The 281,927-nt window shown below is 37.9% G+C and overlaps 26 protein-coding genes, 5 long non-coding RNA genes and 2 pseudogenes across 52 annotated transcripts in view; 17 read left to right on the forward strand and 16 right to left on the reverse strand.

Moving 5' to 3' along the window:
- LOC149034232 (uncharacterized) overlaps positions 1 to 15,837 on the reverse strand; it is a 52,362-nt gene extending 36,525 nt beyond the window's left edge. For 2 of the 3 annotated variants that reach the window (XR_016183136.1, XR_016183135.1), the window contains exon 1: positions 1 to 36. This exon is cut by the window's left edge and continues 299 nt beyond it. Coding sequence is in view for 1 of the 3 variants with exons in the window: in XM_089194569.1 (XP_089050695.1) it covers positions 6,917 to 6,934; positions 11,054 to 11,104; positions 15,208 to 15,342 (204 nt within the window). In the remaining 2 variants the exon portion in view is untranslated. Of the gene's footprint in view, positions 37 to 6,826; positions 6,935 to 11,053; positions 11,105 to 15,207 lie in introns of those variants that run through there. The other variant, XM_089194569.1, reaches the window with a different exon arrangement.
- Positions 11,392 to 13,274, reverse strand: LOC149034233 (uncharacterized). The gene is made up of 2 exons (XM_089193768.1): positions 12,492 to 13,274; positions 11,392 to 12,447 (listed from the first exon to the last, which is right to left on the reverse strand). The coding sequence occupies exons 1-2, from the start codon at positions 13,272 to 13,274 to the stop codon at positions 11,578 to 11,580; spliced, it is 1,653 nt and encodes a 550-aa protein (XP_089049894.1). The 3' UTR covers positions 11,392 to 11,577.
- On the reverse strand, positions 13,331 to 14,875 carry LOC149034234 (uncharacterized). Its single transcript, XM_089193769.1, has one exon. The coding sequence runs from the start codon at positions 14,873 to 14,875 to the stop codon at positions 13,331 to 13,333; it is 1,545 nt and encodes a 514-aa protein (XP_089049895.1).
- A 4,456-nt stretch (positions 15,838 to 20,293) lies between the features above and the next one.
- LOC149034235 (uncharacterized) lies at positions 20,294 to 27,290 on the forward strand. Its single transcript, XR_016183138.1, has 2 exons — positions 20,294 to 20,743; positions 26,642 to 27,290. It is a non-coding gene; the product is annotated as an uncharacterized LOC149034235 (long non-coding RNA).
- On the reverse strand, positions 21,775 to 28,355 carry LOC149034236 (uncharacterized). The gene is made up of 4 exons (XM_089194567.1): positions 28,243 to 28,355; positions 25,582 to 25,626; positions 22,863 to 22,929; positions 21,775 to 22,383 (listed from the first exon to the last, which is right to left on the reverse strand). Exons 2-4 carry the CDS (start codon positions 25,612 to 25,614, stop codon positions 22,115 to 22,117), a joined length of 369 nt encoding a protein of 122 aa, XP_089050693.1. The 5' UTR covers positions 25,615 to 25,626; positions 28,243 to 28,355; the 3' UTR covers positions 21,775 to 22,114.
- A 727-nt stretch (positions 28,356 to 29,082) lies between these two features.
- On the forward strand, positions 29,083 to 33,322 carry LOC149034237 (uncharacterized). Its single transcript, XM_089193853.1, has 5 exons — positions 29,083 to 29,158; positions 30,026 to 30,451; positions 30,917 to 31,201; positions 31,516 to 31,561; positions 31,851 to 33,322. The coding sequence occupies exons 1-5, from the start codon at positions 29,083 to 29,085 to the stop codon at positions 32,608 to 32,610; spliced, it is 1,593 nt and encodes a 530-aa protein (XP_089049979.1). The 3' UTR covers positions 32,611 to 33,322.
- A 1,851-nt stretch (positions 33,323 to 35,173) lies between these two features.
- LOC149034238 (uncharacterized) lies at positions 35,174 to 37,343 on the forward strand. The gene is made up of 3 exons (XM_089194561.1): positions 35,174 to 35,321; positions 35,701 to 35,939; positions 36,438 to 37,343. Exons 1-3 carry the CDS (start codon positions 35,232 to 35,234, stop codon positions 36,613 to 36,615), a joined length of 507 nt encoding a protein of 168 aa, XP_089050687.1. The 5' UTR covers positions 35,174 to 35,231; the 3' UTR covers positions 36,616 to 37,343.
- A 7,285-nt stretch (positions 37,344 to 44,628) lies between these two features.
- On the reverse strand, positions 44,629 to 98,163 carry LOC113681230 (uncharacterized). 6 transcript variants are annotated; one of them, XM_089194556.1, is made up of 46 exons: positions 97,959 to 98,163; positions 97,102 to 97,178; positions 95,807 to 95,950; positions 95,491 to 95,583; positions 94,561 to 94,653; positions 93,811 to 93,912; positions 93,372 to 93,482; positions 92,384 to 92,587; positions 91,974 to 92,174; positions 91,503 to 91,532; positions 90,195 to 90,502; positions 89,310 to 89,829; positions 88,184 to 88,421; positions 87,270 to 87,316; positions 85,926 to 86,299; positions 85,097 to 85,583; positions 84,453 to 84,570; positions 83,829 to 83,975; positions 83,175 to 83,224; positions 82,547 to 82,772; positions 81,576 to 81,770; positions 80,658 to 80,904; positions 79,736 to 79,985; positions 78,642 to 78,848; positions 77,895 to 78,165; positions 77,174 to 77,353; positions 76,504 to 76,572; positions 74,545 to 74,817; positions 69,657 to 73,988; positions 69,043 to 69,093; positions 68,736 to 68,933; positions 66,759 to 68,330; positions 65,140 to 65,235; positions 64,830 to 65,027; positions 61,168 to 64,365; positions 60,116 to 60,211; positions 58,866 to 58,955; positions 57,628 to 57,825; positions 55,297 to 57,135; positions 53,587 to 53,745; positions 49,069 to 52,731; positions 48,593 to 48,720; positions 47,770 to 47,828; positions 47,300 to 47,428; positions 46,181 to 46,229; positions 44,629 to 45,123 (listed from the first exon to the last, which is right to left on the reverse strand). In XM_089194556.1, exons 1-46 carry the CDS (start codon positions 98,042 to 98,044, stop codon positions 44,735 to 44,737), a joined length of 21,792 nt encoding a protein of 7,263 aa, XP_089050682.1. In that variant the 5' UTR covers positions 98,045 to 98,163; the 3' UTR covers positions 44,629 to 44,734. The 6 variants fall into 6 exon arrangements, with proteins under 6 accessions (XP_089050682.1, XP_089050681.1, XP_089050685.1 ...); XM_089194555.1 differs by having other exon boundaries at positions 49,069 to 52,749; XM_089194559.1 differs by lacking the exon at positions 74,545 to 74,817 and having other exon boundaries at positions 49,069 to 52,749.
- A 3,185-nt stretch (positions 98,164 to 101,348) lies between these two features.
- Positions 101,349 to 104,671, reverse strand: LOC113681229 (citrate synthase-lysine N-methyltransferase CSKMT, mitochondrial). Of its 2 annotated transcripts, none has more exons than XM_089194574.1 (2): positions 104,319 to 104,671; positions 101,349 to 102,705 (listed from the first exon to the last, which is right to left on the reverse strand). In XM_089194574.1, exons 1-2 carry the CDS (start codon positions 104,395 to 104,397, stop codon positions 101,963 to 101,965), a joined length of 822 nt encoding a protein of 273 aa, XP_089050700.1. In that variant the 5' UTR covers positions 104,398 to 104,671; the 3' UTR covers positions 101,349 to 101,962. The 2 variants fall into 2 exon arrangements, with proteins under 2 accessions (XP_089050700.1, XP_027054111.2); XM_027198310.2 differs by having other exon boundaries at positions 101,349 to 102,702; positions 104,319 to 104,656.
- On the forward strand, positions 104,662 to 108,283 carry LOC113681220 (protein-L-isoaspartate(D-aspartate) O-methyltransferase). Of its 5 annotated transcripts, none has more exons than XM_089194573.1 (8): positions 104,664 to 104,808; positions 104,875 to 104,979; positions 105,309 to 105,340; positions 105,990 to 106,094; positions 106,365 to 106,485; positions 106,602 to 106,687; positions 106,955 to 107,126; positions 107,495 to 108,283. In XM_089194573.1, coding segments are annotated over exons 1-8 (717 nt in total). In that variant the 5' UTR covers positions 104,664 to 104,714; the 3' UTR covers positions 107,497 to 108,283. The 5 variants fall into 5 exon arrangements, with proteins under 5 accessions (XP_027054099.2, XP_089050699.1, XP_089050698.1 ...); XM_089194572.1 differs by having other exon boundaries at positions 104,667 to 104,808; positions 106,955 to 107,123; XM_027198298.2 differs by lacking the exon at positions 107,495 to 108,283 and having other exon boundaries at positions 104,662 to 104,808; positions 106,955 to 107,155.
- A 3,224-nt stretch (positions 108,284 to 111,507) lies between these two features.
- On the forward strand, positions 111,508 to 114,987 carry LOC149034239 (uncharacterized). Its single transcript, XM_089194570.1, has one exon. The coding sequence runs from the start codon at positions 113,138 to 113,140 to the stop codon at positions 114,413 to 114,415; it is 1,278 nt and encodes a 425-aa protein (XP_089050696.1). The 5' UTR covers positions 111,508 to 113,137; the 3' UTR covers positions 114,416 to 114,987.
- A 5,948-nt stretch (positions 114,988 to 120,935) lies between these two features.
- On the forward strand, positions 120,936 to 125,072 carry LOC149034240 (uncharacterized). The gene has a single exon (XM_089194575.1). It carries the CDS (start codon positions 123,221 to 123,223, stop codon positions 124,496 to 124,498), a length of 1,278 nt encoding a protein of 425 aa, XP_089050701.1. The 5' UTR covers positions 120,936 to 123,220; the 3' UTR covers positions 124,499 to 125,072.
- Positions 125,073 to 128,912: 3,840 nt separating this feature from the next.
- Positions 128,913 to 130,285, forward strand: LOC113681217 (protein-L-isoaspartate(D-aspartate) O-methyltransferase). The gene is made up of 3 exons (XM_089194580.1): positions 128,913 to 129,139; positions 129,760 to 129,845; positions 130,112 to 130,285. Exons 1-3 carry the CDS (start codon positions 129,023 to 129,025, stop codon positions 130,116 to 130,118), a joined length of 210 nt encoding a protein of 69 aa, XP_089050706.1. The 5' UTR covers positions 128,913 to 129,022; the 3' UTR covers positions 130,119 to 130,285.
- Positions 130,286 to 134,681: 4,396 nt separating this feature from the next.
- On the forward strand, positions 134,682 to 137,298 carry LOC113681218 (uncharacterized). The gene has a single exon (XM_027198293.2). It carries the CDS (start codon positions 135,410 to 135,412, stop codon positions 136,712 to 136,714), a length of 1,305 nt encoding a protein of 434 aa, XP_027054094.2. The 5' UTR covers positions 134,682 to 135,409; the 3' UTR covers positions 136,715 to 137,298.
- A 5,297-nt stretch (positions 137,299 to 142,595) lies between these two features.
- On the forward strand, positions 142,596 to 143,516 carry LOC113681219 (melanocyte-stimulating hormone receptor). Its single transcript, XM_027198294.2, has one exon. The coding sequence runs from the start codon at positions 142,596 to 142,598 to the stop codon at positions 143,514 to 143,516; it is 921 nt and encodes a 306-aa protein (XP_027054095.2).
- Positions 143,517 to 147,833: 4,317 nt separating this feature from the next.
- On the reverse strand, positions 147,834 to 152,956 carry LOC113681233 (uncharacterized). The gene is made up of 3 exons (XR_003447168.2): positions 152,755 to 152,956; positions 152,143 to 152,351; positions 147,834 to 151,553 (listed from the first exon to the last, which is right to left on the reverse strand). It is a non-coding gene; the product is annotated as an uncharacterized LOC113681233 (long non-coding RNA).
- A 3,011-nt stretch (positions 152,957 to 155,967) lies between these two features.
- On the forward strand, positions 155,968 to 159,590 carry LOC113681226 (transcription factor Jun). Its single transcript, XM_027198307.2, has one exon. It carries the CDS (start codon positions 156,148 to 156,150, stop codon positions 157,237 to 157,239), a length of 1,092 nt encoding a protein of 363 aa, XP_027054108.2. The 5' UTR covers positions 155,968 to 156,147; the 3' UTR covers positions 157,240 to 159,590.
- A 316-nt stretch (positions 159,591 to 159,906) lies between these two features.
- On the reverse strand, positions 159,907 to 169,335 carry LOC113681224 (uncharacterized). 2 transcript variants are annotated; one of them, XM_027198305.2, is made up of 8 exons: positions 169,069 to 169,335; positions 168,056 to 168,089; positions 167,182 to 167,614; positions 165,871 to 166,568; positions 165,053 to 165,352; positions 164,003 to 164,212; positions 162,838 to 163,047; positions 159,907 to 161,880 (listed from the first exon to the last, which is right to left on the reverse strand). In XM_027198305.2, exons 1-8 carry the CDS (start codon positions 169,108 to 169,110, stop codon positions 161,663 to 161,665), a joined length of 2,145 nt encoding a protein of 714 aa, XP_027054106.2. In that variant the 5' UTR covers positions 169,111 to 169,335; the 3' UTR covers positions 159,907 to 161,662. The 2 variants fall into 2 exon arrangements, with proteins under 2 accessions (XP_027054106.2, XP_089050702.1); XM_089194576.1 differs by having other exon boundaries at positions 165,871 to 166,565; positions 169,069 to 169,308.
- A 1,042-nt stretch (positions 169,336 to 170,377) lies between these two features.
- On the reverse strand, positions 170,378 to 182,212 carry LOC113681225 (uncharacterized). Of its 3 annotated transcripts, XM_089194577.1 has the most exons (8): positions 181,822 to 182,212; positions 180,073 to 180,227; positions 176,793 to 176,923; positions 175,333 to 175,419; positions 174,126 to 174,253; positions 173,576 to 173,814; positions 173,170 to 173,258; positions 170,378 to 171,616 (listed from the first exon to the last, which is right to left on the reverse strand). In XM_089194577.1, exons 2-8 carry the CDS (start codon positions 180,223 to 180,225, stop codon positions 171,259 to 171,261), a joined length of 1,185 nt encoding a protein of 394 aa, XP_089050703.1. In that variant the 5' UTR covers positions 180,226 to 180,227; positions 181,822 to 182,212; the 3' UTR covers positions 170,378 to 171,258. The 3 variants fall into 3 exon arrangements, with proteins under 3 accessions (XP_089050703.1, XP_089050705.1, XP_089050704.1); XM_089194579.1 differs by lacking the exon at positions 176,793 to 176,923 and having other exon boundaries at positions 181,822 to 181,968; XM_089194578.1 differs by lacking the exons at positions 176,793 to 176,923; positions 181,822 to 182,212 and having other exon boundaries at positions 180,073 to 180,555.
- Positions 182,213 to 185,632: 3,420 nt separating this feature from the next.
- LOC113681235 (importin subunit beta-1) lies at positions 185,633 to 204,687 on the forward strand. The gene is made up of 26 exons (XM_027198312.2): positions 185,633 to 185,791; positions 185,942 to 186,000; positions 186,162 to 186,344; positions 186,453 to 186,503; positions 188,078 to 188,227; positions 188,641 to 188,717; positions 189,602 to 189,677; positions 190,094 to 190,153; positions 190,381 to 190,470; positions 190,885 to 190,995; positions 191,348 to 191,449; positions 192,738 to 192,909; positions 193,286 to 193,338; positions 194,258 to 194,449; positions 195,833 to 195,963; positions 196,594 to 196,669; positions 197,765 to 197,836; positions 198,034 to 198,096; positions 199,271 to 199,424; positions 199,999 to 200,081; positions 200,743 to 200,850; positions 201,240 to 201,383; positions 201,818 to 201,935; positions 202,510 to 202,621; positions 203,442 to 203,598; positions 203,980 to 204,687. The coding sequence occupies exons 1-26, from the start codon at positions 185,752 to 185,754 to the stop codon at positions 203,983 to 203,985; spliced, it is 2,640 nt and encodes an 879-aa protein (XP_027054113.2). The 5' UTR covers positions 185,633 to 185,751; the 3' UTR covers positions 203,986 to 204,687.
- A 440-nt stretch (positions 204,688 to 205,127) lies between these two features.
- LOC149034241 (uncharacterized) lies at positions 205,128 to 206,888 on the reverse strand. The gene is made up of 2 exons (XR_016183139.1): positions 206,779 to 206,888; positions 205,128 to 205,524 (listed from the first exon to the last, which is right to left on the reverse strand). It is a non-coding gene; the product is annotated as an uncharacterized LOC149034241 (long non-coding RNA).
- On the forward strand, positions 205,206 to 205,844 carry LOC149034242 (uncharacterized). The gene is made up of 2 exons (XR_016183140.1): positions 205,206 to 205,345; positions 205,450 to 205,844. It is a non-coding gene; the product is annotated as an uncharacterized LOC149034242 (long non-coding RNA).
- Positions 206,889 to 207,198: 310 nt separating the features above from the next.
- LOC113681236 (Krueppel-like factor 6) lies at positions 207,199 to 211,304 on the forward strand. 3 transcript variants are annotated; one of them, XM_089194585.1, is made up of 3 exons: positions 207,199 to 207,251; positions 209,448 to 209,609; positions 209,849 to 211,304. In XM_089194585.1, the coding sequence occupies exons 2-3, from the start codon at positions 209,499 to 209,501 to the stop codon at positions 210,590 to 210,592; spliced, it is 855 nt and encodes a 284-aa protein (XP_089050711.1). In that variant the 5' UTR covers positions 207,199 to 207,251; positions 209,448 to 209,498; the 3' UTR covers positions 210,593 to 211,304. The 3 variants fall into 3 exon arrangements, with proteins under 3 accessions (XP_089050711.1, XP_027054115.1, XP_089050712.1); XM_027198314.2 differs by lacking the exon at positions 207,199 to 207,251 and adding an exon at positions 208,429 to 208,536; XM_089194586.1 differs by lacking the exon at positions 207,199 to 207,251 and adding an exon at positions 208,891 to 209,081.
- Positions 211,305 to 215,467: 4,163 nt separating this feature from the next.
- Positions 215,468 to 225,065, reverse strand: LOC113681223 (uncharacterized). Of its 4 annotated transcripts, none has more exons than XM_089194584.1 (3): positions 224,722 to 225,065; positions 223,053 to 223,846; positions 215,468 to 215,657 (listed from the first exon to the last, which is right to left on the reverse strand). In XM_089194584.1, the coding sequence occupies exons 1-2, from the start codon at positions 224,975 to 224,977 to the stop codon at positions 223,083 to 223,085; spliced, it is 1,020 nt and encodes a 339-aa protein (XP_089050710.1). In that variant the 5' UTR covers positions 224,978 to 225,065; the 3' UTR covers positions 215,468 to 215,657; positions 223,053 to 223,082. The 4 variants fall into 4 exon arrangements, with proteins under 4 accessions (XP_089050710.1, XP_089050709.1, XP_089050708.1 ...); XM_089194583.1 differs by having other exon boundaries at positions 215,468 to 217,022; XM_089194582.1 differs by lacking the exon at positions 215,468 to 215,657 and adding an exon at positions 220,701 to 220,824.
- A 309-nt stretch (positions 225,066 to 225,374) lies between these two features.
- Positions 225,375 to 232,889, forward strand: LOC113681227 (EF-hand domain-containing family member B). Its single transcript, XM_027198308.2, has 15 exons — positions 225,375 to 225,469; positions 225,570 to 225,649; positions 225,842 to 225,904; positions 226,056 to 226,199; positions 226,599 to 226,698; positions 226,812 to 226,892; positions 227,087 to 227,197; positions 227,431 to 227,560; positions 228,178 to 228,484; positions 229,126 to 229,365; positions 230,049 to 230,175; positions 230,456 to 230,532; positions 230,867 to 230,971; positions 231,839 to 231,934; positions 232,435 to 232,889. The coding sequence occupies exons 2-15, from the start codon at positions 225,599 to 225,601 to the stop codon at positions 232,507 to 232,509; spliced, it is 1,707 nt and encodes a 568-aa protein (XP_027054109.2). The 5' UTR covers positions 225,375 to 225,469; positions 225,570 to 225,598; the 3' UTR covers positions 232,510 to 232,889.
- Positions 232,586 to 240,555, reverse strand: LOC113681228 (gasdermin-E). Its single transcript, XM_027198309.2, has 7 exons — positions 240,334 to 240,555; positions 238,124 to 238,469; positions 236,737 to 236,976; positions 235,558 to 235,676; positions 234,635 to 234,854; positions 234,456 to 234,526; positions 232,586 to 234,217 (listed from the first exon to the last, which is right to left on the reverse strand). Exons 1-7 carry the CDS (start codon positions 240,535 to 240,537, stop codon positions 233,996 to 233,998), a joined length of 1,422 nt encoding a protein of 473 aa, XP_027054110.2. The 5' UTR covers positions 240,538 to 240,555; the 3' UTR covers positions 232,586 to 233,995.
- A 1,055-nt stretch (positions 240,556 to 241,610) lies between these two features.
- Positions 241,611 to 242,832, forward strand: LOC113681212 (melanocyte-stimulating hormone receptor-like). The gene is made up of 2 exons (XM_027198288.2): positions 241,611 to 241,785; positions 241,871 to 242,832. Exons 1-2 carry the CDS (start codon positions 241,758 to 241,760, stop codon positions 242,701 to 242,703), a joined length of 861 nt encoding a protein of 286 aa, XP_027054089.2. The 5' UTR covers positions 241,611 to 241,757; the 3' UTR covers positions 242,704 to 242,832.
- Positions 242,833 to 248,444: 5,612 nt separating this feature from the next.
- Positions 248,445 to 256,248, forward strand: LOC149034243 (uncharacterized). 2 transcript variants are annotated; one of them, XR_016183142.1, is made up of 6 exons: positions 248,445 to 248,742; positions 251,524 to 253,773; positions 254,663 to 254,766; positions 254,890 to 254,983; positions 255,336 to 255,477; positions 255,825 to 256,248. It is a non-coding gene; the product is annotated as an uncharacterized LOC149034243 (long non-coding RNA). The 2 variants fall into 2 exon arrangements; XR_016183141.1 differs by having other exon boundaries at positions 251,524 to 254,766.
- A 1,844-nt stretch (positions 256,249 to 258,092) lies between these two features.
- LOC113681232 (uncharacterized) lies at positions 258,093 to 266,339 on the forward strand. The gene is made up of 5 exons (XM_089193854.1): positions 258,093 to 258,198; positions 258,863 to 259,009; positions 259,192 to 259,212; positions 259,816 to 260,045; positions 266,204 to 266,339. Exons 1-5 carry the CDS (start codon positions 258,093 to 258,095, stop codon positions 266,237 to 266,239), a joined length of 540 nt encoding a protein of 179 aa, XP_089049980.1. The 3' UTR covers positions 266,240 to 266,339.
- Positions 266,340 to 270,188: 3,849 nt separating this feature from the next.
- On the reverse strand, positions 270,189 to 271,310 carry LOC149034244 (52 kDa repressor of the inhibitor of the protein kinase-like; annotated as a pseudogene).
- LOC149034245 (52 kDa repressor of the inhibitor of the protein kinase-like) lies at positions 271,064 to 273,025 on the reverse strand. Its single transcript, XM_089194587.1, has one exon. The coding sequence runs from the start codon at positions 272,162 to 272,164 to the stop codon at positions 271,466 to 271,468; it is 699 nt and encodes a 232-aa protein (XP_089050713.1). The 5' UTR covers positions 272,165 to 273,025; the 3' UTR covers positions 271,064 to 271,465.
- Positions 273,026 to 279,437: 6,412 nt separating this feature from the next.
- Positions 279,438 to 281,432, reverse strand: LOC149034246 (uncharacterized; annotated as a pseudogene).
- A 481-nt stretch (positions 281,433 to 281,913) lies between these two features.
- LOC149034247 (uncharacterized) overlaps positions 281,914 to 281,927 on the reverse strand; it is a 1,416-nt gene continuing 1,402 nt past the window's right edge. The window contains exon 2 of the mRNA XM_089193952.1: positions 281,914 to 281,927. This exon is cut by the window's right edge and continues 507 nt beyond it. The gene's annotated coding sequence lies outside the window, so the exon portion shown is untranslated.

Genomic DNA, 281,927 nt, shown 5'->3' on the forward strand with positions numbered 1-281,927 from the left:
TGAGATCCAGTTCGATGTTATACTGTTCTCACAAGGTCCGCACAAAAGAGAAGACCGCTGATAGCTTGTGCCGTACGTTGTGCCATATGGTTTTGTTTTGTATCCCAAAGTAATATTTGGGCAGAAAAATTTTGGATGAAAAGAATAAATGCTTTTACCTGGAGTTTGATATCATATAATTAATAAATCAATTTCAAATATCCTGAGCTTGCTTCTCTCGGTTCCGCGTCGATTGTGTCCACAGAACAGCAACCTGTCGATAGCCGGAGAAATCGGCTGCCAACGTGTTAAAAACTTGACACATGCTTCGTATGAAGAGATGTTATAAGTGTTGCTTTTGGTAAATTTTCAATCGATTTCATCAAAACATTTCACTGACTACTAGATATTATAATATATTACACTATAACAACGCCGTCAGAACTTGATATCGGAAGTAAAGGTAGTTTGTATCTGTAGAGCATATTCTACACTTTCAGCCACCGTATAAGACATTGTTTACATAAGTCTACTGGGAAACACACTGACAATCACTTATCACGTCCGACAGTTTGTCTATGAGGATCTGTTTTTTGTCTCTCAATTTTACAGGGATCTCAAAATGACTACAGATGGCTCTCAACAAAACCACATTGAATTTCTGAAGTGTGTTATTGTGGTAACGTTCACAGAGGTCCTACGTATCGTAGCAGATTGGATGTGAGACTTTGATTTCTTTGTTAACTTTGTCTACCAGATCTTATCTCTCGGAATTTTCCTGGACGCATTGTATATCTTCCTCCTCATCCAGTGATATCCCGATCACACCCTGATCTTTTTGCTGCATTGCTGCTAGCCGGGAGAAAAAGCTCTGAACTTGGTTCTTTGTCAGCCACTGTTCTCTAGTGAACAAACGTGCATTTGATTAATTTTTCGCATTTCGCATGTCCACTGCAACTTGGGCGGGGTCGGCCTTTCGCTCAGTTCTTTCTCCAAGTTTAAACCGTGCCGTTAGGTATTCTTTTACCTTCTCTGAAAATCTAACGCTGCCCCTTGGTTTGCTTACGGCCCATCCTGTTCGTAAAGACGAGTGGGGCGAAGTATCCACGGGAGAAGTGAGTGGTGTACTAGTATCTAACGAACAGCTCGAACACTCGATACCAGCGGTATCTATCGACGAGAACTTAAGGGCCCAGTCCCTTTTGATTGCATCATATATACTGGCTTTAACCTGCTGACTGTATGCTTTCCAACGTCCAGGTGCAGCTCCAGCTGCGAAAAGGTTTCGAACACTTCAACACATCCAAACACAGAGCATTCAAACAATGGCGTTGTACTCTCTGTTTCCTTGCTGCCCTTTGAACGACGCTTGACCACACGCTTTTCAGGAAGATCATAAAACCCTTGAGATTCTATGGTTTGAAGGGACGTTTGACCTTGGTGCTTGACATAAATTGCGTCATATGGAATGTATTTCCCTTTACCGATGCCATAACATTTCCAAACTCTCAGACCGATATCTCCATATTCGAATCGAAGTTGTGGAAGCTACTAAAATGCTCAATCTTATTTATACAGAGAGTGTTCTTTGATTCGTCTACTATTCTTACTGCAGCTGTTGTTCCCTTCACTGGGTGTTTCGTCAATGCGTATCCTCTGTCCAATGAAAGCTTTAACAACCTCGCTGAAGACTCGCTACAGACTGAAGCCTCTCTGGTTTCGAAAAAGCACTTGCATGCCATACTACACTTGCAGGTCTTCCAAAAAAATAAAGGGTTAGCGGGTTCACCCGCAATGATTAATGCGGACCTCTGTTATGCGCGATAGTGCAATCGTTCAGCTTTAAATTCCAAAACGCCAAACTTCGACACATAGACTTACAAGTGGAGTTCTATGACTGATTCTTGAAGAGAATGCAGCTGCAATCCAAAGTTTCAACGGGACATTAAGCGCGAAACATGGCTTTAGTTTTCGAGTTTAGTTCGCAACAACGAGTCAAAGAAGAGTATCGACAGATGCCGACCGCTGAATTTTGGAGGTATTTGCTGGAGTTATCATTAAGTCCAGTTCACCAGTTTGGGAAGCGAGGAATATCTGAAATTTCACATAAACCCATGATTTCTCCGGCTATTGACAGGTTGCTGTTCTGTGGACACAATCGACGCGGAACCGAGAGAAGCAAGCTCAGGATATTTGAAATTGATTTATTAATTATATGATATCAAACTCCAGGTAAAAGCATATATTCTTTTCATCCAAAATTTTTCTGCCCAAATATTACTTTGGGATACAAAACAAAACCATATGGCACAACGTACGGCACAAGCTATCAGCGGTCTTCTCTTTTGTGCGGACCTTTGTGAGAACAGTATAACATCGAACTGGATCTCAATTTAAGCGATTATTTCTTCACTTCAGAAGCCTAAAACCTTCATTTCTCCCTCAGCTTCCAGACATGGAGAGTTTATATTCTGATTTTGGGAAAAATTCAGCTCTGCAGCGATGTTAAATGGGTGATTCACCGCGAAATGTGGCCAATTCCGGCATTTGTTTTGATACCACGAATCACGATGGATGCCGCCTACTTTTCGAAGGCAATACCTAGCTATTTGTTGAAGTTATCATGGATTTCACCAACTTGGTTATTAGAAAAACTCTGAAGTGAGCCATGAAGCCGGGCTGCAAAGCGGGTAAGCTGTATTTATGACGAAATCTGCTCCAGTGGTTCGATTTTGGTGTAGGCGAAAAAATCGCGAATGCTCGTACATGTGCTGATTCAAACGGTCATAACTTTTGAAAAATCGAAAACGTACAGGGGTTTTTGCATATTTTTGCCTATAAAGGTCTAAACTTAACGGCTGTGTAGGATAGAATCGTCAACCAGGTCCCAAATCCCAAAACTTAGCGTCTAAATCAAGGTTATTTTCGGCCATCGGCCGATGGCGATTTCTAGTGGTCAGAATATGCTAAAATTCGCCTTTTCAAATATGTTGAGAGGGCAAATTCTAACTTTCTTGGCAAACTAGAAAGGTTTTTAAGCAATCTGATATAAATTCTGTGGCTTAACTATGCGAATCAAATATTTTACAACGTTACAAAATATGCCTATTTTTCAATTTTCGAGACGTCGCGACGGTCCCTACGGACTGGGAAATAATTATGGCCCGTAATGCAGTCAGAAAATTATTTCGAATCAAACCAAATCTAATTTAGTTCTTTCCTAGGTAAAGTCTTTCTGTTAACAGAGTTTCAGGCAAAATTATTTTTGACGCAAAATTGACCGGGTGGAAATAAGAGAGACAGCCTCTTAATATTCGAATCAATACCTTGTTACTGCAAAAATAGCTAATTTCATCTTCGACAATATCACAACCAAAAAGGCGTTTGAATCATGTCAATTGTCCCGAAAGCCGCCAAAAGTATTTTTTATCGTAAAATCAATAGTTTTCGCCGCTATATTAATGATTCCCACGAGATCACAGCGTTTTTATACTTGATCTATGCTTCAGATCCTTAAAGTGCAGGAAAGACTAGCATATGATCGAATGAAATGGAATGCAAGAACAGCACGAGATACCAACGTAACGATCGAAGGAAAGAAAATCATAAAGTACCCAAGATATCAAAGCAACAATCGATTACAAGTAAATCCTAAAAGTGCGCCAGAAGCTGACGTAACAATCGAATGTAAGACACTCCTTGCGCGCGCTGAGGTCAGTAATTTCGGTGGCATTTGAAATTAGCCAAAAAAGTTGCCAGTTGAAGATACTGAAGCCTACTAGGAGATGATTAGAAAGAATCAGGAGACATTCTGAGAAATTTTATTTCAGTCAATTTACCATTTCGGTTTGAGCTCGTTTTTTGGCAATGCTGCCGACTGAAAAACCATCATTCGCTATCATTCACTCGTTAAAACTGCAAGAACTATCATGAACTATCCTGTGGAATATGAATATGAACAAACTCCATGATAGTCAATGATAGTCAATAATAGTGCATGATGGTTCCTATGACCGTTTGAACTAGCATGTATTATTTTATTAATCATACAAACACAATAGCCATTTACCGGCGAGAACAGTCGACTTTATTACTTAATGAAAATAAAAGGATCGATAATCCCCGATAAAATCATAAAGTGCGTTGGCGCACTCGAGCTCAAGATGAAAACATGCGTCAAATCATTACAAAAACAAATAATGGGCGCAACTTTTAACGTACAAAATTCAGCCGCAAGAAATGCCATTACCACGGCCATTGAATACGTAACTTTCGGTTTCTCTTTTCGTATTTCGGTTTTCTTCCCCTTCTAGGAAAGTTCGACCGTCACTGTCCGTAAAAGAGACAAATTTTTTGGTGTTTTGGCAACCATAATCGGAAAAAATTCCGACCAACCACCTTGGATTGAGAACGGTGAAGACTATGCCGTTTATTTGTCAACCTGACCGACGCGAGAGGCAAGTGACGTGTAAGCAGCTGATTGACAATATCAAACACACGTAAAAAAAGTATCGTATTTTTTCACGTGCGTTGTTACGGCTTTTCTCAAGGCTGGAGATTCTTGAAAAACACCGTAGTTCACATTATAAACTAAAACACAGCAGTTCATATTATAAACTAATGTAAAACACGAGTGAAAAAGAATCCTAACAGCATGCGAGATTCTAACGTAACAATCGAGAATCTTAAAGGTCTTTAACACTCAACGAATCAATTGATCGGAAGATAGGCCTAAAAGTCTGCCAGGTACTAACGCAACTAACTTATGGAAGAGAATTCTAGAAAAGCGCGAGATACGAACCAAATAACCCTATGAAAGAGAATATTCGAAGAGCACGAGACACCAACGTAACAATTCAATGAAAGAGAGTTCTAAAAGTGCGCGAGATACTAATGTAAAAATCGAATAAAATGGAATCCTTAAAGTGCACGTGGTATTACCATTGATATCAAATAAAAGATAATCTTAAAGTGCGCGAGATAACGACGTAACAATCCAATGAAAGATAATTTTTTAATTGCGCGAGATCCTACCGTAACAAGTGAATGAAGGCAATCCAAAAGAGTGCGCGACATAGAAGGTAACAATCGAAACTAAAACAATCCAAAAAGTGCGCGAGAAACTAACGAAAGGTAAGGTAAGGTAAACTTTATATTACCACGTAATAATACAATGAAAGCAATCCTCAACGTGCGCGAGACACTAAAGGTCTTAAACACTCACTAATTATAAGGTTTTGACATCATGTCAAAACCTTAGTGAATCCTAAGATAACCTTGTACTTCTATTCCCTGTATATTGTAAAATTAGAAAAAAATTAAGAACATAATTAGACTATATGTAATTTATTGATCTTATACTATTTTTACTTCTAACATGTGACCCACCTAGACTAGCCCTAAATCTAGCAGTTGGCGCTTAAAAACCTGTAAATATTGCTCCAAGATATATGTCATTTGTGTTTGTATATGTTGGTCCGTATGGTGAAAAACTGTGACCGAGGTCTTGAAAATACTGCCCGAGGCCGTAGGCCGAGGGCAGCATTTTCAAGACCGAGGTCACAGTTTTTCACCATACGGACCGACCCTTAGCCGGTAAATAACATATTTATTGTTTTTAAACTTGACGAAATTCTTTCCGAAAGAATCCGAATGATTTATGGACGTAAATACGGAAAGATCTTTCATAAACTGAACAATTTTTGAGTGGGTAAATGGTAGTTAAAATAGAGGTGATGCAAATTTAAGAGAGATGCCTCAGCGAAACATTTTCATTTCCGTAACGATAAAGGTGATTTAAAAGGCTTCCAAACATACTTTGAAACATTATTTTTACAAGTATCTGTCACAATCTGACACCTGTCAATTAGAGAGCGCGCAAGAAAAAAAAAGCGTAAGAACATTTGAAAACAAACAGAACTAGTTTGACAAGGACTGTCACGACAATGTTTTCTTCAAAATCAGTTAATGATCTAACGGAAAGTATTATTCACTCTCATCGACCATTCATTCATGTACGAAGATTTACCTCTGTTCATTAAGTAAACGGCGAGGAAAGTAATTATGAGTAAATTCAATTTTTTTATTTTGAAGTTGTGAGAGTTTGCTCGTTTGTTTGCTGTAATGGCGTGTTTAACTCTGATCTTTCCTTCACAAAAACTAAATTCGAACGGCACACTCCAACGAGACAAAAGGGAATGTAATGCGGCCTTTTCTCAAAAAATTCCTTCAATTTCTGTTGTGCAATTTAAGGTACAAATGTCCAAATTGAACGGAATTGGAAAGACTCACCAGGAGCGTATATTTGTTGTAGAACTTAAATTAAAACTTCGCTCGCTCTTTCACTATGAACAAATTGCTCGAGAAAATTCAGATATTAGATGAATGAAAGTTCCATCGTTCAGTTTAACTGTAACCAAATACCTCACGTTTCAACTTTCTGGGTACTTTTTGTGAACGATTAAAATTAATTGCAGACGGTTTTTAGGCCGCTTGTCAACCAACGTAATGACACTATTGTTTATACAAATTCATTCTGAAACCAATATCTTTCTGTCAACCAAAGTGATTTGATAGAGAGAAAAGAGAGGATTCATAAGTTATTTATCGGCTTGAGGTAGTGACCGACGTGTTTGCTTAAAAATACTGCCCAGCCGGAAAACGAGGTATATTTATGAAAAATGACAACGAAAGTTGGGATGTACTCGGCGACTCACGAAAGCGTTACGGTGGCCCGTGGGCAGAGATAGGAAAATACTGACCGGGTAAAGAACCAATCAGATTGCAAGATTCGTTACCGTGCTCTCTAAAAAAACAATAAATAAATGTAATTAGAATACTAACGTACCATCCTCCACAATGCTTGCGTCCAGTGAAACTGTCATCCTTGAAGTGCAACGTCAGGCATTAAATGCTGAAAAACTGACCACAGCCTGCTTTAAAAATCTAACACCACCTTCCAAACCGATGGTGAAGAAGAGAGTAGAGAAGGAAGTGCTCGAAGTTCCTACAAAAAGGATAAAAATTGACCAACTCATATTTAAGGAAAATGAGATTTTCTGTATTTGATGGTCATTCTTACTCAATATAACATCTATAGTTAAATAGCATTCGAAAGATTCTCGGATCTTCTACCACCTCACGGAAATTTCGATATGCTGCTTGGATCTGACCTGGATGTAGCCTGCAGAAAATTTAGAGGTATGTACTCCTGGTCCAGTTCGAAACCAAGGTCTGTGGATCGTCTGACATGCAGAAGTGTCTCACCTGCCTTTAGTAACTTATTAAAGTTAACGAACGCATTTATCGTGAAGTAAAATGCACCAAAAGAAAATCCGAAAATTACAAAAATTACAGAATCCGATGTCCTTTGGATTTGACCCCACTTTCCTTATCATCTATTACCAGCTGATTCCGAGTCGGTTAACTCGAAATCCCCGTCATCTCAAACTAATTTTACTTTCACTTGGCTCAAATTTACCCTTATCCGTCGAAGTTTAGCTGAAAATATCAGTCAGTCGATTAATGTCGATGTTTCAGGAGATGGTGGACTGACACATCATAATCAGTAAAGTGAGGTAACTAAAGCATAACTCCATCAGCCAATTTGAGATTCTTACCTCCATAAGTGAACGTGGATTGTTTCCTTTATGGAGATGGTTGTTAAAAGATGCAATCGATTGTTTGTAAATCGCGTTAATAAAAGTCTTCTCTTTAAATATGCTAACCATTTATTTGACTTTGATTGTCTTCTACGTTAATAAACGTTGTTTGGACGAGATGAGAATAGTTTATCGATAAACAAATTTCTGAAGGAGCTCGTAATTGTGTGATTCTGCTGTTGATAGTTATTTCGCGAAATTGTAGCTTTTTTCATCTTAGTAAAAGTATAGGTAGTATGTCTACTTACAAATTTTTAATTGTAATAAACTTTTCCCATGTAATAACGCATTAAACAAGTTTTCAAGGAATTGTAACCCCAGTTCTCTTAGAATCTTAAAACTTCAGGCAGCATTTATCACCTGCGAAGTTTTTTTTTTTTTTAATTTTAAAACTTGGTATTTCTTCACTCCGCAAAACGACATGTATTTCAACAAGTCTTGACTACTTTCATTTACATCCAATTCCCCTTGATACAAAAAAAATCAGAAAGGGAAATTAAAATTAATGCGAATGAAAGGAAAAGGAGTATTTGTGGTATTTTCATAATTTTTATCGGGCCTTATATCTGACAAATATACTGGTAATTCATCATTCATAATGGCCGATACTTAAATAAAATTTCTGATACGTTCAAAAAAAATTTTTTTTTCCACAAAGGTATGTGCTCGGCAGACCTTCATATCCGCATGACATAATTTTCTATTCAGCGATAGGTGAGACCAGCTCGGATTTTTGTCTGAATAAGATAAAATTTTAGGTCCGTCTAACCTTAATAATAAACAGATCTTCATTTGTGACAGACTTCAGTTTCGGTCTTTTAAATTTGTTTAACTTTGTTTATTATTGTGCTCAGCCTAATACGTTTGTTTAATTTGAATCGACAGGTTTGGTTAGTTACCTCTTCCCGCTTGCTTTTTTTTTCTTTGCCCGGATTTAACAAAGTGGTTTTTTAGTCCAAGTTTATGAATAAAACATTAACTCAGAACATGAACGCGGAACGGGAACTCGGAACGGGAACTCGGAACGGGAACTCGGAACGGGAACTCGGAACGGGAACTCGGAACATGAACTCGGAGCATGAACTCGGAGCATGAACTCGGAGCATGAACTCGGAGCATGAACTCGGAGCATGAACTCGGAGCATGAACTCGGAATATGAACTCGGAACATGAACTCGGAACATGAACTCGGAACATGAACTCGGAACATGAACTCGGAGCATGAACTCGGAGCATGAACTCGTAACATGAACTCGGAACATGAACTCGGAACATGAACTCGGAACATGAACTCGGAACATGAACTCGGAACATGAACTCGGAACATGAACTCGGAACATGAACTCGGAACATGAACTCGGAACATGAACTCGGAACATGAACTCGGAACATGAACTCGGAACATGAACTCGGAACATGAACTCGGAACATGAACTCGGAACATGAACTCGGAACATGAACTCGGAACATGAACTCGGAACATGAACTCAGAGCCTGAACCGAGAACCTGAACCGAGAACCTGAACTGAGAGCCTGAACTGAGAACCTGAACTGAGAACATGAACTGAAAGTATGAGCTGACACAGAATTAATTGACAGCACAAACTGACAGCCTGAAATGAGAGCCTGAGTAGAGAGCCTTAAATGGAGGTTTTTAAAAAATGCCTAGTTTTCGCCTATATAAGCGACTGTTTAAAAATATTATATTCAAATTACTACTGTTTCATTGAAAAATAGTTCACTTTATAAATCACTTGCTTGTGTGCACGCCATTGGGTATCATTCGACATGATCACAACCAAAAACACGTTTGAATCATGTTTATTGTCCTGAAATTCGTTAAAAGCAATTTTTTTTTCGCAAAACTCTTCCTCGGGAGTTTTTGTCTTTGAAAAAGAATCCTAAATGTACGCCTGACACTAAGGGAACAATCGAATGAAAAGAGAATCCTTAATGTTTGCGAGATACTAACGTTCAAATCGAATGAAAGAGGTTCCTAAAAGTCTCCAAAACATCAACTAATCTATGGATCGCAAGAGAAGCCTTGTGTGAAGTGAAGTGTGCGAAATAACAATCGCGTACAATCGGAAGAGAAACTGAAAAATGCCCAAGATACAAATGTAGCAATCGAATGAAAGAGAATCTCAAAAGTCTCCAACGTAACAATCGATTAAAAGGGAAGCCTTAAAGTGCGCAAGATGCTAACGTAGCAATCGAATCTAAAATAATCCTATAAATAAACACTGATAACTTCGAAAGATGAAGCATCCTAAAAGTGCACAAAATACTAATCTACCAATCAATTAAGAGATAATTCTGAAAGTGTGCGAAAAACTGATGTACCAATCAAACAAAAGAAAATGATCTAAAGTGCGCCAGGTACCAACGTGACAAGCCAATGAAAGACAATAGTAAAAGTGGGCGAAAGACTAATGTAGTAGGCCGATGAAAGAATATCTTAAACGTGCGCAAAAGACTAAAATAACAATCAGGTGAAAGAAAATCTAAAGTGCGCAAGATATTAACGTAACAATTCATTGAAAGATAATTTGAAAAGTGCGCGAGATACTAACGTAAACGGCAACCTATCGTAACGGGAAACTATCGTAATAACTTAATGAAGCAAAATCCTCAAAGTGTGCCACGTACTACCGTAACAGACCTATGAAAGAGGATTCTAAAAGTCCGCGCGAAACGGAGCATCAATCCTACCAAAGACAACATTTTAAGTGCGTGATACACTAAAGTAACAATCCAATGATAGAGAGTTTTAAAAGTGCGAGTGATACAAATGAAAAAATAGAAAGAAAGAAAATCCTTAAAGAGCACGTGATACTACCGTAGCAATCCAATAAAAGAGAATCCTAAAAGTATGCCACATACTTACGTCACGATCAAATCATTTTCAATCGAATCTAAAACAATCCCAAAAATGCACGTGAATCTGACGTAACAATCCAAAAGAAGAGAATCTAAAAAGTGCCCGAGATACAAACGTAATAACCGAATGTAAGATAATCCTTAAGGTACGCGAGATACTAACATGTTATAACCTTAGCGAGTCCAAATATAACTATATACTTCTATTCCCTGTGAAATACTGTAAATTTTTTTTTCTGTAAAAGTAAATTTAAAAAAATTACCAATATGATTAGACATTGATTAATTTGTAAACGCTTAGGTAATAGTTTTACTTCTAACTAACATGCCACCCACCTAAACCACCACTAAAGCTAACAGAGGACGCATGAAATCCTGTAAATATTGATCTAAGAAATAAATGGAATCAGAATACAAACGTACCATCTTCCACATTGCTCGCGTCCAGTGAAACTGACAACCTTGAATTGCTTAGTCATGCATTAAAAGCCGGTAAACCGACCACAGGGACTGATGAAAAAGTCCAACACCACCTTCCAAACCGGTGGTGAAGAAGAGAGTAGAGAAGGAACTGCTCGAAGTTCCTACAAAAAGGAGAAAAATTGACAAACTCGCATTTAAGGAAAATGAGATTTTCTGTATTTGATGGTCATTCTTACTTAATATAACATTTATAATTGGAAAATTAAACGAGACTTACCTGTAAGTTGAAGTTTGATTGAAATTCTATCCGTCACCAAGCACTGAGGGATTACGTGAGATAGCATTGCGCCTGCGCGAACTCAGTTTTTAAAGCACTTGCCATGTGTGCAGGGGAAAGAAAATCCTGACCAGCAAAATGGGAGGGCCTTAAAAGGGAGGGCACGTAATCCCTCAGTGCTTGGTGACGGATAGAATTTCAATCAAACTTCAACTTACAGGTAAGTCTCGTTTAATTTTCCAATTCTATTCCGTCACCGCACTGAGGGCTCACGTGAGACTTCAAAGCCCACTGCACACATGAACAGAGTAATGACCAACCAAGCAAGTCATATTGGTCAAAAACAGTTTATTAACTTTACTCTTGTAACAAAACGTTAGAAAAGCTATCTGTGTTGATAACAGGCTTGCTATAAAACTTTGTAAAAGAGTCAGATGAGCTCCATCCTGCAACTGATAAGATGTGCTCTAATGGTACAGATTTCAACAAAGCCTTAGATGTTGCGGCAGCCCTAGTACTGTGGGGCTTGAAAAGGTTTACATCAATTCCTGACTTTTGCATTACAGCTTTGACCCATCTACTGATGGTGTCCCGGGAAACTGGTTTAAATGGCTTGTAATGACTAATAAACAATTGTTGTGCACCTCCATCCCATGTCTCAGTATATCTTGGGTTGGAGGGTCTTGCTTCGTAAACTCCTTTTAAGAACCTCTTAACACTCTCTTGTGCTCCAAAAGCCATCCCGTCCACAGGCTTTAAGACACTGGATAGAGCAGACCTTGCAGTGTTAATACCACTGTAACCGATGCCTGACTCAAATAGCTCCACTAAAAAATCTAGTGCCTGGGGGACAGTGGCAGAAACTGGATCAATCTGTTTTTTATGACAATATGTAGTCCATCTTTTGATGTAAGATGAATACTGCTTTGTAGTTCCTTTCCTCCAGGACTGTAAGATGATGGAGGTTGCCTTTTGAGAAATTCCTTGTGCCTCATAGGACTGCCGGACAATCTGCATGCAATCAGAACCATTTTTCTGAATAGGGGGTGGACTTCTTGTGGCATCCCCGGCATTTGTAAGGCAGTTCGTTGTTGTGGTAACACTCTTGGAGCAGCCACTAACATGCGAAGAAGTTTGGGATACCAACTCTGAGTTGGCCACATTGGAACTATCATCAATCCCTCTGCACAATCGGTTTGTATTTTCTGTTGGCATCTTGCAATTAAACTGAAAGGAGGGAAAGCATAGAACAAGTGTTTATCCCATGTTACAGAAAATGCATCAATAAAGGCTGCCCCTGGGTCAGGTTTCCAGGATACATAGCATGGAACCTGATGATTTAGTCTGGATGCAAAGAGGTCTATGGAGGGCTCCCCCCAGATATCTGTGATCTGTTGGAAAATATCAGATCTTATCATCCATTCCTTGTTGTCTGAGAAAACGCGTGATTCTCGATCTGCCTCAACATTTTTGGTCCCTGGGATATGAGCAGCTGTTAACCATATTTGTTTTTCTATGCACCACTGCCAAATATCTTTAGCAATAGTGTGACATTCCCTAGAATGTACACCTCCCATAGCATTAATATAGTTCACAGTTGTAGAGTTATCAGAGTAAATCTTAACGTGAATGCCTTGCTCATTTTTGCAAAATGCCTTAAGTCCAAAAATTGCAGCTAACAGCTCCAGACAATTAATGTGATATTTTGCTTCTTCCTCTGACCATCTACCCCCTATTTTCTCTGTCTCTTTGACAGCTCCCCATCCTTTAGTTGATGCATCGGTGTAAATTATTACATCAACCTTTGAATTAGGCAATAATATGGGGTAGTTATTTGTCTGTATGTTATCATACCACCACTTTATCTCTGAAAAGCTTTCTTGGGATAATCTCATTTGAGCATTATAATTGCCATAGTTTTGTCTTAAGGCTGTAGTTTTATCCCTCTCAAGTTGTCTATAATACAGTGGTCCATATAAGATTCCAGGAAAACTTGACACTAAAAGTCCTATAAAGCTAGCTAGTTCCTGGATTGGGAGCTCAACAAGCTCCATCATTTTCTTGCATCTTTCCCTTATGCGCTAGATTTTTTCCTGTGTTAAGGAGACAGTCATATTAACTGAATCCAAGACAAATCCCAGAAATGTAAGGACTTGAACTGGCTGTAAGACCGACTTATCAGGATGTAGGATAAAACCCAATGTTGAAAATAAGTCACAGGTATCACGCTCTCCCCTTGTAAATAAGAGTCATCAATATAGCCTACATTTAAGTGACTCTTCTGGCGCAGCGTAGCATACACTGGCTTAAGGATTTTTGTGAAGAGTCGGGGTGCACAAGCCAGACCATTTGGTAGACATGTAAACTGAAACAATCTACCTTTCCAGCAAAACCTCAGATATTTTTGATCATCTTTGTGAATTGGCACTGAGTAGTATGCGTCACGCAGGTCTACTGAGGCCATATAACAGTTTGGAGTCATAAGCCTTATTGCCGATTGTAAGGTATCCATCTTAAAATGTTGATACTCCACATGTTCATTCAAATTCTTCAAATTTAGAATTAATCTAAACCCTCCATCTTTCTTAGGGCGTATGAATATAGTAGAAATATATTCACCAGGGCAATGTGTGGTTTCTGAAATCACACCTTTGGTCAGCAGTTTATCAATTTCATTGTCAATGACCTCTTGCTCTGGTTTTGTAAAATTTATTTCTTTTGGTGGCATAAACTGCATTGGCTCTCCATTTTCAAACTCAATTTTATAATTTTTCACACTATTAAGTATGAAAGGATCTGAGGTTATGCATTGCCACTGAGAGGTAAATTGTGCATTAGCGAACAATGTAAGTGCATCTGTTGACTTTTGAAGAAGGTCGTTTCCCGCTGGGAGTGACGACAAGTGCTCAAGGAGTTTGTCGATCATATTTGTCAACGCGCACATTCCTTTGAAGATGGATGTCTGCACCTTTTGTAGTCTAACATCTTGGGACCGGACTGTTGGAGTAAGGTGGTCCCATACTGGTTGATTGACTCGTACTTTTGTCAAGCATTCACAGTTCTCTGGTCTGTGATACTTGTTCAACTTTTCCTGAAGTTTCTCTTCAGGCAGCCCTTCTTTGAGCATGGCATTCACTACATTCGCCAGCTCTGTGTTTACACTTGGGCCCGTCTCCTCTTTCTTCAGCTCTTGTTTCAAGCTGTTAAGTACCTCAAATTTTCCTTCATTAGAAGGCATATTTTGAGCCCCGGTTGAGTCAGCCAGCTTTGTCACAGCTTCTTCTAAGCTCGTAGTTTTGTCATGTCGCTTCTTCTTCGTGGGGGGCTCTTCGCTGACCTCGTGGTCATTCTCAGCAGATTTTGCCTCCTGTTCTTCCTCCGTGTCAACATATTGTATTTCAAAGTCTGACTGAAACTGTTTGAACGACTCAGCAATAGTCTTGGATAAATCTTGAGACATCTGGGTGAAACCCTGTCTCAGCGTAGCGGCCAGCTCTTGTAAACCATGTGAGTCAGTTTTGGCGCCAGCGGCGCCGTCACCTCTTTCGATGATTCTAACATTTGCTTCAATGTGTTCGCTTCTAGAGCCTCTACTTTTCCTTTTTAAGTTGTCTTTCTCGCCCTTAAGCTCAGATTTATCCGAGGTCTCGGGCATTTTTTGCGAATTATCGCTTAAAACTAAAATTCTCAGCGTGTTGAAAAAACAAACGTCCGTTCGCTCCAAAGGCGGCAACACACTGAGTTCGCGCAGGCGCAATGCTATCTCACGTGAGCCCTCAGTGCGGTGACGGAATAGAATTAAATAGCGTTCTAAAGTTAATTCTCGGATCTCCTTCCACCTCACGGAAATTTCGATATTTCCCTCCAGTCATGAATATGAACAGGAAGTAAACTTGCTTGGCCAGTTCACTTAGTTTAACAAATGCATTTATGAACAAGAGCTGCGTAAATGGAATGCGGCAAAGTTTAAAGGTAACGTCAACGTACCAGGTCGTAGCACGGCAAAGTAGCCCAGAAGCTGAGGTGCTGCTTGGATCTGAAGTGGAAGTCAACCTGCGGAAAATTAAGAGGTATATACTCCTGGTCCAGTTCGAAACCAAGGTCTGTGGATCGTCTGGCCATATTTCGCACCAAATGACATGCAGAAGTGTCTCACCTGCCTTTAGTAACTTATTAAAGTTAATGAGCGCAGCTGTCGTGACGTAACATGCACAAGAAAGTTACTACCTCGCTAATATCTTACACTCGGTTACCCAAACGAAATACGATTTCCCCCAGATTTGTCCCCATTTTCTCCAGCATCTTTTATCAACTGACTCGAAGTTTGTTTACTCGAACTCCCCGTCAACTCAAACCAAATTTGCTTTCATTTGGCTAAAAATTACAAACATAACTTGAACTTTTGGTGAAAACTTCGGTCGATTAATGTCGACGTATCAGAACATAGCGGACTAGCACGTTCCAAACAAGAGAGAGGCAACTGAAGCATAAATACATTAAAGAATTTGACATTCTTACCTCCACATATGAATGTTATCATGGATCTAATGTTTGTCTCATAACAAAAAAGATTGTTACCTTTGTGGAGATGGCTATAAAAAGATGCAATTTTTGTTTTTTTTTAATGCATATCGCGCTGATAAAAATCTTGTCTTTAAATATGCCTGCCATATGGTAAATTTTGATTGTTTTCTGGATTAGTAAATGTTATGTGGGCGAGATGAAAATAATTAATCAGTAAATAATGTCTGAATAATGTCGTATGTGTGTCATTTTGCTGTTTAACATCATTTGAAATGTAAACATCGTTATTGAAAGCTCCTTTCGCGCAAATGTAGCTTTTTGTCATCTAAGTAAAAGTATTGCCGATATGTATACTTACAAATTTATAATTGTAATAAACTTTTTCCCATGCAATAACACATCAAACAAGTTTTCAAGGAATTGTAACCCCAGTCCTCTTAGAATCCTAAATCATCAGACACCATTTATAACCTGCGAAATAAGTTTTTATTTTAATAAAAATATTAAAACATGGTATCTCTTCACTCTGTGCAACGACACGTATTTCAATGAACCTTCACTGCTCTTATTTACATCAAATTCCCCTCGAAAAAAAATCAAAACTTTAAAGAAATGAAGGGAAATGAAATGAAAATGAACAGCAAAGGGAGTATTTGTGACATTTTCATAATTTTTATCTGCTCATAATGAACGATACTGAAATAAAATGTCCGATACATTGAAAGAAAATTATATTTTTTTATTCTCAATAGAGTGTGTCCTGTAGACCTTCATATCTGTAAGACAAAATTTCCTATTCCGCCGTGGAAAGTCTGGGTCAAAGTTAACGTTTGTTTAATTTGAATTCACAAGTTCAGTTGGTAAGCTCTTCGCAATTGCTTTTTATTTTTCTTTTGCCCGGATTTAACAAAGCGGTTTTTAGTTAAAGTCAGAACATGGACGCGGAACGTAAACTCGGAACATAAACTCAGAACCTCAACTCGGAACATGAACTCGGAACATGAACTCGGAACATGAACTCGGAACATGAACTCGGAACATCACATCGGAACATCACATCGGAACATCAACTCGGAACATCAACTCAGAACATCAACTCGGAACATCAACTCGGAACATGAATTCGGAACATGAACTCGGAACATGAATTCGGAACATGAACTCAGAACATGAACTCAGAACATGAACTTAGAACATGAATTCGGACCATGAACAGAGAGCCTGAACAGAGAGCCTGAACAGAGAGCCTGAACAGAGAGCCTGAACAGAGAGCCTGAACAGAGAGCCTGAACAGAGAGCCTGAACAGAGAGCCTGAACAGAGAGCCTGAACTGAGAGCCTGAACTGAGAGCCTGAACTGAGAACCTGAACTGAGAACCTGAACTGAGAACCTGAACTGAGAGCCTGAACTGATAGCTTGAATTGAAACCCTAAATTGAGACCCTGAAATTAGAACATGAACTGAAAGCATGAACTGCGAGCATGAACTGCGAGCATGAACTGAAACAATTAATTTAGAGTACAAACTGAAAGCCTAAAACGAGAGTTTGTATTGCGAGCCTGATTCGAGAGCCTTAAATGTGGTTCTCATTGGAATTTAACCGTCAGCCGTCAAAGGGTCTTAAATTTAACTGTCAGCCGTCAAAATGAGTAGGCCTTTACCGTCACCCGTCACAAATGCAGCTTTGTAATAGTCGTCAAAACATTTGAAGGTCTGTCATATATCTTTATTTTAGCCGCTTTAGATTTTGAAGAATTTTTAAAACTTCGTTGACAATTTGCCATTTGATAAGATCAAAATCAAGTACAAGTTTAAATCATGCCGAGTGTCCTGAAAGCCATTTTATCGCAGAACCCCTCATCTGAAGTTTTTGTCGGTATATTAATGATTCTTGAAAATCCTTAGAGTGCAATTCTTAGAGTTTCAATCCAATGAAATGGAAAAATGGAATGCACGAACAGTACCAGATACTAATGTAACAGTCAAATGACAGAAAATTCTTAAAGCACCCGAGATATCAACATAACAATCGATTGAAAGTGAATCCTAAAAGTGCGCCAGAAACTGACATAACAATCGAGTGTAAGTTAATCCTAAGACTGGGTGCGACACCAATGTAAATTTCGAGCGAAGGCCCTTGGAGTACCCTAAAATGTGCAAGACGATAATGTAACAATCAAATAAAAGATAATTCTAAAAGTGTGCGAAATACTTGCGTAACAATCGATTGAAAGAGAATCTTAAAAGTCTCCTACATATCAACCAATCAATGGATTTGAGGAGAACCCCCAAAATTGAGTGAGATAAAATCGTGAACAATCACAAGTAACAGAAAATTTAAAAAAAAACCTAGCAATCGAATCTAAGACAATCCTTAAAGATGTGCTAGACACTAATGTAACTTCGAAACAGAAGAAGAATCCTAAAAGTGCGCCAAACACAAACCTATCACTCAACTTAAAGGTAATGTTAAAAGTGAGCGAAAAACTGTGCTTATCGACTCAGTAAATTATTTAAAGTGCGCCAGGTACTAACGTAACAAACTAATGAAAGACAATAAAAGTGCGCGAAAGACCAACGAAACAAGAGAACGAGAGAGAATCTTAAACGTGAGCGCAAGACTAACGTAATAATCAAATACAATAACATCTAAAAGTGCGCAAGATACTGACAAATTTAAAAAAAAACTCAGCAATATTATTAGACAATAAGTAATTTGTGAACGCTTTTATTGTAGTTTTACTTCTAACATGCGACCCATCTATACTGGCACTAAAGCTAACAGTGAGCGCATGTAACCATGTAACCAGAATACTAACGTACCATCCTCCACACTGCTTGAGTCCAGTGGAACAGACAACCTTGAAGTGCTTAGTCAGGCATTAAATGCTGCAAAACTGACCGCAGCCTGCTTTAAAATCTAACACCACCATCCCAACTGGTGGTGAAGAAGAGAGTAGATCAAGAACTGCTCGAAGGTCCTACAAAAAGGAGAAAAAAGTGTCAAACTCATATTTAAGGAAAATCAAATTTTCTGCATATGATGGTCATTTTTACTTAATAACATTTATAATTAAATAGCATTCGAAAGTTAATTCTCTGATATTCTACCACCTCACGGAAGTTTCGGTACTTCTTCACGGTCATGAACATGAAGAGGCAGGTAACTTGCTTGGCACAAATGCATTTAGAAAGAAAAGTTGCGTAAATGGAGTGCGGTAAGGTTTGCAGGTAATGTCAACGTACCAGGTCTTCGCTCGGCAATGGTGGCCTAGAAGCTGGGGTGCTGCTTGGATCTGACCTGGTCTGTGGATCGTCTGGCCATAATTATTTTCGCATCAAATGACATGCAGAAGTGTCTCACCTGCCTTTAGTAACTTATTAAAGTTAATGAACGCTTCATCTTGAAGTACAATACACCAAAAACGTAGTAACCCTCTAAAAACTCAAACCTGGTTAAATAAAACAAAATTCGATTTCCTTTGGGGTTGACCCAATTTTCTCTACCATCTATTATCAGTTGACTCCAAATCGATTAACTCGGGCTCCCCGTCAACTCAAACTTATTTTTCCTTCAATTGGCTAAAAATTATCCTTATAACTCGAACTTCAGGTGAAAACGTCAGCTGATTAACGTCAGAGTATCAGAACATAGCGGATTGACACGTCCCAATCAAGATTAAGGTAACTGAAGCATAACTCCATCAGCGAGTTTGAGATTCTCGCCTTCTCGATTGTAATATCCTTTTTTCTAATGATTAACACATGTAAATAAATTTTACCAAAACAATTTTCCAAGGAATCGTAGCCCCTGTCCTTTGAGAATCTTTATGAAAACATATGTTATCCGTGAAACAAGTTTCTTAATTGTAAACAATGCATTATTTTACTCTGTGCATCGACATGTATTTCAATAAACCTTTATTATTATTATTATTATTATTATTATTATTATTATTATTATATTCTCCTTCATTAATTTAACCAATGAGTGATACGACTGAGGGGAGTGAATAGCAAAAGGTGTATTTGAGACATTTTCATAATTTTGATCGGTCTATTTCTGACTAATAAACTGGTGGTGAGTGATACCCTGTAGACCACCATATCTGTATAACACAATTGAATATGCAGCAATAGATGAAGCCAGCTTAGATTTTGGTGTGGACACGACAAAGTTTAAAGTCTGCCTGAACTTAATAAATAACAGATCTACATTTGTGATAGAATTCAGTCTTTGAAATTTGCTTTTTTGCAATAAAAGTCAATAAAAGTGTGGTGAGTCTGCGTCAAAGTTTATTGCGCTCAGCCTGATGCGTTAATTTCATTTGAATTGACAGGTTTAGCTGGAAAGCTCTTCTTATTTGCTTTTTTTCCTTTTTTGAATGAGCAAGCGCTTCTTTTTTTCGAAGTTTATGGATGAAACATGAACGCAAAACACAAATCGGAACGTGAACTCGGAACATGAACGCAGAACATGAACGCAGAACATGAACGCAGAACATGAACGCAGAACATGAACGCAGAACATGAACTCGGAGCATATGGCGTAACATACCGTTCAAAATTCAGTCTGGGTATTTTCCCTATCGAAAAATTAATTTTCGTGTCGGAAATCAATTAACAGGGTCCGTTATTGTTGGCCTCTTTCAGACCTCCTCATTGTCTGCTATTTCCCGTGTCTGATATTATTTTCCGAGCCTGATATTATTTCCCATGTCTGTATTTACTATCTAAATGGATTTCGACTTATCGCCGAGCCTAACAAGACTTATCGAGAATCGAGGCCTATAATGACCTACATCACTAATCGAGTGTTTGATCGAGTTTGATTAATTCCTCAATCACGAGTCGGATTATCCAGGGTTGACTCCGTCCCAGACCTCCCACGGTACACCGTTGGCTAGGGCTAGTTGTTCACTTAGTTTACAAAAACGATAAGCACCACTTCTTCGCAAGTATTGAAGCAAGCACTGATTTGGAGGTTATGACTGTTGAGGTAGGGTTATGAAGTCTCTAATCGTAGTATGCACATAGAATCTAGCCACTAGTTATGTTATACCTTTGTGTAGCAAACTCTTGAACTTTGTGTACCTGGCACACGCGGTTACATAAGCTGATAATTGAAAGCCGAAACACATAAAATGTACGAATATTGTGTGCTTGTACATTAGTTTTAAACAAAAAAAATTGTCGTATTTTTCAAAAATCTAGCCTTGTACGGCTCAATGAACGTCAAACTAAATATTATGCATTTGCTGTTGCTCAGTAAATGCGTAATTTGACAGCACTATCTCAAGCACGGTCTACGAAAATGCTAAATTTCGGTTATCATTCACTGTTTCCATCAGTGAACCCTTAAAACCCCCAAATTGCGACTGGCTTCTCCTTTCTGCTTACAGTATCACCCTTGGATCAAATGTAAAAGTCAAGACAATGGTGGAAATTAACTCCAATTTAAGAGGCTCCTGATTGTCAAACAAATTCTCCTTGTCTGTACTATAAGAAATGGGATCCAAGGGGATGCAAAGAAGACAGGGTACAGAATATGACTGACAATGTAAGAGTGTAAAGGGTTAACCACTTGACCAGCTCAAACTAAGCAAGGGATCTGTAACCACTCAACCGGAATTCAATGTATAAAGCCCATCTTTTATTCTAAAACAGCAAGGTTAATGACATGTTTTGGGCTCTCTTTCTTTTGTATTAATGGTTGTGTATTTAAAGCAAAAAGTTGTCTTGCAAACAGAGTACAATTCAGCGGACATCAGGTAAAAATCTTAAATAAAAAGAACGACATTAAACATCATCATCAGTGAAAAAATCTTAATTTACACCTGTTGCTTTGAAATCAAACTAAACAAATTATACAATGACATTCAGTATTTTAGAGAGGTGATGATAAATTAATTCCCTACGAGTGAGATATAAAAACAATGCATTAACCCTTTAACTCCTGGAAGTGATTAACACAAAACTTCTCCCTACAATATCCATACATTATTCAGCAAACAGATAATGTGAATATTCAATCTTGTCAGGTTGAAGCTGCTATCTTGATCTAGCAGCAAGTTCTCATAACTAATTAGCGAGGAAATAAGTAGTAGCTAGAGGGGAGAATTAACTATCAGATCTTGGGATTTAAAGGGTTAAGACTCTTGATTTCAGTTCATTAAATGTTGTAGCCAAAATGTGAGGGAGCAAGTCGCAGTACGACTCGTTCTCTCACATTTGTGTTGTATAACTAGCTAAGGTCCATAAAAAGTTTCCTTTTTTCAAGTTTACTTTAGAGAAAAATAGCTAAAAAATGTTTTAATGGAAATATATATATATAGATGGTCACTTGCAATAAAACCTAAGATAGATTTTCCTACTTATTAGTTTTACTTTTCTTTTTTTCTTTAGCTCTTAGCCTTCTCATTTGACGTCTACTTATTTTGTTCATTTCAATGTCATCTTCTTTGGCTTTCATTTTTTTTGCATTTAAGTTTGACTTGTTGTTGTCTTCTGGTTTTCTCTTTCTTTTCCTCTTTTTGTCATCTGTGTCTTTTGATTCCCCTTTTGTTGCCTTTTTGTCCAGTTCTTTTATTCTCTTCTTCATCTTCTTCACTTTCTTTCCAATGCTCTTGTTACTATCATCTGCAAAATTGAATTTTTTGAAGTATTGTTAAACTAATATGTAATGTTATTTACTTGTGTTTCTTCAATCAAGTCCTGGCTATTGACCACACTATTTTTGTGGTCACCCTGATTATAGAAGTTTGAAAAACTGATGACCTAAACTTCCAAATGATGAGGACATTCTTTAATGTATACCAAAGTCAAATAACACTCCAATATTGGGAAAAAATCTTAATATTTTCTGTGTACATCTACTTGTAACTATCCAATTATAATGGTGGAGCACATCTATTTTTCACTCTTTTTAAACAAGATGAAAAATGGGTCATTAACACCATTTTAGTGTACAATTTTATTAATTTAATTTAGCATACAAACTTTCCTGGTTACTTTACTTTCAGTAGTAATGGTGTTGTTTGCATTACTCTAAAGCATTCAAGCTAGATAAGAGGTGAAAAGCACTTGCAAGGCTAGAACAAAAACCAATCAAAACATACCTCTGGTCCCAATGGTTGAATTAAGATCTTTGTCAGTTTGTAAAGGGCCAGTTCCTTTGAATGACACCTGGAAGGAAATAGGAGAAGAGTGGAAGCATCCCTGGCTCAAAGAATCATTGATTACAGAAATAGATTATCTTCATTTGTCTTTCTCTAGGAGAATTTAACGTCCAAGTTTTGTCTAACAAATGGGAAGTTAAGACTTCTCAGCATTTCTTTCAGTTCCTTAATTCTATTTTAATATTAAAATAAAATATCTTTGAAATGACACAATACTACAACTGATAAGGATACTTAAGTGAGAAAAACACCCCTTTATTCCTAATTCAATGAAACAAGTGTAAATCTGGACTAACAGTGACAATGGCAGAGCCCCTACCAAGGAAAACACCTTGCAACCCTGAAATAGAAGTTGCAAGCTTCGGAGTACAAATACACCTTTCACTACCAAATCTTGGAACTGCAGGTGAGACCTTGCTCTTGTCACACTACCGCACAGGAACACACCTTCAGCCTCTATAGTAGAAGTTGCAAGTTCCAGAGTACAAAAGCACCTTCTGCTGCCAAATCTAGCAATAGAACTCCAGGTGAGACCTTGCAAAGGAACACACCTTTTGCCTCTATAGTAGAAGTTGCAAGCTCCAGAGTACTTAAGCACCTTCCACCGCCAAATCTGCTAATAGAGCTTGAGGTGAGACCTCTCCCTACTTGTACCAACACAGAGGAATACACCTTCCGTCTCTATAGTAGAAGTTGCAAGCTCCAGAGTACTTGAGCACCTTCCGCCACAAAATCTACCTATAGAACTACAGGTGAGTCCTCGCCCAGAGCTGCGGAGGAACACACCCTTTGCCTCTATAGTAGAAGTTGCAAGCTCCAGAGTACAAAAGCACCTTCTGCCGCCAAATCTAGAAATAGAACTCCAAGTGAGACCTCGCACTAGTTGCGGTGCCACAGAGGAAATACCTTCTGCTTCTATAGTAGAATTTGTAAGCTAATGAGTACTTGAGCACCTTCTGCTGCCAAATCTAGCTATAGAACTCCAGGTGAGACCTTGTAGAGGAACACACCTATTGCCTCTATAGTAGAAGTTGCAAGCTCCAGAGTACAAAAGCACCTTTCGCCACCAAATCTAGTTATTCAACATTAGGTAAAACCTCGCCCTAGTTGTAGCACCACAAAGGAATACACCTTCCGTCTCTATAGTCGAAGTTGCAAGCTCCAGAGTACTTATGCACCTTCCGCCACAAAATATACCTATAGAACTTCAGGTGAGTCCTTGCCCAGGGCTGCAGAGGAACACACCTTTGCCTCTATAGTAGAAGTTGCAAGCTCCAGAGTACAAAAGCACCTTCCGTTGCTAAATCCAGTCATAGAACTCCAGGTGAAACCTCGCAGAGGAACACGCCTTCTGCCTCTATAGTAGAAATAGCAAGCTCCAGAGTACTTGAGCACCTTCCACTGCTAGATCTAGTAATAGAACACCAGGTGAACCCCTGCCCTAGTTGTGCCGTTACAGACAAATACACCTTTGGCCTCTATAGTAGAAGTTGCAAGCTCCAGAGTACAAAAGCACCTTCCGCTGTCAAATCTAGCAATAGAGCTCTAGGTGAGACCTTGCAAAGGAACACACCATCCACCTCTATAGTACAGGTTGCAAGTTCCAGGTACAAAAGCACCTTCCAACACTAAATCTAGCTGTAAGATTTTCTGAAATACATTGAGTTGAGGAATTTCAGGTGTGTTTTTCTCTAGTTGCAAAAGTACGTAAAGGGACAGATGTCAATGCCCTCCCTGTTTCCTTTTCAGTTATCTATAAATGTGTGCATGTGAACCTATAATTGAAGCAATGCTCGCAAAATTGCTCTTGGATTTGGCATTGACAGAAAACACTGTAGATGTTCTCAACAGTAAATTAAATTTTAATCACCAAATGCATTAAAAGACTAACCAGGTAAACTTTGAAAACTGTGTGAAGGGGGAAAAAATGACCAGACGAAAAAAAAAGATGCACTTAAAAAAGTTAAAAACATAGAAAACTGGGGCATTTAAAATAACTAAACATGCTAAATTTCTCCAATCCACTTAATCTTAAATGCAAAATCTTTACGTTCAATCTCATACTTAAACATTTTTATACACTTTCTGAAAACATCCCTTGTGTTTTCTGTCATTTAAGCACAGGTGTTCAGAAAATTCATTACTAACTGTAGATGCTTTAATAACATGAATGTTTACTATAACCTTTCAAAATATCAAGCGATGTACATTATAGGCATTAAAAGGATCTTATAAAGTAAAAGTAATCTATTATAGTATTTTATAACAATGATGTTCAATTATATTATCTTGATGAGAACATATGGAATTAGTGACTAACAATATAACCAAGATAATGGTCATCAAATTAATCAGGCTTGTGTGTGTAAGCATCTGTAGCCAAGCAGCTGCTGGCAAATCTAGCCCTAGCTAAGGTTTCCAATATCACCTAATCCCAACATTTAACCAGACAAAAAAAAAGAACTGGAATAAGTCTGGCTAAAATTACACAGACAGAAAGAATTGCAATCTGCAGGCAACAGATGATACACACATAGAGCGGTGTTCTGGTACATGTTATGATAAATGTGGCCATGTGGATGAAGCAGTATGAAAAGTCAGGAGAGATGAAATAGAGTGTTAAAAAGCCTCAACTTGTAAGTACAACATGTGTACTTACTTTTTCTGGGGACTCTGACATGAGTTTTTCCATTTCCTGTTCAGACTGGAAGTAAAGAAAAAACCTTCAACTCAGTTCTAGTCTGACTGGCAAAGAATGTTCAAACATGTAGTTCATTTTAGAGTGTTGCCCAACATACAGTGATTGATGAAAACTGAATATTGCTCACAAGATAACAAAGTTCTCCGAATGGCATTATCAAATAATCTGCAGTTTTTGATTGCAAAAAAAGAAACATGGGGTTTGAACCTAATTCAAGGGTTAAAAATACCACACACCAATACTTGAATTGGTTAATTGATTCAATACCTTTTCTACTAGCCGCAGCACCTCTCCAGGAGGGAAAATGAAGGGGAAAACACAAATTAATTGAGTATCAAATGAAAGAGAGTAGAAAGAAAATTAAAACATGAGAAAGCAGACCAAGCATTGGCTTAAATTAGCTTTTGTTGATTCGAATTTCAAACAATATACATGAAGTACCTGGATGCTGGTCGCCATGATATTGGGGCCCAAGTTCACCTGACAAGATAATTGTGAGATTCAGTGGTTTAACTAAGGGAGTAATGTTGCTACTGATTGGATGTAAGACTGGTGGTCAGTTTGAGTTCAAATCCAGTATTTGGAAACTAAAGTCATGTACAAATGTTTTTCATGATCTTGCTGATTTTAATTCAATTGTCCCTAAATGGAATATGAAAGCCAGAACCTTACAGTCATATCCAATATCAACATAGAAGGTTATGAGAAGTTACATAATTACGAACTTAATCAAAGGTTAAGAGAATGGTACCTTTCTCCAGCTGACTCTGTGTGGAAGTTGAAGGAGCTTGTACACCTGGACATGAGACAGATTACTAATTAATTCAATTTTAAACTAGGTATGCAGCATTCAGCAATTACTGACTCAGCAGACATGTCTACAAACATCTCATCCAATCAGTGCAAGTGCTTTATTTACCCTACTGAGTACAATTGGATAAATGTGTCTAATCCTTCTACAAACACTGTAATATTGAAGTTTGGTCAATAACTGGCTCTTTGTTATCTTGACTTATAGCTATGGCTGAAATTTTTGCCAGATGTGAATCAGGATTATGGAAATAAGGACATCAAGCATTCAAGGGCCATCAAGAAGATACATTTCTCATTCCTTTTACTATGGCAATCACTTGTGATTCAGTATTTACCTTGATTTGTGGTGGTGATTTCCCTTTGTCCCAATTCAGGTGGAGAGTTAACTGTTTGGCTCCCCCCTGTGACAGTGGCAGACAGGAACACCCTAGTGCTGGCCTGTTTATATTGTTTGCGGATTAAATCTGCAGACAAATTGCTGCCAACTTTATACAGTTGATGATTTCCACTTGGCTTTGCTTTGTAATAATCAAGGTATCTACGGATAAAAAGCACAGGTACCAAGATGACCTATTAACAATATGTAAAAGAAATCAAACCAGGGAACTTACAATCAAACCCTGAAGACCGTAGAGACCCAACTAGTTAAGTTTTTAAATAGTATTTATCACGCACTTTAAACATTAATAGAAGCTATTTGTAGATTTTATTTTATTAATTGTAGTATTTTAAGTTTTCTAAGTAAATGTATTGATGCCTTATCTAGTTAATATTATTAGATTAATAGGGCATTGTTTTTGTAGTTATTGTATTATTGGATTTTCTGATTAAAAATTGTACTATTCTCAAAAAAAGCCTAGTATGCAACGAGAGAGAGTTTGATGCGTAATCATGCATAGAAGGAGGCTGTCTAATTAGTTGGTTGGGGTTGACAATTGGAGCTGGTGTTCTAAGGGATCAAATATCACTTAAACCTCAAGTTTTTGAAAAACTTTTACAAGGGCTTATATTTAGCACTGAATGGAAGATCGAATTAATTAAAAAAAGAAACACAGAAGACGAAATTTTGTATTCCATTGATCATCAAAATCCGCAGTCTAAATTGGACTGCACTTGAATGACCCTTCGGGTCAGCTATTTACACGTTATTTTGCCCGCTTGACACTGCCAGTCACAAAAATTAAGCCTACTTCACATTGATCTCTCGACTTAAGAAATCTCGATTTAATCCTCAACCGTGCGGTTGTGAATAAAAGGGATAGGATTCTAAAGAAATTTTGGTGCTGCGTCGCTAGGAGAGTATAAAAGGGTAATTTAGTATCATCAACTGAGATGCAACTCAGTTGATAATACTGAATTACAATTTTGTGTGGTTATGTTAGGATGATTGTCCGGAAATTGTTGAATTTTTTGCCGGCGTGTTTGATTAGTGACTGTTTTGTTCGTAGTATTTTAAGTTAGCCATCAGGTTATCTTGAAATAGGGGTTTTAAGTCTTGTCAAATGAAGTTATCGTAGAATAAGGGTTTTAAGTTTTGTCAAATGAAATAAATGAGTTTAAAATAGACTTTATCTTACTAGCGCAACCCTCTCATCGATTTGCGGTGGAATCCCTGTGGAATTCACAACATAAAAACGCGCGATTAGCGCTGCTCCAGGAACATTAGTCCAGAACAACCAGCTGATTCAGTGAATAAAAAATATTTTGCGTAGAAAAGTGGCTGAAACTAGAATTCAGTCACCATTTTCATGCTGGTGCGGTGCTGAAAGAATGTAGACCATATTTGTGGAAAACTGTCTTACTCACCTGGTCGCCGTGATTTCGGGAATTTCCCGTTTTAGGTGCGCCACCATAGCGTCTCCGCAAAGCCTCTGGTCGAACTTGACCTTTTTGCCATCTGGGGCAAGAGTTGGGTTTTGAGTTACTTGCGCGATGTCGTCCACCCAAACGAATGTTCGGTAGGGCTTCGCGCCCGGTAGCCCGCCTGCAATTTGTGAGTCCTGTGAACCAACTTGTGCATTGGGGTCAAAAATAGGCCCGATGGCTCCTACGCTGTGATCATCAGACATTTCAAGATTTGTTTGTACAGATGAAACAAGCTGTTGTAGGGAGCGAAAAGAACTTCCCTCGTTCATCTGAAAAGTAGTGCCACTTAGAGAAACACCCCTATGCTGGTATCAAATGTAACGTCAACGTCATATCCGAAATGATGATTACTGGAGGTGTGACATTTCTAATTTTTCTTTTTTCATAATTAAATGAATTTAGGATCCAAGGCTTTGCACGAGCTGGTTAACATTCTTGAGATTTTATAAAATTACACGTCAGTCATTTCCTATTCGATGAATGGATTTTATGAATATAATTTGCTTCCGTACGCCAAGTCAGAGTTACGAGTTTGTAACTCTAGGAAATCGTTGTCACTTGCAGTTAATTTCTAACAAAGAGGTGAGGCACAACAGAGAAAGACCTTTTGTTTTAATTTAATTTCACTGCGGGACGTGTGCTATGAATCTTTCACAAGGTTCCTGTTTGCTGTTAAAATTATAGAAAGCTCGAAGTACAATTGGCGATAAATTGTCGAAAAATTCAAGGGAACTATAACTGCCAGTCTCGTGGAAGGAAAACCTCTCTTTCAACGCTACGATGCGTGTAAACAAGTTTTCCTGGTATAGATTTCTTTCCTGGTGTCTTGTAATTTGCATCCTTCAACCCGCATCAGGTAGGTATCAGGCTTCTTTCCAAGAACACTTACTCAAACGCCATTGTGGTCATTATGTGAAAAGTATTCGTATTCCACTGCTTCTTCTGCGATCTACAGGGGCGCAAATTATTTTGATCGAGAAAACAAAGGAGAAAATGTATTGAGCGGCCCGCCAACTTCATGCAACTCAAGCTTCTTTTTGAAGGGAGAAAAAGAGGCGCAAGGTCATCTTCATTAATCGTAGACGAGCAGATGCGCACAAGCTTAAAACCGGGTTGGCTGCTTATGAATTAGCCGCAGTTGTTAGCTTCGGGCGAATGAAGATGCTAGTGTTAACCTTAAGCCGGAAAATCAGGTTCTTCGTTATCGCTGATGATTTATCAGTGCTTTCTTATTCGCCAGTGCTTTCTTATTCGCAAGTCCTTTCAAAATGAAATTACGAGTCAGTTTTTCCAAAAAAGGCTATCACTGGACTGTAGATGCGATTTAAACTGATAAAGCAGTGTTCCTTATTAAGTACTGCTCTTTCAGCTATGTCAATGATCGTTTGCTGCGCAAATTTCGTGTTTTAGAATAAGAATATATCTCGTTCCCCCTTCTAGGTCCCAGACTACCAAAACGGTCAAGAAGATCTCAAAAGGGTGTTGGATTTTTTGGCTAACGGTTAAAATTTTTTCCCATATACGGCTAATGGTTAATCTCTCTCCATTGCTGTCCCAGGATTTTTTTTGTGTACGGTCAACTTTTTTTTTATACGATTAACGGTTAAAATTCGTCAATTTTTACGCCTAAAGGCAAAATTTTGTGGCCGTTTTACGGCTAACGGTTACCCCATTGAGACCCTCGGTCAATGTTGTCTTATTTAATGACATACTTCTTCTACAGTTGTTAGTCTCAATCCGGACGCGATAGAACACTTTGTGCTGGACGTTCAAGCGCTTTATTTTACAGCCCGATCTGCCATTGAGGACAGTACTTCAACTTCAGAAAGACTAACCGGCCTTTGGACTAAGTTGGAAGCCGCTGTAATGAATTTAAGAAAAATCCAATGGCATCTTATAACCACGAAACCCTGTGCTGAGGACATTTTGGCCCCATTAGTTCAAAGTCTGTCGACCATAGAAATAAGGATTGGTAAAGTTATCGAGCAGTACAGCTGCCTTGTTCCTTTTCTAAGGGAGCAGTTGTGTTACCGGGCACCTGTGACCTCAACGGAATGGGTTGGTAGACCATCCTACGTAATTACGAAGGAGCAGTTGGAAGTGATGCGCTCCTATGGTTTGTCATGGGTAGAAATAGCGAAAGCACTAGGTGAGCCGAAAATAATTTCATAATAAAGAAAATGCTCACGCGGAGTCATTCGTATTTTTCTTTTTTTTTTTTGTCATGCCCCTTTTTTCGAGAATGGATGTGTTCTCTTTTATTTTAATTCATATTTTAAAAAGTTTTTGAACATCGATATGGCTGCTTTATATTGGCCACAGGTTGATCTATGTTTCATATTCGCCGTTATCGTGCTATAAAGGGTGTCTCATACGATTTTACCTGTAATACTTTTCGCAGGGGTCATTCGTACTTTTTCTTTTTTTTTTTTTTGTCATGCCCCTTTTTTCGAGAATGGATGTGTTCTCTTTTATTTTAATTCATATTTTAAAAAGTTTTTGAACATCGATATGGCTGCTTTATATTGGCCACAGGTTGATCTATGTTTCATATTCGCCGTTATCGTGCTATAAAGGGTGTCTCATACGATTTTACCTGTAATACTTTTCGCAGGGGTCTCGATTTCAACAATATGGAGACGTCGCATCTATCATGAAATGGAAAGAAGAAAGCATTATGGAAGAAGGAAGCTAGGTATGCAAGAGCTGATAGATATAGTGGCTGAAATAAAGTCCAGAAGTGTGAATGCGGGCATCATTATGATCGAGGGTGAATTAGCGGCTCGATCCCTCTACGCTAGAAGATCTGCCATCGCAGAGGCATTAGTTCGCCATGATCCTATAGGTGCAGGCCTGCGGTGGAGAAATTTGACCCCAAGAGTTACTTATAGCGTTCCAGGTAATTTTACGTTCTGAGTTATAAAACTTTGAACCGCAAATCATAGATTTGAATAGATGTGATCAAGTGTGTTGCTTATTTCCATATTGCACCGCATAAAGTATGTGTCGCTAAGAGAATTGTGCAGGTTTTGATGTCCATTTTTTACACGTCGACCTTAACAGAAAAGGAGCTCATGTCCGTCCAACATTACCATATCTTGAGTATGACTTTGGATATTCGTTCTCGAATAGAGCCAAGTACTTTCATCATAAAATAACAAATGATCAAACCCAGGATCGTTGACTTATTAGTGTTTGAAATATATATTATAGGCCCAAACAGCCTGTGGCACTTGGATGGCAATCACAAGCTGATACGGTAAGTAACAGACCTAAAACATACCATAAATACATTGTTTTTAGATTGCCTGCACTGTTCTACAATAATGCTTGAGGAAAATTAAAAATGATCAGAGCGGAAGACATTTACGTTCCTCATCAACAGCATTTTTTAACATGCTGTAATTCGTCTGTATTCGGGAATTAATACCTGTTACTTCTTTTAATGTATCTATGGAATTCAGTAGAGGAAAAATGCACCATATTCTACTCTTCCCCACTCATAATGTGAGTACCGTGTGAAAGGTGTTTTAAAACTCTTTTCTCAGATGGAGGTTGGTCGTGCACGGAGGAATAGACGGATATTCGAGGCTTGTTGTATTCCTCCGCTGTTCCAGCAATAATAGGGCAGCAACAGTGGCCAATTTATTCTTAGGCGCCACAACTGAATTCTGTTGGCCATCACGGGTGAGGACAGATAAGGGTGGAGAGAATGCGGAAGTTGCGCGCCTTATGGTTGAAAAACGAGGAGAAGGTCGCGGCAGTATTTTGCAAGGTAGTTCGGTCCATAACCAGAGGATAGAGAGGCTGTGGAGAGACATGCGGAAAATGGTCACGGAGTATTTCCGACTCCTCTTCTATTTCTTAGAGAGGAACAATCTTCTGAATCCGAACGACGAACTGGATCTGGCAGCTCTACATTATGTATTTATTCCACGGATTAATGAAAACCTAGAAAAGTTTAACGTGTCCTGGAACAATCATAAGCTATCTACTGAAAAACAAAAGACTCCAAATCAGTTGTACATTCCAGGAATGCTTAATTTGTTTGGATCAGAATATACAGCGGTAAAGGACTTCTTCGAAAGCAACGTCATAGACTCCAACTATTACGGCGTAGAGGAACCGGATGTCATTGATGCAGCGTCAGAGGTGGAGGAGGCTGTCGTGGTGCCTGAAACAATGCAAAACCTTTCTAACGCGAGCTTGCAGGAGTTGCAGCTACAAGTGAATCCGTTGGAGCGGGACACCAACCACGGCATCTCGCTTTACATTCGAGCAAAAGAATTCCTCTCGCAGCAAAATTAGCAATCGGTGAGCACGAGTTTTTTTCGCTGATGAGGGTGAAGCACGCAAAAAGTCTTCAAACCGGTTGTGCAGACCAAGCAATGTGGTCTACGATGTTGTTTTCGATGATGTCCTTTACCGCAGTTTATTTCGGTATTTCAACACATTAGGGCAGAGTGTGCAATGGTTTTACACGAGAACAAGGCGGAAATACGGACTGAAGGCGGAGCAACCAAACTTTGTTTGTGTGTGCGTTTTATTTATTTATTTTTTATTTTAGGCTCTACTTTTTAAGCAACGAACTTTTAAGCGCATTATTTTTTTCCTTTTCATGATTTGTTTTGTCTTTCGCGTACGCCTTATGCGATCGATTTCATGTTATGATAATGCCGTGCGATATATTTTGAAACCCAGGCGCCAAAATATAAGAAAACGTAATAACACTTGAATAATATATCTTTTATTCGATTTTTGACAGATAGGAAAAGTGCCCCCACGGGACTCGACAGTCTTTCTTTGTAGCAGGCCACAAGAACTGAGTAGTAGCTTCTTAGTGTCCTTGGGGTATTCTACTGACAGAGTGTCGGTTTGAATGAATTGGCCTTTACTGAAGCCGAACTGAAGTTTAACTTAATCTTAAATGGCTTTGTTTCACGTTCATTAAAAAAAAATTATGTCATTGTCTCGTATTGCTCAAACTACTGAACAGTATGCGACAATGCCACCAAAGAAAGCGTTCTTTATGTGCAGTAGTAGCTTTCGGTAGAAAGAGTCCGATTGATTGTGAGTCAAATTGTAACAAATTCAGTAGGTCTCACCGATTTACGCTTATTTCTCTACATGCCGTGTTAACTATTTTTAAGTTCGCTCCATGTTCCACATGCCTAGGATTAGACTTTTACTGGTTTAACTCCATCTTACAACACGCCCGACCTACAACGTCAGTTCATTCAAAAAACGTGAGAGTATTTTCCACTATAGCAGCTTACAGACCACGCTGATTGTTTCGCGTTTACATGCTGGCGTTGGCTAGCGCGAGGCAAGCTTACGGGTGAACTCGTGCATGCATATATCAGGTTTCTCAGAGCGTCATAAAATTATCTTTAGTACAGCAACCAACCAACCGATAGCATAGAAACAGTGAAAAAAAATTTAGTCTTTTGATTGGACTCTTGAGCGCGGGAAAAAAACCATAAAAATTTAAATGTATGGAATTTAGAACGCCATCAGTTCAAGCCACTCCCCTAAACCTCGTACGGGTAAAGGTAGATTTTTGAGGAATCTTTCGATTGAGTTTCAAAAGTAATCTGGGATCTAGGATTGTTTTGGGTCCGAATTCCCTTCGCGATTTTCATAAATGACACGCACACCATCGTCTCAGCCAACCCTATTCAAAACTAAACCTATTCACGAGTAGGTCGCATTTTCCCGCGTTTCCGGTAGTTTTATTTTTTTCTTTGCGTCCTCTGATTAACTCTCGTGAATTCCTTTGATTCTCTTTTGCGAAAACTCAGAGCAGTCGAAATCCATGTTCTCTTTGTGCTTTAGTGATACCCTGATGCTGGAGCCAATTATTTTGCCGGACTGCGGCCACACGTTCTGCAAAACTTGTATTAGTAGGGTGCAACAAAACCCAACTACCAGCCATTGCCCCCTTTGTAAAAAGCCTATATGGAGCTCCACACAACTGAAGACAAACTTCACCCTCAAAAAGCTTGTAGAGAAGATCGAGGTAAAATGTACAGCGTGCAACGAGAGGGGGAGCATCGAAGTGGTAGCACGGCACACCTGCCCCGATGCCCTCGTATCCTGTTCTAATAGGGGCTGCCAACGCAGCATTAAAAGAAAGGATGAGCCGACCCATAAGGAGGAATGCCTCTACGCAGTCATCTCGTGTGAACAATGCCACCAGAATACCACCGTGGCCAACAAGGAACTTCATCTTGAAAAGACTTGCATAAGGGGAGAAATCCGTTGCCCTCTAAAATGCAGGAAGCGTCCGAGAAGGTGTGGTCACAAAGCGTTGTACATTATCATTTCAAACTTAAAATGAAATTCTCTTTACGTGCGTAAAAAAAAGCATCTGGTGTGGGTATGCAGTTTCTTATATTAGGTCTTTTATATTTGATTTTTTAAGCCCATGTAGACCATACTAGCATGTACGACTTTGAAAATTGTCACTGAGTTCAAGGTTTTCTTTATCTTTCCCAAGTGTACTCAAAACTTACTGTATATAATTTTTATAGAAATATCATCTTTAAATATATAAATCTCGTGAACTTTGGAAAGCTTCCCTTCAATTTGCTCCTCCGTCCAAGATTAAAATTGATCCAAAATTAGCCCCAAAAGTTTACTTTGCGACTCAAACGCAGTGTTATTGGGAAAATATCCATGACTTGGTTTGTCTTATTATAATCCTTGTCACTTTCAAGAATCAACAGCAAATAATGAAATAAACAAATACAAAATATGAGTTGAGCTGAACAGTTGCGACTTCTTTTCCTCGTTAGTAGATACATTCATGTAGCTTTAACCTTTTGTTTACTCTTAGGATGGAGTTGCAAACCCATCTGCTTTTCTGCGAGGAGAGGCAGCGACAATGTAGAGTCAATGGATGCCAATTTGCTGGCAATTTTAAGGAGATGGAGCAACATAACAAGGACCAAGCAGAAAAGCACGTGTCACTGCTGACAGAGATGGGTGAAAAGCTCTTAGACGTATTACTTAAAAAGGTAAGGCTGACCGAGGCCAATGCTCCTTAATGTTTTCCCCTTCCGATCTTTAATTGTTACTTAATAGCTAGTGTGCACGTCGCTGCGTGTCCACAGATTTTTTAACAGTTCTACAAAACTTTGAACAGATTTCTGCTTTAAAAATCATCAGTCGAGACTGAAAAAGTTGACTGAGTAGATGGTCCTCTTGTTTCCTTTAGAATACGATCTCACAAGGATGATATAAAAATATACTATTTGAGGCAGATTTGGGGATAAAGTGCGGGGGAGGGGGAGTGGTCGAACATTTTTTTAACGCTGTTCAGCTTACAATAATCGCCCAGTGAATTTTCCTTTCACTTTACTCATTATGACGCTGATTTGATTTCCAACACAACAGGACACGAATGACTTGACCAAGACAAAAATGGCACTCGGAGGTTTCTGTTGGTCCATCTTTAACTTCAAACAAATGGCAGCAGATATGCTACAAGCCGGAAACACTGCAGAACCGATGGCCAGCGGAGTTTACGAATTTGAAGAGTGTAGTTGGAGGATGCTGCTGTACGTACGTCGCACAAAGTGCAAGTTATTCTTGCAGTTGCACCGAGCCGTTCATCCTGTACGAGCTTCATTCAGGTAAATCATATCACCCCCTTGATTACGGATTGGTTACTCTTGCTAAACCCTATACCTATAAGGTTAAGCTGTACAAGCTATCAACCTTCTACAAAATGAATCGGCTGAATCAAAATAACGCATGCTTAGTAACTCTAATCGGTCATATCTGAGTAGATAGCTCCAAAAACCTAAGAATCTGTAAAGGGAAATAACTAAAACTTCTTTCTCTTTGTTTTTCCTCTTTTCTGTTGTGTTGTTGGTGTTTTTGGTTTTTTTTTATGTTTTTTTTTGGGTGTGTGTGTTTGTGTGTGACTGTAAATATATGAAAATCATATATGTGAACTACGGTTAAAGAAATGAAAATGAAAGAGAACATCGCAGTAATAAATACTTCTCAAGCAGCAGTGAAAAAAAGACCTAAGTAGTGCTCATTACTGCGATGTTCGCTTTCATTTTCACTGTCTGTGCGTGTGTTGAGATAAGAAAAAAAATTAACCTCTTAAAAATTTGTTTTAGAATTGTCATCGGGCTGGCAAACCCAGTAGTCATTGAGCTGGAGCCAGATCTTCGCCTGCGGGAAGGGGAGACCTTCGGGACTGAGGTTGCCCTGGCAAAACTGGAACGAGAGGCAGAAAAGAACTCCGGCTGGCTTTTTATGGAAATATTTATTGAAAGGTTTTCTTTTTCTTTGTAAATGTTTAGTCGTGAAGTGAAGATATGACACACTGTTACCTTAAGTTGAGTGACTGCGATGCAGTGTTCTCTCAGACTGATGTACATCAAAATGAAAGCTTTTTCTATGACTGTCCGCATCGTTAGAGTGAATATTTCTGAACCAGCGAAATAGTATATTGTGAATTTTCAAATTAGCTAGGAATAACCTTTTTTGTGTGACCGACAAAGAATCCTCAGATAACGTTTAATATTTCCACGTAGCTATAGCTAAGCGAGTATGACGTTAGCGAGAAAAGAAAAAAAATACAGCGCACGTGAAAACACTGCATCATAACCATAAACATGGTTTAGTTATTCTTCTTTTTGTAATAAATAAAGAGACAGTTTCGTTGAGATGGTCAAACTATATTTTAGGCTAAAAGAGTTCCATTGCCTTTTTAAAATTGCTTGAGCCAAATTTGAATCATAGGCTGACGACTTTTGACGTTGTGTTAAACTTATAAATAAGATAGACAAGACCATAGCTGTGGCGTAACAGATAATTTCATTCTTTTTTGGGCGTTTCCCCGATCCGTTCGCATTTTTCAATTTAGTTCCTTTCGGTTTTATATTAGCATCGTTTTAAAAAGCTTTTATTTACCTTTTTCTCATACATTTAATGCAAGAAGATCAAGTTTTTTGTTTTTAATCGGATGTGATTAGTCATGTGCACAACATTTAGTGAATAATAAATTGTTGCGGCAGAATGGCTGTGGAATCTTTTGGTTTGGTTTCATCTTACTTTACAAGTTTCCTTGCTCTTAAACTTCCCTTTACGAAAAAATATCTACCACTGTAAACTTTCTTTTTCCCTCAAATGTTGCTGATTTTCTCTATAAGGTGGCTTTCCGGTTCTACTAGCATGTTATTAAAGCACGAGCTAATTATTGTCGTGTGTTGTAGCGTTAAAACATTCATGAAAAGTTTGTTATAACTTTTCCAGAGATACTTTCATTTGGAGAATCCGTCAGATATTGTACGATAACTTAACAAACTGTGATGATAGTGTCAAAATTTTGCCAAAATCGCCATGAATACCAAAACAGGGCTTTGTTCATTTATTGCGAGGAAGTAGAGAAATGCTTCCTTAATTTGGTCTTAATCAATACTCTTATGCTAATGGTACATTTTTTAATTGTACAATATACACGAAGTTAAAGGAGAAGACTAACTGCAGTCTTTTTTTTATTGATATACAGTTTTTATTACCTTTCTAAAACTATCCTAACCTTGTACCGTGAGAAGTCTGGGTAGGAGAGTACTCTGCGGTTATCAGAGTCGGCGATTGAGAAAATTATCAGGCTCCAGCAATGAGACAAATTTCGGACTCGACGATTGTAACGAATAATTTAAGGACTCGAGCATTAATAGTAAATACAGACATGGGAAATAATATCAGGCTCGGAAAATAATATCAGACACGGGAAATAGCAGACAATGAGGAGGTCTGAAAGAGGCCAACAATAACGGACCCTGTTAATTGATTTCCGACACGAAAATTAATTTTTCGATAGGGAAAATACCCAGACTGAATTTTGAACGGTATGTTACGCCATAGGAGCATGAACTCGGAACAGGAACTCAGATCATGAACCCTGAACAAGAGCCTGGAACAGAAACCCGGAACAGAAACTCGGAGCATGACCTCGGAGCATGAACTGAGAACCTGAACTGAGAGCCTGAACAGAGAGCCTGAACAGAGAGCCTGAACAGAGAGCCTGAACAGAGAGCCTGAACAGAGAGCCTGAACAGAGAGCCTGAACAGAGAGCCTGAACAGAGAGCCTGAACAGAGAGCCTGAACAGAGAGCCTGAACAGAGAGCCTGAACAGAGAGCCTGAACAGAGAGCCTGAACAGAGAGCTTGAACAGAGAGCCTGAACAGAGAGCCTGAACAGAGAGCTTGAACAGAGAGCCTGAACAGAGAGCCTGAACAGAGAGCTTGAACAGAGAGCCTGAACAGAGAGCCTGAACAGAGAGCTCAGAACATGAACATGAACTCGGAACATGAATTCGGAACATGAACTCAGAACATGAACTCAGAACATGAACTTAGAACATGAATTCGGACCATGAACAGAGAGCCTGAACAGAGAGCCTGAACAGAGAGCCTGAACAGAGAGCCTGAACAGAGAGCCTGAACAGAGAGCCTGAACAGAGAGCCTGAACAGAGAGCCTGAACAGAGGGCCTGAACAGAGGGCCTGAACTGAGAGCCTGAACTGAGAGCCTGAACTGAGAGCCTGAACTGAGAGCCTGAACTGAGAGCCTGAACTGAGAGCCTGGACTGAGAGCCTGGACTGAGAGCCTGGACTGAGAACCCGAGCTGAGAGCCTAAACTAAGAACATGAACTGAAAACATGAATTGCGAGCATGAGCTGAGAAAATTAACTGAGAGTACAAACTGATAGCCTTAACTGAGAGCCTTAAATGGGGCTATCAATACCATGTAACCGGCAGCCGTCAAAATTAATAAATTTTTACCGTCAGCCTTCACAAACGGTTTCAAAGTCTTTCCATGTGTTTCGAATCTCTCGATTTTAGCAGCTTGCTAACAAAAGTTTTCGACCTGGAAGAATCTTTAAAATGGTAAACTTGTCTCAAGGTTTCCAAAAATTCCTGGTTTATAGTCGTTTTCATTAATTTTAGCCTATGTAAGGGACAGTTTGGAAATAATTTCATATTCAAATTAAAACTGTCTCACTGAAAAATTGCAAACTTCGTTAATAACTCGCTTGTGTACACAGCATTGCGTACCATTCGATAAGATCATAACCAAAAACACGTTTGAATCATGTCGGGAGTTTTCGCCTTCTTTCGAAGTCTTTGCACAAACACGGGGAGCCGATTATCGGTAATTAATTCAAAACACACCACTTCCTTTCGCTAGAGAAATACTGAAGAGATCCGAACATGATTCATTACTTATAATAAAAACAAAGAAAAACTAAAGCTTAATTTTAACGCACAGAAATAAATCTTCCTAATAAACGTCAACCGTCAACCGCTCTGAAACTGGGAGCCTGAACAGAGAAACTGAACTAAAAGTCTAAACTCAGAACATGAACTAAGAGCTTAAAATTCGAGTCTGAACTGTAAGCATGAACTAATGACATGAACCGCGAGCATGAGCTCAGAACCTGAAAATTATTTTATCATCATTGAGCGATAGATTTGACAATAATGGATCAACGTGTTAGCCTGCTTTATCGAGATACGAAGCACGAAACTACGGTTTTTTCATTTCGGAGCATTGTACTTGACTCACTAAGAAATAGAGAAATACCAGCCACAAAAACTCGAGGAAAAGCAAAAACACAGAACGATAAGTAAACGAAGAAGGAAAACGAAACTTACCGCTGCAATGACGCGGGAAACGAAGCTCATCAACGTTACGTAGCGTAACCCAACCTCACGAGGTAACGAAGAAGATCGAATGTGAAAGCAAAAAAGCAGAAACAAAGGAACTACATTTGCAAATAGGGCGAAATAAGAGCGTGCAAATTTCACATCACTGAAAGGGGGGTTACGTCACCGAAAAAACAACAACGGAAATATGATCATAACTGTAACGTCTTGAATTACATCTGTTTAAAGCAAATCCTGGTCACTGTACGTGTAACTAATTTTCATTTCCATGATTTGAAAATGTTAGGAGTACCACTTAAAATGCCCAGCCCTCAATAAAAATATAGAAATAAAAATTAGACAAATCCTATAAGATCTAAGCGCTTGCTAATTATATACCTCCTCGTTAGTGTTTTTTTGTTAGGTTTGTTAGCGTTTTTCTTCGTCAGTTACACCTTTTTCGCACGTTTCTCATGATACCGCACGTTACTTCGCCTCGCGCTTAATCACTTTTCAAGTCAGTGTACCTAAAGTCGCCCTGGAAACCACGCCACTGAATGAAAATGTGGAATTGTTCACATTCCGCAGGGTTTTCTTGAGTCAGAATTAAAACCTATTTGTTGAATGGCGAAAGCGGAGTTTTTTGTTCATATATTGAGGTCTTCAAAGCGTCGAGACTTCAATGAATCATATGAAAGTTAAAATTTGGTCGAAATCAGTGTTTTCTCAGTGAAATTTAGTTTTGATCAATGACACTGAGCCAGGTTTAATACATTTTGATGTCGAAGCGAACTGTAAAAAGGCATAAATGCGGAATTTAGCGGGTATTCAGAATGGTGGAATTGTGAGGGACAACAGGAAACGCGAGCAAAGAGCTGTGCTGATGTTTGCCGGGATATTTATATGGATATGTCGAGAACGAAACAGTGAAATGAATAACTGGTGAGTAGTATAGAATATCTTTTCACGAACTAAAGTAACACCCCGAATACTAGAAGGACTTTTTGCCTTTTGTAAGCCTCCAGTCTTTTTCCAGAAGTTTTTCACCTAAATCAAGGGTGAGTTGAATACAGAACGCGCGACAAGCGCAGTCATTTGTACTCGATAGCTTATACCTGGGCGTCTGATTTGGTTCGGTCCCTCCTTGAAGTATAATGTTTCAAAGGGAAATTGTCTCAGGTTGTAAAACGTAAATGTTAGGCTCGCGTCTATCAGAAAAGATAAAGAATAAAGCGAAAGAATTCCAACCGAGATCCTGCAAAATCGAACGCTCATTCCAATTTGACTGTAGAGGTAAAGAAGGAAGAGGAGGACCCACTGGAAAATCTACGAAGTCGACTGAATTATGCAAAAGTATAGACACGAATCTATTGCAAAACATCGTCAACGCAGAATGCGGACCCTCTTGAAGTTTTCCTTCAGTATTTTGAATTGGTGAGGCCGTCAGCTTTTGGTAATTTTCGATCTACTGTAACATCTAAAAGGTGAACCATTACCGTATTTGGTTGAATTTGAATTACGGGAACAGCGGAGACCTCGAAAGAGGCAGATCTATGTAGCGGCAGCAGTAGACGGCCCCCATTTTGTTTACACTGGAAAAAAACTAACAGCTCAGATTATGGTTATGTTTTGAAAGAGGCAATCGGCAATCAGTGTAGATAGGCCATTTGTTTTAATGTCGTTATATTCTGGATCACGACACATTTTGAATTCATTCGTTTCTGTTTTAGTTGTAACAAACATTAACTACATTTTTTGTTAAACGGGATTCATAGAAATATAAAAGTTGTCTCTCTGGAACGGAAATAATATAATATATCTTGGTGTCTTCATCGTTTCAAATTATCTTTGACTCAACACACTGCATTTTAATTTCACTTAAATTAGCAAATTTTTCGGTGTTTTGTCCAGATTGAAAAACTGCTTGGGCTGTGGGATTGCTGCAGTGGGGGCCAAGCTGCCAATCAAATTGAGAGAAAGTTTTGATTTTTCAAAAACGTGCTCTCCGCACAAAATTTTTCAAACCCTTTACATTCCATCTTGTTCAACTTGTCAGATATTTTTCCTTTTCATCTTAATTGTTCAAAAACAATCTGCATTTTTATGCATGACTTCTTCAACAATGTAACACCTCTCCAGCATCTAAAAATTATTTAGATATTCTTCAGAAAACACACCATTTCAGTCTAGAGCAAAACATAAAATAAATTCCCTTTAAAAACTTGATGCAAAGATTTGGAATGGTCTTACCATATGTCTTCGTTCTTTACCTAAATAAAAATTTAAAACAGTGTTACGAAATCAGCTACTAGACATTTTGATGCAAGAGGATACTTATGCTGGCTTCCGTACTTTGACTGATAAATTAAGAAAATTATGATCTTTTTAGTTTCATTTATGTGGCGTGTTGCTAAGGAAACTACATTTTGTTGTTGTTGTTATTGTTCGTCGATCCAAGGGGCTTTAACAACAATGTAAAAGAGCGCGGAAAAGAAAGCACCTTTAGGCAGTCTGCGATGCGACCAAAAAGGCTACTGTGCGTGAGAAAGAGGGCGGACATGGGAAAACAGAAACAAATTAATCGACAGTCAGCACCACAAAACGGCACAGAAGATACCGATAACAATCTATTTACACTCACATGTCACCCTCACAACCACGCAGTGAAATCCATCATTCTCAGAAACTTTAAATTACCTCAAAATAATTCAGAGACAGGTACTTTCTTCTACAATTTATAAAATTTAATTCAAACGTGACAAAAACACGGGTAACTTTTTGGTCAGAAATTCTTCACAAATTAGTGACCAACCTGGAGCTATCAAATGCGCTCGTGCACGATGCAAAACCTGTCTTTTCATTAATAGCATGGAGAAAATTTCGGGACCCAGCGACTTATCAAGATTACTGATCACTTTACGCATACCTCCGCCAATGTTCACTTCTTAAGAAACAAGAAGACGACTAAGTGACCGATTTCGAGGACACCTTCGCTACGTAGAAAGGAAGGGCAAGGACGCATCCAAACCAGTCGCTAAACACTTTAATCTCCCTATTCTTTCTTTGGAGCATATGGCAGTCTTCGGCCTCTCTTTACAACTAGTTCGGAAAGCCTGGAGCATAAATTCATCTTTCAAATCGGCTCTCTTTATCCCAACGGTATCAACGAACGCTTTTCATTCAACTTATCTATTCTTGTTTTTCTCGTCACTATGTTCCCACCAATAGCGCAGCTCCATCTTCTGCATACAAACATACACATCCCAAAATTCATCCATTTATTTTGAGGAAAGCCTCACGCTCGAAACGTCAGCCTTGAAACTCTACGCTGGCTAATTAACATTATCAACTCGGTTGACGAAACCAAATCAACCCGTATTAAGCTGTATTCAAGCCATTTCCATGAGTGACAGTTTAATACGGGTTCGACTGTCTTGTGTCTCCTAAAGGGAACACGTTTAAACCCTGTTAACCGTAGAGAGTTCCTAAAAATGACGTTCAGAGCGTTAGCCCATCGTCAGAGCAAAATTATATCTTAAATTGTAGCCGCTAGCAGAGTGGACATAAACACGGAGGTATTCAGGCCAAAGTTCGTTAAGGGTTTGTGTACAATGTCTTAGTAATCTATATCACTCTACAAATGAACATAATTTAGATACTCAAATTATACAAAATATGAACAAAACAATTTTTTCATAGTTATCAATATGAACAAACATTAGCACAAAGCATTCCACTAAAACTCAGTCGAGCGATTAGCCTCGCGAGCGTCAAAGTCGACAGAAACTTATAACAACAAAGTGTCTACAAAGAGTGTTAGTATGTGAGAGCGAAGTTCGAAGGTAAGGCAAGTATTAAAGTGGCTTTGCATTACTCGTCATGATTAGTCGTGCGTTAGTGAACACGGCTATGAATTTGCATGTTGATTGAGACTTGTTATGGCTTCCCTGTGAAATTGCGTGTTGGTCCTAACAAATCATGTTTTCGACAGGAAATGAATACGTTCTGTGGCAAGGAAATTAGTCGAAATATTTGGGGGCTAATGGTAAAGGTGGTAAGAGGTGAACTTCCAATGTGGCGGAACCACCATAAACCTGACCAACGTACGTATTTCTTAAAAAGTACTACAAATCGTGCGTCGTTGCGCCCAGCGTTTCATGGTGTCCTTTCACAGTCAAGCTTTTCACTCGGAGAAAACAAAGTCAACGCTTTCGAAAGGAGAGGATTTAAAAACGGGTAGATTGATTCAAGGGCGAACTGGCTAAGGCGGAGGTCCGACGGTGGTTAAGCGAACTTGCAATAGAGCGACACCACCAGTTACCGTTCAAAATATAATGCCAAATTCATGTACAATTGTTATCACTCAATAACGAAAGCATTTAGTTGATCAACCAAAATTGTAAATGCAGAAGGACAGCTCTAGACAATTTAAAACAAAGTGCGTGTTTTCGATTCTGATCTTCAAGGCCAATTAAAGGACAGGATATCACGCATGTTTATAACTAAAAGAATAAAAATTGGAAAGGGGTGTTTTTTCCTGTGTGTAAGTGGTTGAAGGGATAAAAAACGCGCACGCATGTAAGCGGGACATACAACGGCGTGCAAGTAAGAAAACTCAAGATCACACCACGAAGAAAAACGATCAAACCATTAACATATCCGGTACATTTTTATTAAACATTAATTCCCCCATCATATAAGGTTAAGAATTTGTGAGATAGTTGATAATTTGACCCAGTCCTTCCCCTGTAATTGATTAACGGCGACGTCTTCGGCCGACACTCTGTTGGTTGATGTCCACAACTTGACCTTTTTCGTTAATCTCTTCCATTCCGCTTTTGTCTTGCTCAGAAACACACTTGAACTGTCGACAGTGACACGCTCTAATCTCGAAAAAGTTTGTCGATCGGACTTCATTGTTAGGGCAGTCCAGAGTCGCAGTCCAGAGTTTTCCCACTGAAGGCTGGCAACATGCGCAGAACGAATCCAAGCCGGTCTCACCATACGTTGAAGTGGACGTGGACTCGCACGTTCCGCGGCATGTGTTGTGCTGATACTTAATCCTGGACGTGCAGTTTTCCTTTGTCTTGATGTAATCAAATTTTCCCTTGTTTAGTAAACAATTGCCACTGCTAGGACCCGGTTCTATGAAAAATAGTAAGGACAAATTATTGTTAATTATTAATTGCTACCTTAAACAAGTTTCACAGGCTGACTCAACAGAGAGCAATTCGACAGCGGTGCACAAGCACTAGCCGGATCCCCGCGTTGCGATTCTAAAATACTTAACTCTCACAATACCTTTGATTAGCCAGAGATACAAAATGGTTTCGGCGGCCTGTCAGGGAATTATGACTAAATATGAGGGAGGGGGTTAACTGACACTCCGTTGAGGGAGGGGGAAAAGGAATACGGGCTACTCCTATACCAACTGAAACCAGAATCAGCTTGTGGGAGGGAAAAAAGGAATATTCGTGACCAGCTGAAACCAGAATTAGCTAGGGGGAAGTTGGGTCACTGGACTTCCAAGCTCAATTTTTCCCAAACTAATCTAATTACTGATACATCTGCTAACCGAAGATCTTAATCGCGAAAATTAGCAATAAGTTACTTTGTGAAAATATTGCAATGTGTTACACTGGAGTTTTCATATTTATCACAAATTAAAGAGGCGTCTCGTTTAGATCACTATTCTTTTAGCTTTGTATAACTTAAATTGTAAGCATCTAGGACCCACTGTTTACGAGAACTATTAACAATACTGATAACAATCACCTTTACATCCTCTCACCAAAAATGAAAGATGAAATCGGAGTTGCGAGCAGGTGGTGTTTTGAAAGGATTGCCGAATCAGTGTAGATATCTCAATCAGCAAATTAATTTGACTTCTTTGCTAAATTCTTTGGTTTTACAGAGCTTTCTAAGTCTGCTTCACCCAGTCCTTCTTTTTTTGTGCGTGAGTGTATGTGGTGTTTCTTTTTGGCCACATCAATCTCGACCTTTTCAGATCACCTTAGATATGCAAAGAACCCAAGGTCCCGAGTGGCGTATCGTAACATGCTCACTACTTCCGTGAGAGGTCGACTTAAAGAAATTGCGAGAGGATAGATTAAGTGAGGTGGTATACTTCCCTCTCGAGATGCATATCATAATGAGCCTGTACTTTTGGTATTTTCCGCTCTGATTTCCACAGTCAACTTACCACATGGAGGACAACACTCTTTGTCATTGGCAGGAGGTCGAATAGATCCCTACAAGAGAAGGAAATACCTAGCTCATGTTATGGAGAGCGCCCATGTTTTTTAGAGTGCGTTGCGTTACATAATTATTAAAAATAGAACGAAGAAGTTTCTAGAACATTTAGTCATGATGACTAAGCGAGAACTTTAAGGAGAACCTTCTAGAACCGTGACTCAGCATATTTTTGTTATGATGTAATCATAGTGTAATGTTTCTAAAAATAACAATATTACAGGTCTCTAAAACATTCTAGAACTTTTCCGAAAGATATATAAGGAGTCACGCTAGCTTAAAGAAAGAGGCCTTTTAGTGAGCTATAACTGTTGTTGCGAAGAGCCCAGAGGAGCGAGAGCCGGACAGAGTTGTTTACTGGAATTGAAAGCCGTGTGGAAGGCTACGTGAGAGAAAGAATTACGGACGTCGACAGTTTGTTAAAGATTTTCAAGAGAACTGTGAGTTGTGCGGTGGTGCACCGAGATTTAAATGATATTATTTGTAAAGGACTTTAAGTTATAGGGATACTGATTGTATTAGCATTTATATCGCTCCGTAGATAAGTGAAAAAGATAGTTATTGTATTGGTTGTCGATATCGCTTCGTAGTTATTACGTTGGTCAATAAAGTAGTTGAGTTGTACGAGTTGTATCTTTCTGGCGGTTTGGAAAATACCGTAACACTCAGTAAAAACATTCAAAGCATGGCAATGATGAGGGTTAAGAATTGCGTTGAGATTGAAAATGGTAACCAACCGTTCTTATTTTTTTTGTTGTTCGTTTGTTTGTTTGTTTTTTGTGTTTCTTACCGGCCAAATATTGATGCAACAATTACATGAAATAAACTATATAAAAAATATCTAGGGGGCACCTTTCAAATCCCTCCGAAATCTTGAATTTTTTACGGCTTCTTTTCCTGCAGTTTTTAAAATTGAAGTTCACCAGCGTGGATCATTTTCTTTACTTGTAATATATTGATGTCTAACCATGAGCATGTCGATAAGGACTCCTGTCCTTGGTTTGGATAAAGGAAAGTTATCACTAGACAACAAAATAGATATACTTATAGCCTGAGCTCAGATGCTCACCGTTGGACATTTGTCGCAAATTATATGCTCTGTTTTTATCTGTGCACTTTGGTTAAGAGGGTAGCATGGGTTAACAGTAAGTTCGCACTTAAGCTTCAGGCAACTCCCGTCTGTCCAGGTAGTGTTGGGCTACAACAACACAAAAAATATCAACATTACGATGCCTTGGAAGAGAGCGACATATTTCAAAAATTATCTAGGAGAACAATAAATAAAGATCAGGAAAAGCAAGGGTATACTCTCATCATCCTGAAAGTGTTGCTCGCCAAAATACCCTTCTACCCCTTTCAGTATTGTAAAATAACAGAAAACCAGGTGTATCATTGTAGTAAAATTGTAAGAGTATTAGGGATAACATTGGTGGAGGCTACTCGATAAGATTATGCCCTCCTTGGTAATGTGTCGACATTTTTGCCGCCGATTGAAGTCATACTCTCTGTTTGTGACGGTATAGAAGCCATTTTACTCACCGCGTGATATTCCGTCTCATTTTTGCTGTTAATGTAGAAGCATGATGGACAGATTGACGCTGTGGGAATAAAAAGAAATTGGAGACTAAATTTAATACACAGAAACAAAATATTATAAAGGTTCTGCATCAGGTATTTATTTTTGTCAGAAGCATCTCAGCGGGCCGGGATCTCAAATCATCGAATCTGATCGGTTAATCATGTGCTCGTAACGGTCCAGCTTTTTTTAAAATGTAGATTACGGCCCGTAATTTTAATCCCAGCCATTCTCAACAAAGTGGAATAGAGAAAACCGGAAGGAAAAGTTCATATATTATTTACTGGTCTGATTCGGTCCCTAAGGGGAAAATCTGCACCGTTGGACTTAAGCACAGTTTTTCCAATACACACCACCCGCCAGGTAAATAACGTTTTCTAATCCATACGAATTTAAATTTAAAACCGCGCAAATTTTTGTAAAATTTACGCAAAATTGCAAAATCATACTCAGTTTCCCTCGAGCAAGGAAAGATTAAGCTCATATTCCATGCTTGCTTTTTTCTCAGATTTTTTATCCAGTGAGAATTTTCAGAAATTGTAGGAAATTTACAACTTTTAATAAGGACTACATTTTTCGAGGAAAATGTAACTCAACCATTGCTTTGTGTAATTATGACAGTACCCATAATAACGATGAAGAGGTATTTTCTTCAACAGAGAGGAATCAACACTGACACTCAACAAAATCGCAATGTAAGAAATCTAACAAAAGGTAAGTACACACGGGGCATATCTCAATTCGAGTCTGCTGAGTATAAAAAGAATAGTTACTATTGACACTTACAGACACTAAACGATGTTGAAACAGAGGAGGACAGCGATGGACTGATTGAGCTCGACAGACTCGTTGAAGCCGATGAAGAAACAGATGTCGTGAAGGTTGGCGTCGTCGTTGTCACCAAACTGGTGAAGCTAAAATACAAGGATGCCTCTTCAACAAAATTTTCAATGTACGCGTTTTAAATTCTTTTCCCCAAAAAGAAAACTTTGAGACTACATGGGTAAGAAGGCCAGTACATCACAACAAGACCTAACATGCAGTTGAAAACTATCATCCTTGGAAAAAGCCTTACTACGCTTCATTCGCTTCCGTGCTGGCTCAGCTGGTTTTCAACTTTTTTCTTATCCCTCTCCCCATCCCCCCCCAAAAGTAAGAAAAAACATAGAAAACTATATTCACGTAGGTAATTGTGCGATTACTACATTCTTTGACCAAGACTTGTTTTCAACGATATTTGAAACTTATTCTAAGCGACTCACCGAGACAAGGTTGTTGATGTTGAAGTAGATACTGATGTAGACGCACTCGTTGATACTGATGTGCTGACACTGATACTGCTGCTGACACTTGTTGATGTTGATGTGGAAGTGCTGATGCTAAGTGACGTTGAGGCACTTGTTGACTTACTTGAACTCAATGAAGTCGATCTTGAAATCGATTTCGAGGTTGAAGTAGATATACTTGTAGATACTGAAGTTGAAGTACTTGTGCTGGCACTTGATATTGTGGTGGACACTGACGTTGTTGGAGTGCTCACACTAGTTGAGGTCGACGTAGACACGCTAGTACTAATTGACGTCGAAGTGCTCGTGCTAGCACTGGAATATGTCGAGAACACTGTGGTTGTTGGAGTGCTGACACTTGTTGATGTTGACTTGGTTGTACTTGTACTTGCCGATTTTGAGGTACTTGTTGACTTACTCGAACTCAGTGAAGTCGATGGTGAGGTTGATTTCGACTTACTAGTTGACGTTGAGGTAGACACACTGGTGGACACTGAAGTGGAATAACTCTTGCTGCCACTGGAATATGTCGTGGAAGCAGATGTGGTGGGTGTGCTTAAACTGGTTGAGGTCGAAGTGGACACACTGGTGCTAATTGACGTTGAGGTGCTAGTGCTGGCACTGGAATAGGTCGAGAATACTGTGGTTGTTGGGGTGCTGACACTTGTTGATGTTGACTTGGTTGTACTGGTACTAGCCGATGTTGATGTACTTGTTGACTTACTCGAACTCAGTGAAGTCGATGGTGAAACAGATGTAGAGGTGGATGTAGACACACTCGTAGACACTGATCTCGAAGTACTTGTGCTGGCACTTGACAATGTCTTAGAAGCCGATGTTGTCGGTATACTCACACTAGTTGACGTTGAGGTAGACACACTGGTGGATATTGATGATGAAGTACTTGTGCTGGCACTTGAATATGTCGAGAATATTGTTGTTGTTGGTATACTGACACTTGTAGATGTTGACGTGGAGGTGCTTGTGCTAACAGAAGTTGAAATACTAGTTGATGTTGAGGCAGAGGTTGAGGTTGATTTCGACTTACTTGTTGACGTTGAGGTAGACACACTGGTGGACACTGAAGTGGAATAACTCTTGCTGCCACTGAAATATGTCGTGGAAGCAGATGTGGTGGGTGTGCTTAAACTTGTTGAGGTCGAAGTGGACACACTGGTGCTAATTGACGTTGAGGTGCTAGTGCTGGCACTGGAATATGTCGAGAACACTGTGGTTGTTGGAGTGCTGACACTTGTTGATGTTGACTTCGTTGTACTGGTACTAGCCGATGTTGAAACAGATGTAGAAGTGGATATAGACACACTCGTAGACACTGACGTCGAAGTACTTGTGCTGGCACTTGACAATGTCTTAGAAACCAATGTTGTCGGTATACTCACACTAGTTGACGTTGAGGTAGACACACTGGTGGATATTGATGATGAGGTACTTGTGCTGGCACTTGAATATGTCGAGAATATTGTTGTTGTTGGTGTACTGACACTTGTAGATGTTGACGTGGAGGTGCTTTTGCTAACAGAAGTTGAAATACTAGTTGATGTTGAGGCAGAGATTGAGGTTGATCTCGACTTACTTGTTGACGTTGAGGTAGACACACTGGTGGACACTGAAGTGGAATAACTCTTGCTGCCACTGGAATATGTCGTGGAAGCAGATGTGGTGGGTGTGCTTAAACTTGTTGAGGTCGAAGTGGACACACTAGTGCTAATTGACGTTGAGGTGCTAGTGCTGGCACTGGAATAGGTCGAGAATACTGTGGTTGTTGGAGTGCTGACACTTGTTGATGTTGACTTGGTTGTACTGGTACTAGCCGATGTTGATGTACTTGTTGACTTACTCGAACTCAGTGAAGTCGATGGTGAAACAGATGTAGAGGTGGATGTAGACACACTCGTAGACACCGATGTCGAAGTACTTGTGCTGGCACTTGACAATGTCTTAGAAGCCGATGTTGTCGGTATACTCACACTAATTGACGTTGAGGTAGACACACTGGTGGATATTGATGATGAGGTACTTGTGCTGGCACTTGAATATGTCGAGAATATTGTTGTTGTTGGTATACTGACACTTGTAGATGTTGACGTGGAGGTGCTTGTGCTAACAGAAGTTGAAATACTAGTTGATGTTGAGGCAGAGGTTGAGGTTGATTTCGACTTACTTGTTGACGTTGAGGTAGACACACTGGTGGACACTGAAGTGGAATAACTCTTGCTGCCACTGGAATATGTCGTGGAAGCAGATGTGGTGGGTGTGCTTAAACTTGTTGAGGTCGAAGTGGACACACTGGTGCTAATTGACGTTGAGGTGCTAGTGCTGGCACTGGAATATGTCGAGAACACTGTGGTTGTTGGAGTGCTGACACTTGTTGATGTTGACTTCGTTGTACTGGTACTAGCCGATGTTGAAACAGATGTAGAAGTGGATATTGAGGTTGAGGTTGATTTCGACTTACTTGTTGACGTTGAGGTAGACACACTAGTGGACACTGAAGTGGAATAACTCTTGCTGCCACTGGAATATGTCGTGGAAGCAGATGTGGTGGGTGTGCTTAAACTTGTTGAGGTCGAAGTGGACACACTGGTGCTAATTGACGTTGAAGTGCTAGTGCTGGCACTGGAATAGGTCGAGAACACTGTGGTTGTTGGAGTGCTGACACTTGTTGATGTTGACTTGGTTGTACTTGTACTTGCCGATTTTGAGGTACTTGTTGACTTAATCGAACTCAGTGAAGTCGATGATGAAACAGATGTAGAGGTGGATGTAGACACACTCGTAGACACTGACGTCGAAGTACTTGTGCTGGCACTTGACAATGTCTTAGAAACCAATGTTGTCGGTATACTCACACTAGTTGACGTTGAGGTAGACACACTGGTGGATATTGATGATGAGGTACTTGTGCTGGCACTTGAATATGTCGAGAATATTGTTGTTGTTGGTGTACTGACACTTGTAGATGTTGACGTGGAGGTGCTTGTGCTAACAGAAGTTGAAATACTAGTTGATGTTGAGGCAGAGATTGAGGTTGATTTCGACTTACTTGTTGACGTTGAGGTAGACACACTGGTGGACACTGAAGTGGAATAACTCTTGCTGCCACTGGAATATGTCGTGGAAGCAGATGTGGTGGGTGTGTTTAAACTTGTTGAGGTCGAAGTGGACACACTGGTGCTAATTGACGTTGAGGTGCTAGTGCTGGCACTGGAATATGTCGAGAACACTGTGGTTGTTGGAGTGCTGACACTTGTTGATGTTGACTTGGTTGTACTTGTACTAGCCGATGTTGAGGTACTTGTTGACTTACTCGAACTTAATGAAGCCGATGGTGAAACAGATGTAGAGGTGGATGTAGACACACTCGTAGACACTGAAGTTGAGATACTTGTGCTTGCGCTTGAAAGAGTTTTGGAAACTGACGTTGTTGGAGTGCTCACACTAGTTGAGGTTGAAGTAGACACACTTGTGGATACGGATGTTGAAGTACTTGTGCTTCCACTGGAATATGTCTTTGAAACTGATGTCGTTGGAGTGCTCCCAGTTGCTGAGGTCGAAGTGGACACACTTGTGGACGCTGATGTTGAGGTGCTTGTACTGACACTTGTTGACTTACTAGAACTTTTAGAGGTTGATACACTGTTAAGAAAGCATCCAAAGTACAGAAATCTTCACGAAAAGACCTAGCATTTATTGCATCGTTAAATGTAATTGCTATCATATTAAACGCCTAATGTATTCTACTTCAACATCAAATCAATGCCTTGAACTTCCATCTGATTTTTCAGAACTCCATTAATTCCTGATTCATGTCAGCCACTACGTTTATTTCTAGGAACAATGCATGGTTGATAAATAAAGGAAACAAGACATCTGTTGTGAATAGTTCTTTGTTTCGCATATTCAGTACGATTTTATCGTTTTAGATTAAAAATTTCGAGCATCAGCGTGAGAAACCATATCTACCATATGTGGTTCGGATTGAATGAGTGAGGGGCTGTGAGGAGTTAAGTGATTTTACGAGTGAAGGGCTGGATTTCGTTTTGGTGCTTTCAGCATTCACTTTTGCTTTTTTGGAAAATGTATCTATTTGGATACAGTAAGGTATGAAGCATCGCAAAATTTAGGTTGTAAACCACAAAGCAACCAAGAGCTGTTGTTTAAGGTTAAGTGATTAAGCAAGCTGATGGATACAAATTAAGATTCAAGAATCTGTCGGGTAAAGATAACTGTTTTCAATACTTCCACACCACTTCCTTTCCTTAGTCCCATTCCTTTGGCTTACAATAAAACTGCTTCCCCTCCCCTCCTCAATCATCCTCCCAACAGCTAGCCAAGTATCGTAAAATCCCCTCTTTCATCTCTAACTGCACTCCATGCGTGAAGGTTGGAGTGGATGGTTTCATGCTCCCTCACCATCCCTAACTATTCCCCCACCAACCTTCACAATTGAAAGGTAAATGTAAATGCAACAACCTTGATGTGGATGACCGTGTCGGCGGCTTCAAACTTGGTGGCTTTCTACTCGATGTAGGTATAGAATACTGTGTCCCTGTACTTCTTGTTAGTGCACTAGATGGGAAAACAGTGCCTGTAGTCTTCTCAGAAACTGGTTGATATGACGAGGACATCGAGCTAACCAAGTGGAACAAAACAATTCACCAGTGACCACTTTGATATCACACTTCGTATTTCAGGAAAATCCCCCCTTTCCTAATCCCAAATCCCTGACATTTATAACACAGCATAATTATGATGGTTACATCTGCTATTAGTATGTAATGGTAACAGGACTAAATGGAGTCCAATTCAGTCTGTAACCATGCAAGTGATTAACAAGATTGGATGACCGCGAAGCGGGAGTCCCATTTGTTAATCACTACTGCCATTTTGAACAACTTAGTAACAAGGTTGGAAACCAAACCGTGCGAATCTTTAAACAGCTTCACCTTCTGTTTTCAATTAGTTCAACCTTCCAGTGCAGCCATGTAAGCTGAAGTCAGTAATGTTACAGATTAGCGGCCAATGTGATAAGCACTATTCTTCAGGGTGTAATCCTTTTCGAATCTAAACAAATTTGCAGACATATTTCTAATGGTGACGTTACTCTTAAGAATCTCAAAACGCAGTCAGTGTCATAATTTTATTTTTAAATCTTCTGCAAATTTCTTCTTTTACCGTCCAGATCATCTTAAATTGCACAGCACCATTGCCACAACCATCATCACTGCTATCATTATTATCATCAACATCATCATCATCGTCTCAATCTACATCATCAACAGCAATTTGACCTCAATGGCATTTCTCATCCTTGAAGCAGAATCACATCCCAATGCATTCAAGTATAAATGTAACTGCGTTCAATAACAAATTTTGCCATCTGATTAGCTATAACAATCGCCATCTATGCACACCATGAACTTACCAGGTAGTTAAGTTTATAAGGACTACTAGATTTATACAAGTACAATTGGATTATTTGCCACCGCTTTCTCAGCCTTACAACTGCTTCAGGCTTCGCCATACTCCCCATCACGTGATGCCCATCTCAATCTCAAGCCAATTGCAAAACACTGTCCAAGGACAATGTATCATAACCCTTTACATCAACCCCAGCACCTATCCAAAAGTGCAAGATGATCTCTTCGAGAAAAGGGTGACCTTTTGGAGTCACCTTTCAGCGTTCACATTCTTCAATGTGTTTTTTTCCTGCATAGATGGCTTCCAATATATTACAAATGATTTTCTGTTTCTTCAACTTCCGTGCTCAATCATTAACGTATGACAAAATTGAAAATGAGATTGAAAAAGGTCATAACTATTATCGTCGTCATAGTCATGGAAGTGTCCTCGAGGAATATCAATGCACAGCAGAAATAAGATCTTTTTGCTGTAAGACGCTTGCTAATCTAAAAGTGAATATGTTATTCTTTATATTCCAGTACATTTCCTTCTTGGGAAAACGAAAAAACACTACCACGAGAAGGAAGCGCAACCCTTTTTCAAAGACGTTGCGATGTTCTCGGTGAAGGAAAAAGGAAACAGGTGATATGACCTAAGCACAATTCTAGAATATGTATGATATTTTTCCCCCTAGGTTAACAGGCAATATACCAGGCAAATCGCCTTTGATCAAAAACATCCAACCTTAAAGATAATGAAGCAAGAATAGCACACACGCACCTGGTGCTAGAAGATATGAAAGTGGACACACTTGTTGACTTCGACGTACTTGTACTGGTGAATGTCGATGTGCTTGTTGGGGTCGTCTTTGATATGCTAGTGCTAACTGATATTGATGTACTCTTTGAAACACTTGTTGACTTACTAACACTTCTTGAGGTTGAAGTCGATGTTGAAACAGATGTAGAGGTGGACGTAGACACACTCGTAGATACTGATGTCGAGGTACTTGTGCTGGCACTCGACAATGTCTTAGAAACCGATGTCGTTGGTGTACTCACACTAGTTGAGGTTGAGGTATACACACTAGTGGATATTGATGTTGACGCACTGGTGCTGACACTTGAGTACGTCGAGAAAATTGTTGTAGTTGGTGTACTGACACTTGCCGATGTTGACGTGGAGGTGCTTCTGCTAACAGAAGTTGAAACACTACTTGATATTGAAGCAGAGCTCGAAGTTGAGGTAGACACACTGGTGGACACTGATGTTGAACTGCTTGCACTGGAAAATGTCGTAGACACCGATGTTGTTGGAGTGCTCACACTCGTTGAGGTTGAAGTGGACACACTGGTGGATATTGATGTTGAGGTACTTGTACTGGCACTGGAATACGTAGAGAAAACTGTGGTTGTTGGTGTACTAACACTTGTTGAGGTTGATATGGAAGTGCTTGTGCTTAGTGATGTTGATACACTTTTTGATTTACTTGAACTGGGTGAAGTCGATGTTAAAACAGATGTTGAAGTGGACGTAGACACACTGGTGGTCACTGACTTCGAAGTACTCGTGCTTGCACTTGAAAATGTCTTGGAAACCGATGTCGTTGGTGTACTCACACTAGTTGACGTTGAGGTGGACATACTGGTGGATATTGATGTCGAGGTGCTTGTGCTGGCACTTGAGTATGTAGGGAATACTGTTGTGGTTGGTGTACTGACACTTGTAGATGTTGATGAAGAGGTGCTTGTACTAACAGAAGTTGACACACTAGTTGATGTTGAGGCAGAGGATGAGATCGATTTTGACTTACTTGTTGTTGAGGATGCTGAAGTTGAATAACTTTTGCTGCCACTCGAATAAGTGGAAACTGACGTTGTTGGTGTGCTTACACTAGTTGAGGTTGAAGACGACACACTAGTGGATATTGATGTTGAGGTACTTGTGCTGGCACTGGAGTATGTCGAGAAAACTGTTGTTGTTGGAGTGCTAAAACTTGTTGAGGTAGAGGTGCTTGAGCTAATGGAAGTTGAAACACTGGTTGATTTTGAAGCAGAGGTTGAGGTTGATGTAGACACACTGGTGGATATTGACGTTGAAGTACTTGTGCTGGCACTTGACAAAGGGGAGGATACCGATGTTGTAGCTTTACTCACACTAGTTGAGGTTGAGGTAGACACACTAGTGGATACAGATGTTGAGGTACTTGTGCTGGCACTGGAATATGTTGAGAAAACTGTGGTTGTTGGAGTACTGACACTAGTTGATGTCGATTTTGATGTGGATGCACTGGTGCTATGTGATGTCGATATGCTCGTCGATGTTGAAGTTGATACACTGGTGGATACTGAAGTTGAATAACTTTTGCTGCCACTTGAATATGTCGTTGAAAGTGATGTGGTTGGATTGCTCACACTAGTCGAGGTTGAGGTAGACACACTGGTGGATACTGATTTTGAGGTACTTGTGCTGACACTGGAATATGTTGAGAAAACTGTGGTTGTCGGTGTACTGACACTCTTTGAGGTCGAGGTGGATGTACTGGTACTCGCTGATGTCGTCACACTTGTTGACTTACTTGAACTCAAAGATGTTGATCGCGATGTTGATGTAGACGTGCTTGATTTAACAAAATTAATTTAAAAGGAAATTGAGATGCATCATTGAGGTTAATACATGACAATTGTAGGTTTTTCTGGAATGTGCCTAGAAGAGTAATTTTAGCAGCATTTGTAGCCTGACCTAGCTGTGAGCTCATTGCCTTTTAGTGACAGTAAGAGTATTTTGTTTGAGGGAAAGCAACTGAACTTTTTGCACCAAGAAAGCAGGAGTAAATTGCTCCTTTGAAGCACCATTATATAGGTATACTAAACACATCCCACCCTAGTTTTAATTCCTCCCATGCCATCTGATTCTCCTTCTTCATCAAAAAAAACCGTGATCTGTCTCTGTAGAATTCACTTGACTTTAAAGAAAAGGGTCTATGATACCTAAAGAGAGCCATTTTTCTAATTTAAATCCCGAATAAGTTTAGTAAAAACAAAACTATTGTTGCGTGTTTTCACTTGTCTTCAATCTCTTGATAAAAATTCCAATTCTTAATCTAATTACCTAGAAGATGAGACACTTGATGTAGAGGATCTCGTCGGAGGCTTCAAACTCGGCAGCTTCCTACTTGATGTAGGTATTGAATACTGTACATTAGAGGACCGGCTGTATGCAGATGACGGGAAAAACGTGACTGCCGTCTTCTCAGAAACCGATTGATATGACGATGATGAAACTGTAGTGGACCTTGAAGTAGGAATGCTGAAAGACGATACATACCTTATCTTAAAACATTGCCAAAAACTCTTATCCAACACCACCACCATCGTCATCATCATAATTCTCCCCCTTGTTGTCAACACCATCATTATCATCAAAAACAGCACCAGCAGCAGCACCAGCACTTAGATCATATTTTCATTTTAGACTTAATGCCCAAACATGATGCGTGTACCTCATTGAAATTGTGTAAACTTGATTATCACTCCCCCCACAAACACGACTATTTCATTTTTGTCGATACTGCATAGCTGCAGTATCGTTTATATATCTTTGATTTGTGCAGGCTTTCATTCACTTATAGCTAATACCATCCCTCTTTCATTGCAGTCTCTGTAACATGGAACCATACTAACCAATTGCAAGCTAATCCACCACCATCATAAGGAACAACGTCACCCGACGCACCACTCATACCACTACCTTTTTGTTCCACTGTTGCACCATTTTACCAAATTAAGGCGACAGGGCGTGAAAGAATAGAACGCAGAAAAAAAATGGCCGCTTTTGACGATCCAAAGCTTTGATTTGTTTACCTCACTTAGGTTGACTTTTTCAGCAAAGAGCTTTGTATCAAAACATATTTATGTTTCTCACGTGCCTCGTGCGATTATTAAGATTGTCTGACAATGCTTTGAGATGGTCCCAAAATTAGAAAATGAGGTAATAGTGGAAAAAGGAAATTCCTAATTCGATTATTTAGCAGATCGCAAAATACACCTTTGAAATCAGGTGTACAAATTCATCAGCTGAAACATTCAGCTACAATTACATGGCTACTACAGTTTCAGTTGTTACCAAACTGAACTACCAACAGCGAAATTTCAGAGAACTTTGCTTAGTTAAAAACCCATGACTACAAATGTGTTCGAATGAGTGAAGTTTCAAAAATATTTCTGATAAGCATCACAGTACAAAAACCAACGTGAAACATACTCAGGGGACTGTTTTCCTTTAGTCTCATTCCAGCTGTACAAGCCTCCTAAACTACTAATTAAAAACAAAAGCAGACGAAAACTAACCTTACGCTTGTGGAAGTGGATACACTTGTTGTGGTTAATGTCGACGTACTGGAGCTCAAACTTGTACTAGTTGAGGTTGACGTTGATATACTTAATAGTAAAACAAAAATTACGGTAAACAACTGAACAAAATGTTTGACACTAACTTTTCTGAACATTAAGAAGAATTGATTATCACCTGAGAAGCAACTATTCTCACTCGGTACAAACTAAACTATGTTCGTGATAGTGTGGTCAGATCGATTGGGTGAGTGTAGTCCTGAGGAGGACTGCTGTCGTTAGTAAAGGCCTTAATGAAGTCCTGAGCAAACTGTAGCTTATCTTTGTTTGTCGATGAGTAGTCCATTCATTTTTTCGTGATTGATAGTCTTGTCCATGAAAACGGTAATTCATCCTTTGTTGGCTAGTAGTATGACTATGTTTTACTCGTGTTTCTGCGTGTGTTGTTCGTCTTTAGCCAAACTGCTGTCATGTAGTGATGTTGATTGTGTAGTGGAAGCAATTCTGCTTCTGATGTTATCCTTGATCGATTCAGAAACCTTTCGTTGCCGAGACAGAGCCGCCTCAACACTGCATACAATAGCCTTGGTTGGGATCTGTTTTGGTGTTGCTGAGCGTTCAGTCCGTATAACAGTAGCAAGTTTCAGTTTTGTCTCAGGGATGGGAAAAATGTCCCTGAAACAGTTTTCGTCCAGTCTCCTTCGTTTCTGTTCTTTATTGCAGTCGTTTCAGTTTCTGCTGGTGTCCAGTGCCGACAATAACAAAAGAAAACCAATTGCTTGAAACACCAGATCGTCGCATGCATGGCCGAATTATACTTAGTCATGCCTCGAGTTTTGATATATTAAAATCAGTGCTAGTGTTAGGGTTAGAACTGGAAGAAAAATACTAGAAGTGTCACGACAACCTTATGTTCCAGAAATGACTTGCCACCCCATAATTACCTTGCAACCCCTTTCTTCCGCCAATGCTGAACAAGAAAGAGCCGAGCATAGGAGAAACGATATTTTTTCAGGGTAATCTTCTTTCAGCATTACTTATTTTGAAGAGTTTTAGCTTAACCGGACAAAAGACAATTTTGCAACATTAACAGTGGTAGGCTAAATACTTTCTGAGAAATCTGGTCCAGGTGTCAGTTCAAAGTTCGCTGATTTCTCCACGAGGGCAATCAAGAAGCTAGAGTTTCTCCCGGTTACACTTCTAGTGACTCTTAACCATCTCTTCTACTCTACAGGCTTCCATAAACTAACCTTCTGCTGATAGAGGTGGTGGTAGATGCACTTGTTGAAGTTGAAGTCAAGGCACTCGAGCTTAAGCTTGTACCAATCGAGATTGAAGTTGAAACACTAAAAGTAAAATACAATAAGAATGCAATTACACAACTTTGAACATTTATCAAAGGGAGTTCTTGCACTTCTTTGTAAATCCTTCCTAATCTCCAAAGCTGGAGATAAAAGTCCAGATTGGAAAAAGAAACCCTTAATTATCCCAGCAACACTTTAACTTTTAAGTTCTCTGAGTAATCAACATAACAGTTCTACATGGACCTACAGCCTCGTTATTATAAAAGATGACTCTTGCGGGAACCTAAAAGGAAAGTACTGCTTTTTCCCATATAAAATTCAGCCAAGCACGAGCTCGTTTTTGTATGGGAACTGATCCAACCAGGCTTCAAGATAGTGACCTTCCCAAGGGGAATGATGCCCAATTGAATATTCATCAAAGGGAGTCCCTGCACTTCTTCGTAAATCCTTCCTAATCACCAAAGCTGGAAATAAAAGTCCGGATTGGGAAAAGAGATGCTTAATTATCCTAGCAACATTTTAACTGTTAAGTTCTCTGAGTAATCAACATAACAGTTCTACATGGACCTACGGCCTCGTTAGATGACTCTTGTGAGAACCTAAAAGGAAAGAACTGCTTTTTCCCAAATAAAATTCAGCCAAACACGAGCTCATATTTGTGTCAGAACTGATCCAACCACGCTTAAAGATAGTGACCTTCTCAAGGGTGCAAGCTCCTATGACAATGAACTTCTAGATTAACATTTTCAACACATTATAATGATCATATTATGATTAAAATGAACTTCCAGGTCAAAGAGCAACGCTCTATATTTTTGAAGTTTTAATTTCAGGAACAGCAAAGCATAATGTTTCCGACATTTTCTTTCCCCTAAATAATTTCTTTAAGAAGAACCTTCCAGCCCCCCCCCCCCCCCCCCCCAGGTAACACGTAGTAAAAAGTAATATTAATCCCTAAAAAAAGTTTTAAAAAAGCCAAAATATTTCCATTACCATACCTTGTGGATGCTGAAGTTGACTTAGACGTGCTTGTGCTCAGCGATGTGGACACACTTCTTGAGGTAGAAATAGACAAACTGGTGCTAATTGACTTTGAGTAACTTGAACTGCCACTAGAATAAGTCGAAGAAACCGACGTTGTTGGTGTGCTGACACTAGCTGACGTGGAAGTAGACAAGCTGGTGGACACTGATGCTGATGTACTAGTACTGGCACTTGACAAAGTAGAAGAAATTGAAGTTGTTGGTGTACTCACACTTGTTCCTGTTGATGTAGACACACTGGTGGATACTGATGTTGAAGTACTTGTGCTGGCACTTGACAATGTCGTGGACACTGACGTTGTTGGTGTACTCACACTGGTTGACGTAGATGTAGACACACTAGTCGACACTGATGTTGAAGTACTAGTACTGGCACTTGACAAAGTAGTAGAAATTGACGTTGTTGGTGTGCTCACACTTGTTGATATTGATGTGGACACGCTGGTGGACACTGATGTTGAAGTACTTGTACTGGCACTTGACAATGTAGTGGAAATTGACGTCGTTGGTGCGCTTACACTTGTTAAGGTTGAAGTAGACACACTAGTAGATACTGATGTTGATGCACTTGTACTCGCACTTGACAAGGTCTTGGACACCGATGTTGTTGGCGTACTTACACTAGTTGACGTTGATGTAGATACACTGGTGGATAGTGATGTTGAAGTACTTGTGCTTGCACTTGAGAACGTCGAGAAAACTGTCGTGGTTGGTGTACTAACACTTGCCGATGTTGATGTTGAGGTGCTTGCGCTAATAGACGTTGAAGCACTAGTTGATGTTGAAGCAAAGGTTGAAGTTGATTTCGATTTACTTGTTGATGCTGAAGTGGACACACTGGAAGATATTGACGTTGAAGTACTTGTGCTGGCACTTGACAATGTCGTGGACACTGACGTGGTTGGTGTACTCACACTAGTTGAGGTGGATGTAGACACGCTAGTCGACACTGATGTTGAAGTACTAGTACTGGCACTTGACAAAGTAGTAGATATTGACTTTGTTGGTGTGCTTACACTTGTTGATGTTGACACGCTAGTGGATACTGATGTTGAAGTACTTTTGCTGGCACTTGACAATGTCGTGGAAACTGATGTTGTTGGTGTACTCACACTAGTTGATGTTGATGTAGATACACTGGTGGATACTGATGTTGATGTACTTGTACTCGCACTTGACAATGTAGTGGAAATTGACGTTGTTGGTGTGCTTACACTTGTTGAAGTTGAAGTAGACACACTGGTAGATACTGATGTTGATGTACTTGTACTCGAACTTGACAAGGTCTTGGACACCGACGTTGTAGGTGTACTCACACTAGTTGACGTTGATGTAGATACACTGGTGGATACTGATGTTGAAGTACTTGTGCTCGCACTTGAGTATGTCGAGAAAACTGTCGTAGTTGGTGTGCTTACACTTGCTGATGTCGATGTCGAGATGCTTGTGCTATGGGACGTTGAAGCACTAGGTGATGTTGAAGCAGAGGTTGAAGGTGATTTCAACTTACTTGTTGATGCTGAAGTAGACACACTGGAAGATATCGACGTTAAAGTACTTGTGCTGGCACTTGACGATGTTGTGGACACTGACGTGGTTGGTGTACTCACACTAGTTGAGGTGGATGTAGACACGCTAGTCGACACTGATGTTGAAGTACTAGTGCTGGCACTTGACAAAATAGAAGAAATTGACGTTGTTGGTGTGCTCACACTTGTTGATGTTGATGAGGACACGCTTGTGGATAATGATGTTGAAGTACTTGTGCTGGCACTTGACAGTGTCGTGGAAACTGACGTGGTTGGCGTACTCACACTAGTTGACGTTGATGTAGATACACTGGTGGATACTGATGTTGATGTACTTAAACTCGCACTTGACAATGTTGTAGAAATGGACGTTGTTGGTGTGCTCACACTTGTTGATGTTGATGTAGACACGCTGGTGGATACTGATGTTGATGTACTTGTGCTCGCACTTGACAAGGTCTTGGACACCGATGTTGTTGGCGTACTTACACTAGTTGACGTTGATGTAGATGCACTGGTGGATACTGATGTTGAAGTACTTGTGCTCGCACTTGAGTATGTCGAGAAAACTGTCGTAGTCGGTGTACTAACACTTTTTGATGCTGAGGTGCTTGTGCTAAGGGACGTTGAAGCACTTGTTGATGTTGAAGCAGAGGTTGAAGTTGATTTCGACTTACTTGTTGATGCTGAAGTAGACACACTGGAAGATATTGACGTTGAAGTACTTGTGCTGGCACTTGACAATGTGGTGGAAACAGACGTTATTGGTGTACTCACACTACTTGAGGTGGATGTAGACACACTAGTCGACACTGATGTGGAAGTAATTGTACTGGCACTTGACAATGTGGTGGAAATTGACGTTGTTGGTGTACTCACACTAGTTGAAGTGGAAGTAGACACACTGGTGGACACTGATGTTGAAGTACTTTTCGACACCGATATTGACGTACTTACGCTGGCGCTTGAATAGGTTGAGAATACTGTGGTTGTTGGAGTACTTAGACTTGATGATGCTGAAGTCGACTTGGATGTACTGGCAATAAATGATGTGGAAAAGCTCGTTGATGTCGACGTTGATAAACTTGTGGATATTGAAGTTGAATAACTTTTGCTGCCACTTGAGTATGTCGTTGAGACTGATGTTGTTGGAGTGCTCACACTTGATGAGGTGGAAGTAGACACACTGGTGGATACTGATGTTGAGGTACTTGTGCTGGCACTGGAATATGTGGAGAACACAGTGGTTGTTGGGGTACTGACACTAGTTGATGTCGATTTTGATGTAGATGTACTTGTGCTACGTGATCTCGATAAGCTAGTTGACGTTGAAGTAGACACAGAGATGGATACTGAAGTTGAATAACTTTTGCTGCCACTTGAATATGTCGTGGAAACCGATGTGGTTGGACTGCTTACACTAGTTGAGGTTGAAGTCGATACACTGGTGGACACTGATGTTGAGGTACTTGTGCTGGCACTGGAATACGTCGAGAAAACTGTGGTTGTTGGTGTGCTGACGCTCTTTAAGGTTGAGGTGGATGTACTGGTACTCGCTGATGTCGTTACCCTTGTCGACTTACTTGAACTCAAAGATGTTGATTTTGATGTTGATGTAGATGTGCTTGAGTTAACAAAATTAATTGAAAAGAAAATTGAGATGCATCATTGAAGTTAATACATGTCAATTGTATTTTTTTCTGGAATGTGCCTTGAAGAGTAATTTTACGCAGCATTTGTAGCTTGACCTAGCTGTAAGCTCATCGCCTTTTAGAGGCGGTAAAAGTATTTCGTTTGAGGGAGTAAGGAGTAAATGGCTCCTTCGAAGTACCATTACATGGGTATACTAAACACATCCCACCCTACTTTCGATTCCTTCCATGCCATCTGATTCTCCTTCTTCATCAAAAAAACCGTGATCTGTGTCTGTAGAATTTACGTGACTAAAAGAAAAGGGTCTATGGTACCTGTAAAGAACCATTTTTTTAACTCAAATCCCGAAGAAGTTTAGTAGAAACAAAACTTTTGTTGCGTGTTTTCACTTGTCTTCAGTCCCTTAATAAAAATTCCAGTTCTTAATCTAATTACCTAGAAGATGAGACACTTGATGTAGAGGATCTCGTCGGAGGCTTCAAACTCGGCGGCTTCCTACTTGATGTAGGTATTGAATACTGTACATTAGAGGACCGACTGTACGCAGATGACGGGAAAAAAGTGACTGCAGTTTTCTCAGAAACCGATTGATATGACGATGCTGAAACTGTAGTGGACCTTGAAGTAGAAATGCTGAAAGATGATATATACCATATTTAAAAACTTTGCTAACCTGAATTGCTACTTACAGCAATTTGAAGGATCGCAAGCACCTCTCATCCTTCTCAAACTTTCATAAACTAACCTTGTGCTGGTAGAGGTGGGAATGGATGCACTTGTTGTAGTTGATATCGACGCACTCGAACTCAAGCTTGTACTAATTGAGATTGAAGTTGAAACACTGAAAATAATAAACAACAGGAATATAGTTACACAAGGGCTCATCACGCTCAATATCGAAGAGCCTTGCACTTCAACCTAAAAGAATCCCTGCAGTCCCTCATAAATATCTAGTTATCGCCAAAAATTGAGTTAAATGTAGAAGAAAAACGCTTCCCAGCGCTTAGAAAGGAAAAAAAAAGGATTTGTTAGCCCACCAACGCTGTGAATACTACTTTCTCTTTCTAATCAATGTAACAGCTCTACTAAGACCTATGGCCTTGTTAGAGAGAAATATGAGTCATGCACGAACATAAAATGTAAGTACTGCTTCTCTCCATATTACATTTATTGAAACACGAGTTCTTATTTGTGTGTGGGGAACTTAATCAAGCGGGCTCAAAGATGGTGATCTTTTTTTAAGGCACATAATGCACTATTTCTGAGACAAACACGTTCACCTTCTCAAACTGATGCAAAGAAAACGTTATTCACGAGATATCAAGAATTGTGAGCAAACCTTGCATTAAAATTAGCGCAACATGAGCTCAAGCTCTTATGGCCACGATTGTACGAAACAAATTTTAATATTTGAGATATCTATCTCGTTGTAAAATTAACATTTACGAACAAATCTCATGATTACTTTATTGCTAAATAATAGTAATAATAATACGCTGTATTTTAAGAGTGTAGCACGGAATAGTTACGGAAACTAGTAAACTCATGGCCCTCTATCTAAAAAATTGCAATTACGACAACATATTCCGAATATACAAAATCAAAGTACAAAATAAATAAAACTAAGCAAATACAGAAGTTCTGCATTCATATAAATAAGTATAAAAGCTAATGATATGGCTAAGGAAATATATACAAAATACGACTAAACTATGAAATGGTGTAGTTCTTGCTTCTCTTTGAAGAAGGATACCAATGATAATGTATTTCTAAGATCAAGGCTTAAGCCATTCCAAAGTTGACAAGTAGCAGCTGCTAATGTCTTTACGACTTCGGTCAGCCGATTAGATTTTGGGCAAATAAAGTTTATATTACTACATCTAGTTACACAACTATGTTGCTGACTGTTGATTCCTAAGTAGTCTTCAATATATAAGGGAACTCTTCCCTTAATACGTTTGTATGCAACACAACTTTTAGCTATTTTCCCTTCTTCATAAAAAGGAAGCTACTGTAGACTATTAAAAAACGTAATACGAGACGCCTAGTAATAAGCATCGGAAATCACCCTCACTCCTCTAATTTTGTAGCTGAAAAACGCAAAGATAATTTTCAGAGATAAGGATATTATGCTGTTTTTGCACAGTTTTCTTTTGAGAGACACACCAAAGCACGACCTTTTCTACATTTGTTACACAATGACTTTAAGAAAATGTCCCCCTAGAATTTCTTCGTACTATATCACATTCAATACTTGACCAAAATCTCTAACAAGTTTCTATAAAATTATCCAAAAGGTAGGAAAAAAATCACATTCTATCCCTTTAAAATAACACACCACATACGACATTTACAAAAAGATACCTGGTGGATGCTGAGGTCGATGTCGACATGCTAGTGCTCAGTGATCTCGACACACTGGTGGATACTGATGTTGATGTACTCGTACTGACACTTGAAAAAGTGGAAGACAATGACGTAGATGGTGTACTCACACTAGTTGATATTGATGTAGACAAGCTGGTGGACACTGATGTTGAAATACTTGTGCTGGCAATTGACAATGTAGTCGAAATTGACGTTGTTGGTGTGCTTACACTTGTTGAAGTTGGTGTAGACACACTAGTGGACACTGATGTTGATGTGCTTGTACTCGCACTTGACAAGGTCTTAGACACCGATGTTGTTGGCGTACTCACACTAGTTGACGTTGATGTAGATACAATAGTGGATACTGATGTTGAAGTACTTGTGCTCGCACTTGAGTATGTCGAGAAAACTGTCGTAGTTGGTGTACTGACACTTGTTGATGTTGAGGTGCTAGTGCTAAGGGACGTTGAAGCACTTGTTGATGTTGAAGCAGAGGTTGAAGTTGATTTCGACTTACTTGTTGATGCTGAAGTGGACACACTGGAAGATATTGACGTTGAAGTACTTGTGCTGGCACTTGACAATGTGGTGGAAACTGACGTTGTTGGTGTCCTCACACTAGTTGAGGTGGATGTAGACACACTAGTCGACACTGATGTGGAAGTACTTGTACTGGCACTTGACAATGTGGTGGAAATTGACGTTGTTGGTGTACTTACACTAGTTGACATTGATGTTGATACACTGGTGGATACCGATGCTGAAGTACTCTTACTCCCACTAGACAATGTAGTGGAAACTGACGTTGTTGGCGTACTTACACTAGTTGAAGTGGAAGTAGACACACTGGTGGACACTGATGTTGAGGTACTTGTCGACACTGATATTGACGTACTTACGCTGGCGCTTGAATAAGTTGAGAATACTGTGGTTGTTGGAGTACTTAGACTTGATGATGCTGAAGTCGACTTGGATGTACTGGCAGTAACTGATGTGGAAAAGCTCGTTGATGTCGACGTTGATAAACTTGTGGATATTGAAGTTGAATAACTTTTGCTGCCACTTGAGTATGTCGTCGAGACTGATGTTGTTGGAGTGCTCACACTTGATGAGGTGGAAGTAGACACACTGGTGGATACTGATGTTGAGGTACTTGTGCTGGCACTGGAATATGTGGAGAACACAGTGGTTGTTGGGGTACTGACACTAGTTGATGTCGATTTTGATGTAGATGTACTTGTGCTACGTGATCTCGATAAGCTAGTTGACGTTGAAGTAGACACAGAGGTGGATACTGAAGTTGAATAACTTTTGCTGCCACTTGAATATGTCGTGGAAACCGATGTGGTTGGACTGCTTACACTAGTTGAGGTTGAAGTCGATACACTGGTGGACACCGATGTTGAGGTACTTGTGCTGGCACTGGAATACGTCGAGAAAACTGTGGTTGTTGGTGTGCTAACACTCTTTGAGGTTGGGGTTGATGTACTGCTACTCGCTGATGTCGTCACACTTGTTGACTTACTTGAACTCAAAGATGTTGATTTTGATGTTGATGGAGACGTGCTTGAGTTAACAAAATTAATTTAAAAGGAAATTGAGATGCATGATTGAAGTTAATACATATCAATTGCGGGTTTTTTCTCTGGGATGTCCTGAGAGAAGTAATCTTATGCAGCTTTTGTAACCTGACCAACTGTAAGCTCTGAAGTACCATTATATTGGTATACTTAACACATTCCACCCTAGTTTTGATTCCTCCCATGCCATCTGATTCTCCTTCTTTATCAAAAAAAACCGTGATCTGTCTTTGTATAATTCACTTGACTAAAGAAAAAGGTCTATGACACTTGCAAAGAGCCATTTTTCTAATTTAAATCCCGAAGAAGTTTAGTAAAAACAAAACTTTTGTTGCGTGTTTTCACTTGTCTTCAATCTCTCTAAAAAAATTCCACTTCTTAATCTAATTACCTGGAAGATGAGACAATTGATGTAGAGGATCTCGTCGGAGGTTTTAAACTCGGCGGCTTCCTACTTGATGTAGGTATTGAATACTGTACATTAGAGGACCGACTGTACGCAGACGACGGGAAAAAAGTGACTGCAGTCTTCTCAGAAACGGATTGATATGACGACGCTGACACTGTAGTGGACCGTGAGGTAGACACGCTGAAAGATATATACCATATTTTTAAACTTTGCCGACTTGAATTGCTAATAACAGCAATTTGAAGGATCGCAAGCACCTCTCATTCTTCCCAAACTTTCATAAACTAACCTTGTGCTGGTAGAGGTCAAGCTCGTACTAATCGAGATTGAAGTTGAAACACTGAAAATAATAAACAATAGGAATTTAGTTACACAAGGCCTTATTTGCACAAACACGATACAAACACGCTCACCCTCTCAAACTGATGAAAAAAACCATTTAATCATTACATATCAAGAATTGTGAGCAAACGCTGCGTTTAAATTAGCGCAACAAGAGCTCCAGCTCTTATGACCACAAACGTACAAAACAAAATTTTAATATTTAAGAAACCCATCTCGTAATATAAACATTAACAAACAAATCTCATGATCACTTTTTTGTCAAAGATAATTTCCTGAGACAAGGATAGTGCTCTGTCAAAAAGCGTAACACTAGACGCCTGGTTATTAGTGTCGGAAATTACCCCCACTCCTCTTTTTTGTAGCTTAATGACGCCAAGATAATTTCCAGGGACAAGGATTTCCTCGTAATATGTTACATTCAATACTTGACCAAAATCTCTAACAAGTTTCTATAAAAGTATCCGAAGGGCACAAAAAAAAACCGGTTCATCCTTTTACAACAACATAACATAAAATAACATAACAACAACATAACATAAAAAGTTTCCAATAAAATACCTAGTGGATGCCGAAGTCGACGTGGACGTGATAGTGCTCAGTGATCTCGACACACTGGTGGATACTGATGTTGATGTACTTGCGCTGGCACTCGACAAAGTAGTAGAAACTGACGTTGTAGGTGTGCTCACACTTGTTGATGTTGATGTGGACACGCTGGTGGATATTGATGTTGAAGTACTTGTGCTAGCACTTGACAATGTAGTGGAAACTGACGTTGTTGGCGTACTTACACTAGTTGAGGTGGAAGTAGACACACTCGTCGACACTGATGTCGAAGTACTCGTGCTTGCACTTGACAAGGTCTTGGACACCGATGTTGTTGGTGTACTTACACTTGTTGACGTTGATGTAGATACACTAGTGGATGCTGATGTTGAAGAACTTGTGGTCGCACTTGAGTATGTCGAAAAAACTGTAGTAGTTGGTGTGCTAAAACTTGCCGATGTTGATGTTGAGGTGCTTGTGCTAAGGGAAGCACTAATTGATGTTGAAGCAGAGGTTGAAGTTGATTTCGACTTACTTGCTGACTTTGAGGTAGACAAACTAGTTGAAACAGATGTTGAAGTACTTGTGCTGGCACTTGACAACGTAGTGGAAACTGATGTCGTTGGTGTACTCACACTTGTCGAGGTAGATGTAGATACACTACTAGACACTGATGTTGAAGTACTTGTGCTGGCACTTGACAATGTCGTGGAAACAGATGTTGTTGGTGTACTCACACTAGTTGTGGTGGATGTAGACACACTGGTCGACAGTGATGTTGAGGTACTTGTGCTGGCACTTGATAATGTAGTGGAAACTGACGTGAATGGTGTACTCACACTAGTCGAAGTGGATGTAGACACACTACTAGACACTGATGTTGAAGTACTTGTGCTGGCACTTGACAATGTAGTGGAAACGGACGTTGTTGGTGTACTCACACTAGTTGTGGTGGATGTAGACATACTAATCGTCAGTGATGTTGAGGTACTTGTACTTGCACTTGATACTGTAGTGGAAACCGACGTTGTTGGTGTACTCACACTAGTCGAAGTGGATGTAGACACACTACTAGACACTGATGTTGAAGTACTTGTGCTGGCACTTGACAATGTCGTGGAAACAGATGTTGTTGGTGTACTCACACTAGTTGTGGTGGATGTAGACACACTGGTCGACAGTGATGTTGAGGTACTTGTGCTGGCACTTGATAATGTAGTGGAAACTGACGTGAATGGTGTACTCACACTAGTCGAAGTGGATGTAGACACACTACTAGACACTGATGTTGAAGTACTTGTGCTGGCACTTGACAATGTCGTGGAAACAGATGTTGTTGGTGTACTCACACTAGTTGTGGTGGATGTAGACACACTGGTCGACAGTGATGTTGAGGTACTTGTGCTGGCACTTGATAATGTAGTGGAAACTGACGTGAATGGTGTACTCACACTAGTCGACGTTGATGTTGATACACTGGTGGACACTGAGGTTGAAGTACTTGTACTGGCAGTTGAATATGTCGGGAAAACTGTTGTAGTTGGTGTACTAATACTTGCCGATGTTGATGTTGAAATGCTTGTGCTAACAGAAGTCGAAACGCTAGTTGATTTTGAGGCAGAGGTTGAGATTGATGTCGACTTACTTGTTGACGTCGAGGTAGACACACTAGTAGACACTGATGTTGAAGTACTTGTGCTGGCACTTGACAATGAAGTGGAAACTGACGTTGTTGGTGTACTCACACTTGTGGAAGTGGATGTAGACACACTACTAGACACTGATGTTGAAGTACTTGTGCTGGCACTTGACAATGTCGTGGAAACAGATGTTGTAGGTGTACTCACACTAGTTGTGGTGGATGTAGACACACTAGTCGACAGTGATGTTGAGGTACTTGTGCTGGCACTTGATAATGTAGTGGAAACTGACGTGAATGGTGTACTCACACTAGTCGACGTTGATGTTGATACACTGGTGGACACTGAGGTTGAAGTACTTGTACTGGCAGTTGAGTATGTCGGGAAAACTGTTGTAGTTGGTGTACTAATACTTGCCGATGTTGATGTTGAAATGCTTGTGCTAACAGAAGTCGAAACACTAGTTGATGTTGAGGCAGAGATTGAGATTGATGTCGACTTACTTGTTGACGTCGAGGTAGACACACTAGTAGACACTGATGTTGAAGTACTTGTGCTGGCACTTGACAATGAAGTGGAAACTGACGTTGTTGGTGTACTCACACTTGTGGAAGTGGATGTAGACACACTAGTAGACACTGATGTTGAAGTACTTGTGCTGGCACTTGACAATGAAGTGGAAACTGACGTTGTTGGTGTACTCACACTTGTGGAAGTGGATGTAGACACACTACTAGACACTGATGTTGAAGTACTTGTGCTGGCACTTGACAATGTCGTGGAAACAGATGTTGTTGGTGTACTCACACTAGTTGTGGTGGATGTAGACACACTAGTCGACAGTGATGTTGAGGTACTTGTGCTGGCACTTGATAATGTAGTGGAAACTGACGTGAATGGTGTACTCACACTAGTCGACGTTGATGTTGATACACTGGTGGACACTGAGGTTGAAGTACTTGTGCTGGCAGTTGAGTATGTCGGGAAAACTGTTGTAGTTGGTGTACTAATACTTGCCGATGTTGATGTTGAAATGCTTGTGCTAACAGAAGTCGAAACGCTAGTTGATGTTGAGGCAGATGTTGAGATTGATGTCGACTTACTTGTTGACGTCAAGGTTGACACACTAGTAGACACTGATGTTGAAGTACTTGTGCTGGCACTTGACAATGAAGTGGAAACTGACGTTGTTGGTGTACTCACACTTGTGGAAGTGGATGTAGACACACTACTAGACACTGATGTTGAAGTACTTGTGCTGGCACTTGACAATGTCGTGGAAACAGATGTTGTTGGTGTACTCACACTGGTTGTGGTGGATGTAGACACACTAGTCGACAGTGATGTTGAGGTACTTGTGCTGGCACTTGAAAATGTAGTGGAAACTGACGTGAATGGTGTACTCACACTAGTCGACGTTGATGTTGATACACTGGTGGACACTGAGGTTGAAGTACTTGTGCTGGCAGTTGAGTATGTCGGGAAAACGGTTGTAGTTGGTGTACTAATACTTGCCGATGTTGATGTTGAAATGCTTGTGCTAACAGAAGTCGAAACACTAGTTGATGTTGAGGCAGAGGTTGAGATTGATGTCGACTTACTTGTTGACGTCGAGGTAGACACACTACTAGACACTGATGTTGAAGTACTTGTGCTGGCACTTGACAATGAAGTGGAAACTGACGTTGTTGGTGTACTCACACTTGTGGAAGTGGATGTAGACACACCACTAGACACTGATGTTGAAGTACTTGTGCTGGCACTTGACAATGTAGTGGAAACAGATGTTGGTGTACTCACACTAGTTGTGGTGGATATAGACACACTAGTCGACAATGATGTTGAGGTACTTGTGCTGGCACTTGAAAATGTAGTGGAAACTGACGTGAATGGTGTACTCACACTAGTCGATGTTGATGTTGATATACTGGTGGACACTGAGGTTGAAGTACTTGTGCTGGCAGTTGAGTATGTCGAGAAAACTGTTGTTGTTGGGGTACTAATACTTGCCGATATTGATGTTGAAATGCTTGTGCTGACAGAAGTCGAAACACTAGTTGATTTTGAAGCAGAGGTTGAGGTTGATGTCGACTTACTTGTTGACGTCGAGGTAGATGCACTAGTAGACACTGATGTTGAAGCACTTGGGCTGCCACTTGAATATGTCGTAGACACTGACGTTGTTGGTGTGCTTATACTTGTTGAGGTTGAAGTGGACACAGTGGTGGATACTGATGTTGAAGTACTTGTGCTGGGACTTGACAATGTAGTGGAAACTGAAGTTGATGGTGTACTTACACTAGTTGATGTTGAAGTAGACACACTAGTGGACATTGAAGTTGAAGTACTTAGACTTTTTGAAGTGGAGGTAGACTCACTAGCGGACACTGATGCTGAAGTACTTGTGCTGGCACTTAATGACGTGGTGGAAACTGACGTTGTTGGTGTACTAGTGCTTGTTGATGATGACGTTGTAATAGACGTGCTGGTGCTAACTGATGTAGATATGCTTGTTGAGGTTGAGGTTGACACACTGCTGGATAGTGATGACGAAGTACTGACACTTGTCGAGGTTGATGTGGAAGTACTTGTACTTAATGAAGTTGATACACTTGTGGAAACACTAGTCGACCTGCTTGAACTTCTAGAGGTTGAGCTTGAGCTTGAACTTATTGAGGTGCTTGTTGGAGTTGATATAGATTTACTGTTGAGTTAAAAGGTATTGAAATTAGAACGACAAGTAAAACTTAGTCAGTGAAAGTACCATTTAACGATATGGTCTGCGCTTTGAATCTTTTTTAATTCGCTTTATGCTTTTCGATGTTTTTCACGTCATTTCATTTGTTTATACTTAACAAAAACCTTTAAGAGTGTGCTTCATACTTTCCGGCTGAATTTATCTAAGGAGGGATGAAACAAGTGATTTGCGAGATGTTCATAACGCAGATTGACTTCAAGCCAAGAGGAGTAACGAGGAGGTTCCTCACTGCGCAACTTTTCTGAAATAGTCAAAAAGTGCGTTTTCCGACCATGCGATCAATCGCACGAATAGTCTAAATAGTTAAACTACAATTTTTGGCATCTTAGAGACGTTTCTTCATCGATCTAAAGCCTCGATTTCCCCTTTATTTCATAAACAATCCTTTTCCTCCCCGATGAATGTTGGTGGTTCTTTCCTCCTCTCCCCCTATCCTCCATCCCTCTGCCCTCTATCCCCAACCCCACCCTTCCTCTCTAAAGCTGACGGTAATGCTAATAACCTGGAAGATGAGACACTTGATGTAGAAGATGTCGTCGGAGGCTTCAAACTCGGCGGCTTCCTACTTGATGTAGGTATTGAATACTGTTCATTAGAGGACAAACTGTACGCAGACGAGGGGAACACAGTGGCTGTTGTTTTCTCTGAAAATCGTTGATATGACGAGTGTGGGGGAAATATCGCCTCGGACGTTGACTCGGTCGAAGACACATTAAAAACTGATTTTGATACACTTGCGCCGTAGGATGATTGACCTTGAGTGTATAGCGGTGAACTAAGAGATCGAAAGAGGGAATTCATATCTACATTCCCATCAACTGTTTGAGCTTAACTTCATAAATGAAAATTATTTTTAAAAAAAACTTCTGCATCTCACTTCTTTCTCCTATCATCTACAACAAACTAACTTAGTAATAGAGTAACAAAGCTTGCTCTTCCTCGCCACCATAACTACAAAGTGAAATATTACTATTACAGCTCCCATCATCAGCATCATTTTCACCATCAACTTCAATAGTCATCACCTTCATTTTAATCTTTGCTAGCATCAAACTTATCACCATCGTCACCGTCATCATTATCAAAACGACCTTATCGTGACGTTAACATAACAAACTGGATCGCATAACCTGAATATCCGTAAAATGGAAACTGATCAACACAACTGACTAAAACGAATTGAGTCTTACAGCCTGCAACACTAACCGAAAATTGACCAATCAAATACACAGTCAGATCCCACGAGCGCAACTCATAACAGTCGACAATAAACATATCTTCAAGTGACATTGTTCGAAACGTCAGTCAGTGTAACCAACAACAGCTCATTTACAATCTTCCTTCTTCCGTATTACCACAATGAAATATTACTCCTGCGTTCATTACCGTTTCCTAAATCTAATCTCTTATTTTGCCACCACCGCCACCGATAAACAACAACAACTTGGTCAGCAAATTCCCCCTTTATGATCACCTGCTGTATCCTTGACTAAGTGTGATCTGTTTCCCGTTTTGATCTGTTTACCGCACAGTGAAGGTTGAAAAGAAATCGAAAGGAGATTCCCGTCAGCTCAACTGAACACAGCGGTCAAACGTAGGGCATGTGCATATGCATTAATTTTGGTTAGCCGAGTGCGAATTGCCTATGCACATTTAAAAGAAAAACAAAAGGAGCCAGCCCCACCACGCAAAATTAACGTGAAAAAAATTGAAACGCAAAATATCACTGAAATGATGTGAAGCTAAATTCAAGGGAAAATTAAGATTGAACGCAAAGTTTGTTCAATTACGAATATTCTGCTGAGTTGTCAGTTTGGTTTGAGCTTTATCGACAAGGTTAAGAACTGTCAGTAACCGTCTTGTGTGGTTGTTATTAACTTCAGGAGTTAACTTGGTTCCGTTAGCATGAAGGTGTTGGACCGCCTTTTCATCGTTTAAACATTTGCACGTGCACAAACCTTTGACCGCTGTGCTGCTAAACTGACATTAGTCAGCCCGGGGCAGTGGATAAATTTGCATATCGAGGAATGCTATGCAATGAAAAAGGTGTCGATCTGTTTCTGGTTTTAATACTGGTAAAATACCCTACATAAAGCCTCCTTTTTGGGAATAATTGATATTTAGCCATAATAATATGTGTTGTGCCTACGGAATTTCCGTAGTTTCTGCAGAGAGTTCAAGCCCATTCTACAGCTCGGTGATTTTCCCACTCTCCAAGACAACAACGGTATTCGTCGCGAACTTCATGACGTTTTTTTCCGAAATACAAAATAAATTTAAATAAAACATATCTTTAATATTTAAAAAATTTATCTGCCTCATGCCAGCTAGAGGGCAAAAATCATTCAAAATCATTAAAAGTATCTTCAATTGATGTTTTTTCAACGTATTGTAAGATGTATTTTCATGTAAATCGTTCATTCAAAGGGTACCACAATAAACTTTAGATAACTATTCATACCTGGACAAGCTAGTAGATATCGACGTAGATATACTGGTTGGGGTAGACTTCGAGGTCAACGTTGACGTACTATGCATTAAAGAAAAATTACAACAATGTCAGAAGTTAAGCACTGACTTCTAATACTAACTAAATTCGCTCTATGCGGTTCATAAAACGTTCAGATTTAACGCAATAAATGCACCATGAACAGTTAGGCTCAGCAAAATCCATCAAGCGTTTAGATTCCTCTCATTACAGTCTTCAATATACGATTACAACTTGCAACGAGTGTTCAGAAAACACCCGTTAATCAAAACAGGTTACAAAAGGTGACGTGAAATGTAACTTTACGAGGCTGACTGGCGGAACTAATGTCATTAAGGCAAAGAAACAGGGATTTATTTCTGCATAGCTACCTGTCTTACGTTTTGCCAGAATTGGTAAACAAAGCAATTTATCTTAGAGGTACTATTTAAAATCATGCATGTAATCCAAAAACCAAAAGCAACAGACTGTTAAAAATTAATAGGAATGCAACTTCTCTGACTATTATCAAAAGTTTACATACTTGACACTGACATTTATTTTTCGCTAGTTTCTTGGTTTGAGTTTAAACGTTAAACTAAGCGACGTCAAATAAAAAAAGCTATAAAAAGATTGACTTTGGAGGGATTAATGAAATATTCACCTTAAGCTGCTAGGAATACCAGTTGAGACCAATGTTGATACACTCGTTGACACCGACGAAGTAGTGCTCACACTGGTTGAGGTAGAGGTAGACACACTGGTGGACACTGATGTAGAAGTACTTGTGCTTGTACTTGAGGATGTTGAGGTAGATGTGCTTGCACTCGAGGAACTTGAAATGCTTTGAATAAGTAAGTAAAAAAGGTGGAAAAAGTTACAGATGAGTACTATTTATTCTTCCTTTCTGAATTTTACATTTTCTCCTCTGTTGTTCCTTTTGTTTTTTAAGTAATTATGTAATGTGCCAAACATTTAGATGTTTTTAGTGATGCCCAATGCACGGGGCAGGTTCGCTTCTAACGCCTTCTTGTTATAGATAGAATAATTTTCTACAGTTTTATAGGAAAAGCCTAGATGCTAATTTGAGTGAGTGTAAGCGCCACAGGTAGCCCAGGTTGAGGCATTTCTCACAAACAGAATACATACCAAACTGTTAGAGGACAAGACCCCTTACAAAGGACAAGTCTAACGAATTTGTACATTTCTTTACAGACTTCCATTCACTGAAATTCGACTGCCTATCAAAAAATTAACTTGGTTTTACAGAAGTTAATGAAACTAAGAGGGACTGGAACTCTGTTTCGAAATGAATGCAATAACTTCTTAAAATTATGACTAGAGTAGCATAACAGTCCATGACAATTGTGTTCACCATCACACACCTGATGCTGCTTGTACTTGACACACTTGATGTGGAGAGCGTGACAGTGGATGAGCCAACGCAAGGCCTCTCGCACTCGCTTGTCTGATTAACACATTTCTTGCCATCGAAGAACGTTCCATTGGGACATGAACACCCTTCCACACGGGGTCCTCGGCAGCACCTTGCCCCCAGTTTTTCGCAATCCTTTGGAGTCTGCTCGCAAGTTGAAGGTAAACTAATGTTGGCAAGGTAACCACCAGTATTTTCACAGGGACGACAACATGGTAGTTCTGGAAATATATATATATGTAATAGTATGATAATAAGACTAGGAACTATGCTGAAGTTAAATAGAACAACAACAAGTCTTCAATATTGTGCCTATCATTCTAAAGTCTACATTTTTCAATAAATATTAACATAATAACTGCTCTTGATGTGCTGGATCATTGGGGAAAATTCACTCATTTCCATTTCTCTGTTTTTAACCTTCTTGAATGTTATCTATTTCGTTCCCCTTCTCCTGGATTTATTTACTCTTTGACCCCTTAGAGTGACAACTTCACCTTACAATATCTCCCCAAAATCACAGGTTAAGGTCACCAGAATAAAGGAAATGATCATCAACTAGTGAAGCTCTTGACTGTGAAACAAACTCTCCTTTTAAATACATTAGGAAATATGTAGAGGAGAGTAGGGGCAATATGCACACCGATGTTAGGTTGTAAAGGATTAAAAATGCTGCACGTAAGCTCTATAAACTCACCGCAAAAGCCTTCACGACGCCACGTGATTGAGATGCCCATCTGATTACAGGCTCGAACGTAAGTTGCTATCGCTGAACAGAAGCATGCGCAATCCCCTCCTTTGTTGCAGAGGCAAGACTCGTGCTTACAGGCCTGGAAGTAAGGCTCAGGGTCCACAGTATCGTGGCATGCTTTGAAGTTGGCATTTCTCTTGATCTCGTTGCAACCTTAAAAAACAAAGCGATTGTCTTTGTAGATCTATTTTCACAATTTTTAAACGAGAAGTAGGACGCGTTTGACATAATTTGTTAAGTCAATACATAGCCCGGTCCCCGATTTAGTTCTCTGTGACACGGTTGTTGAGCATCGTACCGTGAGGGCCGTGGATATGACGTTCGATTCTTTGTCAGGCAAAGATTTCATTTCATCCCTTTGTCCCACCCTCATGAAAAATAAACACCCTCTGTAAGTACTAAGCGCTTTCTAATTTTATTTCGTATTTTTTACGCGTTTTTCCTTTTCCACACCTCTTTGTTCATGTTTTTTGTTGAGCTTCTTAGCGTGTTTCTTCGTCAGTTACACCTTTTCGCACGTTTCTCATACCGCACGTTATTTGGCAGTCTTGTATTAAAGCCATTTCCTTTACGCATAATGAATTTTCGAGACAGTTTACCTGAAGTCGCGCCTGGCGAGGTTCTCTATTATAGAAGTCGATTTTGCAGTTATATTGGGCGTGATCAATGTAAGTATTTCTTTTTATCGTTTCGCTTTGTTTTCATTCGCCTTTTGTTTAAAGCTTGTTTATCTTAATTAGTTAACTTGCTCTTATTTATGTTTTTAGTTTCAACCCACCACTACTACTGCAAACTAATAAAACGAGCTAGTGACATCCATAGTTTAATGCTTAGTTCATTTAAAGACAATTTATGTCAGGAAAACAGTATGGGTACTCTTTGGAATCTAAAAACGCGCCAGAAGTTAATTTATGCATTTGCTTTCCAATGGAAGATGGAAAATTATATTGTTTCCGAATCTTATTTCTTCGTGAAAAGACTTAAGCTCAATTCTGGCGCTCGCTACCGAAACAAATTCAATTGCTGATATTACTAATTACCTTTCTCGGCCCAGCCTTGGCGAGATGGATTTGACAAACAAGGATCAAGAGACACTGGACGGGGGCAGTCATCGTCATCTTTCCAATCATAACCAAACTCAACGTCATCATTTGCCGTGACATTATCGCGAAGCCGCAGGTCATCCTGAACGAGTCCGTTGAAGTTGCCACACAGACCAGAAAGCTTGCCAGCCTTCCTATAGGCTGGATTGGGCGTAATGTATACCCGGGAACCTTGGTCAAATCGAACCTATAGAGACAGTTTTTAGATATCTTTAGTTTAAGAATTTTCTGTAATCAAAGACCCTATCTCCCCATAAGACTCTTCCGACTTTGCTGTTGTCACCACAATGCAAGGAATTCGTCACTTACGAACCTTTAGCTCAGATGGAAGAAGAGTCTATCGAAGGAAGCTTCTATAAATTTCTAACAAGTTACACATACTTTAAAAATGGACACATGTAGAATGACATGTTGAAGGTAAATTATAGAAACTTAGCCCGGACGAAGGAAGAAAATGGAGTAGAGCACAAATAACGTGGAAGAGGATTACAGGGAGTAAGCGCCAGGAGATGAGATAGCAATGGGGAAAAGCCGTACCTCAGATGTTTGGAAATAACTAGAAGAAATAAAAACTTATTTCGTTAAGTGTCTTACATGTTCTTAACGCGTGAAAAGGAAGAGTGTACGTGAGTTTTAGCTTTGAAAAACACTCAAAAAAGGCATATAATTTTCAATTCAGACAACAGAGGAGTGGGAGGAAGACTAACGGAAATTGAGAAATTGAAAGGGACTGCGAGATATTCGTTTCAATTTTATCACCATAACACGATCAAACCAATTGAGAGAATCCAAGACTCCAAACTTCCCGCCAACAAAACGAGCAGAGAATCACCTTCTTGCGAAAAAATCATCCTCTTACCTCAAATTTAACGAAGAAAGGGTTATTTTTCTCGTAAATACGAGCGATAAGGAACAACCCCACGTGAAAAATCTCTACATTAGGAAGGTCTGACATCATCCGGCACGGCTCGGGATATTGTCCGGGTTTGTAAGTTTTTGTAGTCGGATTTTGAATAATGCTAAATTCCTTTTGGAACAACTCCACAGTTGCTCCTCCCTCTAATTTAATTTCAACTCGTTTGCACATCTGCAACTCCAGTGAATCCCTACAAGAAGTAAGCAACACTTAAATCATCTTAGGTTTTGAATAAGAGATCAATTCGACCGTCATTGAATGTCAAAAACCTAACACAGGGTAGTCAAAACAGCCATTCAGACCAAAGGCAAACGTGACAAAAGACCAATGAGAATTCTTATTAAAAATACAGGCAAATTGCTTAAAACGCGGGAAAATGCGGGTGACCAAGTTACGATTGGCTTTACTTTTGCATCTGATTCGTTGATGCATGACGTAAATTTTCTGGACCAATCACAAAACAAGGTGAAATAAACTTCACTAATCCGGGACTGCTTTCGATAATTGATTGAGAATTGGTTTTAGGATCTAACCTGATTGCCTAATTCTTTCGCTCCTTTCTGGCCCCTTATGGCTGAGTGCATCAAGATTTAACTAGCACGATACAACTAAGAGTTTGGGCCTCCCTATGAACGAGATGTTTGTCCATCACAGTCAACCTCTTGTTCCCTCCCACCCCCCAATAATGATTGCTGGTAAAATATTCTTACTCCTGGGTGGAGTGAGGCAGTATGAGAGTAGAGTATCATGCCACCATCTTGGTCTGGGAAACGCACCTAAATATTGTGTATTACACAACAGCGAATACGATAATAGGACGGAAAATATCACAATGAGTGAATGAGGGCCGAAAGGCCATACCTGCATGGTTCGTTCTTGACAGAGATTTCGACAGTATCTTCTTTCATCATGGTAAACTTGCAGCTCTCCTGATGAAACTTGATCCATCTTCCATCAAATGATCGATAATGATCCTGACCCGTTGCGGCGCACTCGTATTCCGGCGACGGATTGATCATGTTGTCAGAGATCCATTCACGAGCGCCGTTGCAAGTTCTAGTGAGTTTAAAAAAATCAAGAAATTAACGCGTTAATAGTCTCATTATCCAGAAACTAGAACATAAGCGCACAAAACACTAAGCTGCATTTAAGAAACTCCGTCGCGGTCTGTGATTTCCGATAATTCCTGGCTAACTTGGTTTCACTTCCTTTAGTCTTAACGCGTTGGTAATTGTCCACCCTAGAAGCCAGTTATGTTGAGGTTGTGTTCTATTGAAAAGCAATTCCCTGGGCTGCTAATTAATGATTAAATACCGTCATTGCAGGACTCATAATGCGAGGGATTCTTACTTAACAAAACACAAGCATCACAGCGGAGCAGCCACAAAGTCACATTGCTGGCGAAAGGAGCTTATCTGTAACATGCATAATATCCAATTATCTCTTAAACTATGATATTCAATAATATGCTACAGAAAAAACGTTATAAAAGAAAATTTATCATATCATAGTTGTTTTGCATTAACCTTAAGTTACTCGCGGGAATGACAAGTGCATAAGTAGGTGTCAAAAGGGAAACTGTTTAGTGTACAAGGCTGGCTGCAAAACCTTTTTTTACGATGCCCCCTCCCCACGGGAAAAATCTAGTTATTAATACCTTTTGATAAAAGTTTCTTTGCTACGTCAGTTTTAATCCTTTTTCATCTATTTTTGAATAAGATAACAATACAAGACAAAGAAAACTTAAGATAACACAACTTTGAAATACTTAAACAGAGAACGTTTCAAACACTTCAAAGTTGTATTCTTTTTCGTTTTTATAGTACACATACTTTGAGCAATCAACTGGGTTGGTTTCACCCTTCTGGTAAATCTTGTTGTTGTGTTTACAGCCACACTGATTCTTTTCCACACATGTTCCGTTCTCAAGGAGCAGTTGATCACCAGGACAGAAACATCCCCGCTTACACCGGGACTGTCGTGAGATGTCACTCATCAGGTAATTGTCGCATGTAAGACCGCAGTCTGAGTACACCTTTCCTTCCTTAGCGCACATTTCTACGAAAAAAAAAAATTGAAAAAAATTGCGATTATTCAAATAGGGGTCGAAATAGAAATACTTTAAAAATGTTAAAACAGTAGCTTATAGTAAGTAATTATTGGTTGAGGTGGAGCATTGAGCCGAAGGCTGAGGCAGATAACACAGGCAGAATTATGTCAAGAAAGATGATCGTGGTTAAAAAGGCAATTAAAGTAGCTATGAAGACAAAAAGATATAGTTTAATTACAACTCGGTGTAAAGCGAAATATGTTTTTTCGTCTTATGAGCGCGGGACAGAGAGAAAATTTTGAGTCCCCGAGAAAGAGTCCAACCTCAACCTTAGACCCCCCATGTATGTTGAATTAAACGAATGCGTGTGAAAAATCTGGCCACAAGTTTTAAAAATTTGAAGTACTTACTATCACAGTCGTCATCTGTACACTCCCACTGTCCACCTCCTTTGCAAGTGCTAACAGCAAAAATATATTAAAAATACAGATCAAGTATTACGTCCTAAAATCTTTGCCTATTGATTTATCACTACTTTATCTTATACTAGCTTCCAAAGCGCCTGCGCAGGCTACTCGTCTTTGATGGGAAGCTAGTCCATCATATGTGCTGGTATCCAGGCCCTTCCCGACACAGAATTCCCTCAGGTTTCTCTGACAGTTTGCAAATACTCATGCCCACTCCTGGGTGAAGTAAGACCCGATGAATGTTAGATGTCCTATCTTAAAAAAACAGTATGACCCAGCCAGGACGCAAGCCCGAACCTTTGAATATGGATTAAAATGCAAAAACCAAAGGGGCAACGAATCTCCTTCATAAAAAAGAATCATATTGATCTATTCACTTTTGAAACGATAAGTGCGCTGAACACAGCTTTTCAAGTAAAATTTGCAAACACAAAATTCCGACTCTGAACTTTTAACTTCATCATTCTGAGAAAGTAACGCGGTGATCGCACTCCTCTACTTCCTTCCTGCAAATCTTGGACATTTCACAGTACTCAGATGACTTCATTAGCGTACAAACGTTAACCTTAAAACCAAAACAATAACAATTAAACGTACCAAGTGTTGCATTGGACAAATCGTGTGGCTCCCTTCTCGTACTCTTTCCCTTCAAAGTAACAAGGACATTCCTCCTTTAGCACGCATTTATTGCTCCTCAGAACCTGATCCTCATTTTTACAGTAGCAAGCTTCTACGCAGCCACGTCTGGAAAAAATTGCAAATGTCAGGGTAGCTTACATTAGGAGTGTACGACGGTTATAGAGGTTCGAGGGTTTCCAACAAACGTCTGACACAGTGGAAATTAATGGGTGATTATAGTATTTTCTGTAAGAAGCTTCCGGGCGCTCATTCGAAATTTCGGGTAAAAGGAGGGATTGGAGGAGGTTATTGGAAGGAGGGAGCCTTATCGAGGGGGCGCGTATTAAGAAACCTTTGATTCAGCTGTAGTTGCGGCTTAAAAAGTTATAAATATAGTTGAAAGTGAGGGAGGGGGGGCGCCTGTTTAATATATTGACCTAGGAGGGGGTTTTTATAACTGTGTCAGTATGTGTTGAGGGACAAAGTGACATACTACGAGTCCTTTAGCAAGGTACTTTTATTACTTCATCATATTAGTTACTTCAACGTCTTAAGTTTCCTATCGGGTTGAAAGAGTTAGTAGAAGTGTACAAATGACATTACCTCCTACAATCTCCGTCTTGGTCGGGATTTAGATCCTCGCAAGTCTGAGGACAAGCTAATGAGCCGTTGTTATGTCTATGACATTGCTCAAGCTTCATGTCTGCACCGCACTGGTAATCTAGAACATCATTTTGTGCTTTGTTTAGTAGATAAACAAAATTTGTGATGCAAAGAAATTTTTAAGGTAAGGGTTGACAGGTACAGCAAGAACTCAGACATATAAAAGAAGTGTTTAACTCTTTTGGGAACATGATATTGAGTGGGATTTTCTCATGATCTAATATATCAAAGAAAACTAAAGTAGAACTCCAATTTTTTAACCTCTAAGGAGAGAAAAATTGCGGTTTCATTTTGTGGAGGGCGAAAAAAGTTCGGAGTAAAGCAACTGTGTTTGAGTACGGGAAGCAATTCCAGTTTTGGTTGTTAATATCTGCAGTCTACAGAAAACCGGGGTTCGATAAATTGGGAGTCTACTGAGTATACATGTGTACCTGTGCATCTGGATACGGCGTTTATCCGTCGTCTCTTGAGCGTTTTCGTTGCTCATTTTAGAAAAATATGTTGTGCTTTTTCCATTAAGTTTGGTTATTTGAAATACACCGAGAACTCTAGATTTCGTGTGACATGCATCCTATAAAACCCACCTTCCGCGCAGCTGGAAACTAAGTTTCTCCATCCGTTCAAATCAATCCCCTTGTCCGCACAGGCCTTTGCATACCCTGCTATGACTTTACACAGGCATCCCTTGCATCGACATCCATCTTGAACACACTTTTCATAGTACTCCAACACACTCACCTCGCTGTGACAGGCAGCGAACGGAAGGGAAGTATTTTTTAATTTGAAACACTGATCAAGAGTCCACTGTTTGTTTTGTTGATAAATATTGCAGTAGTTAATCGAGCTTACCACGCTCTCTGTCTCGCATTTTTCATCGGAGAGATCTGGGATCAGCCATTCCTTGGCGAATTCGTCGATGGACACTATGTCGTCATTACTGCGCATGTGGAAGTCATCCTCTTTCATATCATTGAATGTACCACAAAGACCACATGTTTGGTCTTTTAGCGTCGAGTTCACGGTCAAATAAATGTTGTAGCCAGTCCAGTGGATAGAAAATGCCACTCCATTCTTTAAGATAAACATGAAATTGAAAAAGCGAATGAAAAGGAAGACAATACGACACTTGTTTTCGTGATCAACCCCGTTTGTTTTCCCGTTAAATATGATTTACATTCAGAACTTGTGATGGCAATGGCCCAAGTTTACATATGAAAAGGAAACAATATTTTATATCATCCCCTTAATCTCACGTAATAGAATTTTGCAAAGAGGAAAGTGGGACCTGAAGGACTTGATCTCTTAGGATCCATGACCAAACGAAATCATTGAGACGCGGACATTCTCTTCGAGCAATTTGGATAAGTTTAAAACTTTTGCTTGTTTCCTGAAGCCCAGCTCATCGATACCTACCCCAAGGTTGACACGAACAAAAATGTTTCGGTCACCAAGAAATTCGACATCCATCTTCTCGGCGGAGTAATCCGTTTTGACACTCGTCACGCTGCCACTTTGAGTCTCGATGGAAGCAGTCGGCTTACTGGTACCATCCTCGACGTCCAAAATCAAGAAAGGTTGGCCAGTGACATTCACTAGCACTTCCCGTTTACAATTTGCGTACATTGCTGTGCAGTTCCTGTTACGAATGGTAATGGAGTAACCCCGGCCTACTCCATTAGGCATGTGACACTGCTCTGACATTACATACGAGCATTCCTTCAAATGCATGGTGTACGTCTTGCCGTCAAAAGTTGTGACGTGAGGGTCGCCAATGACGGAGCAAGTTCCTAAGAGGCAAAAAAATTCATTTTTCACATTCGTGCAATGGGAGAGAACGCTGTCGAAAACAGTCCACGTAAAAGAGGTCTCCACCGGCTGATTTTGGGGGTTGAATAAAGTTAGGCTTTTGCCTAGTCCCTCTTCTGAATCTTGCACTGCGAACTGCAATCATGCTTGAGAGTCGCGATCAGTTAAGTTTTAAGAAGCTATGTGATGATCTGTGCATCAGAAAAATTTGACCCCAATTTCGGAAATTGAAATATTTGTTAATCTTCTGAAAACTTACATGTCCTTGTCCCTTCTATGTTTTTGTTTTTGCTTTTTTTTTGGGGGGGGGAGTTTTGCCTTTATTCGTTTCTTTGTTTTTCGCACACAAAAAAAGGCTTTTGAGATCTGAATTTGGAGACTGCGAGTAGCTGACATTGCAGCTAAACTAGTGGAACTCTATTGCATATTCATTTTCATACTTGAATCCACTTAAGCAGCAGTTCTGCTTTCCTTCGCATATCATGTAGTTGTAAATAAATGCAGAGTGCGTTATTGTTCACAAAACCTGTAGCACCATATTTAACTGTTTTTTCAATCTAACGAACCTAGGTCCAAATATAAAATCGCGACTTAATTAAAAAGATTCTCTTCAATCGGCCCATTAGTCATTCATTTATTTAGTAAATCGCTTACTGTATTTATTTTTCAATTCATGTTTTTTTAACGGAGGCAGCACTTTGCTACATGACACCAAAGGTTTACAAATTACATGGTTCCTCTTAGGAACAGGAATTTTCTGAGCAGTTTACCTTCAAGCGGCTTGTAAATTCAGCCGCTATTTGAAAGGCCCTAATACGGATGTATGAAATGAGTTTGAATAGTACAGTGGGGAAAAAATAAATAAGTTTTAAAATATCTTAATCAATTATTCAGCAAATGGGAAAACAAGCTTACAGATGAACCACTGAGCTAAATTCATTTAAGACCTACCTGGACAGGGCTTCTTTGAACACAACCACTCTCCACCGTTACAAGTACTAAAAATAGACAGTTTAAATTCATCAATTTTGTGAATCAATTTGATGGCCCAAGCTGTAATTGTTCTAAAAGTGCTCTTATTTCCAGGCAACAATGTTTGGAATACAAAATTGTCGATGGGCCAAAGTTATGGGAACTAGGCCTTAGCAAAAAATCTCCGTAACAAATGAGGATAACTTCCGAAAACAACTTCCGAAAAAAAACAAAACAAAAAAAAAAAGACAAATTTGATAAACGGCTCGATTACCATTTATCCAAATGCCATTTGTATCAAATCGCTACTTAACAATTTTTTCCCGATACTCAAGAACTTTTTTTGTTTATTCCTTGTTTCTTTCAGGTTATTTACAGTTAAAGGCCGTTTGATGTCTCTTGTGTACTATTTGAAGACTTCTTCATCGATCGACATCATCACTATTCACCAAAGTGGAGGTGGCTTCAGAGCGACATTGAGATGACTAGTTGTTCTAGAATATATTAAAAGTGAAATGATATAGCACAAAAAGATGATTTCAACTCATTTATTCCTACAACGATTACAAAACTTTCGGGCAAGTTACTTGGAGCTGAATAGCAAAGGATATTCGGAGTTTGAGTAGCCAATCAGAGCGCACCTTAAACGCTATCTACCGTTTTATTTTACACTAATATGAAGGGTCAAAGAAGTGATGTTCGGGCCTTGCCGAGCCTGCTTCATAATAGGTAAACCTACAGTTGTGCATCCATTTATACTTAGCTGAAACAAGCTAATTACTGTGACAGAAAGCTGAGAGCGTCAGATTCAATTCACGAGCAAAAGATCAAACAAATTCAAGAGAATGTACCCTGATAATAATCGCGAGCAATTTCACTTGTCAGAGACTCACCATGTTTCACAAGGTTCCACTCTTCGCGCTCCATTAGGGTAGACTACTTTTCGATACATACAGGAGCACTTGCTTTTTTCAACACAAACATTGCCGTCCAGCCACTTTCCTTCAGGGCAATGACATCCGTCAGTGCAGGGCGAATTACAACCGGCATTTTTGCTGTTGAGATTTCGGCAATTCAGTGGGCACGACGATCCACATTCATTGTACACGAATCCAGCTGGGCACGTGATTGCTATGGAAAAACCGAGATTCTTTCTTCAGGAATAAGCTTTTACAACTTTCAAGGGTCTTGCAAACTTGAATTTAACAAATTATTTGCATTCACTTTGACAGGAGAAGGATTTTTCGAGAGCTGTCTCGATCACAAACGGGTTTTCAAGGAGACTTCGCAGGAACTAAGACACGACATCTTAAAAATTAGCCTTTTTTAGCGGGCGCCGATATTTTGATCAGTTTTACCTTTTTTATCCCTCGCATCTTTGTTCGTAAGTGGTTCCTCCTTGCCCACTTTACGTTTTCTATCTTGCCGAACGAATAGTCTCCATGTTACAAGGCGCCAAATACTACTATAAAAATATAGCGTGAGCGCTCAGTAAATTTTTTTCGATTCTATCGCATCCAAGCGATAATTGTTTTAACCCTTTACCTCCCGTAGGTGACCAAGAAAGACAATTATGGGATTACTAATTGATCCCAAACCAAATTCTCCAAACTAACATGATGATAATCGTTTGGCAGACAGTAAGGAGAGTTACAAATGAGATCTTGGGAGTTAAAGGGTTAAACAATAAAATACGATCGTGATCATCAGACAAATTACAAAAATCTCTCGTCAGCTTTTCTCCTCACTATTCTGCGAGAAGAAACTGTGTACTACAAATTATTTGAACCCACTAGTGTAGTCAGACGTCACAAAAAGCAAAACCAGTTTTCAGGACAATACGATCATAAGATTTTACTTCCCTAATCTAACCATACTACCATTCCCAGATAGCGTTTTTCTGTTGTTTAAATTAAGTTCCAGTCACCTTTCACGGTAGTTTTTAGTTGCATTCCCGAAGTAGATTTCAATATTTTTAGGGGGGTCGTTTTGCTCAGACCAATAAGATCGTTTACTTACGACAACTATTCGGCGTCCTCCATCCTTTGACCGACGTACGGTGGAACCATGCGCAAACACGGGCGTAGAGGGCGAACGAGTCGCATTTCGCTTCGTCCCAGAATTGCTTGCTAGTTTCGTACAAGTCCGACATGCACACTCCCATAAAAGGTCGGTAATCGGTAGAATTATGGCACGGCCCGAAAGGGCCGAACATGTCCCCCAACAAACTACACTTTTCCTCGATTTCGCGTATGTCACTAGCGGTTCTATTGGGGGGCTTGCTATTCTGACTGGTTCCGCAACTGACGTCCTGTTTGAAGCTGTCCGCGAAGTCTTTGATATCCTCTTTCCCCCTTACATTGCCTTCGATGTCAGTAAAGTCGTTCGTACTGTTCGCGTCAAAAAGACCGCACAGACCCACCAACTTATGCTCCTTAGAGTGCTTATAGCTATCCGGAACTTTGATAATGACATCTTGTACACCGTCCCACAGAATGTTGATGTGATCTTGCGATTTCACCAAAACATAACGACCGCTCTGTAAAAGGAAAAAAAAGGAGGCTGTTTCAGCAACAGAGCGAAAATTAAGTACAAGGGCAACTTACTGCAGTAAGAATGACTTTTTGAAAAAAAATCTAAATATACTCTTGAAGCTGAAAAGACTGTAATAAAAAAAAAGTTGGTTAACGCATTCACTTTTATATTAAAGCGGCCATCACTTTAGGTGAACCCTGTGACAGAAATCACCGAAATTGGAAACTCTAGTGACAATCTTCAGTAAATCAAGCAATCACGATCAAAACCAGAATCGACACATACATAGCGAGGAAAACGAAAAAACAGTAGCATCATTCGTACTACAACAAACATTAACAACCACAATCCTTTTTCGACTGCACCCACCTTTTTGACATAAGGCCACGAATCCGTATATGGAAGATCAACCGGTTTATCATTGACTTTCACGATAAACGTAGTGTTGGTCTTAGCTCCAAGATATACTTTCGCACCATCTAAAATCAAGTCCAGAGATTTCTGACAAGGATAAATCATTTCGCAACCCGAATTCCCGTTCAGGACCACCTTAAACTCCTCCGGATTTTCTTTGTCCAAGACAAGCATTTGTGAACAATTTTCCTGAAAGAATCTGTAGGGCGTGTTATCAAACGTGTTGAAATGATCTCTCCCAGTGACAAAGCAAGTTCCAGTTGCTGAAAAAATATGGACATAGAAACCATGAGAGCTATTAAAGACATACCTGTTATTCAACAAACGTAATGTCATGATGTTACAAGTATTAACCAAGTTTCTTTATTTTTATGGACTAAGGTGTAGTCGACGTTCCAAAAAAAACCCCACAATGAAACATACCAATAATCATTACTTGGAAATCGTATTCATTCAATATGATGAGAGAAACTGTTGGGTTAGCTACGAACGTCGAAAAGAAACCGAGAGAACGGAATGCATAAAAAAGCGCTTTGAAGAATTAAAAAATAGCTCACGGCCAACAGTCTCTGAGCAATAGGAGTTGGTGATAAGTCTTGCGAGAACAAAGCGAAAATTGTAGCTAGGGGTTTAAAAGACTTTTCCCGAAGGCGGCCACAATTGGGGTAATAGGTGGCCGTGCCGGGAAAGTGGCCACGAGGCGGACTCCAAACACGAGAGCCTGCTGCTAAACAGACTGTGCTGAGAGGTTTTATAGGTGGCACCCATAACTTGCTATTCATTGAAATCGTACCCTACGGGTAGGTGAAAGGCAGGTAGGTACCTGGCAGTTCACTTCTACTTTAAAACCCGTGTTATGACCCTGAAAGCATTGGGGCGATTTGCGTAGCTGGAAATAATCATCTGGGTGGTGACAGCAAATCAGAACTTTGCACTCAACAAATGAAGACAAAAGTACAAGGGCCGAAAGCCCATAAGGTAATCACAGGTGCACCAGAGCGTGATAGAATTTAAACTTGTAAATAATGGTGCCTTCTATTAGTTATCAAAGACTGTAAACAAATTTGAATAAGTGGCATTGGTGCACAAGGTTTACCATTTGGTAGAATGACTCACATCATGTCAAGCCACTGAAAAGTAGTTTGAATTACTGAAGCGTGTGACAAAATTAATCCCAGCAATAGCCTAAGCATCGTTGCCATTTAGCAGTTGAAACTTACAGAAATTACGTTTAGGATAATTACTCAAAAAAGGTAAACTTACTGTTTATGAATGGCAATTTTGAAGCAGTTCCTGTAGAGATAAATTATAAAATATTGTAAGAAAAATATGAGCAATGGCACAAGAACTGATGGTTAAAAGCAAATATAAAGTAAAACAGTGGAGCAAAAACAAGAAAATGCAACAACCGCATGCGCAAACAAACTTTAACAGCAACATCTAGCACAAACATATAGACAGAGGAAATGGAGGGAATATACAAACGATTTCCATCACATAAGGGGTAAATACAATGATATGAGACAGAAGAATACACGTTTATTTGCAGTGTCTCTACTGCTGGCGGAGTCATTCGAACACGATCAACCACTCACATTACATAAAACAGACAAGGATTCCAAATAAATTTATTCCTTTGACTAAAGACTTTAAAAGTTTCAATAATTTTCTTCGTATTTTTGAAACGAAAATTAATGATGAAAAGAGGTGAGAATCATATGTAGAACTACTCACGGATGCATTTGTCCTCACAGCTCTTCATGCTACCAAAGTTATTCGCATTTCCTAGACAGCCAAGTGTCGAGAAATTCTTGCACGTATTAGACTCAGCGTCGTAGTAAACCGACTGGTTTCCACGCGGAATTCTGCTTTTTGAATATCCCGAACTCTCAGGATCCCAAATCTTTCTACATACCTCATCTGTTTCGTCGGGAACTGCCAAAAAAAGGAAAGGAATGAATATTTATAACCTTGGTAACTACCCTTTATAAGAGCCTTTTTTTTCCGATATAGGATTTTCGGGTACGTGCGCACAGTACATTATGGTTGACTAAGATCCTTTAAGTGTGTTCCGAGAATTAAGTTAGATAGCATCACTGACTGTTTCACTCCTTATGTCGATGGGAAGCAATCATACAACTTACGGCAGTATTTCTCGCATTCAATTTGATTGAATAATGTCTTTAATGAAGGGCACTGATTATTGACTTCCTCAAGGTATTTCAAACACGCTTTTTGGGTTGCAGCATCGGTCTTCCAGCCCAGAGCATCTGCGTCACTCAAGGCAAAAGTTTCGGCGAGAAAGTAGGAGCTTGCACCTTCGTCTACGTCCATCTCACAGGGATTCACTATAAGAAATTAACAAAAGACAACTTAAAGATTTAAAGATTCAAAACTGTAGTAAAAAAATAGTGCAATGTTATATGAAGCTGAATTGAGGATCGAACTTTAACCAGGTAGGTACAAACATGCCTATCGAAATAAACGAGTTTCTTGCACTTCAACCAGTTTTCCAGATTTCAATTTGATTTCCCATTGGCTAATGATGGTGTAAACCTTTCTTCGGATTGGCCGTTGTGATTACAATGGATTGTTTTCTCGACACTCAATTGAAAACCGTTCTATTTGGGTATGTCCGTAGGTACCTGGAGACAGATAGGTAGGTTTAGGAAATTGGTGGATAAGTAGGTAAAGAGGTAAGACAGTGGGTAGGCAAGTAAGTGGATAGGAAGGAATTTACTCCCTTCAGAATAAATATCAGGAGGTTCTGTCCCACGGGCGTCTTTTGGAATCGTATTCCTATATCTATACGGGAGAATCCCACTAGAGAACTGTTTAAAGGATCACTTTACATGAATAACTTTTCTTAGTATCATTTACTGTCAAACTTAAAGCTTGCACGATTTATTTATCTGTTGTTTAAGGTGTGATTCCTCTTCTCTTTCCTCATATTTGTATTGTTTGTTTAAATATGGAAAAATTTAATTTAACTGAAAAGGCGTCTTATGAGCTAAGTCTATGATGCCCTTCTCCATTCTCTCTTCCTTTAATCATTAAAAAGGCTTGTAAAGGAGGGTGGGTGGGTGAGTGATGGGGTGGAATGGTAACGAGGTAGATGTGTGGGTAACTTACCTTGGTCACATGCGGCACCGAAGTATCCCTGCTTGCATGAACACTTCATTTTACCCTCAGCGACGTTATAGGCGCAAATTCCGCCAACACCACAATCAGGATTACAATATGCTAGTTGAAAAACAATAGTGTAGTGTTACCGAAAGAAAACAAAAAAAATTGTGCCTTGTTTGACCCAAAAGTTTTAGAATTAGAACGGAGTCAGACGGAACGGAAAACAACTGAGGCACCCTGCTGAGAAGAATTTGGTTAAGATTTTTTGTAAGGCGAAATACCGGGTTCAAGTCTCATAACTTCATGGATATTGTGGGCTTTGCATTTTCTCTTTACATACTCTCCTGAAGGTTTCACCCCGCTTGACTTTTTAAATAAATAAGCCACATCTAGCGTAACAAAAAGTAATCTTTGATTTCACATCTGTAATGAAAGTTTCACTTACACGCCTCGCAGTTAGTTTTGTCGTTATATCCATTTGGGCAAATACATTTGTTTGGTTGGCTTCCGCAGGTTCCCCCGTTCTTACAGTACGGAATACAAGTAGCTGCCAGGTGAAACGTACAAAGAAATTAGTCAACTAAAATTATAAAAGAAAGGCATAAGGCATAAATGGTTGTCTCTTATAATATAATAGTAGAAGTTGAAAGTTGACAAATATAATTACAACATGAAGCATTGGAATTTCTGTGCTCTAAAACAGTTAAAGCACCTTGTGGAACATCTAATATTTTGCCTAAAGGGGGAAAGTTTCTTAAGAAACTGAAATGCTACGTCGGTGGGAGAGTATAACAGAGTAATTTGGTATTGTCAACTGAGTTGATAACGTAAATTGGCCACCGTAAAGAGTTTAAAAGCCAATATACATACTACCTGTCTGTTTCACCCCTTGTTGTTTTTTTGTTTGTTTGTTTGTTTATTTATTTCCTTCTTACACGACCTAACCAGCCACAAGTCCCGTAAGGCTCAGTGGTGTAGCATCCGAGGTACTAATCGGAAGGTCGTAAGTTCAACTCCGATTGGGAGCACTCAGTGTTCTTTTTCAGCGACTATGCCTGTGTCATTTACTGAATAACATCATCTTTCACTTACATACATGTCTTCGCTCGTTTGTTTGTTATGGGATCAAAAACGAAACCTTTAAAATTCCTCTAATAAAGATCAGCAAAGAATAAATAAAAAATTTTTGTCTTACCTTTGGTACAAAGTTCTCCTGCCCAGCCATTAATACAAACACATGTATCGTTCACACATGCTGCCCCATTTGCACAGACCTTCGTACACGCAACTGTGAAAGGAAGTTTTACACTGAATCTTTATAAACTGGTTTAACTAAACTTTACAATGTCAAAAGAAATAAAATGCATTTTAATTGAAGAAAAAACCTTAAAATATTACGACTGAAAACTAAAAATAACACGACTAAAAATATCCACTACAAGATGCTCAAGGGAGATTAGGAGATAAAGTTATTTCCATGATAACTACATATATATGAACGCGGTTGAAGTAAACACCAAAATTTAACCTGAGAGCATGTTTCACAGAGTCTGGCTACGAAAGGAAGCTGTTCTTAGTTTTTCCTTCGATAAAAGGCGAGTGCTTCTGACGTTCTTCACAGCTTAAGATTGAAATACTTTCCTTATTTCTGCCAAACATTTTTTCCAGAGTTATTTCTGAAATTCTGATGTTCAGCAATATCTTTCTAGATGTTTATCAGCTGTCAGTTTGAAAACGTAATCAGTTGATGTTGACGAAAAATTTCCTCCTGATCACTCCTAGGGGGGGGGGGGGGGGCCGAATTGTTGATGCACTGGACTTGTAATCTGGTGACTTATTGGATTCCTTCTCGATCTCCCCGAGTTCAACTCCTCGGCTGCACTGTATAAAAAGCCAACTGGTCTACGCCTGCCAGTTGGGATTTGCAAGAACTTTATGTTTATTTCAGTCATTGTAAAGTGCTACAGGGTAGTGATAGAAATAGTGCTTGGCAAATAAAGTGTTATTATTATCATTATTATTGTTATTATTATTATTATTATTATTATTATTATTATTATTATTATTACTATTACTATTATTGAAATACCGGTGTCCTACAGCTCTTGAAAGATATATTACTTACTATTTTGACAACGGTCTCCTTCCCAGCCTGAAGGGCATTTGCACTTTCCATTTTCACAGCTACCACCGTTTAAACACTCGGGCGAGCAGACCTCTGAAACAATGAAAAAAATATCATCTCTCTTTCATTTTTTACTTTCATCATTGCTTATCGTAATAGTGAGCATTTAAACGTTACTACATAATCGTTCATACGTTCTCTTCTCCGGTGGCAACTTCACGAAATATGAATGGAACTTTTGATGTAATAGGACATTTAAGATTTCCACACTTAATTTTAATGAGCTACTTTTACAAAGCTCCCTACTCAAACCCACCTTCTCTGCAACTTCTTCCGCGCCACCCATCAGGACAGACGCACGTTTTGTTGACACACGTTCCGCCGTTGGCGCACATTGGAATGCAATGATTGCTGTCGTCATTCTGGTAGCTTGACCTTCTTCCCGGACCGTATACGTCATCTGCAAGGCAAAGTTGATACTATTAGCTTCACTGCGAATTTTACAGTTGAATTTACGCTGGTAAAATGACGATGGATCTTGTAGAATCTTAGACTGAGGGGGAAATTTTATGGCGTGGTTAAAATTAGAGTTTATTTCCAAAAGAGCTTGAGATTCATGAAATAGTTTTATAATTACCTTTTAGGAGACTGTTTTTTTTTTTTCTTTTTTTTGGGCTTGGTTTACAAAAAAGTGAACTTCTACTAAATTGTTTACTTTTATTTTTATTCATCTAAAAACCTACTAAAGCATTTTGATGAAGAATGAACGTTAAACCGTGATCGATTTCGGGAAGATTCTCCTCTCCCAAAAATTAGTTCTATAATCACATGGTTTAAATCTCTGACGTCAAAAAGCCAATGGAAACCAAGAAGACTTGGGTTGCTACGCTCGCGTTACCACAAAAGAAAAAATTTAATTTTTCAATTTTATGATTTCATTTACCTTTCCAAAATAACCAATCGAAAATCAACCGTGATTTCAGGATAGTAAATATTTCAAGCTAAATAGTTTAATTTGGATGAAACTTGACTCTAGAATTGGGTTACAAATGAAAGTAATCGTGGGATTTGCTTCTGGGAAGTGGAAATTCGTTTTCGTGAAAGATGACCCCATTCAAAAATTTCTATTAAAATGGGTGTCTTAACGCCCCTCTTCACACATTTTCGACACCATTTGAGTGTTAAGAATCCATCAAAAATCACACGCATAAACATGCATAAACTTGGTTTTTTAATTTTTTTTTGTTTTAGGAAAATCGAAGAAGTCAATCTTTTGTTGAATTTTTCCTGTAATTCAGTTAAATTTTCTAATTACGAAACGTCTTTTTTCGCAATGCTGAAATATTCTAACTGCTACAAATTCGGTATCCAAATGGTTCGGCAAAGATAAATTGCCCTTTAATTCGTACAATTTTCGCTGAAGAATGCGTAATATTTTGTGAAAACATTGCTGAAAGGTGTGGGAAATACGGCATTTCTAAATCAAGCAAATCCTGGCATGAGAAAACCCTCGCCAGGAGCTTTTAGAGTTGCATAACACAAATTCAAAGATTTTTAAAAATGATAAAATTGGTTCACGAGGACATAAAGAAAGTGAAGGGAGTTACTTACATCGGAACGATCTTTGATTTCTCTCCAAGGCGGCAAGATTGTCTACTTCGGCTTCATAAGTTTGTGGCAAATCATCTCTATAATGTAAAGATAAATTCCATTCGTGATGGTTACATGACAAAGTATATCTTTTCCTCTCAAAGATCACCCAACTAGAACTTGGGTTTTAAATACATAGTAAACCAAACCATATGGATGCCCCTACGTTTTGTGTCAAAAATAAGCAATTTGGACACATATAATAAACGGAAAATATTTCATTATTTTTTTGATAATCCTCCATAATTGTCCCGCTTGTTCCTTTTGAAAAAGCTTTTATTTTCCAGCTTATTGGTGAAGAGAACATAAAAGACGTTCATCAATTCGTTGACGTTATGTTTTAGTGCGCAATCATTCACAGAGGAGGCCACAACCATTCACAGAGGAGGCCACCCATAAGATGAGATGTTAAAGCCTCTTTTTGATCGTTCCAATTAATTCTTAAAATATTGCAGTATTAAACATATAAAATTCCCGAAAACCCGACCAGAAAATCTTCTTTGCCGCAGTATATAAGTCAGAACGCATAAACTGAAAATATAAGGCTCGAAATTCTTTTCTAAAATTAAAACTAATGGAGGTTAATGGCAAAGCTAAAGGTATTTCCGCTGCCTTTTAAAGATTTAAACTGCCGATTCCAATTTGTTTTCTTCATCTGTACTCTCTCGGGTTCGCACCTTCCTCTGATACAATTTTTTCAAGAGAACTCTGATATGTCTCACCGTCTTAACTAGCTGTAATTCTCCTGAGCTAATCTCTGGCAAATTTAGTTTCAAACTTGACAAACCGTTTTTTTTCTGAAACACAAACACGTTTACCTTAATCCATCCGCAAGTCCAACTGCGAGAAATAAAGCTAGGAATTTGAAGAAAGTCACCGGGCGAAATCGCTGTTTTTCACGCATTCTCTAATGAATATTTTCTTTTTGTCGTGCCCCCTTGAGTAAGAAATGTTCTTTTCTTTATCTTTTTTTGGTTTTTAGTTTGAATTTCCTTAGGCCTAGTTCGGGGGCTGAAATCGTACGGCCTGTAATGGTGTTGATGGTTTTTGCTTAAGTAAATTTAACTCCTATTGCTCCCTTGCTCCACCAATGAGGTTTGGGATGTGATCAATAAATGTTTTTCAAAGAATTTCCCTAGTCATGGTGATCAGCAATCTTCGACACCTTGGCTCAAAAACATTAGAAAAAGCACAAAATGAGCGGTAACCGTAGAGATCTTAGCATTGTACTCGTAAATACTGTCATAGAAGCCACTATTCTGGAAGATTTCCTCCTCCTTCACGCAGACTTCAAAACATCGATTAAATAAATATAAAGAGTAATTCATTTTGCTAATTAGACTTGGGAGAAAAATTCGAAATAAACACTCAGAAAATCTAAAATGTAAAAAAATCCGAGTCTGAAAAGCTCTTCTGATGATAAGAACCATCCCCTCAAGAAATTTTATGGGAAGAAAACTTCACAACCTACATCACGATCGCAAGAAAGAGTTTAACATCAATGCAACCGTAAAGAAGGTTATGGAAACTCTTTAATTCATCTTTAAGCCACATTTCCAAATTGTAAGCCTCTTAAACTTGATTCCTTCAATTTTTCTTCGTAAAACTCAAGGTTCAATATCGGTTTGAGCACTGAAAATTCCCAAAACGCCTCGGATTTTATTTTCTAACATGGATTCTGACTTAATATGGCCGATGAAAAGTTTCCCTTGAAAGAATTGATAGATTTACTCCAACTCTGTAATTGTAATGGAAGGTAAAAGCTTCAGTTTAGACTAAAAAAATTTTCTACTTATCGTTCGTGGGATTTTATTCGCTTACAGCTGAGTGGAGACAAGAGGGGCACGGTAAGGAAAAAGCTCAGTCTGTTTGTTTAATCAGAACTTTCTTAAAAAAAATATCACTTCTAATACCGTTTCTCATAAAAGTATTTTTGTCTTCTCTCTACAAGTAGCTATCAACCTGTACTTAGAAACAAGCTTTTCACCATGTCAGTTTGGGATAAGTCTCCAAATGTATACAACCTTAAGGAAACACAGACAATTTTGTGATTTTTAAAATATATGTTTTTTATCGATTAATACGGACAGTCATCATATCTCAAAGAGCACAGCGGAAACATGGATTGAACTAGTATAAGCCAGAAAGATAAAAGTTAGGCTCTGTGTAAATATTTTGGTCAAATCTAAGTGCCAAGATTAACCACACCGGCGGTGTTTCGGAAATCTCAAGGAGGACTCCATTCTTTATTCACCATTGTTGGTTTCGTCATATCTTTGAGCAAAACGTTTACATAAGGGGCAAGCAAACCCGAGACAAGCGAGACATTAGAGTTTTTGGCCCTGAGATGTCATTAATGGGGCTGGTAATGTTCGCATATGAACATTTCGTGTCGGTTGCCGAGATAATACTTGAAAATTGTGACTCGTTCATCACGATATACTCTAACTAAAATTTATCTTATGAACATTAACGGGGCTGCAATCGATATCCCATTGGAAGAAATCAAAATTTTCCCTCTAACCAAGTTTGTATGAACATGTCCCGAGTTCCTTTTTACAAAACACCGATTGGTTGCGAAAAGCAAGACGAAAACTCCCGGGTTACTCTCTCCCAAGTTAGAAGGGGAAGGAAGGTGTGAAGGAAAGAAGCCAGGAAGGAAGGAAGAAGAAGCGTTTAACAAGGGGAAGAAACCCCTGGATATTTCAATGCTAACTACCTCAAATTTAGTGTCACCAAGACTCAGTAAAAGCGCTACGATGTGAAATGATAATCCTTGTGAAAAAAGTTCCTCTTTTAGCCTAAAGGGGTAAAACAAATATTTCGGATAAAAATCTCGTTTCCCCACATACTTGCAAAGAACTCGCTACATGTAGGAAGCACGTGCAATCTGTGCTTCATTCACGCGGTCATACTGATCGTTGTCCTTGTTGCTATATAGAACTGCTTAATATGGGTTGGTCCGATCTTCACGTCGAATACACGTGCAAAGCACTCTTTAGTCATATGACAAGAACTCAGAGTCCGAGCCGAGGCTTTCCGGTCGATGAACCGTGCGTGGGCGCAAAGCTTGATCTGTTTGACGTAATGTTTTTCCATGCTTTCTAGTCAAGAGCTGTTACATGGTAATCAGACTGATATAATGCTGTCATTTCTCGCTGTGCTTCAATTAATAATATATTAATCTTACTATGGCACAGAAAGAAAAGCAGCACTCTTGATAGCTTCAAATTGAGAAACCTCAGGCGCCAAGGGGTTTTCAGGTTCGCAGGCATAGTGGAACCTGTTCATCTTTAACTATTAGCCATTTGATCTGTCGAAAAAGAGTCGACTTCTAACTTTATTTTCAATGTACCTTTGTACTGACTCAGAGGCGGCGGAGCGTTTTTAAAACGCGAGGGGGGGGGGGGGGGGGGGATCTTGGCTTTCACCCAGCTATGTGCGCATACCACTACTCAAAATACTCTTTGCGTTGTTCGTTGGAACAGGCAAACATTTTTGCAATCCTCAAATTTTCGCCTGTGTCCGTGGTCGAATTGTGACTTTCATTTTTTTGGCATAATCTAAAATCGTGCAGCTCAGCATTCCATTGGGTTCCCATAGACAACATTGACTCTTATATAACTACCTAGACACGTGGTCTAGTTTCATGAAGAATTGCTGCAATTGATAAGCGAACACAGGCCGGAGCCGTTCAAGAGATAGTTTTACATCATATTTTGCCAAGCGCGATGCTAATATAACAATTTGTGAAAAGATCACGAGATTCAAGATTTTGCCAATTTTCATGCTGTATTAGCGTTGTTTTCGGCTAACCCCTGCTCCGCCCCCTAGCTGGAATGCTTATCCATTGCACAGAACCAGCGCCTCCGCATTTTGTTAGGTTGTCTCGAGAATTCATCTGTACCCAATCGTACCTTATGGCAGTGATAGTAAAGTGACTCGCCTGGAAATCACCAACCACGACGAACGAGATTATTCAACGAGAGCTATTATGCCTAGCTTTGTCTACTTACTTTCAATTTTAAACAAGATCACCATAACGAATCATGAAAATTCTACTCACCTCAGTTTTTTCTCTCTCTTCCCTTTCCATTTAAGCGTAAATCATTACATTCCTAAAGTTTGTGACGTCTTCCAGGAAATCACCGCGCCCTATGATTACAAAAAACTTGGAAGGAGTCAAATTATGAACCAGATGGACTCACTTAACTTTGAAAATATTCTGAAGAGATTTTTCTTTCATTTCGTTGCAAAACTTGACAACTTTTAAAAGAACGCAATCAAATAGGAAATTCCGTAAAGAAGGATGTGAAATTCATCTGTCACGAGCGAAGGCAAAGTAAAGTAAGAAACAACTGTTTTCCATTACAAATACAGTGCGTCTTCAGCCGTTGGCCTCTGATGTTAAGAGAAGTAAAACAAAATGGAAAATTCAATTCGTTTTCCATGTATCAAGTACGTCTGTGCCAATAAGGAACTCAATAACTTTCGTCCATTCGCTCCAGCGATGGGCTAACGTCAGCTTTAAAACTCTTTAGAGTGGCCAATTTACGTTATCAACTCAGTTGATAATACTTAATTACCCTATCGGAGCCAAGGTCGACATCACAGTTAGCAAAGAAAAACTAAAAAAAAAAAAAAAAGTAAACTGCATAAAAGACGGGAAACGCGAGTGTCCAAGTCACGATTGGTTTAATTTTTTAATCTAATTGGTTGAGAAGGTGATGCGAGTTTTTTGGGCCAATCAGGGAGCAAAGCTAAGCAAACCCAAAGCAATAAATTATTACTTTCCACAATCAGTTGAAAATAACTCTAAAACTTAAATTTTATCCATGCCAACACCCTTTTTGTGGACGACATACAAATAATGCTGAAAGCTTGAACGTGTGTCCAGTTCTCGCCAGGACAAACGTAACGTCAAAGAGTTAAGCGCTGTAGAGTGCGATTGAGCTAAGTCATTTTTGAATTTTTCCAATGCGTCCAAACGCAGTTCCGGTGGTTCATCCGAGAACTGAATCAGCTTTCCACAGGGTTTCAAGACACGCAAACACTCACGTAACACTTCTGCAAATGCACCCTCTCCTATAGGTCCTTTTAGAACTGCATCGGAAGTACCCTTATCTAGAGCCAAAGAAAATGTTTCATCCGCGAAAGGCATATTCTTTGCATCAGCTTGATGGCATGCCAGGCCAGTCAAATCAAGACTAGATTCCAGTTTTCCCTCTGTCTCGACAATCTCCTTTGCAACTACGCCACGTTCTTCAACAATTTTTCTTAAAGTTTTTATCGCTTCATGTGAAAAGTCGATGCAATCAATGCGACAGTCACGATTTAAGTGTTCAAAGAGCTTCAAGCTGAAATCTGAGGTTCCACAACCAATCTCCAAGATTCTTGTGACAAAACTGTGACTGACAGGGGGTAGGTAAGGCTTAAGAACTTCAACGGAATCTTCAAAACGCACAAACCAATCAAAGTGTTTGTTACCTTGACGGCTGGCATAAAAGTTGTTCCAGTATGATTGATCAGACATGTCTCCAAAACATCGTAATGCAAACAAACCTGCTGAAAACAAACCACCAATGCAATTAAACTTTCACACAAGTGCTTTCCTCCATTTTAACTAAAATAATTGTACACCTTCGACACATACATGTAAGTAAGATAAAGTCAGTATTTGAGCCTATTGGCCCACACAGCCAGAGTTTGTACTTGTTTCATGTAGCGTAAAGTATCAAGGAGTATTGCCACTCCCTACTGAATGGGATGTTAGTTCATTACAAGGTTACCCCCCCTCTCCCTCCCCCTCCCCCTCCCCCTAGCATTTCATCAGGCTTCCCTGACAATTTGCCAGTTCCCATTTCAACTCCTGAGTAGAGAGAGGCACCAAGAGAGTAAACTGTCTAGTTCAAGAACACAACACAATGATCTGCCAGGTCTTGAACCCACACCTCTTGAAGCAGAGTCCGGTCCACTGACAATCAGGAGAATTTGTCTCTGACACTACATGTAAAGTAAAGTAGGAGACGAGTGACCAAGACAGAATTTCTCCTTACAATATCAATACAATATATGCAGACAAGTAATAAGAATAAAGACTAAATATCAATCAGGGGATCATAGGCTGATCCAGTACCAAATTCTCCAAAGTAACATCACAAGAACTGTGAGACAGACCGTGAGAAGAATTACTAATAAGATCCTGGGAGTTAAAGGGTTAAAGGAAAAAAGACTTTGATGAAAACTTGCCAATATGATAGAAAGACTGCACAGAAACATGGGAATTAAAACTGACCCAACTAAAAAGTTTTAAATAAAAAAAAGAGAGAGACCTAGCAGTTCCAAGCTTCCTTTCCTGATAGAAAAAGTCAGCACAGAGAATGTGGGATCTGAGTTGGAACTGCTCATCAAGAAGATGTTAACTTTGTTTTGTTTTGCGTGGGCATGTGTGTGTTGGCAGTTTCAAGAAAACAGGAGGCTCTTTAAAGAAATAGGGATTCTACTGTGGCTTTCAAGTTGATCTTGAAAAGGTTTTTGTTGTTATCATTTCACTTCTTGGATTTCCTGAAAGTCTAATCTCTTGTCAAAAAAATGTTCAAATCATTTGCATGAGTAAAGTTGGTTTATAAGGAAGGGTCATCAGCATGCTACAAGGAGAACAATCTTTTCCTGAAAAAATTCACCCAAGTCATAGTCTCCAACATAAAATCTAATGAAATCACTCAAGAAAGTTTAAAGTCACAATATTTAAGAAACTCAATTTCTACATCAGTGAAAGACTACGCTTATTGAGACAGCTTCTTCCACAGCTTTTTTTATGTCACAGTGAGGAAATATGATCGGATTTCACCTATTTTTCAGGCCCGAGGGAAGTTGACCAGAAGTTGAATTACAAAGACAAATACCTAGGGTCTCCTCTCCCCCTCAAGCTTAACATAGATAGGTACTTAACTATGCAATGTCACAGAGTCAAGTAACAGCCATTTCCCAGTATTGACCAATGACCATGACTAGTAAGTATCAAACGGTAATTGTTTAAAATAATTTTAAAACCCGCCCAGCGTTTTGTCCACTCCTGCAAATCATTCGTTCATCACAAACGATGTGTCACGTCATTTGGTCACGCCAAGAAATTATATTTTTCATTTTGTTCACCTCCTTTGTAAATTAAGCCTCACCTTTTTCCATGTCATTTAAATCAATTTTTGTTCTAGTTCCTGAAACAAAAAATCTCCTCCAGTGTGCGAGCAGACTCATTCCCACCTCCGCAACAATAGAGATCTGGGATGAGATCGCGGCGAAGGACGAAAAAACTTGAGCTAGAGGTATTTTACCTCCAAATGGCAATTGAGGTGAGACGCTTTGGAAGGCTCTTAAAAGAATACCGATGTTTCCTATTGATATATCTAGTTCAGATGCTGTGTTTATGAATAATTTGCCTTTCGATTGCTACCACTTAAATGTTTGCGCTGTTGGCTGATTCGACCACGTTGTTGACCACATATTACGGCGTCACGCATGTCAGCAGTCCAAACCAAATGTTTGTGCGCTGCGCATCTTAACTGTTATGGCGGATGGGAGTTTCAAGAAGTAAACTTAAAATTTTGAGGAACATGGCGTGGAGATCGCACGGGGAAAGTAACAGTGACCTGCTCGATCAGCTCAAAAGTACGGAGATATATGATTTATCTTGCTTGGTGTTGAATTTAACTTTTTTTCTTCCCTTGATTTTAGTCCATGAAGTGTTAAAAAGCAAAAGGGTCGAAGAGGCTCTGAGACGAGTTGACAGGAAACATTATTGTCGAAATCGAGCATTTGAAGATTCTCCACAACCAATAGGTTGGTATGATTATTTGCCACGTTAATCGACTGGAAAGAGATGTGTTTATAAATTCTGATTTTCAACGTATTTGTAACGACGCAAATATAGTAGTGAAACCTGTGGAAAATCATTTGTTTATGTTGTGTTTTACGTGACGAGTTGGATAGATTTTCCAACAGTTTGCTAGATTGCATTCGTTTTACACAACTAGAGAGACAGAGAGAGACAGAGAGTTAGAGTAGAAAAATGAACACATACACAAAGGGGTTGGATTCTGAACCCTTCTTGATCAGAAAATGAAAAATTTAACGTTGACTGTATGACTCATTTTGCTCTTGTTTTGTAGGTTATCAAGCAACAATTAGTGCACCACACATGGTAAATAGTGTGTGAATAAAATAGTAATACCAGAGCCTGCAGTGCACTCTGCAACATAAATAGGAGAATATGGTAACCCATCCACCTGTTGAAATTTGGTTAAGGCATTGTAGCAATGTAGGTCTATATCAATCAAGTAAACCAGACTTTAACACTGGTAAAGTGTCTGAATTCAAACCTCAAACTAAATCATTTGAGCTAAGCTATCAACAGCATGAATTTGAACACTTGAAAGACTGTTAAATTGGACTATCAACTGTAATGTTCTATTTACTGATGTTTTTTTTTTCTTCCATAAATGCTCTTACAGTTTGATTTATCACTGGCATAATAGTAGGAAGTTCAGTTTTGTCTGTAATGATACAATATTATTCCAAAATGATCAGCAATCATCATGGCTTTGGTTCAAATTTTGCTTCCTTTGGTTTCTGAGTGATCAATAATAACATATATGTAAGAACAATGATCAGAAATTTATGTAGTTCTGTGAAAAAGGTGTATAGATAGTCATGATCAATAAATGAGATAGCTACTTCTTGGGTATCTAGTGTTTTTAAATCAACTGATAGTTACCAGCCAGACAAAATCGGAGCTAGGTTTGGTTACTGATATTTCTACTTACTGCAAGTTACATGTAATGTTGTTACAGCATGTGTACGCACTACAACAACTTGAGGGTCATCTCAAAGAGGGCGCTTGTGCTTTAGATGTTGGTTCAGGGAGTGGCTATCTCACAGCTGCTATGGCTTATATGGTGAGTACCAATTAGTATTAACATGCTCATGTATAGCAAGAAATTGAGAATTTACTATTGTCCATCATTTTTATCTATTTGTGAAACATTACCTCCATTATTATCTGCATCACTGTCATTATTGTATAAAGCTGACGTGTCGGTGTTGGCCCTAGGTTAGATCTCATTCTTTCCCATTTTTGAATAAGTAAATCAACTTCATTTGACAAGAGTATCACTTAACAATTATTCAACTGAGAAACTAGTGGCCTCAATCCTTTGAAACTTCAGGTTGGAGAAAGTGGAAAGGTTTATGGAATTGATCATATTGATCAGCTTGTCAAAGATTCTTTGGCTAATATTAAAAGAGGGAATCCTGAACTTCTTGAAAAGGGCAGAGTCAAAATTGTCTGTAAGTGTTTCATTTTCTTGCGTGAGTGTGGCTGTAGAAAAATGTGTCCAAATCCACGGTTGCTGACGGCTGCATGTCACACCAATTGAAAATTGCATTTGTTCCACTTACTGCAGCTGGTGATGGGCGCAAAGGTTATGAACCTGGGCAACCCTACGATGCAATACATGTGGGAGCAGCTGCAGCAGAATTACCATCTGCTGTGAGTAGAAGATAAACTTAAATCTTAAATTTAACATGAACCCCTCTTTGGTAAATGTGGATATGTGATTTGTAAACCACATTTACAGTAGTTTCCTTGACCCTTTAACTCCCTTTGTGACCAAGACAGAATTTTTCTTTGCAATATCAATACAATATCAAGCAGACAACTAACACACAGCATTACACAGCATTCTTTGAAATAAAATAACTTTCAGTGAATGATATTCATTTATTTTCATATGTACATACATTTTTTTACCCCAAGCTTCTAGAGCAGCTTAAACCAGGAGGTCGTCTTATTTGTCCTGTGGGAGCAGAAGGGCGGAATCAGGTTCTTGAACAGCATGATAAACTTGAGGATGGCCAAATTATGAAGAAGAATCTGATGGGTGTCATCTATGTCCCACTCTGTGATAAAAAACACCAGTGGCCAGGTTGTAAGTTGTCTTAAAATTTTATGGCTGTTTCTTAACCTGTTTGATTTTTGTTCAAAGTGGATTGAATATGTCCTTTTGTGTGTATGTGTTCCAATGGACCTACAATCTTAAGATAAATTGAAAGAAATTACTGTTTTCAGTCACTGAGTTGAAGGGGAGTCAGCTGGCATAGATTTGCAAACTGCGTATGCATTTTGACATCCTTGATAGAAAACTAGTGACTTCTGGCTGAAAGGGCCTTAGCCTGTGTTGGTTTGTCAATCAAATATGAAAGTGTATACAGGCAACACTGTGTTACATGAGAGCTGTTTATTCCAGCACAGTTTATTATGATGTCTCAATTTGCTCTTCTCTTTTTCTATTTTTAGAGTTCTAAATAAAAGAAATAGGCTACAAGTGGATTTTGAAGAAAGCCAATAGCATATTTCAGGCTTTAATGCTAGTTTTGTCTGTAACTTGTTACTATTCAAGCATTGTTATCAGCGACATGAAATCTTAAACAGAAGCTCTCTTCAGTGAAAAGTTCCGCATACTTTAGTATGAAAGGTGAAAAGGAAGAATGAACAATTTCTTTTGGTGGTTTAAGCGGAGGATCTTTTAAATAGAAACCATACTAAAATATGGATTTTTATCACTAAGATATTTGTTATTTGTCTAGTTGTCAAGAAGTAGGTAGACATTATCATTAAAAGTTCAACAGTTCAAAATCATTAAGAGTTCAACAGCTTACACTGGTGTACACGCGTTTGAGGGATCATTGTTCATACCTTCATCTGCCAACTGAGGCTAACTTCCCCCTCTAATGTCCAAAGTTGAACCCCATACAGAGTGCTTATTGTGGTTGATAGTCATGCACTGAAGATCGTTGACTTTGCAGCCGAAGTCACGAAACGAAAACACAGGTCTTGCGATCGATCAAACATATCAGATGGAATATCACACCTTTAATGGTTTCAAAAAAAGAACAGCAGACCTTAGAAATAATGTATGAACAGAACAAAAAGGTCATATTCAAGACAGCCGTTCTGCTTCTTCGCATAATGATGAAATTAACAAATAGATTCCATGTTGCTATGCGTATGCGCAGTAATAAATAACAAACGATGTCAAAATGTGGTTAGACCAATTATTATTTATTATTAAAGAAGGAAAATCTTGTTGATGGTGACGTGATCTATGCGTCCGTCCTCCTAGAGATCATGAGAAAGAACCAATCAAAATTGTTCGGCGGACCTGAAGCTCTGCCTCTGTTTTTATGTATGCCCCTACCTGCCAGCCAAACGTCCAAAAAGAAGCTCCACCACGTTGGTCGATTTGTGAACGGGCAAGAGATGGTTGTATGCCTCTAATGCGTCAGCATGGCTTTTCGTAGCCTAAACGCATAAGATGCAAATCGTTTCCTTAACTCGTCGGCGATAAACCGTGCATGAAAGGAAACGGAATTGTAGCGAATGGAACGTCAACGACACCTCATTCCTCAGTGCCTATTCTTCCAACGGAAATAACCCCAGTTAAGAAATGTGAGAGGATGACGGGTGGCTGTTCTTTCAACGAATAAAACCGCAGAAAAGAAATGTGAAAGGTTAAAAAATACCTCTGTGTGAAGATGTTGGCTACAACTTCACTTACATGTCAAACATGACGTAAAAAGAGGCAGCGCTTGAAGCTTATCAATTCCTTCCGCCCATCAGCAACCAGTGCTCCCCAGTCCTGAGGCTCTTTCTCTGCTCCATTTGTGCTCCCACCTGTCAACCAAATGTCACAGACCAAATTTCTCCTTGCCACTTCCTTTTTACTCAAGGGAAAAGGGGCTGTGCCCCTATTATGTGCCAGTATGGCTTTCAATGGCCCAAAACGATGAGATGCAGACATTTTCCCAAAGCTAACGGCAACAGACTACGCGTAGATCGGAACGCAATGGTACGTAATAGTGCATCGATAATAACTCTGCAGCAAAAAATTTCCAAACGCACCATCCTCGCGGGAAAATTGTGAAGAATGGTATTTCATCTTGCTATCACTTCCAGTTTTGGAGGTTGAGTTACAGTCAAAAGTCATCTTCCAATGTTGCTATGCGCGGTCATATCTATAATAGCGCATGTTTCTTTTTGAAATATTTTTGATTGGCATCTTTGAGAAAGTAGTTAGCATAATGAATAGTGTAATTTTATGAAGTAGAGTCATGTATTGCGAAAATTTCTTCGTGAGCAGTCATAAGTATTCATCGGTAGTCGACGTAAGTATTACTTGGTAGTCGAAGTATTGTAAACGTATTGAAAGCAAAAGATTTAATTGTAAGTAAGAGTAGTTATAGGCTGTCCACCTGATTGTATATGTAACATACAGTCAGTAGTTGTATTATTCTTGTGTTTTCTAAGTAAAAATTGTAATAATTAAAGAGATTCCATGTTTCCAAGGGTCTGTCTAATAATAAGTCACATATGACGTCAAAATGTGGTGAGAACAAAACAGTGGCTAACAGTGGCACACGAGGCACAGCTGAGTGCGTCGCTTCCACAGATCAAACGCATATGGAACACAAAGAGATATCTTCGTCAAACACAATATTGCCGATCAGATTAACAAAAAAATCACGTTTTACTGAACTTGCGGGTGAATGGTGAATCGACTATTGCAGATAAACTGACAGTAAACAAACTCCTTTGAAAAAGACTTACCACCCAGATTTTTCTACCAAACCAAAACTAATTAAAAGGTGAGGTCAATGTGTTTATTTTCCTTGTCCTCCCCTGCAATTCCGATATTCAAATGGTCCTTTACTCAATAATTTACGCGAGAAATTTTCGAAAGAGGAGCATCGGGGAAATTTGTTATTATCTTGTAAAGTATATAGAGAAAGGGCGGGATTTAGAGCGTATTTGTTTTCAATTGGCTTCAATCTTTCATTTAAGTGCTATCAAATTAATAGAATGAGAAATAGGATTAACTTTTGTGCTCGGTAATGAATTAGAGAAATGTTTTTGGTCACGTCACGAGCATGGGACACAGGAAAATTTACGAGCCCCTCTTGAGGATTGGAACTTCAGACCTCTTTGCTCTAGCACTAAGCCACTAGCTCACCGACGAGTTTCGAAGGATTCACATTGAGGTACGCAATAAAGATCCGCAAATTCATTTTAAACAACTGCAGAAAGTACACGAGAGAGCGTGACCTCAGCTTTTCCTTGTAAATTTGATATAAATGTGAAATACACCAGAAAAGCGTTTGAGAAGCATGTCAAAAGTATGGTCCCATGCACACATTGTTTCCTCTATTTTTTGTTTAGTTCTTGAGCCTGCATGCGAAAAACGTGTTCTCACACTTCAGAGCCTTGCACGTTTTAGAGGCTTGACGATGATTTGTGATTGAGCCTGAACAAGCTGGAATTTTAACCTCGGGCCTTTTGATCACACGTGTAAATATGATTTCCTTTTTAAGAAAAAATAAAACCCAAACCGCCTTTGATGAAGGTCGCATCGGAAATACCAAATATTTGATAAACGCTACGGTGTCACAGTGAATTAATACGGCACCTGCATGAAACAACCATTCCATCTGTTTCACTCTCAGAAATTAATTACTAAAAAGGTTTTGAACAAAAAAACTGGAATACTTACCAAAAATCACGTAGAAAAGATATGCTTATAACGTACTTTAACTTGACTTTAATCTTTAATTGTAATTAAATTGAATCTAAAGGTTATCTCTCTGAGAGTCATAATTACCGTATTAACTCCAATAAACGTTGCGGCGTTTAATGGTGCTTTGGCTTTTTTTTTCGTTTCCGATGCGGTGTTTAATCAATGGCTGCGTTCATGCCAAGATCTTCTTCGTTAAGTCTTTGACATCAGTTACAGAGCGTAGCGGCCGACACAAGCGAAGCAAATTTCAACGACAACTATGAGTTTCGCTAATGAAGACGCACTATGAAGCGAGGATATATTTTACAGAAAAGACTTGAATCGTTTTATTAGCGTAAAACGAGGTATCCAAGTACTTATCGTAAAATAACAGTTCCGCTTGTAAGAGTTTGACCAAAACGAACTTCGAGATAAGGTGGGCAAAAGGGCGCTTTTCGATAAACACGTCTTATCGTTAGCCCAATGCAAGATAACTAACTAAAATGCGGTTCTGGGTGGAACTTAAAGATCACGTCCCTAATGGACAAACAGTAACGTCACTATTGCGGTTTAACACGTTTAACACGAAACAAACTAAAACGAATCAATGTCCGGTGGCAAAGGCGTGGCAGCCGTTACACAGAGGATTATCTACAAGTATTTTCTAGAACAGCAGCATGTTTAAAGCTCCAGTGATTCCCATTTTGGAGATTGATTTGAAGGGAGTTGAAGTTAAATGCATTGTAATGAGCCCGTAATTTTTTTTCTTGTTGTTTTAATTTTCTTTCGTTGTTTTTGGCTATTTTGGTTTTATTGCTTGTCTTCTTTTATTGTTGTTCTTTTTATCCTGAATAAGCGTCGCTTTCTTTTGACTGAGTGAAATTCTCATTTAAGGGCAGTGTATCCGATGCCCTAAGCGGTGTAGAAAGGTTTTCATTTGCTCAAGATCCAAATGTTAATCTCCTTCTAAGTTTTCAAGCACTACAACATTTATATCCGCTTATGTTGCTTAGAAAGCTATTGAATCACACGTTGCGCTATCTCCCGAAGTTTTAGGTATTGTTAATACAAGGCAAGACCATCAAGATGGATGAAGAGTCCTTGAAAATGTTGATTAAGTACATGAATGTCTCTTAAGTCCCTGCTTGAGTAGAAGAAATCCTTCACTTAAAATTCATCAGCCCATTTATTTTGCTTTTTTTTTTCTGTCCTTGAAAATGTTTTTAAAACATAGCTTGACAAGGGCAAGGATGAAAACAAAGAAGGTATACTTTTCACGCGACGAGCCTCTTATGCAGGCGGTGATCATCTTCCACCTGTAATCCTTTCAGCTCACGCAATTTTCTCTGTATCCTGATGTAACTTGATAGAAAAATAATTTACATGCCGTGTCCACTTCAGTTTTCTTGAAAAGCAAAAAAACTTCCTAGCTCTGTATGGGCCTCTTTCGTGTCCACGAAAATGCAAACCAACTGAAGGATAAAAAGAGTTTTATTCTAGTGTAAAGCCCAGATCAGTCTAAGTTATATTTTTGGTACCCAGTTTCGATGAATGAATAAAAATGTTTAGTATCAAAGAACATAACGTTTCCCGTTAGATTAGAGTATACACAAAAGAACCGCAACAGATGGTTTCCTATTCAAGAATTGGTTAACCTATTTCCTTCGATAATTCCTCATTTTAAATGCCATCGAGGTAGAATTTCAGATTCTTTACATACTTAAACTTTAAAACTGTCACTATGGGTGTGTGTTAAAAACTTTAAGCTCATGCCGGTCGATTTTGCTTTCGTAATCCCACAAACTTTAAGTAAGGAATCGAGATCAACCCACACCAAGTGAATGAGAAATAAAGAAACAGAAAAGAAACAGAAATTGTTAGCGATCACAGAGATATCAGTCTCGAGCTGATTTTGCTGTCTTGCTCATGAAAACGTTTTCGAACTTGGGGAAATGGCAGAGAAAACTTTGCCGGAGATTGATCAAAAGCCATAATGATTAATGGGCGCTAAATCTTTGTTGACATGAAAAGATTAATCTACAAAAAATTAGGGCTAAACTGATTAAAGTTGCGTTGCATTTTTCTCGACAAAAAGATTTTTTACAGACGTTTGGTGGGGTTCTATCTCACTTTAAGGCAAACCTAATTGAAACAAATTGTAACCAATAAAGATTTGCGCAAATCTATAAAGCTCAGTAATCAAATCCACTATTTTCGGTAAATCTCGTTTAGCTAATCGTATCATTTGTACAGTCCAGACAAGGTCATTGCCATTGACTGGTTAACGAAACCTTAAGCTTGGATAAACATTTTATCACGATTTTGACAAGAATTACGTAAATAAAGGGCTTGAGTCAGATATCGACAACACTCTCGCCATAACCATTGCAATGGCTGAAATTCAGTGCGTCGTTTTCACGACCTTGCTGCTTTTGAGTGCACTCACCTGCGTTTCTGGTAAAATAGGAAAATGTGAGAAGATCAAAATACCATTGTGCCAAGGCATTGGCTACAACTTCACTTCCATGCCAAACATGTTCAACCACGACACGCAGGAAGAGGCAGCGCTTGAAGTTCATCAATTTTGGCCGCTAGTAGAGATCAAGTGTTCGGCGGACCTGAAGCTTTTCCTCTGTTCCATGTTTGCTCCAAACTGCCAGCCAAACGTCAAAAAAAGAGTTCCACCATGTCGTTCGATTTGTGAAAGGGCAAGAGATGGTTGTGCGCGTTTACTGCGTCAGTATGGCTTTTCTTGGCCCAAACGCATGAGATGCAAAACGTTTCCTGAACACGGTGGCGATGAGCCGTGCATGGAAGGAAATGGAATTGTAGCGAACGGAACGTCAACGACACCTCATCCTTTAGAGCCTGTTCCTCTAAAGAAAACAACCCCATTTAAGAAATGTGAGAAGATCAAAGTACCTTTGTGTCAGGGCATCGGCTACAACTTCACCTACATGCCAAACATGTTCAATCACGACACACAGGAAGAAGCGGCGCTTGAAGTTCACCAATTCTGGCCGCTAGTCGAGATCAAGTGTTCGGCTGACCTGAAGCTCTTTCTGTGCTCCATTTATGCTCCTATATGTCAGCCGAACTTTAGGAAAGAAATTCCCCCATGTCGATCACTTTGCCAGAAAGCAAGGGAAGGTTGTGCCCCTCTTATGCGCCAGTACGGCTTTTCGTGGCCCAAGCGAATGAGATGCGAAAATTTTCCGAAACTCGGCCAAAAGATATGCATAGGAACAAACGGAAATTCAGCTAAAGGATCCGTAACGACATCTTTACCTTCAGTCACTGTAAAGAAATGTAGAAGGATAAAAATACCTTTCTGCCAAGGTATTGGCTACAACCGTACCTCACTACCAAAGATCAAGGAGGAAGATGCCGTCTATTTCCAACAGCTCAGGCCACTATTTGGATGCAAGTGTTCTCCAAATCTGAAGCTCTTTCTCTGCTCTATGTACGCTCCTGAATGCCGACCGAATGTCACAGACCCACTTCCTCCTTGTCGCTCGACTTGCAAACAAGCCAAGAGAGGTTGTGCTCCTTTCATGCGCTTGCATCACGTTCGTTGGCCCAAGAGAATGAGATGCAAAAATTTTCCAAAAGCTGGAGGGAAGAAGTCGTGCATAGACCCGAACGGGATTGTACATAAGGGTGCATAAACAATACCTCCGCGACAACATCTGCAGCCACTACCAAACACGGCGGAGAACCAAAAAGACTGACTTTTAAACCGCAAAATTTGGGTGCCATTTTCTAATATTGGCCGTCATTTATATCATCAGTCATATCTCGTCATATATTGGGTTCGATTTGTTATTTGAAAAAACAAGCCATACAGTAATGATGACGTGGATTACCGAAAGCTGGCGATTTCGAATCTTAAATTTCATAAGCAGTTTTAAGACTTATTTGAACTTTAAAATTGATCTCTCAAGTTCACTTCAACTCTTCTTCTATTTCCGAGAAAGATGTGCGCTCTTTCAGTCTAGCGGAGAAAAGTAAATAAATATTAATTTGTTATTGAGGTCAAAGTAATAGTTAATTTTCAAATGTGATGGGCAGGTAGCCTTGTAAAGATCCTTTCCAAGTCAAGTTTAAATTACTCTATAAAAAACAAAAATATCAGTAATCTTTGAAATAAAAGTTATATTCAATGTTTTTCTTGGTCGACCAGTGCACAAAAATCTAAGTTGTGTGAAATAAATAAATAAAGTCTTCTCTTGCTGTATCACACCCTTCCTCTCGCATTTTTTGAATTCTTAACAGAAGTGTTTTTTGTTGCCATAGCAGTTGATAACAGGTGCTTTTGTTGATTCACAACAATCACTCTTGTCTAAGGCGGTTTAGCACTAATCTTCATGTGTTCGTAAACCCTTCGGTAGACATCATATCCTTGACCCAATGCGGTGGCCCATTTGAACATATCGTGCACAAGGTATGGCTTGAGCCAAGGTGCCAACTGAAAGTCGTTGTTTGCTATCTCGTGTTGATTAATTCAGCTCTGCTAAGTCTTCTCGCAATCAAAGAATATTCATTGTTCTCTTAAAAATAGCGTCATAATGTCAACGAAACGTCAACTTTTTGGTAAACTTTCTTCTTTTGTATCTCCAAATTTAAGTTTGTATTCTGGCATTTTCGCCGTTCCCCTGTTAAATAAGGCTATTGTGTTTGCGCTTGAGTTGACCCTTAAATTCCAATGATCTAATTCTCCCTGACTGCTACGCATTTCCTTGCAGAATAGTCATGAGAATCTGGTGTTAAATCAGGATAACAATTTCTACCTGATAAGTTTGAGTATTCTCATTACCTGTTTGTTAAATAATGTATGAGTGTTATAGTGAGAAGTTACATGTTAATCCGGCATTACTGGGAGTTAAAGTGTGAATCTGAATGAGTGAAGCAAAATGGCCTGGTTACTAACTTGATCTACACGTTAAGAAGTATTTTCACATCTTCTTAGCTGCTTCTAATTAAATCCGTGTAATGATACAGGACTCTTCCAAACACACCTTCCGTGAACTGGGTACATCTTGTGCAAATGCTTGTCCAAGTAAACAAATAAACGCCTGAGTTGAATTTAATTCCCCTAATTTCTATTTTCATCACTATTAATATTATTATCGAACACTATCTCTGATTTCAATGTAATTTACTTTTCTTTCTTTTTACTTTGGCTTTGAAGACCGGGAAGAAAATATTTTTGTAGCAATATATCCGTTTGGAATAAAACCAATAAAAATAAGAGCTCGTGTTTATTCCAAACATTGACAGAGAAGAGTTATCAGGAGGTTAAAAAAAAGAACAAAAGTTATGTTCATTCAGAAATAGTGTTTGATCTGCGACACCCTGAAGGACTGGACATTATTTCAGCTAAAGTTAGCGAGCCTCTTTTCTTGCCTTTATATGATATTTAAAACACAATCTTTTAGATCCAGAGTTGGGTGACAAAGTTCAAACCGCATCATTTTTGCAGTGCCTTGCCTCTCATAAAATAACTAATGGAGTTCTCTTATTTTCTCCGTTGAAAGTTTAATCTAAAAAGAGCGGAGTGAAGTTATTGAAATAACCTCTTCTTTGTGTCTTCGTTGTCGTAATTAAGAATTTACGAAAAAGAAATAGTCCTTCCTCTGCAGTTGTTTTTTATTTGTTTGTTAGGCTTATTGTTTTGTTGTTGTTGTGGTTGTTTGAGGAATGAGATGGTTAATTCCATTTCTTCGATGTTAACCTGACTAAGAAAGCTAGGAACCATCTGGTTAAAGGTTGAGGACTGAATCAGAACACAAACGTTACAAATTAATTATTCTGTCTTGCGTGTGATTTACAAGCATTACCACATGCACTTGGCACCCGCATTTGCGTGTTTTAGCATGTAATTTGAGGCCTTTTTAACGCGCAAAGCTCAATTTGCTGAGATGACACTGACAAGATTTACCTGCCAAGTGCACATCTGCTAACGGATATTCTACAGTGATGTCATTCCATGTGGCGGCTTGTAGGAGCACACGACACGCATTTTTTTCATTTTTTTTCTCAGTTTGATATTTTTAAAGTTCTGTTTTAACCTTCAAACCGGGCTGGATCTCTTTCAAATCTTTTCTTCCCTCTAAGAAGAGCTCTTTTATCATCAAAGTTGTCGCGAAGACTGGGAACTAGTAAAACTCGTTTGGCTGTCATTTCGTCATTTCGTCTGGAGTTGGCTATTTTGCGATAAGTCTAGCAACCCCGTGGCAAAGACACAATTATGTGGGTTCTAGAGCGTGTCACAACTTACAATAACATAAAATCACACTATAAAATCCTTTGATGTACTAGCAGCTCAGAGGCTGAAGAGACGTTTTCCATGGATGGTAACGCTTATTTAGAACTGACTTCAGTTAGTAATTTTATAAGTCCGCGAGAGGTCAACATTGGAATCCACATAACTTGCCTTAATCTGCTGTTCAGTTCACTATTTGTGTTTTGAGAATCCATTGTATTGGCCATTATATGACGGCTAACTATTAATTTCTTTCTGTTAAAGTTAGAAGAAAAATTTAACGGTTAACCTTTTTAAACAGTAACGGATAAAATTCGACAATTTTTACACCTAATTTGCTAAATTATTTTGCCGTCTTAGGCAAAATAACTGTTAGTCCCATTTTTTTCAAATTTAAAACAGCTTTCGTTTGCGCGCGCCGATCTTCACGTGCGCTTAAAATAATGCAGAAGTTCGGGACACGAATTTATCCTGAGTTCAATAAAATCCGTCTCGAATTCGTGTTAGGAACGACTATACAACGGGCAAAAAATGTTCTACGTCTAAATCAACATGTCTCTTTCGTCAAATTGGCATGGTGGACACTCGAATAAGTTTCGCTTATGAAAAGATTAACGTTTCACTCGGGTCTCATTTTCTTACTGTTGCCAATAATCTGTTCTTGTACTGTTTGTTTATTATGCAGTTTTCCAGCCTATCCATAACCTTGTTTAACTTCCTTATCTCGAAGCGTCATTTTTAAAATTTCCATTTCAAAGATTTGTCATTTCAATTCTCTTTCACCTACTGGTCAAAGAAGCTTTCTCATTTATTAATTTTGGCCATTTTACAGCTAACAATTGATTTCTTTGCGTTAAAGTTAGCAGAAGAAAATTTCTCGGTTAACTATTTTCACTGCGAACGGATACAATTTAACAATTTTTTAGCCTAACGGCTTAATTTTTTTTCTGTTTTACGGCTAATGGTTAACCCCGTTGAGATCCTCTAGTGCTGAGGTTGAAAAACTTTCCTGTGGCGAAAAGGTTACGACATTAGAAAAAGAAAGAAGCAGAAAGATATCACGCTCGTTAACTTGAATATAACCCTTAAGTTAATGCCAATAATTACAAAATAACCAGGGAAGCAGAATAAGTTTTGTAGAGTTTTAAATATCCCCATCCAAAGCTATCATAGAGCTTAGATTTACTGGCCTGAGTGCAGCCGTCTCTTCCACCGACACATCGGGTAGCGGGAGCAGAGCACAGGCCTAACCTCTCTTAATCAAAACCTCAAACTAAATAACTTGAAATAAGCTATCAACAGCCTGAATTTGAACATTTGAAAGACTGTTAAATTGGACTATCAACTGTAATGTTCTATTAACTGATAGTTTTTTTCTTCCATAAATGCTCTTACAGTTTGATTTATCACTGGCATAATAGTAGGAAGTTCAGTTTTGTCTGTAATGATTCAATATCATTCCAAAATGATCAGCAATCATCATGGCTTTGTTTCAAATTTTGCTTCCTTTGATTTCTGAGTGATCAATAATAACATATATGTAAGAACAATGATCAGAAATTTATGCAGTTTTGTGAAAAAGGTGTATAGATAGTCATGACCAACAAATGAGATAGCTACTTCTTGGGTATCTAGTGTTTCTAAATCAACTGATAGTTACCAGCCAGACAAAATCTGGAGCTAGATTCGGTTACCGATATTTCTACTTACTGCAAGTTACATGTAATGTTGTTACAGCATGTGTATGCAGTACAACAACTTGAGGGTTATCTCAAAGAGGGTGTATGAATGCATTCATATCATACAGGAAACAGAAAAAAAGTTCATATTCACGACAGCTGTTCTGCTTCTTCGCATAATGATGAAATTAACAAATAGATTCCATGTTGCTATGCGTATGCGCAGTAATAAATAACAAACGATGTCAAAATGTGGTTAGACCAATTATTATTTATTATTAAAGAAGGAAAATCTTGTTGATGGTGACGTGATCTATGCGTCCGTCCTCCTAGAGATCATAAGAAAGAACCAAGCGAAATTGTTCGGCGAACCTGAAGCTCTTTCTCTGTTTTCATGTATTCCCCTACCTGCCAGCCAAACGTCTAAAAAGAAGTTCCACTACGTTGGTCGATTTTTGAACGGGCAAGAGATGGTTGTGCGCCTCTTATGCGTCAGCATGGCTTTTCGTGGCCCAAACGCATGAGATGCAAATCGTTTCCTGAACTCGTCGGTGATAAACCGTGCATGAAAGGAAACGGAATTGTAGCGAATGGAACCTCAATGACACCTCATTCCTCAGTGCCTGTTCATCCAACGGAAATAACCCCAGTTAGGAAATGTGAGAGGATGACGGGTGGCTGTTCTTTCAACGAATAAAACCGCAGAAAAGAAATGTGAAAGGATGAAAATGCCTTTGTGTGAAGATGTTGGCTACAACTTCACTTACATGTCAAACATGACGTAAAAAGAGGCAGCGCTTGAAGCTTATCAATTCCTTCCGCCCATTAGCAACCAGTGCTCCCGAGGCTCTTTCTCTGCTCCATTTGTGCTCCTACCTGTCAACCAAATGTCACGGACCAAATTTCTCCTTGCCACTCCCTTTTTACTCAAGGGAAAAGGGGCTGTGCCCCTGTTATGTGCCAGTATGGCTTTCGATGGCCCAAAACGATGAGATGCAGACATTTTCTCAAAGCTAACGGCAACAGACTACGCGTAGATCGGAATGCAATGGTACGTAATAGTGCATTGACAATAACTCGACAGCAAGAAATTCCCAAACACACCAGCCTCGTGGAAAAATTGTGAAGAATGGTATTTCATCTTGATTGCTATCACTTCCAGTTTTGGAGGTTGAGTTACAGTCAAAAGTCATTTTCCAATGTGGCTATGTGCGGTCATACCTATAATAGCGCATGTTTCTTTTTGAAATATTTTTGATTGGCATCTTTGGGAAACTAGTCAGCATAATGAATAGTATAATTTTATGAAGTAGAGTCATATATTGCGAAAATTTCTTCGTGAGCAGTCGTAAGTATTCGTCGGTAGTCGAAGTATTGTAAACGTATTGAAAGCAAAAGATTTAATTGTAAGTAATAGTAGTTATAGGCTGTCCACCTGATTGTATTTGCAACATACAGTGAGTAGTTGTATTATTCTTGTGTTTTCTAAGTAAAAAATGTAATAATTAAAGAGATTTCATGTTTCCAAGGGTCTGTCTAATAATAAGTCACAGATGACGTCAAAATGGGGTGAGAACAAGACAGTGGCAAAAGAGGCACAGCTGAGTGCGTCGCTTCTACAGACCAAACGCATATAGAACACAAAGAGATATCTTCGTCAAACACAACATTGCCGATCAGATTAAAAAAAAAATCACGTTTTACTGAAATAAGAGTGAAAAAAAGACTAATAGTATTTAGTGTCAAATTAGAATTTAGCCATGTCAGCATACTGACATCCGAAGTATAACTTTGTTTGACTTACGGGTGAATGGTAAATCGACTATTGCAGATAAACTGACAGTAAACTAACTCCTTTGAAAAAGACGTACCACCCGGTTTTTTCAAACAAACCAAAACTAATTAAAAGCTGAAGTCAATGTGTTTATTTTCCTTGTCTTCCGCTGCAATTCCAATATTCAAATGGTCCTTTACTCAATAATTTAGGCAAGAAATTTTCGAAAGAGGAGCATCCGGGAAGTTTGTTATTATTTCACAAAATATGTAGAAAGAGGGTAGGATTTAGAGCGTATTTGTTTTGAATTGGCTTCAATCTTTCATTTAAGTGCTATCAAATTAATAGAATGAGAAATGGATTAAATTTTGAGCTCGGTAATGAATTAGAGAAATATATTTTTGGTCACGTCACAAGCATGAGACACAGGAAAATTTACGATTCCCTCTCGAGGAATGGAATATCAGACTTCCTTGCTCTAGCACTAAGCCACTAGCTCACCATAACGAGTCTCGAAGGATTCACATTGAGGTACGCAATAAGGATCCGCAAATTCATTTTAAACAACTGCAGAAAGTACACGAGAGAGCGTGACCACAGATTTTACTTGTAAATTTGATATACATGTGAAATACACGAGAAAAGCGTTTGAGAAGCATGTCAAAAGTATGGTCCAATGCACACAGTGTTTCCTCTATATTTTGTTTAGTTCTTAAGCCTGCGTGCGAAAAACGTGTTCTAACACTTCAGAGCCTTGCACGTTTTAGAAGCTTGACGATGATTTGTGATTGAGCCTGAACAAGCTGGAATTTTAACCTTGGACCTTTGATCACCCGCGTAAATATGATTTCCTTTTTAAGAAAAAATAAAACCCAAACCGCCTTTGATTAAGGTCGCATCGGAAACACCAAAAATTTGATAAACGCTACGGTGTCACAGCGAATTAATACGGCATCTGCATGAAACAACCTATCTGTTTCACTCTCAGAAATGAATTACAAAAATTCTTTTTAACAAAAACTGGAATACTTACCAAAAATCACGTAGAAAAGATATGCTTATAACGTACTTTAACTTTACTTTAATCTTTAATTGCAATTAAATTGAATCTTAAGGTTATGTCTCTGAGAGGTATAATTACCGTATTAACTCCAATAAACGTTCCGGCATTTGATGTTGTCTTGGCTTTTTTTTTTTTGCGTTTCCGATGCGGTGTTTAATCAATGGCAGCGTTTATGCCAAGATCTTATTTGTTAAGTCTCTGACATCAATTACAGAGGATCATCTACAAATATATTTCAGAACCGCAGCATGTTTAAAGCTCCAGTAGCTCCCATTTTGGAGATTGATTTGAAGGGAGTTGAAGTTAAATGCATTGTAATGAGCCCGTAATTTTTTGTTGCTGTCGTTTTAATTTTTTTAGTCTTTGTTTTTGCCTATTTTGGTTTTATTGTTTGTCTTCTTTTATTGTTGTTCTTTTTATCCTGAATAAACGTCGCTTTCTTTCGACTGAGTGAAATTCTCATTTGAGGGCGGTGTATCCCTAAGTGGTGTAGAAAGGTTTTCATTTGCTCAAGATCCAAATGTTAATCTCCTTCTAAATTTTCAAGTACTACAACATTTATATCCGCTTATGTTGCTTAGAAAGCTATTGAATCAGACGTAGCGCTATCTCCCGAAGTTTTAGGTATTGTCAATACAAGGCAAGACCATCAAGATGGATGAAGAGTCCTTGAAAATGTTGATTAAGTACATGAATGTCTCTTAAGTCCCTGCTTGAGTAGAAGAAATCCTTCACTCAAAATTCATCAGCCCACTTATTTTGCTTTTTTTTCTGTCCTTGAAAATGTTTTTAAAACATAGCTTGACAAGGGCAAGGATGAAAACAAAGGTATACTTTTCAGGCGACGAGCCTCTTATGCAGGTGATGATCATCTTCCACCTGTAATCCTTTCAGCTCACGCAATTTTCTCTGTATCCTGGTGTAACTTGATAATAAAATAATTTACATGCCGTGTCCACTTCAGTTTTCTTGAAAAGCAAAAAACTTCCTAGCTCTGTATGGGCCTCTTTCGTTCCACGAAAATGTAAAAAAAAAACCGGAGGGTAAAAAGAGTCATTCTCTACTGTAAAGCCCACATCAGTCTAAGTTATATTTTTAGTACCCACTTTCGATGAATGAATAAAAATGTTAAGTATCAAAGAACATAACGTTTCCCGTTAGATTAGAGTATACACAAAAGAACCGGAACAAATGATTTTCTATACAAGAATTGGCTAACCAATTTCCTTCGCTTTTTCCTCCTTTTAAATGCCATCGGGGTAGAACTTCAGATTCTTTAAATGCTTAAACTTTTAAAACTGTCACTATGGGTGTGTGCTAAAAATTTTAAGCTCATGCCGGTCGATTTTGCTTTCATAATTCCACAAACTTTAGGTGCATTTTTCTCGACAAAAAGGGTTTTTTACAGACGTTTAGTGGGGTTCTATCTCACTTTAAGGCAAAACTAATCGAAACAAATCGTAGCCAATAAAGATTTGCGGAAAGCTATAAAGCTCAGTAATCAAATTCACTATTTTCGGTAAATCTCGTTTAGCTAATCGTATCAGTTGTACAGTCCAGACAAGGTCATTGCCATTGACTGGTTAGCGAAACCTTAAGCTAGGATAAACATTTCATCAACATTTTGACAAGAATTACGTACTTAAAGGGCTTGAGTCAGATATCGACAACACTCTCACAAGAACCATTGCAATGGCTGAAATTCAGTGCGTCGTTTTCACGACCTTGCTGCTTTTGAGTGCGCTCACCTGCGTTTCTGGTAAAATAGGAAAATGTGAGAAGATCAAAATACCATTGTGCCAAGGCATTGGCTACAACTTCACTTCCATACCAAACATGTTCAACCACGACACGCAGGAAGAGGCAGCGCTTGGAGTTCATCAATTTTGGCCGCTACTAGAGATCAAGTGTTCGGCGGACCTGAAGCTTTTCCTCTGTTCCATGTTTGCTCCAAACTGCCAGCCAAACGTCAAAAAAAGAGTTCCACCATGTCGTTCGATTTGTGAAAGGGCAAGAGATGGTTGTGCGCGTTTACTGCGTCAGTATGGCTTTTCTTGGCCCAAACGCATGAGATGCAAAACGTTTCCTGAACACGGTGGCGATGAGCCGTGCATGGAAGGAAACGGAATTGTAGCGAACGGAACGTCAACGACAGCTCATCCATTAGAGCCTGTTCTTCCGAAGAAAACAACCCCATTTAAGAAATGTGAGAAGATCAAAGTACCTTTGTGTCAGGGTATCGGCTACAACTTCACCTACATGCCAAACATGTTCAACCACGACACACAGGAAGAGGCGGCGCTTGAAGTTCACCAATTCTGGCCGCTAGTTGAGATCAAGTGTTCGGCGGACTTGAAGCTCTTTCTGTGCTCCATTTATACTCCTATATGTCAGCCGAACTATAGGAAAGAAATTCCCCCATGTCGGTCACTTTGCCAACAAGCAAGGGAAGGTTGTGCGCCTCTTATGCGCCAGTACGGCTTTTCGTGGCCCAAGCGAATGAGATGCGAAAATTTTCCGAAACTCGGCCAAAAGATATGCATAGGACCAAACAGAAATTCAGCTAAAGGATCCCTAACGACACCTTTACCCTCAGTCGCTGTAAAGAAATGTAAAAGGATAAAAATACCTTTCTGCCAGGGTATTGGCTACAACCGTACCTCACTACCAAACATCAAAGAGGAAGAAGCCGTCTATTTCCAACAGCTCAGGCCACTATTTGGAGGCAAGTGTTCTCCGAATCTGAAGCTCTTTCTTTGCTCTATGTACGCTCCTGAATGCCGACCGAATGACACAGACCCACTTCCTCCTTGTCGCTCGACTTGCAAACAAGCGAAGAGAGGTTGTGCTCCTTTCATGCGCCTACATCACGTTCGCTGGCCAAAGAGAATGAGATGCAAAAATTTTCCAAAAGCTGGCGGCAAGAAGTCGTGCATAGATCCGAACGGGATTGTACATAAGGGTGCATAAACAATACCTTCACGACAACATCTGCAGCTACTACCAAACACAGCAGAGAACCAAAAAGACTGACTTTAAACCGCAACATTTGTGCGCCATTTTCTAATAATAGCCGTCATTTATATCAGTCATATCTCGTTTTGCGTTAAATTTGTTATTTGGAAAAACAAGCCATACGGTAATGATGAACTGGATTAGCGAAAGCTGGCGATTTCGAATCTTAAATTTCATAAGCAGTTTAAAGCCTTGTTTGAACTTTAAAATTGATCTTTCAAGTTCACTTCAACTCTTCTTCTATTTCCGAGAAAGATGTGCGCTCTTTCAGTCTAGCGGAGTAAAGTAAATAAATATTAATTTGTTATTGAAGTCATAGTAAAAGTTATACGAAATATAATTTTCAAATGTGATGGGCAGGTAGCCTTGAAAAGATCCTTTCCAAGTCAAGTTTAAATTACTCTATAAAAAACAAAAATATCAGTAATCTTTGAAATAAAAGTTATATTCAATGTTTTTCTTGGTCGACCAGTGCACAAAAATCTAAGTTGTGTGAAATATATAAATAAAGTCTTCTCTTGCTGTATCACACCCTTCCTCTCGCATTTTTTGAATTCTTAACAGAAGTGTTTTTTGTTGCCATAGCAGTTGATAACAGGTGCTTTTGTTGATTCACAACAATCACTCTTGTCTAAGGCGGTTTAGCACTAATCTTCATGTGTTCGTAAATCCTTCGGTAGACATCATATCCTTGACCCAATGCGGTGGCCCATTTGAACATATCGTGCACAAGGTATGGCCTGAGCCAATGTGCCAACTGAAAGTCGTTGTTTGCTACCTCGTGTTGATTAATTCAGCTCTGCTAAGTCTTCTCGCAATCAAAGAATATTCATTGTTCTCTTGAAAATAGCGTCATAATGTCAAAGAAACGTCAACTTTTGGGTAAACCTTCTTGTTCTGTATTTCCAAATTTAAGTTTGTATTGTGGCGTTTACGCCGTTCCCCTGTTAAATAAGGCTATTGTGTTTGCGCTTGAGTTGACCCTTAAACTACAAAGATCTGATTAATTCTCTCTGGCTGCTACGCATTTCCTTGCAGAATAGTCACGAGAATCTGGTCTTAAATCAAGACAACAATTTCTACCTGATAAGTTTGAGTATTCTCATTACCTGTTTATTAAATAATGCATGAGTGTTATAGTGAGAAGTTACATGTTAATCCGGCATTACTGGGAGTTAAAGTGTGAAGCTGAATGAGTGAAGCAAAATGGCCTGGTTACTAACTTGATCTACATGTTAAGAAGTATTTTTCACATCTTCTTGAGTGAAGCAAAATGGCCTGGTTACTAACTTGATCTACATGTTAAGAAGTATTTTTCACATCTTCTTGAGTGAAGCAAAATGGCCTGATTACTAACTTGATCTATATGTTAAGAAGTATTTTTCACATCTTCTTAGCTGCTTCAAATTAAATCGGTGTAATGATACACGACTCTTCCAAACGCACCTTCCGTGAGCTGGGTACATCTTGTGCAAATGCTTGTCCAAGTAAACAAATAAACGCCTGAGTTGAATTTAATTCCTCTAATTTCTACTTTCATCACTATTAATATTATTATCGAACACTATCTCTGATTTAAATGTAATTTACTTTTCTTTCTTTTTACTTTGGCTTTGTAGACCGGGAAGAAAACATTTTTCGTAGCAATATATCCATTTGGAATGAAACCAATAAAAATAAGACCTCGTGTTTATTCCTTTATTACAAAGGAGAGTTATCTCTAAAAAATTTTCCTTCCTTTGCTGGCTCGTTTTCTTCGTTTTTACAGAGTGAACCTACAGTGAAGAATCAAAATCAACGCTAACAAAGTACATCAGAGATAAGACGACACAAACAGACTGTCATATATTATTTTTAAGACAGACCGGGTGTAGTCAACGATATCTGAAGAGTCTGGACTCGGAAAGATGGAAAAATACATGACAGGAGGTTTTGTTCATTCAGAAATAGTGTTTGATCTGCGTCACCCTGAAGGACTGGACATTATTTCAGCTAAAGTTAGCGAGCCTCTTCTCTTTCCTTTATATGATATTTAAGACACAATCTCTTAAATCCAGAGTTGGGTGACAAAGTTCAAACCGCATCATTTTTGCAGTGCCTTGCCTCTCATAAAATAACTAAAGGAGTTCTCTTATTTTCTCCGTTGAAAGTTTAATCTAAAAACAGCGGAGTGAAATTATTGAAATAACCTCTTCTTTGTGTCTTCGTTGTCGCAATTAAGAACTTACGAAAAAGAAATAGTCCCTCCTTTACAGTATTTTTTTATTTGTTTGTTAGGTTGCTTTTTTTGTTGTTGTTGTGGTTGCTTGAAGAATGATATGGTTAATTCCATTTCTTCGATGTTAACCTGACTAAGAAAGCTAGGAACCATCTGGTTAAAGGTTAAGGACTGAATCAGAACACAAACGTTACAAATTAATTATTCTGTCTTGCGTGTGATTTACAAGCATTACCACATGCACTTGGCACCTGCATTTGCGTGTTTTAGCATGTAACTTGAGGCCTTTTTAGCGCGCAAAGCTCAATTTGCTGAGATGAGACTGACAAGATTTACCTGCCAAGTGTACATCTGCTAACGGAAATTCTACAGTGATGTCATTCCATGTGGCGGCTTGTAGGAGCACACGACACGCATTTTTTCCATTGTTTTTCTCAGTTTGATATTTTTCAAAGTTCTATTTTAACCTTCAAGCCGGGCTGGATCTCTTTCAAATCTTTTCTTCCCTCTAAGAAGAGCTCTTTTATCATTGAAGTTGTCGCGAAGACAGGCAACTAGTAAAATTCGTCTGACTGTCATTTCGTCTGGAGTTGGCTATTTTGCGATAAGTCTAACGACTCCGTGGCAAAGACACAATTATGTGGGTTCTAGAGCGTGTCACAACTTACAATAACATAAAATCACACTATAAAATCCCTTGATGTACTAGCAGCTCAGAGGCTAAAGAGACGTTTTCCATGGATGGTAACGTTTATCTAGAACTGACTTCAGCTAGTAATTTTATAAGTCCGCGAGAGGTCAACATTGGAATCCACATAACTTGCCTTAATCTGCTGTTCAGTTCACTATTTGTGTTTGAGAATCCATTGTATTGGCCATTATATGACGGCTAACTATTAATTTCTTTCTGTTAAAGTTAGAAGAAAAATTTAACGGTTAACCTTTTTTAACAGTAACGGATAAAATTCGACAATTTTTACACCTAATTTGCTAAATTATTTTACCGTCTTAAGGCGAAATAACTGTTAGTCCCATTTATTTCAAATTTAAAACAGCTTTGGTTTGCGCGCGCCGATCTTCACGTGCGCTTAAAATAATGCAGAAGTTCGTGACACGAATTTATTCCGAGCTCACTAAAAAAAACTCGAATTCGTGTTAGGAATGACTATACAACGGTCAAAAATGTTCTACGTCTAAATCAACATGTCTCTTTCATCAAATTGGCATGGTCGACACTCGAATAAGTTTCGCTCATGATAAGATTAACGTTTCACTCGAGTCTCATTTTCTTACTGTTGCTAATAATCTGTTCTTGCACTGTTTGTTTATTATGCAGTCTTGTGCAGGCTTTCTCATTTATTAATTTTAGCCATTTTACAACTGACGATTGATTTTTTTCCGTTAAAGTTAGCAGAGGAAAATTTCTCGGTTAACTATTTCCACTACTAACGATAGAACTTCACGATTTTTTAAGTCTAACGGCTTCGTCGTTTTTTCTGTTTTACGGCTAATGGTTAACCCCGTTGAGATCCTCTAGTGCTGAGGTTGAAAAACTTTCCTGTGGCGAAAAGGTTACGACATTAGAAAAAGAAAGAAGCAGAAAGATATCACGCTCGTTAACTTGAATATAACCCTTAGGTTAATGCCAATAATTACCAAATAACCAGGGAACCAAAATAAGTTTTGTAGAGTTTAAATATCCCCATCCAAAGCTACCATAAGAGCTTAGATTCACTGTCCTGAGTGCAGCCGTCTCTTCCACCGACACATCGGGTAGCGGGAGCAGAGCACAGGCCTAACCTCTCTTAATCAAAACCTCAAACTAAATAATTTGAGATAAGCCATCAACAGCCTGAATTTGAACACTTGGAAGACTGTTAAATTGAACTATCAACTGTAATGTTCTATTTACTGATGGGTTTTTTTCTTCCATAAATGCTCTTACAGTTTGATTTATCACTGGCATAGTAGTAGGAAGTTCAGTTTTGTCTGTAATGATACAATATTATTCCAAAATGATCAGCAATCATCATGGCTTTGGTTCAAATTTTGCTTCCTTTGATTTCTGAGTGATCAATAGTAACATATATATATAAGAACAATGATCAGAAACTTATGTAGTTTTGTAAAAAAGGTGTATAGATAGTCATGACCAACAAATGAGATAGCTACTTCTTGGGTATCTAGTGTTTCTAAATCAACTGATAGTTACCAGCCAGACAAAATCTGCAGCTAGATTCAGTTACTGCAAGTTACATGTAATGTTGTTACAGCATGTGTACGCACTACAACAACTTGAGGGTCATCTCAAAGAGGGCGCTTGTGCTTTAGATGTTGGTTCAGGGAGTGGCTATCTCACAGCTGCTATGGCTTATATGGTGAGTACAGTGATTAGTATTAACATGCTCATGTAGAGCAAGAAATTGAGAATTTACTATTGTCCATCATTTTTGTCTATTTGTGAAACATTAACTCCATTATTATCTGTATCACTGTCATTATTGTATCAGTACTCTAGAACTGTGACTGTGGTAGTAAATTGGCAATAAAGACAACAAGACAACTTGGTTTAATCAAGTCAGTTAATAATGCAAATTTTCCTCCATGAAGAGGTTCTAAAGCTGACGTGTCGGTGTTGGCCCTTGGTTAGATCTCATTCTTTCCCATTTTTTAAATAAGTAAATCAACTTTATTTGACAAGAGTGTCACTTAACAGTTATTCAACTGAAAAACTAGTGGTCTGAATCCTTTGAAACTTCAGGTTGGAGAAAGTGGAAAGGTTCATGGAATTGATCATATTGATAAGCTTGTCAAAGATTCTTGGGCTAATATTAAAAGAGGGAAGCCTGAACTTCTTGAAAAGGGCAGAGTCAAAATTGTCTGTAAGTGTTTCATTTTCTTGCATAAGTGTGGCTGTAGAAAAATTTGTCCAAATCAATTGTTGCTGACGGCTGCATGTCACTCCAATTGAAAATTGCATTTGTTCCATTTACTGCAGCTGGTGATGGGCGCAAAGGTTATGAACCTGGGCAGCCCTACGATGCAATCCATGTGGGAGCAGCTGCAGCAGAATTACCGTCTGCTGTGAGTAGAAGATAAACTTAAATCTTAAATTTAACATGAACCCTTCTTTGGAAAATGTGGATATGTGATTTGTATACCACATTTACAGTAGTTTGCTTAACCTTTTAACTCCCTTTGTGACCAAGGCAGAATTTTTCTTGCAATATCAATACAATATCAAGCAGACAACTAATGCGCAGCATTAAATAGCATTCTTTGAAATAGAATAATCTTTTAGTGAATAACATTCATTTATTTTCATATGTATATACATTTTTTACCCCAAGCTTCTAGAGCAGCTTAAACCAGGAGGTCGTCTTATTTTTCCAGTGGGAGCAGAAGCGCGGAATCAGGTTCTTGAACAGCATGATTAACTTGAGGATGGTCAGATTATGAAGAAGAATCTGATGGGTGTCATCTATATCCCACTCTGTGATAAAAAAAACACCAGTGGTCAGGTTGTAAGCTATCTTAAACTTTTATGGCTGTTTCTTAAACTGTTTTGATTTTTGTTCAAAGTGGATTGAATATTTCTTTTTGCATGTATGTGTTCCAATGGACCTACAATCTTATGAAGAATTGAAAGAAATTACTGTTTTCAGTCACTGAGTTGAATGGGAGTCAGCTGGCATAGATTTGGCTGAAAGGGCCTTAGCCTGTGTTGGTTTGTCAATCAAATATGAAAGTGTATACAGGCAACACTGGGTTACATGAGAGCTGTTTATTCCAGCACAGTTTATTATGATGTCTCAATTTGCTCCTCTCTTTTTCTATTTTTAGAGTTCTAAATAAAAGAAATAGGCTACGAGTGGATTTTGAAGAAAGCCAATAGCATATTTCAGGCTTTAATGCTAGTTTTGTCTGTAACTTGTTACTGTTCAAGCATTGTTATCAATGACATAAAATCTTAAACAGAAGCTCTCTTCAGTGAAAAGTTCTGCATACTTTAGTATGAAAGGTGAAAAGGAAGAATGAACAATTTCTTCAGATGGTTTAAGCGGAGGATCTTTTAAATAGAAACAATACTAAAAAGTGTGTTTTTATTACTGAGATATTTGTTATTTGTCTAGTTGTCAAGAGGTAGGTAGACATTATCATTAAAAGTTGAACAACAGCTTACACTGGTGTACACGCGTTTGAGGGATCATTGTTCATACCTTCACCTGTCAACTGAGACTAACTCCCCCCTCTAATGTCCAAAGTTGAACCCCATACAGAGTGCTTATTGTGGTTGCTAGTCATGCGCAAAAGATCGTTCACATTGCAGCCGAAGTCACGAAACCAGAACAAAGGTCTTGCGATCGATCAAACATATCAGATGGAATATCACACCCCTAATGGTTTCAAAAAAAGAACAGCAGACCATAGATATAATGTATGAATGCATTCATATCATACAGGAACTAGAGAAAAAGTTCATATTCAAGACAGCCGTTCTGCTTCTTCGCATGATGATGAAATTAACAAATAGATTCCATGTTGCTGTGCGTCTTCGCAGTAATAAATAACAAACGATGTCAAAATGTGGTTAGACCAATTATTATATATTAAAGAAGGAAAATCTTGTTGATGGTGACGTGATCTATGCGTCTGTCCTCCTATAGATCATGAGAAAGAACCAATCAAAATTGTTCGGCGGACCAGAAGCTCTTCCTCTGTTTTCATGTATGCCCTTTACCTGCCAGCCAAACGTCTAAAAAGAAGCTCCACCACGTTGGCCGATTTGTGAATGGGCAAGAGCTAGGAGATGGTTGTGCATGTGTGCCTCTTATGCGTCAGCATGGCTTTTCGTGGCCCAAACGCATGAGATGCATATCGTTTCCTGAACTCGTCGGTGATAAGCCGTGCATGGAAGGAAACAGAATTGTAGCGAATGGAACCTCAATGACACCTCATTCCTCAGTGCCTGTTCTCCCAACGGAAACAACCCCAGTTAAGAAATGTGAGAGAGTGACGAGTGGCTGTTCTTTTAACGAATAAAACCGCAGAAAAGAAATGTGAAAGGATAAAAGTACCTTTGGTGAAGATGTTGGCTACAACTTCACTTTCATGTCAAACATGACGTAAAAAGAAGCAGCGCTTGAAGCTCATGAATTCCTTCCGTCTATCAGCGACCAGTGCTCCCCAGTCCTGAGGCTCTTTCTCTGCTCCATTTGTGTTCCCACCTGTCAACCAAATGTCACAGACCAAATTTCTCCTTGCCACTCCCTTTTTACTCAAGGGAAAAGGTGTGCACCTGTTATGTGCCAGTATGGCTTTCGATGGCTAGCTAGCGGCAACAGACTACGCGTAATAATTAAATAGATTCCATGTTTCCGAGGTTCTATCTAATAATAAGTCACAGATAACGAAAAATGACAAAATGACAAAATGTGGTGAGAACAAACAGTGGCAAACGAGGCACAGCTAAGCGCGTCGCTCCTACAGATCAAACGCATATGAAATACACAGAGATATCTTCGTCAAACACAACATTGCCGATCAGATTAACAAAAAATCACGTTTTGATAAAATAAGAGTAAAAAAAAGACTAATAGTATTCTGTGTCAAATTTGAATTTAGCTATGTCAGCTTACTGATCGATATCCGAAATAGAACTTGTTTGACTTGCGGGTGAATGGTGAATCGACTATTGCAGATAAACTGACAATAAACTAACTCCTTTGAAAAAGACGTACCACCTAGATTTTTCAAACAAACTAAAACTAATTAAAAGGTGAGGTCAATGTGATTGTTTTCCTTGTCTTCCCCTGCAATTCCGATATTCAAATGGTCCTTTACTCAGTAATTTTTACGCGAGAAATTTTCGAAAGAGGAGAATTTGTTATTATCTCGCTAAATATGTAGAAAAAGGGTAGGATTTAAGGCGTATTTGTTTTCAATTGGCTTCAATCTTTCATTTAAGTGCTATCACATTAATAGAATGAGAAATGGGGTTAAATTTTGAGCTCGGTAATGAATTAGAGAAATATGTTTTTGGTCACATCACGAGCATGGGAAACAGAAGAATTTATGAGTCCCTCTTGAGGAATGGAATCTCAGACTTCCTTGCTCTGGCACTAAGCCACTAGCTCACCATAACGAGTTTCGAAGGATTCCCAGTGAGGTACGCGATAAGGATCCGCAATTCATTCTAAACAACTGCAGAAAGTACACGAGAGAGCGTGACCTCGCCTTTTACTTGTAAATTTGATATACATGTGAAATACACGAGAAAAGCGTTTGAGAAGCATGTCAAAAGTATGTTCCCATGCACACAGTGTTTCCTCGATTTTTTTGTTTAGTTCTTAAGCCTGCATGCGAAAAACGTGTTCTCACACTTCAGAGCCTTGCACGTTTTAGAGGCTTGACAACGATTTGTGATTGAGCCCGAACAAGGCGGAATTTTAAACCTTGGGCCTTTGATCACCCGCGTAAATATGATTTCCTTTTTAAGAAAAAATAAAAACCAAACCGCCCTTGATTAAGGTCGCATCGGAAACACCAAAAATTTGATAAACGCTTCGGTGTCACAGCGAATTAATACGGTATCTGCATGAAACAACCATTCTATCTGTTTCACTCTCAGAAATGAATTACAAAAATTTTTTGAATAAAAAACTGGAATACTCACCAAAAATTACGTAGAAAAGATATGCTTATAACGTACTTTAACTTTACTTTAATCTTTAATTGCAATTAAATTGAATTCAAAGATTATGTCTCTGAGATGTATAATTACCGCATTAACTCCACTAAACGTTGCGGCATTTGATACTGTTTTGATTTTGTTTTTTGCGTTTCCGATGCGGTGTTTAATCAATGGCTGCGTTTATGCCAAGATCTTCTCTGATAAGTCTCTGATATCAATTACAGAGGATCATCTACAAATATATTTCAGAACCGCAGCATGTTTAAAGCTCCAGTAGCTCCCATTTTGAAGATTCGTTTGAAGGGAGTTAAAGTTAAATGCATTGTAATGAGCCCGTAATTTTTTGTTGCTGTCGTTTTAATTTTTTTAATCTTTGTTTTTGCCTATTTTGGTTTTATTGTTTGTCTTCTTTTATTGTTCTTTTAATCCTGAATAAACGTCGCTTTCTTTCGACTGAGTGAAATTCTCATTTGAGGGCGGTGTATCCCTAAGTGGTGTAGAAAGGTTTTCATTTGCTCAAGATCCAAATGTTAATCTCCTTCTAAATTTTCAAGTACTACAACATTTATATCCACTTATGTTGCTTAGAAAGCTATTGAATCAGACGTAGCGCTATCTCCCGAAGTTTTAGGTATTGTTAATACAAGGCAAGACCATCAAGATGGATGAAGAGTCCTTGAAAATGTTGATTAAGTACATGAATGTCTCTTAAGTCCCTGCTTGAGTAAAAGAAATCCTTCACTCAAAATTAATCAGCTTACTTATTTTGTTTTTTTTTTCTGTCCTTGAAAATGTTTTTAAAACATAGCCTGACAAGGGCAAAGATGAAAACAGAGAAGGTACACTTTTGACGCGACGAGCCTCTTATGCAGGCGGTGATCATCTTCCACCTGTAATCCTTTCAGCTCACGCAATTTTCTCTTTATCTTAATGTAACTTGATAGTAAAATTATTTACATGCTGTGTCCACTTCAGTTTTCTTGAAAAGCAAAAAACTTCCTAGTTCTGTATGGGCCTCTTTCGTGTCCACGAAAATGTAAGCCAACTGGAGGGTAAAAAAGAGTTATACTCTAATGTAAAGCCCACATCAGTCTAAGTTATATTTTTGGCACTCAGTTTCGATGAATGAATAAAAATGTTTAGTATCAAAGAACATAACGTTTCCCGTTAGATTAGGGTATACACAAAAGAACCGGAACAGATGATTTCCTATTCAAGAATTGGTTAACCTATTTCCTTCGCGAATTCCTCATTTTAAATGCCATCGAGGTAGAATTTCAGATTCTTTAAATGCTTAAACTTTTAAAACTGTCACTATGGGAATGTGTTAAAAACTTGAAGCTCATGCCGATCGATTTTGCTTTCATAATCCCACAAACTTTAAGTGAAGAATCGAGATCAACTCACACCGAGTAAATGAGAAATAGAGCAACAACAATCGTTATTGATTACTGGGACATCAGTCTCGAGCTGATTTTGCTGTTTTGCTCCTGAAAACGTTTTCGAACTTGGGGAAATGGCAGAGAAAACTTTGCCGGAGATTGATCAAAAGCCATAATGATTAATGGGCGCTAGATCTTTGTTAACATGAAATGATTAATCTACAAGAAATTAGGGCTAAACTGATTAAAGTTGCGTTGCACCTTTCTCGACAAAAAGATTTTTTACAGACGTTTGGTGGGGTTCTATCTCACTTTAAGGTAAAACTAATTGAAACAAATTGTAGCCAATAAAGATTTGCGCAAAGCTATAAAGCTCAGTAATTAAATCCACTATTTTCGGTCAATCTCGTTTAGCTAATCGTATCATTTGTACAGTCCAGACAAGGTCATTGCCATTGACTGGTTAACGAAACCTTAAGCTTGGATAAACATTTTATCACGATTTTGACAAGAATTACGTACATAAAGGGCTTGAGTCAGATATCAACAACACTCTCACAATAACCATTGCAATGGCTGAAATTCAGTGCGTCGTTTTCACGACCTTGCTGCTTTTGAGTGCGCTCACCTGCGTTTCTGGTAAAATAGGAAAATGTGAGAAGATCAAAATACCATTGTGCCAAGGCATTGGCTACAACTTCACTTCCATGCCAAACATGTTCAACCACGACACGCAGGAAGAGGCAGCGCTTGAAGTTCATCAATTTTGGCCGCTAGTAGAGATCAAGTGTTCGACGGACCTGAAGCTCTTCCTCTGTTCCATGTTTGCTCCAAACTGCCAGCCAAACGTCAAAAAAAGAGTTCCACCATGTCGTTCGATTTGTGAAAGGGCAAGAGATGGTTGTGCACGTTTAATGCGTCAGTATGGCTTTTCTTGGCCCAAACGCATGACATGCAAAACGTTTCCTGAACTCGGTGGCGATAAGCCGTGCATGGAAGGAAACGGAATTGTAGCGAACGGAACGTCAACGACAGCTCATCCTTTAGAGACTGTTCTTCCAAAGAAAACAACCCCATTTAAGAAATGTGAGAAGATCAAAATACCTTTGTGTCAGGGCATCGGCTACAACTTCACCTACATGCCAAACATGTTCAACCACGACACACAGGAAGAAGCGGCGCTTGAAGTTCACCAATTCTGGCCGCTAGTCGAGATCAAATGTTCGGCTGACCTGAAGCTCTTCCTGTGCTCCATTTATACTCCTATATGTCAGTCGAACTATGGGAAAGAAATTCCCCCATGTCGATCGCTTTGCCAAAAAGCAAGGGAAGGTTGTGCGCCTCTTATGCGCCAGTACGGCTTTTCGTGGCCCAAGCGATTGAGATGCGAAAATTTTCCGAAACTCGGCCATAAGATATGCATAGGACCAAACGGAAATTCAACTAAAGGATCCGTAACGACATCTTTACCTTCAGTCGCTGTTCTTCCAACGAAAACTTTGACCGCTCCAAAGAAATGTAAAAAGATAAAAATACCTTTCTGCCAAGGTATTGGCTACAACCGTACCTCACTGCCAAACATCAAGGAGGAAGATGCCGTCTATTTCCAACAGTTCAGGCCACTATTTGGAGGCAAGTGTTCTCCAAATCTGAAGCTCTTTCTTTGCTCCATGTACGCTCCTGAATGCCGACCGAATGTCACAGACCCACTTCCTCCTTGTCGCTCGACTTGCAAACAAGCGAAGAGAGGTTGTGCTCCTTTCATGCGCTTGCATCACGTTCGTTGGCCCAAGAGATTGAGATGCAAAAATTTTCCAAAAGCTGGAGGCAAGAAGTCGTGCATAGACCCGAACGGGATTGTACATAAGGGTGCATAAACAATACCTCCATAACAACATCTGCAGCTACTACCAAACAGAGCGGAGAACCAAAAAGACTGACTTTTAAACCGCAACATTTGGGCGCCATTTTCTAATATTGGACGTCATTTATATCATTAATCATACATCGTCATATTTTGCGTTAGATGTGTTATTCGAAAAAACAAGCCATACAGTAATGATGACGTGGATTACCGAAAGCTGGCGATTTTGAATCTTAAATTTCATAAGCAGTTTTAAGCCTTATTTGAACTTTAAAATTGATCGTTCAAGTTCACTTCAACTCTTCTTCTATTTCTGAGAAAGATGTGCGCTAGCGGAGAAAAGTAAATAAATATTAATTTGTTATTGAGGTCAAAGTAAAAGTTATATGAAATATAATTTTCAAATGTGATGGGAAGGTTGTCTTGTAAAGATCCCTTCCATATAACAGTCAAGTTTTAATTACCCCATAAAAAACAAAAATATCAGTAATCTTTGAAATAAAAGTTATATTCATTGTTTTTCTTGGTCGACCAGTGCACAAAAATCCAATTTGTGTGAAATAAATAAATAAAGTGTTCTCTTGCTGTATCACAGAATAGAAGTGTGTTTCGGTTGCGTGAGGTTACTTCATGCCATAGCAGTTGATAACGGGTGATTTTGTTGATTCACAACAATCACTCTTGTCTAAGGCGGTTTAGCACTAATCTTCATGTGTTCGAAGACCATTCAGTAGACATCATATCCTTGACCCTATGCGGTGGCCCATTTGAACAAATCGTGCACAAGGTATGGCTTGAGCCAAGGTGCCAACCGAAGATCGTTGTTTGATACCTCGTGTTGATTAATTCAGCTCTGCTAAGTCTTCTCGCAATCAAAGAATATTCATTGTTCTCTTGAAAATAGCGTCATAATGTCAATGAAACGTCAACTTTTTGGTAAACTTTCTTCTTTTGTATCTCCAAATTTAAGTTTGTATTCCGGCTTTTGCGCCGTTCCCCTGTTAAATAAGGCTATTGTGTTTGCGCTTGAGTTGACCCTTAAATTCCAATGATCTAATTCTCCCTGACTGCTACGCATTTCCTTGCAGAATAGTCACGAGAATCTGGTGTTAAATCAAGATAGCAATTTCTACCTGATAAGTTTGAGTATTCTCATTACCTGTTTGTTAAATAATGTACGAGTGTTATAGTGAGAAGTTACATGTTAAACCGGCATTACTGGGAGTTAAAGTGTGAAGCTGAATGAGTGAAGCAAAATGGCCTGGTTACTAACTTGATCTACATGCTGTAGTCCAAGAAGTATTAAATCAAAGATTCTAATTAATCGGTGTAATGATACAGGACTCTTTCAAACACAGTTTCCGTGAACTGGGTAAATCTTGAGCAAATGCTTGTCCAAGCAAACAAATAAACGCCTGAGTTGAATTTAATTCCCCTAATTTCTATTTTCATCACTATTAATATTATTATCGAACACTATCTCTGATTTAAATGTAATTTACTTTTCTTTCTTTTTACTTTGGCTTTGGAGACCTGGAAGAAAATATTTTTGTAGTAATATATCCGTTTGGAATAAAACCAATAAAAATAAGAGCTCGTGTTTATTCCAAACATTGACAGAGGAGAGTTATCTTAAAACATTTTCCTTCCTCTGCTGGCTCGTTTTCTTCGTTTTTACAGAGTGAACCTACAGTGAAGAATCAAAATCAACGCGAACAAAGTACATCAGAGATAAGACGACACAAACAGATTGTCATATAGTATTTTTGAGACAGACCGGGCGTAGTCAACGACATCTGAAGAGTCTGGACCCGGAAAGATGGAAAAATACAAGGGAGGAGGTTAAAAAAAAGAACAAAAGTTATGTTCATTCAGAAATAGTGCCTGATCTGCGACACCCTGAAGGATTGGACATTATTTAAGCTAAAGTTGGCGAGCCTCTTCTCTTTCCTTTATATGATATTTAAAACACAATCTCTTAGATCCAGAGTTGGGTGACAAAGTTCAAACCGCATCATTTTTGCAGTGCCTTACCTCTCATAAATTAACTAAAGTAGTTCTCTTATTTTCTCCGTTGAAAGTTTAATCTAAAAACAGCGGAGTGAAATTATAGAAATAACCTCTTCTTAGGGTCTTCGTTGTCGTAATTAAGAATTTATAAAAAAGAAATATTCCCACCTCTGCAGTATCTTTTGTTAATTTGTTTGGTTGATTTTTTTGTCGTTGTTGTTGTTTGAGGAATGATATGGTTAATTCCATTTCTTCGATGTTAACCTGACTAAGAAAGCTATGAACCATCTGGTTAAAGGTTAAGGACTGAATCAGAACACAAACGTTGCGAGTTAATCATTCTGTCTTGCGTGTGATTTAGGGGCATTACCACATGCACTTGTCACATGCATTTGCGTGTTTTAGCATGCAATTTGAGACCTTTTTAACACGCAGAGCTCAATTTGCTGAGATGAGACTGACAAGATTTACTTGCCAAGTGCACATATGCTAATAGATGTTCTACAGTAATGTCATTCCATGTGGCGGCTTGTAGGGCACACGACACGCATTTTTTCCATCGTTTTTCTCAGTTTGATATTTTTAAAGTTCTGTTTTAACCTTCAAACCGGGCTAGATCTCTTTCAAAACTTTTTCCCTCTAAGAAGCGCTCTTTTATCATCGAAGTTGTCGCGAAGACTGGGGACTAGTAAAATTCGTCTGACTGTCATTTCGTCTGGAGTCGTGGTGTGATATCTCCAAATTCTACAATTTCTAGTTGGCTATTTTGCGATAAGTCTAGCGACCCCGTGGGAAAGACATAATTATGCGGGTTCTAGAGCATGTCACAACTTACAATAACATAAAATCACACCATAAAATCCCTTGATGTACTAGCAGCTCAGAGGCTGAAGGGACGTTTTCCATGAATGGTAACGTTTATCTAGAACTGATTTCAGCAAGTAATTTTTTTAAGTCAGCAAGACATTGGAATCCACATCACTTGCCTTAATCTACTGTTCAGTTCACTATTTGTGTTTTGAGAATCCCGAGGAGGCTCATTTTTACGAAGGAAGCTGCTTCATTTCATAATGTATACTGAGTTATGGCACTTAAGGGCCACCGTAAAAAAGCTAACAATACAGAATTTTTCGAAAAAAATATATAAACTATTTTTCAGCTTACCGCTGTATTAAGTAACAGTTACAAAAAGTATAATACTGTTACATTTTGCCACGAAAAAAAACTAATTCAGAAACTTGATTTTCTGCCGTAATAAACAATCAGAGTTGCCGGAACCTTTTAGTAATTACACAGCAGCACAGAACGCTAAAAGAAAATAAAGAGCAATTAGAAAAGGTTTAACAAGAGGGTCTCAAAGGGATGATGGCTTTTATGGCTGACGATTCAAATTTCAACCATTATACGACGGCTAACTATTAATTTCTTTCCGTCAAAGTTAGAAGAAGAAAAATTTAACGGTTGACCTTTTTTTAGCAGTAACGGATACAATTCGTCAATTTTCGTCAATTGCTAAATTACTTTGCCGTCTTAAGGCGAAATAACTGTTAGTCCCACTTGTTTCGAATTTGAAACAGCTTTGGTTTGCATGCGCCGACCTTAGCGTGCGCTTAAAATAATTCACAAGTTAATGACACGAATTTATCCTGAGTTCAATAAAATCTCGAATTCGTGTTAGGAATGTCTACAGGACGGGCACAAAATGTTCGACGTCTAAATCAACATGTCTCTTTCGTCAAATTGGCATGGTCGACACTCGAATAAGTTTCGCTCATGAAAAGATTAACGTTTCACTCGGGTCTCATTTTCTTACTGTTGCTAATGATCTGTTCTTGTTCTGTTTGTTTATTATGCAGTCTTCCAGCCTATCCATAACCTTGTTTAACTTCCTCTATCTCGAAGTGTCATTTTCAAAATTTCCATTTCAAAGATATGTCATTTCATTGCTCTTTCACCTGCTGGTCAAAGAGGCTTTCTCATTTATTAATTTTGGCCATTTTACAACTAACGATTGATTTTTTTTCATTAGCAGAGGAAAATTTCTCGGTTAACTATTTTCACTACTAACGATACAACTTCACGATTTTTTAGTCTAACGGCTTCGTCGTTTTTTCTGTTTTACGGCTATTGGTTAACCCCGTTGAGATCCTCTAGTGCTGAGGTTGAAAAACTTTCCTGTGGCGAAAAGGTTACGACATTAGAAAAGAAAGAAGCAGAAAGATATCACGCTTGTTAACTTGAATACAACCCTTAAGTTAATGCCAATAATTACCAAATAACCAGTGAACCAGAATAAGTTTTGTGGTGCTTTAAACATCCCCATCTAGAGCTATTATAGGAGCTGAGATTCACTGGCCTGAGTGCAGCCGTCTCCTCCATCGAGACATCGGGTAGCGGGAGCAGAGCTCGGGCTTAATTATTACCATCCCGATTTGAGCACTAATAGGTCTTGGTCTTAATAGTACAGTGTACGCGTCATCCTTGTAATTAGACAGTTTAATGCCTGTGTAAGTGGAACGCGTCATGTGCGCGCGCTGTTGTCGCGTATTTCGCCAATTTAAATGTTGTTTTTTATGAAAACGTATTACCAATGCCTAGTTACTTTCTCAAATTTTGTTGAACTTTTTACAATTGGTAACAGGACTTCGTGTCGTCCAATTCTGTCTGTAATCTTACTTGCGATTACCATTATTAATCGCCATCTTTCGAAGCAAAAACCATATCTTATTGGCCTTCCAATTAACTGCCTCGCCCCTGATACAACTCTTTACATTCCTAATGTTACATAATAAAACTACCTCGTGACATTCCTAATGTTACATAATAAAACTACCTCGTGTGTTACGTAATAAAAATACCTCGTGCAGTTCTTCCTGCTTCAGTTCTTTCATTTTCATCCCCTTACAACTTTGAATTGTTTCTTTCATTGATCCATCTGGTCATAATTTTTCTTTCACAAAGCTATTTAACACGACTTATTAAAACAATCATTTACATTTATCATCCAACGAATATCTTTTCTTACGCACGATTGGTCTAAAAACATCACTTGACCCAGCTAAAACGGGGGAATATCCGAGGATACACCACAAGTAATATTCCCCAGTTTTTTAACCTTCATTCCACAACAATCAGTCTTAGTTTAGAATTTAATTTAAGTTAAGGGAGCGTTTTAGAAGAAGGAATTTGTACCAGAGAACATTGAAAAGTGAACATCCCACGCAGTAAAAGACAATCTGTCAGTACACATCTTTTTCCCACGCGTTGAAGGATGATAAATACATGAGCCCCCCTTTGGCGCAAAAACTACATATGCTGGTATATTTGTCCGCGGACATATTCTGTTCCTTGAACTGAACTCTTCGCATCTCGGAACAGATAATGTTCGCGGACAAACATCCATGCGTACTTTTGAGCCAAATAGAAGATGTTTGTTATTCATACCTCAGTGTGGGAAATTTATGAAATGGAAAGTGGGAAATTTGGACGATTTTAATTGGAGTGGAAGTCGCTTAAAGGAAATGAAGAACAAAAAAGATCATCCACTTAAAAGGACGGTGACATACCTATCCACTTGAAATCACATAAGAAACAGATTCTGTTTACATGGAACTATGCAAAATAAAACAAACTTATGCAAAAAAACAGCTCATAACATTTCTTGGCTCACTTAGCTCACTTAACAGGCAGAAGAAAAATTGTAGATTCGAAGAGAAGGCGGGAAAAAGATGAACCTCACCAACAAACTGCAGGATACCAACCTCACAGATTGTTGGTTGTTTCTTTTCGTATCAAATCATTTTTCAGTTCTACCTTACACTTTTTTAGTCGTCCAACTAGTGATCCTCATAATTACCTGTCCTTTCACCATCGTACTGAACGTTATGGTCATCTTTGCTGTCAAGAAAAAGAGACGACTGCAAACCACGTCCAACGTAGCCCTTGCATGCCTAGCGACAACTGATACGATCGTCGGGATCTTTGCCTACCCAATTATCATATCTTATGAAATATTGATTCTGCAAGGGAAAATCTCTGGAGAAGTATGTCAACTTCAGGACGCAGCCAGATATTTAGCGAGCGTTGCCCTCTTCTCTTCGTTCGTTCACTTGGTTTTAATGACCGCAGAACGCTACATAGCCATCAAACATACCCTCACCCACCATGGAACCATCACAAAGACACGCGTGCTAATTGCCTCTGTCGTAGCATGGATTGTCAGCGCTGTCTTACAGATCCTTGGGATAATCGACCGTAAAATTTCCATTACTGTTAACAATGTGTTCATAGTTGCATTTCTGGCGTACATCATTTTCTGCAACGTAATGGTTTACCGTGAGACTCGTCGACATGAAAGACAAATTGCAGACCAACAAGTTTCAGTGGAGGCCAAGCAAAATTTTTTAAAGGACAAAAAAGCCTTTAAAGTTACAAGGACTGTTGTTGTAATAGTAATTTTCGGTTATTTGCCTTTCATGACTTTTACAGTTTTCAGTAACACTATAGAAGTAGCAATCTCGACAAAAGTACGATATATAATTTTTAACTCAGCAATATTTTTAGCTCTCGTCAACTCTTTACTTAATCCACTCGTTTATTCAGTCAGGTTACGACAATTTCGTGTTGCTCTCATTGAAATACTTCTGAACAAAAGCCAGGCTGAAGCCGAAAAGTTTGACGATAGAAGATTTGGGTCAGTTATCGAACAAATAGGAAAGAGAAATAAAGATGTCAACCGCGTGGTGAATGCCGCTGACATCGAACTAGGAACAAACCAGGCAGGGAGACAAGTGAGGACCAATTGAATGATCCAATGAGAGCAAAATAAGCGATTCTGAGAATAATAAACATAATTAACCTTCTAACTATATACTACAAAGGCGACTAGTCCCTTTCATGCGCGCTGATTGGCTGGTTCGGAAGTGATTAGCAAGCACTATTCACCTCAGAGCGGAGAAAGAAACAAAATCGCGTGTCAACAAATTAATTTCCGATTATTTTTTGGTATATCGACAGAATATATATAAACTAAGTTCTTTTTGTTTTTGCATGGTGTTTACTAAAACAGTTGTTGACCTCCGCTTCGGTACATAATTTTTAACTATTTAGGGGCTCGATTTGCCTAGAGTCTCGGACATGGTTCTTTTCATACTTGTAACATGTGCAGAACAATAAACAACCTAATTGGAATAGCGCTGTGGTAGAGAAATTTATAAAACGAACCTTAAAAAAAAGAAAGGCCGAGTAGAGAACTTGGTGATAAGTTCCTTGCATTTTCTTTGCATCATTTTTGGCAGTAAAATATCAATTTCCATCGCTTTGTGACAAGACTTGCCCTGGAGAGTCGTCTTTTTACAAAAACTAAGCGATGAGGAAATGACTTGTGAATTATTTCCTGCCCCAACATCTGCACTTCATACATTTGAACAATGTAAAACAATATGTGCCTAATTGCCTCCTGTTTGGCTATTTCCGTCTCTGTCATTCCATTTTGCAGTTTTCCTCCGATAACTTTATTGCAATTTCGTTCATAATCAACCTTAATTTGGAATTGTTTTGAAATTATTCGGCTTTGAAATCTTGCATCCTTGGAGTTATTTTCTTTGTAAATTTTCATTCACGGGACAAAATTGTTGAAATTAGGCAATTCAGGAAATAAAGCTGTTTTTTTTTCTCAAGAAAATTCACGTCCTCCTAAGATTTTTCCACAAAAAAATTTTCGGCCAGAGTTCGTCGAAACTGCTCAACGAAAAAAAAAAATAGAAAGAATTCTCATGCATGTTAAAGTTTTTCCAATAACATGACGTGTGAGGCAGTGATCAGTTCCACATGTGTAAGTTCTCCCTCTTTAGAATTGCGTCAACTCAAAAGGTTTGTGATCACAAAACAAAATTTCACCTTTCAGGAAAGTTCCTCGCTAAGTTACTTTTCGAAGACTGTCGGACTGTGGGACTGACAAATTTAATCCTTAGCGACCAGATGAAGAGCATTTTGAAAAGCTGGCTGACTTTTAGTTGGATATACATGATTGTTTACATGTGATGGTACTAGAAATAAAATGATATCATATAAATTTTTAAACTACTCAAAAACCCTGAGAAGAGACGCGCCCAGCCTTTGTTTAAAAGAAGAAGAATAATAAAAGATTGCTTACATAGGCTCAGTTATCAGAGGACTGAAATAAACGTAGAAAGTATCTGTGCCAAACTCTTAATATATTAATAATAAGGCAAGCGTGCGTCCTGGGAGCGCAGTTGAAGGGAAGTGTAGGGGAGAGGTTTAAAATGCGAAAAAAATTCAACTAGCTTAGTTATCCTCGAGTTCAAAACAGGCTAAAGCTCTCGTCACGTTAACAAGGTCAGTTTCTATAATGGCGACGTTTGGAAAGTTTCAAAACGAATGCATTTGTAATTAATGATTAGTCGATAGTGTGAGTCTTAGTTCTAAATTTTTTCATATCAGTTTTTCACGATGAGAAGTAAATCTTATGTTCTTGTAACTTTATGAATAAACACATTTCTTGTTTCAGTACAATCATTAACACGCTTGTAGCGAATAACCTGCTGTACCGATTTGTAACGGAAATATAACTACGTGGAGACCGGTTCGGTCTGTAATCATACGAGTATTAAAAAATACGAGAAACAAACTAGCCATTGCCGGGGTAGACGTTTTTCATGAAAAAAACTTTTAACTCAGTGAAATGCACGGCAACAGCGCGCACATAAGACGCGTACTGTGACGATACGTTTTCTCGCCCAACTGGAAAACTGAATCTTCGCGACGGAACAACAACAACTGGGGGAAATAACTCTGTAGAGACGACTTGGCAGCGAGAACGGAAACTCGTCACGATTTCCTGGTACACGGAGATCTACTTCGAGCGAGCTTATACGGACGTCAAGGATAAGACAATCTTGGTTCCACAGTACTTTTATTCTAGGTCAGGCCAACAAGCGACATGACCTCTAGCATACTCTAGTTTGTAATCATCAAAGCTGTGCAAGGTACTTGCTTAAGAAGTAACTGGTGCGAAGTGCTATTGTTACACAAATCGCAATATTTGAATAAGGACACAAAGGAGCGGAAAAAAGTCTCTTTGAAGCTAAACAAAAACTACTTAAATATTCCATCTGTTTCTACGACGGAAAGTATCTCAAAATTAAAAAGACGGATGCAATAAACTCTAGGCCATTAAAGTAAGAAACCTAGGTGCGAATTTACAGCTCTGATATAGAAAACAATACCTATCTTAATTGCAGTAGCGCAGCTCAGGAAATAAAAAACGGAAAAGCAATTAAAAGTTTCTGCTTATTTATGCAAGATTGGTTTGGAAACCATCGCATGAAAAGAAATTAGATTTACGCGTTTAAACTCAGCTGCTATCTACCATGAAAACCAATGTTTCCAGAAAGACCATTAACACTCATATTTACCTAAAAAAACCCATGTACTAAAAAACAAAAGTGCCGACAACCAGGTGCATATGATGAAAGCGAGTAACAACAAAAATCTATTCAAAAGCTCCTGTGGTTTTTATGCATTTTTTGATTTATTAAAATGAAAGGACTTGAAATGGTTAAATGTGAAAGTTTACGAATAAATATGTTCCGAATAACACACACGGGAAAATCAGTAAATTTTCCCGTAACAGTACTGTCCAATTATACAAGCTCTTCACTTACCCTTAAAAAAGCCTGAATTTATTGAGAAGTACATTGTAATAAATAGCTAAATAAATGCAAGGACGTACAGAGGACTTTTTGGCCAACATGAATTGTGATTCACAATGTTCTAGTGCACCAAAAAAACAAACAATTATATTTACAGTATATTTTACATCCGCCTCCAACAACAACATATTTTTAAATTGATTTTTTAGAAAATTCAGGGCTGAACTTTGGACAACACAAAGCAGTTAAGAATTCCCCACAGAATTGGGTGGTTGAAAAAATTCTCTTGCCATCAATCTAAAACAAAGCAAGAAAAACACATGAATAAATGAAAATGTTAATGGAAAATTGAAAACTGATACAGGAAAATAAAGATAAATGACAAACAACAAATAGATAAAAACTCGCATAAAACCGAAAAAAAATTATAATCAAAATCGAGATAAGTTTACAATAACACGGAATCAAAACATAAATTACGTATAACAGACGACAACCTTACCTACTAAAAATATACATTAGAAACAAATGAAATTTACACGACACAGATAAAACAAAAGACACAGATCAGCATATGGTAAAAATGACGCGAATTATTACAACACATGGTACAAATAACGTCGTTGACACCAAATAACATTGACACGAACAACTAAGGCGAAACAAAAGCACTAACTTTGAATACATGACACGTGATACAAACATCAAGACAATAGAGAACACAAGCATGATAAGTGTAAGAAAATGTATATAACGTAGCTGAACTTGACACAAGGTAAACGATAACGCAAAACTGCAACTAAGATAGAGAGCACAACTGAGAAGATATACGACAACAAACACACCAAACTATCAAAACACCACTAAAGGTAGCAAAATGATGACCCGTCTGAAACAAGCCATTTAAGGTGAAAAATGCCCAGATGGCAACAAAAGGCAGAGTGTATCCACAAGTTAACATCGTAGCAAGATTGAAATCACACACATCGGCCAAGTTACACACCAAAATGAACGCAAGCACGATACTTACGATTGCATAGAGCTCAAAATACAACAGTAACATACAATACCAAAAACATAAGATAACATGGAACACAGAAAAAAGTGAAAAAACACAGTAATAGAATATGAAAAAGGACATCAGCGAACCCTAAGGACAAATTTTTCAATCATGCAAGGTACAAGGACGTCTGATGGGTAAACAAGGAAGTATTCATGATGAGTATGGCATTTAGAGCGTCAGAAATAACTGTAGTCGTCTTCCAGTTGCTATTGATGGACCAACGAGTCTGTGGTTAAGCTCCTCACTTTCAACAACACAAAGAATGCTCATTTTTTAAGGTTCCCGCAAGACTTAACTAACATCATGATATTAACATGTAGGAAAAATCGACACAAGAAGAAAAAGAAACAAATATATACACAACAGCAAAGAACAGAGACTGCTTACTTCGTGGCTTCCATTCGTAACAATTGTAAAACAACTGTTTAACATTAAACCATATTAGAATGTGATGAGATGCAGCAAACAAATCAATAAGAGATACATAATTAAGTTGACTGGCCCTAGGCGAAAGAAAAGATAGATAAAAACAGAATTTTCATCACGTGATTACTAGAATAGTTCTAATTCCTACTTGAAGAACATAAAGTAATGAAAACTGCGAGTGACCATAGACACAAGGTAATGAATGACACATAACAAACAACCAAACACAATGACAACCAAGACAAGACATACGAACAACATGCACGAAAACAACGATAACGACAACGACAACAAAAACATCCAAACGTAACAAAGAACATAAAATTGTTAAAAAGGTCATTGACACTACAGACACAATACAAGGTACAATTGGAAACCAAGGGGTAAAAGTTAACGCACAGTCAAATAAACATGAATAAAGCCGAGAGAGCGTGAAAACAAAAGGAGTTTAGTTGACTGACTGAAAATAACACATCATCACAACTAGTACAACGAAGTTAAAACGAAACAACGTGCAGCTGGTGATTACAAACACTAAGCGATGAACGACACACAGAACACAGGGATATTAACATATGTAAAATTACTGACACATAACAAGAACAACGTTGAAACGCATTAAAACGAACCCATAAGAGCATGGACTTCAGTATAAAATCAACCCATTCATTTGTCAAATATCATCATAATAAAAGCTTAAATATAATAAACAGAGGCTGACACAAATAAAAGATGACTGACCCAAGCCGTAAACATAACATGACAACAAAAACACGAACACCATTACAATAAAATGAACACGGAAAACAAGGGACACTTAGGCCAAAGAAGGCCGTGTGAACGCAACAAGGCGAACACGAAACTCAACAACAACATGAACACTACTACAATAAAATTAACACGGAAAACAATGACAACTAAGGCCAAAGAAGGCCATGTGAACGTAACACAACAGAGATTCACACAGTTACAACATTACTGTCTACTCACATGAAGTATGACGCTAAAACAAAGCCACAAACATAAACACAGTAGAAAAGAGACAAGCGATGGTACATGAAGTGTCATGAAAAATTTACAACTTAATGGAATCAGTTCAAACGAATAGAAACAAGTGTAGAGATATGACCTTGATTCACTCGTAAGGCGAACATGATTAAAGTCTTTAACCAATGGTGCTCAAGACAATGAAAATCGACAGTAGACAATGATCGTGGCACACTACACATGCGCGCAAAGCAACAAAAAAACAAAACAACCAAAGACAACTGTTGGAGACGAAACACACAAACTACTCATAAAAATCTTGGAGACAAATAGCTGGTAGACATAAACACAGTAACAGATGGAAAACAGCAGAAACAGTCAGTAAACAATAAAGACTTAGCTTTCACAAATTGAAGCATAAAACCGACATTAATTGCAACAACAACAAAAAGTAACACGGGGAGATTATAAACATGGACAGACGTAGGACTAATAAAACATGATAAGGACAAGGCAAAGAGAGAATCACGACAAACAGAAAGGAAAATCAACGGATTCAAGGCAACAAAAACTAAGCAAATATTAAGACAAAAGAAAAGCGAACCCGGTGTGAGCAAAATGCAATAGACTGACATTGTATACTACGAAGATGCTACACAAACATTCACACGGTATGATATCGCGCACACAATACAATGAGGCGTAACACAAGCATCCAACACGGGACAAAGACAATGTAACCAATACAAAACAAAACAAGTCAACCGTGAACACAGAACACAGAAGTACGAAAACAAAGCAGTAAAGAACATAAAACATCCTTGGAACACAAAACAAAGTAACTTCATATGATCTGTGCCAGGAACAAAGTAAAACAATAAAATCACGACCTGTGGCATTTTTTGATCGATTATCGCACACGTTTAGGTCAACATGACGTGACATATAAAAAAACTAACGATAAAATAGACAAATGAAGGATACATCAACACAACTTAATAATGAATACAGACGCGCACAAAAATAGTACAAACCAATACATTCATAACAGGAGATAGCATTAACAATATAAACACAGAAGCGAAACATGAATATGGAGCACAAAAACATCACTTTAATAGTTTTAATCATGACTTCTGACACCAGTAAACACTCGCACAACATAAACACCACGGTGAAAAACACAGCAACGTATATAGGTATATAGGCTGATGGCATAAAACATCAGTAACGACATTAACACCATAAAGCGACATGTTTGACAATTATGAAACCCCACGCTTGAAGAAGAAAGGGAGAACTGATAAGAACAAAAAAAAAAAGTTACGAAACACAAACGATTGCGGATCAGCATATTAGAAATAGAGGTATAAAACATATACCTCGCAACCAGCTAAAAAACAAATATGGGTAAAACATCACATAAATTGGTTCAAAGCAGCAACTTGTACAGACGTGAAACTAAAAAATGACACTGGCAACAACACAAGAGACATGGAAGACGTAAGGCCAAGCAACAGGGCGTGATGACGGAAGAAACAAATACAAAACAACAAGTAGGTAACAGACAAGTACACAATGGATTACAATTATCCTGACAACATAGGATAGGCATAGTACACTGTTGTGGATTGGGCATGAGAAACACAAACATTGACGAAAAACGAGCGTAATGACACACTAATTAAATATGCATTGACACCAAACTGTTTAAAGGGAAACACACAATGGAGCATCAAATAGATATAAAACAATCACCCAAACTGACAGACGGTGTTCGTTTACCTACACTTAAATCACAACACAGCCGTGTACACAAACACCTACATACACACAGTGATCTTACTGAAGGATACAACACATCACTGACAATACGGAAACAAACAACGCTTTTCACTCTTCTACATAGGACAACTTAACAAATAACGCCTTCGTATTACACAAGATGGTAAAAACGCATTTAAGTCTATATAGTGGTGAGCTTTGTGTTGAACGCCGTGATCAATTGCCTGAGAAAAACTATCTGCATGACTCTGAGTGAGAATCGTGTGCAACATGTAGTATTTGTTAGCAACAGTGGTCATATGATCATATTCTGAACCCTGACCTCAAAATGTAAAAGTTTTTAAAAGTTTAAATTTAGTTGATGAATGTGGTAGTTATATCAGTTTCAATCTCACAAGTGCTTCTCGCTGCTGGCAAACTGAATTTTTTTTTGTGATAGCGTTGCTCGAAGCCTTTTCGACACGAATTATGGCATAGGGTTGTTTCACCCTCTTCGACACCTAAGATCTTCAAAAATCAACATTTTTTGACGAAGTGTGATTAAAATAAAAATGATCACCATCATTAATTTTTTTTTTTAACCAAGTAGGCAAAAACTCCTCCTCAGGCAATTTCTCGCGGGCGTCTCAGTTCGCGTCAGAATAAGTAAGAAGTGTTATACGTATCTGCGTTTCCACAGCATTTCAGCGTTTTGTCAACTGTACATTAGCCGACCAGACATAACTGTCCGTGTTTACGTAAGTCGTCCGAGATGTCAAGTTAGTCCAAGCCGTTTGTCAGAGACTGATGAGAAGTCGTCAGGGCTTTGTTCATTGGTTCTTCCCAAGAGTCTTTGTGGTGAATCTCTGCTATTTGTTTCATCCGTCGGTTACAGTAAGTTACGTCATAAGGTTAAAAAAGGTCGTTACCTTCAAAGAAAAGCAAAGGAGTTTAGAGGTTGAAGAGGTAGTTGTATATCTGTTAAAGCAAAGTCTGAAGTTAGGCGATAAATCGTTACTTGAGCGTGAATTGATGAATTCATCTTGAAATCATAGATTTTGGCTGCAATATGGAGTGTAACGGATGTTTCTTTGGATATTCACGGGAAAAGTAAAGAAAAGCACGAATAATTATAAATGTCTTAATAAATAATGAAGCCTTGACTCTGCTCTGGAAAAGCCAGGGAAAAGTCCCGGAAATGGTCGGACATTGTACAATTTAGCAGATGGCGTGACAGCTTTAGCTCAGCTCTATGCTTTGTACTCTAACCAATGACGACGCGCGTTGTATTTGAACTTTACTATAATAATTTTTGGCTGAAAAGAAAAAATCCTCATCCGCATTCAGGAACTTCAATTAATATTTAGCATACTTCAGAATTTTACTTCACTTTCGTCAGGTTATTCATTTGTTATTTACTTTAAATGGGAAAGTATTGCTGAAATAAAGTCCAGTGTGATACTTAAGTCTAAGCAAAAGGAATTAGAGCCTTTTGTACGTAATGGTTTCTTTGCAAACCTCCATTTCGAGGGTCCATACAAGCACAATATGAAAGCCCCGACAAAGAGGAATTAGGGTGATCTATTTTCCCGCCTTATGCCGACCGTCGTCTTCGCAGCTCTAACCACCTTGAAAAGTCCAAAATCTTCTTCTATCGTTGTTGGGAATCTGTCTTCTCATCGTGAATGCTCATCCTCAGCCGAAAATGTGAAAAGCGAAAATGATTTCTGTCAAGAAATATGAGCAAAATTCCTTGAATATAAAATGAAAGACAACAGAGTCTTAAGTGCAACTCGTACGGACAAGATTGTTCCTCTTTTCAATTATATCTAAGTACTTTAATGGTGACCAAGCGGACTCCGCAGCAGTCAAGGAAAATATTGTAAGAATTTAGATTTATGCCATTCCTTCGTTACATTCTCTAAACCACTTTTCTGTGAAAACTGTCTAAATCGTTATATTTATTTTGGTATAAGATGAGTTCGACACATTGAACAAAAGACTCTTCTAACTTTGGGGCTGTTGCAGGTTAGACTTAAGCTTAGCCAAAGTACGTTCAACTCTCAAGAAGTAAAAATGTATATAATACATCTGCCATATTAGAATTCTATTAGTGCCAAGGCCACTTACCAGTTAAGTCTAAAATTTTAATCGAGTCTACTCGGCTGCTTGGTTTGTCCTGCTCAATATTTAAATGGAACATAAACCACAGAATATTTTCCATCCCGGTAAATTTTGCGAAGGAATTCTTTACCATAATACCAGATTTACGGAGGTCCTAAAATACTTTACACTCCTACAGAAGAAACAAAGCATTACGATTTTCTTTATTAAAGTTTGCCACACCTTTCTGAGCTAATTTACATACAAAGTTGACGTCACATAAATAAGCCAATCACAGTGTCAATCTATCCAACATAAAACCTAAGTTTATTTCGTGTTCTCTAATAATGAGAGTGAGATGAACTTCAGGTACATGTCAATGTGCTGTTAATAAAGCTGATGGATATTGATTACCATGGTGACAAGTTCTTTGACATGTACTTGTTCAACCTGTTCATACCACCAGTTTTTTTTTTATTGTTTTCGGCACGCTCCAAAAGTCTTTAACCATATAAGTTAACGCCGTTTCACGCTATGAAAAAAAAAATATCTTTTAAATAACTCGTCATGTTATGATCCCTTAAAATCAAGGAAAATACTGAGGCACCGCATTATGATAAGCCCGAGATGGTGAAATTAATGGACGACGAGAAAATTGTAAGTTTAATGTCACCATTTCATGTAAATAAACCCAAAGCACATTTATTTAACTCTTTCCTTCTCTACTCGGAGAAAAACCTACGGCGTGTGGTATGAGAGAGAGTATATCAATTACTGCCTTAACTCAGAATATTTACAGATGGATGTAGAACGAAACCAAATTTGTGCTTTATGTACAAAATGTATGTTAACTTCTAAGAAATTGCATAGCTAAAGCAAAATAAGAGTTCACTGGTAAAATTATCAACATAAAAAAGCATCTATTTAGGATTCAATCGTTCAAATACTTGTAAACGATAAATATTCTAGTTACAAAGAGAATTATCATAATGCCTTAACGCACTGTTTTTTGTTTTTTTTTTGTTACTTTGTTACCCCATCTTGAATCCTCCAAGTGGAGAAAAGGTTCGTGAAGAAAATAACTTATTCCAGAAGGGAAAATAAAAAAAAATGACAGCCCGAAATGCAAGCAAGTTCCCTTTCGAAAACAAAAGCATTGACAGTTGATATCTTTCTTCATTCGAAAACCTTTATTTTAAATTTCCATCTTTCTCGTAATTCAACAGCAGTATCTTCCGACTGTGCTGATCCTAGCAGTATGCAAGAGGGGTGATATTTCACTTCCTCTCCGCGTAGAAAACAAATGAGACATCGACCATTTTCCTAAATCCCGTAAAAAAACCAAATGGTCTGGTCTGTTGCATCTCATTTGTTAATACGGTGTTTCTGAAATTCAAAAATTTGGTCCTTTTCTTCCATTTTCAATGGGAATTGAAACATTGTAACTTTCGCAATTGCAAGCCGGAAATAAAATCTTAGAGTGAAATACTTAGTTTTTAAGAATGATTTCCTATGGCATAATGGGTGCGACTCATTCATACAGTGGATGTATCACTTGCATCTTACTAAATGCAGACATCAATGTCGTCATGGTAACGGGGTTTCTTGATACTGCATCTCGACGACATTTTTTTCAAAAGCGTTTTTTTTAAGACCAATTTATGAACATTACCAAGGTTTAATTCACCCCATTATTTTTCATTTCATCATTTACCTTTTTTAACAGAGAGAAAAATAGGTTTAACGAGAAGTTGGTTTTTAATGAAAAAATTTATCGGCATGTTTTTCTGCACGCTTAATTTACGTGCAGACAATCTCTGCATCCAGTGTCTTGATATGTTTCTGAATTTTCCTTGATTTAAATATGCAGCTGAAATCTGATGTACGTTAAACAGTTAAATTGCACGTTCGTTTGTAGATACAAATTTATCTCTTCGAGTCGATAATATTGTCGACTTAAATCCACGCACGGCCATGTAATATCCTTAACATATTTTTCACAAAAACCTTTACATACGCCTTATGATATCCATATATTCATGTCAAGAATGAAAGTATAAGGCTTATCATATAATTTACACGTTTTTCTTGAGCAGCATTTGCTGGATACAAGAAACAATCTCACATATCGTAGTTCTTATTGTGCGACAAGCAGCGTTCGTACACAAAAACATTTGTTCTCTCGCCAGCAAGTGGCATCTAATATTCTTGCCTGTACGATGGCAGTGTTTGAGTTGAAGACTCGCTTATTGGGGGGGATTTTTTTGGTGCAAGTTAACGCACTTTTGCTTTGGTGGTGTTTTGACCAATTATTTTTTGAAGAGTATTTTTGTAACCACTTGCGAACATTTTTCTGTCTGCCACGACAGATAAAAAGAAGGGTCATGCATGTGGTCCACTTGACCAGGTAATGAAATACTTCCTATTATGAAGTCTATAATTACACTTCGGTCCATTGCAATTGTTTCAAATAACTTCAAGATCTAATAATCATGATAATTAAACATGTCCAAGGTATTTCCCCTTGAACATCTCTAAATGACCATCTGTACCAGTTCATCTTTGTATTTGTTAATCCGAAAATAGGAAAATACTTTAGAGACAACTTTTGATTACCAAATTAACACACTCAAGAATCAAGTGGAAATGAAGAAAAAAATCAACAAATATCAAAACAATTCTTAGCCCATCTCACTTTCTTGTCACGCTCATTCTTCGGCTACCATCAAAACTCCATACTAAGTTTTCATCGATACACTTAAAAATCTATCAAATCGCAAATGTTATGGCGTTAAAAGGGCAGGTTTGCGTGCATGAAATTCAGTCTGTTAACAGACATTTTTTAGTGAAAAATTTACCAAAATGTCAAGGGGCATCTCAATTAAAGTCAACAATTTACAACATTAATCATGTTAACGGCGCGCAAGGCATGTTATTACAGACCCTAGTAAAGGATCACTCAACCGTGAGATGCACGTTTTATTTTTTTTAATTCCGAAATGGTGCCAGGAACCTCTTTAAAGGTTCGCGCCTTTTCTTGACAGGCCGTGCCTGCCACCGGCGTTTTTCAGGTTTGTGAGTTAGGTCATATTGCGCAATTACTAATTATCAGGTGGTACTATTGACTTTCACACAAAACATTAACACCAGCCAATCAGGCTTCAGTTTCTGTCGCCATGACGATCGCCGAAGGGACCAGATTGAGTCTCAATTATGACATCAATCAAGTGGCATGGGATTACTCACTGATCAAGAACGAGGCGTGTGGTAAATCACCTCCCGCCGAAATTCACCCCGACCGCCGAAGATTGGAAGATTTTAAACAAAGTCAGCCATCCATGCCAGTTCCTTTGGGTGAGTACTTAAAATCCGCAATGTGAAGGAGACAAAGGAGAACGAGGCGCCCGTAGAGTAGTTTAGATGGAAGAAACGAGCGACACTCCCTTCTATCAGGATGAGGGGATTTCATCACACATTATTTCGCCCTACCTCTTTGACAAGTCAGCCTTGCACTTAAACTTACAGCCTTTGGCGGAGGATCCAAAGATTGGAGATCTAAAAAAACATGCAACGCCTTCGGAGCTACGGTCACCCGATCTGGGTTTGCTTAAGCTTGGTTCACCCGAACTGGAGAAAATGATCATGTCTTTGCAGGGAAATGTGACAAGCGTCTCGAATGTTAGCTCGCTCTTTAACTCAAACGTTCACGCACCGGTCAACGCAGATCACGATCACGAACCATATTCACGTGGGTTCACCGATGCGTTGCAAGACCTACACGATCGACAGATTAGCAGAGAGTCTTCTCTTATAGATTTAGCGGACAACGCTGCGGAGTCTACGGATCCATTTTTAGGGCACACTACCATGAGAAATGCATCCTTTTTGACGACAGTACCGGCGGCTACGATAAGAACTTCAACGGAGTCTGTCGTGTATTCTTCAAACTCTTCGCGCGTGGATGCTAGTGATTTCTTTGCGAGCAACGGAGGGTCTTTTTCTGCCCCAGTAAAAGGAGGCACAATTTATCCTTATAATGCCTCAGGTGTACCGGGCTACACGACGTTGTATTCGTATCCATCAGAAAATCCTCCATATTCCGCTTATCAAGATTTTAATCTTGAGAACACCGCCAATTTGCGTGCTTTTGCGTCTTATAATAACGCGCTTGCTCAAGAAAAAACGGAATTGTCTGGGTACAAATTGGAAAATCAAGGGCAGATAGTTTCCGATCATGGATCTTTGCAACCAATTGATCTGGAAGTTCAAGAGATCGTGAAACGAGAGCGGAAAAAGCAACGGAACAGAATCGCTTCTTCTAAGTGTAGGAAGAGGAAACTGGAACGCGAGGCGAGGTTGGAAACACGGGTCAAAGAGTTAAAAGAGAGGAATATTGAATTAAACGCGGTAGCCAATGCGCTTAAACAGCAAGTCTGTGATTTGAAGCAAAGAGTCATGGATCATGTTAATGAAGGCTGCCAAATTATGCTAGCTCACCAATCCCAAATGTAACCAACAGGTATCTTCAGTCATTCCAAGGTACGTGTGTAAATTAACAATTGTTGATAAGCATGTTTGACAAGCGTAAAATCGCAACCACTTCAACTAAACAAATTGCACGGGTGACTTTGTTACGTTTGGTGTAAGGAGAGAACAGAGTTGATCTGTATCTATTCGCCTTTTAACACAAAATTTTCAAGATAATTTACATACATCTCTAGTTATATTTGTTCTCGTATCGTAAGTTTGCCTTGCCAGGTAACGTAGTTAATTTGAGAATTACCTCATCAAAGAAGAATACATAAAACTCATTGTAAATAAGCCACTTTATCAAAAGACCGGTTTAGTTTTCATCTAAGAACGGTTGTAGACCTCATTTTAATAGAGAAGTTTAGCTTAAACAGATATTTATCCCCGGGATAACTTGTATATAGTTGCGATCCGCAACGGTTTAAGATTTAACGCTTTTGCGCATGCGCAAAACAGAACATTACAGGCTTCGCTGTCACGATGGCTGGAAGGAGTGGGAATGCTTTCTCAGTCTCAAATTTTGACTCATCTCCAAAGGAGTTTGAAGAATATTAATGCACGCTAAGTTTCTGTTACAACAGAATTCTCTTCTTCCGATAAAGACATGTTATCTAATACGAGGAATTTTTCTTATTCGAAGAGCGCGTAGTCAACCAATAAACAGACTTAATACGTGTTATTTATCACAAGAATCTTTTCCCTTCTTTGAGCCAGGTTGTTGGAAAAAACTGCCGAGCCATTCTTAGTCTCCGTAGCTTTTTGCAGTTTCCTTTTTGCATTGCGATTCTTTAACTTGTGCGTAACCAAACTAACTCAAGTTTCGCGTCTCTCTCGACATTGTTTCTTTAATTTTAAGTTTCCAGAAACGCTTCTCTTTGAATTTTGGGATTTGAAGATTCAGGAAAAACTATTATGGTCTTTACATGACTAAAATTGAATTCTTGAGATACAAGCTTAATTACCGTAAGTTATGATGTAATCCTCAGCCACTCGAAGAAGAGATTTCACCTGAGAAATTTACCAAAAAATTGTCTACTACACAAAATGTTACATAATGGTTTTTCCCCTGGAAACTGCAATATTAGTAGCTCTAGGACTAACAATGCCACGGCAGTTTTTATTGTCTGCTGACATTTACTTCATTAAGATTTCACGTGGGCTCAAAAATTTGCACATAATTTATTTTTGCTACGATTGTAAATATATTTCCAAGGTTTATTTTTTTGTGTTGGTTTAATTATTAGTAAATAGCAAAGCTATTTGAGTATTTTAACTTCTTTTTTGCCGACACTTTCCTTTTTGGGAAAGACTGGTGTTGAAACATTGACTCAAGTGAGTTACTAAATGAATAAAAAAACTCTTATGAGCAATAAATCATTGTAACAAAAGTCTAACGTAAGAGAACAAATTATGATAAGGAGTTCTACATGAACGCCTCATTCCAGAAGTAATCCCTTTCAAGCTATTTTTTGACGAAGGCATCTTTCGATTTGTCTCGAATTTACCATCATGCATTGTTCCCCACCAAAATTGATCTCGTTTCTTGGTTCTCTCTTCTTTCCGTTTGGTTCGGAAACGAGAAGGGGCCTGGGAACGAGGCTACAACTAAAACATTCTAGCTAACAGACACTAAGTCTAAAGATAATTTGAAAAGGGATGTATTTCTCCTTATTAAGGAAAATATACAGGGAAATTATTCTCTTAGCTGATTTTCTTTTGCCGATTCTAACTTGTTTCATAGGGCAACAAGGCATTTATTCAAAACTTAGCGAGGTAACCGCAATAAATGAACTGAACACCTACTTTCATGCAAAGCAGTTGCTATAAATTTGACATTGCAATTGGTGTATAAGCCTGGAAACAAGTGAGAATTGTAAAGGAAATTAAAGTAGACCAGTTATTGCTTAAATCTCGAATTTTGCTTTATCAATGGCGGATTCTCTTTGGTAGTTTCTTAAAGGTGCCTACCACAAGTCACTGAGAACTTGCAGGCGAAGACGAAACTGAAGAAATTTCCGTAATTTTTTTAGAACTGAGTCCAACCAGATCAGTTGTTTTTAATGACAGCCTTCACTTTGATGGAATCGTAAAAAGTCGATCACGGGAATGCCGTTAATAAGAACGATTTCGATACTCAATGCAAGACTACTCTCAGTTCGTTAACTGAATACACACGTTTAGAGAAGAAGGAATAGTATCATTTACGCATATTTATTCACGAATCTTCAACTTATTAAAATTTCCTCCTTGAAATATTAAATATTCGTTAATTCCCATATTAAAGCACAATTGTAAGATTTAAGCTGCAATAAATATCACACATTTATCTTTAACTTCCGTTTCTCTGAATGAAGTCGGAGGAGGAAAAGTCCACAGACTGAATCCCTCTAAACAGGGCCTATTAAAAAAAACTCCCTCCCAAGTAAAAAGTATTTACCGAGGCGGAGGTGGCTAGTGGTGGATATTTAACGAGCCGCGAACCGGAAATAGAGCATTTATTTTCATGTATATAGCGATTACTCCATGAAAAGTGCGCCCGAACAATTTTTATTCACGCGTTATGATGCATCAAAAAACGAACGAGTAAACACAGCGAACGAGTGAGTTTTTTAATGTATCACAGCGAGCGAATAAAAATCGTTCAAACAATTTCCAAGGTAAGATGTTTTTATTTCATACATGCTGAGATTCTGCACATCTCAATTGAAAGATTTGAAGCCACCGACTGTGAAAATACATCGTTCACCTAATCGAAGACACGAACAACAATACTTCACAGTGTAGTTCGCAGTATGTATTAAATTATAATACGTGTACTCAGAGGCAACTCCTAAAAGCAACTGCTCTAAGAGAACAGAACCTATGTATCTGTTGGCGCAAAAATTGCTCGCGCTCCGAATATAATCTCAACTCTAGTTGTGACCGTAATCTGCTACCGCAACAATTTAAAATTGCGCGTGAACTACGCAATCAGACGCAATAAAAAGCTGTGCACGCGGACTGCGCAATTTAAAGCTGTGCACACGAGCTACGCGATGGAAAGCTGCGCGTGCGGGTTTTACCATTTAAAGCCTGGTTAACAAGTAAGACGTAAAAGCAAACGCAAACCGCGCTAACCACGCAAAATAAAGCTGCATGCGCGATATATCCAATTAAGGACTGCATGCGTAAATTATGCAATTCAAAACTGTGGCAGGAACTACGTAATGAAATCTACGCGCGCGATTGACGCTGCACGCACAAACCACGCAACAATCGCTGCGCACGTGAGCTATGCAATTTAATATTGCACGCGTAAGCTACGCAACATAAAACTTTGCGCGTGAACTACACAATCTAAACTGCACGCGTGAACTACGCAACATAAAGCTTTGCATGTGAACTACGTAATTCAGAAGTGCACGAACAAACTACATAATTAAAAGCTCAGCACGCGATTAAGGCTACACACGCGATTTACGCAACATTAATCTGCATGCCCTTTTTTTTTTACTTAATATATTATTAAAGCTAACTTAAACGAAAGTATCTTCCTGTATTACAAGTTCTTTAGTAAGTTTGCAGCCAAGTTCTCACGGTGTTATTCGTGATTTAATGCTGTTTACTCGGATTAGTCCACATAAGCAATAGTAAAGTGGACGTGTTTTTGAATAAGAGAACACCAAGTCATTAAACCAGAACAAAACCTGGTGGTGGGGGAATAGGTGATTTTAACTTCAACAGAGAGTTATAAAACGAATTTCTACCTCAACCACAACGACAATTGAACTTATGAAAAAATGATAAAGTAAAGCTAAAACTTGGCGTATATCAGGATCGACCGGACAGCTAGGAAGGGTTATTTTCTCTAAGTTAGACAGGTCTATATTTCAGAATAGTTGAGCTAAAAAAGGACATATGATTACCAATCGGCTTACGACAAAAATCCTTCTTAAAATATTGATTTAATTCTTTTAAAAACTATATTCATATTCATTAATATTTAATATTCAAGATTCTCGTGCTCTTAAGTGAGAGATTTTCTTTCTTAAAAAGTAATATTCTGTCAAAAAATAGTTTATTTTAAATCCTACTTTAGCTTCAACATCAAGACATTTAACATTAAAGGAGAGAGTACCACTTATATCTTTAATGACTCATTTGTTTTCAATGTTAATTTCATAGAGCCATTATAGTTCTTCAACATAGCTATATTGGCCCTGGAAAGTTTTCTTTCTTTTGGTAGAAATTTTGGTTTTAATAGAAATTAAATGACCCAGTTAACAGCATTTGATTTTTGTGCAATTTTTCACAGCAGAGTATTTCACTACGGTTTTTCCATGGCTATGCCCAAGGTAAATATCCCACTTACACGAAACTTAAGTTCTATTTCACACCTTTTTAAGCCGCGAAATCGATGGTCGCTTTATCTAATATCACATGTCCAGTTCATCTCACAGCATTCACCTGGAATACGCTTAACCTTCAGTGAGGGATTGATGCACCCACGCGGCACCGGAGGAGGGCCTGGGCACTGTTTATCGTGAAGGAAGCCATTTCTACATTCCATGACCACTGCACATGACGCATCAGTGAGTTTCTCTCCGTGCGATAATTTTAGGCCATCATATTTACAACTTTTATCTGTGGAGGGTAAAATTTGATTGTAACAATACTTCGTATAAATTAGGTGAGGCGTACAGTCAACGACAAGGGCTGGTTTTTGACCATTCAAATTACTTCACCTTCACCCGTACATATTTTTCGACCGCTTATTGTAGCATTAGGATAATTTTCTTCCTCTTCGGCGAGTAAAGTGATTACTTACGTAAAGAATACCAAGCACATATAAGCGTAAAGTTAAGGGACAAATTCTTTTCTCGTAGCTATCATAAATGTTTTAGTAACTCTATTATAACACATTTATTTTGGCTTTTTTCCTAATTTTATGTATTTTAAAAGCTTAAGCTAACTCCTCGACCAACATAGATGCAATGCACCCAGAGCTGAACGCAGTCACTAGTTGAATACTTGTGTCTCCCTGTGCTAGATTCGATTAACATGACGTGCTTCTTAAAGATCTCAAAGGTCCCTTGTAATATTTTCGTTTGCAGTTGTAATAAAATGAGTTGGATCTTCACGATATTCAAAAATTTCAGCTTCAGTTAACTTCGCACTGTTTTAAATTTTCCCTTAAAGACACATTTGTTGAAACAATTTCCGCTAAGATCATTTTCCGGTAACAACATAGATGGTTCTTCCCTCTCGAATGACCGTCTAAAACACTCCATATTTTGCATCGCTCTGGAGTATATCGATTTATTTTCCCCTTAATTTTACGCTTATTTGTGCCTGGCATCCTTTAAGTGAGTAATCACTATACCTACCAAAGAGAAAGAAAATTATACTGATGCAACAATCAGCGACAAAAAGAAATTGGGATGTTAAGTAAAATAGCGTTTCCTAAGTCCTTCGAATGGAGGGAGAGACAAGCACCATGGTAACTACCAGGTAAAAAAATTGGCGTCCCAAGACTTTTGTAAATGAGCTAAAGGTGAATATTAGTAATATCAGTAAGGTACCGACTTTATTTCCAACTACCTGAACAGACCCAAAGTTTCTTGCAGCATTTTCCAGGCACACTAATGGTCTTCAATTTGGGTCGCGCACAATCCTTGGGTTTTTGTGGTATTTTTGGGCAGTATTCCATGTGTAACTGACCGTTATAACAGCTCAAAACTCCCGTACATAATGGATCACTCAACTTGTAACCGTGCTTTATAACACGATCATTGAAAGTACAGTGTCTTGCTGTATTCAAAGAGATAAAAACCAAACAGTAAGTAACCATACACTTAACTATTCGCTCTTTGAGCTAACGAATGAATATAAAAGTAGGTTTGCAAAAGAATAGCGGGAATTACATTCGAGCACCTTCACTTTTTGAAATGAGTGAAACTTAAAACGGCGAGTGCGACGTAACAACATAGCCGCTCCCAGTAAAAATTTCGTTTTGCCGGCATGGTAGTTTCATTCACAAACAAGGTCAAGTAAAAGAAAATTACACGAAAAATTTCAATGTTCTGAGCTTTTAGGCTTGGTTTCCTCAAATTCCAGGGTAGCTGATTACATCTGCTTCGAGAATTCTTTGAAACTTGTGTGGGTAGTGTGGAGATGCCACATAGCCGCCCTTGAAATTTATATTGCCTGTGTGACATTTTCATTAAAATAGAGCGGAAAAAAATACTTATATTCTCCTCGTCTATCCTTAGATTTTTCTAATTTTCATTATATTTGGTTATGGTTTGTCATGTGTAAAAGTTTGATTAATTGTTTGTTCTTCTCCTTAATTATGCTGAACTATTGGAAACATTGGTTTTTTTTTTCTTTCCTTGTAAACAGTAGAGGATGAGAAAGACACAATGATGAAAGCCCGGTGAAGGTTTTTTAAAAGGTTAAAAGCACAGTAGAAACAAGGTTCAGTCGGGATAGTTTAACCCTTTACACCCTAACATCAGTATGCACAACCTCCATACTGTCATCTATACATTTCCGAAGGTGCTGACAAGGAGAATTTGTTTAACAATCAAGAGCTTCTTTAGCTGGTGATCATTTCCTTTATTCTCATGATCTTAAATGAATGATTCAGCAGTGTTACTGTCAGGAGAAACTAGATGCTGGTCACTCTTGGGGTTTAAAGGGTTAACTTCTACAGAAATAATAATGTAATTTCTTTTCCATCATTTATATAAAACAAGTCTATCACCTTTGCATTTCCATTTCATTGTACAGCATTCTCCTTTTCTGTGTCTTACCACCAGTCGAGGCTTGGTGCAATCGTTTGGTTTAGGTGGAATTCCCGGACATTTTTTCACAGTAGCTATGCCATCTTTGCACATGACAACTCCTCCACAAAGCTCACCACTCCACTGTTCATTGTTTTTCAGCGTAAGATTCCCGTATTCACAATGGAACACTGAAAAATAGAGATAAATAACTATGTGATTCCTCCATGCGTGGGAATATCCACTATGTTCATGAGTTAATCTAACTAGAGCACACTGGAACAACGGGAAACATCTCAATGAGAACTCATCCGGAATGACGAATATTTTAGAGCGCTATTCGACCGAGTGTCGTGAAACCAAAACTTAAGTGTACAAAACAGTCAAAAGAAAGTAAAACACCTCTAAGAGCAAATATGAACTTAAAATAAGACTAGTCAAAAAACCTTAAGCGCGGGAAAACGCGGGCGACCAAGTCGTGATTGGTGTCAGTTTTGCATCTGATTGGTTGAGAGAGTGGCGCAAGTTTTCTGGGCCAATCACAAAGCGAAGTAAACCAAAACTAAAGTAACTCCTGATTACTTTCAACACTCAATCTAAAATTACTCAAATCCATTTTGCTCTGTGATTGGTTTTGAAGAAACACGTGACCCTCTCAACCAGCACTGTGCGAAAATAGAGACTAAACGCCACTCTCGCTTCCCGTGCCGATGTTATGTGTTATTTTGAGTTCTCATTTCCTCCTAATGATATTTTCCTAACTAACTTTATCCATTGTGATTCCCAAAGTTTACGATTTGATTTAAAACACCTGGGTCCGGTTGCATAAAGGCCAGATAATACTATCCAACGGATAAAACGCTATCCGGCGGATAAGTGTTAAGTAAACGTACTGTGCTATCCACCGGATAGAGATTTATCCAGTGGTTAGCGTTATCCATGCTTCAAACAACCGGGGCCTGAAGGAAATATGCTTCAGGGCCCAGTTTCTGCTTAGTTGTTTCTAAAAAATCTAAATAAGGGATATCTACCTCGGTTCTTCTCGATTTCTCCTCTCTTTTGCCCCTTACTGACAAGCCCAAGTTGAGAGAATACGAAATGTGGATGAGGGATTGGTACAGGTTCGCAGAGCTCCTTGCTGTAACAGGCCACACCAAAACAATGCCCATCAATCAAAAGCGCAACGTCACACGTGTGCTTACTGCAACACCGCTGAAGGCAAGCGTGCATGCTCGGGGTCTCACCCAGAGTATCAAAATGTCCAGCTCTAGTGCTGCCTTTTAAGGAATGGCCAGAAAAAATCTTGTCCGTATGACACATCTGTGATGAACCTGAACAATAAAATGGACATTTATAAGTGTAGGGATACGACAACAATTCCTGAGCATTCAAAACTGGGTTTACTCGTTTTACTCTCTTGTTATTTTTCTACGAAAAATTGCGAAGTGTATCGGGGTCTTAGGGTAGTCGAAGCTTGGAAAATGAAATTATTTTGAACAGGAGCTTTGAGATACCACTTTGAAGGCAACATGCAAAGAAGTGTAGTGGAATCGATTCTTACAAGAATTGCTGTTTTAACAGCTTGACCCCTTAGAGTGATTAGCGTCTAATTTCCCCTTACAGTATCACGGAGTCAAACTTTAGGGTTTCGAGACTAGAAGAAATAACAACCAACTAAAGAAGCTCTTGATTGTGAAACATATTCTCCCTGTCAACATCTTGGGAAACGTATGGAGAATATGCATATTGATGTTCAGGTGTAAACGAATAACATAACGAAACCATTTTGAGACGCCTCCACTGATTCTCTCGAAAATATCTTCTCGTTAGGTTAAATTTTGCATTGTACCTTTATTGACAGTCTTTTTGTGCGCGACTTTTGAAAGTTTTTTTGCCACCTGTGGATGCACGACATGGGATGTCATATGCTTGCCGTGCACTCTCTTTCTTGCCAAGTGTTTCACATGAGAAACTCCAACGGATGCTTTCTTCACGCTCTTTTTCCGCACTCCCTCTTGTTTACGGACAAGGTCTACTTGTTTAGCTAGAGGTTTTGATCTTCCTTCATCTTTTGCTTTCTCATTAGGAAACGTTGTATTCTTTAGAAGTTTCGAAGCACTTTCATTTACCATGTTTTTAGCTTTGCCTTCTACCGTAACTGAAGTTTCATTCGAAGAATTTCTAGGAATATTTTTATGTAAACTCGTTCCATTCTGTGGCAGTTCTGTTTGGTTTCCTTTCTCTTCATGGTAAACCTTTTGGTCATCACTTTGCTGAACTAAGGCAGCCGATGAGCCCGAGTCTTGGGCTGAAGTTTCTTCGTGATTCCCTGTTTCCAGTTTTTCAAGTTGTTCCGCGTGTCTGGATTCTTCTAGCACCATTTTGATCAAGTTTCTTGGCTTAGATCGGTGCACACTCACAGCAGGTTTTTTCTCTTCTGATTCGATGAGTTTAGTCTGTCCTCGGTTCATGTCACTGCTTCCTTCGATTTCATCCCTGTTTGCTGAAGCGTCGTCATCACCACCTCCTCCAGAAACGGGTTCTCTGCTAAGTAATTTTTCATACGATTTAGTGTTAAGCATAGTTTAACCAAACCACTGTTAAGCAAATTTGTTCGTTTGAGCTATCGCTTGGTGATATTCTGGAAAACAAAGTACACTTTCTGTGTAAGGACACCAATAAAGAATACCAACAGACTGACTGGCTATCTTTCTAACTGTCTGACTGTCTGACTGTCTAACTGACTGACTGACTAACAGACAGACCTGCTGATAATTAGCTGGCTGATTACCAGGCTCTCTGACTGACCGACTAACGGACGGATGGACAACCAAGTGGAATTCTTGTTCCGTTAACGCACATGACGCTCTCGAAATTGTTGCTCCTAGCGGTATAAAGGAAGCGTGTCACATATGGACCCAGTTACGGCAAACTCGCCGTAGAGTCTCTGTGGCTCAGTGAAAGACCATCTGAGCGCTGGATCCGAGGGTCTGAGGTTCGGTTCCACATGGAGACTCTTTGTGCTAACACCCGTAAAAAGACGAAAAAAAAACTTTTTCTGAACTACTTAATGGCTGACGGACCGACTGAAATACGGACTGACTGACTGGCTACAAAGGCTATTACGTAACAAACATCAATCAACTGAATTAAGCTTCACCTTGCATAAAAACTTTGATTTCTGCCCTCAGCACTTCCACTTTCGCCAGCACTACGTTCACTGTCCTCAGAAGAACCTGAAGACCAACCTGCTTCATCCAAACTGCTTTCGTCGTCATCGTCATCATCAATGCTCTCGTGCTGCTGCTGTTGCCGCTGCTCTTCTGACATCGCATTCTTCTGATAAATCTCATCTTTCTTACGAAGACCCGAAGCGTAAGAGCTTCTGACACTGGCCCTCGAGTTCTCATCGTTTTCTTCATCGTCCTCATCTTCATCGTCGAATCCCTCATCTGCAAGTTCGTCATCATCGTCACTCGCTCTATCGTCGTCGTCCTGTACATCAGAACGTTTTGCTCGTTGATATTCCATAGGATCGTCATATATAAAATTGTCCTCTGGGTAGCTTGTAATAATGTCTGGAGCAATGTCGCCTATAAAAAGCAATGTCTGAGTTATCATGTTTTGTTTCAGTCATGTTGTGGTAGAATTAAGAAACTAGCAGCACCTAGAACTGAAGTGAATCGGCTACTCAACAGTAACGTAATTTTATTGGTCTCCTCTAACAAACACATGCTGAAGAAAGCGAGGTCATGATCCAAACCCAGACTTTCGAGGGCTCATCCTTCATTTCAATATAATTCTTTCAATGATGACCTCCGTTTTAGTCACCTTTACAAATTATCCCACCTTTCCTATATTCAAATGCTTATTAAAAATCATTTTCATTTTTCAAGGGGAAACAGGACGTTTCAGGTTTGCATGATCCCCATCTTGATTAATGGTGTTGGCTATGAAGTATCATCTTCACTACGAAGTAAAACCACTGTCGCCCTCTTCACTCTAAGATGTGCGATATTTTCAAAGGCACTTACCTTTTACATACAAAAGGAAGAAAACAATCAGAGCCTAAAGAAAGAAATGGAGAGAAAGCTTAGGGCTGATAACTAATATCTACAATACAACAACTCTGTGTCTTCACTAGCCTCCCATAGCCCGAGTGACAGATAACATTGAAACACTAAGAATTGTATCTACAATAAATTCGCGGAGGTACACAACCCCCCACATTTGAGTCGCGCACCGTCTCCTCACGCAAAACTATTAGTATTACTACTCAATTACGCACGTGCAAAATCTGAGAGAAATCGTAAGGCTGAAATATACAATAATTTAACTTCTGACCCGTTAAAAAAAAAAGAATAGAAATAGATTATGTTAATTTATCAAAGTTAATTCTCCCTCAGTACTGCGTATTCTACAGTCGACTGCGTCAGTCCTTTTTGCTCGGACCCGCTCGTTCCACCGCCCAGGCTCGACTAATGACCGTAGAACTTTCTTTCAGCTATCACATAGAAGCTCTGTCAGCCTTGTCTAGCGCGCCTGCATCGGAATGAAGACTTCCGCTAACGAAGATTAAAAAAACTCTCCCCCTCCTTTTTTTCAGATTCCTCCTCTTCACCTCCATTTGACACCAAGTTACATGGAGATAATCGATTCGGATCAATTTCGATGTATTTATAATCAAATTCACAGCAAAGACGAACGAAAGATTTTAACCTTTACTTTGGCTCAGCTCAGGTCCTTGTATAAATTCAATATCTTCATGATCTTCTATTCGTAACAAACGTAGATACTTTCACATCATCACATTATTGCTCAAAAGGTGATAGCAAACGTTAAATTTTTGTCGCATCTCGATCCGGTCGCAAGAACAAGCACATTAGCGTAATATATGTAAAAACGCCATAATGTTGTACTGGATAACAATGCATTTAAAACTGGCGCAGTCTCGACTTCTACAACGTTACCAGAGTTGTAATGAGGTCAAACTGATGCCTTTAAGAAGAAACAATGAACTAATTTAGGAAAAGTGAACTTGACTCACCGTCACGATCCAAGACCCAAAGTGGTTTGCGATGGCAGACATCTTGGGCTGATAAAAACTAACTTACAGTCTCACCTAAATAACGGATAAATCAACAGCAGCTTCATCGGAAAAAAAAAAGGAAATCGTAAACGTAAATGCTAGGCGTTTCCGATGAGCTAAACAATATCAAATTTAATTTTGTAAACAATACAAGACAAAAAATGATTGCAAGATCAAACGCTCGAAAATCATATTTCTGCTATTGCGCACGCGTCTCTACCATTTGAAAGGTCGCAACACCGGTTGAACCTGGTAGGCAACAGGTACTTGAACAATGACTGTCATGTATAAACCAAACATAATGTAGTGTGAACAAATATCAAAAATGGAAAGTTAATGGACTCCTCTAATTTGGGGAAAAAATAAATGTAAATTAAATGGCATGAAGTTCTGAACTGTCAGTTGTCATTCAGTCAAAGGAGTTTTTGATGTAATCAGGGTATCTATAATACTGGTCTGACAGAGTTTACAGAAAGCGTGAAATTTTGGAGTACTCTGACCATTCATTTCAACGGTTATTAACCGCTAACATATTGTGATTTACAATGATCTGGCCGCACCCTCCCCACCCCCTGGGAGAAAGGGAAGAGAGGGTATCCTACCTAGAGAGGGGAGGGCACGGTTACACGTAGGCTACCAGCAGAAAAGTTGGGGTGCTGGACAATGGATCGAGGGGCATGGGTTCGAGCCGTAGCCAATTTAACAAGAAGATTTCAAAACGCTTCTCTTTTTCGGGTTTGAAAGACGTTGCTGTTTTCACGAAAACCCTTGGTCTAATCTCTCACATTCAAACGACACTTTAGTTTTGTCCTCTTCAAAATATTCAGTTTTCAAACGTCCGTAATGGCCAGCAATTTCTTAACATCTCCACTATCAGGAACATGTTAAAACCAAATACGCTTTCAGTGACCGATTTGACGAGATACGCGACAACACAGTAGTGCTGGAAGAATTTTCCTTGCAGGGAAGATGTTCGCTAACTTCTGACCTCAACTTCAGGATTGCCAGGTTGCGCTTAAATATAAAGTTAACAACTTAAAATGAAATAAATTACAAAATAATTTAAGTACAATTATTTTCCCCCTTTCAAAGAAGATGGTCGCGCACACAGCCCAGGACGAGCCCTTACTCCCTTATCTACGCCTCCCCCTCCCGCCCTAAATGCGGAAGACCAATCGTAGACGAAATATTAGCAGACAGTCACGTAAACATGTGTTCAGACAGGGACTTTGACGAGCGGACCACGAAATAAACAGATAGTCTAAAGTTTCGCGTATTGCAGATGGATGGTAGTTTTAACTTTATTTTGAAGAAAGATTTCCCTCAAGTAAAAACCCGTATAACATTTCCTAGCAGTATGACAATTAAATTAAAAAAAAATATCTAAAATTTAAATATAAACATATTAAAAGATAGGAGACATCCTTCACCAAGCTGTATTTGATATCCTTGTTATTGTACGACACCAAGAGAATAAAGCCTACCCTTCTGAAAATGCTTTTTCTCTTGTGACATGTACATACAAAAATGTGTTTCTAAGCACTTGTGGCTTATCTTTCCATAAATTTAAATAACTTGTACTATTTATTTACTTATTTATTTCATCATTTTCACACAGTGTTAGTAGATTAGTTTATTTATATCTTAGTTTTGGTCAGGCAGATGTTCATAAATGGGCATACTCGCTATAACATACACTTTAAATATGCTTTCAATTTAAAACATTTACAAATTCTAATTGAATAAAAAGGTTTTGATAAGAGATGGATAGTACATGAAGTGTATGACCTATTGACCTCATAAGTCAGACCCAGATTGGGAAATGAGCCTAAATTGGGGGAGAACCCACTGAAAGAACAGTGGAAATTGAACCTAATTACCTTAGTCTTGACACAAAATTATAGTTGTGCCAATGTTTAAGTTGACTAAATACATTTTGCTGCAATGAAAACTGGCCAAGATATAACAACAACCAATCCTGCAGGCCCTATGTGCATGTATGCTACATCAAAGTGTACTTTTTCTATTTACATAACTGTCTACTCCAAATCAAATGGTAAAACTGTAAGGTGAGGTTAAGAGACAGCTTACCAACCCAGAGACCCACATGGCTGTACTTGTCAGGGTGTTCCACGGTCAAACTGTGAATTATCCTACACCTGAATCTGAATCAGTTGAAAGATCCTCTACCAACACAACAGAGGACCTCACTGAATCTTCAGGCATAAAACTGCGTTGAGTCCAATTTGTAAGGCCACAAGATCCAAACTTTTCCTTTTCTAGATGTTCCTTAGTTGCAAGAACTGGTTCAATTTCTATAGTATGCTTGTGAAAATGTTTCTGAATTCCTGATGCCATTTTCTCTGAGTACTTAGCATAAGAGTACAAGGCTCCCCCAAGGGTATTCAGGGAAACTCCGATGAGTGTTAACGGTGTGGCAGCCACTCCACCAAATGTATAAAATCCAATGATGGTTGTCAAGACACCTTTGACAACGCCTACAAGGCTAGCAAGAAGAAAGAGTAAGTTTCTTGGGGTATTTTCCTATCTGGAGCACTAATCAGAAGAGTACCATTTTACCACTTAGCCAATCATAATATAATTAGAAAGGTTCAACCAAAAAAACCAAAAGGAATTTATACAGAGACCCAATGACAACTGAACACAAATAAATCTAACCAAGTTGCAATTGGTTTTAATCTTGGATCACATTGGAGTACATGTAGGTGACAAAAGTTTTTTTTTTTTTTTTTTTATAACCAATGACAGAGGGCAGCAATGAAAAACCAATGCAATCCTGGATTATTTTTGAGACTCAATTGTTATACTGCCCCCTCCCTCCCCTTCCCCACCACCACCCTTCTCTCTCTAACCCTTCAACTCTCAGGATCTGGTTGTTACTTCTCATTTCTGGCTGCTAAACATTTCCTTGTCAATAAGTTACAAGAAGTTTGGTGTCAGATGGAGATAACAACTTCAACCTGATAAGTTTGAATATTCTCATGACCTGTTTGCTGGATAATGTTTAGATAATATAGGGAGAAGTAACTTGTTAATCATTTCTGGGAATTAAAGGGTTAACCTGAAAAGCAAGTACGTGGTACTTTAATTTCTATTTCCAAGTAGCAAATTAAAGTAATTTTTCAAAGAAAAATACTTTTCAGTAAATTTCATGTATGTGTTGCCCCTGAAGAAAATGGATCTTGATTATTAAAATTCTGACATATATTATTGAAGTTAGTGGCAAATACTGGGTATCATGATGACAAAAGTAACCAGTCACTTTTGACAAACCAGACACAGTAAAACATTCAACTGAAATACAGCTTTGACAGACTCTGATGATGACATGAAAAACAGTCATTTCTAGGGCTTTTAAAGGATTTTTCATCTTCACCTGGACAATAAAAATTAAAGTATAAAACCACCTAAAATGTCAAAAAGTGCTCAAGTGCTGTCAGTGGACTGGTTACTAAAAAAAATTCATCACCAAAAGCAAAATTTTAAATGCAGTTTGAATAAATCAGCAAGGTTTAGTATTTCAAACTCTTCCAAATTGCATAAGTCCACAAGGCAAATGAAATTTGTAGTTCTTGAAAAATTATGATGGGTATTAGGCTCATCATCTTCCCCAACTTTGTTGCAAACTTTTGGGTTAAGTCCTCAGGAGTTTTGTTCATTGCATTAAGTTTTGTACTTTTCAATACTTTCTTTGTTTTCTTAAGCCTGAGACCTCAAGACTTTTAGCCGCTTGTTTGTGCTTTGCTTGGCTTTTTTTTTCTTAGCACCTTCCCTCAAACACTGAGAAAAAAAACTTGTTTTGATGTATTTTCTCTACTCTACTGTCAATCAATTTACTTTTGACTTTCTACACTGTTTGAAATTAATACTGAATTACATACTGAAAATTTTTCACTAAAAACTGTTATTAAGGATTAAAAGGATTAAGAAATTGGGATTCTAATGCACTCAAATGTGTGCAACACTCTAACAATCACACACATCGGGATTATTGAACATGTGCAAAAGTAAGCATCAAAATAATAATGGATGTTTTACCTTGTTGTCAATGCTGTGTTCATTGTTGTGCATAAAAATAGAGAATAACTCAAAATACAGCCCATCCCAACATCAAGCAAAAGTGCAGCCTGAAAAATGGAAACAAAAATGTTATGGTTATAACCATTTCAAAAGTAGTCAAGGGTTTACCATGATTAGGACATCTTCATATTTACTATTTACAAGGCTGACTCAAGTTTGCAAGGTAAATTCACTTTCATTTTCAATTTTCAGTTTTCTTTTTGTTAGAGTTAGCATTGTAACACTCTTTGTGCCAATGTATAGTCATGCCAATAGGACTCTTTTTATTCACTTTCAACAGCTTCTGTAATAATAATAATAATAATAATAATAATAATAATAATAATAATAATAATAATAATGTAATGCCTATTCTGAGACAAACCTGAAATTCAACAACGTAGTATCCATCAAACTTAAGAGCTGCCTGCAGCTCTTTATTGCACAATGTGTAAATGAGCAGAAGAGGAATACAGTTGATACTGTTTGTGTGAAGTACAGTCAGGGCTGATAAACCCTTTTCTGAGCCTGTCTTTTGGATGTATGTAAGATAAAAAGACTGGCAAATCACACTTAGCAGAGCAGAGACATAGGCAAAGGCTGAAAACTCTAGATCTCCAAATCCTGAAGGGAAAAAAAAAAAAAAAAAAAAACATTAGCATAGAGTCTGACCTCCAAAACCTTCTAACATTGCCAATTTTTGTTGTAAACTTTTGTTGTTGTTTTCTTTCTTTTCAATTTTCTTGTTGTAATTTGAACATTAATCTGTTATATTCACCATCATAGTGGACAACATATTCTGCAGTATGAGCTTGGGGATAAAATATTTCTCTCAATTATTGGGCAATTTTTTCACCATCGCATCATACATGACTTGTGTTTTTTAAAATGTAAACAAAAAAATTAAAGCTTCCTCAAAATGAAACAGTTCTCACCTGCTGTAATACAACCAATTACAACAAGCATAACAGAAGTAACAATCATAAGGGATGGCTTCTTTTTCAACATAAAACAAGCAAACAACAAACTTGTCAGAGGGAGAAGTCTTCGTAAAACATTGTACCTTAAACAGGAAAAGGAAACAATAAGTCAAAAATTAATTAGTGAGGAATTTTGCTGTACCTATAAGGAAGGGCTTTTTAATAATACAATGATGTTTTTTACTAAGTCATCTCAACTATTCTCCCTTAAGAATTTAAGCTGCATAAAAATATTCACACAAGAAAGAAGACTACAACTTATCAGCATTCTATCACTACTGGTGCTATCTGATAAGCTATGCTATTCACCTCATACTCCAAGACAGATAGTGAGTTAAGTGTGTACTGCAGCATGCAGCAAAAATTCTATTGTACTTTTCAATCACCACATTTTGATGTTTTCTGTCATCTGTTAATGAACAGACTAATGGTTACATGGAATCCATTTTCTTAATTTTACCTACTTTTAATGGCAGAACAAATAAAGCAAATTTTAAAATTTCAAAATTATACCCTCCTTCATGAAACAACATCTGGCCATAGTTACCAAATGAAAGGTGTTGATTATAATATTGGTATCAATTTCAAATGCAGTTTGAAATTTTTTTGGTTTAAAGTAGCATCTAATGATTGTGGGAATATTATGCCGCATCCAAAAAGTAATACTAAAACTTAAACAAGCAACTCAAAAAATAAAGTACAGTCAATTCTCCACTAACAGACACTCTTGTAAGTGGACAGTTCTACCTGTGGACACTTCCTCAATTCCCCTTTTGCCCCCCTACTCTAACTGTTTCTACCTATTCCCATGAGTGGACACTCTCTTGTGACCAGATGCAGACACTTTTGAAATGAAAATTAGCTTTTTCTTTTGTGTACACTCTCTTGTAAGTGGACACCCCATGGATAATAATTGACTCTTGGCAATTGAAATATGTCTTAATTTTGCAAATCAACAAAAAATATGAACTTTGACATGGCAACAGAACAGTGGGGATCAATTTCGCCAAATCTCCATTTGTCTGCTGGAAAGCACACTGTCTGTTCATTTGACAATAACAAGAGTCTGACATAACACTCTCAGCTGAGTGGGGGCATCCACCCTAGTCTTCTTTGGTTTCCACTTGTGACTTAAAATCTTATTATATCAGATCATACTTACATTGGTATGGTTAAATAATCCAGGGCTCGAAGAGCTAATGTTGTGTGAAGGGCAAAGCATATTGAAGGAATAAAAAACATCTTTCCTCTATTGAAATACAATCATAAACAAAAATACAATTAAACTATGAATTCAAATTGTTTTAATCAGACTTGAAGAAATAACTAGCCATGAAGCGCAGATCACAGGAGGGTTAAACCAAAAGACTAACATCTATTGTTGTGACCTTTTCTGCTCTTATGAAATTGACAGATACCTTTAAAAGATATCAGTCAGCACTTACACCCTAGCAACGCAATTACACGTACCATTACAGACTTTGTTTCTTTTTTTGGTGTTCATTTTCAGGCCCACGCTCATTGGTTAACCCTTCAACTCCCAGATCAAATTTGTAATTCTCCTTATTGTTAACTACACAATTCTTACCATGTTAGATCAGAGAATTTAGAATTGGATCAACTAATTATACCCAGATTGACATTTTTCTTTACTCTCATCACTTATCTGGTTGATATTGTATTAATGTGGTCAGGAAAAATTCTGTCTTGGTCCTTCACAGGAGTTAAAGGGTTAATTCAAATTATTTAAATTTTTTAAGACTGATATGTTCCACTGTGCATACAAAAATTAAGTGGTTTGGGGATTTTTGATTCACACTGGGCTTATAACATTTCTTTGGCATTTAAAGGGTTTTAACAGATTTTGAGGGCCACCAGGAAAACTGTCTTCTGGAACAGTTACTATTCATCCAATCTTTTCCAATGGTTATGCAGCCTGAACTTTGAAAACCACAACTACATGTACAATGATGCAACACCCCCCTGATTCTCTGTTTTAATTATACAGAGAAGTTACAAAAAAGACATTGTCAAAGATAAATTAACTGGATTTGGGCCGTGGTACAGCTGTATTTCTTCCATATAAGGAAGCTCTTTGAAATAGGTTTTCATATAATCCAACCTCAAATATCCACACTTGCCGGGACTGGATTAAATACATGCAGTCTGGATAATAGGGAGTCCAGATCATCGAAAATATTAATATAAATGACACAAAATAAAACTGAAATAATATGTAAATCAGAATTAAATGCAATGGCTTGACGCATCTTAGAATTGAACTTCATGCCAAAGCTTTGGTTTAAAACATTTCCTCTTCCAAAGGAAACAACCCTTTTATGTATATTAACCATACCATAGACATAATAACCTAAATTAAAAATAATTCGTAATAAAAGTTTGTAGGAATCTTTTATGTACCTTGATAATATTTTTAAAAACCCTGAGCCTAAGGAGCCCTTGTTTGAAATTATGGCCTTGGGGTGGGAGCACATTCTGGTGAGGGCACCTTATTCAAAGAAATACAGTATTCTTATTTAGGCCAACAGCAGGCAAGCAAAAATATTTGACGGATTTTAATTAGAATTAGAGTATGAACTACATATTAATAATAAGATATACCTTTCTAGTGTGTACTTCGGCACATTGGAATATCCCAAAAGCCTCACAACTTCAACAGTAATTGATAACATAATCACTTGAGCCAACATAAGGACATTAGGAAAATGGAAGGTATATGAGGTCAAGACAATCTGCCAAGAAAAAATCATTAACATAGAAGTGTTAACTTGCTGAGCTTATAACTGCTAACATTACAGTTGTTCCTTATTTTCATGCTATACCTCATTACTCTGCAGAATTTCCTCCTAAGGCACACACAGAAACAGCTCCTTTTTTTCTTATTGCCAGAATTTGCCAGAGAAGTATTTTCACAGAAAATTGGGTACATCAGTGGCCAACCATTGTAACTTTCTCTACTTAGACCTTAAGCTCCCATGAGTGCCAAGACAGAATTTATCCTCACAATATCAAATGAATACAAAATCAAGCAGACAAGTGACCAGAACAAAGAAAAATTAATATAAGGGGATTGTTAGTTGATCTGATACCAAATTCTGCAAACTAACATTCCTAAGAATTGCATGGCTGACATTAAGGAGAACTACAGATGAGATCTTGGGAGTGAAAATGAACAGAAACTCTCTTTTAAAGGTCACTGTTCATAATAAAAATTTTGGCCAATATGAACATGCTAGGACCTTTCAAGCGTTATCTCTGTTTATGGTGTTGGAGTTAACACTAGGAATTTTCCAGCTTTAGCCAATATCTGATTGTTAATTCTCCCCTCTAGCTGCTACACATTTCCTTGTGAGTTAATTATGAGAAGTTGGTGTTAGATCAAGATAACAACTTTTACCTGATACATTTGATTACTCTCATTACATGTTTTCTGGACAATGTATAGATACAGTAGGAAGAATTTACATGTAAATCACTTCTGGGAGTTAAAAGGTTAACAAGAGGCCACTGGTACCCATACAATCAGGGAAATTGTTTTGAGGGTGACTTTTTTTTGAGAGTCATCACATGTTAAGCAAGGAGCTCTAAAGATGACCCCTGCATATGACGTGTTTTGGATAAATAAGCCTTCTTTTAATCCCACCAGAAATATATTAACCATGGACCATATTATAAAAGTTCATATTGTATTTAACACTGTTTTCTTTTTGTCTTATATATAGTTTAAGTACACAAAACTTAGAGGATTAGCAACCATTGTTGGGGAAAAGACAAATAATTTAAACATATCATGCAAGTATTTTTTGTCTTGTTTATGACCAGTAACACCAGTGAGTCTCACCCACACGATGCTATCATAACAGCACTAATATTAAGTTTACCATTTGTGTGGATTTATCATCTCTACCCTTCCATGCATACATTAAAAACATGTTCTTTTAGTCTATTAAACTTCAATGCTTTGAAAACAAAACTTAAAAGTTTGTTGAAATTTTGATAGAATGTAAACAAACATATTACCATGGAAACTGTTGTTTAAAAGTTCTGTAACCTTTACCCAGCTGTGCAAGATATATCATTTGATTTCATAAGTTAGTGGTCAGTGGTATGCCACCCATGAAATTTCTGCCTTGTTTACTAACTAGAAACACCATTGTTATATACCTAGACTTCCACTCAACAAAACAAGCACTGTGATTGGTTGATTCTTGGTCAGATGCCCTGATTAAATTCAAATGTATCCTGACCAGGATACAACTGTACAGTTGTTGCCCACAAGCCAAATACAACAGCACATGATCGTTTAAGGGAGAGTCAAACAAAGCACTTAATGTATGGTCCCTCGGGAAACTAGTTAGTTTTGTTTTCCTTCAAGTCCTGATGTTTCCTTCGACTTCACCTCAGGAAACATCAGGACTCCAGGGTGTGAAATTGCGCCTAAGACAGGTGCCATTGCGACTAAATTTTTCACTTTGGCAACCAAATCCTGAAAGTTAGTTGCCAAATTGGCAACTACAACGTTTCATCATAACCTTACCAAGAGATATAGCGAATTAAATAAATTTGCAAAGATAAATCTGCAGCAAACTTCCTCCTTTAGTTTGTTTCCAAAACGTAGCACATGCATCTCGATCAATAACTAGACGCCATCTTGGATTTAGATGAGCCTGAACGTTGTATATCATACATCCTAGTGTCCACTTTGTAGCACGTTAAAGATCTTTTCCCTAACTTAATTTTGGAGGAAGGGGTAAGTTTCTAAAGAAACTGTGAAGCTGCATCGGTGGGAGAGTATAGCAGGTAATTTAGTGTTAACAACTAGGTTGAAAACGTAAATTAGCCACCGTAGAGGGTAAAAAAGCTGACGTTTCGAGTGTTAGCCCTTCGTCAATCACTCTGACAAGGGGCTAACGCTCGAAACGTCAGCTTTTTTACCCTCTACGGTGGCTAATTTACGTTTTCAACTCAGTTGTTAATACACTTACCTGTTAATTTTGGAGGGTCTATCTAGAACGCTGACAGCGTAAAGAAAGATTTTGTTTGTCTTTAAAAATGGTGACCACCTTTTTTGAATTGGCTACCACTTTGAAGAATTTAGGAGCCAAGTGGCTATCAGAAAAAAAAGTTAATTTCACGCCCTGGACTCTCGAAAAAAAAACTGTTTCCCTTGGGACCATACATTAAGTGTGTATTGATGACCACCATCACTAACACAAAACCTTTTTAAATGAGCAAGCAATGCAAAACCCTCATCCAAATGGGCAGGTAAATATTGCAGTTTCGTTGTCAAAACATTGAAATTTGATATGCCAAGAACATATATTTTTATTAAGTGTGTAGAAGGGTAGATGCAGTGTATATATTGTGGCACTCTAATCCCTTAGCTCCTCCTTGATGATTTAAATGGATGAAAAGATATCTCCAACTTGATGCTTTCACTCCCTTCCCTCTGGATTTAAGCATGATCAGTACCCTACTCTCTGAACCATATTTTTTAAGTTTAGTCTCCCTACTTTCATCACAAGAAACTTAGCCAGTGTATTTTATGAGGCAAGAATTCTTCATACATTTCTTGAATAAAGAAAACAATGAAAACAATGAGGAAAACAGTAGATTGTCTAAAGGATTACGGCCTTGTTTTAAAATAGTACGGAGTTATGCGGAGACCACTCTTTTTGTAATTCAAATACGCATTAAACATAAGCGTACACTTACACTTTCCCCAACCTTAAAAGGCACACATGTCTACATGTCGTACGATATTTGGTCAGCAGTGAAAGGAAAGTTTAACATAGTGCGAGCTTTTTCAAAATTGGAACATGAATATCCCTAACTCGTTCTCTTTCGCTACAGTTTATGGCTTCTGTAAAATTTTTCTTACCTTATTAACAAAAGACATCGATCCCGAAACAATCCCATAGAACGAAGCCGCCAGGATCCCCGGTCCAAATGCTCTTGTAAAGTCGAGTTCTTCCAAAGCTGTGGAAATGTCGTAGTTAAGAAATCCAAGCTTGGCATTTATCCTGTCAGGCATTCCTACAGCGGGTATAGTTCAAAAATTAATTTCAGTTGGCAGACATAGACGTCTGCACAAAAATGTGGTCACTTTCGGAATGGCCCTGAATCAATATGTACGACTGCAAACGTGGCGAATTCGGTTGCCAAGCTTCGCACAATCAAACTCCATTCCAAGTACTAATGTTATCCAGGTTTGTGGTCCAGATGAAAGAGGCGAGATTTGCCTCCGACTGCCCACCCAAATAGTAATACGCCCTCACAGCTTCGTCATATCAGTGGATAATATAAATGCTCGCATGAGCGGTGAGGTACTGAAAACACCGGCAGGCTTAATTATCCTAACAACAATTACACCGAAGGAATATTTGCGTGGATGCTCAGCTCGACTTACTCCTCTTCCTGTTCTCCCCGTCTGCTTAGTATGCGCAAATTTTATCAAAGACAAAAGTGATCAAACCAATCAAACTTCAATCAGAATCTTCAATTCATAGGCTAAATACCAAAACTGCGTATCAACGATACAAAGCGTCTAGAAACGAAACAAGAACCATTTATTCAAAGTCAAAGGTGACACAGATTATTTTGAAACAGAAGAATCGATTGCGTATGCGATTTAGATTAAAAATTCATAAACATGAACTTCTGTGATTTATTTTCGGCTGGCGTAAATACCATTTCCACTCATAGGATCTAGTTTGTATATGAACTGCACCAAATCAGCTTACGGAGAAATTGCAATTACCTTTTTTCTGTGGAGTTAAATTGCTTAGGCAACCAGTAACTGCATAAATTTACGGTGAAAAGTATCGAAAAGTGGATTGACTTGCCCGCCTAAAAGAATGTTTGTTAAAAGTCTTTCGACCGTTTGTATACCAACGACTGACGGAGGAATAGTCGGTGACTGAATAACGGGCCAGTAAGAGAAGAAGCAAATTGATTATGTCGCAAACTGTCTCTCTCGTAAGTAATGATGTTCAGCTACCGTGCGAGAACACTGTAAGTTTCGCACTGCGCTGAAGTTTAGTTAAAAATCAGTCCATCATGTTCCTTACCATTAAGAGCAATGAAAAAGATAATTTTAGATAGACGTTTATCAAGACGATTGTGTTTGCCCAAACTTTTTTCATATGTAATCAATTTATTGCTGATCACCGTGGAAACTTTCTGCTTTTCTAAAAAATGTCCAGTTGACCGTGTGTTTCAAAAAAACTAAAAGCATTAATAAATGAAAAAAAGCCACCGGGTTTTGCAATCGGCCAAAAACTTTGTTTGAAAAACAAAATCCTAAAAATTTAAGCGAAGACTTCGCTTTAAAGCGGTCAGAACTCTTCAATAACAAAATATTGCAACATCAAAGTCATTGATTAAACAATCGAAAAAATAAATGCATTTGTGTCGATTCAGCTTTAAATTTATTTTGAAAACGCGAATAGTCTATTTTTTAGTTTATAATTGTCTTTCTTTTCCAAAGGAAGAACAGCTGTACTTAAATCATTACGCTTTAAAGTTAATAGCGAATGCAGTGTTGAATTCACTAAAATACGTCCAAACAACAATATTTATACTTCACACAGTAAAAAAACTTGGCAACCCAGTACTTAAGTTCACTTACTTTCGATGTTTAGAAAATCCGTCGTTGATATGCTTCCTTTGTCCGTGGTTGATTTGTGCTACTCGCAGATATTGTGAGGGATGACCGGATGAGGGTATCTAATGATGAACTGCACTTAGGCGCAAATTACCAAGCGTTGTGTCTGACACTGCATAATTAGTTATTATGATGATCATATGCCTTCAGGCGACTTGTGATTGGCTCTTGGATGACTTGAACGAAGTTTAGTACCCATTGGATGATCTGCAGCGTGGGTCAGGGAACTAGTTGGTTAATCTCGTACCCAGATTCAGATCCTACCGTGTAACTGTAACTTAAATGTAACCGCTTGGCCGTTGAAGGTCTGGGTACGAGACTACTAGCTGGTTTGAGTAACAGAGCCATCTTTCACCTGTCAGAAAAAAGACAAGGATATTGATGAAAAAAAAGGGGTAAAATCTGGAGCAGTGGTTTCGACGTTGGAACCCTTTACCGACACAAAGTAAAGATTCTAGATTCCACACATTGTTTGACTAAATAGCCAAGGCTTAAATTTTAAATACATGATCATGCCCATTGTAAAAAGACAAATTTGCCACCAATCAAGAGCTTGTGTATCTAATTTCAATACCTTATTTGTTCCTTATTTTGATGTTGGGAATTATACTGACTCCCTCTGACGAAGGCCTAACGTTCGAAACTCCAGCTTTAGAAAACTCTCTTCGGTGGCCAATTTACATCATGTACTCAGTCGATAATACCAAATTATCCTGAATTACTTAGTGAGATGCAGAAAAGTACACGTTGATCATATCCTGCTGTGAGATAATAGTTTGCTAAGATGATGCTAAGTACTTACTATTTGCTGTTTTGACCAACTCATTTGGCGGATTCGGTGAAGTGCAGATGTTCAGTTACTACGACAATTAGCCACTCTGTAAACTATGTGTTATGCAGTCACCACGAATAAATAGTTTTTCTTGCTTCATTTGACTGACATCTGTTCATCTCTTTCTTAGTTTCACATCGAATCCACCAACATTGTGCCGGACACTTTTTAAATCGCTCATCCCAGTTTACTGATTTGCCTCAGATTTTAACTAGGAATGCAATTTTAAGATAAAAGTCGTTTTGGAAAGAGCAACTAATTTGAACAAGTTTGTTTTGATAAGATTCATTGAATGTGAATGCCTGAGAGATTTGATTCCTTAGGCGGGTGAAATGACACATTGACGGCCAGGCTACCGGCACCTTTACAAGGGCTAGAACAGCTGCTTAGCTCAAGAGTCACCCGTTTGAGATGTAGTGAACAAATATAATGAAAAGAGTACAAGCGAAACTGACAAATGTCGAGGAAAGAAATTCTTCATTTTAACAATATCACCCGACCGAATAAAGCTTGAAATTACGCAGTCGCGCGTTACACTCCAAAACTCGTTCCACCTTGGGACAGAGAAAAAGATTTGCAAAGAGCAATGGCCGACCAATTGTAACGGAATACCTTGCAGACAAATTCCTTGCACTTAGCCGCCTTGCGTTAACAAGGTAGATCACCATGGTATTTTTTAAGAACGGGAGTTCTCTCAGAGAAAGACAAACTATTTTGATCATTTTGAGAAAGAATGCAAAGAGATGACGTCAAAGGGAGCAGAGAAAGCTTTTGTGAGGAGATGACTAAAAAGTATGTTTGCTGATTTTTTCAAGGCATGAAAAAGTAAATACATAATCATGAAAGTTGAGGAGTTGCCTCACAATAACTTGACAGTGTTCACTAAGTTGCACGCGCAGTTTTCTTGATGACGTGTGGCAAAATTTGTCGTGAAACCGTTTACTTTACTCTTGCATCTTCGGGAAAGTTTATGAAGTTTGTCAAAATTTTCTCGAAATGCTGCTCGAGTGCAGAGATACATTTTAGAAATAGAGATATTTAGAGCGCAATTAAAATAAATTTTTTAAAGGAAAAAATGGGCGTGCTTTCCTCAAAATCATTTAAAAAAAGTGCTTTCTGTGAAGCTCTCTCCCATAGCGATGGCAAATGTTCATTCACGCACCTTTAAGGGGAGTGTAGTTAACGCTTCCTTGAGATGGTGAACTCGGTAAGTAGAAAAATTGTCGTAGTTGAAGAAACTGACTATGGAGGTGGCCTGTTTGGACGTTTTAAAGAGCGGTTACACGGTTGCCGGAGTTTGTCAAGGAGACTCGAGGCCGTATGGCGACCTGTCTGTTTTCTAAAAAGGATGACATAAATAGATCAGCAAATGAACGCAAATTGAAAGATGCACAAACCTTGAGTTCTAAACGTAAAGGTATACACCTACGTTATTAGCAAGGTTCCAGACTTCACACAAAGTGTCCAGTTGCTCATGCTTGTCTTCAGTGAAAAAGCAACAGAACCAAAAAAGTCCTTTTTACAAAATCCTCATAATATTTTTAGCCTGAAATATCAAGGCCAAGTGTGCAACTGAAATCTTCATTTGAAGCTTTTGACAAACACAGAAACTTTTTGTTCCACTTTGTTAGAGCAATCACTCTACAGAACCGAGATGCAAAACTTTTTTCAATTGTTGTCACGATGCCTCCATGGTAACTGCTTGTGTCGTCACTCTTTGACATCACGCGTGATTTGAAGAGATGGACCTGGGCACCAAGATTTTGTTAGTTTAGCGCGCAGCCAAAGCAAGTGTAAAAATCGTCGATTTACTTCATAAAAATATTGTCGATCTTTTTCGTGATTGAAAATCTTGGGGTTAAGCGGTGTAGCGAATGTTGAAAATAGGATTTGTTACTCGTTTGAGGTCTCCTTGTGACTCATTGTACTGTAGTATTGACCTCTGCACATGCTTTTCGTTTGGTTTAGAACGCGTTGTTCAGCCGGATTGAGATCTATAATCTTGTAATACTAATAAGTGGCAGCACGTTTTGGTGTAAAAAATGACATTAAAAATTGTAGCATTAAGACCAGTTCTACAAGAAAATCTGGGCCGGCCAACTTTTAGTGATACTGGCATTTATTTAGTTCGTAGAAAAAGCCCTAAGCGAACCAAAGGCGCATGCTGCAGCTAGACAATACTTTTATTTTTAGATAAAGGGGTTATTATGCAGCTTCAAATATACCAGAGATGGAAAAACGTGAATGAAATCTCCGTTGTTTCTGGTGTGATCTTGCCCGTGTATTCCACTGTCTCAGTTACAGTCCCCTGAGAGGATTTTGTTACTTACCTCCCTCCCTCCCTTCCTCCTCCGTGCAAAAATCAAAACGATTATTCCAAAGGGCGCATACACGCACGATCGTGCAAGCCTATTATATTATTATCATTACCATTATTTCTCAAAACGGATTAAGTATACAGACATCTTGATCAACGTGGATTCATGGTTGAATAGCCGGGAAATCTTAAAAAGGTTTTTATCAGGGTTTCACTTTTCTCGTAAAGAAAATTTGCAATGCCGGTCTGAGTTTTTTTTTATCTATTTGTTATTATTTTTTATTACTTTCGGAAAAATGGAAAACAATTAGCTCTTTTAAATCCACGGAAAATCGGAATCTTGGCTGACATAAATAAATTTTGACGAACTCATCGTTCCTGGTCCTCCACGACAAAACGCTCCTTTCACTTTTCGCGGAGAAATAAAAGACCTCTCTCTAATCGCTACAGTTAACTCCATCACCATGAGTCTATTATTTTTTTTTTCCATTCGTTCTCTAAGGTGAAACGGAAGTTCATCAAGGGTTCATAATTACTTGCTTTCTTTCATTTTCCTTTCATTTTGGAATTTGGGGTTCTGTGCCGCCCTAAGAGGGGGTTTGGAAACAATGGAAATAAGTGGTACCCCAATCGAGACGGCGCGAAAACGACCCTAGTCACTTTCCATTTGAAATTTACCCTCGTAGGTCTGTGGTGGTAACTCAAGGTTGAGAGTTGACTAAAGCTCTCGTTTTCGTTTAGGAAAATGGATCTCACAGGTGTTCTTGAAGCAACAGTATCTCCAGGTAAAGTAAATTGGTAATTTGGAGGATCTTTTGCGGAACTGCCCTCTTGGAACTCTTGCCAAGCCGAAGCACATGGCTGCGATCTCGCATGATGTTCGTTTCATGTTGTAGTTGGGTAATGAGTTAATTTTTGTTTGTTTGATCTTGTAGATCAAAATGCGCTACAAGCGGCTCAGACATATTTGGAATCAGCTGCCCAGCAAAATCTGGTGAGTTTATGGTTTGGGGAGTTTTCCTAGGTTACTCTTTTCTACAAGACGGCGAAAGTCATTCATTTGTACAAATGAACAGGTTTTAGTACCGATATATTCGAGTTGCACAAGGCTTCATTTTGGCATTTGTACCAATATTTGTCTGATTTTCTCAACAGCCCCAGTTTTTAGTAGCTCTAGTGACTGAGCTAGCCGATGCAACGAAGTCGCAAATCGCAAGAATGGCGGCTGGTTTACAACTGAAAAATCAACTTACCTCCAAAGATGCTACAGTCAGACTACAGTATCAGCAAAGATGGTTGAGTTTAGACGAAGGAGTCAAAACTCATGTGAAAAATATGGTAAGAGAGCTCCAAAACTGTGATGATAGCTCTGACAGGTTTCATGCATGTTTAAACGTCGTTTTTTATGTAATCGACTGAGTACTTCTTCCTGTTTTTGTGTTACAGGCAGTGCAAACACTTGGGACAGAGATAGCAAGACCTGCCATCGCCCCACAGGTAAAAAATAAGGTTAAAATCCAACAAATTCGAGATGCTGTCACAGGACTCTTAAAAGCTTGAGTTAAGTTTTTTTTCCATCCTTGAACCGTCTCTGTTGCGAAAAATTTCTCCATTGTGTCGTTTTAGTCAACAAAACTTATCTTTCAGGGTGATGATTTTTAAGATGTCCTTCTTATATGTTTTCACTATGTTTAACTTTTGTTGTAGTTACTAGATGATATTGATCTTAGAATCTAAATTGTATCGCCATCGTGGATGACTACATCTATCTCTGTTTAAGTTGATATGTTAGGATATTTGTTGCTTGAGGATATAATCATTCTGTGTGTCTTTTATAAAGGAATGGCACTTGCTTTTCAAAGCATAAGAATTTTAAACTGCAAGCTAATTTAGGTGGCTCCCACATGTATAATACAAAAATAAACTATTAAATAAATACCTTTGTTTACTCTTGTAATCCAACTCTATTATCACAAATTGATTGGAATATGATCTGGTAATGGTAAACAGTTCATTTGAGGAGTTGTCCACTTTTCTCTTTTATCATGATAACATTGTTAATTTGTATAACCAAATTCAACAACACAAGGGTGTTTTATATTCCCATTGAGCCAGCAGATAATTTGCCAAGGGGAATTCACTTTATGATTATTAACACTAAAACTGCCTCTTAAAAATGTTATTAAACAATTAGGTCATGTATCGGCTGTATGTGTTGTTTGAGAAATGAAGAACTTGGGAAGTTTGGAGAGCACTGAAAAGATGAGAGTTGAGGCACTGGGTAGAGCAACTCTAGTGCATCTTTTGGGCTCCAAACTTACCAATGCTTCAAATCTTGCTGAATGCAGTGGTCAAAGGACAATATCCAATCAAGTAAAACATTTTGTCTGGTCAACTCCTTGGCTGGCAAGACAATTTATTTGGTTGTTTACATATGTAAAGAGGAATTCAATTCCAAGCTAAGTTCAAGTTCTAAGTTCTGGCTTTAAGTTAAGCTTTTCCTGCTTTGAATTTTAGGATACATGTACAATAAAAGCACACTTAATATACTTGTTTGGTAAAGAGGGGTGGTAGTTGTTGAGACATGATGTAATGAATATTTTAAATGGGTTGTGTCTAAGCAAAAATGGGTTTCACTGGACAATTTAACTAGCACCAGCCTTGTGTTTAGAGACCACGCAAGAGAATGTAAAAATTTGTTCTTTAAGTATGAGTCTTGAAGGGGAAAAAGGAGCTAGTGTCATTATGCTGTAATGAGGGCTTAGTGTTAAGAAGAGTTACAGGGATTGCAACTGGCAAACGTTTGAATTTAAGGTTGAATTATTCAAGAAGCTAAGGCTTAGCTGGTTGTCTTAGTACAAAGTAGCTTGAGCCCAACACAAACCTTATGCCAATTGGTACCAAAACATTTTCCCTTAAATTTTCTTTATACACTTATACTAATTTTACCAATGGATCATTGTTCTTGTCTTTTTCTATCGTGTTGGGTGAAAGTAGTTCAAAGAGTAAACAGGATCAAACTATCTGAGTTATAACAAATTCTAATTTATGTTCAATTTCCTTAAACACAGTGTATTGCAGCCATTGCTTGTGCTGAAATTCCTCAGAGACAGTGGCAGGACTTGATAGAAATCCTATATCAACTTATAATAGATGCAAGCAATACGGAGAAAGTGAGGGAACATGCTTTGGAAACACTGGGTTATATTTGCCAAGATATTGTAAGTAACTAATCTCTTACCACAGTTTGAATATTCTCGATGGATCACTTTTTTGAAACAGACAAACTGTCCAGAACTTGATAAGGGCTCATGCATCTTTTGTTAAGTTACAAAGTTTAAGTCATAGCTTCAAAGTGGTGAAAGTTGAAATTAGTGCTCATGAGGACATTTATTAAGGGAGCTGTGACTGCATCATTTAATGGATTAATGATGTACTGCTTTTAAGACACTTCAGCTTGAAAGTCTTGTGATTGAATTTCTGTATTACTTGTTCCTTCTGGACAAATGTTTTTCTACTGAGAAAATTATTTGAAGTCACAACCCTCTCCAAAAAGACCTGTTTATATTTAGTTAATGAATATCTCTAATTATTGAAGTAAATTTGGTTATTATTTTTGTCTGTGTGGTTATAGGAACCAGAACATCTTGTTGAACGAGGGCACACTATCCTAACAGCAATTGTCACAGGGATGAAAAAGGAAGAGCCAAAGTGAGTTGTGCCATTTTGGATTAAGTTTGAGCCTGTAATTAGGGGTTCATTTATCATTCATGTATTCAAGATATGTAACAATCCATCCAAGGTATACACTGTAACAACCTGATTGGAATTAGGAAAAGCCTTACCAAGTAGATTCTGTTTGTCCTCATCTCTAATTTGTGTCGAGGGTGTTAGCCTTTCATTGGGCCATTGTTAGAGAAAAAGTGTCAATTTGTTCTCATTCAGTGGAAAAACTGTACTGTGACAATTTATACCTCTCTCTTCTTAAAATTATTGAATGGTTCAATGTACATATATACATATACTTTTTTGGAGAGGCAGGTCTGTGACAACCCCAAGAGCCAGTGTGGACCTGCCATAGGTTTCCTATAAAATGCTTAAATTAAAATTATTTAAAAGTTACGTTCTTGAGGCGATTAAAACCAAGGTTCTTTGGAAGATGCAAGGTTGAAATAACAATTATCAAAAACATTTTCTGGCCTGCCATCTAGATTAAAAGGTTGACCCTTTAGCTCCCGCAAGTGACTAAGACATAATTTCTCCTCACAATATCAATACAATATAAATTAGACAAGTGATGAGAATAAAGAAAACTATCAATTTGGGGATGATTAGTTGATCCAATACTAAATTCTCTAAAGTAACATTATAACAATTGTTTTGTTGACAATAAGGAGAGTTACAAATTTGGTCTGGGAGTTAAAGGGTTATGGTTTAACACCCAACTGGGATTGTGTTGTCCTCAGGCAAGATTACTTCCACAGGAGCACAGCAGTAAAATACATGAACCACTTTTGTCAGTAGTTCCCATTACTCAGCAAGTACATGGGTAAAATATTGATATGTTTGCTTTTACCTTTTGTTCATTTTTACAGCATGCATATCAGGATTGCAGCTACAAATGCCCTTCTCAATTCTCTTGAATTTACAAAGCAGAATTTTGAAAGAGTGGTATGATTTACTGTTGTTGCCTTTTGTAACTATTCACAAATGCCATAATATCACTTCACTACATAAAAGCTTACCTTTGATTTACTGCAAAACTTGTTTTTCTTCTCTCCTTCTGAACAAGTTGCCTATACCAGATTTCTATTAAGTCCACCTGGGAAAATTTTTTCCTGGATTTGTTTAAAATTTCTGCAAGCAGGTGACAATTTTTAGGCTTACATTTGCAAATCTCCTTATTTTTGTTATTTTTTAGTATGATTTAATAGGTAGTGATTTCTACATTGAAATAAGCTGTAAAATATGCAACAATAATCTTAGCTGAGCTTCAGAAGGTCTAAGTATATAAATTTTTGTTTATCTCTTTTAACTGAATTACAAAAGTTATGCAGTCAAGTCACTGTGATATTTTTCTTTACTAGTCTGAACGAAACTACATTATGCAAGTTGTTTGTGAAGCAACTCAAACCAGTGAGATTCAAGTGAGTACCAAGGATTTTCAGTTCTTAAAAGCCATGCAATATTATTTTGGTGTTTCTAGTTCATTGTTGTTATCTTTGGTTATTCCCAATCTCCACAATTATGGTAAATTGTTTTGAAAGACCTTCTAATGTAAGGCTATTTCATGTTATGAGCTGCTTATTCTTGGCTTACCTTCACTATACTACCTCTTACTTAGTAATTGCTTCTTGTTTCATTTTGTTGATAGCTAAAAGTCGCAGCTCTGCAGAATATCGTTAAAATAGTGTCACTCTATTATCAACACATGGAGGAATACATGGGTACAGCATTGTTTCCAGTAAGTTTACTCAACCTGTGTCAGTCCTGTTGTGAAAAGGATATAGTTATACTGAGATTTGGGTAAGATTGTTAGCAAACACAGTTGTTACATCTGGAATTAAGATCAGAGGCAGGTGTGGTATGGGTATAGTTTGATTTGAAATCTAGTAGAAATCCAATGCATCCAACTTTGCATCCTGTGTCAATCTTTTAATTTTCAACACCTTTGCCCTTAGAAAAATTAAAAAAAAGAAAGATTTTTGGAAAAGGGCTTCTTTTGTCATTATTTTTGTTTGTTTCAAATTTTTCATTTTGTCTCAACAAGCTAGTCAAGTGCCAAAAATGTAACACCCTGCTGCAACAAGTTGCTGGTTATCCCAAGGCCACTCAAAGGTTACAAAAAAAATGCTTTAACTTATTTTTTTTCACCCAGATTTCCCTGGATGCAATCAAGTCAGACTGTGATGAGATAGCCCTCCAGGGAATTGAGTTTTGGTCTTCGATATGTGATGAAGAAATGGACTTAGAAATTGAAGCTGTTGAGGTGAGGATTGTCTCATGTATAGATTTCTCAATTTCTTAATTTCCAAGATCTGATTGTTAATTCTGCCCTTTAGCTACCACACATTTTCTTGTAAATTAGTTACAAGAATTTAGTGTTACATTGCGATAACAGCTATAACCTGATAATTTTAAGTACTCTCATTACCTGTTTGCTCGATAATGTGTGGATGTTATAGGGAGAAGTTACATGTTAATCACTTCTGGGAGTTTCAGGGTTAGGTGAAACTTATTGCTAGATTAGAAAAGGAATGGTTTAATCTCTTTTCCCCTCAGGTAATTTTTTTTGGCATTAAGCTCTATGTATTTAAAGGGTAAATTGTCTTTTTTCAAAGGCCAGAGAAAATAACAAGGAACCAGAACAAACAAGCAAGCACTATGCCAAAGGAGCATTGCAATATATTGCACCTCTGTTGACGGAATGCTTAACTAAGCAGGTCAGTGCAGTGTTGAAACATTTTTGTAACAAGGTGTACTCAAAAGTAATAAATGTAGCTCTTACTCAGGTAAGGACAGAAAACCATATGCCTTGTCTCCTGCATTGATCCTCTCTGTACTGATTAGCAGAGGACATTAAAGAACCAGCATACTTATAGCAAAGAGTAGGAAACATAGCTCCTGGTGTCGTGGTTTGGCCTTGACTCTGAAATTGGGAGTATCCACCTAAATTTCCTTGATAAATTGCAAAACTGCTCAATGCTGTCTGGTCAAAGTCCCCTGCAAAGTGTTGTAAAGTGCCTTGAGCCAATGGATATGGCACTATAGAAATCCTTCATTAGCAACCCTTTAATTCCCAAGATCAGATTGTCAATTCTCCCCTCTAGCTGCTACACACTTCCTTGTAAACAAGTTATAAGAATTTAATGTCAGATCAAGGCAACAGCTTATACCAGCAGATAAGTTTGAGTATTCTCATCACCTGTTTGCTGGATTGTGTGTGGATATTGTAGTGAGAAGTTACATTTTAATCACCTCTGGAAGTTGAAAGGTTATAATATTATTTACTACAGCTCCAAGCTCAACCTTTTTGAAGTTGCAATTTAGGGAGCTAAACATGATCACTAGAGGAAAAATTTCAGTCCCCTGAAAAAGCAAACAAAAAGACAAACAAATGAAAAGGGAAAGCTTGTTCAATTTTACACGATGTATTATTTCGCTTTAGAAACTCTAAAAGAGGAAAATTTGGTGCAGGATGAAAGACAGATTATGATGGCAATATTTATAGTTAATGGAAGTTCACAGAATATCTCAAGGTCAACCAAGTAGAAAGGGGGAAATTGTAAAAGGCACTAAGGGAACATTAAATATATTTACCCCTCTAACCTTTGGACCATAGACAGAAAAATAACGAAAACTTCTGAAAGTCAGCTCTGCCTCTCAGACTTGGAATCAATGCAGGAGGAAGGACTACATTTTACATGTACCATTGCTTTTTCAGTCCTCCAGAGCACTTGTTAACAGTTGCCAGTTTCAGTTATGCAGGTTGTCAATTTTTGGCTGAAGGTGCTCGGTAAAGCACATAAACTTATCTTTTAAAACATCTTGGTGTGGAAGAATAAGCTCTCACTCTGTTCAATGGTCAAAATTATACAATCCAATTAAATATCTGGAATCAGTGTTAATTAACCATTAAGGAAATGTATACTTTTATAGGGATAGCACATTTTTTCACACTATTTTTCTTTTTGTGATACCTTAAAGTTTGAACACTTTTATTGAAATCAGGAAGAATTTGATGATGATGATGACTGGAACCCGAACAAAGCGGCAGGAGTGTGTCTGATGTTGCTGGCACAATGCTGTGAAGACAATATAATTAATCATGTTTCTTCATTTATTGAAACAAATATTGTTAATGAAGACTGGAAACTAAGAGATGCAGCAGTTATGGCATTTGGTGAGTTCCAAAGTCTAATTGTTTCTATAATATGAAGGAATGTGCGAGAGAAAAGTGCAGAACAACCCCCTGATAGACATCCTCCTTCTGAATTGTTTTGAATGTTTCAGTGATAGCCCATTTCATGCCCATCTTCACATTGAAGTCATCAAATTGTGTTTTTAATTTATTTATCAATTTTTTTTCTAATGGTGCAACAGAAGGAGGGTATTTCCAACAGACAAACCTTTTGATTTGTACATCCTGATTTTACTACATTATTGAAGCAAAAAAAGTGCACAAGATTTTTAATTAGCCAGGGGCAAGCTAAATTTCAATTTTTTAGCCCTAAGATTTCTCTAAACTGAAAATATCTGAGACTGTTTGCTTGTTTTAGGTTCAATTCTTGAAGGACCTGATCCACAGGCTCTGCAGCCATATGCAGCAAAGGTAAGAGGGACAATGTTATGACAATGTCAGTAAATGCACCTTGCTCCCAAGGTTCAAGAAATGCCAAATGATTATAATTATTGCTGATTTCTTTAAACCTGTATAATGGACTAAGTAGGAAAAGGTGAGCTGCTCACATTCCTGCATCTACTAGGCAGGGTAGGAAGTTTTGAAAGGACACTTTTTCTGAGGGAACAATTTAGTGGTGTTGTTAATAAGTTTAGATGGCATCAGAATAAAGGGCCGGAGAAACCAGCCATTGAAAGGTAGCCAATAGTGGCTTTGATTAAAAGCAAATCACTAATAGGTCTACTGGCAAAGTTGTTTGTGTGAAAGATCAAACAAGTTTGAGGGAAGGACAGCACCAGAAAGAGAAAAAAAAAACAAGTGATAAGGAACAGGCCAAGCTAGAAAGATTAATCAATATGTTCATTGCTCAGTCAAACAACTGGATTGCAATTTGTCAAAGATGTGTCCAAAGTAAACCTTATTGAACCAAAAATTGCTCAAATGATGAATTGGGAATTTGCTTCTTCATACTCTAAGAAAACCAAAACAAGGTGCTAGTATCTTGTAACCCCAATTAAAAAGAAATGTGGCTGCAAAGCATTCAAGTAACCCATCCTCATGGTTAAAGGTTTTTCTAATATATAATTCTATAATGTGACCAAATCTAAATTGGCATGGACCTCTCATTCTGGAAAGCCACATTTATTTAGGCTTATGATGGGAAAATGAAATTAGTGTGGGGCAAATCAAGCAGACAATTACACTCCCACCCCCATATCACTAACATTAGTTAAGATTGACAATTTGCCAAAAATATATAACTTTTTCATTTCCAGTGCATGATATAGGCTTTGGTGTGATTATGTGCCACTAATCATTACATGAAACCCTGTTAAATTCTTTATTACAGGCATTGCCAACACTGTTGCATTTAATGGGAGACCAGTCTGTTGTAGTGCGTGACTCTGTGGCTTGGACACTCGGCCGAATATGTGAAATTTTACCACAAGTTGTCATTGGGGGGAAACTCCTTCAACCTTTGGTTGAAAGTCTTTTAGAGTCTTTAAAGGCAGAACCCAGAGTTGCTGCTAATGTTTGCTGGGTGAGTTGTTTGAGTTGTCTTATGAGTAAGAGTTGTTGACCTGTCTGTACTTCATGCTACCAGTTATCTGTCTTCTTTGCACCTTGTTGCACAAAGTGATCAGCTAAATTCTTTCTCTTGCCATTTGTTCATCATGTCAAAATGAAATTATGTTTTTACCCTTCATTTGCTTATTAAAGGTCACATCATAATTTTTTAAAAAAGGCAGTTTAAGACTGCATGTGGCTACTGATATAACACAATTTTAACAGCTTTGAAAAGAACTGGAGGTTGTATAATGATGCTAGACAGTAGTATCGCAGAAGATTTGTCTTAAAACAGAAAACCTACCCCATCCTAGATATTTATGAATACCCTGTTCCACGAGAGAAAGATGAATCCAGAATATAGTGACTAATTGGCACTCAACCAGAGAGTAAACAGTAACAAATAATCATATTAAAAGTTATAGTGACAATAATAATAATAATAATAATAATAATAATAATAATAATAATAATAATGATAATTCAATAGTTTATAAGGGCTAGCCCAAGAACCTCACTGTTTCTCTATAGTTCTATTCTCTAGGCTCCAATAATGATTAAAATATGCTTCTTTTAATTTTAACGATAAAAAATCGTGATAAAACATTTCACAAAAGCATATTGAAAATATGTTGACAACATTTTGACGTTTGGCTAACATTATCAATTCAAAAAGTGAAAGAAAAAATGTTTAAATGCTAAAAAGACAATAGGTAATGGAATGTTCTTTTAAACAAAGAGTTTTGTGCGAATGGAATCAGTCTGTGTGTTGAGACAAGGATTGCGCTGATTGTTGAAAAGCATCTCATAGACAAGACAGTCAAATTTTCTGTGGCACTATTTTAGAATGTGGAATTGGCTTTCTTTGAGGAGGCTTGTATCCCCATGGACTGTCAAAAAATGTACTGATCACAGAGTTTTCATGTTCAACAATACGTTGATGGAGGTGTTGAGCTGTAAAGCTGACATAATCTGAATTGCACAGATCACATGTGAAAGAGTAAACAACACATTGTTGATTTATGATTGGAGGCTTGATTTCTTTGGGCTTGAGGGCCAAAATTGGGTCAAGATGATAATTCTATTGTTACTATCACTCGCTCACTCGTTTCAACAACCAATGTGGCTTCACCTCTTATAGGGGGCAGTAGCCACTAAAATTCCATTTAAGTAACAAGTTGTTAATGTCATGCTTATTTTCTCTCAAACTGGTTTGATGCTGGTTGAAAGAGATGATGAACCAAACCAACCAAAATATGTTTTCTTCGTAGGAAACAGAAATACCCAACAAATCAAAAACTGTTGATCATGGCAGAGCACAGCATAACTGTCTTTGTTTTGTTGTTTGTTTTTATAGGCATTTAACTCCTTGGGGGAAGCAGCATATGAAGCTGCACCAGTCCCTGAAGAGGAGGAGGAACCTCAGACTTATGCACTGTCACCCTGGTTTAGAAAAATAGTGGAAAAACTTCTTGAAGTCACAGACAGGTATTGACAGTAGGTGAAAATAGGCAGTGTCCCTCTGACACAAATTTATTGCCCCCCTCCCCCTTTTCAACCATGTGAGGGTGGATGACACCCCCTTAGATATTTGTTACACTTTAAAATTTTCAAGTCATGTTACCTTTACCACCTACTGAACAAACTGTTGGGAGCCTTAGAGGACATGAACTGTGTTGTGGATAGTTGGATTTGCTGGGTGTTGTATGTCATGCAAAATTTTGAATTCTACAAAATGTTAGAATTTCTCAAACAAAGTTCAAAAATATCTTAATGCTACCAGAATTAACAGGTTGCTGTAGCATACCTCAACATAGTTTTATTTTTTAGAAAATGTAATGTTTCAGTGCCTTATTTATTGTTATGTCAGTAGCAATTTTCTTTTCCAAAAATATGAAAGGGATGATTACTTCTGAATATAGGAGCTCCTTGTACAAGGAAGATCATAATTTAATGGAGTCTTAAAGATTAATTTTGAGGAATGTCTTTGCTTCAGAAGCTGCACAAGTGTGCTAACATTTTCATGTTGTGAGAACAATAACGTTTCCCACTTAGTGTCCACTTGTTTTTCGAATTTTAACTGAAACAAACTACACATACAAATTTGTCATCTTTCAGAGGAGATGCTAATAATGGAAACTTAAGAAGTTCTGCTTATGAAGCCGTGATGGAGTTAATAAAAAATAGTGCAAAGGTAACTAGAGATTTAAGAAGAATTTGTGGCAAGGGGATAACCTTCCAAAATGGAATTCTTATACAATTACTACCTTGTTTGAATTGGAAGTGGATGATTGGGGTTGACAGGGGTTTCCTCTCCAGAATACCTCTTAACTTTGTTGTATCCTTAATTAAAAAAATTAACTACCCTCGTGCTGAAGTGGTGGGTGAATACCTGGTTTAACCAGGGCTTACATTCTCTTCAGCAAGGCTTCAGAAAGAATTCTGCACCCATAGCTGAAAGATCCCCTCAACCTAGCCATGAGCCCCAATGAGAGATTGTCAGAGCTGAATATAGGTTCACATTTGATGGAAGAGCTCATGGCCCCAGATTTCCAATGTTCCCAAGACATTATATATTACAAGAAGAATGTAGAAGGGGTTAAACAAGAACACAGTGCATGCTGTAAAATAACTGTCATAAATATGATGAACAACTTCATTTAAAAACCCCTATAAAACGGCCCAAGAATACCTGAAGACAACTACCAAAATGTTCAGTGATACTTTTAGAGAACAGTGACAACGATTCTTAGAAGTACTTGAGGACAATCACTTAAAAACTTTTAGTTACCAGTATGGTTAAAAATGTATACAACAAAATGTTCAAAACAGTAGAAGGCAGTGGCTCAAAGCAACAAAGGAATGCACAAGGACAACTGTAACAAAAACAGTCAAGAAAAGCTTAGAAACAGTCACAGAAATTCCTTCAGAGGAGCTATGAGACAAATTGATATAAAATCTCAAACATATTTACAGAATTGAGTGCTATAAATTGTTTAGCAAGAGTATTGGTATGTTATAGAAACAGTTTTTGCTATGTGGCCTCTCAATGGCTAGATTGCAGTGGCTTTTGCTTGGTTATAGCATGGTCAGGCAGTGATGAAAGAAAGTGAATTAGCTTAAACTGAAAACCAGAATGTACCAATATGTGAGAAACATTTTGTCACGAGTCTCAAGACAAGAACCAGGCATAGCTCCTCTGATTTTAGTGAGTTTGTTTTACGACAGTGAAGTGTGTCTTGTAGAAATGCATCATGTTTTTAATATGTACTTGTATATGATCTTGCAGGATTGTTATGAAGTGGTACAAGGAACTACAGTGGTGATTCTGGAAAGACTAAACCGATTGTTAGAGATGGAGGTGAGTCTACAAATATTTGGTGTTAGTATAACTTAAGATATCCTAAGTAGTTTCTTGATCTTTTCATTTTACCTTAGACTTTATCTTGCTCCAAGTAACTTTTTTTCACAAATCACAAAGCATTTAAATTTTAAAAACTGTAAAATATTACTGGTATTAATTGTGTACCTAACTAGCATGGTCATCATTCTTTGTAGAAAAATGTTGCAGACAGAGCCCAGTACCATGACTTGCAGTCTCTGTTATGTGCAACACTGCAGGTAAACAGTTTTCCTTTGATGCCCTTACTTCTTATGTTGCCTCTTTTCAGTCTAACATTATTGTATTTGCTTGAATAATTACCCACGCTCAAATAAACACCCTCTCTAATTGAGCACCCACCCCTTTGGCCAAAATATCAAACAAGTGCCCCTCTTCCCTTCTCCCTCACTCTCTTAAATAAGAGGGTTACAGGGAAAACCTGTTTGTATTGCCACTTTATTTATAACTTTTTAAGTTTCAACTGTAGCAGAGGAGAAGAGTTTCTTTTGTCACTTCCAATTATTTTGAGGCATGGTTATTCCTGTCTTCATGTGCTTGCAGAATTCCTTTACATTTGTTATCTAATATATGTGTTATCTTAATTTTTGTCCTGTTGCTACCCAAACTTGCTTAGTGCTTCACTCAGTTAAGTGCCCTTCTTTTAACAACCCCCCTCATTTTAACCAAAATTGAAATAAATACATGGGTACTTATTTGAGCAATTACAGTGTTTAACATGACTTTCTACTCAAATGATGTCAGAAGATTCAAGGTTAAAAGACTGGCTGTGCAAGGGAGCAAGATGATGCAAATCCTTTGTTCCCCAGGGGGAAGTTGGGTTCATTTTTTTAGCAGGCCAGATGGGTTTTATCTTGCCTGTCAAAAATTGCTTTTAAAGGGTGATAGCAACTTCATTGAAACCTTATCTGTTTCAACAAAAATGCTTCCCAAACATTGAGAGTGAATGTGTTACATCAGTCAAAAGAGAGAAAACAGTGACGGGCTCCTCAAATACTATTCTGAAATTTTTGGAGGTGTCATGTTTTTCCTTATGGTGAATATTAATTTGCTGAGGTAGCTTGGCCAAGATGAACAGATGTTGGCTGCATTTTTGTGTGTGTGTGTTTGGTGGACCTTAACTCTCTGTCAGTCCAAGTAGGTTGTTGAGTAAGTTGATGAATAAAGAAGAAAAAAGAAAAGATAAAAGAAAAAAGTACTCAGTAATCATGATGGAACAAGCTTGATCAAGAATGCATATTACTAAGGATCATTGTGCTGAAGCCGAATTACATAAATATCAGATAAGAGGAACTACACATTGGGAAACTTCCAGGCGATATTTGGCCAACTAAGCACCCCCATCAAATTCTTATTCTTTTTAACAATTCCTCAATGTGATTATTTCCCTTACAGAGTGTGTTGAGGAAGGTGAATCCACAAGATGCACTGCAAATTGCCCCCCTGATGATGCAAGCACTGCTTCAGATGCTCAACCCTAGCTCAGGAGCAAAGATTGTGGGTGGGGTGCAGGAAGATGCTCTGATGGCAATTGGTACTCTAGTGGAAAGTATGTCAATGAATGAAAAAAAATGAATAATAAATATTGGTAATTGAATTGAGAGGAGTGCAAATTTAATTGGAATAATGCGTTGAGTGAGCCTGCAGCACAAGTTTGATTTGAAATCACAAGTGTCAATCACAACAAATCACAAAAAGTTTAATTTCCACTTATTTACATCCATTTTGAAATTGCAAAATTCAGTCCCACAAATACAGGTATTTTTAGTCGGTACAAATATTTTATTGATCTAGCACTAAGCTGGTCTGTAAAAAGCCACAAAGGTTGTTTATCATTTTCCTGCAATTTGAAGGGTTTTTTTTTTAATTATTGAAATATGATTGGTTGTTGCATTAAGTAAAGTTGTCTCACTGACTGGGAAAAAGATGCAATTTAGAAATTAAAATGGTGTGATTTGGGAATAAATCACACTGATGAGGGCCAATCAGATTGCAGAGATCACCAGTGATTTCAAAATGTAAAAGAACTCGTAATACAATTACTGATTTGAACCTGGGAGTAGCATTCGCACGTGTTGTGTAGTAGTCTGATCGTTCATAACAAATATTCTGTCCTTTTGTAGTTCTGGGGAAGAATTTTCACCCTTATATGGAGTCTTTCGAGCCCTATTTAATAGAAGCACTGAGAGAGCGAGTTGAATACCAGGTGAGTTGTTCTTGTTTGGATTTGAGAGAACCTTCAATGCTATTTGATGCTGAGGATGTATACAGTTGAGACAGACAGTCAGACAAGTTAGTGAAACTTAGGCAGTGCAAGTATCATTTTGAAAGAAGTTGTTTATGGTAGAAATTTTTTTCCCTTTTTTCCTTTTTTTTTTTTTTAACTGCAGTCACTATTTGTATCATTGTGATTGTATCGAAAAAAGGGGAAAAGAGAAACAAAAAAGATAAGAGAGAGAAGGAAACGAGCGAGTTAAAAAAATAAGAGAAGGGAATGAAAGAAAGGAAATGAAAGCAGTGGGAAGGTGGCGGAAAAGGTTTTAAATCTCAGTAAGTAATGCCAGTGTGGTAAGTAATGACAACAAACAAACAAAAGTAGTAAATCCTCTGGCAAAACAACCGTCAACAGATCATCATCATCATCAGTATGTTTGGTAAGGAAGAGAGGAAAGTGCATTTGGCATTGATTCATCGTTTCTTGACCTTTTTTTAACTGAACCACCTTTTTCACGTGACAGTTAATTTGCCAATTGGGCCTGAAACTAAAAAGGACATCTTCAGACTCTATTTAGTGACAATCTTTTTGTTCAGCGTTGCGTAGACCAACATTTTCTCCCTGTTTCATGTTTTCTATCTTTCTGTAACAGGTTTGTGTTGCCGCTGTCGGACTAGTTGGAGACATTGCTAGAGCACTAGGAGACAAAATAATGAAAGTCAGTGACCTTTTCATGCAGATTTTAATGGAAAACCTGGCGGTGAGTACTTTCTTTCTATCATTATGACCCTTGCCCCAAGCGCGATCGGTTTCTCTGGTTGTTGTCCCTTGCATATCTGAAGTTTTTAATACTAGTGTTCTTTTCTTTTTATGCTGTTATCCAGAAACCAAACGTATGAGCAAATGTGGCCAGTTGTTAGGTCAATGAGTTCTCAAAGACGACATCAACAAATTTGGATTGGGTAGGGGTAGGGGGAGGGGATGACCTGAACGTTAATTACGTATACTTGTTTTAAATTTGTACTATGTGCGATATCGCCTCTTCGCGGTGCTCTTTCCGATCCTCACTGCAGTTACAGCGCACACACATGCGTGGACGTTCGACTGCTTTTTTTTTTTCCTAACCAGTTTCGTTTTGCATTTTAACAGGACGCAAATGTCCATCGTAGCGTCAAACCTCATATTCTCTCAGTTTTTGGTGATGTTGCTTTAGCCATTGGGCCCAGTTTCGCTCCTTACTTTGATGTTGTCATAGCAACTCTGAATCAAGCTTCAGTTACGATTGTGGACAAAGTAAGTTATTAAAATTTGGATAGATGAAAAAAATATTTATTTCTATGCATAAAAACGTTCTGAAAGTACTAAAATGAGCAGTGAAGGCAAGAGTGAAAAAGGAAACGACACTGGTGTCCTCAACATTCTCGTGACAGCCAATATGCCCCCTGGACGATCGTTTAAGGGTTCCTGTTCAGGGCTCAGGAGCCAGTGTGGAGGAACTTTATTCAATCAAGGTCAAATTTTTCGAGAGCTGGGATGAAAGGTTTTAAAGAGGGGGGGCGGGGGCGGGGGCGGGGGCGGGGAGTGCTTGGCTACACTTCCTGAATAAGATTGAAGTTTCTGGGAGGTTGTCCTTTCCCAGCTTCATATCCAGGTTTTTATGTTGATTTGCCATATTGGATAACCTCTCTTACATGATAATCAGGAAGATCTTTCGGTCTGAATTTCAGGCGGATTATGACATGGTGGACTACTTAAATGAGCTCAGGGAAGGATGTTTAGAAGCTTATACTGGGATTATACAAGGGCTGAAGGGCTCTGCAGACGGACCCAGTCCAACACCTGGTCGTAAGTATAGAGAAGCTACTCAACATCCCTCTTTAATGAATTTCTTACTATTCAGGGTTTCTTCGAGAGCGCGGCTTTGCCAAATTTCCGTAATTGGATAGGATTGCTGCCTAAGACTTACGATTTACCATGAATTGGGTGCAAAAAAATGTGCCCAAGGATAAGTACTACGTATTTTAAAGTTGCGTTTGTTTTATTACATAAAGTACTCGTAAACATAATTGACAACAAGATTGGTATACGAGAGCTGCTATGTAGCTTCTTTCTGTCTCCTTTTCCTTTCTCTTCTTCGTTTTCTTACTGACTATACTCTACATGTGAGATGAAACCTTTTTATAGTATATCATACAGTGGGTCCTCTCTTTTGAAATAGGGCTCCCTAAAATTGAAGCAGGGGGGTACCCTAAGCCTTTTTTTTTTTTTTTTTGTTTTTTTTTTTTGTTAACCTTCTAATATGGAACCCTAAGTGGTGTCCAATGAAGCAATTATGCTAATACCCTTCATGTTTGCTGTTAACTGTAATTCGAGTCATCTTGATTCCGTCACTCTAATTGTGGTTGTGATTTCAAATTAGCTCTGGATCTCGTTCAGCCTCACCTTCCGCATATCGTCAGCTTCATTGAAGTCATAGCAACAGACGTGGATCACACGGAGAGCAATGTGTCCAGTGCTTGTGGTCTTGTCGGGTAAGCTGTGTGTGTCTTCCGTTCAGACGATCCGAGTAATCTTGCTTTGAATCACTAATCCAGATCTTTGTCATCTCAGAGGAACGCCTTTACTCCTTATGAGTGACTTGCTTCTAATTTCTACTTTCAGTATCACCCTTCAATTAAACATAAAGCCGGTCATGAAAATAAAGGAAATGATCCCCAATTTAAGAAGCTCCTGATTGTCAAGCAAATTCTCCTTGTCAGAACCATAGGAAATGTAAAGAGAACAATGTGAAGGATGTGAATACTAATGATAGGGTGTAAGGGATTAAATTTCAAGTTCGTCATTTGCAATCTGTGTTATTCATCTCTGTCCTCGACCATCCTTCCCCCTTTTTGGTTTATTCTTTCTCCTTTAGAGTCTATCTGCTTCAATAAGTTATTTAAATGCTTCATTCCAGTTAAAGGCGACCCATTAACAACGCTTAACTGCGTTGCACCTGTAATCACTGAGTGCTCCAACACATTCGAAGTCAGCGTGTCGTACTGGTTAAATGCGATGGATATTCTACTAACAAGTAGTCTGTCATTGGCTAGACTGCCAGAACTTGGCCTACTGGTATCTAGTTTATACTTCTTCGGGTCTTAGTGGAGAAGAGGCACTGAAATCGAAGTGTCCTCCCCCATGATTCAGTCGCGTTCGAAGTGGACCTTTCATTCGGGACTCCAGTGTACCAACCATTCGGCCGCTGCGCATCGATTTAAAGCCTTCATATCACTGAAAAGTTTGTTCATAGAAATAAATCATGCCGGCTCGCTATGCAGTTTACTCATTTCAATGATATTGTTTTCGTAGAGATATTTGCTCAGCATTCGGGGCCCAAGTTCATATCCTTCTTGAGAAGCAAGCCATCAACGAGCTTCTTCAAGAAGGACGACGATCAAAGACACACAAAAGCAAACAAGTCGCTTCGTGGGCAACTAAGGAACTGCGTAAGCTCAAACAACAGCAGGTCAGTTGCTTGTAAGTTAGAAGTTCTCTGTTAAATGCACGAAGTGCGATGAACCGTCGGTTGTAAATCTTGCAGTATGGTTAAATAGAGATTTCGGTATTTGTTCAAACCCAGTTCCGTACAGTTTATTGTAGAGTAATTTTGATTCCAAGTTTTGTTACTAAGTGTCTCTTGGTACTTAATTTGGCGCGCTTAGTCTTCAGAAGTACGGAAGTCTGCACCAACCAATTCTGTTCTGCAAATATTAAGCCTGGTTTTTATTGGGGAGGGAGACAGAGTCAGAGTCGGAGTTGAACATAAAAGAAAGCTCACTTTCCCTATCTCCAACAATCCCTTAGCAATTTATTTCAGTTTGCTGACCATTTTTTCCTTCTCTTGCAGAATTGATCACTTGAAGGCGACCTCAGAGAGAGCGTGGGAGAGTGCGTGAGTATGGAGCGCCCAAGATGTCGAGAGCGTGCGTGCCTGACATGCGTGGTGAGCGAGTGCGTTACCCCTACCCCCAAATAGCAAAGCACCTGGACAAGGACCAATTGACAGCCAAGTTGGAAATCACGTGACAAGATGACTACCTCGTAAGCGTGCAAGGTTGCGGTTGTAAACGGCGAAAAAAATGGTTCCTGTTCCGACAATCTCAGATTGTTTGTCGTGACCACAAAGTGTACGAAGACTTTACTTGTCTCCCGGACAAAAGTAATTAGAGAGGACGCGAAATAGTTGGCTTTCACAAGCCAGTCGTCTTCGAGGTGCTTAGAGCAAAGTAATGTCTTTCTTTAACGTAGCTGAATGAGACAAATCACCTTTCCCCTAAGAAGAGATTATTATTCTTTCCAAGGTTCAATCTGCACCGAGACAGGCGTGCCCTATGAACTTTGCCTATTCTAACCGCCAATTGTTTGAAAAAATGGTATTTTTGTCAAAAGTAGCGGAAATTAAACGATTTACGAGACGAATTTAATGTACAGTAAATATTGCGTTAAAAGATAAGGAATTAGACACTCCACTGAAACTGGCTGTAGAACGAAGTGCTTTACAGTTGGGAATGAAATTCTATGTAGCTGAATTAAAAATTAAAAGCAGTTTTCGATACTCGTGTGTCTTCCACTTCTTTCCCCTTCAGCTTTTCAACACAAACATACAGTATTTCCTGTATCATACAACCCTCGATTGAGTAGGTCTTAGAAAAGTGCTTTAAATGTAGATAAGACTCCGCCGTTTGCCTTATTCGGAGAAATTACGCATACAAATACGGGTTAACAAATACGGTATCTAGCTATAATGTAAATTGCATCCGTTAAGAGCCTCTAAAGCGGACTTTTCGAGCGTTCGCCGAATTGTCGGAGCGCGCTAACGAAGAGCTAGCCAGCTTTAGAAACTATTTACGGTGGCCACTTTACATCATCGACTCAGGTGATGAGGCCAAATTATTGTAATACCCCCCGCGGAAGCAGCACTACAGTTTCTTCATAGATTTGCATCTTTTAATACGTAGCTTAAGAGGAAGTTTAAAGGAAATGCAAGAGAAAGCACTTGTTCTACTGTATTTATTTAGGGAGTGCAAAAGGTGACATGTTGAGAGAAGGTAGGAGGGTAGAGTCCGCAATCAAGCCTAGTGACCCTTCCTACCGCAGTTCATCACACACACGCAGCCTTTTGTCAGGCTTTCCTGAAAGGTCACCGTTCGCTATCCATACTCCTGGAAAGAGAGAGGCACCGTGAGAGTTGGATGTCTTGATGAAGAATATAGGTAAATGCCCCGCCCAGGTTTTAGCTTGTACGTGTTAAACAAGTTTTACATGACATCAAAGTACGTGATAGTGAAAGAGAACTAAATATTATTTTAAATGTAAGTTCAATCGTAGAGCCTGCGTAAATTGTTGCATCAGCGGCAAGTGAAAGATGTCATCTTGTTTTTCACGGTATCGCCTGAGGAGAGAAGTAAAGAAATCACGACTCAAACTGGAAATCTCAGTCAGTCTCCGTGTGGACTGTGTAGCCCGCGATTGGCGAGAGCGTGACTGACGCGGACGGAAGCAGAGCTAATCACAATTCGTCGAAGACCGACAGACCGACCCGTTAATGTGGAGCTCCCCTGGTGTGCAATCTCAAGGGTGTATTTTGATCCATTTAATGGATCTTCCATTCCTAGCGTAGTGATGGTAAGAAGACTAAATATAATGATATCCTTCCGTAATAAATATATAGATAAGTAAATAACCAGATAAATAAAGCCATAATTTAAACTTTTTGACCGAATCTCGTTTACTGTAAACTATCTAAAACATTGCGTACACACTTACATGAACAGAAAAGTTTTCGGTTCCCTATAAGTTGAAAATCCTCTAAAGCGTTTCAGGAGTTTCAGTTTAAAAATAAGTATTGGAAATAAGTACTGGCGTCAGATAAATTAAGCTCGCAAATTTGAGCATAAGCTCATGAGTATCACTCCTGAAACCATGGCATTAAGCCGAAAATTACGCTCAAAAGTTTTCATTTTTTCAGCTCAACAATTCCGCAACCTCTCCTTCCCAATCCCCGCCACCAACAGGTAATACGTACTAAGGATAAAAGACTTAACGAAGTTCAGAACAACATTTCACTGAATCAAATTCCTTAAGTCTGGGGCAAGAAAAACAGGCTCACTGTTGACATTGCTCAGGCAACAAAATGCATTTCTTGTTAAAATCTAACATTAACTGATTTTTTTTGAAAAGCTTGGTCATTATGCCTGGATCATACCAGATGCTCGGACTAGAGCATTATCCCCAAAATTATGCCGGCATAATTGATCTGAGACACTGATTCACTCTTTTAACTCTCGAGTAGAGACACATTCAATATTTCTTACAATGAGTACCCAAACTGGAGAGCTCAGTTAAATTCCAATGTAGCGCTAACTCGTTACAGTATGCTACGAAGTATGGACTGAATCAAGCAAGGAATTTGACTATTACTCTCGGGAAAACTGTGACAGTTTTACAGTAACTAGGTCAACTTAAGAGTGACTGCGTAGAAAGCTTACACCGCTCGTCATAATTTTACAGTAACTTTGTCAACTGAGTCATTACAAAGAAAACTTATATCACATATCAACAAATAATCGAGGTATCTTTTTAAAGATTCATCTCTAAACTGCCAAACAGTTTTTCTAATGAAATGAAAACGAACAAAAAATTTCACCTTTGTCTCAAGCAAAGAACCAAGATTCTGCTGAGTACTGTGTCAACCAATCAACCAATCAAAGCTTCAATCTTAATCTTTAATAAAATCCTTAACAGCATGTGTCAACATTACAGTGCGTGCAAGTCAAAGCTTAGGAAAATTAAAGAAAGATGATTCATAGCTCTGGTATTTCCGGAAGACATCATCAAAACTTGAGGTCAAACCTTCAATTCTCCCAATCTTCTCCTGTGAAAAGCGTTAATACACTCGCATGATAAAATTATACAAAGATTCGTGAACAAAGTTTTATGAATCCATAAATTTCTTTGAAAAATTCGCGTTTCTCGTAATCTTTTGCTTATTTTCTGTATCTTAATCATAAAATAAAACAAGACCCTCCGGGCAAATTGCTCAAAGTACTTAATCTCTACAGTTCTTCCCACGCCATCGGAAAGCCATTTGAGTGTGAAAGCGAAAGGACACAGAGAGAGGTAAACACAGAATTTTCATACTAAAAATCAGACAATATATGCAAAGCCAAATATATGTCATTGATGGCAGATACTTTTCCTCGAATTCAATTCCATAATGACAGTGTCTATGTAATCGGAGCTCTTTGTTAGTACTGGAGATTTCAAGCACAAGAAACCTGAGCATTTTTCGTCAAGGATCATTTGATCTCAATTTAGCTATCTCGTGTACTTTTGGTTATATAACATTTGCTCCAGACTTTAAGGCTACCGACTTCCGAGTGGCTTGGGTCAAGCAGAACTGCAAAACATGTCCGAAATACTCCTGGGATTTCTTGAGTTACAAGAATTCACTTTGGACAGATCTCTGTAGTGAAGTTGATTAAATTTACTTTTGTCGACATAATTTGGTAGAATTTATCAACGGTATGTTTGTCTGACAATTCTTTGCAGTGTGGCAGGTTTCACTTTCACACATTATTACTAACTCTGATTTTATTCTTCTATCCAGTCACGAAATTAATCTATACAAACAAACGCGTGGAGGAAATGTTTTAATTTTCAAGATTAATTAACGTTGACTGTATTGCAATCACTACTTTGAAGACCTTTAAATTTAAAACTTGACAGCATACAAGCAGACTCTTCGAGACATCCACACAAAAGCGGAAGTTAGAAATAATCTTTCGTGGCAAACTCAAAACAGCTGATATTACGGTAGAACAAAGTCGCTATTCCACATACACCGATGTTGAAGACGATCTTGAAATTTTTGGCATAGGCCTTGTTTCACAATATTTAATCAATGTTTACTTTTGGAAACTGTTATGTGTCTACAAGTAGGCATTTCGCCCTCTCAAGAGCAAACTCAAACAATGTAACATACATAAACTTCCTGCGAAGGATGTATTTTACTCTAAACACACTGAAAGCATGTTCTGCTCGCCTGAATGCCTCAACCGATCAAGCGAGGCGATTCAAGGGTGCGAATAACCCGTCAATATCGTTTAATCGTTTCCAGAAATATCGCTTTTCAGATTTTCCGCACGTATTGTTTTGGCATTCGATTGACCGACAAGATAATTATAGATGCAAGAGTTGTTCGCTTCGCTAAGAAAGGCATTTGCTTGGTTCACTGGCGATAAAAACAAAAGATAATTTGTTATCTTTCATATAAATTTTAATTTCAGAGATAGTATGAGAAAGAACAATGAGTACTATTTCATTTGCATCTCCCGAACATGCTGAATAAATGTGACAAATACGGCCACAAGCTAAATATCGCTGTTAAAACAAACGCTTACAGGTATGTTTTCAGCGAAATAACTCGAAACCGAAACTCACCAACACTGATTGAATATTTTCACCGACTCTCTGATTTTCTTCGACGTTGAAATCAAAGATTTTCATCAGATCGGTTTATTTTAACGATTTTGACATATTTGTTTTCATTCTAGACTTTGCTATTTTTATTCCGCCGCAGAAAGTCGTAAACAACACTAAATTGAAAAGTCACGCACTCCCATGGAAACACAACGCGTTATTCTGGACCAATTTCAAAAGAAAACATGACGTTTAATTCCTTTTCACGCAATATCCTGATTTCGCTTATTTTAGAGCGTGTACCTATGCATTTTCAGCACGTACGCAACAAAACATTGAAGATCAGTTCACCTTCAGAGAAGTGACATCATAAACACGATAACGTTTGTCATACAACCACAGTTCGCCTCATACGCTCCAAACGAGTCGAAGAACTAGGGTAAAACATTTGGTATTAGGTTGCATTAAAAAAGAAGGTTTCGAGCCAAAAGACTTGAGGATCTAGCGACGAATTTTACAGAGAAAATTGTAAGGACTTTTTCAATACGATTGTTTGTTCGTTACAGCTGATTTTTATATCATGGCCGAAAATAGTCGCAACCTTATAAGGCTTCTGTTAAAATAATGACGGTCATTGGTCAGATAGGATCTTTTGTTTTGACTAATTGCGAGTGCTGACAAAGACAGTGTTTTGATTGGTGGATTTGAGAATATCTGCCAATCATAACGCACATGGCGAATTGATAATTTTACACTCGGCACTTGCAAAGCACCCTTGGGTACCCTGCTTTATTTTTTGCGATTGATTTGAGCGTCGGCGAGTGTGTATGACAGAAGCAATAGTGTGTTGTGTGTTGTGTTATTCTGACATTCCTTCGTCTCACTCACCCGTAGCATCGCTTCACTGACGCTCAGCTACTCACTTCTACGCTACTCTCCTGCGACATGGATCTGCAATCTGCTCTTCCGTGCTCCTCGATTTTCCACGAACTACAAACTGTTCATGACACAGGCTTTTTCTACTCGCTTCCATCGCTTGAAGACGATTGGGCACAGGTACGTGTACGTGAATTTTTCTAATGGTTTTGTCCTTGTAGCGTAGCAAGCGTAACATGTGGCCTTTAACGATGGCTTTGGACACTTAGGAAGCATGCAGCCTCTTGCGCTTCGCGCGAATTCGTCCGTGCTTTGTAAATCAGCCATGTTGACCTCATTCTGTATTCCTTGTGTATTTCGTTTTCGCGCTCGTTTTCATCGCTGCATAGTATAGTATTTTTCTTAATTTTTCTTTCCAGACAAGACTAGAAATGGATCGTTATCTTTGCCCTGAACCATCATCTTTGGATAGTAAAGACTCCAACTTAGGGAATCCAGCTCCCTGGAACGAATTTTTACTTCAACCTTTTGACGAGTCAAATTTTCCATTTGGCGACGACTGGGATATCAAACCGATAGATTTCACTTCAATAGCTACCTTTCCCTCAGTGCCAACAGTTCTTCCAGAAACTCCAACGGAAACTAAACCAGCTATGGAGCTCCCAGTAAAACCTTTAAAGATCAAATTACCGACCCCGACGGGCTGCGAAGAGATTAGCAAAATTCCTAAGCCTGTTTTACCGCTAACTCCACCGAGCTCACCTGAGTCGCCTGTCGTTGTGTTTAATAGCCCGAACCAGCAGAGAACAGGCAGGCCAAGTGCGCGCTCCCCTCGCGCGAGGGGAGGAAATGGAGGTGCTAGAGCAAACAGCCCCAAGGACAAAGACTCAGAGAGCAAACGGCGAGTGCATCGATGTCAATTTAGTGGTTGTCGTAAAGTTTACACGAAGAGCTCGCATCTGAAAGCTCATCAACGTACTCATACGGGAGAAAAGCCGTACCGTTGTTCTTGGGATGGATGCAACTGGCGTTTCGCTCGCTCGGATGAGCTTACTCGCCATTACAGAAAACATACTGGAGCCAAACCGTTCAAATGTGTTCATTGTGATAGGTGCTTTTCACGATCAGACCATCTAGCTCTACACATGAAGAGACACGCATAGGAAAGATAGGTAAAAAATTATTCTAGGAAAAATGAATTTTGCAATTTAGAATTCATCGCGCTCGGGTCTTCATTCAAACGAATTTGAATTGCCATCAATAATTCAAGAGCAAAACCCCAGGTGTGCGAAGTAGGTACCGCAAGTTGGTACGAGATATTCACGGAAACATGTGAATTCTTTACAAGTCTTACGCAAAGAAGCGATAGTAAAGCGAGTTGGGATAAATGTGACAGTGAAAGTTATCCAGAGGAGTAGTATTATGGAATAAGTTTACTCATTTGGGCGCCAAAAGAAGCGGATAGAACATGTATTAGCATAAAATCCTGCGGAAATGAAGCAGTGAATAGAGGCAACTTCGATGGGAATATTATTCAATTCAGGGACAGACCATGTATTATTCTCAAAATGAAATTCAACACAGGAACTTCACAAAATACGTCGCTTCAAGAGAAAATAAAAACACTAGAAAATATTCGTTCGCGCAAAATAAGAATAAGCCTCGGGGTATGTAATACCGATGTAAACAAAATTAGTCATTCGTTCATGTTGTACTATGCAGGCTTAATTCAAGTTAAAAACATCAAAAGAAAAAGGAAAAAACTAATAAGAACTTAAACGGACTAAGTCTATGATGTAAATATATAATTTTGGCATCTCTGTATCATGAAGACAGAAGAAATTAGTGTACAGATATATTAAAATTGAAAGGAAACGTTCTTGATTTTGTCAAGTGTGTTTTCAGAGCTAGTGGCGAGACCAATTTCATTTTTATTGTTACAAGTCGAGCCAGATGTTTTTACGTCTAAAATCATTCTCTTATACATTGTTTATTGAAAGAAAAGCGCTTTCTCTTTCCTGACGGCGTAGATAAGCTTGGATATGTGTTGCAGTGTAATCTTTGTTTATGTGACATTTCGTTGTCGTATTGGCTTTAGCTGCTTTGGCGTATCACTACATTTAAATGCGAAAAGTAATCCGGCTTTTACAATATCAGACCTTGCTGTCTTGTTCTGGCAACGAATTTAATTTAGAGCTAGTACATTTTAATAATAGCAGAGCATTAATTGCTGGCTTAAAGGGTTTCACACTTTTCTGACAGCAGAAAGTGTTTATCAAATTTACATACTTATTTACTTTGACCGATAGTGTGGAAACTTGCCTTCTGAGCCGACGAGACTTCGACGAGAAATTGGCCTTGTGGTGTCGTCAAAAGAGTTCGCTTGGACAAAGGGGTTCGATTTATTTATCAATTCTATGAAACCACAAACGTAGTTCGATTATTTTCCCTGAAAAGAAAAGGTAAAAAAAAAAAAAACGCCTGCTACTGAGATCAAATTGGAAATGATATCAATTTTGTCGATAATTTTTTTGGCAATGACTATTTTTTGGAACTGAGCACGTTTTTCGCGCCGCGTCCTTTCTGTCCATCGAACGAGACAAAGTAACTAATTTAAAATGTGGGCAGCTGGACGTAATCATTAAACTTTAAAGATTAAAGTAATGTCTTTTTACGATTCTTACTCGCGACTGCGCCATGTCAGTCGTGTATTTTCAACAACAATAACTTGTGAGGAGACATTTAATTTTTCTTCATCCTTAGGAAGTTATCCCTTTTATTTCTCAGAAAACCCTGTTATCTTTTATGATAACTGTGCAAAGTGAAGGAAAACCCTCAGTGTGTGATATTTTAAACGAGTACCCAACTTAATTTTGCTGTAGGAAATCGTTTTTCGGCGAATGCTAATGAGTTTCTTGCGCTGATTTCATCGGTGCCTAAAGAAAATTTGACAGAGTTTTAAAGTTGTCATAAGCCTTTTTCGCTTTTCCGTGCAATTAGGAAAGGCAAATGTTATTATTAGGCTGTAAGAAATTCCTTCCTTCCCTGACAGTGTGTTCATTATGCGTAGGTTGTTTAGAATTTCCTCGAAATTGCTTCCAAACAAAAGCTTGCACTTTACGGTGAATGAAAATTTGGTGTTCGTACTTTTATGAAAGGGTCATTTGTGTCATTTTCTAGGATGATTCTGCTAGCTATTGGCAGCGCGACAACAAGAATATTTATTCTTTAAATGTTCTCACCTTAGAATTCTTCCAACATTTTATTAAAATCATTTTAGGAAAACAAAAAATTGTTGGGACCATTAGCATTCTGTGCTGTATGTAATTGATTGAAATTCTCTTTCATTTCTTGGGTGGAACGGATGTAATGTATTCACCCAAATATATTGGTTGAAGACTGTATGCTCACAAGCAGAAATCTTTTGTATGGATTAATCGTTTCAAAATGAGTGTTTCCCTAGGGACTGTGGATTCCCACACATAGAGGGCAAATTATTGTCACCAAATTGCCTCCAACCTGCGCAAGAAGAGGGGGCAAAGATAACTTACTCAGCTAATGCTACTACACAACCTATCACTCTGCTGGAAATAGACTTAGCAAGGCCTCTGGAAAGTGTCATCAGCATAGTATTCTTGATGCAAAGTTTTACATGTTGCGATCAGATTATTAACATTTCCCACGACCTTTAAATGCTGTCATGGTATACCAATTCTTTTGTCTCTAATTACCTAATGGAATTCAATTTACAGGCTTTGGCATCCCTCTGAGTTTGCCATTTGTTTGATCAACTTGCAAGAGTCTGTCTGCAAGTTCAATCTCTCCAGGAAATGGTGAAAATCATCATTATAACCACTAAGAAAGGCCCCACTGATATGTTGATGACCTGCATTCTGCAGATGCAAGTGAGCTAATGAACGATGGAAATAGTTAATTAAAGTCGGTCAGGAAACTTAAAAATAATGAATTGGATTTTATTTCTGCAAGGGCTTAGATGTGTAAACATGCTGCTCTTGAGTAACTTGACCCAAAGCAAGTTATTAATAGGTTTTTATCTGTAGTAGTTTGTTTGGTAGGGTAAATTTATGCTGATACTGCTCAGATGCATGGCCAAAATATTCTAAAACCTAGGTAATTCTTGTTATTGTAATTCAAACATACACAAGTTACTAAATAAGAGAAGCTATCAAAAAAGCCAGAAAACCCAGACATGTTTACATTTCATTTAAACTATCCATGTAAAATAAATTTAAAGATCAAGCATTCAATCAATCAGTAGAGAACAGGATTGGCTCTGCTAAACCACAAAGTTCATCTTTGTGGAAATTTATTGAATGAGATACCTTTGAATGCTTTCTTTGGAGTGAAAAAGTGATAAATGTATTGTTTAACCATGGGCATGTTTTGAGGTATATTGACTGAAGTTGATTGGCTATCTGATGGTCAAATATTGACATCCTGTGAATGAGCTGAATCCCAACTTGTGTTACATTAGTGTAGGCATCATCATGCCACAATTTGTAAACTTTCATTTCCTGTGCATCCATAATTAGGTCTGTGTTTCAAACAAACTTGTCTGAAAACCATTACAGTCAATTGTACATTTCAAAAGCATGGAGCATAAACTTTGATGGAAAAAGCTTTTATCAAAATACACCATCTTAACGCCTATTAGTTTAATTATCTATGAGTTATCTGGTCTGAATAAATTATTTTCAAACTGCATTGTTATTTCCAAAATTACAATACAGTAAAAAAAAAAAAAAATTCAATCTTACTTAAATATGTATGGGTAAACTTAATCCAGAAGCAAACATGGAGGCATTATGCAAACACAAAATGAACTATTAAAAATACAGAAATTGATTATGCATAGACAAAAAAGATTAGAGGCTTACTTTTTACAATTCTGTCTGGATTTGGCAAATAGACATTTTAAACATTTGAAATTGAATTCAAATTGTTGAGTGACAAGCTTGCTTTCTATATACCTCAGAAAAACTAGTATTTCACTATCTTTTCCTTCTTGTCTTGGTCAAGATTTTAATAGTGTACAAGTTTATAACTTACAATGACTGTAAATTTAAAATAACTGGAGAGTAGAATTAAAGCTGCTTCCATTCAAGGGTAAGGAAAAACAACTCTATGACTGAGTAGCTATCAACATATAATTCTCAAAGTGTTCTGTTATGAAAGAATTCTTGGATACCCAGGACAAGAAATTAAAATCTGTCGAGAAGTTGGGTTTCATTCAAGATTATTTAACTAGCTTTCACTCCTACAAGTGATTGACTCATTAACTCTCCTCACACTACATTATCTTGCAAACAGGTAATGAGAGTTTACAAATACCCTTACCCCTCATGACCTGAAAATATTGGCTTTTGAGTATTCATTCATTAACTCTTTCCCTTCCAAGATCTCATTAAAAATCCTCATTACTGTCTGCTCTAAAAGTCCAATGATGTTACTTTGGAGAATTTGGTATTGGATCAACCAAAAATCCTCTAATTTATATTTTTCTTTATTCACATCACTTGGCTACTTGATATTTTTAGAGTATTAATACTTTAAGGAAAAAAATATGTCTTGGTTATCCTTAGGAGTGAAAGGGTTCAACCCTTTACACCCTAACATCAGTATGCATATTCTCCATGCTTTTTTCTAAACATTTCCTGAAGTGCTAACAAGGAGAGAACTTTTGGCCTGAATACAGTCATGCACTACCATTTCTTATATTAAAGAAAAAAAAAAACAAGCAACCATGAGCATATGAACACTTTGATGAACTCAATTTAACTTTCTTCAGAACTCGATCAATAGAAGCCTTTACTTGACTGCATCCCAGTCATATTATTGCATTGGTTTCAGAGCTCAAGAGAGGTTCACTTGTGACTTCAGATATTCTTTTGAGCATCTTATCTAGAGTAAACCCAACTCCTGCTGTTGACATTACTTGTGAATAACCTCCCAAATATGTTATGTGTATTTGCTTGGCAAATCAGCCAGTATCTTGAAATCAATGTCAGAAAACCATGTTATTTTGGTAAAATATTTTATTTTAAATTAAAGCTATACAGAAACATTTTAACCACTTTGCTGAACTTTTAGGCTGTCTTGTCAAACAAACTTACTGCAGCATGTGCCATAACGAAAAATATTTACATTAGTCCTCTTGTTGAGTTAACTTGTGAATAACATTCTGTTCATGACAGAAGTTGAGCAATGCTGTTGAAAGGACAACACACAAAATTTTTCAGTCATCATACATGGAAAATATTGATCAAGCCCCTCACATTTCAGCATTTGATGTGGGCAGTAAGAGGTCACTGCACTTTGAATTTTAAGATTAGAAGAAAGAAAAATATTTTTGAATGGATAATTACATCAGAGCAGCTGTTCTGGTAAAGTGCTCTTTTGTCCACTGGACAATTAACTTATTTGTTGCAATGAAATTTAAGTGGTAAATTCTTGGTGCAGCTATTGCTGTGTTAAAATAGACTGCTGTTAGTATCTGATGTTAAGAATTTAAAAAAAATGCAAACATGATGGAATGCTAAATGAAGGTCAAAGCTTGCTCCTTTAAGAACAAAAACATTTCGTGTCATCTTTTCATCAAAAGGTTTAACTTTGCATTTAATCAGAAAGAGAGATACAAATCAAATGAGGTACATGTGTTATTGCTCAAAAATGCAACTAGAGCTAAGTAGAGTTTACTATCGCAAAGATCGCTTTTATATTCTTTCTATTAACCTGCAGTTCACATGTACGATTTTCATTTATTCCCAATAAAAACTGCAATTAATTTTTTCTCAGTCGTAAACCAAGCCCTATTCAGTAAATCAGTTTGTGGAGCTACAGAATTGAATAACAAAACCTATTTTGGATGTCAAAAAAAATTAAGATTAACATTCATCTGAAGTGGTTAATTTGACACTTATTCCTTTACATTCTTCCTGGCTGCGAACCCTTTAATGTTGGTACAATGTCAAGCATAGAAAACTTATACACTTTGAGTAAAGTTGTTTTGAATCAGATAAAATTTATCAACACAACCCAAAACCAAAATATATGCCAACCAGTTATGAGAATTTAACATTTAATTGTGTTTACAGTGCTATGCGTCACTGACAGCTTTTGAGGGGCTTTTCTCAAGAAATTCAACAGTTATGACTGACATTAATTTTAGCAGCCTTGGGTGGTTCTGAAATAATGAAAATTTATCCCTGAAGATAGCTGTTTATCATAGAAACATAAAGGACAACAGAAAACAAGCAACTACATTTAAAACTAACCAAATTATATGCAACACAGAAACACCCTCATCAATACCCTAAAGAAAGCAATTAGGCCAACAGATATTTAGTAAAAAGTTCATACTTTTTGGCAACTTAAGCCTTCTGTGTAAGCCAAAGTTTTGTTGCCATTAATTCTAGAACTCTTGTGGCATTTTTTTTTTTAATGTGTCTCAGGTAATATATACTGCTAATTGTTGTCCACAAGCCTGGTGTGACATGACATCATGCTTAAACTGTCAAAAACAATATCTGTGAAGGTCTCTATGATTGGTTTCATACACCTGGGCAAACATTTCTGGAAAACAGATGCAAAAAACATCATTTCATAAAGATAAGAAACAATGGTAAAGTCCTTTTACCCAAATGCTAAATAAATACTTTTGCAGCAACTGTTGTTGAAATAAACCTAGGTTACTCCTGAATAACCAAAAAAAATCAGTTTTCTTTTTAAAAATTAAACAAGCTGCATAAGTTACCTCACTTTGTGCATGGTAAGTTTCAACTGAACAACCAATTGGCTGAAATAATAAAAAAATTACTTCCCAAAAATAAGCAGTTATTATTTCAAACAATTAAGACAAGCTAAACAGGTTATGTGTCAAGAAATAGTAAGAGCAGGTTTTTAAAATTTTATTTATTTCATCTAATCTGTTAAATGGCTTGTAGCATTTCACAGCTGGAACAAACAAATATTCCTGAATAATGTCATGTACATACATAATCAAAGGCATTCAGTCCAGGTTGCAATTCAAAAAGCATCTCCAGGATCTTAATCAAAGCTCATTTAAATTTAGATGGGGTTTATGAATATTGGCCCAAACCCAGATTAGTAATTCCTTTCTTTAAATTTTATTGCTTCTGGCACTAATCCCAATTTTTTTCCTTTCTAAAAATATTGTGAGGCAATTTTAAAAGCATCATTCTACAGGATCTAAATCAAAGCTAATTTTAAATTAGATAAGGTTTTTAAAATATTAGCCCTTAACCCAGATTAGTATTTTTTTTTTCCCTTATTTTGCTTCCAGTGCTAATCCTTATTTTTTTTTTCCTTTCTAAAAATACAAAACTCATTTGCAAAGTAGGCTTAGAAACTGCATGTGTTCCCTGAGGAATTTTATTATGGTCACAAATGTTCTTGCATCTACTTTCACAAACATTGTTTACAGTGTTTTGTTGAAAGTCACGTAGAGGCAATTTATTCATGAGCAAGTTATTGTCCTTCCAAATAATTGTCTCACACTTATCTTCACAAACAATCTATATTTTTGTGCAGAAGGTCACGTAGGTAAAATTTAAAGTAATCCTGGTAAACAAACAGCACTCTTACACTTTTTGTTCTTTGTTAAATGATCCATGAATAATTGTCTACTTTTGTAAATGGCTTACCAAATAAGTTATATAACATTTTTAAGCTCAAACTCTGCAAAAAAAAATTGTCACTTAAATAAAAAAATTGTGTCAGACTAATGATTAACACTTTGAAGTGGTTCAATAAATGTTCTGAGCTCACCATCAAACAAACACACACACAACAAAACAAGATTGTTGTCATACAAAATCTACAGATCCTTTTTAATATAAGACTCTTGCATCTCCATATAATGGAAAAGCAGACCCTTTGCTTATTGTAATTTAACACCTAACACCTTACTTGACAGCATATCACATTATTTTGTGAATACCAATTCATAACAGAAAGAAATACACTGATAGCTTTTGACAAATGAGGAGACTTCAAGATGTTGTATAGAATATTTTGTCCTATCCAATACTAGTTGCTTCGATTTCTACATGCATGTAGTATACTCTTGGCAACAAAAGAGCATCAAACCATGGTGTCCTGTCCCAGAAAATACTTCAAATTATTAATCTATGCCATCCAACCTTTATTTGATTCCAAACCAGTGATAGACAGTTGTTAATCATTCAATCCTTGCTCTACTTTGGTTCCCTAAAACCTCTGCATGGGTTAACGAGGAGCTATTGACATTGTACAGTGTATAAATACAAGTTGATCAATTTAGTTTTGATATCCTTTCAACAGTAATTCTAAAGTTCTGGCATCTGCCACATGCACATGATTTCTAAAAAAATCCAATCAACATCAAAACCTGCAAAATTCACCGTTTGTCTGAGAATAGAATTTCAACAAAATTCTATCAGCTTTCATAACTTTCCTTACATCTCCACAGTTGACTATTATACATATTTACACTAAACAGTTAAAATTGTCTCAATACTACTAAAACTACTCAATGTAAATTTTGCAGAGGTCTATAGACTCAAAATATATTTTGTAATGAACAACTAATTTCTCCAATTAAGTCTCCTACTAGACTAACAGGAGACTGTTTCTATTAGCATTAAATAACTAAATTGCTAACTTACAAGTAGACATATTGTTGCCAAGAAATTTATTGCTGTATTAAGATTTAATATATTTAATAATTAACTAATATTGAACAAGTTCAGGTAAAAAAATTCTGAAAAATGACATGAAAAATAAATCATAAGCACCACCAATAAATAAAGAAGCAAACAAAAATTTGCAGCTGGAGGATGAAACATTTCTCAGAAAATTTCCAATGTGTGTTTCCAGAAAATATCCATACCCCCACCACGGAGGGAATTTCATATAGGACCCCCCCACCCCTTCGGATTTTCCATTTTGGGGTAGCAGTGCTAGCCCCCCCACCCCTCTGGAATTTCCAAAGAATTTTCTACCACCCCCTATACCCCCTGGAAATATATTTTTTTCTCGTAGCAAACAACAAACAAGAGGGACGTGTGATTTTGTCGCGTGTATATTCGAGAGATGGCGTACACGCGCAAGGTAAACGTCGCTAACTAGCTTAAACTTAATGTTTGCTTTATTTTTAAATACAATACTTATCCTTAAACATTTAACACAGTATTCTCAATACACGAAAGGAGAAAAAAACTGTACAAGTCGCAACAAAACACTTTTGAACTGTTAAGTTTGTACAATGTACTGAGAAAATTGCGTGCACTTGAAATGGAAACGTTCGAAATCACATTGAGCAACGTAAATTTGTACAAAATTGTGTCGTAAATAAGAGAGCAAAATAGAAAACCGAGTCAGCAGTAAGTTATTTTGAACTCATCTTTCCAAATTCCAGCCTCTAATGTAAAATTTCTTCACACAAGCATTGATTCTTGTTAACAGCGGGTCGATAATTTCGTCCGATTGTGCATAAACAAACCTTGGCTAGTTACCAGTCCCACGCGCATATATACAAAGCCCTGGATCCTAATGTTTCTCAATGTTACTATCAACTGTTTTCTACTACGTACGACTGTACTTATCATTCATTGTAACATCGCAAGCAAGTAAGCCATAAAGAAATCGTCAAGTCTCCTACACATTATGATGCAACGGAATTAAGCTCAGTGCAGATCAAAATTAATAGATGGCTGGAGTCAATAAGGGGTAGTGAATGGTAAATTTATGCGAAACTTTGCGAGACGGCGAGACCAGCGTTTTTTTTTTTTTTTTTTTTTGCGAGACCGAGACAGTTATTTGTAAATTTTACGAACGCGAAACGTGTTATGACCGAGGAAAATCTCTAGGTAACCACTCCTGTTAGTTGTAATCTTTGGAGACTGGTAACGAGTAATGGCGGCTCCGTTCGAAAAACAAAGTGATTCTCTTCTTTATTTGATGTTATTTATGTTCCAAAGCGCTACAAGGATAAAAGAAAACTTTCTTTTGCTGCAGAACTGTTAGAAGCATCGTAATTTAACAACTTAAACTTCAGAACGTCCCACTAAAGTAGGTAAAAGGCGCCAACTGACATACGAAGAAAGTCGATCGACTTCCTACCCTCTGGACGAAAATTTCGCCTCTTACCCCCCATCCCCTCTGGAATTTCCTGGGACTTTGACCCCCCCCACCCCTCTGGAATTTCCAATTCCCTCCGTGGTGGGGGTATGGATATTTTCTGGAAACACACAATGCTGAAAAAGGTTTTAAGAAAACCTTAAAATTCATTTGTACTTAAAGTCAGTTGAAGTCTGTATATTAATAACTTTTAATCACTAACCAACCAGAAGGTGGCATATCGATTTATATATTCCTGGAATGAAAAAAGACATAAACTTAATTCAGTAAGCATTGAGAAACATTCATAACATGAGTATGGTGTCAAAATGAACTCTATAATTGTAACTAATATTGCTTGAGTTTGTGCATTTATGTTTCAGTTTTCATTGTTGCATTTTGCAAAAAGAAAGAAGCTGCATGCCTCTCAGGTTTTCCTGGATCAATCTACTCCCCTGGCCCAGTTCTTCTCAATATCTAGTTTCTTTGGGTTATCCAATTTTGCTCATTACCTAAACTGACTAGGGGGAAACAAAGATTATATGTTTTAACAATAGCAGCAAGGGATGTCAGTAGAATCATATGCCACAACAAAACCCAGTCTTGTAGAGAGGTGAGTGTTTGTAGCCAAAGTGCTTGAAAGTCAGTTCCTGTGAGACATGTTACAGGTCACTCTAATGAAAATAAACTTTTTGTTATTTTTGTAATAATTTTTTATTCCCTTCATTTTGCACCACTATTTAGGAGGTCTGTAATTTTGCACAGAGGTTATCCTCAGGTATAGACTGCATGAAAATTTATTTACAACTTATTTAAGTAAACCATAAGTAGAAGGTCTGGAAACACTCAATTTTAAATTTGGAGCTTTTTAGTGGTGTGCACTTGATCATGTGCTTGAAGATTTCCATGAATGATGAACAGTTTACCGAAAATAAAGTGCGCTATTTGAATTCTAAAATTAGTAAATGTTTGTTTCACTAATATTTAATAACTTATGGTTTATTCCATGAAAAGCAACCTTTACTTTACCTTTATTACATTTCTCAGTTGATACATGCACTTTGATTGGTCAATTTAGTGGGCTGTATTTTACTGTACAGCCTGCTAAATTCAAAAGTTTGTTTGAATTGAGATCCTCTCCTTCTCTATGAACCCAAAGATATTGTATAGCTTACTAATCTCATTTTCTCCATCTCTAAGTAATGGAGAAAGTTTTCTCACCTGCGCAATTGGGACATTTAAAGACCCATTTTGACCAGTATGCATTGCACACAGAATTGGCCATCAATGGCCATTAACTCGATGGTGACTACTCCACAAGCTTATAGAAAACAAACCAAGCCTCGCTCTTGTGAAACCAGGACAAAATCAGAGGCATGCAATGTATACTGGCCAATAATGGGTATTTATTGCAAGTGGAGTGGACATCTGGGTCTGGGTCTGTATCTTACAGTATAGACCTCAACTTGATTGGTAAGAGGTATCCAAACCAACAGTATTAAAAAGCATAATTGCATGACTATTGTATTTCATTTCATTATCTTGTGGAGATTTACTAAGGATTTTATCTTCGCAAAAATTAAAGGTAAGATCTTAAATAGTAGCATGAAAATAATGGCTGTAAGATCTAGGCAATTGCTAATTACTTTTTATGTAATTCATATTTATTTATTGTGTCCTTTAGTTTTTCATACCTCCTTCTTGGTGATTTTTGTTGAGGGTCGTTAGGTTTGTTGAGGTTTGTCAGTTACACCTTTTCATAACTTTTCATACTGCAGGTTATTTCATGGTCCTCTTGTATTTAAAGCCAGTTTCTTTAATGCATGATCAATTTTTAAAGTCAGTTTACCTTTAAGTCATGCTTGGCACAGTTCTCTGTTTGGAAACCTTCAAGGTATTCGATTTTGCAGTAATATATTAGGCATTATCAATGTAAGTATTTTTCCAATTTTGTTCCATTTCTGTTCATTTTGTGTTTGTACTTTTCTTTCTTAATTAGTTAATTCAACTCTTTACCTTTTTAGTTTCAACCTACTACTACTTAAAAAAACAACAACTACAACCACTACTTTTACCACTACTGCTGCTGCTGCTCTGTAAATTAGTAATATTTTTTTAGTTGAAATGAAAATGCTTGTGCTGTTACAAGGGTCAAACATTGTTTAATGGAACTTAGTGAGGTATGTACATGTTTTCATTTGAAATGGGACTACTAACAACAATTGTTTACAACTAAAAGTGACACCACTTCATCACACTCCACAGGTAACTTTTTAAAATTTTGTTGATATACCATGCTTCCCTCTTAATATTAAACTGTATTCATGACATCTAGTTTACTTGTTACCAACACTGACATATAGGAAAGAGTGAATCTCTTAAAAATTGTCCCAAAGATAATTGCTTAAAACTATTTTGACTTCAAAATCATTACAATCATCACTCTCTTGCTGATCACAAAGTAATGACAATTCTGTATCCTACCTTGTTAGGAAAAACACACATAGACCCATACTATCTGTACTCATCTCCACAGTCACCAGTAGTCTCAAACAAGTCATTTCCTTTACTAAGAGTTTGTTCAATTTTCTGGATATCCTCTGGAGTGAGTTCCAAGTCAAGAAGTTTTAAATTTTCCTCGATATGCTCAGCTCCTGCCACACCAAACCTACAGCCAATTATGATGCCAGCAACTTCTGGCTTGTCTAAAATATAACGACAAGCAACATTAGCTATGGTGCAGTTATGAACCTGTGCAACATCAGACAAATTTGATAAGAGTTCTTGAAACAGCTCCCAACTCCCCCATGCATCAATCATGTGCTTATACTTTGCAAGAGAAGCTGTTTGGAGATCAGATCTTCGAACTGGCTCTTTTTGGTTCAGATATCGATCAGATATCAATCCACCACCTAATGTGCCATAAGCTAAAAGCTTTATCCCATGTGCCTGACAAAGTTCAACCATTTTCACCTCAGGGCGACGGTCAATGATAGAATATTGCACTTGATTGGTTGAGATGGAGATTCCCCTTTTTAAGATTTCCATCAGGTGTTGGGTGTCAAAATTGGTTAATGCAATCTCTCCAATGAGACCTTCAACTTGCAGTTCATTGAGGTAAGTCAGTGCATCAAGGTATCTATTGTCAGAGTAATCCCACCAGTGGAACTGTAGCATATCAAGCTTGTCAACACCCATTCTTTTCATGGCGAGGCGAACACGTCCTTTGGTTATCTCTCTTGTGACTGGTCCTGGCTGTGGCACCCATTTTGTTAGTGCTATTGATTACATTAACAAAGATAGTTGGATTTCCTAAATTGAGAATCAATTAATAAGCTAGGAGGGAAAATCTTTCCAAGCCTGGGAAGGGTTAAATTTTGTTTGGCTCAAATATGCCTGAATTTTGGCAACTATGATCCTACATCCCAGCCGGAGAAGGGGCCATCTAACCCTTTCACTCCTTAGAGTGACCAAAAAAAAAGTTCCTTTTACAGTATCAATACATTTCAGGTAGAAGAGTACTAATAGAAAGAAAAAATAATTTAATTAGGAGATACAGTTTGATTCAGAAAAAAATTCTCAACGTTAACATCATAGGAAATGGAGGACAGTGCAAAGAATTAATAGTGTTATCTTGGAAAGGGAGGGGTTCTGGGTGTGAGCCACGAAGGACTTAAAGCCTCGGGCCTGTTCAAGACGATATCCAATCATTCCTCTACATTCTGTTCACCTGGAAAAAGTTGTGTTTGGTAAACGTTATAAGTTTCAGCCATTGCCCTTCTTACGAGCATCTGCAAGGGTAATTCACGATGTCAATGCTTGAAACAATTTAAGAGAAAAAGGTGCAAAAAATTTCACTTTCATAATGTGTCATCCACAACCGTGAGTAACCACTACAGAACAAGTCTAAAATATCGTTAGTTCTAGTTGAGGAAAACCAAAGAAAATCAAAACTTTAAATCGAATTCAGGCATTTATGAATTGTTAACTTCTCGAAAGCTAGAATTCGATTTCAGTGACAATTAAAGCATCATCACAGGAAGCTTTTGAGGTGTATTCGGCTAATGGTCATGGAACGCGATGTCCCCACTGTTTCATTACAAGGCGTACAAATTGAATGTATGTCCTACCAATCCACAAGCCGAACGCTTACCTTGCACTTTTCCGGCAGATTCCTCTCCTCGTTCAGCTTTTAAATGCTCTAGAAAATCGCCAAAGATGTCCTCAGCAGGCCCATATATATCAGCCATATCAAAAGTTGTCAAACCCGCATCAAAATACTTGAACATCTCTCGAGAGGCCTTGTTTGGATTAATCGGTCCATGACTACCAGAAACTTGCCACATTCCGTTTAAAATTCTACGAATTTCCAGACCATTTTTAAGGCGATAGAACGGTACCCTTGCCATTATAATAGCAATTTCCTCTAGTTGTGACAAAACAAAATTTCACCTCTTCGACTTTGAAACGGTAACAGCACCGGCTGCTCCAGATTTGAAACCAGTCCTCTCACGGAGGACCCAAAGTCACTCACAGTCACGCTTCACCTGCGCCAGTCTAAAGAGGGTTTGATGGTCAAATTGACTTTCCTTGAGAGATTGGAACGGCCATTATTTGAAGTTTTGCCGAAGATTCCGAGAAAAGAGACGTAAATTCATTGGAAAAATATTCATTTTCGTGATGAAATGAACTTTGTGTATTTAGATGTTCAATAAGGTCAACAAGAACTGTACTTCATATCGTCGTTGAGACCGGAAATAACATTAACCGGAAGCGTTGTTGACCTTGATCCCGTTTTGGGTTGCTAAGAGACCAAGACGCGAAGAAAAACTAAGGAAGTTTTTATTTACTTTACTTTTTGATTATGGTTTTAAAAGCTTCGTATGTCTGAGGAACTTCAGGTTTGGAGTAATATCCTTTAACATAATAGCAAGGAAAAATACCACTGCTGAACGCAACATAACCTTACTCAAATACTTTTGAAACATTTGCTCGTCACAGAACTCATTCAAACTATCAGGGAGATCGAAATGCTTACAAACGCGGGTAGATTTATAGACAGAAATCCCGGAATAATCCCGGTAAGTTTACGAGGAGATATATCAAAGAAATGTCTTTTTACCTAAACAACCTAATCCTCTAAAGAAGGCGAGCTGAAAGTTGCAAAACAGAATCAATGAGATTATTGAGACCAGCCACAGATAAGGAGTGTCTGTCGTTATGAAGTTCGTGGGTTAAATTTTCCCTGAATTTTACTTTTCATCCTTTTACAGGCGGGAAAGCTTTTCGATGTTTCAGGAGACACAGCCGGTGGTAGCCTCCAAATACCACAGCGTGTAAGTTGGAAGCGAAATAATGTTACGCATTACTGTGTTATTTGTTAAACCGTATACTCATGGATAAAGTTGCAGTTTTTATATAAGTTCATGTTTCAAAAATGTAACTTTACTAAAACAATTTGTTTCAAATCGCGAATTATCTTTAAAGGATACTAGACCAGAAACTGTTCGAAAGTTTAGAGGAACAACACAACCTGAGGCGGGCAAAGAGAGAGTGTTTTATGGCAGAGCAAATGATCCAGACGTAGCCTCGAGGATTACGCATGGAGTCAACACAAAATCTTCCCTTGTCGTATGTATCATATCCTATACGATATAAAAGTTTTAATTATCTCTCCCAAGGTAACTTTTAATCGTGTAGTTCCCGTAAAGTAATTGTATTGGTTCATTGTTTGATAGAAAGAAACTGTTTCGAGCGAGCAGAGTGTTAGTTGCAGATCGGCTTTCATATGTAAATGAACAGCTGTTAGAACTCACGCTTGAACAAAAACGTTTTTCCTTGCTAAATCCTCTGAAATTATGAGCTTAGAAGTTCCTTTCCCTCGTTCTGAAGTTAATGAAACCATGAGCCTTTATCCAGAGTAGATTTTTTCATCATTAGACAAAGCACACACAAAGCTTTACGTTGAGAGTAAAAATCCAGTGCGTCCTTAACCAATTATTTTCTTTCTCTACCTGATTTCTGCAACAGGCGGGCCACCTCGTAAATCCTTCAAGGAAAAGTCTATTCTCTCAACGGATGCTTGAAAAGAAAGAAAGCATTTACGCTAGCAGGAAAAACGCTCCTCTAGGTAATTTTTCAATATCTTACAGTCATTAAATGACAGATTTTAATTTTTGTTGTTTATTTTTAAATTTTCCCTGTTTTCATGAGTTTCATGTTATCTGTATTCTGTACAATCAGGGAGGTGTCATGACCAAAAGCCAGGTCTGCCTGATGGTGTTGGACCAACTGATGTGACTTATGGAGTCAAAACCATCAAAGGTCCTAAATTTTAATATCGCAATCAATATATCATACATCATATATTAATTTATAAATATATTATTATCATTTTATTAATTTTTTATGTATGAATTCTTATGCTAATATTAATTTGAGATATGCACATTGGCAATAAATTCTCAATAAACAGAATATTTGAAGTACTAAAATATGATTATTTTTGTCTCATTTAGATGGAAGTGCTGGAGAAATGGTCAGCCCTGCAAAAACAGCAGTCCAAGTAAATGCCGAGTCATTGGAGGGAAAGGAACTATACAAAGTCAGCCATAATGACTTTGATGTTGGTATGTTAAGAGATGTTTGTCCATCGTTACGTACTGACTTGAAACTTGTTAGATCAAGATGGCAACTTCTTCTTGATAAGTTTGAATATTCTTGTCACTCATTTGCTGGATAATGTAATAGATATTATAAGAAGAAGTTACACAGTGATCACCTCTGGAAGTAATAGGGTTAATTCTCCAAGTAGAGTTGTAAAGTTCCCCACCCTGAAGATGATTTCCTTCATTTTTCACAGGTGAAATGTTTGATAGAAAGTATGACTGGAGTAGAATACCAAAGGAGAGCAAATTTGGTGTGGAAACACCACATAACAATGATGGAATCCATGTAAGAAAAACTCTCAAGTGGCTTCATGAGACACAACAGTAAGTTTGATTAACATGAGCATGTACACATTTAACTATTAACTAAACTGGTTTAAAAGAATACCTTCTTCAGTTATGTATAGGTAATAACATGATTTTGAATGCAATTTGGCGTAAATAAGCACCAGTAAATTTTGAAAGACAACAAAATTTCCCAAGCCCACAGGGGGAGTGCAATTTGTTGTCTTCAAAAAATTTCTAAGTGCTTATTTAAACCAAATAACACAAGAAATCATGTTTTTACTTGTTAATGATTTACATGAAAAAAGCATCACAGCAAGTCAAGACACACAGAATTTTGACAGAGTACGTGCATGCACTATTCATGTTACATTTGTTGTTAAATGAAAAATGCACTTATTTTCAGCCAACCATATGTGTGTAATTTTTTCATGTACATCAATTTCGATTATATCCTTGTACTTATACTAAGCCATAATCATATACCTTCATTACATATATTGTTTTTCTATTCCTAAAATTTAATTTCTATTAAGTTTAAGCATAATTTACAAATATTTCTTCAGCAATAATCTTACTAAAGTAATGATAAAAATAATCATTTTTTGTAATAACCCTTAAACACATGCATATCTAAGTCATCTCCCTTTGTGCAGAGAAAAGGCAACAAAGATTGTCTCAAAATGTGTTGATGATTTCCGTGAGAGAACCCAGCCTCAACTTGGCCAAGTACACGATCCAATTAAAGACACCCTCAGGGTCCCACCAGATCATGCCTTTGGGGTAATGATTAAACCTGATGAGTATGGAGCAGGAGACCTGATCCACATGCGTGTTCCTGGAAATTATCTTAGAGGGCGTGACAGGGAAAGGGGAGTGCTTGCGGCTGTAAGACATCATTTGAAGAAGGCAAACTATCACAATTTCCATGACCTGAAAGCTGCATTTGGATACTATGACAAGGTGAGGAAGATTTTTTAAACAAACAGCGAGGTAACTAATCCCAAGGGGTATCCATGTAAAAGAGAAACAAAAATGACAGCAATAATAAAATTTAAACTTAGTCATTCCACATGTACTGACTCACTTGATTGTTGAGTTGAAGTGTAGCTTTTGATTTAACATGTTCAAATCATAAATAAATCATCACTATTAGAAATATTTATAATCACTGAAAGCAAAATTGTGTTAAGATATGGCTTGTGCAAGATCTCAAATAATCTTTTAGTTACCATATCAAAGAGAATAAGTCTCCCTCAGATGATTTTTTTCCAATAAAAGTGCATTGAATATTACATTATTATACCCCTAACTAAAGATTGTTTGGCTTGAAAACTGCAGTCACCACTATTGTAATTTCAAATGACCCCAGGAGTGGAGCTACAATGTAAAGGGATGTAACTTAACTTATCCTCAATTTAATTACAAGTTATAATCAATCAAACACATTAAAAAGGGGAAAAAACTAAGTTTTTCTAAGAAAGTATTGACTTTTCCATGAAACCTGTAGATTGAGCTAACATAAAAAGTTACAACAATATACATATTGATTTATAGATTGAGCTAGCATAAAAAGTTACAACAATATACATATTAAATTGTAGGACAACTCTGGGAAAATTTCACTTAATGAGTTGCGTGAGGTGTGCATCCACTTTAACCTTCCAATCGAGCCAGTGCTGTTGGAGTCCATGTTTGCTTATTGTGATGTGGATGGTGATGGACAGATAAATTATGATGAATTTTCCAACTTCCTTAACTGGAAAGACAAGATGCCATCCGGGGAGTTAAAGAGTACCATAACAGGAGTACAGAAAGATGAAACAGCTGAAGGAGAAGCTAAGGTAACCATGCATGTTTCAAGGTTTTGATTTTTTTCTCAAGATTTTCCATAATGAAAAAGGGTCCTGTCATACTGGTTGAGTGGTTTAAATTGCCACTTCATGAAAAACTTTGAGATGCATTCACCTGAAGTTTGCATGTGTTCTCTTCGTATAAGGCTCAGGTCTTAAAGTACTGGGAAAGCCTTGGTCACTGAATTGAATGTGATCTTGAGTTACAAAACTTCCTCTCAAAAGGGATCTTTAAAGTCCAACCAGGGCTGAGTCATTTGAAAAATGATTAGCAGCTAAACCACATTTATATGTATTCAGCTGTCATGGCAACATACACTTTTTTATGTAATAACACCAAAACAAGCATCAATTTAGCATTTTTGGACAAATTTGTGGCCCTGCATGCCACAAGAAGAATCAAGGATGAACTGTCAATAACTGGCAGGGGTATGTACCCTAGAAGATGATGAGCTAACACAATACTTCTAAGGGGAAGCCCTACCCTAATCCAATGGTCAAGTGGATCCTGTTCATAGATAGGTGCAGTGACTTTATTTTCACCTCTTGAGGTAAATTACTGCTTCAATGATCAACAAACTTTTGACTAGTTCTGCAGTAAGTTGCATAATAGCCAGTCTGTCATTTTGTTGCACCAGGTGGTGAGAGTATAATGTTTTCTGGACCTCTTACAGGAAGAAGAGAAGAAGACAGGTGCATCAACACCCACAAGACTTAAAAAACAGATTGACCAAGCTGTTGGTGGCTGGAAAACCTCTTCATCTCAGTTTAATGAAGTCACAGGCAAGATCAGAACAACAGGTAAGACTTCTATAATCTGGTTACCAACTCTTGACAAGTCATTTTGATGCCTGTGTAACATTACCTCTCTAATAGCAGTCAATTAATAGTAAGTCCTCTTTGTACATCTATGCACACAAGCCTCAGCCAGGGAATGTCCCTCATTTCCCATTCTACTGTAATCTCCTCCAAGTTTCTTTGTGCAAGGCCTCTCTCCTTTTCTCCATTGAATAAAGTACTTGTAATGATTGCAGGAAGTTCATGTTATCAACTAAGTAAAACTATTTCACTTGACATTTAGGTTGGCGAGCATATGGAGTTCCAACCATAAGATCTGATTTACCAGCACCAACAACACGAAGAGTTGCTGACCACACTGTAGGTCCATTTTCAAAAATGAGTACATATGAGTAGAAAAATGTTATCAATATTCTTTGACAAACCATCCCACAAATTTTAAACTTTTTCACTGATAAGATCCAATTTTTTAATATAACTTTGATTGCATACATCTTTGTGTAGTAAGAGACAGGAGTCTACCTGTCACTGATCAGCACTGAATTGTACTATTCAGTTGAAAGATACATACCAGATAATTTGTCAATCCAGGAAAAAGAAAATTTGGCCTATATACACCTGACATTGATCTTGCTATTCTGCTGATGACAATAACAACGAAAGTGCTCATAGAGAAAGTTAATTGTTCCCACAGAATTATGGAGATGAATCTGATGCCTATGGCCTTATCAACCCATCAATTTACAGCAATCATGGAGTTTATGAGAAGGATTTCTTTAGCCCCAGAGACCAGTATGAGGTAAATTTAATTAAACCACAAGTTACTTAATGTTCCTTGATAGACTTTACATAATAAAGAGGGTCAACACTAAGTACCTGTTCAATAACTATTTTATAATCCAAATGCATTAAGTAGAGTACAAATAGCACATGAATTGAGTACAAAATATCGCCATATTGTACAGTTGGCTATTTTGTACTGTAAAAGAACCTGTTTAAGCAGTGGGCTGCATGCCCCATTTCTCTTGCTTCTCTCACTTTTCAAGAAGTGCACATGACATAAAGCAGTCAGATGATAAATAACTTATCGCATGTTTTGTTGCAAAGTGCAGTGTATCACTGAGTATTTTTACCCATTTTTTTTATTTTGACCTTCCTTACTGGCTCATCAAAATAAAGCGCAAGTCATAACAATACTTGATATTACACAGCAAAACTTCTATTAAAATGGATAACTCAAGATAAATTTGCATCAGTACTTTTTATTCAATAATCCTTGAAAGTTTCATCAAGCTTGTTGATATTCAGCTGAAATTACAGACTTTTGTGTACATAATTTGTAAGGATGGTATATCCTTAATTTCTTTTTTTTTTTTTCCATTTTAATTGTCACTAAATAACTTGACCATGTATTCTCTTGTTATGAAATTTGTGTAAATTTCCATGTTTTTTTTTCTCCTTTTTCTTGTTGCACTCCAGTCACCATTTTGGAGAGTGGCTTATTTTACTTTGATTATTTAGAGAATTTTTAAAAAGTATGCCTTAGATCACTTAAGAGGCCTTTTCATTGTAGCATTTCTTCACTCCTGCAAGTGAGGCATGAGGCTGAAATTAACTTTTTAAAAAAATGCTCTACACATTATTTATATAGTCTTTTTTTAAACAGATAAGGAGAATATTTGATGGGATTGGAGTGGAGATGACAAGTGATGCTTTTGAAAAGATCTGGGAGGAAGCTAGCACAAGACATCCCACTGGACTGGTAATGACAACTTTATTCAACTCTCTATACTCTTCTTCTTACCCAGCTCAAGGTTAATAACTAATCGACCATTAATTTTGGCGATCACTTGATGCTCTCAGGCCCTGCATTCACTTTTCTTCAACTGAACAGCCTCAAGAGGTTTTTTCTAACCACTAATCAAGGGTAGATTGTTTCTGAAAACACAATTTCACTTTTTGAATAAATAACTTTCACTAAGTATTTTCTAGAAGTTCAACTCTAGTTTCCTTTCCCATCAAGGGAAGTTTGTTTCCAAGAACAAGAAAGTACTTTTTGGATGAAATAACTTCCACTGAGTATTTTCTATAAGTTCAACTCTAGTTTCCTTTCCCATCAAGGGAAGTTTGTTTCCAAGAACAAGAGAGTACCTTTTGGATAAAATAACTTGAACATTTTCCTCAAGTTCAACTTGTGTTGTTGTTGTTGTTGTTGTTTTTTTTTTCAAACTCTAACTTGGCTTACCATCGTCTCTGCTCTAGGTCAGTGTAGAGACATTCAGAGGAGTAATGGATGAAGTTAATGCCAAGAAACTTGTTGAAACCCAAATGGCATGAAAACAGGAAAACATGAAAACAACAAATTGACTTTCCCTAACTTTAATAAAAATGTAGCAGTGTTCAACACCAAAAATTGGACTAACTTTTTATTTTTCGATTTTCATTTGATACAATAGAGATCGTTGGTAACTAACAGTATTCATTTCTTTAATAATTAAAACTTACTTGTGAAATTGTATCTTTTTTTAAATATTCTTATTTTCCCATTAAATCTGTATCCATTCCATCTACCTATTTACATTTATGGAGCAGTCTTGAATTTGTGTCATTTGAATGGAAAGTAATAAATTAAGATAGCAACCTGTGTTAAAAATGATTGCAGCACATGAAAATTTTGAAACATAACTTCTAGAATAAAATCTTATTGAATTGAAAAATATATTGGTCCATGCAGTTCATATCAATAAGATTTATTTCAGTTAAGAGAGGCAATCAAACAACTCATCCCCCACATATTCTTTGAAGAAATCAAATGAATTAGTTTGAAGATTGAAAATGATTTCAAAAGAAAAAATTCTTAAAGCCAACACAACAATTATTATCACAGACAAAGACTACCCTGGTATCATGTTCAATCTTAAAATAATCAAATGAATATATTGAGTAAAAATATAACAATACTATGACATCCACCTAACCTCAAGCTTGATAAGTACTGATCACTGTGCCTATTTCCTCACATATTCCTAATAAATTCAGCAGCAAAACTTTCAATAATTTAGTGTTCACTACACAGATTTCTCCATTTCATGGATGAACTTTGCTATCATTAATAGTTCATTTAGACTAACTGAAGTCACATCAAAATTCATATACCTGTGATAGCAATGAAAGTTTGAGATGAAAAGATTTTCTATACCTTATTTTCACAATTTTGTCACACAAAAAATTCTTACCAGTACAATAGCATAATACTATCAAAGGGTGATTTTAAATGAAGGTTCCAGAAATGTTAGATACCTGGTACCTAAATTTTGACTACAATTTAGCTTCATCAACAAGTAACAAAAAGAGAGGAAATAATGAAGTCAGTATTTCCTGGTACTTTACACTCATTACTTTAAGCATTTTATTCCATTAAATAATCGAGAGGTACCTGTACATTTAATTTACACTAAATCTTAATATTATACCCTTTTCCTCAATGACTGTTACAAAAAAGCAAGGCAGTTATTAGCAATGCAAAGCTCCACAAATCCTACAAGAAAAAGAAAAGGCAAAACCAACAAGACATTCCCTTCCATTTTTTTTCCCTCTTCATTATCTCACCTTTAATTGGTTGAACCACAGGCCACTCAGATGTATGTAGTATATACAATCAGCATTTTCATATAACGCATGAGAATGTTTCAAAACTAAGAGTAGGATGGATGTTGTGTATGAAAAACAATTTCACCAAGCTTGACCAAGGAACAGTGATTTCTTCTCACTGCCATTACAAGAAGAGTCAGCTTCTACAGAGTTATGAAGATGACTTTGTGTGTTAAATCTTGGTGCACATAATAAAAACTGCAACATAAACATCTTCAAGAGAGATTTGTTCAAAGTCCCACTTCAGGCACAAAACCTTTTGATTCCCTTCCATAACCTGATCAAATCCAACAGACAAAAGAAATGCCTTGGCAGGGTTTGATGAATGTGTCCATAGCCTTTGAAGAAGAGGATCATCTATTGATGTCGTCTTGCCTACCATTGTATTCTTGAGCTGAAAAATAATTGAAGTTAGGCTAACATCTGCTGAGTTCAAAAGAAATGCTTGAGGGGGGGAATATATGAAATTCATCCATTTGAACAGTGGGATGAGGAGTTAAAGTTTCAACAGGGAGTGATGAGCTTATGACCTTGGTGTACTCCCCAAGAGGGAAAGGGTGAACCAAATATTATAGTGACCTAACTTTCAATTCTTAATTAATTGAGTAATGTAATTAAAATTATTTACAAACCAGATACAACAGTGGCTCCAGGTATTGGGAAGTCACTTCTTTTATTGCCTGACATTGAGCAGCCGAGAGTTCTACAATTAAAAAATAATCATAACTTTAGTGTTCCATTACTAGTCTTAAACCCAAATTAAAACTTTGTACAAAAAAAGGTGTCAAAGATGAATCACATTCAAACTCACCAACAAGAGCTTCTGCAAGAGCAGTGCAACAAAGTAGCAACCCATCATCAGAATCTTGGGAGAAAGTCAAACTGCCTTCTCCTGAGTCATCAATATTGAATCCTATCAGAAGTAGAAGTTCCTTGAGAGATCCAAAAGCTGGTCCAGCCTTGGTTTGGAATTCTTTCATTTCAAGTGGCTTAAAACTCTTCTTTTCAACAGCTGATAATGCTTTCTCCAACTGTTATTTTGTTAAATAATTATCATGGTAAGAAAAATACCCACCTAAGTTAAATATCAATTAGCTAAAATGCCACTCTGATGAATTACACATTACATCTAAATACACTCGGAAATAAACATTAATTTCATATTTCTATGAAAACGGTGCACCCCTCCCCAAATAATGAATCAGTGTCTACTTAAGACAGAAAATCAAAGAAAAGGACATTCACAGATGAGTATAAAATAAGAAACTTGCTGCACGGACAGTGAATCTAAAATATTAAATATGCATTAGGGTATCCCTTTAAGGCCCTGTTTATATGGAGAAAAGTTGTCCTGGGTAGAAGAGTCACTCACCCACCTGAGCTACTCTGGGCCAGCCAAGTTAACTAACTTTCCATGACTTAGCCTGCTCTTAGCTCAGGGAAAGAGGTAATTTTTTTTTTTTTCATATGAACACTCGCTAACGTTGACTCAGCTGGGAGGGTAACCCTCTTACCTCGGACAACTTTTCTCCTCATAAAAAATGGGTTTAAGTTTAATTTTCTATTGTTAGCATTTCCTCTTTCTTCTTGATACTGATCAGGTTAGGCAACAAGAGGACTTTGTGGTCAAGAAGGTAAAATCTGGAATGGCTTAGAAGAAGTTACATGCCCAACTGTTGTGCATTTTAACCAACCTGTTCAACATTTACTGAACATTTAATAAGAAACTCTCACCATATCCCTGAGAGGTGCAACTGCTTCTGGATAAGAAAGAATTTCCTTATAGAGACTAATGATCTTGCCAAGGTGTGGAGACTTCAGAAGGTCATCAAAGACAGCTGATAGGGCCTTATCTAAAAGATGTTTTTTCATACAAAAAACTGAGTGAGCAATCCTTTCACTTGTTGAATTTCAAGAATTCCAAGTGATTACAGGTAGTATTAAGTCTTAGAGGTACTACAGGAGATAAATTTTTACTGGTTACCGCCTAAAAAGGAAAACACTGATCATAATATCTTAATTGATAAATATCAAAAGAAATTCAGGAAGTTAAAACTTTTTTTGATGAACTGGGCTAAGAAAACAAGGAGGGTTACTTCCTTTTGTCATTCAAACTATGGATTTCCAAGCATCTCCAGGCCTGAGAAAAGCCGTAACAACACAGGTGAAAAAAATTGGGATATTTTTTCATGTGTGTTTGATATTGCCAATCAGATGCTGACACCTCACTCGCCTTTCACACCACTTGGTCAGGTTGATGAATGAACAGATTTTTCACTTGCAGACAGTGATGTTCAAACTTTTCTAGAAGGGGAAGAACACTAAAATACAAAAATAAAAACTGAAAATTATATTTGTGGCTTTGGTGATGGCATTTTTTGCAGCTGAGAACAAAAATCATCAACTGGAAGATTCACCACAGGCCGATTTTGGCTGTGTACCTGAAAGATTTCTTCTATCGGTAAGGACAAAGTCAATAACTGAGAATTTTGTAGCTTGAAAATTATGCCCATTGTTGTTTTTGTAGTGATTCAACTAATTTTTTTCATCTTGAGCCTTAGTTCCACCGCAGTTTATGATTTTTAAGTGAGGATTGTCCATCCCTTTACTTTCATTCATTAATGAAGTTGAATTTCCTTGCCAGTAATGGCTATTGTGTTTATATGATAAACAAAATAATACATGGTTGTTTGAAGATATGGAATTTCTCTACTCATATTCAACTCAGCATCTCACTCATTTACTATAATCACCTATGAGCTATCAAGTTAAACACATGAAGAGAAATTCCACATCTATGTACGCCCATGTATTATTCTCTATTTCTGCCCTGGTCTACCTGCAGGATATTCAAAAAGATAATTAAAATAATAATAATTCAATAATTCAAAAGTAACAACTCTTTATAGTTACCTTTCTGCCCATCTGGTTCATCAAACAAACAATATTTCTTTCCAATCTCTCCTCCTGCATCTGTCTCATCAGGTAGAACCAGCTCAAAGGTTCCCATGTCTGGCTCAAATTTTACTTCATAACAAGCATATCCTAAAATTGTATTACTAGGAAGTTCATATGAACGGTGGTGTTCCAATTCTATTGAGCCAGTCAATTTAATGAAGAACTTGGGTTTACCAACACTCACACTTGCATCACCTGAAAATTTAAACCATGAGCTAAGTTTTTTTTTTTGGTACATTTTTATAAGGCATATGTTAAAAAAAAAATTGTGAGTCAAGAGTAACTAAACCATGAAGTTTGTACCTAGGATATTATACTGCTGGTTGAAATTTCAAGTGAGACAGCCCAAAGACATCATTTGAAGTCAAATAATTGTAAGTGTGTGACCTCAGAATGCCTTAGTGCTTCACCACATAATCCCCAGCCAAAAATCATCAAGTTGCATTTTCTCCGTACTGTTCTTTATAAATTTCCTTAGGTGCTGAAAATGAGAATTTGTTTAACAATCAAGATCTTTTAAGTTGTTGATTACTTCCTTTATTCTCATATTCTTACCAAGTGTTTCAGGGGTGATAAAGTAAGGGGACATTAGATGTCAATCACTTTTCAAAGAGTTAAAAGCAGTGAATATAGCTGGTTGATGGCCTCTTGAAGGCCACTGGTATAAACAAGCCTAATACATGAATTTGGTAGACTGGCAATGGTACTTGTGCCAAAAGTTATGGGAAGGAGAAAAGTGCTGAAGTTAATTTTTGTCTCTGCAGCATGCTGAGTAGAGAAAAAGGTACAAGTAGCTGTGGACTAATGATTACAATTACAATGGCCATGTCTTTTTCTTGTCTTGTTATTGTGAACTATATTCATTACATTGAATAATTTTATTACGATTTGCCTCTCTTGGGGAAACCTTGGATGGGGTTCATCCCAAGAAAGACAGATGGTTTTATGTGTTACCCCTCCTAAAACTTAACCCTTCGACTCCCTTCAAGTTAATAGTGTCTAATCTCTCTTTACAACATCACCCCTGAATCAAGGGAAATGATTGCCAGCTAAAGAAGCTCTTGACTGTTGAACAAATTCTCCTTATAGGCTCCTTCGGAAATACACAGAGAACAGCACAGGGAATATGCTTAATGTTGCTACAGTGAGGGTGGAAAGGTTAAAACCAGTATTTAAACCAGCATGTAGGCTTCACCCCTTTCAATATATTCTACATTTATTTTCATTTATTTTTTTTCCTTCCTTTCCAGCAAAAGAACCAGAAAGAGTAAGCTTCAAGTGTATTTCATGAAGCAACATTTCATTACTGTTGTGATATCTATAAAACAGAAGACTGTCAAACCTTCTTCCTTGGAATCTGAATCAAGATCTGTATCTCCTTTAGTTGCAACTGTTTCATAAATGACACAGAGACTTCTTCTCTGTTTGGCAAGAATGTACTGCACATATTCATGATCCAGATTCAATGTTGTGTCTGCTAGAACCTTCTTCAAGTTATCCCAAGTGACTTCTCTTTTCAATACAGTTCCCACATCCATGCTGATTGTAAATGAGTCTATTGCAGATGCATCAATTCCAAACTCTGATGCAATTTTGCCTCCCACTTTACCACTTACATGGAACTTTGGTTCATTTTTGTAATCAGAGATGAAAGTGGATTTTTCAATATGACCTTTGATAAGAACTGGCTGAGGGAACAAAAAAAGGAGAAATTTCTGGTTATAAGAATACTTTAGCAAAAGGATTCACACATCATTCCCGTGTATAGTGCTGATTAGAAATACTTTTCTCTCAAGTTCAAATATCAAGGAGACACCAACAGAAGGTATTAAAAGCATTTTCAAAAACATCATCCAGAAAACTCGAGTTAAATGGACAGGTGAGCAAAACAGCTGAAGAGCATTATTTCTTTTCAAACCTATCCTTTATTAAAATTTTTCCTTTATTAAACTGCTGATTTAGAAGCTGCCTTTATCAAGGTAGAATTATCATACAGGGCGTGAAATTGCGCCTAATACAGGCGCAAATGCAACTAAATTTTTCACTTTGGCGACCAATCCTGAAAATTAGTTGCCAAATTGGCAACTAGAATGTTTCATCATAACCTTACTTAGAGATATAGTGAATTTAAAAGATTTGCAAAAGATAAATCCATGGCAAACTTCCTCATTAAGTCTGTTTCCAAAACGTAGCACATGCACCTCAATCAATGACTAGATGCCATTTTGGATTTAGGATGTAGGTGAGTTTGAAGGTTGTATATCTTCCATCCTAGCGTCCACTCTGTAGCAGGTGAAAGATCTTTTTCCTAACTTAATTTTGGAGGGCCTATCTAATGCCTTGACAGTGTAAAAAAAGGTTTTGTTTGTCTTTGAAAATGGCAACCAGCATTTTTTGAATTGGCTACCACTTTGAAGAATTTAAGAGCCAAGAGGCTATCAGAAAAAGAAAAAAAAATTAATTTTACGCCCTGTCATAAGATATCTTTTAAATGATACCAAGAAAACAATCCTAGTAACCAGGCCTTCACTGCAATTTTCTAATCCTTTTCTAAGCAAGTTCATGTCCCGTTATTCCACTGGAAGATCAGACCCTTCTTAATTCTATAAAACTGGTATATTCTGTGCAAATAAATTTTAAACCTGATACCTTTTTTTCAAATGTGGTCTTAGCGAAAAACACCTTATAAATTGAAAATCATACACTGCAATCAGCCAAAACATTCCAAGAAACAAAGCTTCTGCTGTATTTTCTGATCCTTTTCCAAGAAAGTTGGTATTCAGTCATTTCATTTGAAGACATTTCTCTCAATGTGCATGTAAATATTATGACCTGATTATTTCTTTGAATTTGGACATGAGGCACGACAAATTTTAAACAAATATACTATGTAGAAATATAATATATAGATATATATAACATATATATATGTATAGACACCCATTTTCAAAAACATTTCAATTTGAAAAAAATATATGACATATATAAAAATTTTGTTTATCATCAAAAAGTATCTCTTTTTTATGAGAAAACAGGGATAGCTGCGTAGTATTGTTGAGTACCCACTCATGTGTGGGAGAGGCATCATATGATATTATCACAATTTGATCACACCTTACATTCGCATCGAGTCCGAAATCGTCACTTTTTGGGAGGATTATCTGTCAAGATACTAAAAATTTTTGTGAACGTCTCTTTCAAGGCACGCTTGATAAAGGAAAGGAGCCACTTTAGAATACCCGGCCACTCGTTTACATGTCATTGAATATGAATAATGTCTATTGTGTTATGTCAAGCCTTCCGACAAATGTAAGTGACCGGGTATTCTGCAGTTTAGATGAAGGAAAAAAATCCTGTAACGAAAAACACCTTGAATTCGAAAACTTCAATTTATTAAAATACAAAGCTCGTACTTGCGAACCTCCCCAAGAAGCAAGATTTAAAAGGCTCACAATGGCCAACATATGTTTCTATATGTCCATATCCTACACACCGTTTTGGGTGAGGGCGTATTATCTCCCCTTAAATCTTATGTTAATATTTTCTTCTAACCTTCGTTAACAGCTCATTCAAAGTAAAGGGTGTAGACTTGTATGTGTCTGCCTTCCAAAACCAACGGCTTCTTTTTCTCGTTACAACACATAGAATACTACAACGTGTCGACGTATTTAAATCAAGAATTGGACGAAGGGTCGATCGCCCTGTGTCTTTGATAAACTGTTTGGAACAGGCTTCGAACAGCGCCATGTTTAACATGAAAATAGAAGATAATTTAAAAGCATGCTGGGAAATGTATGCAGTGACATCTGGCTGGTTGCTCGTCGCAAATATCCTATTAAAACTAACATTTTCATGCTCCTGACAATCACGCTTTTTGTCCAAAAATGCTCAAATCATATTCATGTTTCAAAATTATGTTCTTTTCGTTTGAAAAATTCTTTGTTTTATTTTAAAGAAAAAAATACATGAAAGGCATCTTGAGTGTTTTACGTCATCTGATTAAAGTGAAAAACATCTTTCTGTCTCTTTTACACCTACATAAGACTTGGTAGTCATAAAAATTACATTTTCCTCGACCGTCTAAACACTTGTAACGTTTTTTGCCAACAACTGACCCATTGGTTGGTTTTATTACTCAGGGACTTTTTGCTCGGGGAAGGGGAGGGGGACTGTCTTGAATGTTTGTGCAAGTGTGGTTTTTGTTACCTTTAAATGTGTCAAAAACAAAGTTAAAATAAACTTATGACAATGCTTGTTTCTATTGTCCTTCTCTCCGGCAAATTCATGTCAGGTGCGTATCTAAAATTGAACATTTTGAAAGTGGAAAAAAATATAAATAGCATCAAACATTGATTAAAAACATATATTTTATGTCTACAATCTGAATTAAAGTCTTCTAAAAATCAGACGCAGTTGATCTGTTTTTCCACTAATGACAATTGAAGGACTTGGAAGCATATCATTAACAGGTGGATAAAAACGTTATTGTGATCAACACACAATCATAATTGAGCAATAGAAATCCTACCCTAATCGGGGAAAGAAATATATTGTATCGTTTACGGCGGCCTAGAGTAAAAATTTTGAATCTATCGTAGGAACTTTTTGAGTATAAAGACTGACTGATATATTTCTATTGATGACGGTGTATTTTTAAACAGTTTAAATTTATATCCAGGGACATTTTGGGACGACAACTACGGATAAAATATGGCAGACTGCTTGAGAAAAGGATTAATGATAATCAATGCAGGACACTCTCGAACTTGCCAGGACTGTATGACGTAGTTGGCAGTTTAAATGCGCATTAAAAGAAAACAACGGTATCCGTAAGGTAGTTTCTACTGGGATGTTACTTGAAAAGTACGATTTAACTGCGTGTGGGGCTGAACAGTTTTAATTGAGACCTAATATCTCTCATTGCAATAACAGGTAACTTACAGGAGAAGGGAATCAAACGTTTATTGTGCTGCGCAATGATGGCGACAACAAATTTAATCGGAGGTGAAATACAGTTACTTTTGTAAGATTTGCATTAACTAACTAATTGGTAGATTATAGTTACATTATCGATCAATTTCTTTCACAGCGGTGCACATTTTCTTCTCCGTCACAGCATTTCTTGGGAATTCTCTGATCATTGTTTCCCTTTACAAGGAATCTTCCCTTCATCCACCGTCCAAACTCTTGTATCGTTGTTTGGCAACAACTGATCTTTTGGTTGGTCTTGTTGCTGAGCCTCTCTGCGCTACTGTGAACGTTTTGGATTCCTGGACTATCGAACACCGAGGAATTTTCCGATACGCAAATAAAGCGGCCGTCATCACAAGCTTAGTATTATGTGGAGCGTCTTTATTGACGATGACGGCCATAGGCGTAGACAGATTGCTCGCCCTGTTGTTGGGGCTGAGATACAAACAAATCGTAACTTTGAAGCGGACATATATCGTTGTAGCAACTCTTTGGGTTTCAACTCTTGTTGCTTCTTTGTGTGCCATATTTGACCACCATATAATGGTTTTTGACGGCAGCATTTTAATCCTAATTTGCCTTGTTATCTCAATCACCTCATACACAAAAATCTTCTGCGCTCTTAGTCAACATCAGGCTCAAGTACAAGATCATTCTCAACAACGGCCGATCCAGCCAAGTGCACTGAACATGGTGCGGTACAGAAAGGCAGTGTATAATGCACTTTGGGTTCAACTAGCATTAGTTGTTTGTTATGCACCATATGGTATAGTGGAAATAGTGCTCAGTAAAACATATTCATCGCACTTATGGGCCTTTAGGGACATAACAATTGTCTTAGTCTATTTTAACTCGACGTTGAATCCGTTCCTTTACTGCTGGAAGATCAGTGAAGTAAGGCAAGCAGTAAAGCAGACCATCAGGCAAGCACTTTGCTGTCCATGGAGTTAGATCCCCTTTGAGTCACATCAGTTAACATTTTAAAAGCTGACTTAAGAGGTCACAGGTTTCCTTTTTTTTTTTTTACAAGGTCGTAGGATATTTTATTGGAAGGAAGAAATAAGAGACTTAATGAAGTCGTTGCGCAAGCTGTTGTTGATAATCTTCATTTCCTTATCTTAACCCTTTAACTCCCAGATAAAAATTTGTAATTCTCCTTAATCTCACCCATACAGTTCTTATGTTAGTTCAGAGAATTTAGTATTGGATCAACTAATTATTCCCAAACTGATATTTTTCTTTATTCTCATCACTTATCTGGTTGATGTTGTATTGATATTATAAGGAGAAATTCTGTCTTGGTCACTCATGAGAGTTAAAGGGTTAAGAATATTTTCCAAACGACGACACTTGTCCCGAATACGACAGTACACAATTAAAAAAAAAAGGTAAAAAAAAGGTATCCAAGCATAGTGTAGAAAGGAAAAAGATATTTATTTCATTTTACTGTCTTGACTAAATTTCTTTTTAATATAAAAATATAGGGTGAAAATGACATCTTTTAGAGTTGTTTTTACTGATAGTAATGAAAGCGCTCTACTGTCACACGGCTAGCTGTAAACTTAATTAATGCTTATTAATTTTAGAGATGTAATTATTACTCGTAAGCAAATGTGTGACTCAGCGTTAAAATAAAATCGATCACCGGTTCTTAAAGAGTTCTTTTTAAAAATTTTGGTTTTTTTCGAAATTTAACGTATCACTTCACCCTCTTTGCTCTGCTACAAATGACTTTCTTCCTAAGAAGACGAAGTTTCATCTTATTTGTGATTTCATTATGTTCGAATCTTGATGGAAATTAAATCCTAAATTAAACTTTACCTACTATACAAACACGTAGATGTGGCACACATTAGTTCCCGCCTTGAGGGCAATCTCATATAACGGGTTCTGAAATAGCTAATAATTAAAACATAGGTGTAGCAGAAGGGGAAGGAAGAGTGGGTACAGAGAACCAGTGGAACAGTGATTTGGTACCACACATTCATTTCAAAAACAATTTTCTGCTGAAAACCAAAGTGATTTCAGAGTGAGAGTAGAGACGCTCAAAACAAGTTAGTAATCCGCTTGATTTGCTTAAAGCTACTTTGCTTAAAAATAACGCCCAGCCGGAAAAACAAAATTTTATTATGAAGAATGGCAACAAAGCTAGGGACGTTCTCGGTGACTCACGACCGCGTTACCGAACGTTAAGAACCAATCAGATGGCAAGATTCGTTACCGTGCCCTTTAAGAAAAAAAAAATATTTAGATCAACTCACTCTTTCGAAGTTACTTCGGAAAGACAGGGGATGTGCTCAACATTTTTCAATCGACGCCAAAATTAGTCATTTTACTTCACTATTGTTTTGTAGAGGAGGCCAAGAAAATCTATCGACTCGCGTGGGCATAGATTGTTTCTACTTGTTAAACCCTTTGTCACACGACTTTAGGGCTTTATATTCATTGAAACGATGCAATTCTTGAATTTCCTTTTACAAGCACTCGGTCTCCTGCTTAAAACCTGTTCAGCCTGTCTTTTCGCGTACACGTCCCATACAGCGTCCACTGAATTTTTTAATCGGTCTTTCGTCTTTGGTTCCTTGCAGATACAACAAATGAAATCAACCGAATTGTTTCTTCACCACAATGGTTTTGTAAGCGATGGAGCGCAAAGTGCGCACGGAAGAGCAAACGCACAGCGAGGGGGGAAAGGTTAAATCCTCTGGGGCTTTTATTTCACTCGCATAAAATCTTTAGTTCCGACACGCGCGAGCTGAAGCGGAAAACAAAATTACAAAAGTATTTTTCCGACTTAGATCTCACTCTCAAGGCAACCCGGAATTTTAAGAGCAAAGTCACTGTTTGCGCATCTAAAACCAATTTTCAGTGATTTAGCACTGACATTTCTAGTCGTTCATTTCCAGTTCGTTTTTATATCTCCTCTATCCGATTTATCCACTGGCTCCCGAGTGTCTTTCATTCATTTGCAATTCGTACCAATCTTCTCCGTCCTTAGTCATCCTTTTCCGCTCTGGTTACTTTTCACCTATTTTTGTGTCGTTCTACCTTATCGAACTTATATATTGTAGTCATTTGTAGTCTTCTCCAGTCTTGATCATTCATCTTCCTTCTTGTTTGATCATTACTTCTTTATCAAACTATTATCCTAAAGTCATTTACAATCAATGTCAGTCTTCATCCATAGTTATCCTTGTTGCTTTTAGATTTCATTGTCGCCTAGCTCTTTTGTGTTTGCGCGTCTTACCAAACAGACATTTGGTAGATTCCTCCGAATTAAGGAAAGGTTTCCGAGGCACAAAATCTAACACTGCATGTCACGATAAAACGTCTTCGAGTTGCAAGAATTTTGCAACTCTAAAAAGTGTGCTCTTGTAAACCTAATCTATACTCCTAAAAAGGGCTATGATAGATATCTACACTAAGGGTAGTTACCTCCGCTGTTCTTGTAACAAAGATACGGAAAATGCCAAATATCCCTCAGCCGACAACATAACTGATACACGACGCTGTGAAATCTTTTTCCGAGGTCAATTTTTCGCGCTCTTCATTATGGCTTGCATTGGTGCTTTCGCTCACCGTTATAACAACAGCTTTGGACCTTATTCGTCATTAGTTCAACTTCTTACTTTAAATCAGCTTCCCAAATTCAAGCTCACGTCTTCAAATGAATCTGCTTTCTTGCTGACGGAAACCAAAGCGAGAAGTGATAATGATGTCATAGAAGGTAATGATGCAATCTGGTGCTACGTCATTGATCAACTGACTGTTATGGCGGGAAATTGAGTGTAACTGACTAATAACCCTAACTCTCTCTTAATCGAGCAGCTCTGTGATCAATTTGCTTCTTTATTCAAAATTAACGAGCTCAAAGTGACTGACCTTAATTTCTTAATCTGCTTCCTCACATAACACTTTCGACATCGATCTCTTAGCAATTCACACGACACGTCAGAAATGAACCCAGTAAAGGCCTGTTTCTGTGGCTCACTAGTAGGTCACAAAACCGCCATTAAAATGGCATCACAGACACAAAAATCCACATAATACGACCGTTCAACTGCAAACTCCAATCGGCTCATGTGATAATCCTATACGCCCCTTAGTAAAGTTTACAAACTCAAAACAGTGTATGTGCGCGCGCTTTGCCACATCGTTTCACTGCATCTACCACACCAGTTCAGTCGTCTCTTTTACAGTCCCTATCAGCACGTTTCTGCTACGCTCTAAGAGTCTTAGTAAGTACGGAGCTACAAAAAGAAAAAACAAGTTAAAATCCGAATAAACGGCACGATTTTACTAAAAATTATGAAATTAAAAAACTAGATCCAACGTAACCTCATCCTGTCAATTTACAGCAGTTAACAACTGAGAACAAGATCAATTCTGAAACTGCACTATGCGAAGATGAAGCTTATGGCCAGGGAATGAACAACTCCTTGTCGTGTAGAAACAAAAAAAAAATTACTTTAACTCCTCAACGGTGAAGTGACGTAGATTGAAACTAAAATAACAAACAATTACAAAAGTTACACAAAATATGAGATAAAGAAACAACTAACAACACGACGGGAAAGAGGACTATAAACACTTACGTTGTTACGGCCACAAAAGAGACCCATATTAATTCTGCAAAATGCAAAGGCCAAAATGGGAAAAAGATGAGCGAAAACGGCGTTAAGCTATCAAACCGTGCTCAGCGCGAAAAAGAAGAAGACAGTCATATTGCAGATATATATATATCGATAAATTATGCGAGGTAGCAAGAGGGCGGCGATAAAAAATGACGAAAAGAAAAAAGTGCTGATGAAACAATAGGTATAAACATCGGCTCGTTATCGGGTGAAAAGACTTAAATAATAAACTTTGAACTCGTGAAAAATCCAATATGGAAAAATTTTGCACTTAGAACTTACAAAGTCTAAACGGCTTTTTTAATTTTGATGTGACCAAAAAAAAAAAGAGAGAGAGTGGTATGATTCGTGAAGGAGGTCTATGCACGCATTGCACGCACATTTCGTGGCTTCGATTTGAATAACAACAGTTTGAGCAAAGTAGTCGATAAACATGATCCTATCTCAGCTTGGTTGTTACTGCGGTATGTGTAGTAGCATCTCTTGGTAGTTTTTTTTTCTTTGTTTTCGCTGTTTGCACGAACTACCAAGAGTTGGGCCACAAGGGACTCTTATACACCTAAAGATCCTTCATTATGCAGATTTTGTGCCTTGCACGTTTAGTTTAGTTCAATTGGCGTCCAAGTTCAAGTTGTACCGTTTCTTGTATATGAAAAACGCGGAAAAGGTGTGTATGTTTTGCTTCTAGATTTTGTACCTTCGGCTTTTGTATTCGATTGTATCTGTAACATTTTTTTTAACCGTGGAACTGACTCTTGAGTAACGACATTTTCTTTTTAAACCTGACAAAGAGTGAATGTATCGTCAGAGAACTGTTCAAGAATAAAGTGAAATTTGTGTCCTTGAATTCGTTTGTGTGCGGATCTCATCTAAGGTTTTGTACTTTTTTTAACAGGTTCCCATTGCACATAATAGGGAGAGAGAACAATGTAATTCCTTATTTCACATAATTTCCCTGAAATTCCTAAAGGAAGGCCAGGGAGCAAAGAAAGGAAAAGTACTAATTTGTACGCACACATTGCCATTGAGGAAAACTTCCAAGAAAGGAACAAAAAAATGAAAATAATCAAAGTTGCTGCAAATTCTAGCCAGATGAGTTTACCGTGGTGTGATATTTTCCCCAAAGAAGGATCGACTAAAACGGTTCTGGAACAGCTCTCAAATTCTGAAAATCACTCCCTCACGGGGTAAGACGCAAAAATTAACTTTCCGATTTTTTGGCGTTTAGCATTTCAACATTCAGTCGCAGCATGAACGCTCAGCAAATATTTTTTTAATCAAAGCCCACGGAAAGGTCTGCTTTCGTCGGTGAATGGGAGTGTAATCGTCAATCTTTTTACTGTCTGGTTTCCCTTCCCTGTTCACTTTAGCAAGGAAATTCACTGTAACTAAATTCAAATGAGTGTTAAAAAAATTTAAAAAGTTGTGATAATTAAAATGTTCGTTCCCTTTAATGGTGCCCAAAAATCTTTTCTTTCTTCGACCGTAAAATTGACGTTGAATGAAGCAATTTCTCTGAACTCGAGGAAACTACTGCAGATTCCTACAACACAATTTATGGACTGAGATCAACGCTATGACCAGTAGTAAAGAGCAAAGTAGGGAGCAAGTTAAGAGAAGCACAGAGCAAAACTGGTTAAAAAGGAATTCAAAATGACATGACCTTTTGAATGTGTTATTTTTCAAGGAGTACAATGAAAAAGGCATTCTTCCCTCGCAAGCTGTTATGTTTACGTGCTGTCAATTTGCCTATTAAGCGCGCGAGAGGAAACATAACCTTCAGGAAATTGTCTCCGACAAGAGGTAAGGCCCTTAGATTTACCAAAACTCGCAGGAAACGCATCAGTCTCAATACCACGAGGCCAAAACAACTCGTGTGATCGTCGGTTATTACAACAACACGCTCTACTACTTTTTGATTGAATGATGGTAACAGTAATCTGTGTCGTTCAATTCGGTCGGTAATCGGCATTCAAGTGATTTCAAAACCGGACTTCAGGTGTATGGAAAGGTAGCAATTTGACTCCCAAACAAGAACCCAGTGCGCATGTCTTTAGCGTGACTGACCGACTCGATCAAAAATGGCGGGTTGTCTGTGCCGACCCGGATTCCACAGTATTCAGCTATTCTTTAGCTTCCTTCCAAGACTGAGTGTGTTTGGAAATCAACACCATAGTTTAATTTAGTATAGAACAAGTGCATCGGATCTTTAAAAGTTCTGTTACCAAGCAATTCAACGATGGAACAAAACAGCTGACAGACCTGAATGGCAGACCTAGCAGATTGTCGATGTGATAGGAAAGACAGTTTAACATGCAACCGGGCCCAAAGTTATACAGAGCCACCTCAGTGACATGTAGGTAGCATGCATTTAAATTTTGGATAATGGCAATCTAATAGATATATTTTAATTTAATATTTTTACTAGTTATTTTTGCACAGTTGTTAATTCATCATAGCTGGCATTTTTGCTGGCATCGAGTCCAGTTGGTGTTTGGAGTATTACCCCCTGCAGGGCTGTCAGTAATTTTTCATGTAGGCAGGAAAATAAAAAAGGTAGATGGGGTTTTTTAAGAAAGAATCTGCTTGGGGAAGAAGTGGGAAGGATAGGAAGGGAGATTTAAGGAACAAAAACCCTTGTTGAAGAAAAGCACGAAAAAAGTTTGAAAAGGTTTTGACAATCAATCACAATTTTATTGTGACAAACAGTTAAGGCTGACATTGATAGCACCCTTGCACTGTTTATGGTGTGATTCAGAACAATTACATCCACTCGCACGAAAAGAGCTCGCACAATTTGAGATTGACTTATAATGGCATAATGGCATGCCCCATAACTGGTTAGTGACAATGTGACTATCAAGAGAATACTGGAAACAAATCAAATGAACCAAAAACATGGTGCTGCAAACATTTTGGGAGAATAAACTGGTTCACTCTCTTTTTTGTTCATTAATTTCTCAAAGCAAAGCTTATAAAAAAATTAATGAAAGGCTTGTAAGAAGTTACTAATAGAGAACTGTCTACACTGATGTACATCAAGTAGTTGGGCAGGATTTTTTAAGACAAAGCCTTGCACTAACTGGGACCAAACCCATTCAAGCTGTGTTAGCTGAGAATTTTTGTTGACATGTGATTTATTGGAGAGAAAGACCAATGGTTAACACTTGGTACCATTTGTGAAAGTAACGGATGTTGCCAATCCCTGGCGGAAATGACTTGACTGATTGTTAGTGGGCAAAATAGCACAAGGAGGCAAGTAGGTGCAACCAGTAGAAAGATGAGTGAGTGGGCCAGGATTTCTTTCAATGTCCTGACAAATAGCAAGGTCAAAGGACAGCAATAAGTAGCAAATGTAACCATGTTTCTGCCAGGAAGAAATTGGTCATTGATGAAGCCCAAATGAAGCTAGTTTTTGAAAATGGAAAGGTCAATCCAATCCAGTTGCTTAAAATGAAACAGGAACTGTGTTCAAAATACAATCCTTGTGTTACCAAAGTAATAGAAAAAGTAACTTAAATATGAGTAAAATTAAAATTCTTTAAGGAGCATGAAACATGGTGGCCATATTCGGGGCGCATATATTAACAATTTTTTTCAAGGGAATCAGCCAAATTTTTCTGGAAGGTGCAAAGTTTGTCATCATAGCTCAACTGAAAGGTTGGCCATGCATGTTGACTAGTTTTGGCTCACAAATCCTCTTAAGTAACCAAAACTGGGCATCTCTGTGTATGATCAAGACGAATGGAGAGATCTAAGTTTTTGCCAGCTGCGGAAGTATGAAGAAAGCAGCAATAAGGATGATGAAGGAGCCAGCAATGAAAGCATAAATTATTTGCAGGGAGAAATTGGAAGTTCAACAAACTTTCTTCTAGGTGCAAGGTCCTGCTTTGGAAGAGCCATTTGATTCAACAACCGCCTTCTTTCATGAGCTGGTTTGTTTTGCTTGAAAGTATACCCACTGCTACGCACGCAGGGTCAAAGAGGCAATTAACCAAAAAAGTATCAAAAGGGACCATAACATGGAATTTCCAGAAGCATGGATTCCCATTATCAAGAAACATAACAAGAGGAGAGCTATATAAGAGCCAACTGCAGCAGAATGTTTTGCCAAAGCAGTGGGGATAGAAATGTGCCAATCATAGCTTTTGTTAAACCAATGAATGACAGCAGACCATCTGGTTCTTTATAAGATGAAGCACAACCAGTTGACATCATCATTGACTACATTGGGAGAAAAACCATGACCGTGGTTGCTAGGGCTAGTAACCTGGATGACTAATTGTATAACCTTTTTTCATGAAATAGAGAATGGATTTGAAACATTAAACCAGCCAAAAATCAAGAGATAAATGGAAGCAAACTGTGAACTTCACTTTTTTGGGAATATATTCTGACTTCAGAGGACACAAGACTGACCTAGCAGAAACACTGTTGTATCACTAGGCAGTGGTAACTTCTTTAGCTCATCTTAGATGTCCTGCATTTATACTCTGTTACATATTACTCTGTATGGCAAACTGTGGCTTCTTGTTATTTTATTCTAAGCCAGCTATATAAAAGTATTACAATTTTTTTGTTAATGGGTTTCACTATGACAGCTACAATATTTCTGATCAAAATTCACTAAAAGTTTGGGTTGCAGCCTTTACACAGGTGTGGCTTATTGGCAGGTAAATACAGTTCCCTTTGCCCTTGGGCAAGACTTCAAGTACAACATACCAACAATTCCTAGCTACCATCATGCTATTCTGCTCTAACTTGAATAATTGATACAGCTGCATGATACTAAAAATCCTGGTGATTACTGGAATGTGGCCTGTATGGTAAACACCATCCATTCAAAGCAAAAAGCTAGTAAAGATGTGGTTAAAGATCCAAATAGAAAGAGATGATTATAACTTAAGACTTGGGAGACATTCCAAAACACTCACTAATGAGCACAAAATGCTATTCAAAATATGCAAATAGAAAAAAATATACTCAACTTCACAATGCAGATATTTTAATATTACAGTCAGGACAATTTTTCTTACATTTTCCTTCTAGTTAACAGTACTTGTAAAAAAAACCAAGCATTTTTATTTTCAACTAGGTAGTAAAGTAATTGATTTATTTCACTTTTTTTATTGTGCAGATCAGGGATGACACTGAGAAGCTCAGGATGAACATTTCATCAAAATTATAGATCCACATCGACAGTGGACAGTAACCAGACTTTGAACATCAATTTACAATCACTTGCTAAATCAAGAGGAACGCAAAGATTGTATTATTGAAGAGGTTTGGTCTTTTTAATGATTATGTTTGTAAATTTTTATTTCTAACACATGGCTTTTGTGATGATGGCTGGCCAAAGGCCTTCACAAGTCACAACCACAAGTTATAGTCCCTACTGGCAGTTTCATGCCACTACAGCCTGTGGTTTCTCAAGTTAAATGTAAATAAAACAAACATCAAGCAAAATCTAGTGGTGGGATCTGAATTGGGTTTCAACCTATAATGCTTTGTTTTCAGCAAACCTACTAGTTATTGGTGGTAAAATTGTTGACACATTGACCTTTTAACCCCCTTTTCCTTCAATTTTATTTTGCCCTTATTAGATAACGTATTCACCCCCAACTCCCCAAAACAATGTTGTATAGTGTTTCCATGAACCTTTAGCTAGATACAGGCAACACTGGATGAGGGAAGAGGGTATCTTGTTGAAGATGTGGTCCAAATTTGACCAGGGAAACCTAAAAAGAAAACACAGCTTGTCATAGGAGCATCCTCGCATTTTATTTCAGATTACATGCTCTATCATTGTCAACAACAAGTTCTACTAACACGTGTTGGAAACACTATGCCCTTCTTAAAAACAATATGCACTAAAAACATTTACAAGATTAGGGTAAATTCTACCTGAATGGACCAATCAGAGTGCTTTGGTTTCCTAGGTTTCCTGTTGGGTAGAGTGTACCCAACTGGAGTAAACTTTACCACTATCAGCTCGCAAAACAGAGAACTTATGTGGGCTGCAACAGCACAGAATAATTACATTCTTTCAATTGCAGCTTCCTTGAATCAAAATTTGCAATTTAGAGGTGAAATAAGGTGCAAAACCAATCAGCTTACAAATAGGATGGTGCACTTTTGGATTTGTTGAGATTCGAAAAGTGATATGGCTTTGTTAGCACAGTCATGTTTGTTTTAGCATTGTAACAAACATTGTTGACATGAAGGTGTTTTATTGAAAGGTTTTAGGTGACAAGTTTGCACACAGCAAATCAGGCATGTAATCTAATCCTGAAGCAATCCTAACATACGTTAGTGATCTTGTTGGCAGCATAACTTTCAAGTTCATCAGTAATTGTTCATCAAGCCACCGTGACAACATGCTCCATTACTTTCCAAAATTTATTTTTCTTTACAAAATGATAACAGTGGACATTTCAAATTGTAATGTAAGATGTGCAGTGTTTTGCTTGCCAAAAACATGGTACGTGTAATCTGTAAACATCCTATTGCCACGTCAGCCACGCACCAAAGAAAACATCTGTGTTTAAGTTCTTCCTTCTTTCCTGAGAAACAGTTTGGTATTTGGTAGAGAAGTACTGCGGTAGTTGTGTTTGAGGTCCTTATCGCATTCAGCAAGGATTTCTACTCTGCAGTACTTGATAAATTACATGTTGTATTTCTGAGTTCCAAATGGCAAGATATTGTACAAAAATGGTTGTTTCTTTCATTGAATCCTCATTTTCTAGCTTTTGGAAGAACTCCAATGCTACACTGAGCCATGTCCTCCCTCCAAGTAAAGTATGTTGTTATTCACCCTGGGTTAAGTTTGCCTTGAGTAAAGTAAATTCAGAGTAAAGTTTACCAGGAATAAAATTTATCCAAAGAATTTTACTGGGAGTAAAGTTTAGCCAGAGTAAATGATGTATTCAAGTGGTCTAGTTGAGAATTGCTTTCTGAAAATCTTGATTTCCAGATTTTCCAAGCAGTGTTCCTTGCAAATTCAGAGCATACCTATCAGACTTGTTTGAAGTAATCTATGCTCATGTACCAGTAGCATTAGCAGTGTAACTTACAAGTTCGTGGTCATTCATTGAGCTGCCATGACAATGACTTCCATTACTTCCTTTTCCAGAATTAATTTTCTTTACAATTTAAGAAAACAGTTAACATTTGATTTGTAATGTCAGATGTTTGGCATTTTGCTTGCCTTAAATGTGGCATGTGTAATTTTTAATAATCTTGGTGCCATGTAAGTTATACACCAAAGAAAGCATGTGTGTTTAAATTATTCCTTCTCTCCTGAGAAACAATTAGGTATTTTGTAGAGAGGTAGTTGTGTTTCAGGTCCGTATAAAATTCAGGAAGGATTTCTACTCTGCAATACATGGTAAGTTACAAAATTTTCCCATGAATTGTGTATTGTTTATTATTCCATACACTTGAGACTATCTACTTATTTAAACAGAAATTGGTAGGGAACTAATGGCATTTCTGTTTTTAATGGCTCCACCATTTGATAATTGTTTCATTATGTTTGTCAGGGGCATACATGCTACATGATAATCATCTTTTTACATTCAACTCCCATAACCATGCCATTCTTGTGACCTTAAAGTGCTATACAAAGTAATTTTGGAAGGAAAATAATATATTTCAAGAGAAGACCTACTTGAGGGTTTCAATGGGTTTAACCCTTAGCTGTTAAATGTCCAAAAAATTTTACCATTGGGCATGAAAATTAACAAATTTTAACCTTCAGTTGTACCAAAAGTTAACTGTTTAAATTTGTTGTTTTCTAGAATTTCATTTAGTGTCATTTTGGGTTAGCTGTTAGCAGGATAATGGCCAAAATTTTAACCATTAACTGTTAAAGTCATCACCCCTTCAAGACCCTCATACAAAATGTGACCTGGGTGCAAGGGAACATAGGGTGTCTTGATATCTCAGAATCAAACACTAATCATAATGGTAGTTGTCAGTGTTGTCCTGCAAGGAAATGAAGATAGAAATGAACTCCACTGTACTGAAAGCATCTAACCCTATATTGTTAAACTGAACACAAAGGTGTAATTTTCCTACTTTGGTTAATGAGAGGTTACAACCGTTGGGTAAACAGTTGGCAATCTAAAAAAATTTAACTGTGTGTTAAATTCACAGTAGTTCTCAACTAAGAAGAAGTGTGACTCAAATTCGAAATTTAGCCTCAAATTTCAGATTGAAAAGCAACTGAATGAAAACGCTATGGCTAACTGTGTCTTATATCCCTTTGTTTCCAGGTCTCATTTTGAAGGTCTTTGTTCGAAGAGGGAAAGTTCCTGAAAGACGGCAATAGACCAAACTTGATTTCTTGTATATTTGACAGAAAGTATGAGACTTGCTGGTAAGTATTCTTGAGCAGTTTAGAACATAAAGTTTTTCTTAAGTTAATCTAATTCTCCTGCTTCTTACAAATTGTAGCAAGAGGTAAATCTGGCAAGGCTAAGTTGTCCATGTTTGTTTTCAGGGTAAGACTCGGTCCCAAACGGCTGAGCATTCTTGATGCCATTAATGCATCGACTCGGATCATAATATATTGAAAATATACTATGTTTTGTGAGGTAAAGTTAAAATTATGTTATCATAAACAAATTGTAGCCAAAGCATGCAGACAGATGATTGATTTTATGGGTACACCCTGTAAAGTTGTTCGGATGTAGAACAAGAAGGCAGAAACAGTTTACGACTGTGTTGTTTATTCAATGCACATACACAGGTGGAAAAGGACAAACAGAAAGCATGGTCTGCTGGTTACCATGGCCTTAGTGACATAACATAGACTGGAAATGAATTAACAATTACATCCATATCGTTACATCCACCATCCTTTGACTGGTTAATTACACTAACTACAATTCTTTTGAACATAATGTCTAGCTATCCCCCTTAAATATTGAATCTGTTCTTTATCAGGTAGTAAACTTCTTCCTCTGGTATTTAACCAAAAAAGAATCATTGCTCTGGCACGGAAGGGATAGAAGGGTGGTTTTGATCAAAGAAAAGCTGTGGCCCTTCTTCCCTGAAGATCCAGAGGATAATGTAAAAGACTTTTAATGTGAGTATGCTTGTGATGTTTAATAGTTAAAGGAGGGTTGGTTTGAAACTATATTTATGTTTTAGTTCAATGTCCTCAAGTCTTTTTGTTCACTTTTCTAGGCACCACATAAGCAAAGAGCTTGTGACAAAACGAGTCTTTGTCAGTAGTGCCACCAAACCATCCATGATTTTAAGCGTATCTCTACTATATAGATTTTGCAGCAATTAAAAGCTGACTTTACCTAGGGAAAAGTTTACTCTGAGTATCCTTTAGGATTTGAAAAAAGGAAAAAAACTTATTCCTTTGATAACATCACACCATTTGCGAGGCAATGCAAATAACATGTAATTTACCATGTATCGCAGTGAAGAAATCCAAGCTGAATGTGATAAGGACCTGAAACAAAACTACCGCTCTAGTACCAAATACCTAACTGTTTCTCAGGAAAGAAGGAATAACTTCTTTGGTGTGTAACTTACGTGGCACCAACTGAAGGTTATTAAAGATTACAAGTGCCATGTTTATGGCAAGTGAAATGCTGCACATCTTACTTTACAATTCAAAATGTTAACCATTTTCTTAAATTGTAAAGAAAACAAATTTTGAAAAAGGAAAGTAATGGAGGATATTGTCATGGTTGCTTGATGAACAATCGCAAACTTGTAAGTTATGCTGCTAATGCCACTGGATAAGACACTTCAATTAGATTGCATGCCTGATTTACTGGTGTGTAAACTTGTTCCATAAAAATTGCTAATAAAACAAAAGAAAAGCCTCCTTTTAGTTCAATTAAACAGGCCCTTTTGAGAAGTGATGGTACGTAAGTGTAGATTACTTCAAATTAGTCCGATAAGTACACTCCCAAATTTGCAAGAAACAATGGTTGGCAAAACTGGATTTGCAGAAAGCAATTTTCAAATGGACAGTTTGAATACATCGAAAGATTTTGCAATTACAACAGAACTAACAAAAAATTTTCACAAAACGATATCTTCCCATTTGGATCTCAGAAATTCAAGTAACATGTAATTTATCATGTACTGCAGTGTAGAAATCCTTGCTGAATGTGATAAGGACCTCAAACAGAACTACTCCTCTACCAAATGTCAAATTGTTTCTCAGGAAGAAAGAAATAATTTAAACAGATGTTTTCTTTGGTGTGAGACTGATGTGGCACCAAGATGTGTAAAGATAACGTGTTACCTAAAACCTTTCAATAAAACACCTCTGTGTCATAAATTTTTGATACAACGCTAAAACAAACATGACTTTGTCAACAAAGCCGTTTCACTTTTCAAATCTCAACAAATTCAAAAGCACACCATCCTATTCATAACCTGATCGGTTTTGTACCTTATTTCACTTCTAAATGACGAAATTTGATTCTAGGGAGCTACAATAAAAGAATGTAATTGCAGCCCACAAAAGTGCTCTGTTTTGCGAACTGCTAGTGGCAAAGTTTACTCTAGTTGGGTAAACTTTACCTGGCGGGATACCCAAGGAAACAAAGTGCTCTAATTGTCCATTTGGGTAAAATTTACCCTTATCTTTAGGCATGTGTTAACTGTCCAGGGAGGAAGTGATGAAACAACATAAGCTGAAACTGTATTGTTTGCACACCAAACAAAATGGCAGAAGTAGCTGTTAAATCAATACGGAAATGAGATTACCCTTCTTGACGTCAATTAAAAGACCATGAGATGCAACTTGCTGCTATTCTTTCTAGTGGCTTAAACTAATGTGAATTGTGTAGGTGGGCTCTTTAACCATTCAAAGTGAAACAACAGCTGCAAGACAAGCTTCCATGTTAGCAATCTTCCATGATTAAATTGCTACTTGGAATTCCAGAAATTTTTTGATGGACTTGCTAAGAGGAAACAAATGTAATCAAGCAAACATTTACAGGTAAGGAATTCATAATAAAGATTGAAAATGCACCTGTGAAAACAAAAGCAGTCATTTGGAGGTTGGTTAGTCAATGCACCTGTGGGGTGCTGTAGATTTGCATTATAGATGCATTATTTATTAACTTCTTATAAATACACTAAAAAGCTAACACAAGTTCAAATGAATGTCACCCTTGTATGCTTTAACAAATCCAGTGTACTATAAATGAACCCCACACATCTGTGACTTTCTCTATCAGCACCTCTGGTGGGAGAGGTGGCTTAGGAAGACTTAAAAGAGAGGTTTTAACTTTGCTTTGTGCAATTGTTAAATTGACATCAAAGGATTAATTTTAGGAAAATGGGGTTTCCCTACAGGACAATAGCCTCTGGATGGCAAATCCAAAGCTCAGGAACTAGTTTTGTTAAAGATAGTTGGTAGAAGCAATGGTTATGATTAATTCACTCTGTTTACATGGCTTAGCACTGCTAATACTGGTTTATTGAAGAACTTAACAATGAAATGCATCAACTAAGAATAGGGAGAGGAGAAAAGTCAAATCCTAATTCCTCAGTTTTGACCATTGTCTCCATCCTATAAGATCATCACAATGTCTTAAACAGGAAACTCAACTATTTCATTTCTAATTTTTTTATAAAAGGTTAAAGGAAGTGCTTCAATTAATTAGCATAACATGGTGATCAGATGTTTAGCAATGAATGTAGGTATTCAGAAAAGACAGGTTTATGGTCAATGTCATTGCCAACAATGGCATTGAGCTGCAGAATGAATCTTTAATATGCCAATACCTCAAAGATCACAATAACGACAGTCTAAGTGGAAGGATTAACAGTACTGAACCACGAGATCTTGCGTAACAAATACCAAAGGTAGGTGCCAGCATAGCCAACAATGATGACAATTATATGAAATGTATGTTATAACATGAAGAAAAAGGTGGCTGATGGAAAGGAGTCATAGCATTTGTGAATTTGTGCCTCTGATGTAAAAGATCTCTGCTCCTCTTGATTCTTGGATTCTTTGTGACAGCTTGTGATTTAAAGGGACATCATCAATCAGAGTGTATTTATTCAGTTAAGAAATAACGTCATCCACACTGATTTTTTTTTTGTTTCTGTCATGTGTAGTGAGTTACTTTAACAGTTGCAGTTATTTAAAGAATCGTGAAGAGGGAACAAGTTAGAGTTGAGGTACATTTAAAGTGCTCTGAATATTTCCTGTCATATGCATTGAAAATATACAGACACTGAACTAACTTACAGTACATTTTTACTTGCCTTGTCACTTTCTGGTCTATGTAGATCCTTTAACCCTTAAGAGTGACCAGCATCTACTTAAAATTCCTCCCTAAAATATTACACCTGAATCACATCAAAGTCACAAGAATAAAGGAAATGATCCCTAATTAAGGAAGTTGTTGTTTAAATCATCCCTGGCAACAATGATGCAGAATGTCCCACATATTGCTTTCTCTCTTTTCCTTTAATAACCATAGGAGAACATGCAGATGCATACTGCAACGTTTGGGTGAGCACTGTATTAAATGATGGAAAAGAACAAAATTCAAATTGTGTGGATGAAGGAAGAGAAGTTTTCATAATAGATCCAGCCCTGCAGGTTACTAAGCCTGAGATCAAGGAAAGTATCAAGGATATCCTCCATGGGTTGCTCAACAACACGAGTCTTAAAAAACCAGTCAGAATGAACATCAGACACAGGCACTTGTGGAAAGATGTTAAACAGGCTCCACAAAATTAGCTATGGGGTGGCTATGACCATGTTAAAATTGTATTCATTAGAGACCTGACAATAGACAATGAGAAGCAAAGAGAGAGTGCTTCACAGGTATGCCCTTTTGTATCCTTAATTAATTAATTATGAGACGTAGAAACTTTGTTGCTAAGTTTCAGGTGACTGAGATTTAAGGAGATTTTGTAAAAAATGATCTCCTTTGAATGAAAGATCTTCTCAATACAGAACCTTACTGGTACTGGATGTGTTTGCAATGCTTAATTTGCAGTATTTAAGGATAATGCCTGTACAAAACACATGTAGGATGTGGCTGAAGTTTAAGGAGAATTTGTGAAAAAGATCTTGAAATATCAGTACTTATCAGTACTGGTTGTGTATGCAATGGTCTTGTGGTATTTAAGGATAATTCCTAGACAAAATGCATGTAAGCTAATTTATGGATGTACAGTATTTCACAAATGTGTCTGTGGGTTTTTCCCTAAATCAGATTTGGCATATTAATCCAGGGGTAGGGAGGTGAAGAGGTTAAATGTTTCATTAGCAGAACACTTCAATCTGTTTGATTTTTATCTTCTTTATGGTATAAATTGACTTAACCTCCTTATACCCGTAAATATTTTCACACCATAACTTGATGAGCACCTACATGGACAACATGAGAACAATATCCCAGTATGTTTTGTGTTTCCTTTACAGAAATTCTGGATTATTTTGAAAGAGCTCTTTCCTCCATGGGTAAACCAACTGATTCTATGGTGGTATTAAATCAAAGGGATTGCTGCTTGGCTGCTGAGCTAATGGTTGTGTCAATTCTACAAAGTGGACCTTCACCATCATTTCTTCACTCAGCTGTTTTCCAATATTTAAGTCATGGAAAGTTATCATCAGTTATTCATGAAAGCACTCTAAAAGGAGCAGGATTGAAGGTAAATAAATAGACAAGTGATTTTGCTATTGTTTTTAAAGGGGGTACCAATATTTATCAGCCATGATGCATTTGATGAAAATGTCGTTATGCGTGGCTAATTATAACAGAGTAGGGTTATTTGAGTAATAAGACAAATTTTGTTTCTGGCCTGTTATTACTTTTGAAGAAGGTTCCTGATAGAGGGTTTCTGATGTTTTCATGTGGTCAGGCAGCCATGAATTTCAGTTAAATCCTGTGAAATTCACCAAAACATGCAAAATACCACAAATTACACAAGAAATCTTGCCAAATATTTCCTGATAGAGGGTTTCTGATGTTTTCATGTGATCAGGCAGCCATGAATTTCAGGTAAATCCTGTGAAATTCACCAAAACATGCAAAATACCACAAATTACACAAGAAATATTGCCAAATACACAGTACATGTCACCCTAACAAATTTGAAACTTACAATATATTTGGTAATTTAGTATTAACTGAGTTGAAAACATAAATTGGCCACTGTAAGCAGTGGAAAGGCTGATGTTGTGAGCATTAGCCCATTGTCAGAGTGATTGTTCTGATCAGTTCTGAATTGTTTCCAATCTCTCTGACAAGGGATAATGCTTGAAGCGTCAGCCTTTTTACTCTTTACGTTGGCCAATTTCTGTGTTCAATTTAGTTGTCAACACTAAATTACCTGCTATACTCTCCCACTGATGCAACATCAAAGTTTCTGTAGAAACTTACCCCCTTTATGATACATTTGAACTTACCTTGGCCGTTGAAGCTGTTTCCTCACCATAAAATTGCAAATTTATCTCAAAAAACGTCCCAAATCTACTAGGTGTTCTTGGATTAATGTTGTTAAAAGGTGGGCAGTGGTCACAATGTTAAAAGCTTTGCCATTGGTGCATTTCAAATGAAATGCAAATGAAGATATCTGTTGTTTCACAAATCAGTTCTAAATGGAAAATTGATTTTCCTTGAAATTCACCACAACACATTTCATACCACATGAACTGCAATCACATTATTTTGTGGGCCATGTTAGGGGATGGCTAAATTCATGGGCAATGAGTACTCAGTGAAATCCTTTCAAAGGCATCCTAAAGCCCAGGAGTTTCATGAGATGATAAATCATAGGTCTTGAAAATTGGTCAGTGGTTAATTTAACACTGATTTCATAATATCATTTTCATGACACATGGAAATGACTTATTACAAAATTACTTATTACTTGGGTGTGAAGCATCTTATATTTATCACATTTGAATATTCATCAACTTCTCATCTTGTGTGTCCCTTGTTTGACTTAATAAGGAACAAGAGAGGTTAGAATAATGGCCTATCCTTTAACAAAAACTAGAGCTTTGAAACTGTTTTAATTGTAAGAAGTGTCTGGCTGCAGATAGTCCAAATCAAAATGAGTTAAGATTTCAAAAATTAAAGTTAAATTTATCTAGAATATTTTAGTTAGATAGATTGATAGTTTTATTAAAATTACCCTTGCAGCCTGAGGGCTGAAATACGATAATTTTTACAAATGTAAACGTAAATTATTTGTAACTATAAATTATATAATGGTAAATTAAGAAAGTTAATTTGTAAGAATTTAACAATTGTAAAGTTTATTATTATGTAAACACTAAATTAAGATACAACTAAAAATGATTCAAAATCAGATCAATTAATATATACGAGTTGTACAAGGATGTGCTATTGGCAATGGCCCACAATAAAACTGTCTCTAAAACAATTGATGTTAAAATGCAGGACTTGGAACTTGCAATATTTTCGTGTTCGCAACGTGCCAAGGTAAGATGGCATAGTGAATAAAGCTTGTGATTGTTATTACTTATCTCCTAAAATATTGAGTTACCAATCGTCTCTCTCTCTTGTCATACAAGGCAGGTATATGAAAAACTTCTATAGCCTGTCTATAAGATAAATCATTAGTGCTTATTATGTGTAGTGCTCACTTCTGCAGGCGTTCTAACTGATCAGAGAGATATTGCAGTAGTGCGGTATGAAAGACTGCACATGCTCTGCCACTGGCTGTATGCAAGCGGTGTAGAAACTTAGAAGGTCATCAGCTGGCACTTTTGTATGCTTTAATTGCCTAAGAAAGCAGAGATGTGCTGCGACTTTCTTACATATCATTTCTATGTGCACATTCCATTTCAAATCATTCGATATCATAACATAGTAATTTAGCGCATGGAACAACCTCAATGTTCATATTGTTGATAATAACAGGCTCTCACATTAGAAATGAAATAATAAACATTTATATAGCTTTTAAAACTATGCACATATTCAAAAGTGCCTTCCATTACGTCAAGTATTATAAACTAGCACTGAATGCTTTCCCAAAAAGTAATGCTCAGATATTTCTTAAAAAATAGCTAAGCTGCTACAGGACCTGATTGGTAATGGCATTTAACAAAAAAGGAAAAAAAAATACATACATAGAGAAAATTGAAATTATATAAAACACTGTTTTGTAGTACTTTTATGTCAGGTTTCTTTTTTAAGTTACTTTTTTTTAGAACAATAATGCCTCTGGTAATTGATGTCAGGGAAGTTGGATGAACAATCTGCAGTATGTAGACACAGCAGTTACATAGACATGTAAATCAATATGAATATTGGGGCTTCTCATTCCAGAACATTCTCAGTCAACCCATGCTACAGACAAAAAGAGTCAAACACTGACCTGATCAGCCATATTTCTGGTAAACAGATGTACTCTTACCTGTACCACTGTAATGTTCATGTGTTAGGAACTGCATGGCATTGTCCTCAGTTGCAACTGTTAAAGGTGGTGAAACATTAGAAAGAAGCATGACAGTTCTTTTTTCTGTCAAATTCTCTGCCTACCATAGTGCAAACTTCTTCTTTCCTGATTCACAGCTGGCAAATAAACAATACTGGCTCTTCATTTTTGTTGTTAGCTGAACACATACAGGCATTCATGGGAGAGTTCTCCTATGCTTTCGTGCTGTGTTATGGAAACATTGCAGCTACAGTTTGAAGGCCTGCATGGAAAGCAGTTAAACCTCTTCATAGTGTGTTCCAACTGACCTCCTTGAAGGCTCTATTATGAAATGGATTTTTAAATATATATAGTATAATTAATAATGACAAAAAAGAAGTCCATTGAAGAACATTGCAGCTACATTTTGAAGGCCTGCATAGAGAGCAGTTAATCCTCTTCAGTGTGTTCCAACCGACCTCCTTGAGGTCTCAATTATGAAATGGATTTTTAAATGTATATAGTATAATAAATAATGACAAAAAAAAAAGTCCCAAAGTTCAACATTTGATCAAACTGATCAAGCTGATTTGATATTGTCAAACTCTATGTTGATGACACCTAGCCCAATCTGAGGTAGGCATGGTGAGCTTGCAGCAAAGACTAAGAAGGACTTCAGTTTTTTTTGGGATGTATCCCTGAGAGAACTTGAGCAAATTTTCTTTGTCAATGATTTCTTCTGCTCTCAAATTTGGTGGGAACTGTCGGAAAACCCTTTATGTCATCTATGGTCATCTCACTGTCTGCTTTCAATAAACAGTTCTTTGCTGTCAGGGTACATCTCTAAGACCAATTAAGAGATACCAGCTATTGCATCATGGACAGTAAGGTTCCTTATCACTCTCATCATGCTATCATTCTGGAAAAAAAACTGATCATAAATAAAGAAACAAGTAATTAAGTATGTAACTGTATTATTTCTAATAAGTTGATCTTGATGGTTTGGTTTCTTGATTTGTTCGTTTAGCATTTGAGAAAAGTAATTAAAACTCAAGGAAACAATCCTCACAATCCTTGCTGACAATTTCATGGGAAGCCCATAATCTGCAAGGACACTAACTACTCCATTATAGAGGTCTGAATCAAAATTGGTGACACCTTCAGAAATCTGACGAATGAATGAGCATTAAAATCATTAGAACTTATTTGAAACCCTAAACAGCAACATCAAGACAATGGTTATTCACTTCCTGTAAGGTTACAGAGAATTGTTACAACAATATTTTAAATCTAGTTTTATTGATATCTTCACTAAACAACAGCATTTACTTATTCTATTCTATTACTACTATTTTTATATATTTTGTCTGGCAATATAAAAGCTGTTTAACTGTTAAAATTTGCTGAAAAGTTGGCTAAACCAAGTTAATAAGCCAGTGGCCTAAAAGTTATATTGCCCAGAAGATGGCAAGGTTTAGGAACAAAAATAAGGTAGCACTCAGGGAAAGTGCTTGCAGAAACTTTTCAATGATGACAAAAACTAAACCATTAGAGTGTTGTCAGTTCATTTAGTATTAGCATGCATACATACATACATACATACATACATCCTCTATGATTACTGGCAGTTCTGTAATGCATCTGATCCTGTCCAAATTTTTTTTCTCAAAGTGAGGCAGTTCACCATACTGACAACTCTGTCAAAAAAGGTGCAAGCATGGGTCAGGGCATGATGTATTTCTTTTTTAACAGGCTGAACTTGTGGTGGTGGGTCATATGGCCTTCCTTATTCTACAAAACTTGCTATACTGTATAGCAATATATTTTTGGTACTTTCCTTAATTGTCCTGTAGTCTGATTTGTTAAATTAGTAACTGTGGTTGTTTGTACATGTTTTAAAATCAGCAACACAAGCCTCTCTTGATAACTGTCTAAACCTAAACTCGTAAAGTATTATTTTAAACTGTCAAAGTTTTCTTTTCAATAATTGAATTAGTGTAACTGTTGTTGAATAATTTTTTTGGTTTTTTCTTTAGAAATATGTACAGTATATATAATAAATTAATTTAGTAACTGACAAGATGAAACTTAAGTGAAAGTAACAAACAGTTAATACTTTAAATGGCTTCTTCTTCTCATCTCTTCCCTTAGTAATTGTGAAATTTTGATGGTCACAATGGTGATCATAGAGTAACAATATGGCAGCTGTATTGTTTTAATGCTCTGATGGCTTTTTGAATCTTTAAAAAGGTGTTGGTAAGGAATGGTGAACAAAAAAAAGTTAAATTCAATTTTGGTGGTTGCTTTTTATAATTTTGTAATAGCAGAAACAAGCTGTCTTGTACACTTGCTGCAAAAATATACCCTCCGGTGTTGTTTCTTGCCCAAAACTGGTCATCCAACAAAGCCCACCCATTGCTAATTTTTGATGCCACTAAAGTAACCAGTTATCAGTGTTACACTATCAGAAACCAGAGAGCAAGGAATCTGTTTTGATGTTCTCTGTTTTGTTGCCTGGAAATATACATCTGTGACCTCAGCAGATAGGAGACCAAAGCAATTTGCACTCTATACCTTCCCCAACATGTTGTCATCGAGAGAGCTGCTAGGTCCAAAGAGTATTTCCTCAGTGGAACCCTGTACTGAGTACTGGAAATTCTTCATCTCCTGAAGAGATTTTCCAATGATGGGAAATTTGGATTTCACACTTTCTCTTTAGAAAGCAAGTATGCTGTGCTAATGCTTAAACACGATGTCATCTCTCTCTTTAGTTTCTTTTCTCGCACTTATTTTTTAAAATGAAATGTAGACCTTTCCCTGTATTTCAGACTTGATAGGATCTTTGTGTGACTGGATCATCTCCTACACTGTGCAAAGGGTGTTGCGTTAAAATTTTGTTTTGCTTGCGACATAAACATGGTGGTCTAACAAAAATAAGTCCGCTGACATGTGGGGATTAACAACTTCACTGACATGTACTTGGGCACTAAACTTCACAGGAAGCCCAGTAATTAAAGATTAAATCATCACACTGTCACTACAGTACTGACATAAGCTGTTCTCTTTCAGCTCGACATGCTTTACCTCTCACCCCTCTATTTTCACTTTTATTTCTTGGTGATACTTCTGGAATAGTTGTTCTGTGCACTAAAAGACTATGTTTGCCCATTTTCGGAAGTGTTTGTGTGACCATAAAGGGGTGAAAAAAGCATTTGACCTGAGGTATTTTTGACCTCAAAGAACTGCTCATCTGTAATCTCAGGCTGATTAAACAAAGAAACATTGTCTGTAAAGCAACCTTACTGCATAAACTACCAGAATAAAACTGTTCAAAACTGATCAGGGCCATAGTTCACACCTTTGGTTTGCTTATTTTGATCATGTTTTTCTTCTAAGCCCTCTCATCGCTTTTATCTCAGAGAACTTGCCTTGATGTTGCACAACATCTACACTAAACAGATCTTGAAGTCTGCAACCCTCTTCAGCATATCTGTGAGGAGGAATGTCTAGGGCTTGGAAAAGCTTAACTACAGCAACTGCATCAATATTAAACCAAGAAACTGCGTCATACAGTCTTAATTTTAATGTATCACTTCCAAAGTTAATTTCTTTTCTCTAATGTTAATACTAGTATATATACATTTACATACAAATTACGTCACATTGTTCACGTTACGATTTGAATATTAAATGCGAAAAAACGTGACATAGCACGCGCTAGATGGGGAAAGAAGGAGAAAAGAAAAATAATGATAATAAGAAAAATTATCATGATAACAGAATCAAAAGGAAAGAGACAGCTCTAGATGCTTCAATTGCTGATTAAGGATGGGTTTGTCCCACTTAATATGCAATGCCTCTTTGATCTTAATTTCGTATTTCGAAGCGGCAGAATCTAAAATGGTGAAACATTCTGTACCACAAGAGTCGAGACAAGCCTTTGATGATTGTAGGTGCTTGTAAATGTGTGAAGTTTTTTCAGACAAGAGGTGCTCACGAACCCATGTACAGATGTGGCGAGTGGTCTCACCAATATAACTGGCATTACAGCCAGCACACGAAAATTTATAAACGACACGCGAACGTAGACCTGGTGGTACTGAATCTTTCACACTGAACAAGTTTCTGAGCTTAAACGTATTGAAGACTAACTTAATATCTAAATCAGGTCCACAATAACGTTTCAGTAGTTGCCTTAACTTGGTTTGAGCGATGTCAGAAAACCGCCCAACATAAGGAAGTTTAAAATAATGCGAAGAAGGTTTTCCGGAGTTTAATGTGGTGTTATGCGTGGGAGAAGGATTATAGCTCTTGGCCAGATGCCTGGAGATAATCCTGTCTATGACGCTGGAAGGGAAACAATTTTTCCGTAGCAAGAAAATAAGTTTTTGTACATCCTTGTGGAAACCAACCCAGGAATTATTGATCTTATATACTCTGTCAACCAAAGTTCTTATTAAACCTAATTTGTACATCATAGGAGTGAAGCTAAAATAATTCGTCAGAAGGCCAGTAAACGTCTTCTTGCGGTAGACGCTAGTAATTATGGATGGATTACTGTTGTCAATCAATATGTCTAAGAACGATAATTTCTCATTAATTTCCTTTTCCATTGTGAAGCGAATACTAGGGTGTCTGGTGTCTGGCCTGTCTCGACTCTTGTGGTACAGAATGTTTCACCATTTTAGATTCTGCCGCTTCGAAATACAAAATTAAGATCAAAGAGGCATTGCATATTAAGTGGGACAAACCCATCCTTAATCAGCAATTGAAGCATCTAGAGCTGTCTCTTTCCTTTTGATTCTGTTATCATGATAATTTTTCTTATTATTATCATTATTTTTCTTTTCTCCTTCTTTCCCCATCTAGCGCGTGCTATGTCACGTTTTTTCGCATTTAACATTTACATACATTTTCAAATGCGCCATGCAACCCGAAAAATATCTAAAAACAAATAAATACAAAACTATGTAATGAGCTAAAAGTTCTAAAAAGTTTATTGAAAGTTATGAAATGTAAAATACTTATTTAAATATGTGATTCTAAAAAGATGAGTCTCAAGTTTTTTCTCAAAAGTATCAAAACTCTGCTCTTCTCTTATGTCTATTGGTAAGGAGTTTCAGAGATAAGTGGCAGCAGCAGAAAATGCACAGTCAACAAGAATTAGCAAGGTTCTTATAGCTAATGGTGTTTGTAGCATTGTGTTATTAGATTGTACTTGGAGTTCTGTTTAGGAGAGACTAAATTCTTAATATACTCTGATGCTGTTCCATGAATAGCCCTATAGGTTATAAAGATTATCTTAAAGTCAATTCTATTGAATTAAAGGCAAGAACCCAATGGTAAACCAAAGCTGATGTCAAACTTGACAGATGCTGCACTGTCTATTACAATATGTGGGAACTCCAGTGCAGTTCCACAAAATCCAAACTTATCCTCAAAATGCTGAAGCAATAGTGTTACACCAATAAGCTGATTGCAGCTCAGGGAAAAGCCTGCATGTCATAACATGAGAAACTGCTTGTGGGGCAAATACTCTCTTTGAAGCTTAGCCAAGAACTGGAGGCTACTTACCGGTCAATGATTCTTCTTGTCAAGTTCCAGACCAGATTTTTGCAGATTTCAGCAGATTTCATTTCTGGGTCAGGGTAAGAAAAAAATTTTGAACTCCACTTGTCCAATGGACAAGCGAGGTTCAGGTTTTACTTTTCTAAACCTCAAGTCTTGTTGTCCATGGATGTAGAGTCAAATCCAAGCTCTGATGCTTGATAATGTAAACAAAGCATAAACCTTTTTATTTTAGAACTAAAATAACGTATACTGAATTTTAAGTGTCAAGAGAGTACTCATAATGCATACAAGTAATAGTATACTTATTTAGAGTGTTGTTTGAATTGTGAGTCTTTAAATATGTAAGCCACTACTCTGAAACACTTTCAGAGCTGCTGTCCATCTGAGGTAACTTGGGCAACACAATGCAAAATGACAATGCTTTGATTGACTCCCCTGTTTAGCTGAGTTACAACTTCCATCTTAGAGCCAAGCATAACTGAGGCACCATCAAAATTACATCCTACCAGTTTTTGTTGGAGAGTTGTCTCTGTTATGCCAATCCCAAGAAGACTCTGATCGATTGCATTTAAAATTCCATCTGCTTTAGCAGATTCTAGAGGAACAATATCCACAAAATGACAAGCTGACCAGCCTTTCTTGTTAACATACCGTATCTGACATACACAGTTTCTTGCTCTACTATACCAGAATCAGTAGATCCGTCTGATAATAATGGACATAAATCTACTATCACTCACTGTAGACTGAATTTTACCTTTCTCTACTTAGGCTATGTGGCTAATAAATGTTTTGTATCATTTATCATTCTTGTACTGTTCCCCAAATTGAACACCATTACTCTTCTGTAACTCACACAGACTCAAAAATCTTCTGAAGGCGAGTTCTTCGTGTGCTACAAAAAAAGACATGTTGAACTGAAGTGCAGAAAACCCTTTTTACTCAATTGAAGCACATTTCTTTGAACAACTACCTTAACTGGTTCCACATACTGAGGATTTGAATGATCTTTCTCAAATTGCAGTGAGCAACAATAATGTTCCTCTGACTTCTTATGATGAACAAGAGAATCTATGTGATATCTTCCGCCCGATCCACAGCCAATGTACAAAAAACTTTGTCGATTTGCAAAGGTGGGATACCTTCTTCATCTGGAACAATACATCATATCTTGGTTCGCATCATGTACTACCCATGGGAAGGTGTCCTTCAAAGATTCTGGAAACTTTCGAATTCAAACCGTTGGCCTGTCAGATTGTTTTGTCTTCTCATTCACTTCAGTGCTTTCAGTTTTTGCCGAAGGTTTTGCTTTTCTCTTTAGGTGCTTTCCTGATGCACCAAAATAGCCTTTTATGCTTTGCTGATCAGCCATTGTGCATGTACTAACAGCGACCAAGAGGGTCTATTAATAAATGCATAAAGCAATTCCCCCAAATGAGTTCCAGGCCCTTTTTGGTATGCATTCAATGGTGGCTAAATAGTAAGTGTTCAACTCGTTTCATTTCTAACTTGTAAGTTTCTTTTGTGAAAAGTGATCTGTTTTACACAAGCAAAAACTTAAAAGTATCCTAATTTCCCTGCTGAAACATTTAAGATATCTTGTTTTTTTTAATTATTTTCTGAAGATTCACTTGTCCAAAGGACAAGTAAGATTAGCAAACCACTTGTCCAGTGGCCAAAACCACTTGCAGGTGCAGATCTAGGAAAACTTTTGACTGATCTACTGCAAAACATGTGCAGAAGGCACAAGCTCCTATGGGGGTCCAGGGGCATGCTCCCCTGGGAAATTTTTCAATTTTAACAACCTAAAGTGCCCTTTCCTGGCTTTTTGAGTCAGTCACGCAATATATTTGCCAGTTCCATTCTTCTTGGATGAGGCTTGGCAAATCTGCGAATTATTTTGTCAAAGTCAATGTCCATGTTGTAATGAATGTGCAGCAAGGCAAGTCCTGTCAATCTCGTCGGTGACATCATACAGTGTAAATATGTTTTCAGTTGCCTCAAAGCTGACACATTCCTTTCATGCTCGCATGTGGTGACTGGTAAGGTGGAAAATATTTTGAGGCACTGTGATGTTAGGATAGATTGTATGGTCGATCTTCTTCAAAGTTGCTGATGGATCTTGTCGTTCCCACTCTCTTTGTCATAAAGTCATCTTGGCATCAAGGTCCAAAGGTGAGGGCAACAAATCTTCATGGAACGTGGAAAACCAGCCAAAGGACGTCATCCATGTTTTTTTTGATGCCACTAGCATTGACGGAACAGCAAATAGACACTGCACTGCTGTTTCTTGCTCACTACTGCCAAATTGATTTTCCAGCTCACGTGAGATTTCTCCCATTGTGGTCTTCTATTGTTTCAGCAGGGGTGTTTGCACGGTTGTGCTGTACCTGACAGGTTCTTGGTTTTTGCACTGTGATGCCCAGCTTCTTTGCAATTTGGCATGCTTCTTTCATGTTTCTCTTCTACCTTTTGGCACACAGAAGATAATGTTTTAACTAATTCTCTAATGTCGCTATGTCACTGGATGTGCCTTGTATCTTAACTGTTAGCCCCTTAACGAACATTAAAACTGCCTGGCAGACTGTTAAGGTAACAACGAAGTCAAAATTAGTGATAGTATGGTAATGGCTAACTGCTTTCTTAGTTGAATCCACATCCCAATTTCTTTCTGCAGTTGCTTTGATGGTTTCCAGTGTTGCAACAATGGCTTCATAAAGCTCCAGGAAGACCTCCAAACCTTCTCTACGCTGAATCCAGTGGGGTCCTACAAACATCAAGGAGCTTGTGACAGCGGAATTCAGGACAGACATCTTTCACTTTCTGGACAAGGAGAGCTTCTTTCTTCGGAGAGTACATTAAGGATCTAGTTACCTCTCCAACGGTATCAAACATATTTTGAACATTCTGCATCTTGCACGCACTCACAACAGAGAGGTTTAGGCGGTGAGCCATACAATGAGTGTATAAAGCCTTTGGATATTACCTTCTGACAATGGCTGCTGCACTGTTATAAGGTCCTTACATGTTGCCTGCATGGTCATGTCACTGTCCCTTGCAGTAATCCATAGACAAGCCAAGTTCTTGAACGGCCTTCATTATAGGAGTGGCTATAGATTGACCAGTGATGCTGTCTTCACACATGTAGAACCCAACAATTCTTTTCTGACATTTCTTTCTTTGTTGACAAACCTTAGAAAGAGTGGTAGTTGTTCCTTGTTACTGCTGTCACTTGCCTCATCTGCTAGTAGGGAAAATGCACCTGCTTCATTGATCTCTGCAATGATCTTGTCTTGGATGTAAGTGCCTAACACTTTTATGATTTCATTTTGGATCATCTTAGAGCAGTATGCTGCATTTCTTAGGCCATTGGTGAAATGATTCGCTAGCACTTTATTGCCAGCTTCCACTCTGAAATTCAGTGGTGCTTGAAAGTTTCCTGGGTTGCCTGAAGCTTCCTCTATGTGTGACGTGTCATCACGGTGGCCTCGTAATGCTATGTTCTGCACAACAGTTTTTATGATAGATCGTAACTTCTGTCTGTTAAGTTCGACAGTGTTGCAATAAATATCACTGAGCTGCTGTGAGATAGACGGCATTTTCCCTTGCTGTACCCGAAGGAAATCTTCAGTGCAGCCAACCACTGCCTTGTGAAATTCGGAATTAAGTTGGTGTTCCTTGAACTTCGTGCTTGCAGATACCCAGTCCTTTAAAGGACTCTTATATAGTTTGTTAAGGCAGTCACTCTTCTTTCCTGGCAGGTGTCCAAACAAAACACAAAAGCAGCAAAATGCTCCACTCCAAGCCATAGAGTAGACCAGCCACAGAACTGAGTAAGCCACTTGAAACAAAATGCTCTGATCTTTCCACAAAAATGGGCTTGAGGGAAATTGTAGCTTCAAGGTGGTGTCCAATAATTTTTTAGGAGGTCTAGCTTTTGGTCATTAGGTAGTGATTGTGCTATGGTATAGTTCAATCTCAAATCGCTGACGTGTTTGGTAGAATTCTGCTGGTGTCAGCATCCATTGTAGTGGCTGAAAGAAATAGACAAAGAGGCTTTTACAATTTATGCCAAGTTGGTTAAGTGATTTAATCATTTAAATATCGCACTTGACAAATCGGTTTGATAATAACATCTAAACATAATAAATATTTAATACATGTAGAATAACTCAATTATGGAATTATAAAGCAGCTTACAGCATCTTTTAAAAACTCTTCTAGTATATCAACGAGGAACATCACATTCTGACACCAGAAGACTTCGTTATCTCTTTCATTGATGCTGTGAGACATTTCCAAAAGTTGTGGATTTTTGCACCTATCCACAATAAATCTCACATCCATCAGTGACAGTGGTATCCCTTTTACAAATAAAGAAAACAACGCAGGCAAAGAAACTGCCAATTTAACAGCTTCATTAGAACAAAGCTTTGTTCGGTTCATAGATAAAATGTTAATTTTACTCATTTGTCTCATTTGGGACTCGCTGAAACTATTTTCATCAATACATAAACAGTCATTAAGAATTAGCACTTCAAGACCAACAGCTTCAGACTTTTGGTTTGGTAAGCAGTTTAAGGTACGTATTGGCTGACCTCTTAAATCTAAGTGTGTCAGCTTGTGAGCCACTTGTAGACTGTTTAGTAATACCTCATTAAACCTGGACTGGGATACTTTGATGTCAACATAATCATAGAAATATGCGAAAAAGCCCTGGAGTGTGAAATAATGTTCAGAAACTGAGCTTTGGTCAAATGACAAATGTTCCACCTATAGAGGTAGACTATGCCAGAGACCATCTGTCTGTGAAATGTTATACCATCTCTTTGAAACCTTGCTTAAGGTTCTGACAATTTCCTTCAGGCTAAAATGCCTAAAAACTGCAACAAGTAGTTCACCTGGTAGGGCTGTACAAATCAGAAAATAAAATCTTGATCATGTTTTTACTCTTTGTTTAACTGCAAATTGTTTTACAACTATGAAGACATATTCTTTATGTCTAATATTAACAATAACTCTTACTGGTCAGACTAGTTTGCCAAGCTATTTTAAAAACTACATAATCAGAAACTTGTTTGGGTATCATAACAACCAGGTTACCCTGACATCATTACTTTCGGCGCCAAAGCTCGAGTGAGCTGGAAACAAAAATTAAAAAGTTCCCAGCAGGAATAATCAATTTGTTTTCATAATAAGCTTTTCTTCTTGCTAAATCTACAACCAAAATCAACTTGAAAACAGGGGGTGATTTATATCAGCAAATTCTTGCACAAATTTAATGAATGCTACATAGGTCTACATAGGTATGTATAAGCTTCAATATACATCTGATATTCTTTGGTTTGATTTTACCTTCAATCTCTGGTGATGTTTGACTTTCCTCAGAAGACCTTGGTTGCTTGGCAGCGGGACTGTCATTATTCACGACCTCTACAAGAAAGACAATTTTCCATAAACATCATTTCAAAACTGAGTATTATATTTCGAATTGTGTAATCAGCAGACCAGGAAATCTTTGGTCATCTTAGAAATGTGTTATACCCTCCAGTCCAGACAATCGATCTGCGTTTTCTCTTTCTCCATCTTCATTGCTAGAACAAGTTTCCACTGCAAAGATAAATCATTTGTGCAAGCATTAGAAAGAGGACAAATTTCAGCCCAGACAAACACGTCTGGGTACCACGTCAGCCAGGTGTGTGTACACCGAACGAAAATAACTTTTTAGTAAAATTAATTTGTCTGAAGTAGTTAGTAATTTGTGACTTTGACGTTGTGACAATCTTGAGGTTGTTATGTTTTCCACACTCTTGTTGAAGTTGTTGTCCAAAGACGTTGAATGATCAATTGTTGTCCAAAGACGTTGAATGATCATACAAGTAGAATTAACCGAATAGCAGAATTGCACAAATCGCGCGGGAAAATCTAAGTTTGGTCTAGACACCTGAGACCATGATTTGATGGCATGACCGCTGTCAGGAGATTAGTGATTTCCTGGCTGTAAAATTTTGCCACCAGAAACTGTCTATGACCCTTGTCTATTTCCGGTACTTGGCAAGAAAGAATCAAGAATCACTGATAATAATGGTACATTATTCAAAGAAATTCCAGCTTCAAGCGAATACAAAAGAAAAGTAATCGATGGGCTGATTGAAAAAACTTTGGCTAAGCCACCTGCTTGCCCAGTCCGAAGCCAAACAACTCCAATTGCAGATCGACCACTTGAGAACAATCTGTCATGTGTAGGATCGCTAAAACAACATGACATAAGGAGCCGAAAGGCCAAAATGACAGAGATCTTAAACAGAAATAGGCCCCTCATTACGTGTACATCTCTGCCACACCATCTCGTTCAAAGATCCATTTCTTGCCACTTAGGTATTTCTGCAGTAATTCATCCTCAATTAGTCTAACATTCAGGCTTTAGCTTGGCAATAACCATGCCTGATATTCCAGAAAAGTCTTATCCATGTGGTCATGAGGCTTATACTGTTTACATCCTTGGCTAAGGGGCCTCCACATGGTGACACAACCATTGTGTGACAAGTAGCCCATCTTTTGTCATTTGTTGCCAAATTACAGTGAATAGATTTCTTATTTCCAGGTGGAAACATATTCATAGTTGAATAGAAGTGGCCTAAGATTAGTCATTCAAACTGTATTTGAAATGATATGTATTTGCATTTGAAATGAAAAAAAACTAAAATCTAAATAACTAAATTTTAAGAAATACATCAAAGTTATTAAAAGACATAAAGTGATAATCTCATCTTCTATATCTCTACTCAGATTTAGCTATGTTTGGTTAATTTTGGTTTTTTTATGAAAGTAAAGATTAGCATAGTCCATTAGTCATAGTTATTTTAAGAAAGCAAGCTCCCCGGTTTTACACCACTTTAAGGAAAGGTTTTTTTGAGGTATTTGGTCTTTTACCACTTTCCCTTAATTCCTAGGCAGAGGCGACTAATGATAGAGTTAACAAACCCCTCTCCACACTGGTACAATGAAATCTAGTGTCAATGTCAAAGTTACCTTAGTATCCTTATTAACCATCAGCTCTACACCACCTTTTTATTAGACTTTTGATGGATTTCATTGGCATATACTGTTTGAAAGTAGTGTACCCCTTATACTTCTGTGTAAAGAGGATGTGAAATTGTTCCTAAAGCAGATCCTTGTGGAACACCATGTCAAAGAGGATGTTTCACAAAGCTACCACCATCAGGTACATAAGATCAAACAGATACATGTAAGATTGTAACCATAGGCCCAGCAGTTATACCAAAAAATAAGAGAGCAGAATGTCATAATAAACAGTATCAAAAAAAGCAGACAAGTTATCTCCTTTCTCAAGCAATTCTTTGACCTTGTCCAAGCTAGGAACTTGATGGTCTATTTGTTGGCTCTGATGGTGATACAGCATATTCCCTTTGTGATGTTTTCTGTATCTCTCAGTGTGGTGTTTAAAATGGCCAGTCAGTCATCTCAGTAAAGTCTGATAAAGATGTTGACATTTTGCAGTTGGGAAAGGAGGAAACTTCCTACTAGCTCGCATGCTTCAGCACCATCGTAGCAGCCCATGTGACATCAAATGCTGTATCACCCTTCTTTTGTCAAGTTAGCTGTTTGTGCATAAGGATCAAATGTTTTGCATGTACTATGTTTCTTTTGTTGTCAGTGATGTCATTGTAGGCTGAGGTACAGTTGAGTGCTCTGGGAGGAGGTCTTGGCTGATAGAGGTGTAGAATACTTTGACGTCAAAGCAAATAAAACTGGTGTTTGTTTTTAATGGCTTTAAAGCATTTGATCACAGATGTTGTGTTTTTCCATCTGTTGAATTTGGATACTCGTGGTTTTGTTGTTGATTCTGTCGAGGATTGTTTTGCTGATTTTGCAAAAGCTTGGTTGGTGGTCTTTCAGTGTTATGAATGTGACTTTGTTAGCTGTGGTGTCCAAACGAACCACAGTGGGAAAAGGTCTTTCCGCAACACCTAACGGTTCCTGGCCATTTCGTCTCATCAACAACATACTTTCTCCACCCCAGTTCTTTTTTCTTTTCTCCTCCGATGACATGTCTCTTTCTTGCCGAGGGTTTCAGTAATCTTTCGACAGTTCTTAAGAACTGGTCTTTCCGCTCTTCAATGTCTGTCTCTCCTACATCCTCTACCATCGTTCATCAATGCCCAGTTATGATGTTTTGTTTTCTGAATGGATGGCTCGTGTAGTATTAGGCTGTGTTTTTTTTTTGTAGGACTTTGTGATATTTGTTCTAATAGATAGTTGTATATTGACATACTTTATAAAATTTCGGTGCTCCGTCAGCAGTGATGAGTAGGTTTCGTTTTTTATGCATTTGGTGTTGTCTTTGAGTTTGTTGAGAAAAGGGTTATAAACTTGTTTGAATTTTGCCAACTGTATCATCTTTAGTATGTCGTCTTTAAATACCTTTAACTCGTCAATTGGAGGCGGGTTGCCAGCAACATTTCTCCAATTCTGGAACAATGGTCTTCAAGGTCTGCTTGAATGCAGTGACAATGACATCACTTTCATCTTAACATTGCACAGTAAAATGCACAGACATTCTTTTGTTGCAGTTGGCAAGAACCATAATTTTTGCATCTATCACATTTCCAGAAGCGCACACAGATGTTTATCTGGTAAAGTGCAGCCATGGTAATTAAAGCGAGATTATCTTCGCACAGACTGGTAGGTATCTTCCCTGTTAGACCTGCAATTGTCCCTTCAGCCATGCAGAGACTTTGTTTGCTGAGGCGAACCAGCCTCTTTTGCGGCAAATACAGTAGTGTATGAAGGCCTTTCAATTTGGCTTGAAGTGTTAGGGTAGAGTACTTAACAGTCTTGCTTTTGTTTTAAATAGGGAAAGACAGATCGTGAACATATGCGATGATGTTGTCTGGTTTTCCATCGGATGGAGTCATAGCAGGGCCTTAAGGCTCATCAGCATGTAGGCTTAAACTTGTTGGAAAATTTTTGGCCAGCACAGGTTCTGGCACAGTAACGACAGAAGGCAAAGGGTTGGCCTTGGGTGCAATTCAGACTTCTTGCCCAATCTCTAGTTCAGGCTACCGTTTTGCACAACAGTCGTGGTAATAGTGAAAAAGGTAAAAAAACGTTCTCTGGTTAAAAAGGTTTTAAAATATGAGCTTTCGGCTATTATACTTTAGCCTTTAACGAATGTAAAAAATATAAGCGCGTGAATGGAAATATATACAGGGGAGGGTGTGAAAAAATTAAAAACTAAAAAATGCAATAGATGTGTGAAAAGCTAAAAAATGGACAATAGAATAAAATCAAATTACAATAAGATAGAATATTGTCTTGGTAACGGTTTAGACTTATTGTCTGCGCCAACAGTTTTTGCGGTATGCCAAGATTCTAGTGTTTTTCGAACGCGGTAATTGCCTTTGTCTATCACGGTAGCGCCCTCAAAGTCAATCGCGTGATTGTTTTCCCACGCATGGTTGGCAATGTTCGAGCCACTCGTTTAGTTTTTAAGATTTCGTTGATGTTCCTTTCTTCGGGTTTTAAAGCATCTGCCAGTTTCTCCAACATAACTCCAACAGCAGTCAGAGCACAGAATTTTGTAGACAACATTGCATTGTAGATCTAAGGGCTGCCTGAACTTAGGTGACGGAAAGCGATTCATGAAATTGCACGGGAACTAACAATTCTCACTTCAATCGGCTACAAAACAAATTACTTACTTCTGTGGCGATATCCAATCAAACGTATTTCAATAACAGGTCAGCAAAACGGGTCAGCAGATCGAACAGTAATACACTACAGGTTAGCAACGTTCAACGTAAAGTCTGTAAGGTACAAAACGCTTATAATCTTTGTCTCTGATTTCACGTTACTTAAAACGTGTCCTAACTGAATGATCAAGTTACTTAGCTAGCTATTACGCCATTGACTGTCAACCACGTGGCTAATCAAACAATCAAATGTCAATAAACGGATTTAATATCAATCAACGAAACAATATCGTCTATGTGATGATAAATAATATCAGCAAGTGACATGGCTGCACATTGCTTACCAGCATTTTCAGCAAAGTGTGCTTCATTTCCCTGACTGTAGTCAGTACATATTGTCCTTGTTGGATCGATGGCATCAAATATTGTAGGGCCTGGATTTTCCTCTACATCATTTGCCTTCCTGTTCAACCGAGGTTCCCTTACTTTTGTCATTTTGAAATATGCCTCTGTGAATTCTCAACAGTGCAAGGAGAATGCAATAACAATACCACTTATTTCACTTTATGGCACCATCAGGTGGCTTCAGACACTTTCAAACACTTTCAGACACTTTCAAACACTCAGTGGTGCAATCCACACCATTAGATCAAGCCAATAGTTGTTGGCTTGCAAGAGTGCAATGACTCCTTTCAGTGTAGTACAACCCAAACCGAAGATTCAAGCTATTAAATGTAGTCTTTTAATAGTGTAAAAACTCTTGCACAAGCTGCACTTATGGCACAAGCAGGGTTTGGGTGTTTTGGCATGTGTGAGGAGAACTAACTTGTGATACGATCTTAGTTTCTGATTTCTGGCTATGGATTTTGATGGAAGGAGGAGAGGCTCTCAAATAGACTTGGCTGCAGTTGTGAAGTTAAGAGGTCAAATGATTAGAGTTAAAGATTACCAGACTGCTCATTTCGGTGTCCTGAAATGACCATAGTGTGGCATTTTGACATCCTGGTTTAAGAGCTTAGAGGGATGACAGTGGCTCCTACACAATGATCGATGTTAACTGTGAATAGACCAGCTTCTTTGCTATTATTTTTCGTCATTCTAGTTAACTTACATGTAGGCTGTGTATTCTAAGCAGTCAAGCTTTATACTACATTGCACCTGAGGTGTGCTGTTTTTCTTTAGATACTGCAAAACAGGTAGTGCATACTGGATAACCTGTCTGGTCTAGGCTTACTAAAAGAAAACATCTTCGCTTCCTCTCTTGCCCTTAACCTTGGCCACAACTGCTTCCTCTTCTCTCTTATTTCCGCATGTGTCAAATTCCTCTTTCATTTCTCTTGCTCTTTGGAAGATGAACTCATGGTCCTTAGCTTTTCCAAAGGGATAGGGTAACCCTCTTAGCATTGATGACGGAGCCAAAATTGCTTACAGTCAAGCGCCCCTTCCTCACTAAATGCCAGGAGGGATTGTTTCTCTGACCGACAGTTAAGAGCTGATTTGATTTACAATTTCTCTCTCAACCTTTAATTTTCGTCTGATAAACTCTTGTTGTTCAGCAGCAGTAGATTGAGTGAGAAATTCCTCGGAAAAAATTAGTTCTTCCTCTGTTGAGACAGGTAGATCCCCAGTTGTTTTGGCTCTGGGCTTAACAGCCGGCATAGGCCAGTGAACTTTCCATACGCTCGCAATTCTGAATACAGCGCTTCTCGATCGCCTTGATTTGGTTGTCAGAGTAAGGCTGTTTATCCTGGCGTGGTTGGAGGAAACATTTCAGAAATAGATTTCCGAGAAATATCAGGTGCATTCCGTTTTTTCCATGAACACTCAACATCAGTCCGACTCAAGTTATAAATTCCATAGATGAACAGAGCTGCAGCATGGCTACATTTATAAGCTCCCCGTGGACACTCGCACTCGCTCGATTTAATCGCACTGTTTTGGTCAAGGTATATCTAAAAAGAAAATTATAATAAACAAAGTTTAACAGTATTTTTCTATACGCTTTCATTTCAATGGTTGTCATTTACTGCATTTCACTTACCATCACTTTATACACTTTTTTTTTTCCATACTAGCGTGAACCTGTCCCTTCAAAACACCTTGACTCGCACTGAAGCTTTCCACATGGTTAGATTTGAAGTGATTTTCACCTTATGAAACGGATTTATTCTCATTTTCGAAGAAAGAAAGTAGAGATGCAATTGTCAGTACCGCCACCTTGTTTCACGAGCGTTTGTTTAGAACAGGAAATTTAGTTGCCATGGAAGCGTGACGTAACTGCTTTAGTACTCTATGGTTAACTTAGACTTTGTTTAAATAATCGGCCCAATATTTTTAAAGAGAAAAAATGGTTTGGGGGACTACAAAATAAAATGGTTTTATAAGACTGTACTTTACAGTGATATATACATGTTATAATTATATGGTTAGAGAGGTTATTAAATTCTGAACATTTCTGTGATACAAAAAGTAAACAAATAATTAATCCCAATCTCCATGGTAACCAACAATTATACATAATTCATGCAAATATGCAAATTAAAATCAGACTCTCTAGGTTTAGATAAATTTTCTCACAATGTTTTACATATTTTCCTTGGCAGTGTATACATTAACAAGAAGGCTATTTTATAAGCTATTCGTAATGCACAACTATTCATGGCAGAGCTAAACCGCCCCAAATGTTGCATTAGACTCAAATTCTAGCAAGGGTGCATAATCACAACAGAGCTCTGAAAACAGTTCCTTTACTCTTTTGTCCATCATGATTTCAATGTTTTTAATGCATACATTTACCCTCTCAAAGGCCTTTTCAGTTGGCTTCAAATGTTTCTATAATCCTTTGCGTTACAGAAATGACTTGTATTCTGCACTGGCTTGATCTAGTTCTTTGAGCTTAGCCTCAATTTTTCCATCAAGCTCAAGCAGTTTTTCACCACTTCCATGCTATTTCAAAAGATTTTTGTTGATGTTAATGGGCCCTCTGAGCATTCCTTTCAGCTCAGTAACTTGCTCTTAGCCATTTCCCTTGTGGATTTCCAACTGTTTGAATAAAGGGATGTGTAATTTCTCCTCTTTAACATACTGCTTGTATTTCACAGGGTCTGACTCGTACTCCTTCATTAATATCTTGAGCACTTCCTACAACACCAAATTCATATCGTAAACATTCAATATAAGGTACCAGACAATCTTGCTCTACTACCAGTTGTTACAGATGTCATCACAGGTAAAGCAAACGTTAACCTCCTTGCTGCTCTATTTACAACAATGTGATGGTAATTTGACATTATGCAAGAGTGTCAGAAATCAGTTCTAAACAAAACATTAATTTTCCTTGAAACTCACCACTATGGGCCATGAAAAATATACAGAGATGATAAAATTGGAAAATTAAACGAGACTTACCTGTAAGTTGAAGTTTGATTGAGATTCTATCACATGACCAAGGAGGCAGGAGATCACATGAGATAGCACAGCGTATGCGTCAAGTCATTGTTTTAAAGCCAGTGGTTGTGTCAGATATAATCCAGATTCCCATATTACACATAATAATAACAGGGGTGGGATCTCATAGCTGACAGGGTGGGCATGTGATCTCCTGCCTCCTTGGTCATGTGATAGAATCTCAATCAAACTTCAACTTACAGGTAAGTCTCGTTTAATTTTCCAATTCTATCACATGACCGGAGGCATGGAGAGCCCATGAGACTTCAAAGCTCTGACACAGCCATCTAAATATGTCACATAAAACAATTGCATACCAATTGTAAACATATTTTAATATGAATGTTATTGATGTTCAACCAATAAAAAATTTGTTAGCTAATTTGTGTAATGGATATCATATCAATAA

Source organism: Pocillopora damicornis, chromosome 14 (assembly GCF_964200805.1).
Source record: "Pocillopora damicornis chromosome 14, jaPocDami1.2, whole genome shotgun sequence".
In the NCBI taxonomy this organism is placed as follows: Eukaryota; Metazoa; Cnidaria; class Anthozoa; order Scleractinia; family Pocilloporidae; genus Pocillopora; species Pocillopora damicornis.

What these genes read in the sequence shown, in the direction of transcription:
- LOC149034233 (XM_089193768.1), bottom strand. Translation starts at nt 13,274, where the DNA reads ATGGAGCTTGTTGAGCTCCCAATCCAGGAACTAGCTAGCTTTATAGGA. An exon ending in CCTTTATTGATGCATTTTCT is followed by an intron (nt 12,448 to 12,491) that starts GTAACATGGGAT and finishes CCCTCCTTTCAG; the next exon opens with TTTAATTGCAAGATGCCAAC.
- LOC149034234 (XM_089193769.1), bottom strand. Translation starts at nt 14,875, where the DNA reads ATGCCCGAGACCTCGGATAAATCTGAGCTTAAGGGCGAGAAAGACAAC.
- LOC149034236 (XM_089194567.1), bottom strand. Translation starts at nt 25,614, where the DNA reads ATGGAAAAACTCATGTCAGAGTCCCCAGAAAAA. An exon ending in TGTCAGAGTCCCCAGAAAAA is followed by an intron (nt 22,930 to 25,581) that starts GTAAGTACACAT and finishes ATTTCCTTCCAG; the next exon opens with GTGTCATTCAAAGGAACTGG. An exon ending in TTCAACCATTGGGACCAGAG is followed by an intron (nt 22,384 to 22,862) that starts GTATGTTTTGAT and finishes TCAATTTTGCAG; the next exon opens with ATGATAGTAACAAGAGCATT.
- LOC149034237 (XM_089193853.1), top strand. Translation starts at nt 29,083, where the DNA reads ATGCGTGTAAACAAGTTTTCCTGGTATAGATTTCTTTCCTGGTGTCTT. An exon ending in CATCCTTCAACCCGCATCAG is followed by an intron (nt 29,159 to 30,025) that starts GTAGGTATCAGG and finishes CTTCTTCTACAG; the next exon opens with TTGTTAGTCTCAATCCGGAC. An exon ending in AGTTACTTATAGCGTTCCAG is followed by an intron (nt 31,202 to 31,515) that starts GTAATTTTACGT and finishes TATATATTATAG; the next exon opens with GCCCAAACAGCCTGTGGCAC.
- LOC149034238 (XM_089194561.1), top strand. Translation starts at nt 35,232, where the DNA reads ATGGAGCAACATAACAAGGACCAAGCAGAAAAGCACGTGTCACTGCTG. An exon ending in TAGACGTATTACTTAAAAAG is followed by an intron (nt 35,322 to 35,700) that starts GTAAGGCTGACC and finishes CCAACACAACAG; the next exon opens with GACACGAATGACTTGACCAA. An exon ending in CCTGTACGAGCTTCATTCAG is followed by an intron (nt 35,940 to 36,437) that starts GTAAATCATATC and finishes AATTTGTTTTAG; the next exon opens with AATTGTCATCGGGCTGGCAA.
- LOC113681230 (XM_089194555.1), bottom strand. Translation starts at nt 98,044, where the DNA reads ATGCGTGAAAAACAGCGATTTCGCCCGGTGACTTTCTTCAAATTCCTA. An exon ending in AAATCAAAGATCGTTCCGAT is followed by an intron (nt 95,951 to 97,101) that starts GTAAGTAACTCC and finishes TTTGCCTTGCAG; the next exon opens with ATGACGTATACGGTCCGGGA. An exon ending in TCCACTTCCACAAGCGTAAG is followed by an intron (nt 57,826 to 58,865) that starts GTTAGTTTTCGT and finishes ATCGTCTTTCAG; the next exon opens with CATTCCTACTTCAAGGTCCA.
- LOC113681229 (XM_089194574.1), bottom strand. Translation starts at nt 104,397, where the DNA reads ATGAGTCTGCTCGCACACTGGAGGAGATTTTTTGTTTCAGGAACTAGA. An exon ending in TTTAAATGACATGGAAAAAG is followed by an intron (nt 102,706 to 104,318) that starts GTGAGGCTTAAT and finishes GTTTGTTTTCAG; the next exon opens with CAGGTTTGTTTGCATTACGA.
- LOC113681220 (XM_027198296.2), top strand. Translation starts at nt 104,715, where the DNA reads ATGGGAGTTTCAAGAAGTAAACTTAAAATTTTGAGGAACATGGCGTGG. An exon ending in AGATTCTCCACAACCAATAG is followed by an intron (nt 104,980 to 105,308) that starts GTTGGTATGATT and finishes CTTGTTTTGTAG; the next exon opens with GTTATCAAGCAACAATTAGT. An exon ending in CAGCTGCTATGGCTTATATG is followed by an intron (nt 106,095 to 106,364) that starts GTGAGTACCAAT and finishes TTGAAACTTCAG; the next exon opens with GTTGGAGAAAGTGGAAAGGT.
- LOC149034239 (XM_089194570.1), top strand. Translation starts at nt 113,138, where the DNA reads ATGGCTGAAATTCAGTGCGTCGTTTTCACGACCTTGCTGCTTTTGAGT.
- LOC149034240 (XM_089194575.1), top strand. Translation starts at nt 123,221, where the DNA reads ATGGCTGAAATTCAGTGCGTCGTTTTCACGACCTTGCTGCTTTTGAGT.
- LOC113681217 (XM_089194580.1), top strand. Translation starts at nt 129,023, where the DNA reads ATGTTGTTACAGCATGTGTACGCACTACAACAACTTGAGGGTCATCTC. An exon ending in CAGCTGCTATGGCTTATATG is followed by an intron (nt 129,140 to 129,759) that starts GTGAGTACAGTG and finishes CATTTACTGCAG; the next exon opens with CTGGTGATGGGCGCAAAGGT.
- LOC113681218 (XM_027198293.2), top strand. Translation starts at nt 135,410, where the DNA reads ATGGCTGAAATTCAGTGCGTCGTTTTCACGACCTTGCTGCTTTTGAGT.
- LOC113681219 (XM_027198294.2), top strand. Translation starts at nt 142,596, where the DNA reads ATGGTCATCTTTGCTGTCAAGAAAAAGAGACGACTGCAAACCACGTCC.
- LOC113681226 (XM_027198307.2), top strand. Translation starts at nt 156,148, where the DNA reads ATGGAAGAAACGAGCGACACTCCCTTCTATCAGGATGAGGGGATTTCA.
- LOC113681224 (XM_027198305.2), bottom strand. Translation starts at nt 169,110, where the DNA reads ATGTCTGCCATCGCAAACCACTTTGGGTCTTGGATCGTGACG. An exon ending in CTTCCTTTTGTATGTAAAAG is followed by an intron (nt 167,615 to 168,055) that starts GTAAGTGCCTTT and finishes TGCTTTTTATAG; the next exon opens with GCGACATTGCTCCAGACATT. An exon ending in CAAAAAGACTGTCAATAAAG is followed by an intron (nt 165,353 to 165,870) that starts GTACAATGCAAA and finishes TTTATTGTTCAG; the next exon opens with GTTCATCACAGATGTGTCAT.
- LOC113681225 (XM_089194577.1), bottom strand. Translation starts at nt 180,225, where the DNA reads ATGCCTGACAGGATAAATGCCAAGCTTGGATTTCTTAACTACGACATT. An exon ending in GATTATTTAACCATACCAAT is followed by an intron (nt 174,254 to 175,332) that starts GTAAGTATGATC and finishes TTCCTGTTTAAG; the next exon opens with GTACAATGTTTTACGAAGAC. An exon ending in AACACAGCATTGACAACAAG is followed by an intron (nt 171,617 to 173,169) that starts GTAAAACATCCA and finishes TCTTCTTGCTAG; the next exon opens with CCTTGTAGGCGTTGTCAAAG.
- LOC113681235 (XM_027198312.2), top strand. Translation starts at nt 185,752, where the DNA reads ATGGATCTCACAGGTGTTCTTGAAGCAACAGTATCTCCAG. An exon ending in ATGAAAAAGGAAGAGCCAAA is followed by an intron (nt 188,718 to 189,601) that starts GTGAGTTGTGCC and finishes TCATTTTTACAG; the next exon opens with CATGCATATCAGGATTGCAG. An exon ending in TGGGTACAGCATTGTTTCCA is followed by an intron (nt 190,471 to 190,884) that starts GTAAGTTTACTC and finishes TTTTTCACCCAG; the next exon opens with ATTTCCCTGGATGCAATCAA.
- LOC113681236 (XM_089194585.1), top strand. Translation starts at nt 209,499, where the DNA reads ATGGATCTGCAATCTGCTCTTCCGTGCTCCTCGATTTTCCACGAACTA. An exon ending in TTGAAGACGATTGGGCACAG is followed by an intron (nt 209,610 to 209,848) that starts GTACGTGTACGT and finishes TTTTCTTTCCAG; the next exon opens with ACAAGACTAGAAATGGATCG.
- LOC113681223 (XM_089194584.1), bottom strand. Translation starts at nt 224,977, where the DNA reads ATGGCAAGGGTACCGTTCTATCGCCTTAAAAATGGTCTGGAAATTCGT. An exon ending in ATCTGCCGGAAAAGTGCAAG is followed by an intron (nt 223,847 to 224,721) that starts GTAAGCGTTCGG and finishes TGTAATCAATAG; the next exon opens with CACTAACAAAATGGGTGCCA.
- LOC113681227 (XM_027198308.2), top strand. Translation starts at nt 225,599, where the DNA reads ATGCTTACAAACGCGGGTAGATTTATAGACAGAAATCCCGGAATAATC. An exon ending in ACACAAAATCTTCCCTTGTC is followed by an intron (nt 226,200 to 226,598) that starts GTATGTATCATA and finishes TTTCTGCAACAG; the next exon opens with GCGGGCCACCTCGTAAATCC. An exon ending in CAGGAAAAACGCTCCTCTAG is followed by an intron (nt 226,699 to 226,811) that starts GTAATTTTTCAA and finishes CTGTACAATCAG; the next exon opens with GGAGGTGTCATGACCAAAAG.
- LOC113681228 (XM_027198309.2), bottom strand. Translation starts at nt 240,537, where the DNA reads ATGTTAAACATGGCGCTGTTCGAAGCCTGTTCCAAACAGTTTATCAAA. An exon ending in TGAATGAGCTGTTAACGAAG is followed by an intron (nt 238,470 to 240,333) that starts GTTAGAAGAAAA and finishes TTGTTCCCTCAG; the next exon opens with CCAGTTCTTATCAAAGGTCA. An exon ending in TTCAGATTCCAAGGAAGAAG is followed by an intron (nt 236,977 to 238,123) that starts GTTTGACAGTCT and finishes TTAAATTTTCAG; the next exon opens with GTGATGCAAGTGTGAGTGTT.
- LOC113681212 (XM_027198288.2), top strand. Translation starts at nt 241,758, where the DNA reads ATGATGGCGACAACAAATTTAATCGGAG. An exon ending in GACAACAAATTTAATCGGAG is followed by an intron (nt 241,786 to 241,870) that starts GTGAAATACAGT and finishes TTTCTTTCACAG; the next exon opens with CGGTGCACATTTTCTTCTCC.
- LOC113681232 (XM_089193854.1), top strand. Translation starts at nt 258,093, where the DNA reads ATGGTCAATGTCATTGCCAACAATGGCATTGAGCTGCAGAATGAATCT. An exon ending in TCTAAGTGGAAGGATTAACA is followed by an intron (nt 258,199 to 258,862) that starts GTACTGAACCAC and finishes TAATAACCATAG; the next exon opens with GAGAACATGCAGATGCATAC. An exon ending in TAAAAGGAGCAGGATTGAAG is followed by an intron (nt 260,046 to 266,203) that starts GTAAATAAATAG and finishes CTTTTATCTCAG; the next exon opens with AGAACTTGCCTTGATGTTGC.
- LOC149034245 (XM_089194587.1), bottom strand. Translation starts at nt 272,164, where the DNA reads ATGGCTTGGAGTGGAGCATTTTGCTGCTTTTGTGTTTTGTTTGGACAC.